This window comes from Oncorhynchus mykiss, chromosome 11 (genome assembly GCF_013265735.2).
Source record: "Oncorhynchus mykiss isolate Arlee chromosome 11, USDA_OmykA_1.1, whole genome shotgun sequence".
Taxonomy (NCBI): Eukaryota; Metazoa; Chordata; class Actinopteri; order Salmoniformes; family Salmonidae; genus Oncorhynchus; species Oncorhynchus mykiss.
The window spans coordinates 28015390-28259182 of NC_048575.1; the positions used below are offsets into that span (position 1 = coordinate 28015390).

General features: G+C 44.6%; 2 protein-coding genes across 7 annotated transcripts; one reads left to right on the forward strand and one right to left on the reverse strand.

The window, feature by feature from the left end:
* Positions 1-27254: 27254 nt before the first annotated feature.
* On the reverse strand, positions 27255-95028 carry LOC110535555 (zinc finger E-box-binding homeobox 1). Its single transcript, XM_036935284.1, has 9 exons — positions 94938-95028; positions 54348-54503; positions 41795-41953; positions 40283-40485; positions 39018-39123; positions 38126-38565; positions 36484-37866; positions 31115-31295; positions 27255-30301 (listed from the first exon to the last, which is right to left on the reverse strand). The coding sequence occupies exons 1-9, from the start codon at positions 94993-94995 to the stop codon at positions 29343-29345; spliced, it is 3645 nt and encodes a 1214-aa protein (XP_036791179.1). The 5' UTR covers positions 94996-95028; the 3' UTR covers positions 27255-29342.
* A 21704-nt stretch (positions 95029-116732) lies between these two features.
* On the forward strand, positions 116733-234097 carry LOC110535556 (zinc finger protein 438). Of its 6 annotated transcripts, none has more exons than XM_036935286.1 (6): positions 116735-117327; positions 182639-182757; positions 198087-198174; positions 198485-198680; positions 202959-204857; positions 209493-210668. In XM_036935286.1, exons 5-6 carry the CDS (start codon positions 202987-202989, stop codon positions 210088-210090), a joined length of 2469 nt encoding a protein of 822 aa, XP_036791181.1. In that variant the 5' UTR covers positions 116735-117327; positions 182639-182757; positions 198087-198174; positions 198485-198680; positions 202959-202986; the 3' UTR covers positions 210091-210668. The 6 variants fall into 6 exon arrangements, 5 of the variants coding, with proteins under 5 accessions (XP_036791181.1, XP_021476298.2, XP_021476297.2 ...); XM_021620623.2 differs by having other exon boundaries at positions 198506-198680; XR_005034610.1 differs by lacking the exons at positions 198485-198680; positions 202959-204857; positions 209493-210668 and adding exons at positions 231546-231644; positions 231870-234097 and having other exon boundaries at positions 116733-117327.
* Positions 234098-243793: the final 9696 nt, after the last annotated feature.

The window sequence follows — 243793 nt, forward strand, 5'->3', positions numbered from 1 at the left end:
TGTTAACGCTACTGTGTGTGTCTACTAGCCTGACACATTGTTAGATGAACTGTAGCAGCTCCAAATCTCCAGTCTGTTTGTGAAGTCTACTGAGCTTGTCCCAGTCTACCTTCTAAGGGCTTTGATACACGACTTGCCATACCTCCCACTCTACCACCCACTCACTAAGATTATCTCTATCCTCTCTCTCTCTTCCTCTTCGCCCCTCTCTTCTCCTCCCAACTCTCCTCCCTCCATCTCTTCTCTATTTACCTGTGTACCATCCATAATCCACACTACTGTGCCAAAAGACAGAAAGAGACGGGCACAAAAAGAGCTGTAGGTAGTCCCCGGTGCGGGTAGCATTGTTGCTCATCCAATCAGTCTTAATGCAGGTCTCTTATGCACAAGTGACTTTTTGTATCATAGCCAGAGAGTCTGTCTTGGTATCAAGGCTCACGTCATGTCAAGCTGCTCGGGGTAAGAGTCTGTCTCGGGGTAGGAGTCTGTCTCGGGGTAAGAGTCTGTCTCGGGGTAAGAGTCTGTCTCGGGGTAAAAGTCTGTACGGGGTAAGAGTCTGTCTTGGTATCAAGGCTCACGTCATGTCAAGCTGCTCAGGGTAAGAGCCTGTCTCGGGGTAAGAGCCTGTCTCGGGGTAAGAGTCTGTCTTGGTATCAAGGCTCACGTCATGTCAAGCTGCTCGGGGTAAGAGTCTGTCTCGGGGTAGGAGTCTGTCTCGGGGTAAGAGTCTGTCTCGGGGTAAGAGTCTGTCTCGGGGTAAGAGTCTGTCTTGGTATCAAGGCTCACGTCATGTCAAGCTGCTCGGGGTAAGAGTCTGTCTCGGGGTAGGAGTCTGTCTCGGGGTAAGAGTCTGTCTCGGGGTAAGAGTCTGTCTCGGGGTAAGAGTCTGTCTTGGTATCAAGGCTCACGTCATGTCAAGCTGCTCGGGGTAAGAGTCTGTCTCGGGGTAAGAGTCTGTCTCGGGGGTAAGAGTCTGTCTCGGGGTAAGAGTCTGTCTCGGGGTAAGAGTCTGTCTCGGGGTAAGAGTCTGTCTTGGTATCAAGGCTCACGTCATGTCAAGCTGCTCAGGGTAAGAGTCTGTCTCGGGGTAAGAGTCTGTCTCGGGGTAAGAGTGTCTCGGGGTAAGAGTCTGTCTCGGGGTAAGAGTCTGTCTCGGGGTAAGAGTGTCTCGGGGTAAGAGTCTGTCTCGGGGTAAGAGTCTGTCTTGGTATCAAGGCTCACGTCATGTCAAGCTGCTCAAGGTAAGAGTCTGTCTCGGGGTAAGAGTCTGTCTCGGGGTAAGAGTCTGTCTTGGTATCAAGGCTCACGTTATGTCAAGCTGCTCAGGGTAAGAGTCTGTCTCGGGGTAAGAGTCTGTCTCGGGGTTAGAGTCTGTCTCGGGGTAAGAGTCTGTCTCGGGGTAAGAGTCTGTCTCGGGGTAAGAGTCTGTCTCGGGGTAAGAGTCTGTCTCGGGGTAAGAGTCTGTCTCGGGGTAAGAGTCTGTCTCGGGGTAAGAGTCTGTCTCGGGGTAAGAGTCTGTCTCGGGGTAAGAGTCTGTCTCGGGGTAAGAGTCTGTCTCGGGGTAAGAGTCTGTCTCGGGGTAAGAGTCTGTCTCGGGGTAAGAGTCTGTCTCGGGGTAAGAGTCTGTCTCGGGGTAAGAGTCTGTCTCGGGGTAAGAGTCTGTCTCGGGGTAAGAGTCTGTCTCGGGGTAAGAGTCCGTCTCGGGGTAAGAGTCCGTCTCGGGGTAAGAGTCCGTCTCGGGGTAAGAGCCCGTCTCGGGGTAAGAGCCCGTCTCGGGGTAAGAGCCCGTCTCGGGGTAAGAGCCCGTCTCGGGGTAAGAGCCCGTCTCGGGGTAAGAGCCCGTCTCGGGGTAAGAGTCTGTCTTGGTATCAAGGCTCACGTCATGTCAAGCTGCTCAGGGTAGGAGTCTGTCTCGGGGTAAGAGTGTCTTGGTATCAAGGCTCACGTCATGTCAAGCTGCTCGGGGTAAAAGTCTGTCTCGGGGTAGGAGTCTGTCTCGGGGTAAGAGTCTGTCTCGGGGTAAGAGTGTCTCGGGGTAAGAGTCTGTCTCGGGGTAAGAGTCTGTCTCGGGGTAAGAGTCTGTCTCGGGGTAAGAGTCTGTCTTGGTATCAAGGCTCACGTCATGTCAAGCTGCTCAAGGTAAGAGTCTGTCTCGGGGTAAGAGTCTGTCTCGGGGTAAGAGTCTGTCTTGGTATCAAGGCTCACGTTATGTCAAGCTGCTCAGGGTAAGAGTCTGTCTCGGGGTAAGAGTCTGTCTCGGGGTTAGAGTCTGTCTCGGGGTTAGAGTCTGTCTCGGGGTTAGAGTCTGTCTCGGGGTAAGAGTCTGTCTCGGGGTAAGAGTCTGTCTCGGGGTAAGAGTCTGTCTCGGGGTAAGAGTCTGTCTCGGGGTAAGAGTCTGTCTCGGGGTAAGAGTCTGTCTCGGGGTAAGAGTCTGTCTCGGGGTAAGAGTCTGTCTCGGGGTAAGAGTCTGTCTCGGGGTAAGAGTCTGTCTCGGGGTAAGAGTCTGTCTCGGGGTAAGAGTCTGTCTCGGGGTAAGAGTCTGTCTCGGGGTAAGAGTCTGTCTCGGGGTAAGAGTCTGTCTCGGGGTAAGAGTCTGTCTCGGGGTAAGAGTCTGTCTCGGGGTAAGAGTCTGTCTCGGGGTAAGAGTCTGTCTCGGGGTAAGAGTCTGTCTCGGGGTAAGAGTCTGTCTCGGGGTAAGAGTCTGTCTCGGGGTAAGAGTCCGTCTCGGGGTAAGAGTCCGTCTCGGGGTAAGAGTCCGTCTCGGGGTAAGAGTCCGTCTCGGGGTAAGAGTCCGTCTCGGGGTAAGAGTCCGTCTCGGGGTAAGAGTCCGTCTCGGGGTAAGAGCCTGTCTCGGGGTAAGAGCCTGTCTCGGGGTAAGAGTCTGTCTTGGTATCAAGGCTCACGTCATGTCAAGCTGCTCGGGGTAAGAGTCTGTCTCGGGTTAAGAGTCTGTCTCGGGGTAAGAGTCTGTCTCGGGGTAAGAGTCTGTCTCGGGGTAAAAGTCTGTCTCGGGGTAAGAGTCTGTCTTGGTATCAAGGCTCACGTCATGTCAAGCTGCTCAGGGTAAGAGTCTGTCTCCGGGTAAGAGTCTGTCTTGGGGTAAGAGTCTGTCTCGGGGTAAGAGTCTGTCTCGGGGTAAGAGTCTGTCTCGGGGTAAGAGTCTGTCTTGGTATCAAGGCTCACGTCATGTCAAGCTGCTCGGGGTAAGAGTCTGTCTCGGGGTAGGAGTCTGTCTCGGGGTAAGAGTCTCCTCGGGGTAAGAGTCTGTCTCGGGGTAAGAGTCTGTCTCTGGGTAAGAGTCTGTCTCGGGGTAAGAGTCCGTCTCGGGGTAAGAGCCTGTCTCGGGGTAAGAGCCTGTCTCGGGGTAAGAGTCTGTCTCGGGGTAAGAGTCTGTCTTGGTATCAAGGCTCACGTCATGTCAAGCTGCTCGGGGTAGGAGTCTGTCTCGGGGTAGGAGTCTGTCTCGGGGTAAGAGTCTGTCTCGGGGTAAGAGTCTGTCTCGGGGTAAGAGTCTGTCTCGGGGTAAGAGTCTGTCTTGGTATCAAGGCTCACGTCATGTCAAGCTGCTCGGGGTAAGAGTCTGTCTCGGGGTAAGAGTCTGTCTCGGGGTAAAAGTCTGTCTCGGGGTAAGAGTCTGTCTTGGTTTCAAGGCTCACGTCATGTCAAGCTGCTCAAGGTAAGAGTCTGTCTCGGGGTAAGAGTCTGTCTCGGGGTAAGAGTCTGTCTCGGGGTAAGAGTCTGTCTCGGGGTAAGAGTCTGTCTTGGTATCAAGGCTCACGTCATGTCAAGCTGCTCAGGGTAAGAGTCTGTCTCGGGGTAAGAGTCTGTCTCGGGGTAAGAGTCTGTCTTGGTATCAAGGCTCACGTTATGTCAAGCTGCTCAAGGTAAGAGTCCGTCTCGGGGTAAGAGTCCGTCTCGGGGTAAGAGGATTGGAGTGAATTATACATCAGATCAGTAGAATGGAACGAAACCGAGTAACTGCCTGCAATGCACATTATCGTTACCTCAAGTTGATCAAATGATTCCACTCTTTGCATCCTCTTTTGAAATTCCACCACTTTTTAACGTTATATTTATTGTATCCAGCACTACACCAGTGTCTACATACCGTACTGTATGTGAAAAGGGAATGTTTCTACATTCCCTGGTCAAATAGATAAGGAAGAAAAGGTCCTACGGACAGGTCACACTTTATTTGGCTAGTCCGGATAGGTACTGCTTGCTACGGCCCATAGAGCTCTGGTCAAAAGTAGTGCAGTATTTTGGGAATAGGGTGCCATTTGAGACGTAGCCAGGATTTGGAAGGTATCTCCCTAATGCTCTCAACCATCTGTCGTTGCTTAGGCCCTTTCCACAGGAACATAATGTTTACGATAAGTGTTAATTCAACAGCAAGCTTAAGGTGCGAAGTGGCACCGTTGAGGTTTAGCACCTTTTGTTTCACAATATTTGCATTTGGCATGGTGCCCTCCTCTCTCCTGTCCTTCTGGTGCCTCCTCCTTCTCCCTCTTCCCTTTCTTCCCTCTCTCTCTAACACTCCTTGCCTCTCCTCGCTCTCTTCATGGTATCCCTCTCTCCAGAATCCATAGAAGACCACAAACTCAGAACAATGACAAGCGTAATAAGGCTTAGCATGTATTCTTCTGTGCTTCTGTTTCGGGTTTTGTTCTTCAAGTTTCTATTTATGTTTGGGATTATTCCAGAGCTCGTCCGCGCATCACAAAAATAGCTATGTTTCTCTCCTGTCTCTTCTCCTTTTCTCCTCCTGCGTTTCGTGTCTCTCCTTCTCTCATTCCTTCACTCTCTGGTTGGGAAGAAAACGTTTCTTGGAGCCAGAGTTTCCTGTCCAGGGACTGAAAAGTGTGTCTCATATGGCACCCTATTCCCTACATAGTGCCACGGGCTCTGGTAAAAAGTAATGCACTATATAGGGAAAAGGGTGCCATTTGGGATACAACTGAAGAAAAACAACATCAAAGACCCTTGAGGTGAAAAGCTATAATGATTTATGGGAACTAGCTTAGTCCTCAGTCAGTCCTTGTGGAGAGCTGTCCTTATTCACCCAGATGTAGTCTCTATCCTAGAGGAGTACATAAAGCCTGACTGGATTTATGCCAAGTGGATGGAGACTGATGTGTAGACGAGCCTCCTTCCTGCTTGTTGTAGTTCCCTTTGTGGCCAACAGAACAGTGCGCTCTGGTTGCATTTGAAATGGCACCCTATTCCCTATGTAGTGCACTACTTTTTGACCTGGGGCCCTGTTGTTGAGACAACACCCTTGTCTTTTGTTTTGTTTTGTAGGTCTTAGGCTAAGGTTTTAGGCTAATTAGTTGTGACTACAGGTCAGTCGACATTCAGTGCCTTGCGAAAGTATTCGGCCCCCTTGAACTTTGCGACCTTTTGCCACATTTCAGGCTTCAAACATAAAGATATAAAACTGTATTTTTTTGTGAAGAATCAACAAGTGGGACACAATCAGGAAGTGGAACGACATTTATTGGATATTTCTAACTTTTTTAACAAATCAAAAACTGAAATTGGGCGTGCAAAATTATTCAGCCCCCTTAAGTTAATACTTTGTAGCGCCACCTTTTGCTGCGATTACAGCTGTAAGTCGCTTGGGGTATGTCTCTATCAGTTTTGCACATCGAGAGACTGACATTTTCTCCCATTCCTCCTTGCAAAACAGCTCGAGCTCAGTGAGGTTGGATGGAGAGCATTTGTGAACAGCAGTTTTCAGTTCTTTCCACAGATTCTCGATTGGATTCAGGTCTGGACTTTGACTTGGCCATTCTAACACCTGGATATGTTTATTTTTTAACCATTCCATTGTAGATTTTGCTTTATATTTTGGATCATTGTCTTGTTGGAAGACAAATCTCCGTCCCAGTCTCAGGTCTTTTGCAGACTCCATCAGGTTTTCTTCCAGAATGGTCCTGTATTTGGCTCCATCCATCTTCCCATCAATTTTAACCATCTTCCCTGTCCCTGCTGAAGAAAAGCAGACCCAAACCATGATGCTGCCACCACCATGTTTGACAGTGGGGATGGTGTGTTCAGCTGTGTTGCTTTTACGCCAAACATAACGTTTTGCATTGTTGCCAAAAAGTTCCATTTTGGTTTCATCTGACCAGAGCACCTTCTTCCACATGTTTGGTGTGTATCCCAGGTGGCTTGTGGCAAACTTTAAATTACACTTTTTATGGATATCTTTAAGAAATGGCTTTCTTCTTGCCACTCTTCCATAAAGGCCAGATTTGTGCAATATATGACTGATTGTTGTCCTATGGACAGAGTCTCCCACCTCAGCTGTAGATCTCTGCAGTTCATCCAGAGTGATCATGGGCCTCTTGGCTGCATCTCTGATCAGTCTTCTCCTTGTATGAGCTGAAAGTTTAGAGGGACGGCCAGGTCTTGGTAGATTTGCAGTGGTCTGATACTCCTTCCATTTCAATATTATCGCTTGCACAGTGCTCCTTGGGATGTTTAAAGCTTGGGAAGTCTTTTTGTATCCAAATCCGGCTTTAAACTTCTTCACAACAGTATCTCGGACCTGCCTGGTGTGTTCCTTGTTCTTCATGATGCTCTCTGCGCTTTTAACGGACCTCTGAGACTATCACAGTGCAGGTGCATTTATACGGAGACTTGATTACACACAGGTGGATTGTATTTATCATCATTAGTCATTTAGGTCAACATTGGATCATTCAGAGATCCTCACTGAACTTCTGGAGAGAGTTTGCTGCACTGAAAGTAAAGGGGCTGAATAATTTTGCACGCCCAATTTTTCAGTTTTTGATTTGTTAAAAAAGTTTGAAATATCCAATAAATGTCATTCCACTTCATGATTGTGTCCCACTTGTTGTTGATTCTTCACAAAAAAAATACAGTTTTATATCTTTATGTTTGAAGCCTGAAACGTGGCAAAAGGTCGCAAAGTTCAAGGGGGCCGAATACTTTCGCAAGGCACTGTACATCACAGGCACAACGAAAGACAGTACTAAGATCTCCATCTAATCATTTACTCAATCAACTCCTTCCTACACTGTGTGTGTGTGCGTGTGTGTGTGTTGTGCCACACAGAGATGTAAATTCACTAGTTGGACCTGAGTCAACAGCTTTTGCCCTCCCACTGCCGGCCACCTGGCATCATTACAGACCCTGCTTCCAGCGTTTAGTGCGTTAGACCAGTAACCTAAAGGTTGCTGGTTCTAATACCCGCGCCAACAAATTGAAAACTCTATTGAAGTGCCCTTGAGCAAGGCACCTAATCCACATTTGCTCCTGAGGCATACCACTATGACTGACCCTGAAACCCAACACTTTCCACTGTACCTATCCTGTGTGTGGGACGATACATGTATTTCTTTTTTATTATTAACAACAACAAACAGACCTTAATGTTAATGGATGGCTGGGGAGAGGTTGAATGATCTCTGAGTTGGACAAATGTGTTTTTCTTCTAAGATATGCCAGTCGGTCATAGAGGAGGAGGAACAACTTGATCATTTCACCAGTGTAAACAAAGTAAATTCACTTGACAATACAGGTTTCTTGGTGTGTTTTCAGGAAGGGAGAGGGAGTCAGGTGCACAATTTGGGACGCACAGGGAGAAACTAAATCACAGAGCTATGTTACCATGGAGAGAGTGACTCAGCCCAGATCATTCCTCATCCTCCTCTCGCTCTTCCTGTCTCTGTCTCCCTCCTCTCTCTCACACAGCCCAGAGCCAAGGAAACAAAATGTTATCCCAACTTTAGATCCTAAGGTCCAACCGACCACTGCTGTTTATTTTAGAAACCCGAGGTTCAAACTAATGCCTGTTATTCCGTTCCATTGGCGGTCAACACACCATGAGGAGAGTGATTCAATATTTGGTTGTAAAAAGCATTGAGGAAAACCCCCTCAAGCCGCTAACATTTGCCACTGCTGTTTTGGCCTAGTTCACCTCCAGGTGACGAAAGCCTGGTTTTTTCCCCCCAAAGCTCTCGCACACACACACACACACACACACACACACACACACACACACACACACACACACACACACACGGTGGAGTGCTAAACAGATGGTCTCTGTCTGATGCTTAATTAGTCTCTAATAAGGAAGGTAACGAGGACGTACCTTCAAAACAGCCTGGTCGTGTTTCTTAAATTAAATGAGCCAATGGAAGATGAGGGGGGCCTAGCAGCGTGATCATACTGGAAATCATTGACCTATTTTTGTCCCCATTCTTGTCAATATTTGAGGATAATATGAAACTTTACCAACATTATCTTAACTGTGCAACCTACCTTGCCTGTTCTTATGCAGTCTGGCTTTGCCTCTATCCCCTCTCTCCTCGCCACTCTTCCCTCTCTCTTCTTCCCTCCATCCTGATAGCCTGATAGCAGTATGATTTATCCTCAACACCACTGGCCAGAGTATCAATATATAGAAAGGCAGTAAACTCCTACTACCCATAAAAATTATTAAAGTACCTATTTTTCCTAAATCTGTACCCTCCCCACAACTGCATCTGATTTCCTGTGTAAACCAAAAACATGTGATGTTCCATGGTCTCGTCCAGACTTTTTTTCTTTGCAGTTTCAGGAAATGAAAACCATGGTGGAAAAGAGAAGGAAAAAAGCAGAGAATAATCAGATCCTCGTTGGTTCAGATGGTACTGAGGTTATAATGCCTGTGTGTGTCAGAATGGTTCATTGGGAGAGACTGGTGCTGGCTCAGGTGTGCTTCTACTGTCCACCTCTGGCCAAAATATACAAGATTCTTGTCATGTGGAGAACATTTTCTTCAGTCCTCAGTCATTTTTTAAAAACTTCATATCATTCGAATACTTTCGATTCAACAGATGAGAACACCCATAATAATTGATATTGTTAATATTGTTTGTTCAGGCTATAATGCAATCCTTATCAAAGAATGCAATCACGTATTACAGATATATCATGCATGACCTAAGAGAAAACTCTCGGATTATATATATAAATACTGTGACGTCAATACTATTAAAATATTTAGTCAAGGGAATTCATTTCCACAAATGTGTCAATTTCCATAAATACGGAGTAGTGAATAAGGTCAGGGGAAATTTATTGCCTTATAAAAAGCAGTGGTTCTCGAAAAAAAAGCATACCTGAATTGACACAAAGCATCATTTCAGGTGTCGAAGCAATCTCAAACGTTACCTGTGTTTTTAGTCATCGGTCTAAACAGGCATGTGGAATGTATTAACCCTTTACACTCATGGGAGTAGGCCTTTATGGATAAGGCTAAATTGAAATGTTTCTTACACAGAAGAAGCATATGCGTCATGTGGTAACAATTGAAAGGGAACCGTTTGGAGACGATGGGAACATTATTAGACCAATGGTGAGTGCACAACAGTTGAAGACTGAATCCAAACATTACACTGTTGATTGTATGTGCATTTTACACTGTACTGTACTTTTTGCTGCATTTGTTGAGAGCGAAATCTGAAAATACTCTGGATACGTTCAGTAGCATGATACGAATATTCCTGGGAAATGTGCTGGAGGTTCAACATAAGACAAAAACATGACAAGGGTTTGAGTGAGAGGACTGACTAGTATCTCCATGTGGCACCACACCTGTCCAAAGTGTGCCCATTTCCCACATCATTTCAATCCACTTTTAAGACTCAAAGAAGAGTCAACTATAACATACTTTTTTTTTTGCTCTCTTAGCTGTGCCGATGAGGAACCACAGCAAGCGCACTTGTAGTTGTGTTGTTTGGAACACAACCTTGCATTCCCGCCATCACACAAATTACTGTCACGCAATCCAAAAACGGACCCTTATAAATTGCAGTCTGGGTTTTGGTGGGCATCATTTGAAAGCTTGACTAGCTGAGTTGTAAAATATATTTTAGTGTTAGCCTTTCGCATTTGTGGTGCACATAGAAAGGAGTCAGGAGTGCATTCGGGTGATGCACGTTTACTTCACAGTAAACCAACAGGCTCATTCTGTTCGGGAACAACCCGGGGTCTGACGCCATGTACCTCACACATAGTGATCATACACGTTGACACTGTGTATGACATGAGTTTTATGATATGGAAATGGGAATTGCAGATTTGGACTCACGGCTGTTCGGCTTGTATGACATCAAAGCTGTATTTATTATCATCCCCGACACCTCATCTTCCAAAATACATAGTCCTCGTGATGTACAACATTCAGTCAACAACAAATGTGCCCAATTAGCAGGAGGGATGGGGGCATCTTCTGCTTAAATCTGCCATTTGCAACCCGAATACAGGTACGAGTGCAAAGGGCTACAACAAAGACGGATTCCGTTTTCTCTGGCATAGAAACGGATATAGTAGAACCTGTTCTCGTGCCATGCTGCACTACAACGTCATCTTACTACAACGACCTCTTACACTGCCCTGTAAGAGATCTCCGGTGGGCGAGGACTGGAGACCGAGCTAGGGGCTAACCAATGCCAGAATGCTCCCACCCACTGTGTTACTGTTACACAGTACAATGCCGTTACCTGGTGTGCCACTTGTTTCCTATGTCCATGTGGGGTGTCGGTGTCATAATAGAAAAACTCAGATGCCACCAGCTAGCTCCAACATGCCCTCTCTCTCTCTCCCTCTCTCTATTCCTCTCTCTATCCCTCTCTCTCTCCCTCTCCTTCGCTCCCTCTCTTTCGCCCTCTCTGCTCTCCTTTTCCCTCTCTGCCTCTCACACACACACACAGCGCCCACACTCAGCAGAGGAGAGTGATGAGAGGGAGTGTTGGCCTGTCTGTGCTCACCACAGGACAGCAATGGGCGTGAGCCCTGCACACTCAAATAAACACACATTCACACACTGGGCTGTCTGTGCTAAACACACACTCTCACAGCCAGGGTTACCTGCTCTCAGCGAGCATGCTGGGACGACAGAGCAGTACTACGTAAGAGACTCCGTCTGTCACCTTCAGCCTTAGAGAGAACATGAGAAAATAGTGCTTTTGCTGTAAAAACCCAGATAGCTGATGGACAGCACTACAGGCTAAATTATGTGAAGAGACGTGAGGGAGAATTCTGGCCGTTTTGCGTGGCTGACTAGCCGCCAGGATAACAGCGAGGGGTTTGTCCCTAATGGCACCCTGTCCCCTATAGTGCACTACTTTTGACCAGGGCCCCATAGGGTGATGAAACAATGGTTGCCCATTAATTTTCAATGGAAGGTAACGAAGTGGGCGGGGGGACGTGAACAGGGCGGGACCTACGTTGGGGAAAGCTAAACTTCACCCTGCGGTATCGCATCCCGATTGACCAATCAAAGCACACTATAGCTTCCGAACCCTATTGGATTGGCTGTTGATACCTAGCAGTGTACCATGATTGGTAGCTTGCTAGGACCCTCATGAGGGTGAAGCTAGCGTGGCTATCCAAATGATCATGTTCAGTGGATATCCCCCCCGACACTGCCAGTCCCCCTGTCCACTCTTTAGAGGAGGAGGGCTTCAGACACGCTAACCTGCCAGGATAGCACGGTCACAGTAGAGCGGTTAACTACCAACATTTCCCCCAAAAGTGTCCGGAGTGCCACACACACAGGAGAGGATTTATAATCTTCTGATGTGGACATCGCATCTCAACTATGAGAGGGAACACAGAACAGAGCAGGAGCAACACGATTCTGTCAGTTTCACATCGGTTCCACCGTGATTAGAACCGGCTGGAGTCTGGGTTCTCGCTCTCTTTTGCCAGTCAGACCTCGGTAGAACTCAACTCTAGCGTGAGTTTGGACGGTTCTGCCAGAACCTACAGTCTGAGCTGTGCGTTTTTATGATGATGTGTTCAGTGTGTGTGTGTGTGATGGAGTTGTGTTAGACGATATGAGGCATTAATATTCGCTCTCAGCCATCTGTGTGTTTGGGTCTGCCATTGTGTGTACTTGAACAGTCCTACGTTGAACAGCACGAGCGGCCATGTTTGCTTCTAAATGTCAGCCTGTCCCAGACGAGGCTTGAACACATAGTGGAATGCAATGTCTTGCATTTAAAGAAAAGACATCCATGTCCTCAGCAGAGATTGAGGATTTAGACTGGGTTTCTGTATAGCACTTTGACATCTGCGGATATAAAAAAAAAAAAGGGCTTTATAAAGACATTTGATTGGTTGATTTGAGGAGAGACTGCTGGAAACGGTTACATCAGTGTGTTCTCTTCAGGGAAAACTTGACCTCTGCAATTTGTCAACGCTATGGGTCAGCAAATGCGATGTCACGTCCTCACTGTAATATTCATGGCATGACATTGTCCTTTCTTGAGTCACTGAGGTGTGGTTGGCTAGTAACTACATGTAAATCCAGTCTCTCACTCACTCACTCACTCGCACACACGCACACACGCGCACACACACACACACACAGTAGAGGTTGGATCACACCGTCCTCTGTCTATAGAGGGGGAGGAGGGAAGGACTACTAAATGGATGGGGGGAGGGGAGGAGTAGAGGAATGTATTATTTATTGTTTGATTAGGGCCTTCTTCTACCCTATTGTAATCCTGTTGTTCTGGAGGGCTGACAGAAAAGTGTTTTGCAAATTCCCTCCCTCCTTGCGTTGCGCGATGAATGTTGCCTTAAGCAGACAGAAGGGAGGTTTATAAATGCATTGTGCCCCGAACATTTCAAAATCAAGTTGAGAGGGGAAGAAAAATTACCTCAGGAAAATAGCTAAACCTGAGCAATAGAAAACTCTTAATCTTACCTTGAAAGCGGCCCGGCGATAGAGGTGGGTGCCTCCCTTTGGAAAGAAAAACAGGACTGCAGATTATTTCCATTTGAAAGAACATGCCAAATTACAGAAATGTGTTTTCAATCGCTCTCTTTCACAAGCGGCAACAGATGGATGGAGGTTGTGCGTGCCTGCATGTGCGTGTGTGTGTGTGAGCAGATCGTGTGTGTGTGTGTGTGTGAGCAGATCGTGTGTGTGTATGCTGCTACATGGAACCAACCAGCAGCACGCTGCAGTCAACGACTTCCAGTCTCTTCCACAATCAGATACAGAATGAATAACTCGACCCCAGAGTTCTCATTCAACAACTCCAAAGACAAGGTCAATGTGTCCAGCTGTATTGTTAGGTTTCTCAGCCATCTTCTCCTATTTGGCTTTACTTTTCTGCTGCCTGTTTGGGAGCTTATTGCCTCTACAAAAGCCTGCTCAGGGCAACAATCAGTGTCAAGCAACAATGACCTGTATCACATGAATGAGAAAAAAAAACAGGAGACATTTTTTTAGAGCTGAGAGTCTTCAAAAAAATAGCAACAGTCAGTGACCAGGATGGTGAACCAGGGCCAGATATGGCACATTGACAGGCCAAACAAGAGCATATCCTGGAATGACGATGACGACAAAGATGAGGATGATGATCATGATGATGACAACAGTGATAATGATGTTGATGATGTGATGACACACTCCTGCTCCCCTGAGAGAGAGCGAAGTCAAAACAGCCGGACTGAGCATCTGTGAATCACAGGGATGGTGAGGTGAGTGAGTGGCAAATTACAGCAGTGACTGTAGATGAATGGTGAGCTGCTGGCAGACTCACTAGTTGCTGAAGGGCCGGTGACTAAGGACCTGCCTAATCAATTTCACCTGAGAGGAGGAGGGGGAGATTAGAGGGATGGATGTCTTGAGAGGAGATGAGGGAAGAGGAGGGATGGAGAGTTTTTTGAGGTGTCAGGCGGCTAAGTGAGTTATAGTGTCTCGTCTTGTTCTCTCTCTGAGGAGTGTCTGTCCTTTTGGTCCCCCTGAGAAACACCGCCCAGGCGGAACTCTGACCCCCTCTCCTCCTCACCACACTCCTCTCCACCAGCGGAGGATGAAGGAAGGAGAGCAAGAGAGGGCTATATGAAGGAAGGAGAGCAAGAGAGGGCTATATGGAGGAAGGAGAGCAAGAGAGGGCTATATGAAGGAAGGAGAGCAAGAGAGGGCTATATGGAGGAAGGAGAGCAAGAGAGGGCTATATGAAGGAAGGAGAGCAAGAGAGGGCTATATGAAGGAAGGAGAGCAAGAGAGGGCTATATGAAGGAAGGAGAGCAAGAGAGGGCTATATGAAGGAAGGAGAGCAAGAGAGGGCTATATGAAGGAAGGAGAGCAAGAGAGGGCTATATGAAGGAAGGAGAGCAAGAGAGGGCTATATGAAGGAAGGAGAGCAAGAGAGGGCTATATGAAGGAAGGAGAGCAAGAGAGGGCTATATGCAGGAAGGGAGGGACGTCAGAAAGGTGGAGTGTTTTGTGAGAGGACATCTCTTCCCTGCGGCTCGCGGTCTGCTATTAATTATTCAACAGAGGTGTCATGTCCCCTCCACCCTTCCACTCTGTCGCTCCTCTCGCTCTCATCCCTCTTTTTCCTCTCATCCCCCTCTCTCTCTCTCTCTCCCTCTCACTAATTTTCCCCAAAAGGCTTGAATCAAGAGCAGTAATCAAGGAGCTGTCAAACTGACGAGGGCCATTTGATCAGGTGAGGGGAGAAAAGACGGAGCCCTCCATCCCCTCCTTCACCTCCATGACCTCCATGACCTACATACCTCCTTCACCCCCATCCCTCCTTCACCTCCTTCAGCAGACAAATGCAAAATGTCCCCTCAGGGTTCCACTCCATAATCTCCAATCACCAGCACCTTGCTTCTGTCCCAAATGGCACCCTATTCCCTATAAAGGGCACTGGTCAAAAGTAGTGCACTATATGTGGAATAGGGTGCCGTTTGTGATGCATCCCTTGAGGTCTCTGCACAGACCTCCAACACAGATATATTCTCCCATTTGGGAGATGGATGTACAGTACAATAAAAGAAACCAATCTGCAACAAATTGATTGAGTGATATTGTAACTCCCAAACTTTGTGTGATATAGAAACATATTATACTTATGTCATGATGAAAGCCCTTTACGATGACGTAATAAAATATACATTTCATTCAGGAAATCCCATCAAACACCCAGGCACTCAGGGGAATAGTAGGCTACCAGTGTGACGGAAATAAGATGAACATCCAAGGAAGGCCTTTCTGACAGGCCAGCCATCGGCAGTACTGAAAGGTACGATACTGAGACAAATGCAGGGAAGGTAGAGCAAGGCACCTTAGCAGCAGCCAGGCCTCTTTCTCTCCGTCAGCTCTCTTCTCCTCTCTCTCTCTCTCTCTCTCTCTCTCTCTCTTCTCCCCTCTCTTCCTCTCTCTCTCTCTTCCTCTCTCTCTCTCTCTCTCTTCTCCCCTCTCTCTCTTCTCCCCTCTCTTCCTCTCTCTCTCTCTTCTCCCCTCTCTTCCTCTCTCTCTCTTCTCCCCTCTCTTCCTCTCTCTCTCTCCCTCTCTCTCTCTCTCTCTCTTCTCCCCTCTCTTTCTCTCTCTCTCTTTCTTCTCCCCTCTCTTACTCTCTCTCTCTCTTCTCCCCTCTCTTCCTCTCTCTCTCTCTTCCTCTCTCTCTCTTCTCCCCTCTCTTCCTCTCTCTCTATTCCCCTCTTACTCTCTCTCTCTCTCTCTCCTTCTCTCTCCTTCTCTCTCTCACCCTCTCTTTCATTCTCTCTCTCCTTCTCTCTCTCACCCTCTCTCTCGTTCTCTCTCTCCTTCTCTCTCTCACCCTCTCTCTCCTTTCTCGCTCTCTCTGTACTTGCTGCCACGGGAAGAGATAGCGAGGCATTGAAGTCGATCCCGCTGTGAATAAAGCAGAGGTTCTTCTGAATCTAATTTCAGAAAAGAGACGTAGTCGGCAACACGAGGGACATACTAACGCAGGTACAGTACAGGCAGATGAATCAAAGCTGCCTTTCTCTTTGAAAGATCAAAAGATTTATGAAACGGGAGGAGAGGCTGTTTTTGGAAGATCTTTAGGGGTATTTCCCACCTCTGAGGTCCCTGGTCTGCTCCTCTATCTGCCAGTGCTACTGCTGAAGCCCTAAACAAAACTCCAGACTCCAGAGCCTCAGGTTCTTCTGAGGTTCCTTTTGGTCTGCGTCTGGAAAAGTATTCCCTATGTCGTGTACTACTTTCAACCAAGGCCCACAGTATTACCTTTTTTTCCCACGCTTCCTCTATTGAAGATCGATATACAGTATTACCTGGGGTAAAATGCAAATGGACCAAAATGTATTAAGTTGCGGTTTATTAGTATTTAGTATTTTATTAGGATCTCCATTAGCTGTCTCTGAAGCAGCTACTCTTCCTGGGGTCCACAAAAAATACAAAATAACATGATACCGAACAACAACAGACAAGAGCAGCTCTTGGCGAAGTGTACTTGGCAGAAGAAATGGGACGGTAAATGTAATCTAACGTTGGTGATAGATGAGCCACCTTGGATCCCTAAATGTCCCTGATGAACTGGTGACACAGAGAAGCAATATGGTTCCCACGGCTCTGCCTGTCAGCACAGGCCTACCCATGAGCCTGGGTAATGTCCAGCCAGGGGTGTATCAGTGTTTGTCAGCCCGGCTGGGGCTGCCTGTAGCTGGGGTGAATCTGTACCACCTATCCCTTAAAGGACTGACTGACTGTGCTCCTTTCTGCGGGTGATGGTTGCTAGGAGACGAGGAGCAAGTACAGGGAGTGAACATTTAATAAATAGCGGACATGAAACAACATACGGACAGCATCTGGACAGGGTAAACAAAACATTAATGTGGGGCCTTCCGGGTGACGCAGTGGTCTAAGGCACATCGCAGTGCTAGCTGTGCCACCAGAGATTCTGGGTTTGAGCCCAGGCTCTGCAGCAGCCGGCCTGCGACCGGGAGGCTCATGGGGTGACGCACAATTGGCCCAGCGTCGTCCGGGTTAGGTTAGGTTTGGCCAGCAGGGATATCCTTGTCTCATCGCGTACTAGCGACTCCTGTGGCGGGCCGAGCGCAGTGCACTCTGACCAGGTCGCTAGGTGTATGGTGTTTCCTCCGACACATTGGTGCGGCTGGCTTCCGGGTTGGATGTGCGTTGTGTCAAAAAGCAGTGCGGCTTTGTTGGGTTGTGTTTTGGAGGACGCATGGTTCTCGACCTTCGCCTCTCCCGAGTCCGTACGGGAGTTGCAGCGACGAGACAAGACAGTAACTACTACCAATTGGATACCAAGAAAAATAAAAAAAATCATTTAAAAAAACAACAACATTAATGCTGACACGGGGATCAAACTGAGGAACAAACAGATATTGAGGGGGCAATCAAAAGAAGTGAAGGAGTCCAGGTGAGTCCAATGAAGCGCTGATGCGCGTAATGACGGGGACAGGTGTGTATAATGATGGACAGCCTAGCGCCCTCGAGCACCAGAGAGGGGGAGCAGGAGCAGGCGTGACAGTACCCCCTCTCTAAGGGCGCCAGCCGGAGTCTCACCTGGGCGAGCCTTACGGGCCGGCCGAGGCATGGGAGCCGGCTGAGGCGTGTGGGCCCGACGAGCCGGCTGAGGAGTGATGTCACCTTTTGCACACACTACTTCAGAAGTGGATACTCTGTGTCTGACACAAGGCTCCAGAGATGGGTAACACCTGATATTTTACCTTGCAATGTGTCATTTGCCTGAAGCTCCCCTATCCACTACAGAGGGCCGTGATGACTGGGGTCAGAGATGACACTGGCACCTGAAAGGTTCTCAATGAAGTTGAAAAACTCCTTGTACTCCAGTTTATAAGGAAGTGCATTGGAGATGTTGTACCCACTGTGACTGTTAAAACCTACCCTAACCAGAAACAGTGGATAGATGGCGGCATTCTGGCAAAACTGAAAGCGCAAACCACCACATTTAACCATGGAAAGATGACTGGGAATATGGATGAATACAAACAGTGTAGTTATTCCCTCTGCAAGTCAATCAAACAAGCGAAATGTCGGTATAGGGACAAAGTGGAGTCGCAATTCAAAGGCTCAGACACAAGACATATGTGGCAGGGTCTGCAGGAAATCACGGACTACCACAAGAAAGACAGCAACGTCACGGACACCGACGTCTTACTTTCAGACAAACTAAACAGCTTCTTTCCCCGCTTTGAGGATAATACAGTGCCACCAACGCGGCCCGCTACCAAGGACTGCGGGCTCTCCCTCTCCTTCTCTGTGGCCGACGTGAGTAAGACATTTAAACATGTTAACCCTCACAAGGCTGCCGGCCCAGACGGCATCCCTAGCCACGTCCTCAGAGGATGCGCAGACCAGCTGGCTGGTGTGTTAACGGACATATTCAATCTCTCCCTATCCCAGTCTGCTGTCCCCACATGCTACAAGATGACCACCATTGTTCCTGTACCCAAGAAGGCAAAGGTAACTGAACTAAATGACTATCGCCCTGTAGCACTCACTTCTGTCATCATGAAATGCTTTGAGAGACTAGTCAAGGATCATATCACCTCCACCTTACCTACCACCCTAGACCCACTTCAATTTGCATACTGCCCCAATAGGTCCACAGATGATGCAATCATACTGCACACTGCTCTATCCCACCTGGACAAGAGGAATACCTATGTAAGAATGCTGTTCATTGACTACAGCTCAACATTCAACACCATAGTACCCTCCAAGGTCATCATTAAGCTTGAGGCTCTGGGTCTCAACCCTGCTCTGGGCAAATGACTCCTGGACTTCCTGACGAGCCACCCCCAGATGGTGAAGGTAGGAAACAACGTCTCCACTTCACTGATCCTCAACACTGGGGCCACACAAGGGTGCATGCTCAGCCCCCTACTGGCCTACCTGTTCACCCATGACTGCGTGGCAACGCACGCCTCCAACTCAATCATCAAGTTTGCAGACGACACAACAGTAGTAGGCTTGATCACCACCAATGACGACACAGCCTATAGGGAGAAGGTGAGGGCACTCAGAGTGTGGTGTCGGGAAAACAACCTCCCACTCAGCGTCAACAAAACAAAGGAGATGATTGTGGACTTCAGGAAACAGCAGAGGGAGCACCCTATCCACATTGACGGGACAGCAGTGGAGAATGTGGAAAGTTTTAAGTTCCTCGGTGTACACATTACAAACAAACTGAAATGGTCCACCCACACAGACAGTGTGGTGAAGAAGGCGCAACAGCGACAGCGCCTCTTCAACCTCAGGAGGCTGAAGAAATTTGTCTTGTCACCTACAACCCTTACAAACTTTTACAGATGCACAATTGAGAGCATCCTGTCGGCCTGTATCACTGCCTGGTAGGGAAACTGCACTGCCCACAACAGCAGGGCTCTCCAGAGGGTCCAGAAGGCGAGGTCAGTACAGGTGCATCAAAGCTGTGACTGAGAGACTGAAAAATAGAAGCTATCTCAAGAACATCAGACTGTTAAACAGCCGTCACTAACACAGAGAGGCTGCTGCCTACATACAGACTTGAAATCATTGGCCACTTTAATAAATCACACCCTATTCCATATATTGCATTTCCTTTGACCAGAGCCCTATGGACCCTGGTCACAAGAAGTGCACTTTATAGTGAATAGGGTCCAATTTGAACAGAGGACAGGAGGGTTAGTGAGGTATTGTGGGAGTGAACATAGCTGTCATGCCATGCCCTTTTATGGTATTATCCCCTGACCTACAGCATACCAATAAGCTGGGAGGGACAGAGATGACATGCTAAGGTCTTAGCATCCCTGAGGAGCATGAGGAGAGGGAGGAGGAGGGGAGGAGAGAGGGAAGGAGGAAGGGAGGGAGAGGAGATGGAGGGGGAAGGGTGTAGAGGGAATAAGGGGATGGGGAAGGAGGGAGAGAAGGAGGAGAGGGAAGAGGAGGGGGTTGGAGGTGAAAAACACAATAGGTTAAACAGAGGATGGTGTTATGAAGAATAAGTGATGTCATGTAAAGGACAGATGCAATCCATGGTGTGTGTGTGTGTGTGTGTGTGTGTGTGTGTGTGTGTGTGTGTGTGTGTGTGTGTGTGTGTGTTTCTACGTCCGTGTGTGTTTGTGGGTGGGCGGTAAACCCATTAAAGGGGCAGAACATTTAATTGAATTCTACAGAGCTGCAGTGCCTTGTTATTCCAGGCATGATTGAGCGCTCTGCTGTGTTGTCCTAGCAGACACACACCTGGAGCCAGACAGACAACCCACACACACACACACACTGTAGAGAGAGGAGAGCTGGGTGGGCTGGATGAACTCTGGAGGCCCCACACCACTAGGGCAGTCAGGGTTGCAGGGTGGTTGTGGTTCATTGTAATGTTTATCTAACAGTTTAAAAGACTGGTAACTGCAGGGGAAGTGGTGAAATGCCAGTTCTGGTTTGGAGCCCTGAAATGGATGGAGCACGTGTGAAGAGTGTAAGTGTAATGGATGAGTAGAGTGACGGTGCGAGCTGAGCAGAGAGGATGTGTTGTGTCTGTGTCACTGTACAGCTCTCCAAACTCACTGCATCATTTATCAGACCCGGAGTATGGAGGACGGTCTGGTCTGTATGCTACTCCTGGAGTTCCCATGTATTGGGCGTGCTTTATCCTATGCATGTGCACCGTGGTCTATTGCCAGTGGCCAGAAAGCCTTCTACAACCCTGCATAAATTACATTTCGCTAGATTTCACCAGATCTTATCAAACTCTATAATGGTGTGTGTGTGTGATATCAGATTCCTGGGAGCACCACTTACAACAAGGACACGTGTACAGACAGTATACTGTACACCATCTAACAGATACAAAGTCATAATAACAATGGATTGTTCTACAACACAATCCATGTATTCAGCGAGAGAGAGAGAGAGAGAGAGAGAGAGAGAGAGAGAGAGAGAGAGAGAGAGAGAGAGAGAGAGAGAGAGAGAGAGAGGTGTCAGTAGTTAAATAGAGCACAATGTCAAACCAATCGCCCTCATCTCCATCAACATATTAGAAGCGAGAGGTCCTTTTCAAATAGCCACCTCTGTTGATGAGACAATGACCGCTATGATGAAACAAATATGACTTGTCTGCATACAGTGCCTTCAGAAAGTATTCACACTCCATGTCTTTTTCCACATTTTGTCGTGTTACAGCCTGAATTTAATATGGATTAAATAGTCATTTTATGTCACAATACCCCAATGTAAAAAATGTTTACAAATTAATAAAAAATGAAAAGCTGAAATGTCTTGAACAGTAAGTATTCAAACCTTATGGCAAGCCTAAATAAGTTCAGGAGTAAAAATGTGCTTTTGTTATGGCAAGTTTTGTCACGACTTCCGCCGAAGTCGGTCCCTCTCCTTGTTCGGGCGGCGTTCGGCGGTCGACGTCACCGGTCTTCTAGCCATCGCCGATCCACTTTTCATTTTCCATTTGTTTTGTCTTTGTTTTCTACACAGCTGGTTTCAATTCCCCAATTACATGTTCATTATTTAACCCCCTGTTTCCCACATGTCAGTGTGTGTGTTTATTGATTGTTTATGTCGGTTCTTGTCGGCTAGGTTATGTTTGCCGGGTTATGTATGTACGCCCGTTATTTTCGAGTGACCGGTATTTCTCCTCACTTAGAGTATTGTATGTATACTGGTGCTGTCGTGGAATGAAATACCTTGTACACTCATCTCTGCTCTCCTGCGCCTGATTCACTGCACCAGTTACCCACCGCCTGACAAGTCTAATTAAGTTCAGGAATACAAATTCACTTATCAAGTCACATAATAAGTGGCATGGACTCTGTGTAATAATAGTGTTTAACATGATTTTTGAATGACTATTGAACCTCATCTCTACCCCCCTCAGTCGAACAATGAATTTCAAACACAGATTCAACCACAAAGACCAGGGATGTTTTCCAATGGTTCGCAAAGTAGGGCGCCTATTGGTATATGGGTAAAAATGTAAAAAGCAGACATTGAACATCCCTTTGAGCATGTTAAAGTGATTAATTACACTTTGAATGGCGTATCAGTACACCCAGTCACTACAAAGATGCAGGCGCCCTTCCTAACTTAGTTGCTGGAGAGGAAGGAAACTGCTTAGGGATTTCACCATGAGGCTAATGGTGATTTTAAAGCAGTTACAGAGTTTAATGGCTGTAAATGGAGAAAACTGAAGATGGATCAACAACATTATAGTTACTCCACAATAATAACCCAATTGACAGAGTGAAAAGAAGGAATCCTGCACAGAATAAAAATATTCTAAAACATGAATCCTGTTTGCAACAAGGCACTAAAACTTTTTGTCCTAAATACAAAGTATTATGTTTGGGGCAAATCCAATTCAACACATTACTGAGTACCACTCTCCATATTTTCAAGCATAGTGGTGGCTGCATCATGTTATGGGTGCTGGGGAGATTTTTAGGATAAAAAATAAATGGATTGGGGCTAAATTTGGACTAAATCCTAGAGGAAAACCTGGTTCAGTCTGCTTTACACCAGACACAGAGATTAATTCACCTTTCAGCAGGACAATAACCTAAAACACTAGGCAAAATAAACACTAGAGTTGCTTACCAAGAAGACAGTTAATGTTCCTGAGTGGCCGGGTTAATCTTCTTGAACATCTATGGCAAGACCTGAAAATGGTATTCAAGCATTTCATCTGTCTTGAAGAATGAAAATAATAATGGGAAATGTTGTACAATCCAGGTGTGGAAAAGCTCTTAGTGACTTTTTATTTTTATTTTTTACAAATGACAATTTCCCCCCACTCTAAAATGATATATTATAGTATTTTGTGTAGATCATTGGCAAAAAACAAAGACAATTAAATCCATTTGAATCCCACTATTTAACACAACAAAATGTGGAACAAATCAAGGAGTGTGAATACTTTCTGAAGGCACTGCACATGTAAATGTAGATTATAATTTATTACACATGTAAATGCCCTCTATTGACAGACCACACTGTAGAGAAGGGAGTGGATACAACCTTTAGTCCAAGCCAGTGAGATAGTAGTCTGACTGTGCTGATTCCTTTTCAACAGTTTAAATGTTCATTTTCTATCAACAATCTGCCCGTCTTATAGCAGTGGCACTTACTATGATTAAACTCACGCACAGACACACACTCACACACACATGGCATTGTATACCGTACATTCCGGTATGTAGTGGTTGAGTAAATGGACATAATATTTTTGTGCTATTTCCTGAGCATCATTTTTTCTCTCCTTTTGGCTTCTCTTTAAATTTCCCCTGGGACCCTGGACCTTGGGTTTGGCTCCATGTCAGAGACTCAGTCTGGGTTTGGCTCCAAGTCAGACACTCAGCCTAGGTTTGGCTCCAAGTCAGAAACTCAGCAGCTATGATAGTTCATCAGGCTTTTGCTCCATTACTGCCCTTAGCACACCATATCCTCTTAGCAGTTAAGGGCTGGGTCCCAAATGGCACCCTATTCCTTATATAGTGCACTACGTGTTTAGGGATCTATGTAGGGGATAGGGGGCCATTTGGGATGCAGACATAGCTCTTAAATGACATTTTCTTTGAGCCCAGCAGAACTGGACCTATGGCAATACCTGAGCTTGGTAAGTCTCAGATATGACTGAAATCCTTTTATGTAATGGCCCGGCCCAACCTGATCTGATACCTTGTGATTTTACTGGCTTACATTTTATGTTTGCTATTGATATCAAAATCGTAAAACTGATTCAAAATGGTCTAAAATACTGAAGGCAGTTTGATGTGATAATATGTTCCCTTACAGAAAAAAACCTATGAATTTCACATGATAACACGTGTTTCACATGATCACATGTGATCACATGAGATCACATATCTCATGTGATCACATGTGATCATGTGATTTTATGTGAAGTTAATGTGACCACATGTAAAAGCAAAGTGATAATCTCAACCTTTTTTTCACATCCAAATGCAATTCCACTGTGACAATTGTTCACGTGTGAGAGTGCAAATGAGATTTTCACATGTGAAAGCTTTCCAAATGTGAAAAAGAAATTCCATGAGAATTTTACGTGAAAGTGCAAATTAGATTTTCACATCAGCAATTCACATAACAAAACGTTATTCTCCTCACGTGAAAAGGTGGTGTTGACATGTGAACAAAAAAAATCTCATACAGTTTAATACATTTTAACATGCGGTACGGTTTCACATGTGAACAATGGACAAGTTTTTGTGACTTTTTGTTGGGCTGTTTCACATGTGAAAATGTGATTGGTGCAGGAATACAGGTGAAATCAGTCATTGACACAGACATGGTGGTGTAGCAGGAAGATTCAAATGTTGTGAACCAATGTTCTTTTTCTTTTAGGTCTAGGGAGCAGAAACTCGAATGTTGTGAGAATTGTGTGCAACTTCCGCCCTGCGTTAACAGTGAACACTGAGGCTGTACCCTTACAGTTTTACACAGTAGTCAACAGGCTATTGTGGCTATTTGAGCATAATGTAGGCCTACCAACAAAACCAATGGAGCAAATCCCATAAAAATTTCACATGGAAATAGCTCTGTAACACCATGGACCAGATAGGTGACAGTAAATGGCATTGCAATTAAGTTGTATGATGCAAGAAACCACTTAACGAAATACAATTCATTAGTATTACCGTATAGATAATTAGACAAGGTAAGCTACCCCTCTGCCTATTAGCTTATTTCCATATTCAAGCCTGTCTCAATATACAACACTGCCCCTTAAATTAAGAGATACAATTTTTACCTGTTTGGCTTTTCAAAGAGCTTGAAATGTAGCCTACCAATGTTGTGCTCTTGTAGGAAGCAGTAACTCCACATTGCGGATCTATACTTATTTATAACTGGGCTAATAACTCACTAACTAGCAAAGAATATGTACAAATGTGCACATGTGTGGCCCTGCGCTCTGATCTGTAAAAGAAAAATCTGAAAAGCTCATTCACTCACAGGTGATTGAAAGACTGCTCCTGGGCTACTCCCACCAATAGAATTCTACTCAGTTGCGCTCTGGCTCTGCCTACAACAAACTCACAGACTCAATCTTGCAAAGTTTGTTTGTTCTGGTTTGTTGCATTGACAAGGGGGGGATACAATGTTGACTAGATCATAGAAAACATGTTGATCTATAAAACCTTTGGTTTTAGTAGGAAATATCGGACAAATGCGCAGCGTGGTACATGTTCATGATGTTTATTTGCCTGAACACTGAAATACAAAATAACAACATGAAGAAACGACCGAAACAGTCCCATGTGGCACAAACACCTACACGGAAAAAGAATCACCCACAAAACACAGGTGGGAAAAGGCTACCTAAGTATGATTCTCAATCAGAGACAACTAACGACACCTGCCTCTGATTGAGAACCATACCAGGCCAAACACAAAACCACAACATAGAAAAAGGAACATAGACTACCCACCCCAACTCACGCCCTGACCATACTAAGACAAAGACATAACAAAAGAACTAAGGTCAGAACGTGACAAGTTGCCTTGTTTTGTATCACATGCCAATGATTAAACTGGGTGAGGACATGTTGAATAATAATTACTGTATAAATAAACATACACAATGTAATCATGTATGTTAATATGTGTCAAAAATAGTCTACTGAGTGGTGCAGCAGCCTAAGGCACTGTACCGCAGGGCTTGAGGTGTTAGTACAGACCTGGGTTCGATCCCGGGCTGTGTCACAGCCAGCTGTGTCTAGGAGAGCCATGAGGCTTTGCACAATTGGCCCAGCGTCGTCCGGGATAGGGGAGAGTTTGGCCGGTCGCTCTCTAGTGACTCCTGAGGCGGGCCGGGATTTCCTTGTCGCATCACGCTCTATGGACTCCTGAGGCGGGCCGGGATTTCCTTGTCGTATCGCGCTCTAGTGACTCCTGAGGCGGGCCTGGATTTCCTTGTCGCATCGCGCTCTAGTGACTCCTGAGGCGGGCCTGGATTTCCTTGTCGCATTGCGCTCTATGGACTCCTGAGGCGGGCCGGGCGTCTGCACGCTGACTTCGGTCGCCAGTTGTATGGTGGCTGGCTTCTGAGTGAAGTGCAGTGGCAGGGTCGTATTTCGGAGGACACGTGGCTCTCTCGGCCCTCTCCTGAGTCCTTATGGGAGATGCAGCGATGGGACAAAACTGTAGCTACCAATTGTATGTCATGAAAAAGGGGTAAAATTACCCCAAAAAATATATGTACGCTGAAAACACACTGTTTGCGTGTGTGTTCTAACGACTCATTTTTGTTTGCAAGGCATCATCTGTGAAATCGTGTGTGAAAATTAGAATCCACTTATAAAAGGTTAGGTGATCACGTGAAACTTCATTTGAAACGTCATCAAATCTGTGTTCCAAAAACATGGTTTCAAATATTTATTTTGTGCGGAATTTTGAGTCAATTCTTTTTTCACAGAACGTGAAAATTTCACATGTGAAATCGTGAGGGTTAGTATATAATGTTATGGTAGTGTGGTACTATTAGACATTATCACTCCTTCCACCTCCCTCCCCCACCTACTCAACACAATCAACACTGCCAAATATGACAGATTACTTTCTCTGACACACACACACACATACACACACACATTCTCTTTTCCACATTCATCATACCCACTATCAACCAACCTAGACAAAGAGAGGCTTGGCGAATTGTTGAATCCCCTCCCACACAAACACACCCACACCTGCTCTCAATTTTTACCATAGAGAAAGATGTAGAGGATCTAGACATGGACCAAATCACCAAAATCCTTTCAGAAAGTATCCCTTCTCCAGTCCCGAGGTAGAGATGAGTAACAGTAACAGACATGTTAGAGTATTGTATCATGTTCAGCTCCTCGTCGGACTATAGATTTTGGGTCCATACCATTACTAATTCATGTTAAGGGTGGACCCTCCCTCTCCCTGAAGGAAACCTGATCGGGATCAATATAAATGACCTTGGGTTGGGCTGGTATGGGCTCTGTTCAGCAGGGTGTAATGTCACACATCGTAACACAACGTTCAGATAGAAATGTATTGTTTAGAACATACATGTCAGGTAAATAGGGGGATCATGTTAGCTCTATTCATTACATTTCTATCCGCTTGCAACGATCCTGACTGATCTCTCCAGGCGCCGAGTTGTATTAGGAGCTAGATTCAACCCGTATCCGCGTTAGTGCTCGATTGATATGTGAAGGCGTTGTTCCCCCGTTTGTGGAGACTGCATTCACGGTAAATTCTGCGTATGTCCCTAAGGGCTGGATTCAATCCGAAACCGCACTATAGTGCATTTGACATTTAAAGGTGATTTCCAATTGAGCAGTGTTTACCTGGAATTCGATCCCCGCGAACTTTAACAGCCGCATTGTCTCCAAGCACGATCGGATATAGTACTGGCCTAAAGCTTTATTACGCAAGCAAATACATGAACACATAGATGATCAAACCAGAGGGATGTAGTTGATGTATTTTATTGTGAGATGGGGAGTCATAGAAAAAACAAACAAAAACTATCACTATAAAAATGATCATGGATTAAAACAAGTACATATAAAAGAGGTTGTGGCCTGGACGTAGTATACATACAAAGTAACAAATTGGCACAAATAAAACACAACAAAATGTCAATATTATTTTGGCTTGGCAAAAAGGACAGGTTCATGGTTAAGGGTCATCCTTCAATACAACAGCACACTCATGCTATTAGACATACAGTTAGTTCTCAAAACGTTTCAGTAGCTTCATATTAAAGTGGGGCAAAAGGTCAAAACTAACATGAGAATGAATGGATTTAGAAAGGGAACCAATTCCAATTTCAGGCTTGTGGGGTGTGTTGACAACTTTAGATGTATTTGCGTTCTAAAACATACTTCAAAATGCCAGAGCTTTTTTTTTTTAGTTCCCACCTTTGTTGTAGTCAGCTTACATTTGAAATGATTTTCATACTAAAATATATTATTGTATTAATACAAACTACAGTAATGTACACTACATTGTGTAATAAATAACCATAAGGAAATATAAAATAAAAAAAAATAACACATAAATATAAAATGTTTCTAGAACTAAACAGATAACCCATATCATTGGGAATGGGGAAAAATACTGCCTTTTCTGAAAACATACAGTACACACATTTGAACATGAACATACAAAACAATCCAACAACAAAATAATACTGACAGGTAAAAAATATTGTCTGAATAACCATTATGGGATCATATTTGCCTACTTTTGTTACCTGAAGAGAGCGCGAGCGTTTCACAAGTGATAAACAAGTGCACTGGAACTGGACTGGGGGGGAATTTATACATTTCAAGGCAGGAAATATTTCAAAATCATGTTTCATCGTTCCGTTAAAACATGTGCATTGTAAGTCCTTTTAGTCTTTGATTGCTCTGATTATAAAAGAGGCAGATCTTTTTTTTATCTCAAATATGTAATTCATGTCTAAATTATAATTCATGGTAACGCTATAATCTACAACATCAGGACTAGTGGTAGTGAGCCAAAATCAACAGGATATCGGCTGAAAGAGTTGACATGTTCGAGCTGCTATCAAATCTGGGCCTCGACACAACCTGACAACAGCTGCTGAGGAAAAACAGCAGTATTCAATGGCACTTTTGATACGCTTCATGTCTTCTTGTTTTGCATAAGGCTGGGAGTGGGAATAGGATTCAGGGGGCAAATGATCTCACGATTGTTCTTCTTTCTTATTCTGCTTGATCTGATTCTGTACATGTAACACTGATGACAACAGATTGATGAAATGAACAAACGAACGAACAGAACATTTTAGAGCAATGTATCAATGCAGACTCCTTCGATACCCCCCTTGTCTTCTTCTTCATCTATAAGGTAATCAACTACTGGAATATCATCATGGATGAACTCATCTCACAATCGTTTTCTTCTTTAAGGCTCACATTCCATGTACAACAAAAGGTATGCTAACATCACCAGCTAACATGCTGATGATGTATACTGTAAGTCTAGTGCCATAACACTGAAGGGTAGACAACACCACTGTTAGTGCCGTAAGTAAACCAAGCCACTTGTAGTGCACAGGATCTTTTTTCCTCCAACTTAATAAAATACTGATTTTTTTTTTGTTCATTGGCAATAAAAAGATATAGAAATCTCTCCTAACTGTACAGGTTTTTAAAGGTTAAAATATGAGGGATAAAATTAGTAACACTGATAAAAAGAAATGACCCAAGGTTGATTTAGTAATAAAACATTATCTAAAACGTGTCGGCTCTAGCTTCCAAAGTCCGTATAATGCATTTTTTGTTGTTAAACTTTGTGTTTTAGTTTTTTACAAATACATTTTCTAACACTGAAAATGTTTCTCCTTCTGTGGAAAAAGCCACTAGTATTTTTTCAGGCACACCTGGATTCATACACAGTAGTGAACTGAAATGCAGCGTCCGTCAGAGCAATCCAAACTTTAGCTCTCTATCCTTTCCCCCAATGTCATGGAGAAAAATGATCCTTCCATTTCATTAAGGAAGAAGCACGGGTCTGGTTCCTCCCTGTTTTAATTCAGATCTCCTTTCTCTCCTGTCGGTGTCTGGTTCTTGTCTTCTGAAACAGTGTTCCTGTTTGTTTCACCTTCATTCTCTTTCATGACCTCACTTTCCTCCGCCGCCCTCGACCCTGACTCTTCCTTGTCCTCCGAGGTCAATCCTTTCTCTGTGTCCATTGTGTCTTCCTTCTCAGACAGCTCCTCCTCCACATGCTCCTCAGCCTGTTCCTTCTCACCTCCATGTTCCTCCTCTTTCTCCCTGTTCTCCTGTACCTCCTCTTGCCTTGTGTCTGCTTTTTTCCCTGTAACCTCCTCTTCCTCCTGCTCCTCCTTTACTTCAACCCCCACTACCCCCTCCTCTTCTTCTCCTTCCTCCCCTTCACCCCCGACCACTACTCTCTCCACTCCCTGCTCTTCCTCATTCTCTCCCTCCTCTCGACCAGTGTCTTCTTCCTTCTCCCCCTCCGCCTCTTCCTCCTCGTCCCCTCCCTCGTCTCCTATCCGCACCACCTGTATATCATCCATATCCAGAAGTCTGTCCGGATCCCCCTCAACCTCCTCCCCTGCCGCTGTCTCCATGTCCTCCTCCTCCCCCTCCTCCTCGCTCTCCTCCTCGTCCTCCCTGGTGCTGCTCCCTCGCTCGTCAGAGTCCAGGTGGGAGGAGGTGGGCCTGCTGTCTGACTGCTCCTGCTGCTCCCCTCCAAGGCCCAGGGCCAACCCCACAGGGCTCTCCATCTCCTCCTCCAGCACCTCCTCCCCTATACCTCCTTGACTTCCTTCCAGCGCCTCTTTCTTGCAATAGGAGTAACGGTGGTTCATGTGCTGGGAGTAGGAGCCCGAGTGAGAGAAGCGCTTGCCACACTTGTCGCACTGGTAGGGTTTCTCCCCAGAGTGGAGACGCATGTGTTCTATCAAGTGGTGCTTGTGTTTGAAGGCCTTCCTGCAGATACCGCACTCGTGGGGTCGCTTGCCTGTAGCAGGGGAGAAAATAAACAGTCAATAAAAATGTATCTGAAACAGAGTGATAAAACATTCAGGCTCAGGACTGTTGTTGAGTGAAATCACAGAGTAACACCATATGGGCTTGTAACAGGGGTTGCACCCTCCTTGAAAAATACAGGTCAAACTGTTGTAATTCCCCAGACTGTTGTGCTCGTGAAATGGTTTTGATTATTGCGCCAAAAGTCGGTGACACCCATGTTATTTATCATCACGTATCCATGGTAAATATGGCAAACAATGCAACAAAAAAACAGGACAACGTGAATTTGGATGTAAAAACGGTGGTTCTATGGCAGGTATTAAAGTCATAAAGACAGAACGCCTCAGAGTGGGTTGACCTGTGCTTGGCCACAACACTACCCATGTTCTCATTGAAAATTACTAACAGAGCTCTGATGCAACATCCCTTCAACATTTCATACCGGAAGGTTAATGTGGTTGGCAAGGGGAGTTCTGGTGGAGTGCGTGTGTGTGTGTTTATTGGGTAATAGCTGCTGGGATGGTGGTGTCCACCGCCCTTTTGCAATATACACTGGTATAACAACATTACAGTCAGTGTGTGATTTCTGAAATTTCCCCCTTCAGTTTCACGACGCCTCGTGTTTTCCTGAGGTCTCTCTGGGGAGGTGCAGTGAGGCTGATGTTCAGCAGGTATGAAATGGAAGAAAACTGTCGAAAATGGGGAGGTACTATTTGAGCCTTTTATTGTTCAGTTGCAAAACGATTCGCTGCATGTTGCACCCCAAAGAACATGACCCAGGTCGACCTCGTCCCTGATGTACCTGTGTGTTCGTATTTATGTCGGAGCAGAGAGCTGCTCTTCTGGAAGATCTTGTCACACAGGTCGCAGGCGTACATCCCACTCTCCGTTTTCCTCATTTTCTTCCTGGAAGGGGCGGAGTCTGAGTCGTTCAGCTCTTCCATGGTGGACACGCCCTCTGAGCTGGTGTCCTGACGCTCCTCCTGAACAACAAATATCAATACATGAGAACATATCATTTATAATGTATGATGTCAGATCTAATATGTGTGGATATATGTAATATAATGTTTACTGTTTTTAAGTTTTGAATTGTAACAGAAGTATCAAATCAAATCAAATGTATTTATATAGCCCTTCGTACATCAGCTGATATCTCAGTGCTGTACAGAAACCCAGCCTAAAACCCCAAACAGCAAGCAATGCAGGTGTATTAGTACAGTAATACAGTTATAGAGAGGCCAGGAGAAGTGTCATTCTCGGATTATAACGATTAACAATATGTGCAAGACAATAATACAGGCAATTTAGAGATGGAAGTGATTTGGTGGAGGTGTTTTTTTGGTTTGTCATTCTGTTTCTCAAGGAAAACAAATCAAATCAAATGTTATTAGTCACATGCGCCGAATACAGGTGTCGAACTTACAGTGAAATGCTGAATACAACAGGTGTAGTAGACCTTACAGTGAAATGCTGAATACAACAGGTGTAGTAGACCTTACAGTGAAATGCTGAATACAACAGGTGTAGTAGAACTTACAGTGGAATGCTGAATACAACAGGTGTAGTAGACCTTACAGTGAAATGCTGAATACAACAGGTGTAGTAGACCTTACAGTGAAATGCTGAATACAACAGGTGTAGTAGAACTTACAGTGGAATGCTGAATACAACAGGTGTAGTAGACCTTACAGTGAAATGCTGAATACAACAGGTGTAGTAGAACTTACAGTGAAATGCTGAATACAACAGGTGTAGTAGAACTTACAGTGAAATGCTGAATACAACAGGTGTAGTAGAACTTACAGTGAAATGCTGAATACAACAGGTGTAGTAGACCTTACAGTGAAATGCTGAATACAACAGGTGTAGTAGACCTTACAGTGAAATGCTGAATACAACAGGTGTAGTAGAACTTACAGTGAAATGCTGAATACAACAGGTGTAGTAGAACTTACAGTGGAATGCTGAATACAACAGGTGTAGTAGACCTTACAGTGAAATGCTGAATACAACAGGTGTAGTAGAACTTACAGTGAAATGCTGAATACAACAGGTGTAGTAGACCTTACAGTGAAATGCTGAATACAACAGGTGTAGTAGACCTTACAGTGAAATGCTGAATACAACAGGTGTAGTAGAACTTACAGTGAAATGCTGAATACAACAGGTGTAGTAGACCTTACAGTGAAATGCTGAATACAACAGGTGTAGTAGACCTTACAGTGAAATGCTGAATACAACAGGTGTAGTAGAACTTACAGTGAAATGCTGAATACAACAGGTGTAGTAGACCTTACAGTGAAATGCTGAATACAACAGGTGTAGTAGACCTTACAGTGAAATGCTGAATACAACAGGTGTAGTAGAACTTACAGTGAAATGCTGAATACAACAGGTGTAGTAGACCTTACAGTGAAATGCTGAATACAACAGGTGTAGTAGAACTTACAGTGAAATGCTGAATACAACAGGTGTAGTAGACCTTACAGTGAAATGCTGAATACAACAGGTGTAGTAGAACTTACAGTGAAATGCTGAATACAACAGGTGTAGTAGAACTTACAGTGAAATGCTGAATACAACAGGTGTAGTAGAACTTACAGTGAAATGCTTACTTACGAGCCCCTTACCAACAATGCAGTAAAAAAATATATGTTTTTAAATACGGATAAGAATAAGAAATAAAAGTAACTAGTATTTAAAGAGCAGCAGTAAAATAACAATAGCGAGACGATATACAGGGAGGGTACTGGTACAGAGTCAATGTGCGGGGGCAACCGGTTAGTAGGTAATATGTACATAGAGTTATTAAGGTGACTATGCATAGATGATAACAACAGAGAGTAGCTCCGATACCGCATGACTTGCGGTAGCAGAGAGAACAGTCTATGACTATGGTGGCTGGAGTCTTTGACAATTTTTAGGGCCTTCCCCTGACACCGCCTGGTATAGAGGTCCTGGATGGCAGGGAGCTTGGCCCCAGTGATGTACTGGGCCGTTCGCACTACCCTCTGTAGTGCCTTGCGCTCGGAGGCCGAGCATTTGCCATACCAGGCAGTGATGTTGCAGTGTTAGAACCTTTTGAGGATCTGAGGACTCATGCCAAATTTTTTCAGTCTCCTGAGGAAGAATAGGTTTTGTCGTGTCCAAGGAACTTGAAGCTCTCAACCGGCTCCACTGCAGCCCCGTCGATGAGAATGGGGGCGTGCTCGGGCCTCTTTTTCCTGTAGTCCACAATCATCTCCTTTGTCTTGATCACGTCGAGGGAGAGGTTGTTGTCCTGGCACCACACGCCCAGGTCTCTTACCTCTTTCCTGTAGGCTGTCTCGTCGTTGTCGGTGATCAGGCCTACCACTGTTGTGTCATCAGCAAACTTAATGATGGCTTTGGAGTTGTGCCTGGCCATGCAGTCATGAGTGAACAGGGGGTACAGGAGGGGGCGAGGGGCGAGGGGTTGAGGATCAGCGTGGCGGATGTGTTGTTGCCTACCCTTACAAACCTGGGTGCGGCCCGTCAGGAAGTCCAGGATCCAGTTGCAGAGGGAGGTGTTTAGTCCCAGGGTCCTTAGCTTATTGATGAGCATTGAGGGCACTGTGGTGGTGAACGCTGAGCTGTAGTCAATGAATAGCATTCTCACATAGATGTTCCTTTTGTCCAGGTGGGAAAGGGCAGTGCGGAGTGCAATAGAGATTGCGTCATGTGTGGATCTGTTGGGGCGGTATGCAAAATGGGAGTGGGTCTAAGGTTTCTGGGATAACGGTGTTGATGTGAGCCATGAGCAGCCTTTCAAAGCACTTCATGGCTACAGACGTGAGCGCTACGGCATGTCATGAAGTGACGCTGTAGGCTGACTAATACCACCTTCTTTCTATAGCTCTCAAGGTACCATAACCTCATCAGAACCAAACAGCTAGTAACACTTCAGACCATCACGATGAAATCATCCCACCTTGGTGTTGACCCTGAAAACCAGTCATCCCCATCATCATGACTCATCAATGGTGAGTAAAAACCCCTCAGAAACACCCTTTACTGCACCCATCCCTTCCTGGGTGTAGGTTGCATTTGGGTGTGTCCCAAATGGCACCCGGTTCCCTTTATAGTGCACTCCTTTTGACCATGGCCCATAGTGACCTCTGGTCAAAAGTAGTGCACCACAAAAGGTAGAGCCGGGATGGTACCAGTGTCATAATCATTTTTCCATGGCAACAATGACAACACGAAGCAGACCAAACTCGTCAGGTATCGTCAGAACCCTGATATAGAGAATAAGGTGCCCTTCCGGACGCATACTACAACTGAGTATTCAACACTGAGAGAGAGAGAGAGAGAGAGAGGAAGTACAGCACGGTAGCATCAGCATCGTTAAGGAACTGATATTTAATACCTATACGTACAGCGAGGGCTTTTAACAAGGCTTGCTCTATGCCAGTCCACTTAACAGGAAAGCATAATACAACAACAACAAAAATCAATGGTTGAGACAGGAGGCTGAGGCCTTTAAACAGATCCCTACCAATCAATAGGTCTCTACAGTAAGTGCTGCCTCATGTCTTCTGGCTCGGTGACAGCAGCAGCTCAGTGCTCGGGGAGTGATGGCTCTTCTATCCATCCTTATGGATCATTAAGTGGCCTGGCTCTTACTTCTAATACTACTGCATGAGAGTTTTTTGACAGAATTCATAATGGCACTTTTGGTATATAACGCATCCAGGATTTTTCCTCTGTTGTATAGCTAGCTGCATGTAAGACATTTTTAAAACAGTATGACACTAATACTTAGTGTCATAACTTATTTCACTAACTTATCACTAACTTATTTCACATTTTGAACATTCACATATCATGAGCCGCAATAAATGTGTTGGCAGGATACTATAGCTCGAAACCCAATTTAATTTTATTCCACCTCTCTCTCCGTCTTTCACCCAAGAGCGAGGGAAGAGAGGAGCGCTAGAACTCCTCCCTTGAGTACTCCGGTCCACCTTTAACCCTCCTCCCCCCAGCGCTGAAACTAAACAGCTCATCACAGGAGACAAAGACAGCGGTGCCAAAATACCACCGCCTCCACCCAGAGCTACAGGAGAGAGACTCACTCAGCTGAGACTGAGGAGAGTTCCCATATCTCCAGCTCAATAGGTGGAGCTTAACCTTCTCAGTATGGCTAAATTGCAGTGGGCCAGATCCAAGAGAACTGAAGCACTAAAGGGGCTATAGACACTGAAGTGTTGAGGCAGGGATCTTTCTTAGGCCTTGCCATTTCACTCAAAGAAGATGAAACAGGTAGAGTGAGATATAGGAGGAATGATTATACGGAGAACTTCCTATTCTTCCAGCACCTCCTCACTAAACATGAGCCAAGTCGGTCAGAGAGGACCAAACAGCAAGAAAACATGATTCTCAGTATTGCACCTGCAATACCAATCATGCTAGACTGTTTTCGTGTAGTTTTCTCTCTAACTGGCGAAACAAATTCCCATAGTGCACTTTTAGAAAACAAAAAGGTGCTATCTAGAACCTAAAAGGGTTCATAGGCTGTCCCCATTGGAAAACCCTTTTTGATTCCAGGTAGAACCCTATACACAGAGGGTTCTTCATGGAACCCAAAAGAGTTCTACCTGGAACGAAAAAGGTTCTACCTGGAATCAAAAAGGGTTCTCCTATGGGGACAGCCGAAGAAACCCTTTGGAACCCTTCTATCTATGTGTAGTCATGCAGACACAGCAGATGCTTTTCTTGCAACTGACTTGAAAAGAGCATCTGCTAGGCCTTTGTTATTGACCAAAATGTAAATGTAAACTGTGCCACTGCTTTGACCTTGGGGGGTCCAGGCTGGGTTCACAGGAGGCTGGTGAGGGGAGGACAGCTCATAACAATGTCTGGAATGGAGTAAATGGAACAGTATCCAGAACATGGAAACGCTGTGTTTGATAAGTAAAGTAAGTGAGTGGCCTTACACAAGCCTTGGCTTTTGCGAGCGGAATGGCTAACGCGAGGCTGTGTTTGATACCGTTCCATTTATTCCATTCCAGCCTATTTGAGCCCATCCTCCCACATTAAGGTGCCACCAGCCGCCTGTGGCTGGGTTACTGAAAAGCATATCGTGACAACTGTTGCTGTGAAAAAGGGCTATATAAATACATTTGAATGATTGATTGATTAACCAACCTTGATGCCGTTGACTTGCAGTGTGGTCTTCTCCTGTGTCTCTGTCCCTGCAGGGCTGTTGGCTGTAGCTGTAGTGGTATAGGTATAGGCCAGCTGTGGGATGAGGATAGTCTGGTTGTTACTAGTGGTAACTGCCCGGAGGCAGGGCATGCCCGCACGGCCCTGGTCAGTGATGGCATAAATGGTCCCGCTGGGCAGCTGAGTGGTCATGATACTGATGGGGTTGGCACTTTGTGGGTTGGCGGTGTACAGGGACACAGGTTGACTAGTCACGTGGTGGCCAGCGACGCCGGCGAGCGGAAGTTCTTTCTTTGTTGTGCAAGTCTTCGTCAAGTTCAGGGGTTCGTCCTGATGGGAGTAAACAGAGGCGTGGTAAGTGGCGGCGGCTGCGGCCTCCTCTCGGGTGGGCTTTGGTAGCGACAGGTCCAGAGGGCCATCAGTGCTGTCTGAGGAGGAGGGTTTGGCTGGGACGGGCCCCCCGGCGGTCAGGTTTAGTGGTGTGGGGGAGGCTGGGGAGCGCATGGAGCCGTTAACCTCAGCCGGAGTGGCCTCGGCTGGGCCGGACTGCATCATGGTGGGACCCTCTGTGTCCTGCTCTGGTCTTACCTTAGGGGACACAACTGTGGCCCCAGGACTCTCAGACAAGGGTCCCTCTTCCTCAGACGGAGGTGTCGGAGCTCCTAGTGAGACCTGACTGCTCTGCATCTTGTCGAACCACTTCTTGACCACGTCGGTGGGCAGGCTGACTGAATCTGAGATCTTGCTGAGCTCCTCCTTGGTTGGCTCAGCGTTTAGGGCGAAGTAGGCCTTGAGGAGGGACAGGAGGTTCTTGGGCTGGTTCCCGACCCCCTCGGACAGTAACGAGGCGATGGCAGACTCTGATTTGTCCCCATTGATCCTGAGGCCTGAGGCCTTCTTACAGTGCTCGAGTGCGTGGAGCACGTCCAGACCACCGGGGCAGTCGCCACAGAGCAGACAGGTCTTAGTGGTCTCCTCCCCCTCCTCCTTCTCGTTTTCCTCTTCCATCTTCTCCTCTTTGCTCCTGGGGGGCCTGCTGAGTGTCAGGTCCTCTGGGAGTCTCTGCTGGGCCTTGCTGCAGGGCTCTATAGCAACCTCGGACAGGGGCTGAGCCTGGGGCTGGCCTGGCATTGTAGCCAGGGTCTGAGGTTCCTTCTTCAGGTTCTGGGCAGTGAGCTGGGTCTGGCTGGGATCGAGGCTGTAATTGATGATGATCTTGGTGGCGTTGCCGTCCTGACCGATGATGGGGAGACTGATGGCTGAGATGAGCTGCTGGTGAGGAACACCCGTCGCCCCTGTGCCGGTCCCCGCTGCCTTGGCATTGTTCTCCAACATCTGTCTGATCATGTTACCGTCCACCGCCACCTTCAAGATGAAGATGATAATGGTTTGTTCATTGTTCAACAAATAATTGTACAAATAGCAACAAGCAGCTCATTACAAGTATTTCATGAATTGTAAGTTGTATTTGAACTGATGATGAAGACAATTACATGAATGGAAGCTACAATCTATTTGCAATATTAAAGCTGATCTACCCCCTTAAAAAAAAGTTACATTTGAACTACAATTAAATGATTAAATACAGAGTACACTTTAGTCCTATTACAAGTTTACAAATCACCTTCAAGATGTTCTGCAGGTCTGCCAGGTTGATGCTGATGGGAGATACCAGACCCATGGTGGGGAGCATCACAGCCTGCACCGCACCCTGCAGGGGGCCCGCGGCACCCCCGTTTAACACCCCTCCTCCATGACTGTTTCCTCCTGGCGTTGCTGGAGACAACACCATGGCCTTGTACTCATAGTCCACTGGCTCGCTCTTGATCTGATTGAGGGGTAGTTGCTCCTGTAAAGGTTTATCCCAGATCTGTGTGCGTGTGGTGGAGGAGGGCGAGGCGGGCATGGCTGGGGACGGGCACTGGGACGCCTTGGCGCTGGGCCGGGGGCGGCCGTTGACTGCCGAGATCACGCTTATGCACTTCTTACTGCTGATGTGGGAACTGTAGGAGCCCGAGTGGGAGAAGCGCTTCTTGCAGTTGGAGCACTCGTACGGCTTCTCTCCTGTAGAGACAGACGGCCATGCACAGACAACACACACACACACACACACGACCTCCATTAGGAACAGAGCTAAATGAATCAATCTCCTCGGGGAAAAAGGGACTAATGCATTTCAATGACGCTTAAAGGCTGAGGATAATGGGTCTATTGGGAAATACTCTCTAGTTGTTGGCCGGAGCCGCCAAAAGAAACACAATTATGTCACATTAGGACGAAGCACAATGCTCTGAAACACAATCAAGGACACATGAATACACAGAGTTACTAAACATAAATATTTGTTGGATGGAGGCAGAAACATCGGTGCAGATGGTGTGGCCAATAGAAACTCACGTATACAATTACCCCAACCTTTTTTCTACATAACAAAATACACACGCACATTCACAAACACACACGTGCACACGCACACACACGTGCACACACACTCACACACTGAGGGGTCCACTCACCGCTGTGGATGCGTAGGTGCTCCTTCAGGTGGTGCTTGTACTTAAATGCTTTTTCACATTCGGTGCAGTTGAATTTGCGGTTGCCCCCCGACTGCGTCACGTGCCTCTGTCAGACAAAGGGAGAGAGGGTGAGGGGGATGGTCAGCTCACTTCAGTCACACACTCATGGAGACAGGCACTTTGTGCTACTTTCAATTCATGAAACAACCGCTTTAAACAATGGCTAAAAACAATGGTTAAATACCAGGATATTAAATTCATCATGGATGTGATCAACACTGAGCACATGCCGTGAGCCTACTTTCCCACTTCCTGGGTTTCGGACACAAAGTTCACATCACCTTTTATCTACACTCTTAGAAAAAATGGTTCCAAAAGGGTTCTGTGGCTGTCCCCATAGGATAACCCTTTTTTGGTTCCAGGTGGAACCCTTTTGAGTTCCATGTAGAACCTGTAGAACCTTCTATAGAAAGGGTCCTACATAGAACCCAGAATGGTTCTACCTGGAACCAAAAAGGGTTCTTCAAAGGGTTCTCCTATGGGGACAGCTGAAGAACCCTTTTAGGTTCTAGATAGTACCTTTTTTTCTAAGAGTGTACACTGTAAAAAAAAAAAAATAAAAAAAAAAAATTGGTAACAACCTGTAAGTTATTTTTTCTTCAAATGTTTAATTGAACCTTTATTTAACTAGGCAAGTTAGTTAAGAACAAATTATTATTTACAATGACGGCCTACCCCGGCCAAACCCAGACTAAGTTGCCCAAGTGTGCGCCACCCTATGGGACTCCCAATCCCAATGTTTTTGTCGCAATGCTTTGGTTTATCTTGGCCAGGTCGCAGTTGTAAATGAGAACTGGCCTACCTGGTTAAATAAAGGTGAAATTCATTTTAAAAATTAAATATAAAAAAATCACAGCCAGATGTGATGCAGCCTGGATTTGAACCAGGGACTGCAGTGACACCTCTTGCACTGAGATGCAGTGTCTTAGACCACTGCACCACTTGGGAGCCCCCTAAATTACTGTAATGAATTATGTTACCGTAAGTTTCTTTGGAATTTACGGTAACATGATGTACTTTTTTTAAATCATAACTTACAGGTAACTGGCTGCCAGTAAATTACTGTAAAAACAACCGTTTTTTTTTTAGAGTGTACATAATCTTTACTGCACACTACACAGTGCTGTAGCTAGTAGTTAGCAAACAGCAGGTATAGTTGTGTATCTTTCTATAAGTGTTATGTATAGGGTTGTGTCTATAAGTACCTGGTCTCTACCAGCTTTGTGGGCCGTCATGTGTCTCTCCAGCTGTGTGCGGTAGGCAAAAGTGTAGCTGCACTGGGAGCAGCTGAAGTTGTCCTCGCTCTTCTCGTGGCGCAGCTTGATGTGCTCCTTCAGGGACGTGTAGCGCTTGTAGCCGCGGGAGCAGTAGGGACAGGTGAGGAGCTGGGAGAATGCATCCGGAGTGCCTGTTGGGGGGGGGGGAGTAGAGAGACGGGGAGGGAGGGAGCATGTGAGTGGGTGTGGAGATGTCTGTAGACTAATCAGAGGGTCAATAGAGAGTAAGGATTCTTTGATGTGGTTGATTGACAGACAGACACAGGAGCTCTGGACTGCTGTTTCACCTATTTCACCCGGTACTGACCGATCCTCTGTTAAGACTAACAGAGGGTCTGTAAACACTAACTACATGACAGATGCTGCAACATACTCTCACCTGCTGGCTGGATACTGTTGGTTATTCATTAGTAAAGTAACAGGTGTCACAACACTCCTGCTCTCGGAGTCGGAAATGTGCAATCAACAGCCCTAGTTCACACGAGTAACGTGACTAGTCTATGTGTTTTTAAAATATTGGAATTCAAGGCCTATATCTTTTTAAAAAAACGAAAAACACCCATTGGTTTCAAATGAATGCCCAGACGTTGGATAAAAGCTGTCTGGAAACACGGTAGAACACGGTGAGAAGACATAAAGAACACCTAGCACCAGGACCCCGGGGTTGTTATGCGCCACTGGGTCCCACACAGGTAAAGTATTACCTGTTAACAGGTGATGTATTAAACCTCCCTGCTGGCCAGGTGAACCTCTCAGGATGTGAACACACACACACATTATCTCACACACACACACACACACACACACACACACACACACACACACACACACACACACACACACACACACACACACACACACACACACACACACACACACACACACACACACACACACACACACACACACACACACACACACACACTATCACCCAGGTAGATACTATCTGCTATTTGCTGTTTTTCCTCCTGTGAGTCTGACAGGTAACAGCCAAAAGCCCTTAACTCATAAAGAGCCCAGTGTGTGTCCATTTACAGCAGAGAGAGTGTTAGTGTTAATGGATGGGGGGGGTTAACACCTTCAGAGGAAGAGACGGAAGTCAGAACAACACCACAAGGTTTTGCCTGGAGGCATAAAACCTGCAGTCCCAGAGGTGGAGGTGTTGTGTGTAAAGCGCTATTGAGTCCACTGTGGGGGTAGGGGTAGAAAAGTGTGAAGTGTTTTTTTGTGCGTTGCTCTTGCTCTGCTGTGCTTAATTCAGACCTGGGACGCTATGTCTGTGAGTGGAATCCTCTGTCTAATCAGTTAAATGATGTATCAATCAATTAACTACCAGTGAGAAAAGAAAACCAGTACTTCGTCCCGAACAGTGGAGAGTAGATGAACAGGTGAGGTGTGTGTGTGCGTGAGGTGTCCAGGTGGTATGAGTGTTGCACGTACCGTTCTCGTCATGTCCGCTGGCCTCGGGGGTCCCTTGGCGTGGTTCGTCCTCCGGGGCTTCTGGGTAAATGACGGCCGTGTCTCCCTGCTGCAGCATCTCTTCCACCAGAGCGTCCGTCCTGCCATCGTCCTCCCCGTCTGAACCACACTCCTCCCTCGCTGTAACCCACAGAGACAGGACAACTGTTTACACGAGGACATGAGGAAAGCACATTAAGGACCTCGCCATTGTTCTAAGACCTCGCGATTGTAATACAGAATTTCATCATGTTCCTTCTATCTAAAAAACATGATGCGTAATTAGAACTGTGACCTCCAACCAGATACACAGGTAAGTCAGTACAGTCTAATGCATCCCCTAGAACCAACCAATCCCCATAGCTCCTAAATCCCCAGACCTGCATAAACCTCTCTGGATAAGAAATAACAACTTTCCCACTGTGGTGCCTAATATCCTAATACCCCAGTAAATGAGATCCGTTATCCGTTATCAGGGAGCATGTTCTCTCCTGCGAATCACATCAGCTGCCGTCGCGCCACTAATGAGGGCTAATTAAGGAGCTGTAGGCAGCAGTGTAACCTGAGGACACAGTTAGGAAATGAAAAGCTTCCGTCTCTCTGCCTCACATCCTGGAGCACATACAGGAACAGAGTACAGTGTGTCAGCAGTTAAAACCACACAGAAATACACCTAGCATCATTATTATTAAGTAGTATTATTATTAACCCATTAAAAACCAGTGAAAACAAGGAGGGGAGAGTTGTATTATCCTGTTTGACTGAGGGAAGTGAGAGGATGATGGTGATGATGATACACCCAACAACAGCGTCGACCTCCCTAAAGAGATAAAGCATTACGCAACCGTTGAATTTACTGAGCAGACGCCGTTGGCCGGGGGGAATTGAATTCTCCTGCCAGTTTCTGTAGTGTTGGGTTGAGGGTTGAGGTTGTTCTGTGAGTGTGAAGGGCTGTAAAGGTCTGACAGTGCGACCCAGCTGTGTGTTGCTGTGTCAGATGGGAGCAATGAGAAGTTGTACGCTCCGTGACTCAGCAAGCCCGGCAGGCCCAGTAAATTCCAACAGCTCTCCTCCTGCAGGGCCCAGCCCTCTCCTGTGCATTGTGACAGCGATGAGACACGGTGAGAAATGGACGGTTCCACTACACGGAACACACGGAACACACATCCCCACGCCAACCACACGGTACACACACACACACAGTTACTGGTTACCATGGTGATTAAATACTTTCAGCGGAACCACCCCCATCCTGCTGCCTCACATCAAAGAAGGGAGAGGAAGGAGAAGGGGAGAGAGTGAAAGGGAATGTGAATGAAAGAGAGTGGCCAACACAGTGTATGTATGAGAGAGAGAGAGAGAGAGAGAGAGAGAGCTCTAGCGCCAGGTGCTGAGAAAGTCAGATTTCAGGATTATATGCATCCTCAGTATAGAATGGAGGGATGGAGGGGGCAGAAGAGGGCCTCCTAACCCTCACATTAAGCCACAGCTTTACTTCCCATGACCTCAGTGGAACCATCTCTCTCTCTCTCTCTCAACCATTCAGGAACGTCTTCACAGCTCTTCATTGAGATGGATTTGGAAGATTTCCACTTTCTTTTAATAACACGACGCAGCTAAATAGCAGCCTGTTTACCCAATCACACGCGTTGCTTTTTTTAAATAGCTGTATCTACAGTTACCTGATCCCTGCCTCACTCTGGCTCTCAGAATGATGTAACAGCCCTCTGACATACACAGCTACCCGGGAGACTGTGTGTGTGAAGTAGGGTCTCTCTGAGGGTCGGCACTTCCAGGTCTCTGGTTGTTATGGTTAAGGTCCCCTCGCTGTCTCTCTAAATTAGAGCTGAAGGCTACATGGTTCAAAGCCAGTCAGGCAGTATATGAAAAGTGGCCAAACATCACTCTCAGACCGGTTGTGTGCTGACACATTGAACGTGAACGAACTGAAGCACGAGTGGAAAACCTGGACAGACTCTGGAGCTCTGACTAAACCCTAAAGATGATTAATTCAAAATGCATTGTGTTATACATACCGTTCAACATCCAGCGTCAATCCTTGATGCAATAACCCTCTAACCTTGTGCTTCAATAAAAAGTTAAATCCTAGCTTACAGCAGTATCACCATGTTCCTAACTTTACAAGACAGCGACATCAGCATTTCCTGTCCTGGTTGAACTGGACTCACCTTTGACCCCTACTTCCTGTGGCTGTGCATCCTGCCCCAGTTAGGTACCCTCTATAAGGGAGGGAGAAGGGGAGCCAACGTGTCTCAGAGATGAGCAGTTTCACAACAGAGAGGGAGTGATAGACTCAGTCCATTCAAATAATCCTAGAACAACAGGATACAAGCCAGTGTGGTGGAACCTGGGATGAATGTGCGGGATATCCTATCTATGCTACACACTGAGGGTACAAAACATTAAGAACACCTTCCTATTATTGAGTTGCACTTCCTTTTGCCCTCAGAACAGCCTCAATTCGTCTGGGCATGGACTAAAAGGTGTCGAAATCATTCCACCGGGATGCTAGCCCGTGTTGACTCTAATACTTCCCGCAGTTGTGTCGAGTTGGCTGGATGTCCTTTGGGTGGTGGACCATTCTTGATACACACGGGAAAAAGTTACGCGTGAAAAACCCAGCAGCGTTGCAGTTCTTGACACGCTGGCACCTACTACCATACCCCGTTTAAAGATACTTCAATCTTTTGTTTTGCCCATTCACCCCCTGAATGGGCACACATACACAATCCACATCTCAATTGTCTCGAGGCTTAAAAATCCTTTGTAACCTGTTTGGGGTGATTTAGGATCTACCACACAACTTCCCCAGCGCTCTCTGTCTGTGGGTTTCCCTTTCCTTTCCTGTTCTTCCAAGGAGTCTTAACTTGATGACTGAAGGTCCACTCATGACAAGCCCTACTGGAATGTATTATGACTCCTACTGTAGTATTCATCCTGAGTCAAGGCCCATTCTAATGTACTACTGAGACTCATCTTCACGGGAAACGCATGAGACATTGCAGAAGAGCTATTAGGTGATTGGCATCATACCGTGTATCGAATCCTGCGACGTGAGCAGGACAAACTCTGGGGTTTATTATATAGTTATAGATGCCATGCCGTAGCAAATACATGCCGTGTCTATTAACACAGTAATCACAGAGTGGAAAGAACCCTGCATAGTTCCACATGGCCAGTCAGTCAATACCTCCTTCCCCCTCCTCAGTCCTCAGTAACAATAATCATCCAGGCTGTTAAATGAGGTGGTTAAGGCAGTGTTTTACTGGCAGGGCTTTGGCGGTGCTACAGTGGATATTCATTTAGAACTAAATGAGTAATGACAGCGAGCAAGGGGCCGGTGATGCCATGTAATCAGGAAGAATGATTCAGGTAGAGAGGGGGGAAACGGAAGGAGGGAGCGAGGGAGCGCAGCAGAGTGAAAACCACCCCTACGGTATGTTTCTCCTCACTTGGTCAGAGAACTTTCATTTGAGCGCCAGACAACCAGAGTGACGGAAAGATTGTGGCTGCAGCTTTCAATGGTTACGCTGACCTACAGTACAGAAAACTGTTTAAAAGGAAGAGGGCTGAGACATGCATTATGTATAATCAGTTAGGTCCCTTAGCGCTGGCGTGTGAGAAAGGGAGAAAGAGAGAGAGAGATTATCATTAACAGAAGACTCGTACATTTCCTCAGTGAAAACAATGTACTGAGCGGTGTTGGGGGAAAAACATACGACATTATAAAATCCACGTACACAAACACATTTCTTTCCACAGGGCCGTGGGGTGAGACAGGGATGCAGTTTGAGCCCCATCCTCTTCAACGAGCTGACAAGGTAAAAATCTGTCGTTCTTGCCCCTGAACAAGGCAGTTAACCCACTGTTCCTAGGCTGACATTGTAAATAAGAATTTGTTCTTAACTGACTTGCCTAGTTAAATAAAGGTTAAAAAATATATATATACAGTTGAAGTCGGAGGTTTACATACACCTTAGCCAAGTACATTTAAACTCAGTTTCTCACAATTTCTGACATTTAATTAAGTTGGGTGAATTTTGGCCCATTCTTCTTGACAGAGCTGGTGTAACTGAGTCAGGTGTGTAGGCCTCCTTTTTCGTACACACTTTTTCAGTTCTGCCAACAAATTTTCTATAGGATTGAGGACAGAGCTTTGTGATGGCCACTCCAATACCTTGACTTTGTTGTCCTTAAGCCATTTTGCCACAACTTTGCAAGTACGCTTGGGGTCATTGTCCATTTGGAAAACCCATTTGCGAACAAGCTTTCACTTCCTGACTGATGTCTTGAGATGTTGCATCAATATATCCACATAATGTTCCTTCCTCATGACGCCATCTATTTCATGAAGTGCACCAGTCCCTCATGCAGCAAAGTACCCCGACAACATGATGCTGCCACCCCCAGTCATGGTTGGGATGGTGTTCTTCGGCTTGCAAGCCTCCCCCTTTTTCCTCCAAACATAATGATGGTCATTATGGCCAAACAGTTCCACTTTTGTTTCATCAGACCAGAGGACATTTCCCCATCTTTGTCCTCATGTGCAGTTGCAAACCGTAGTCTGGCTTTTTTATGGCAGTTTTGGAGCGGTGGCTTCTTCCTTGCTGAGAGGCCTTTCAGGTTATGTCAATATAGGACTAGTTTTACTGTGAATATAGATACTTTTGTACATGTTTCCTCTAGAATCTTCACAAGGTCCTTTGCTGTTGTTCTGGGATTGATTTGCACTTTTCGCACCAAAGTACGTTCATCTCAGACAGAAAGCGTCTCCTTCCTGAGTGGTATGACGACTGCGTGGTCCCATGGTGTTTATACTTGCGTACTATTGTTTGTACAGATGAACGTGGTACCTTCAGGCGTTTGGAAATTGCTCCCAAGGATGAACCAGACTTGTGGAGATCTACATTTTTTTTCTGAGGTCTTGGCTGATTCTTTTGATTTTCCCGTGATGTAAAGCAAAAAGGCACTGAGTTTGAAAATAGGCCTTGAAATACATCTACAAGTACACCTCCAATTGACTCAATTGGAGCTTCTAAAACCATGACATACTTTTCTGGAATTTTCCAAGCTGTTTAAAGGCAGTCAACTTAGTGTATGTAAACTTCTGACCCACTGGAATTGTGATACAGTGAATTATAAGTGAAATATTCTGTCTGTAAACAACTGTTGGAAAAATGAATTGTGTCATGCACAAAGAAGATGTCCTAACTGACTTGCCAAAACTATAGTTTGTTAACAAGAGATTTTAAACACGTTTTACAAAACTAAGTGTATGTAAACTTCCGACTTCAACTGTGCATATATATATATATATATATATATATATATATATATATATATATATATATATATATATATATATATATATATTCATTATTGGTATATATATATATACCAATTGGCGAGGGCACTAGAACAGTCTGCAGCACCCAGCCTCACTCTAATAGAATCTGAAGTAAAATGTCTACTGTTTGCTGATGATCTGGTGCTTCTGTCCCCAACCAAGGGGGGCCTACAGCAGCACCTAGATCCTCTGCACAGATTCTGTCATACCTGGGCCCTGTCAAAAAATCTCAGTAAGACAAAAATAATAAAAAATAAATAAATACAAATTCCATCTAGACACAATTTCCCTAGAACACACAAAACTATACCTTGGCCTAAACATCAGCACCACAGGTAACTTCCACAAAGCTGTCAACGATCTGAGAGACAAGGCAAGATGGGCCTTCTACGCCATAAAAAGGAACATTAAATTTGACATACCAATTAGGATCTGGCAAAAAATACTTGAATCAGTTATAGAACCCATTGCATGTCGTGGTTGTGAAGTCTGTGGTCTGCTGGCCAACCATGAATTAATAAACTAGGACAAACACCAAATTGAGACTCTGCATACAGAATTCTGCAGAATTCCTCCATGTACAACGTAAAACAACAAATAATGCACGTAGAGCAGAATTAGAACCGATACCCGCTAATTATCAAAATCCAGAAAAGAGCTGTTAAAATCTACAACCACCTGAAAGGAAGTGATTCCCAAACCTTCCATAACAAAGCCATCACCTACAGAGAGATGAACCTGGAGAAGAATCCCCTAAGCAAGCTGGTCCTGGGGCTCTCTTAACAAACACAAACAGAGCACCAGGACAGCAACACAATTAGACCCAACCAAATCATGAGAAAACAAAAAGATAATTACAGTACTTGACACATTGGAAGGAATCTACAAAAAAACAGAGCAAACTAGAATTCTATTTGGCCCTAAACAGACAGTACACAACGGCAGAATACCTGACCACTGTGACTGACCCAAAATGAAGGAAAGCTTTGACTATGTACAGACTCAGTGAGCATAGCCTTGCCATCTCAGCAGCAATATTTGTGACCTTTTGCCACAAGAAAAAGGCAACCAGTGAAAAACAAACACCATTGTAAATATAACCCATATTTATGTTTATTTATTTTCTCTTTTGTACTTTAACTATTTGCACATCGTTTTAACACGGTAAATAGCCATAATATGACATTTGAAATGTCTCTATTCCTTTGGAACTTTTGTCTGTAATGTTTACTGTTAATTTTATATTGTTTATTTAACTTTTGTTTATTATCTATTTCACTTGCTTTGGCAATGTAACATATGTTTCCCATGCCAATAAAGTATTTTGAATTGAATGGAATTGTAATTGAGAAAGTGAGAGGAGGAAGAGGAGAGAGAAGGGAGAGGAGAGAGAGAGAGGAGGGAGAGAGGAGGGAGAGAGAGAGAGAGGTGGGAGAGAAGAGAAAGAGGGAGGGAGGGAGCAATAATTAAGAGGGAGAGAAAGAGAGAGACAAGGGAGGGAGAAGGAAAGTGCCTGATCAGGCATGGACCTGGCCAGAAGCCAGCTCTCTTGGGTTTAGGCTGTTTCAGTATAACTCATGATTTTGAAGTGTTTAATGTTCTCATGACCTGGCCAAAACCAATGACATTATTCTTCCCAAACTTTCCCTTTAAGAGGGAGCGAGCAGATGGAGAGGGGTGGATATGGATTATGTTGATGAGAGTGATATGTCTGGGGAGTAGGTCAGTCAGGTCTGAGAGAGCTGTTGAGACCGTCAAAACTGTTTGCATCACAGGCAGTCCACATAAAATAATACACAAATCTGTTTTGTATTGAGAGCTAAACTGATGACCAAACTCATCTTTCCAACCAAATATAATGAAGAACGTGCAGGTTGGCATTTATTGAGATGACTCATGTACTGGAGGCAGCTCTGCAGAGTGGTCACTAGCTGGTACAGCCACAAAGTAATACAAAAACCCTAACCTTAATCCTTGCCTTATCCACACTGGTAACCATAATGCCTAACCCTAACCTTAATCCTAGCCTAACCACACTGGTAACCATAATGCCTAACCCTAACCTTAATCCTAGCCTAACCACACTGGTAACCATGATGCCTAACCCTAACCTTAATCCTAGCCTAACCACACTGGTAACCATAATGCCTAACCCTAACCTTAATCCTAGCCTAACAACACTGGTAACCATGATGCCTAACCCTAACCTTAATCCTAGCCTAACCACACTGGTAACCATAATGCCTAACCCTAACCTTAATCCTAGCCTAACCACACTGGTAACCATAATGCCTAACCCTAAATGAAGACCAAAAATGAAATGTTTGTTTTCATGAATTTGTACGATATAGACAATTTTGACTTTGTACCTGGCCCATCTAGCGAAAACAGATGAGTTCTGCCTCCAGGGCAAGAATCATGACAATAAACGTCAACCTGCGAAGCACAAACTGTTCTATAAGTATGTTTACATAATCATATAAACACAACTCTGTCACAACATCAGTCCCTCCCACGTATTCCACTGGCTAACACACCGAGCCAACTGAACCAGTGTCATATAAGCAACAATCCAAACTAAATAGCCCTGTAAACGACATGTACCATTAAATAAACCTGTTACATTACATATACACTACACACTTGGCACAGGCCCTAGAACCACACACACACACACACACACACACACACACACACACACACACACACACACACACACACACACACACACACCATGAGCTAATGCTCCCTATGAGATGGCCTTGGGGCGGCTGTTGAAATGTTAACATCCTTTAACACCTCACATTGCTGTGCTCTGGGACCTGACATCAGACCCTCCCCGCAGTGATGTCACTTGCAAGTGTAGCGGAGTGCGTATAAGTGTGTCGGTGCATGTGTGTAGGGTGTGTGTGAGTGTCTGTATGTAGGATTGTGCGCGTGTGTGCTCAGTTCAGTCACAGAGCCGCTACAGCCCTCTAACGCCCACTAGCAACATACAGTTCTCAACGTGGCCTTTTGCCACTGGTCTATTTTAGTAAGTTGAAGGACTCTGCCCTGGTGGCATTGTCCTGCTTAAATGCCAGGCTTCCTGTCTTAAGTGTTAACCCTGCAGCCTGTAGTACCCATTGTCTTTCACTATCTCACAGTCCCGCGCAGGCAGAGCCCGGTCAAGGTATTACGTTCACTGTAAAGGGGTTGCCATGATTTCGACAGAGACAGAGGAGGCTCAGTGGCGTACAGTACACCAACTGTAACATCCAGTGCCTTCAGAAAGTATTCACACCCCTTGACTCTTTCCACATTTTGAATTTAAAACGGATTCAATTGAGATTCTGTGTCACTGGCCTACACACAACACCCCCTAATGTCAAAGTGGAATTATGTTCAAAAGAATGGCGTTCAAATTCATTTAAAAAAATGAAAAGCTGAAATATCTTGAGCCAATAAGTATTCAACCCCCCCTTTGTTATGGGCAAGCCTAAATACGGTCTGGAGTAGAAATGTGCTTAACAAGTCACATAACAAGTTGCATGGACTCACTCTGTGTGCAATAATAGGGATTAACATGATTTTTGGATGACTACCTTCTCTCTCTACTCCACACATACAACACAGATTCAACCACAACGACAAGGGAGATTTTCCAATGCCTCACAAAGAAGGGCACCTATTGGTAGATGGGTACCAAAAAAATAATAATAATAAAGACATTGAATACGGTAAAGTTATTCAAATCTATTGACGAACCCGTGTGTCAATCTAAGCAACATTATTTAAAAAATCCACATCGAAATCTGTCCGTTTTTTTTTTATACATGGGCTGCGTCTCAATCCACCACATCTGCCTATGTCGGCCTTCCGCATCTGCGGTGGAAGGTGGGCGAGCTACAGTGGTGCTTGTCAGACCATGAGACATCCCGAAAATGTGTCTTCTCACGAAAATGAACGTAGCGTCCGAACGGTTTGGCCTAAAAACTATTATGACCACACTGTTGAAAGGGGAGACTCATGAAGACGTTCTCCGTTTTGCTCTACGACCCCCTTAAGTGTCAAAAATAAGGGGTTAAATATGTGTCCAAAAATACTAAAATAATTCCTGAGCTTTCGTATATCTCCTAGATATTGGACAGACACTTAACCTTATTCCTTTATGATTGATTCATTTTTTAAAGTTATTTTGGTCCTTTATGAATGTGTGATTCAATGTATTTTGATGATCTATAACAGTGAAGGCCAAATTCAATATTTTATCAAATAATTGTTTTATGTATTTTTTTGATACACCCCCCCCCCCCCCCCCCCCCCCCCCCATGGGTTAAGACTTGTAGAGTGTTTAATTACACTTTGGATGGTGTTATCAATACACACAGTCACTACAAAGATACAGGTGTCCTTCATAACTCAGTTGCAGGAGAGGAAGAAAACTGCTCAGGGATTTCACCATGAGGCCAATGGTGACTTTAAAACAGTTACAGAATTGAATGGCTCCACAATACTAACCTAAATGACAGAGTGAATTGAAGGAAGCCTGTACAGAATAAAAATATTCCAAAACATGCTTCCAGTTCGCAATAAAGCACTAAAGTAATACAGCAAAAACATAACAAAGAAATTAACTTTATGTCCTGAATACAAAGCGTTATGCTTGTGGCAAATCTAACACAACATCACTGAGTGCCACTCTTCATATTTTCAAGCATGGTGCTATGGGTATGGACTAGGGATTTTTATTAGCATAAAAGGAAACGGAATAGAGCTAAGCACAGGCAAAATCCTAGACATTGGGAGACAAATTCACCTTTCAGCAGGACAATAACCTAAAACACAAGGCTACATCTACACTGGAGTTGCTTACCAAGACAACATTGAATGTTCCTGAGTGGCCTAGTTACAGTTTTTAACTTAAATCGGCTTGAAAATCTATGGCAAAACTTGAAAATGGCTGTCTAGCAATGAGCAACAACCAACTTGACAGAGCTTGAATAATGTTTTTAAGAATAATGTGTAAATATTGTACAATCCAGGTGTGCAAAGCTCTTAACCTGTTACGGATGATGCGAATTCTCGCAGCTTTTCGCAACTTTTTGTTAAAAATCGCGCAACATTTCAACGTCCTGCTACTCATGCCAGGAATATAGTATATGCATATGATAAGTATGTGTGTATAGAAAACACTCTGAAGTTTCTAAAACTGGTTAAATCATGTCTGTGGCTATAACAGAACGTGTTCAGGAGTAACAATCCCAGGGAAAACTGTTCACCAAAAACACAAAAAAAATATTCATCCGCCAGTCTTTGAATTGTCTAAGGCGATAGAAAATAGATGAGGTTCCGAGGTACAACGCCTACAGCTTCCACACGATGTCGCCAGTACTGGCATTTCATTGCAAGTTTATCCTTGGTGGGATGACGTATAGGCACTTCCTGCCGAGGAAATTATGAAAGTGAAAAAAATGGACGATGATTTCAAGACTTGCTGCTATCGAATACAGATCGCCCCGTGATCAATTTGATCGATTATTAACGTTTATTAATACCTTGGTTTACAAAAGTAGTTTGAAGTGATTTGTAAAAGTTTATAGGCAACTTTTTTAATTTTAAAAAGTGACGTTGCGTCTTGAAAAGGTGAATTTTCCTTGGATCAGACGGCCTTCATAAATGGACATTTTGGGTACACAATGACGGATTTAATCGGGAAAAAGACCCAATTGTGATGTTTATGGGACATATAGGAGTGCCAACAAAGAAGCTCGTCAAAGGTAATGAATGTTTTATATTTTATTTCTGCGTTTTGTGTAGCGCCGGCTACCGCTAAATCTTTTGTTTAGGTCTCGTTCAGGTATTTCGGGGGGTGCATGCTATCAGATAATAGCTTCTCATGCTTTCGCCGAAAAGCATTTTACAAATCTGACATGTTGGCTAGATTCACAACGAGTGTAGCTTTAATTGAGTACCTTGCATGTGTGTTTTAATGAAAGTTTGAGTTTTATTGAGTACTACAGGTGGCGCTCTTGAAATTTCCGCTGATTTTGGTTCCTGTACAGGAACAACAATACGTAAGAGGTGAATAATGTTTTTAAGAATAATGTGTAAATATTGTACAATCCAGGTGTGCAAAGCTCTTAAGAGACTTCACTACACTCGCAATAACATCTGCTGACCATGTGTATGTGACCAATAACATCTGCTGACCATGTGTATGTGACCAATAACATCTGCTGACCATGTGTATGTGACCAATAACATCTGCTGACCATGTGTATGTGACCAATAACATCTGCTGACCATGTGTATGTGACCAATAACATCTGCTGACCATGTGTATGTGACCAATAACATCTGCTGACCATGTGTATGTGACCAATAACATCTGCTGACCATGTGTATGTGACCAATAACATCTGCTGACCATGTGTATGTGACCAATAACATCTGCTGACCATGTGTATGTGACCAATAACATCTGCTGACCATGTGTATGTGACCAATAACATCTGCTGACCATGTGTATGTGACCAATAACATCTGCTGACCATGTGTATGTGACCAATAACATCTGCTGACCATGTGTATGTGACCAATAACATCTGCTGACCATGTGTATGTGACCAATAAAATTTGATTTGAAATATCTTTTCAATAACCAAAAATATAGTATTTTCTGCTATTTGAAGCCCGTGTACAAAAACTGAAAGTAAAAGACGCAAGAATGAAACTTAAGAACGGGAAGCATAAAAGTAGCGCACATAGAACAGATCTACCGCTTCTTAGACTTGCTTTCAATGAGAATGACAGATCTGTAACTCACATTTCTATGTTAATTTGGTCGGGTCACCCAAAAAGTTACATATTGCAGGTTTAAGACTTGCTGCCACTCTAATCATTTACAGTACGGTGCAGTTTTTTTTTTCTGTGGATCATTCGTAAAATTACTGTGCAAATGACAGTTTCCTGTGACAGTGTATTCTTAACTGATGCCATCTTTACTGAGTTCAGTGCAAGGAAGAATACGTTTTCAAAGACTTGCATTAGAACAGCAGAAAGTCACCAAATGTTGCACACAGAGAAACAGGCAAGGAGAGGGAGACAGAGAGAGAGAGATATCTTTGTGTGTGTGTGTGGGTGAGCGCGTGTGCTTGTGTGTGTGTGCGACCTGCATCAACTAACCTTCATCTGAGCGGTCTCCGTTGTGATCTTCACTGGGCACATTACTGTCACAGTCTGCCCCGTCTGCCAGACTCCCGTCCTCCTCCACGATGTGAAGCTTGTCCTCATCATCTGAGTCTGAGCCAGGGGTCTTCACCACATTACTGTAGTTGGTTACTGCAGAGAGAGAGAGGGGGTTGGTCATCTCACTGCCTATCAACGATTACCATGATAGAAGTGTCACGTCTGTCCCCCCCCACCTGCCTTCCCTCGTCACGCGCATCAGCGATATTGGACTCACCTGGACTCATTCATCACCTGTTTATTTACTCCCCAATATTTGTCCGTTCCTTCCCCTGTTCCCTACAGCTGCATTAATTGTTTTTTTGTGTTACTCGTTTGCCGACGCTGTTCCTGTCTCGTTCCATGTCCGTTCCTTATTAAATGTTTGACTCCCCGTACCTGCTCCGTCTCTCCAGCGTCATTCCATGTGACAAGAAGCGAGGCGCGATTTTAGACAAGGACGATGGAAGGTGCTGTATTAGATGGCAGAACGGTCTCCAATCTTGGAATATAGTCAATCCTGCCAGCAGTTTAGAAAAATTTGATCAGAAAACAGGCCAACAAATCATACAAAGGCTAATGCCAAAGCACTTCATTACAATCAAGCAAGGAAACAGAGGACACCTAAATTATGTCTTCTCGACACAAAGAAACAAAGGCTTTTCTCAAACCACCTCTCTAAATTCAGTCTTCTTCTCCTGGAGGTGCCACACAGCCAGTGACCTCCATTCCATTCCAGCGTTAGTTTACACAGAGGTATGGGAAATAAGGGGAAATGTGATGAATTCTGTCTCATAGCAGGCCTGACAAGTCGAATTACCTGTGGATGCTAAGGGACGTGCTAGCCTAGCCTAGCATGCTGACATTATACAGCAGGAGAACGTGTACTGTTTATGAATGTGATATATATGGGTTGGAAATGTGTAATAAAGTCCTTGTTCAGGCCCATAAGAGGGATGTAACGTAAAGGGGAACGTTCATATATGGGGCCTCATGTGCTTCCTACTAGCCGATAGCCTATAGTTAACGTAACCTGTTCCAAGGCTGCCTCCATAGTAAACCTTGAACTCTCCCCTCCACCGTCCATGTGTACATCTTTCCCTCTCCATCATTACTGTCAGAGGGGTGTGTGTGTGTGTGTGTGTGTGTGTGTGTGTGTGTGTGACCCTCTGGTGCTACAGGGTTGGAGCGTTAGGAGAGTCTCAGCCTACAGAGGTGATTATTAAATTGTGCTGCCACTCGGCAGCAGATGTGTGTGTGCTTGCATGTGTATTTGCATCGGTGTATTATTGAGCTTGGGACCTGGGACTAATTACACTTCATACGGCCTCTCATCATTTGAACCTGTTTCTCCATCTCTCTCTCTCTATTCCACCTGTGGGGACTGTCTCTCTCTCTCGCTCCCCCTCTCCATCCATTTGTTCCCCAGCTCACAGCACTGTGCCTCTCTCAAGACAAATCAATTCTCCACTGAGAGGCGCCCAGTCAGCAATGGGCTCAAGCTGCAGAGCTGAAACGCAGGTCACACACCTGCACCCACATCACACACACACTGCACAAAACCACACACTACCTCCCCAGACCACACTCTCTGTCCGTATCGCTCTCTGTCCGTATCTCTCTCTGTCCGTATCTCTCTCCGTCCGTATCTCTCTCTGTCCGTATCTCTCTCCATCCGTATCTCTCTCCGTCCGTATCTCTCTCCGCCCGTATCTCTCTCTGTTCGTATCTCTCTCCGTCCGTATCTCTCTCTGTCCGTATCTCTCTCCATCCGTATCTCTCTCCGTCCGTATCTCTCTCCGTCCGTATCTCTCTCTGTCCGTATCTCTCTCCGTCCGTATCTCTCTCCGTCAGTATCTCTCTCTGTTTGTATCTCTCTCCGTCCGTATCTCTCTCTGTCCGAATCTCTCTCTGTCCGTCCGTCTGTATCTCTGTCCGTATCTCTCTCCGTCAGTATCTCTCTCTGTTTGTATCTCTCTCCGTCCGTATCTCTCTCTGTCCGTATCTCTCTCTGTCCGTCCGTCTGTATCTCTGTCCGTATCTCTCTCTGTCAGTATCTCTCTCTGTTTGTATCTCTCTCTGTCCGTATCTCTCTCTGTCCGTATCTCTCTCTGTCCGTCCGTCTGTATCTCTGTCCGTATCTCTCTCCGTCAGTATCTCTCTCTGTTTGTATCTCTCTCCGTCCGTATCTCTCTCTGTCCGTATCTCTCTCTGTCCGTCCGTCTGTATCTCTGTCCGTATCTCTCTCCGTCAGTATCTCTCTCTGTTTGTATCTCTCTCCGTCCGTATCTCTCTCTGTCCGTATCTCTCTCCGTCCGTATCTCTCTCCGTCCGTATCTCTCTCCGTCCGTATCTCTCTCCGTCCGTATCTCTCTCCGTCCGTATCTCTCTCTGTCCGTATCTCCGTCCGTATCTCTCTCTGTTCGTATCTCTCTCTGTCCGTATCTCTCTCCGTCCGTATCTCTCTCTGTCCGTATCTCCGTCCGTATCTCTCTCCGTCCGTATCTCTCTCTGTCCGTATCTCTCTCTGTCCGTATCTCTCTCCGTCCGTATCTCTCTCTGTCCGTATCTCCGTCCGTATCTCTCTCCGTCCGTATCTCTCTCCGTCCGTATCTCTCTCCGTCCGTATCTCTCTCCGTCCGTATCTCTCTCTGTCCGTATCTCTGTCCGTATCTCTCTCTGTCCGTATCTCTCTCTGTCCGTATCTCTCTCTGTCCGTCCGTCTGTATCTCTGTCCGTATCTCTCTCTGTCCGTATCTCTGTCCGTATCTCTCTCTGTCCGTATCTCTCTCTGTCCGTATCTCTCTCTGTCCGTCCGTCTGTATCTCTGTCCGTATCTCTCTCTGTCCGTATCTCTGTCCGCCCATCTGTATCTCTGTCCGTCAGTCCGTTTCTCTGTCCGTCCGTATCTCTGTCCATCCGTCTGTATCTCTGTTCGTCCGTCCGTATCTCTTTCTCTCTAGGGCATAGTGGTGGGGAATTATGTTTTTGTGAGACGCGGCAACCTGTGGCTGGGGAATGATCTTCTGTTAGAATCTACACGAATAAGTCTGCAGAGCTGACTGAGAATCACGGGGAGGTTAGGTTTATGAATAGAGTACACCTGGTTGATATTCTCAGAAACTCCCCATAGGAACACACACAGCTCAGGAAGAGAGGAGGGGGCTGATATATGGACCAGGTTCAACACGGCTCTGCATCTGCAGAATTCCACAGCTAGGGAAAGAGAAGGTGGATTACCTAGTCAGTTGTAAAACTGAATGCATTCAACCCAACCGAATCAGAGAGGTGCGGAGGGCTGCCATAATCGACGTCCATGTCATCGGCGCCCGGGGAGCAGCTGTTGTTGCGGGTTAACTCCCTTGCTCAAGGGCAGAACGGCAGGTTTTTCCACCTTGCCGGCTCGGGGATTCGAACCAGCGACCTTTCGGTTACTGGCCAAATGCTCTCTCTACCTATCATCTCTATCTTCTAATTATCTCTCTCTCCCTCCCCATCTCTCTCTCTCCCCGATCCCTCTCTCTCCCCGATCTCTCTCTCTCTCTCTCTCTCTCTCTCTCTCCCTCCCCCATCTCTCTCTCCCTCCGCATCTCCCTCTCTCCCTCCCCCATCTCTCTCTCTCTCTCTCCCCATCTCTCTCTCCCTCCCCCATCTCTCTCTCTCCCTCCCCATCTCTCTCTCCCTCCCCCTTCCTCCCTCTCTCCCTCTCCCTTCCTCCCTCTCTCCCTCTCCCCATCCTGTGAGGCTTAGTCAGGTGATGTATAGACCCTCTGGCTGGAGTAGCAGAAGCGCTGAGTGACTCTTCAATCTCAAACAAAAGGCACTCATTTAAAGCCCCAAGAGGCTGTTTAGGGCCATAGTCACGGAGGTGCAGGCGCTAAAGTCAGCAGTAAAAACACAGGAGCAGCACTGAGAACGGATCGAGTTTTCTCAGACAAATGACAGACCGAAAGTCAACACAAAACAAAGTAGTTTGATGTTGCTGGTAGTGAGAAAAAAGAGAAATGCCCACTAGACACAGCAGCCATGTTTGTTAGTTTCACCTCAAAAGTGACAGAGTAAAAAGATGGAACATATACTTATATGGGGATAGGCAGACACTGACCATCAGCTAAACAGGAAGTGAATTCCTCTGAGCCAAATGGTCAGTGATACTAGCCTAGAGCACGTTTCTAACAGCAGTAGGTAGGTAACACCTAGGGAAAACAAATAGACAGCAGAAGTCCCTCTCCCTCCTCTCCGCTCCGCGGACACCTGATCTGCCGAACGCTTAGACAGTTGTGTTCATTAGCACTAGCATGCTAACGGACAACATGACCCATCTGAGGCTCTACCACTTTTCACTTAATACCACAAAGAAAACTATTTTTACAGTCACCTTTACTCTGTGTCTTCCAAATACAGAACCAGCTGGAAATCCGTTCCACAGAGACTCGGCTAACTTTAGGTTAAGTTAGGTTCAATTCAGTTGACCTAAAGCCCAATGCATAAAACTGTGTTTCTCACAAAGTATTTAGTGCAGGAGGTGAAGAGACCTAACAAGTTGGTGTCGGTAAAGCTCTGACTGACTAGACTACACTCACCAACCGCTACACAACGCCTTTACAACGTTCACGCGCCTTTCTGCTGTACTGACCACCAGGTATCAGACCAACATTTCTTAATTGCGTGTCCCTTGTGGTAACCTTTTCTCTATATAGTGCACTTATTTTGACCAGAGTCCTATAGTAGTCCACTATAACGCAATAGGGACGCCGCTGAAAAAACTTCTTCCCAGAATCCCTAGGAAGTGCCTATTTAAAGCACGCCGATGCCAGCCCTGCCCTGCCTACGCCCCACAACTACTGTATCATACCCACTGGTACTCAGATACCCCGTTGTGACACCTGCCAAGCTGAGTCAATAAAAGCCTGTAAAAAACGGGGGTGGGGCAATCCTTTGGGCATCACCTCACCCTGCTCTAACTGACGCCCTCACAAGCCCCTGCGACCCCAGTCGTGGAAGGATCACTTCAACAGACACACATTCTGAACCAATGTTATGCTCTACGGGCCAGTCGGCCTATCCACCGAGGCCAGTCTGTAGAGAGGACTTTAGGAAGGAACAGTCTGGGGATGAACCAGCTGGGATTTATAACAATACACGCATCAATACATACTCCAATGGAGTAGTGGACTTGATTCCTATTGGAAAATACTGTGTAAGAAAAGTATTTGGATGAGTGCAGAAACCTGCAGCGCTACACATACTGTACTTTGGTGTCTGAACTACGCCTGGAATGTCAAACCAAACCTCCGCAGTGTTTGGGCCTTAAAGAGACAGATCTGAGGGTGTGTGCGTGTCTCTCTCTCTCTATACTAATCCTCTGCATTCATCCTGAACACTAAGCCGAGCTGCGTTCAGAGCCCTTTGTTACAGCATTGTGTGTGTGTGTGTGTGTGTGTGTGTGTGTGTGTGTGTGTGTGTGTGTGTGTTTTGTACCTTTATTTAACTAGGCAAGTCAGTTTAGAACAAATTCCTATTTTCAATGACGGCCTAGGAACAGTGGGTTAACTGCCTGTTCAGGGGCAGAACGATATGTGTGTGTGTGTGTGTGTGTGTGTGTGTGTGTGTGTGTGTGTGTGTGTGTGTGTGTGACGCTGAGCAGTGTTAAGTGTGTGATTGGAGAGGTTATATCCTGCTGTAGACGTGATTGTGCACCTCTAAATTTAACCTGCTAGGATACACGGTCCTCTGCTGAGGTACACCACACACACACACACAAGCACACACACACACACACACACAAAATGAGGTACAAAAATGAGGTACAATTTATCTCACACAGGCCACGCAGCTATGCAGCCAGGCAGCCAACGGACGGTGAAAAAACCACAGGCATCCCCCTCTAAAGAATAGACCAGCGCCGTCACAGAGTCTGCTGCGGAGTGAGGTACTTTGCTTTCCTCACGGAACCCACAACAACAAAAACGAACCAAACTAAAACAAAGCCATGCCATTCAAAATCTCAAGTATGCAGACTCAAGGTGAGACACCCTGTACTTGACTGAGGCAACGTTCCTGTTATTTAGAACAATACCACACACTCCCCCTAAAGCCCAGCCAGGAAGGTCATCTAGCTTTTAAAGGCACCCTCTCACTTCACTTGGTAAAAATACATTCACCACCACGAGCTTCGATTTCAGTCCTTCTCACGCTCACAACAAGAGCCGAGGGAGACTAAAACAAATGCAAATGCTTAGTTTGGTTCCATTCATGGATAATACATGATCAGCCTCTACCTTCGTATAGCCATGACCCAGTGCACAGCTTCCTACCAGCTGTAGAGGGCACTAGGCTCTCAGGGTACTACTTCCCAGCCTGACACTCACCCATTCACCCACTTCACCACAAGTAGGCTCTCCCAGCCATATCAGAGCCCCAGACTCAGTGGAGATAGCCCGAGTGTAGTCATATCCTGCATCAGGTCTCTTTCCATGACTACACAACACAACACAGTAAGAATCATACAAGTCTGAATCACTGTTCTAAGTTTAATATTAGCCCTAGAAGGAATAACCACCACGTTGCCCTGATAGTAACACGGACACCAAGAGGCCTTAAATCAAGGAGTTAATCATTCAAATCTAAGAACTGCCGAGGGAGAGAGGGCCCTTCATATTCATCACGTGAGAAGTGAGGAGACAAAGGCTCTTGTCATCTTGATGGCGCTAATCAGGTTTAGCATCGAAGCTAATTAGTCTCTCCACAGGTCACATCCTCTTCCCCACAGTCTCCCTTCAGGTAGAGTCGTGGAGGGCGCTACAGCTAGGCCACAGATGCTAATGGGTGTAATTGTTCTGTAGAGCCCATGTGACCGAGGAGCAGATCGGCTTCACAATAACTCCAGGAAATGAATGACTTGTCACAATACCACAGAGGCAGCAGCTAACAAAACCGATGCCGCTCACCGATAGACAAGTCCCTGTCGTATCGGTGACGAGACCAAAGACATAACGTTACAGGACGTGAGAAAACGATTCGAGGAAGTGTTTACTGTTAAACGCATGAAATCACTGAAGAACACGTGGCCTAACTCTCGCCACATTAAAATGAGCCACGGGCGCGCAGACGCCGTCTCTGTTCTCAGCTAGTAGTGTCCGCAACCGACTCTCCAGGATTCTTCTAAATAAGGCAAGGTGAACTGGTGTGAGCGAGGTTAGCTGGGCTAACCCACCGCTCAGAGCTCAGACACGTTCCTCAGTAATGTCCCCTGTCTGCCAAGACCTTTACACTCACACACATACTGCCTGTTTACAGTAGAGGTGAGACAGCCCTAGCCACCGCAATAACAGCTTACCTTAATAAGCTGCTCACACAGATGTTGGACTTTGATTTGATCAGCCTGTTGCAGGAGAACTTTCCTGCAATGCAGGACATCTTAAACTTGTACTGTATTTGAGGTTTAAAACGCTTCTTAAGTCTGAAATTTGACTTGATTTTCCCTTCAGAAAAAGGTATCAACACCTACAAAAATATCTTCATTATAATCCACATAATAATTCACATTTCATATTGTTGAAAGATAATTTTCCTGCTGTAGCAAACTGGCTCAACTTAATATCCTACATCTGTACCTTCTAAGGGAGTGGAATGAACTGTGTGGGTGGGTGGTGGGCGAGCTCTGTGTGTGCGTAGATGTGTGTGTGTGTGTGTGTGTGTGTGTGTGTGTGTGTGTGTACGTGTGTTTTTCTAGGACAATGCTGGACAAATGGGCCTGTCTGACCGACTTTGTATAGCGCTTACGGTAAGTGCTAGAGTTGAAGTGTGAGTGTGTGTGCTGTACATCATGCTGCGCGTGCGGGAGAATGTGTGTGTATGGCAGTACATTACGGTACGCGGGCAGGGAGAATGTGTGTGTATGGCAGTACATTACGGTACGCGGGCAGGGAGAATGTGTGTGTATGGCAGTACATTACGGTACGCGGGCAGGGAGAATGTGTGTGTATGGCAGTACATTACGGTACGCGGGCAGGGGGAATGTGTGTGTAGGCCAGTACATTACGGTACGCGGGCAGGGAGAATGTGTGTGTATGGCAGTACATTACGGTACGCGGGCAGGGGGAATGTGTGTGTAGGCCAGTACATTATGGTGCGCGGGCAGGGAGAATGTGTGTGTATGGCAGTAAATTACGGTACGCGGGCAGGGGGAATGTGTGTGTATGGCAGTACATTACGGTACGCGGGCAGGGAGAATGTGTGTGTATGGCAGTACATTACGGTACGCGGGCAGGGAGAATGTGTGTGTATGGCAGTACATTACGGTACGCGGGCAGGGGGAATGTGTGTGTATGGCAGTACATTACGGTACGCGGGCAGGGGGAATGTGTGTGTAGGCCAGTACATTATGGTACGCGGGCAGGGAGAATGTGTGTGTATGGCAGTACATTATGGTACGCGGGCAGGGAGAATGTTTGTGTATGGCAGTACATTACGGTACGTGGGCAGGGAGAATGTGTGTGTATGGCAGTACATTACGGTACGCGGGCAGGGGGAATGTGTGTGTATGGCAGTACATTACGGTACGCGGGCAGGGGGAATGTGTGTGTAGGCCAGTACATTACGGTACGCGGGCAGGGGGAATGTGTGTGTTCTGTGGCCTACACGAAGCTGTTAAAAGGCACGCCTGCCATGTAACAATCCCTCCATCTCTCTCAGCAGTAGATGCGGCACGCTGAGTCACATGACCTCACCATGTTAGTAACAGCAGGGACTGCAAGGAAGTGGGCAGTCATACCTGTACACCTATAGGCCAACCGAGTCACTAAGCCCAGCACTTTACACCTGAGTATGAAAATTCCCCGCAAACAACCACCCCACACACACAAGCTTAGCTCCTACGCAGGTCCACACTGAGGTCTGATGTTATCGTTCCATTGATTAATGTTGTACTGGCTGGAGGCTGTCCTGTCTTTTATAGCCTGTCTATATGAAGCCAAGGTGTGATGGTTCTAGCAGAGCCGTGAGCTGCAGAGGAGAGGAAACATCTGGAGGTGTAGCCTGGGAGAGGTACTGTACCTGCTGACCCGCTCCAGTAACCTCTCGTCTGGTCTGCTCTGTTTCTCTCACCAAGTCACTCTGTTTCTCCGTTTCTAGAATTCTCGTTTCTACCTTTCATACCTCGCCAGTGAATTTGGTTTAGTCAGTCAGTGGGAGAGAAACCTGATGGCTCCACATACTAACAACAACAACAACGCCGGCAACACAGCAATCCAAATATTGTGATAGCGCACCTGGATAAACAACTCTTCCTCTCCTGGGGGATCGGTTTAACTGCAACACCTCTAGAGGGAAGGGTTTCACTGTAACACCTCCACAGCCCCACAGACACTGACAGAGCAGTAAAAGACACAGGTAGTTACTGCACTACTTCAGACCACTCCACCTTCAGGAGGCAACAGAAGATGTTGTCCAGTGATTGTCTCCACTCCGAGACCTCACAGAGAGAGACAGAAAGGGGCAGTGAGTGCATAGCGCAATGCTCTTTTTCCTTTGGACCCCCCCAACTGATACTTGGAGCGAGAGGACAGAGGAGTCTGAAGTTATAATTAGAGCAGTTTCCTGGGGCTTTTCAGGCCCCTAGTGATGGGTCGTTGGTTGTCTGAACACACATGCACGGGGCGTTATCATCACCTAGCATCAGATCAGCTGTTTCAACTGCCGCTCTGCTCTCAGCCCTTTGAATAGCCCAGCAAAAAAGAAGAGTTTGCTCCATAGTCCGTCCATACACTGTTCGTGTCCCCTAATAGACGGGTTGGTCGTTTAGCATCAAAACCGATGCGTGTCCAACTATGGAGCAAAACACACCCCGTTGGCTTAGATTGTTGACAGCGAATAAACTATTTTTAGTCTCCAATGTTTATTGAAAACATAACATAAGTACTCGTTGTGCAAATGTATTTGTCTCTCAAATACATAATTGCAGTTGTTGGTTAGCTAGCTAGTGATTTTTTGTTGTTGTTGCCATATTAGCATTGAAATGAAATCAGTCGAAACACCTCAAAACAAGACATGGTATCCAGAACAAGAGAAAACTAGCTAAAACGAGCCACCTACGATTCCCCACATGGCAGTTTCTTGCCATTGTTGCTAACAATCTGGCCACCCAGAATTACAACACAGTCTTCTGCCCCATTGAAGCGTACACATCGTTTTCGTGACATCGTCAGTTAACCCGTCTATACATGGCTCAAGCGTGAAGCTAGGTCAGGCTAGCACTCAGCTGTTGCATTCTATGAGCAGGTGTCTGAACATTCCAAGCCCTACTAACCTTTGTGGGTGGACTCTGCGGGAGGTAGACTAGAGTAGTGCAGTGGGTGCAGGGGAGAGGCCTTTGGACATCAGGTGAGAAGTATGTAGGGCAGGTGGTGTGATGCCACCGTTCCACCGCAGCAAAGGCTACATGTACACTACACAAATACAAACCCACATCCCTATTGTCATCAGTATTGTCCTTCACCTCCACAACACCCTGTCAAGCCAATTCCCTCCTGCTAATGTAACACAACAGGTTCACAGTTGATTTGGTAAGAGCAGGCAGTACAGTACTAGACGACTGGACTCTGTGCAGTCCAAGCAATAACAGTCAGCAGAGCAGTCACACACTTCACCGACCTGCCAGATCTAGGAAAATCCTGGTAAAAGGCATGGACACACACATGCAGATTAATGCGTGCATGCACGCACGCGCACACACACACACACACACAACCCTGTCGTTTTCTTAATAAAGTGACATCTGAAATCACTTCCATATCACAGAGCCGAGCTCTCCTGCCCCTGTGTTTATCCCCTTCTCCCCCTGGGGTGCTGGCTACAGATGGAAGGTAAAGAGCAGACAGAGATTTTTTTTTTAAACGATGAGAGGGAAGATGGGGGGGGGGGGGGGGGCTATGTGACAGGAGGCGTGAGGAAGGGGTGGAGGGGAGGAGGGGAGAATCCACCAAAGAAACTGCTAATGACTTAAAAAGACAAAGCTGGCCTGTCAGATACAATGCTCATCTGAGCCTGGAGGGAGGCAGTGTCACAAACAGTCAGAGTCTGTGACTCCCTGCTCTGCCAAGCAGTGGGAGGGAGGGAGAGAGAGAGAGAGAGAGGAGGAGAGAGGTGACTGTAAGAACCGAAAGAGAAAGTAGAATGAAAGACGAAACAGAATAAATAGTCTGCCAGAGTGAAGGAGAGAGATGGTCTGAGAGACGATGACCAGAGAGGGAGGTCGAGAACGATAGACAGACTGAGAGACAAGAGAGGAGAGACAGAGCACCAGTGCCAGGGTGGCTGTAGTGATGAGGACAGTCCCATGTAACTCTGTCTATCTCTCCTGGTGGTTCCCTGGTCCCCCAGTTAAAGGTCAGATGTTGATGCGGTGGCAGGGCTGTAGTCAGGCGGCATGACAGATGCCTCGCTGAGCAGAGCCCCAGGGGCAGGTCACAACCACCACACACAGGCCGCTAAAACACACGCACACCCGTGCACACACACTCACCCACACACACCCGGGCACGCAAACACAGACACACACATACTGACACAGGAGGAAATGCTGAAATAACTAAGCAGAAGTGACTTTGTTTGTTTGCTAAATTGTATTTTTTACAACCCTTGCAACCTGCACGTTAGAATGACCAGATCAGCACACATATGAAATCCATGACAAACAGGATTCATGTGGACATCCTAGGTTAACTAATTCCGACACCAACACAAACTGCATAGACACAACTTTTTTTTTATTTCTATCTGAGAAAATGTTATGCTTTGTCCAACTGTGAGGACATCTGAGAAATCTCCCCTTTCTCTCAGTTCTAGAATGTCAGCTGAGGACCATCTGATGACCTAACTTCCTGGTTACACACCCCGCCCCCTCCCTTCACAACGCTTCAAGCTGTCCTGCTGTTCTCCTGTCAAGTGACATTAGCCACTTGTTATTGGGCAGAGCTGTAAGGGTCATAAACTTTCATCAACAAAGGGCCCTTCTGTCACCCCTACCATACCCCCCACAGACCCCCACACCTCCCTACCACTCTGCCCCAGGCCAAGTGCCCCCTCACTGGGCTATCAAGCTGGGTTAAGCCCCTCCAGCCCCATGCAGCACCAGCCTACCCTATCCTTCAACCCTACCCCTATACCCCTATACCCCTGCTCCGATCACTAGAGCGGTCAACCAGCAAAGCTCACACCATTACTCCTTAATGACCAGGACAACCATCACTTAAACCCTCCGTCGGCTGGCTGAGGAAATCTGTCCTGTTAAAACAGGTGCGGGAGAGAAAGTGAAGATGGGGTTGACTTTACAAAGCCTTTCCCTGACGACGTCTTGTGTGCTGTGTATGTTTGTGACTGAAAACACTCTGTACTCCAGGATAGGTGATGCAAAACCCCCATGATTTCCCAACATTAGAATGACAAACCAAGAAAAACAAAATGACCCCACCAATGAAACACTGTTTTCTAAGTGCCCTTTCCCTCTTTCCCTGAACTGGTGCTGATGTGAACAACCCAGTCAAATGGCCGACCTAGCAGGTAAGCTCTGTCGTCAGGTCTTTCCCTGAACTGGTGCTGATGTGAACAACCCAGTCAAATGGCCGACCTAGCAGGTAAGCTCTGTCGTCAGGTCTTTCCCTGGACTGGTGCTGATGTGAACAACCCAGTCAAATGGCCGACCTAGCAGGTAAGCTCTGTCGTCAGGTCTTTCCCTGGACTGGTGCTGATGTGAACAACCCAGTCAAATGGCCGACCTAGCAGGTAAGCTCTGTCGTCAGGTCTTTCCCTGGACTGGTGCTGATGTGAACAACCCAGTCAAATGGCCGACCTAGCAGGTAAGCTCTGTCGTCAGGTCTTTCCCTGGACTGGTGCTGATGTGAACAACCCAGTCAAATGGCCGACCTAGCAGGTAAGCTCTGTCGTCAGGTCTTTCCCTGGACTGGTGCTGATGTGAACAACCCAGTCAAATGGCCGACCTAGCAGGTAAGCTCTGTCGTCAGGTCTTTCCCTGAACTGGTGCTGATGTGAACAACCCAGTCAAATGGCCGACCTAGCAGGTAAGCTCTGTCGTCAGGTCTTTCCCTGAACTGGTGCTGATGTGAACAACCCAGTCAAATGGCCGACCTAGCAGGTAAGCTCTGTCGTCAGGTCTTTCCCTGGACTGGTGCTGATGTGAACAACCCAGTCAAATGGCCGACCTAGCAGGTAAGCTCTGTCGTCAGGTCTTTCCCTGAACTGGTGCTGATGTGAACAACCCAGTCAAATGGCCGACCTAGCAGGTAAGCTCTGTCGTCAGGTCTTTCCCTGGACTGGTGCTGATGTGAACAACCCAGTCAAATGGCCGACCTAGCAGGTAAGCTCTGTCGTCAGGTCTTTCCCTGGACTGGTGCTGATGTGAACAACCCAGTCAAATGTCCGACCTAGCAGGTAAGCTCTGTCGTCAGGTCTTTCCCTGGACTGGTGCTGATGTCAACAACCCAGTCAAATGGCCGACCTAGCAGGTAAGCTCTGTCGTCAGGTCTTTCCCTGGACTGGTGCTGATGTGAACAACCCAGTCAAATGGCCGACCTAGCAGGTAAGCTCTGTCGTCAGGTCTTTCCCTGGACTGGTGCTGATGTGAACAACCCAGTCAAATGGCCGACCTAGCAGGTAAGCTCTGTCGTCAGGTCTTTCCCTGAACTGGTGCTGATGTGAACAACCCAGTCAAATGGCCGACCTAGCAGGTAAGCTCTGTCGTCAGGTCTTTCCCTGAACTGGTGCTGATGTGAACAACCCAGTCAAATGGCCGACCTAGCAGGTAAGCTCTGTCGTCAGGTCTTTCCCTGGACTGGTGCTGATGTGAACAACCCAGTCAAATGGCCGACCTAGCAGGTAAGCTCTGTCGTCAGGTCTTTCCCTGAACTGGTGCTGATGTGAACAACCCAGTCAAATGGCCGACCTAGCAGGTAAGCTCTGTCGTCAGGTCTTTCCCTGGATTGGTGCTGATGTGAACAACCCAGTCAAATGGCCGACCTAGCAGGTAAGCTCTGTCGTCAGGTCTTTCTCTGGACTGGTGCTGATGTGAACAACCCAGTCAAATGTCCGACCTAGCAGGTAAGCTCTGTCGTCAGGTCTTTCCCTGGACTGGTGCTGATGTGAACAACCCAGTCAAATGGCCGACCTAGCAGGTAAGCTCTGTCGTCAGGTCTTTCCCTGGACTGGTGCTGATGTGAACAACCCAGTCAAATGGCCGACCTAGCAGGTAAGCTCTGTCGTCAGGTATTGACATACTGACAGCCACCTTTTGTCCATTGCACCCCATAAGTGCTGCACTACATACTGGAGAAGGAGGTGTCTGTCTGTCTGTCTGTCTGTCTGTCTGTCTGTCTGTCTGTGCGTGGGGCTTTAGCACTGGGAGAGAGACCATTCGTTTTCTGTGGCAGAAATCGAAGAGAGAATCGAAACTCTCTGGGGGCAGTCGATAGGCACAGATCTCTCATTCCCTCCTCCCTGCCTGCCTCCCTCCCTCCCCCCCTCCCTCCCTGCCTCCCTGTTGGCCTCTGACCCAGCCATTAATGAGTGCCTTGCTCTACTCTATGTAGGCCTCACCTATCTGACAGTACCTCAGAGAAACACAGAGAAGTCAAGGATATGAACTATCAATACTGATCTAGCCTAAAACCAAATTCAGTTCTGACTACATTTCTCCATGTCCTCAGTACGGTGGCTGCCGATGGACACACAGAGCACTGAATGTGTGAAGTGAATGACCCTGGCCTAGGGGAATTCCATGAGGCAATGTGACCGTACACAGTGGCCTTCCTTTCCAGGATACAAAGAGTGTTCTACGCAAAGTGAAAGACAAGCATCTAGACCGGTCACGCCAATGTGAGGCTGACTAGTAGTGATGGTAGACTGTGGATGTGAGTCTGTAGATGTGTAGGTTTTGCTGCTGCTGCGTGAGGTGCGAGTGTGACACTCGTGTAAATCTGCGGGGGGTGTGTGTGTGTGTGTTTTGCCAGCCAGATCAGCGATCACACTCGTGTTTTTAATAAACCCAGCATGCGAGGTGTGCTGAAAGACCCTGGTGGAGTGATTAATGGTAGGCCTAGCACTGATCCTCCTTACCGTAAACACACACACACACACACACACACATACACACACACACACACACACACACACACACACACACACACACACACACACACACACACACACACACACACACACACACACACACACACACACACACACACACACACACACACACACACACACACACAGAAAGAGGAGAAGGAGGAGAGGGGGAGGGGAGGGGAGGTATACATTGACACTTTGCTAACATTATTCATCCCTCTGCTCATCCATGCAAGCAAAGGCCCCTGTCCTGTCCTCCATATTGATGAGCTGTGTCTGGGAATTAGTCATTTTATTGACATGGAGACGCAGCCTGAAAACACACTGAGAGAGGGACAAAGACAAAGCCTTGGGAGTGGCTAGACAGACACAAGGAGATGTGAGTGTGTTTTGGTGTGAGGAACCACCTCTTGGTTACTCATTCTGCCCTGTCCACAGATTTATTTTGGGGAGTAAAGACTGGCACTGAGGATAATAGGAAACCCAACACACTATTAGACAATGTGACCTGCGAGAAAACAAAAGCGAAAGACGTAAGAGACACGCCGGACAGGCGGGAGAAGGAGAAGTGTAATCAGAACCTCCAGCTGCTTCCTCTCAGGTGCTCACAGGGACGTAAATAGAGAAAGAGAGAAAGAGGGAGGGAGAGAGAGGAGGTGGGGAGCGAGAGAAGAGGGGAGGGCAAAATGAAGACCGCAGCGAGTGTCACATAAAGAAACTGATAAATTACAGATAGATAGCCTCTGAGAGAACCAACTGAAGTGGAAGTGCGGATCCGGGAATTCGGCTGACATCTAGTCAACACGTTATTGGTCAAAATAAATAAAAAAACTGTAGGCCAGCCTATCATATAAACATGACCAAATTCTCCCCAGGCCATGCACTCACACGTTACCCTTCAGGCTGTAGTGTGAGAGGCTGTAGAGGCAGTGGATTCCAACACGGGACTGGGACAGGAAGTGGTCATAGCAGGAGGATGTTTGGAGAGCTGGCGCTACACTTCCACAACCTGAGGGTTAGGATGCCGTGGTGGAAACTCCCGATTCTCTTCACAGTGCACTACTTTTGAGCAGGGCCCATAAGAAATAGGGAATAGGGTGCCATTTGGGACATACTGTAGCCTATGTCTCTATGGCCAGCTCAGCTACGGAGGGCAGTGACTACTCAACCAGCTATGTCTGGAAGTGGGTGTCCGGTTGGACACGGACCGAGGGACCGACGGACGACAGCGACTCCCCGAGTTGTGCAACCGGTGAGCAAGAGGGCGTCGACTGATTTATCCAGCTGGCTTTTTTCAAACCAGATCTGTCTGCTGTGTATGAACCAGAACCCTTCTCATCTAGCACTGTAAAGGGAACTGGTGTTGGTCAATGTGAACCATGTCCTGTATGTCAACAAGAAGTGCGGGACGGTGGAGCGAGTCTAGGCTAAGTCGAACCACTGACATGGTTGAGTCAAGCAAGCGTTCCTTCACTTAGTCCGAAGGCTAGCTAACGAGCTGAAGTGGTCCGTGTTGTTGAAATGGGGCCTTGACATAACATTAGTGTGTTAAACACAAACAGTAGGTGTGTGAGGTCAGGGTAAAGTACTCCTGACACACACACACTGTACTATACACACACGCTTGCATACACACACACACACACACACACACACACACACACACACACACACACACACACACACACACACACACACACACACACACACACACACACACACACACACACACACACACACACACACACACACACACACACACACACAACCCACCACCCACCCACACACCAACCAGTCACAGAGAGTGAGTGATTCTGGAATAAATCCCTTCCACATGGGAGGGCAGTCTGGTCCACTAGCGGTGCGTCACAGTAACTAATCCATGGCAGCCGTCCCATTATTTTCACAGAAAAACAGTGGCGCCCGTGAGCCATGTCGCCAGCCACAGCTAGTCAGCCACCCCTGTTCCGCTCGCTCCATGTTCAGTCTGTACAGCACTTTTACTACCAAACCACATCCACATTATCCAGCAGTCACCAGACCCTGAGCTCACTGCTACGCTACAGTCAATATAAGCCCTGGCTACCACACAGTACTGTATATACATCCTGCTATATTATAGAACATCTCTGCCCTGTATATCACTACCCTATACTGTCCCTTTACAGGGCCCTGAGTTCACAGCTGCGTCATACACGACAGCATGAGGACACTCAATCTTTCCATGAAATAGACTGACCAGGTGAAAGCTATGATCCCTTATTGATGTCAAATCCACTTCAAATCAGTGTAGATGAAAGGGAGGAGACAGGTTAAAGAAGGATTTTTAAGCCAAACCGAGACATGGATTGTGTATGTGTGCCATTCAGAGGGTGAACGGGCAAGACAACCGATTTTAGTGTCTTTGAACGGGGTCTGGTAGTAGGTACCCGGGCGCACCGGTCTGTGTCAAGAACTGCAATGCTGCTGTGTTTTTCACTTTCAACAGTTTCCTGTGTGTGTCAAGAATGGTCCACCACCAGAAGGACACCCAGCCAACCTGACACAACTGTGGGAAGCATTGGAGTCAACATGGGCCAGCATCCTTGTGGATCGCTTTCGGCACGTGGTGGTCCATGCCCCGACGATTTGAGGCTGTTCTGAGAGCAAAGGGGGTGCAACTCAATATTAAGAAGGTGTTCCTAATGTTTGGTATAGTCAGTGTAAGCTATAGCTATAGAGCCTATCATCACAATGGTGAATGGTGTTTCGTAAACTACAGTTTGTAGACATGCCTCTAAATGGAAGAGGGCCTGCTTGCTTGAGCAGCGATAAATCCGGCCCCTATCCCTGCCCAGGGCTACTGCCTAGCTAGCTGTATAGCACAGTCCCAGTAAATGCCGGCGTCAGCAGATCCCAGGCCTGTATTTATGGTTCTGGTGATGGAGGCTTGGTTTTATGAATTGTTGGGATCAAACCTGTAACTTTAACACTACTAGCTGCACTGGTTTTTATTGTAGACACTATCAGCAATGTGGTGTGTGTGTGTGTGTGTGTGTGTGTGTGTGTGTGTGTGTGTGTGTGTGTGTGTGTGTGTGTGTGTGTGTGTGTGTGTGTGTGTGTGTGTGTGTGTGTGTGTGTGTGTGTGTGTGTGTGTGTGTGTGTGAGAGAGAGAGAGACCTGGTTTTCTATGCATTTCTGACGTCCACCTGAATGATGACCTGTGAACTAACTGGTTTTTTTTCCTGAGGCCACATGCCTCGCGCCTGCCACCCAGGCTAGCCTAAAAGCGAGGCAGCTCCAGTCTGTCGTATAGAGGTAGCCGTGATCCCTTACGTAATATTTGAAAAGCATTCCATCCCTCCTAGAGTTCAGCAATGCCTCATCCACCGACACACCACAATATGTCCCCAGTTAGCCACATCGTCTTAAACAGACGGTCAGGGAACAAAAGGTTTGTCACTTTAACTAATATACTAACATACTAATAAAGTGTCTGATCTCTCTCTCACACACACACACACACACACACACACACACACACACACACACACACACACACACACACACACACACACACACACACACACACACAGGATAACAAACAGGTTCCTAGCCATGCAGATCAAGGTTCACAACAACAATAGGAAGCTCGATGCTCTAAATGACTGAAGGTGAAAGGTTAAAGCATGACACAATGTCATCCTCTTAAAACTGACACTCAGGTTATTACACAATCAAACCTGTCATCCACTAAGCAGTAGGATCAAAGTAGGATCACAGATTATGGATTAGAATAAAATAATCTGCAGCCTGCCTGTTCGTGTCGTGTATTGTGATGGCCGCACACCTGCTACTTTTCTGTAATGCCCGTAGGATTCTGATTAGGGCTACAACAAAGGGACATGTAGGTATGTAGAAGTAGGATCTAGGTACTATCTAGGGATCTATTGAGGTAGGTAGGGTTTTATCAACCTGAGAGGTTTTCCATTTAAATTGCCTCTGAGAAACCCAATTGAAGTGGAAGTGGGGATTAGGGAACTCGGCTGACATCACACTGACGCAAGTTATTGGTAAAAGAAAACCATGAGGCCAGCCTATCATATCAACAAAAGCTCATTATTCTAATATCTGCCTAGCACTCACAGTCTGCGCTCCAAATAGTGCACTACCTTCCTTCACTCATCCACTTGGTCAACAGATTGTGTATCAAGGTGTGTGTGTTTGCACGCACGTGTATGCCCCTGTGATTGTGGGTGTGTATGTAGCATTAGAGGGCCTGATATCTCTCTCCCCGTTAAAGTGGCGTCACCATCTCTGATAGAATGGAATCGTACTGCAGAAGAGATTGGACTCCCTGGTGGGTTTCAACAAGGCACCGATCCAAAGTAAGCCCCCAAACAGTGCTGCTACTCTAATGCCAGGAAAGGAGAGGAGAGAGGGATTAAGGAAAAAGTTGACCTCTTTCCTTTCTGCTCACTTTAATGATCTCTCTCTCTTAAATTAACCAGGAGGATAATCTGCTCAGGTGCTCAGTTGAGTCCAATTTCACTCCATGGACAGGCAGAACGTGCGCACACGCGCACACACACACACACACACACACACACAATTGTGTCTCACACAGAACATGCACACTTAAATAGGCCCACAGCGCACAAATTCAAGGAGCAGCAGTCAAGATCCTCCACACATTACATCAGCGCTTGTTTTCCCCTCATTCCTGAAACCACTATCCTATTAAACCAATGGGCAGGAAGAGGAGGGGGAGAGAAGAGGGGGGAGGAGAGAGTTAAAGAGAGAGAGAGAGAGAGGGGATGGATATCACGCTGACACCATCAGCGTAGCTAGCAGTGAGTCCACAGGAAGTGCTGATTCAATTTACCTCGTGAATTCCAGCAGCCAGTCAGCCGCTCAGGAAGAATCGCTGGCCAAGCACCCCCCCCCCCAATCTACATTTTTCTCTCTCTGTCTTTATCTCTCTCTTTAGCAGTCCCCTGTGGCACATGTAACTACTGGTTAGGAAGGGGATGCTGCCTGGTACATCATATAAGGTATGAAATCTTTTGGTCTGAAGGGCCAATAGACACAGACACACTACTGTCCGCCATCACCAGACAGGGGCGTCATGCCGATTGAAATGATTTAGCCGATCCAGTTGTAAGCTGAATAAAGAAGACATTGTTTCTTGTACCCGTAGGCCTAATTAGTTCAAAGATGTCAAATTTGTCCATCAGTGCCTGAAATGTGCGTGCATGCCAAATCATGCATAGTGCATGTTGGGATGGGAGTTGGGAGGACATTGCCTGGCTCTCTCCGGCTGTAGTAAAAACTCTTGTCGTCTACCACTAGTGTCCACTGGGGCCCTCGGCAGCATATGGGCCCAACTGTCCCCAACACGACTCAGTGGGGCCCTAAGAGAACCACCGTGATGCATATTTCATCCTCCCTTCCTATCCTCATCCTCCTCCACTCAGCACACATCAATAATGCACTTCTCTGTGGGCATGTTCCTGTCTAAAGGAGAGGGGTACAGCAACAACTGGCAAAGGCAATTCTCCTGCTGTTATAATGGGGATGAATAAAGGATGACGTCTCAGACACCTACAGGTCTGACAGTAGTGTTTATCACCTCCGACACGGCACGGATGGAATAGAACAGAACAGAACATAGTTTGATGGTACAACGAACTGAAGCAGAGAAATGACTCTTTAAAGGGACAACTTTTCAACGTCCTGAAAAACTTATTAAATCTAAAGGTGAATGAATGGAACAGAACAGAAGACAAATTGGTACAGCAGACTGGAGCAGGGAACCATTTCTAAAGGAACCATGGACAAATAGGAACCTTTACAAGAGAATGCCCTTCCGAAAAGGGAGGCCGGGAGCGGGCGCTCGTTGACATTGGGTCTAGGCCCTATAATTTGTTCTCCTTTGTCTATGATCTACCTTGAGAAGGAATAAAAAGAGCTCCACGTGGAAAGGGAAACCGAAGAAAGGAAGAAAAGGGGGAAGAGAACAGAGAAGGAAAGAAAAAACACCTCTGTTCCTTTGGAGAAAGACAGAGGCCCCTCCCCTCTGACCTTCTCTTCCAATGGGTTTTGAGAAGGTGGAGGGAACAGAGGACGCGAGGAGTATGCATTTGAGATTCTCCCTGTGACATCTCTGGCGGCAGAGTAACCTCACCTCTGGCTACATTGTAATGCCGGGCCTACTGCTTCTGAAGCCCAACCAGCCAGCGCTATCATCAGACTGTATTAGCCCGCTGAACTAAAGGGTGACAAAGTCTTCATGTCTCAGGCAAGATTAATCATCGGCAAGGGTATTCCTCTGCTCCCGTTGACGGAAGATATATAAACTACTGCCACTTATCATCTTTGGGGAACTTGCTTTAACATTAAGGTACTTCAAAGGGGTGAGAGTATTTGAGAACTTGTGGGGCCAGTTTCACAAGACAAGGTGTCGCAAGACAAGGTGTCACATGACAAGGTGTCACATGGCAAGGTGTCACAAGGCAAGGTGTCACAAGGCAAGGTGTCACATGCCTGTCAGAGCATCTTATTTTAGGGTGTGGATAAGGTGTTTAGAGGAGGGAAGGGGGCAGCTTGTTGGAGCTCCCCGCTGTTCCTCTGTATATCTATATTCAGTCCTCTAGTGCTCAGGTTCAGTCACCGGTCTGAAGCAGCTCCCTGGGCTCCAGTCTCTCTCTCCCCCACCCTCTCTCAATTCAATTCAATTTAAGGGCTTTATTGGCATGGGAAACACATGTTAACATTGCCAAAGCAAGTGAACGAGATGATAAACAAAAGTGAAATAAACAATAAAAATGTACAGTAAACTCTCTCTCTCTCTCCTTCTCTGTCGCTCTCCTCTCTCTCAATTCAATTTCAATTTACCCTCTCTCTCTCTCTCCCCAGAGCACTCCTCCGCCCCACATAGCAGTTTATTTAGCTCCCCTGTTTACATTCCAGAGGAGTCGCACGGCTTCTCCCTCTCTTACTCTTCCCTCTCTCTCTCTCTCTCTCTGGGGAATGAGTGACTGGGCAGACTGGACCCTCACACCCTCTCTCACAGCCACAACCCAGACGTTCTCAGTTCCATTCCTCTAGGAACCTCCGCTGGGGATTTCTGGGAGACACGTACACACACACACACACACACAGCTTCCACACCAAGTCACACAGACTCATCGATAAAACAGACAGATGAGTTGCATACTTTATAAATGAACGTGTAAGGCAGAATCTCTTCGTCTGTGACAAAGACCACTGTGGCTAAATGGTACCCCGCGTAGGTGCAGCTGTCTACCTTGTCACTCAGGCCTGGCCCGGGTTAATGGGAAACGACACACTGGCTAAACTGCGGTGCTCGGACGCCCTGACCATTTACACCGAGCCCCGACTGGCTGGCTTCCTCTCTAGCCTTCAGGAGAATGCGGTCTGGCTGTCTACATCTAATGATCGCTGAGTCACACATAGCGTCATTAAACAGGGCTGTGCTACTGAGCTCAGAATGGACAACAACGGTACATTCCCCATGCACACTCACAAGCATCTACAGTGTGGTGCAGGAGACAGACAGAGGTCTCTGTTTACATTGCTGTAGCCCCTTCAGGTGTTGCTGTGGCTCCATTCTCTAGGGGCCACTCTGCCGATGACTCACCTCTCGAGTCATTCCAGAAGTGAGTGACTCATCGGGGTGATTTTCACCCAGCCATCACACCCATCTCTCAGCGTTGTTGTGAGACTGACTGTATTGGGGGGCTGGTAGTCAGTTCAGCAGTCATGGGTTAACAGGACAGAGTCACACAGAGGAACCCGGCACAGAGAGCTGCTCTGTTTTCTAGTCTGGTGTGACTGGAGGGGGTGTGAGGAGAGAGAGACCACTCCTGACCAGGGGGGAGCTTGTGCTGCTATCTTCTCTAACCCCTGAAGGGGGGATACATCAGAAAGATGGGCTGTATCCCTTGTGATCATCACAGTAGGCCTGTGTTAAGGCGAGCAGGAAGTCCCCTCTTTTGAGTGGGTCATAAGGGAGTGCCTCTGCCTCGTTAGATTCAATTTCCATGCGAGCCCACGCACGATCACGGAGTCTGCCTACGTAGGATGAAACTCTCCCTAACGGAGAGAAAGCCTCAACACCCCAGATATTGTAAGTCAAACTCCCCAACAGGGAAGACCCATTTATACCTAGTTAAGAAAAGGAAAGAGAGTGGGAGAGGAGGAGAACCCTGGATTCCCAGGGCAGTCTAGAGGGGGTTTAACCCTCCTCCTCATTGTTCCCTCATGTTACCTCAGGCTTCTGCCCAGCTGTTTTCTGGCAGAGAATTGCAGGCTGCATCATTCCTCCATTAGACACTGTCTTAGTGTTCGATAGCCCAGGACTCCACAGCCAGAGCCAGGTGTGACCAAAGCACTGGGTGTCGACAGTGCGAGAAGAGAGACATCTGGTAGGGATTTGGGATTGGGCGAGATGACCAGTGAGCCTGTCCTGAGAGAGGGGAGAAGATCTTGCGTACACTGAAAGAAGATACCACGAGAATATCAAGTCAAGTCAGCCAAACGGTGAAAGATTCTAAATATACACCGCCATCAGCTAATTGTGAATATAGGCAATAACCTACAGGCTACATAGAGATCAGTGCATTTACAGCAATGGCCCTAAATCACTGGGATCATGCAGGGCAGGGCTGGTCTGGTCGAGTGGTTCTAGTAAAATGGAAAAGCAAACTGTCCTTGTCTGCCACAGCCCCATAAATCAGACTGAACCATGTGAGTTAATGCTGCGGAAACACCCAATGAAACGTCTCAGTACACAGCCTTATATAGAGACACACAGACTGGAGAGAAGCAAGGAGGGCGAGGGAGGAAGGGAGGGACGAAGGGAGGGAGGGAGGGAGAGAAAGGAGAGAGAGGGAAGGGAAGGGAAGGAGGAGAGAAAGAGCAAGAGAGGGAGATGAGAGAGAGCAAGCGAGAGAGAGAGATAGAGAGAGAGAGGGGAGAGAGGGGAGACAGAAAGAAAGAAAGAAAGACGAGTAAGAGAGGGAGAAGACTAGGGCCTAAGTCCACAGAAGTAAACCTTTTTGTTAGCCCCTCTCCAGAGACAGAGCAGTGCATCACTCCTCCTGATCCCCTATCCTCTGCTTGTAAAAGGACGCAGTCTGCCAGCATCTCCACCCGGGTCCCTTGCTGCAGCATGAGCTCAGAGATGACCACTTAATCAATAACGCCAGGTTGCCACGACAACCTGGATTTCCTGTTGCTGGTTTCTGGTATCTGATGATTACACTCCCCGTTAGCTGCACCTGCCACCCGTCTCTCCTTGTCTCATCCACACCTTTATCCATCAACCCAGTGGCTTTGCCTGCTTCTCAAATGGCACCCTAGTCCCTACATAGAGCAATACCTTTGACCCGGGGCCATATGGTTTTGGTCAAAACTAGTGCACTATATAGTGAATAGGGTGCCATTTGGGATTCAGTCCTTATCTGTCATCACACCGGCTTTGTCACATAGGAAACCTCACTTAGCCATCAGCACACTAGATACATAAAGCAAAAGGATATTCAACAATAGGCGAATATGATTTTCATTCAACATTACTGAGAGAGAGAGAGAGAGAGAGAGAGAGAGAGAGAGAGAGAGAGAGAGATGGCTGAATACAAAGAGAGATTGGAGGCTTGTGTCCAGACAAACAGACAGTAAGGCCTAGTAATACACAGACACACCCTCTCAGTAAGGCCTAGTAATACACAGACACACCCTCTCAGTAAGGCCTAGTAATACACAGACACACCCTCTCAGTAAGGCCTAGTAATACACAGACACACCCTCTCAGTAAGGCCTAGTAATACACAGACACACCCTCTCAGTAAGGCCTAGTAATACACAGACACACCCTCTCAGTAAGACCTAGTAATACACAGACACACCCTCTCAGTAAGGCCTAGTAATACACAGACACACCCTCTCAGTAAGGCCTAGTAATACACAGACACACCCTCTCAGTAAGGCCTAGTAATACACAGACACACCCTCTCAGTAAGGCCTAGTAATACACAGATACACCCTCTCAGTAAGGCCTAGTAATACACAAACACACCCTCTCAGTAAGGCCTAGTAATACACAGACACACCCTCTCAGTAAGGCCTAGTAATACACAGACACACCCTCTCAGTAAGGCCTAGTAATACACAGACACACCCTCTCAGTAAGGCCTAGTAATACACAGACACACCCTCTCAGTAAGACCTAGTAATACACAGACACACCCTCTCAGTAAGGCCTAGTAATACACAGACACACCCTCTCAGTAAGGCCTAGTAATACACAGACACACCCTCTCAGTAAGGCCTAGTAATACACAAACACACCCTCTCAGTAAGGCCTAGTAATACACAGACACACCCTCTCAGTAAGGCCTAGTAATACACAGACACACCCTCTCAGTAAGGCCTAGTAATACACAGACACACCCTCTCTCTCATGGATAATAAACAGAGCTGATAGACATCATACCTCCCTCAGAGTGATGTCATCCCCCTGGGGAGAGCTAAGCATCATCTTCTTACTCCCCCTCTCTCCTCCCTCTCTCTCTCTCTACGGCATCTCGCTCTCTTTAACCCCTGTTATCTCTCTCTCTCTCCGCCTCCTCCATTCTTTCCCTCTCTCCTCCGGGCTGGTGTTAAACATGTGGAGGAGAGAGGGAGGAGGGAGGTTAGCAACTCCTGCTTTTTTTTCATTAATGGCGAGCTCATTAATCTAGGGTGATAACGAGGACATGTGTCAGTGAGATGATTAAACCTCCTCTGCTTTACAAAGAGGCGCCCTTGGGGATAAACAAGCTCGGGACAGACTCGGGCAAAAGGTGAGTATCACACACACACACACACACACACACACACACACACACAGATATAAAATAGACACACACATCAACAAACAAACACATACTGTAAGCACACACTGCCACACATGGTGTGTATCTCTTAGGTAAAGGGCACAGCCCACACATTGCCTTTCTGGAGGACATCTGGAGGGTTAGATACTACATGTGTGTCCACTTAAACACACCCACTACATACACGTAACATTCCCTTTCTCACCAGCCTAAAATCTCACAACACATACTACTAAAAAAAGCAAGGTGAGTGGTTGAGAGGGGGAGGTCAAAACCTCCCTGGTTACAGCAAGGTGAGTGGTTGAGAGGAGGAGGTCAAAACCTCCCTGGTTACAGCAAGGTGAGTGGTCGAGAGGGGGAGGTCAAAACCTCCCTGGTTACAGCAAGGTGAGTGGTCGAGAGGGGGAGGTCAAAACCTCCCTGGTTACAGCAAGGTGAGTGGTTGAGAGAGGGAGGTCAAAACCTCCCTGGTTACAGCAAGGTGAGTGGTTGGGAGGAGGAGGTCAAATCTCCCTGGTTACAGCAAGGTGAGTGGTTGGGAGGAGGAGGTCAAAACCTCCCTGGTTACAGCAAGGTGAGTGGTTGGGAGGAGGAGGTCAAATCTCCCTGGTTACAGCAAGGTGAGTGGTTGAGAGGGGGTCAAAACCTCCCTGGTTCCAGCAAGGTGAGTGGTTGAGAGGAGGAGGTCAAAACCTCCCTGGTTACAGCCAGGTGAGTGGTTGAGAGGGGGAGGTCCAGGGGAGAGGAGGCCTACAGCAGAGTAGGGTGAGAGGGGGAGGTCTAGGAGAGACAGGCCTCTCACTGAGAGGAAGCAGGACTTAATAAATACTCTAATAATCTCTGGAGGTTATTTTCTCTCTTTTCAACAGGAAATCGGGATGCTGAGTCACAGGCATTATTTAGGGGGAAGCCAGACCATAGCTTCATCCCAAACAGAATTATCTGTCTAGTCACATTGTTGTTGTGTTTTCTAACGTAGGGGTGCTATGACGCTGTAATTATCAGCCACGCATGAGCGAAGGGAGGTGTTTGTGCATGTGTGTGTTTGTGCATGCACACGTCGCACACAGACATGAACAGATCATTCCCAACATGAGAGCCTTGCGATGCAGTAGCAATTATTTTGTCTAACACACACATTAAATCCAATCTGCCCCCCCCCCCCGTCCCTCTAAACTTTCAGCTCATACAAGGAGAAGACTGATCAGAGATGCAGCCAAGAGGCCCATGATCACTCTGGATGTACTGCAGAGATCTACAGCTGAGGTGGGAGACTCTGTCCATAGGACAACAATCAGTCGTATATTGCACAAATCTGGCCTTTATGGAAGAGTGGCAAGAAGAAAGCCATTTCTTAAAGATATCCATAAAAAGTGTTGTTTAAAGTTAGCCACAAGCCACCTGGGAGACACACCAAACATGTGGAAGAAGGTGCTCTGGTCAAATTGAACTTTTTGGCAACAATGCAAAACGTTATGTTTGGCGTAAAAGCAACACAGCTGAACACACCATCCCCACTGTCAAACATGGTGGTGGCAGCATCATGGTTTGGGCCTGCTTTTCTTCAGCAGGGACAGGGAAGACGGTTAAAATTGATGGGAAGATGGATGGAGCCAAATACAGGACCATTCTGGAAGAAAACCTGATGGAGTCTGCAAAAGACCTGAGACTGGGACGGAGATTTGTCTTCCAACAAGACAATGATCCAAAACATAAAGCAAAATCTACAATGGAATGGTTAAAAAATAAACATATCCAGGTGTTAGAATGGCCAAGTCAAAGTCCAGACCTGAATCCAATCGAGAATCTGTGGAAAGAACTGAAAACTGCTGTTCACAAATGCTCTCCATCCAACCTCACTGAGCTCGAGCTGTTTTGCAAGGAGGAATGGGAAAAAATTTCAGTCTCTCGATGTGCAAAACTGATAGACATACCCCAAGCGACTTACAGCTGTAATCGCTATAAATACCGCTATGTGGAGTTGATTGAATTACGACTCATTCTGTGACCGCTGATACAATCAGAGAATACTGTAGCTAGGTAAGATTCCTTTAGTTACAATTCTAGAACTGATTGACAACTCATTCCGTGTCTCCTGATAGAGGGGATACAGTAAGATTCCTTCAGCTCTGACTCCAGAAGGGCGTAGCAACGTTCTCTCTCCCTGCCGAGATGTTCTGTTCCCACAGGCCAGCCAGAGTTAGGAGATTCCTCTTGATCTAATTGATTTATTAGACAGGCATTCGATTAAGAAGGCACTGCTTTAAATTAGCCAGCCAGGGGGAGGACATGGGGGTGGCTTGACTCAGGGAATTAAGGCCTAAGTGGGAAGTCAGTGTCCTCCATGCTAAACCTTACCATGGCCTTTACCATATTAGGACGTTTCCATTTGGGGGAAAAATAACATTACGTAATCATTTCTATTGCAAGATTTACATGAATATAGATAGAGAAATGCAATCTGACTGCGTCTTGGATGGATAATTCTGTGAATCTGATCAAGCAAAGCATTCTATTATTTCAGTGATGATGTTATTTCACATTAGTGGATAATGTAACAAAGTGCTCACAGGAAATACATCTGTGTATCCATTCCAGAGAGTCTGGTGAAGGCCAAATACCTTCCCGTGTTACTGAGGGGCAAAGCAGCCGTGGTCCAAACCTCTGGTAGTAACAGCCCCCCAGGTCTGCTGGGCTGGGTGGCAGGCGCGAGGCATGTAGCCTCAGAAAGAAAAAAAAACAGTTTGTTCATAGGTCATCATTCAGGTGGAGGTCAGGAATGCATAGCAAACCAGATCTCTCTCTCTCTCGCGCTCTCTCACACACACACACACACACACACACACACACACACACACACACACACACGCGCGCGCGCAGACAGACCATGTGACTTTCTCGGGTAATCTCATGGCAGCACCCATCACCTTGTTCACCCGACACAGGTTACGTCAGCGTCAACAACAGGAAGTGAGCTCCCACTAACCCTGACTCGCCTCTTCTCTCAGGCCTGGGAGTGCTGATCTAGGGTCAGTTTAGCCTTTGCATAATAAATAAGAGGGAGTAGCGGACCCTAAATCAGCACTCCTACTCTGAGACGCTTTGTGAATATGGACCCTTGGTGTTTCTACACTCCAGAGGTGAAGTTGACCATACAGGCACAGATCTAGGATCAGAAAAAATGACTTTAAACAGCTGTAAAAACGATATATTTTTGTTATCGAAAATATATTTCAAAGCGATTTAGATGGTACAATGATTCCTTACACTATCCAGTGCTAGTTCTCACATAAACTGAAATTGAGCGAACAGTGGAGAATTTTAGCAACCAGGAAAAGATAAGATAAGAGAACAACTTCCATAACACAGCCACAAAGTCAGAACAGCATAGTTTAACAAGAGACGCCGCTCCGGTGGGATAAATCAATAGGTGAATATCACAGGCAATCACAACACTGGTGGGTAAATAATACTGTGACACACGATCATTCCACTATCATTCCACTATTCCACTACAATGCAAACATTCTTTAAGAATCCTATGTGTAGCACCTTTAACTCTTTACAGTGTTCTTTTAACTCTCGAATCAACACTAGTAATGTTACACTGAAAATTCAACACTAATTAACACTGGCCAATTTACTGTCTGCTATGAAAGGGACACATCTGCAGGCTTCCATACATTTCCAGAACCTTTCAGAATTCTGAAGAACCGTAGATGCCACGCCAAGAACCCCACACTTAACTCAAAGGGTCCTTTATCGGGCAAGAGTTCTCCAAGGAACCGTAAGAGCTGAGGAAGAACCATTTTTAGAACCTTTCTCTTTTCAGTGTAGAATCGACTTAACACTACATACAGTAACAACATCCTATAATATAGGATTATATATATAGGAACCCTACATAACACAGATATATTATCAGTGGATTGTACATGGTGCCACGATGGCAACGATGCCAAGGAAGACTGGCTACATCCTGGCACTAGAACAAGGAAGGCCACAGTCACACTGGGCAGGGGGGTACACACACACACACACACATTGGGCAGGGGGGCTTTTTACTGGTTGAATGAAGCGTCTTTATAGCCCTGTTTAGAAGTCAGGAGGGCGCTACAGTGAATGAGGGCAGTTAGCATAGATGGCAGAATAAGGACCGGGTCATTTTGTATTGAAGGCAGGTTGGTGTTGGGGAAATGTTGGATGCCAGAGGCACACACTCAAAAGAAAGGAGGATGGGACACATTGTGTCATTTTGAATGGTTGAGAATTTGGCTTGATAAAGCAATGGGTGACAGGGTTAATGGACCATTTCCTATCAAACAAACGATGACAAGCTTTCCCCACCAAATAAAAACCAACCATCTTTCGTCAGCACACCAGGTGAGAGGCGGAGGTTACAGACGGCAGCTCGATACCGTGTGTGGCCAGAGTCAGACCTCTTTCATAAAACCTGTGTCTGCAGCTATTTCCCTCAATTGACGCAACTAACATTTTGATACTGTTCTCACAAAAGTTGTTTTCTTCTGCTAAGTTCACAGAGCTTTTAAAACTATATGGCAGCACAGCTAGTCCTCCTAACCCGTATTTTATGTTGTTTCCAACCTCCAACAAGAAGCCTTAAATAGGTCCCTTGCCTTCCACAGGGGCTGGGAATGCTGCCTTTAGCTGATTAGGACCAGACCAAGGTTGCATCCTAAATGGCACCATATTCCCTATACAGTGTACTACTTTTGATCAGGGCAGATATGGTTCTGGTCAAAAGTGGTAGTGTACTATATTATATATGGAAAAGGGTGCCATTTGGGGCGCAACCCAGGCAAGGAACACTGTTGTTTTGACAGAGATAAAGACCAGAGACAGAAGAGGAAGTGAGACATTCCACTCCCTAATTTCTTCTGTTTCAATGGAAGTCAATGAACTAAGTAGACCAGACCCAGCTGCTATCACATTGGTGTCTATGGGAGAGCCACCCCCTTAAGTAGACCGGCCTGAGTGAACTACCTTCATTTATCCACCATTTTTTATAAAGACTGCTCAGGTTGCATCCTGGGTAATCTTACAGACTTCCTGGTTTTGTTCATAGGTTAGCCAATCAGAGAAATGATTGACTGAACGAGTGATCGATAGTTGTCCTGAAGTGGCTAAAGACAGACTGAAGATTTGAAGTAGCCTAGGCTAAAAACACATGTCCTTGCATATCATTTTTATTTGATTTCTTTGCGGTACAAGTTCATAATTGTGAGAGATTATTAAAGTGTGCATGAAATTTAATTCCTGTTTGACCACTTCATTTGCTTTTAGGGTGCCGGACAATTAGCGTTGTTCAGAAGCTCTTCGGTTCTTAATTGGAGAAAAAGATACCTCAATGACAATACCCTCTGTCTGTGTAATGTATTTTTTTAACTAATTTGATGTGGCATGAAAGTGTGGGCTACATTTTTAATGGGTCGTTGGTAGAAGAAAGGGAGTGGAGGCGGTGAACAAATACATTTGAGAAGGGCAGGCAGGGTAGGCAGCCACTTCATTCACATTGCTCCCGGTTAACAGCAGCATCTCCTTCTGCAGGAGGCTGAGGAACAGAGCTGACCATGAATCACGCCCTGCTCTCCTTGATATAGCTCTCATGCCAGAGGAAACTTTAAATCTCGTTCTCTCCCTCTCTCTCTCTCTCTCTCTCTCTCTCTCTCTCTCTCTCTCTCTCTCTCTCTCTCTCTCTCTCTCATACTTCTGTCAGGTGTTATTTATGAGCGCTGTAGTGAGTTCCTACATGCCTGCAGCACCTGCTCATGTTGGAGTGGGAGAACCCTGGCAGCTGCCAGAGAGATAGAAAGAAAGAGAAAGCGAGAGAAAGAAAGAAGGACAGAGAGAGAAAGAAGAGCGAGAGACACAGACAGACAGAGAGAGAAAGAGAGAGAGGGGTAGCGCACCACCAGTGCCAGGCTACAAAATAATGTGATGTTAGCTCAGTGGCGCGCGGCTAACAGATGAGACGCCTAATGATGCCTGGTCCTCTGTTTAGAACACAACACGAGCCGGCAGCAGGAAACAACAAACAAACACACAAACAACTACAAGCACTAATTAATGGTGTCATATGACTCTAAACATGATCAATTAAAACCCACGGTTCATTGGCTCTCCCTCTGTGTGAGCGGGACAGGAAGCTCGGTGCCTGAGTAATGAGCGCGGCAAGGATGACGTCATTACGGCTAAGAGGAGGACAGATGTGGGACGGTCTGGCTATAGCGACCACGTTTGTACTCCTTCTCTCCCTTCCACCCCGACTCTGTGGATGAAGCGTGTGTAGCGAGGCTGAGGCCAAACACCTGAGCGATAACAGAGAGGCGGACAGGTCAAAAGGGTAGTCAGTGGTTCGATCAGGGTTCTCTGCTCCCAGAGTTGACAGAGAGCCCGGGGGGTGGAGCTTGGAGAGGTAGCTACAGTAGGTAGGTGTACTTTGCTCTAGTCTAGAGTCAATGACATCAGGTGAGTATTGGTAGGTAGCTAGACACACAGAAACCTGATCAAATGAGGACAGTAAGCAATGAAGAGCAAAAAAAACATCAAAGAGATGTGCTTACAGCTCACCAACTCCCCAGAGACGTGTACTTAACACACAGAACAATGACATCAGGGGAAGCAGCATATGGGGTGGCGGCGTAACAGCTAGGGGAATAAACCGTTTATAAAGCTGTTTTACAGGCCAAACTCATTCATCACCCAGGGATGTGTCCCAAATGGCACCCTATTCCCTATTAGGCCTTAAGTACACCACTTTTGACCAGGGCCAGTAGGGGCCCATACCAGTGCACGTTATAGGGAAAATCTTGCCATTTGGGCGGAAGCCTCGATGACTAAATGTGAGAGCGCTCCTGTCTCAGACTGAGCTCTGCTGAAACAATACGATTCACTCACTGTATCTCTGTTGCACTAGCAGGGCCAGGCCAGCTCAGCTGCACATGCTCAGTGACGCTGGGTCCAGGGATGATGCTGTGGACATTACGCTTGTCTCAAGCCTCCAGCCTGTCCCATTCCCCTCCCTACCACGCTCTGTTTTCAGGCTACTACCTCTCTCGTTCTCTCTCTATCTCGCTCTCTCATTACTCCTGTGTGTTGTGATGTCTACAGACTCTGACATTCAGCGTTGCCTCCCTCCTCTCCTCTCTGCCTGACTAATAAACAAGGCGACTAGGGTTTCTGTTAAAGCAGTGTGCTAGCTAGCTACTTGACTGCGTGGCCCCTGTGTAAGTCACTAACTGTGGCCCGGGGATAGGGACATCACAGGAGCCGTTTTAGCCTCTGTCAACATTTTCAGGTCATTAGGATGGCTCTTGGACACACACGTCCCTCTGGGCTGAGTCCCAAATAGCACGGTATTCTCTATACAGTGTACTACTTCTGACCCCGGCCAATGCCTGTCTTGCCTGATATCATCACAGCTATAGTACATGCAGGCCAGGGGGTAATAATGATAAGCAATGATAAGTGACTCAAAAAGACGCACCACAAGAAACGTTACGATCTGTCAGCATAAAGTCACCATATTGCTCCGTTGGTTTTGTACTGTCATGCTTTTCAGGGAAACTGAGAATGAATTGTCAGGTTAAAGGTGAGGAACAAAGATTCCACTGATGAGTTTGTGGCCCAAACACAAACTGGCATGATCAGGGCTGGCGGCTCAGCGCCTGCTGCCTGTCTATTGTTAACACAGACCTTTCATTAACCGCTCCACTGAGAAACAGGGGAGGAGAGGAGGAGAGGGAGGAGAGAGGAGGCTGAGGCAATATGAGAGTAGGAGGGGGGGGGGCAGGTGAAGGAGAGAGGCGATCGTGTGAGAGGGGAGCGAGAAGGAGGGAGAGGGAAGAGAGGATGAAGCAGCAGACACAGAGGAACAGGGGGGATAAGAGGAGAAGACGGAGGAGAGGGGAGGCTGAGGCAACAGACAGTAGGGTCACTGTCAACTCCCAACACGACTAGTCCAGCCTAAAGAGCAGCCACAAAACACATTATTCAAAAAGACATGTCACCAACTGATCCTGGAGCTGCCATCTACCCCGGCTATAAGCTATACACAACGGGACACTATCATTTCAGCTCCCACATGGCGGGGTCTATGGGACAGGTAGAGAAAGAGAGGGAGGAGTAGAAGCTTTATTTTGTTTCAGACTATCATTTCAACTCCCACCTGTTTCTATGTAATATGGTATCGGTAGGAGGAATGGAATAATGAGAGAGAGAGAGAGAGGGAGGAGTAGACACTATTTGTTTTTGGACTTATTTTTATCGCACCTGTCTCAATATCCATGTAAGAACAGAGAGCGAGGGAGGAGCGATAAGGAGAGAGCGAGATGAAGCGAGGAAGGCATTTCATTTCTTGCCCTCAGAAATTGTGAGGCTGTGGGCTGGGTGAGGTCATCTCACCAACACACCTGTCTGTCTATGACTCACTCTGGGGAGTCAGTAATGGGGAGAGGAAGAGGAGGAGAGTGTAGGTTGGAGGCACTTCCTGTGTGGTCACAACAACACACTAAAGTGTTCTCTAGTCCCAGTGCTGGATACGGATACTGTAAGCCCATTGTATTGTAAACAGCTGAGCGCACACACTACATGCAGAAGTTCCATTGGTCAAATCAACAAGTTTTTTCCATTGCTTGAGGGACAATGGCGAAACCGCCACGTCCGTTTGCGATGTTACAACAACAAAGAAGTTACTGCCAACAACGAACACTGTTTTTTCCCCTCTGACATCATTGCACGTGCGATAGAACAGCAGCATATGCACTGTGATTGATTTGTTACCCTGATGTGCGACGTCCCCCTACGCTCCCCACCTCTGCTACGTCAACGAAACAAAACCAAAACCAATAACAACAGCTGTTGGGCGGACAGTGGCGCTGTTTCCCCCGTACGGCAGATTCCATCTAGAAGTTTGTATACTCAGTCCCCTGGTTGGATCTGAGCCACTGAGGAAGGCTCCTGATCCAGCTAGAACGAGAGCCTATGCTGGGGCCCGCTCTTCCTCTTGCTCCTTCTGAGCCCCCCCCCCATCATGATTTTGTTCAGTTCACTTGGGCCTGTCGTGTATAGTCTCCCCCTCTACACACCCAACCTCCCCCCTCTTCCCCCGCCAACCCCCCAACTGAACAACTCCAGGATATTTCTGTCCTTTCAACAACATTATTGACACTCCATCCCTCATGCCTCCTCATTCATTATGTCAGCCTTGGCCCCCCCCCCCCCCCCCCCCCCCCCCCCCCCCCCCCAGCACGTCCAACCCAGGCTGCCCAGTCACGCAGCTCCGTCGTGGGCCCTATCTGGGTTATATAGGGAGGAACACCTGCCGGCTGCTGGAGCACGTTATGGGATGTAGCCTCAGTTTAACACTAAATACAGGGCTTAGACTACACACAGGAAAAACACAACACAAAATGATAGTCAGGAGGCATAGACAAACCTTCAGCAAAAAGTGAGCATGACACGGACAAAACACATTTCCGAAAAAAAAAAAAGAAAGGCTGGGGTATCCAACAACAAAAAAACGCAAACGCAAAAACCTGAGTGTCGTGTCGTGAGACTGAGGGAGATTGTGATGAATTCTCAGAGCTTTCCACGGATTCCTCTGTCAGTACTGGGGTCTCTGGGAAGAGAATGGGTCATATGCAAATAGCCATGCCCAGTATGGGGGAGAAGTTTCCCACAAGCAGAGTGTGAAAAGGCCTCTCCTTCCCCACGCCGGCCCCACTCAATGGGCCTTTTCTTCCTCCACTGACAGTGTATGTGGTAGAGCGAGCAGGCTGCAAAGGTAACTAGGCTCTTTCTCCTCAGGCTTTCCTCCAACCAAAGCTTTAACACACAATGGTTCATTTAAGCATTCATCCCACACACAACCCCAATAAAGGACATCCAAGCGTAGTTAAGGGGGTTAGTAAAACTGACTTGGGGTTTAAAACTGCTTTTCTAAGGCAAGAGAAAGCACATTTTTATAGGGTAATGCAATACCTCTATAGGAGCTTGCTAATCATTAAGCTGCCTCAACAACAGTGGGAAAGGGTTTGAGTAGCATCAGATTATGAGCACAAACAGACTTGTCTGCTGGGAAATCATTGAAATGTGTGACATGGTGCATTGAGCGGTGTAGAGATTAGAATTTCATATCAAACATTTTAAAACGTGTGGAGAAGCATAAAAATGACAAAAGAAGAAAACATGATTGGGCCTATTCAAACCTCAAGAGGTCTGTCAAGACAGTTCCTCGACTAGAGATTTGTCGTTAACTTGTCATATCCTACTTCTTAGTTTGCCTCACTACCCAAAATGAATCCTTTGCACTCCTTTCCATTGGAAACACTCAGACTATTCTCATGTAAAGGGAGCGATCAGTTGTGTTTGACAGAGTGAGTGAGTGTCCACCTTCCTTCCCACTGGCTCTCCTCTCCAGCAGCACCTCACTGTCATCCCTCCCTGCCAGCTCTCACGCCCCCCCCCCCCCCCCTCCCCCTCTTATCCCTCCCTCCCCTACCAAACTCAACAGGACAGGGGTTGTACTGGTCAGGGGGAGGGAGGGAGGGAGGGGTCGAGGGAGCAGGGGGAGGAGACTAAAGTCCAGAGCCAACCCCATGCTTTTATACCCCTCGGGATCCTTTCATTGAAGGGACTTAAACACAAACACAATTGGACATGCTGGAAGGGACCCAACAATGGCACAGGGGGGGGAAGTGAAGTCATAGTGGAGGCACACATGGGTGCCTAGGTCAGGGGGTAAGCAAAAGCACCCCTGGATACTGTGTCTTCCCCCGGAATAAAGGACTGGGGGAGGTGAGGAGGGGTGAGGAGACGAGGGGGCGGGGGACGTTCCTCTGACTTGGCACTTTCATATGCAGCAGAGGAAGTTGTTCAAAAGTTAAAGAACTGATAAATGAAAATGTCCTCTTCTGCTAAACTCCACTCACCAGGGGTAGACCTTTTAAATGTTAACAGATGGCTTTTAAAACAGATGGCTTTTAAAACCCCTCTCCCCCTGAAGCCTTTGGAATGGCCAAAACATCTTATTTTCTTAAGAACTGTAGCTCAACCACAGTGTTTCTTTATTGTTCTCACACAACTTTACAGCGTGTGGTTACATTCAATATTATTTAGGGGCAAAAATTAGTCCAGCGCACTAATTATAGTTTTACCAGCCAAATAAACATCCTGTACTACATCACACAGCTTTACGGAAGCCAAACATAGACCCACAGACCCATTCTTCCTCTTCTGTAGGATGATTAAGAGAGAGAGAGAGAGAGAGAGAGAGAGAGAGAGAGAGAGAGAGAGAGAGAGAGAGAGAGAGAGAGAGAGAGAGAGAGAGAGAGAGAGAGAGAGAGAGAGAGAGAGAGAGAGAGAGAGAGAGAGAGAGAGAGAGAGAGAGAGAGAGAGAGAGAGAGAGAGAGAGAGAGAGAGAGAGAGAGAGAGAGAGAGAGAGAGAGAGAGAGAGAGAGAGAGAGAGAGAGAGAGAGAGAGAGAGAGAGAAACAAGATAGAGAGAGGAGAGTGAACCCTTTGATCAATTCAAATAAATACTGATATGGAAAGTTCCTTTGAAATGAAGGCCCTATAACCTCCACTTTCACACGTTTACAAAGACAGGCCAAGAGTGACTGTTTATTTTTGCTAAGAATGTTAATACCGGGCCGCATTCCTCTATTCCCAAATTGCGGTGTTAAATTACCATTCCGGGGAATGGTTGCTGCTATTCCTGATGGGATCTGGACTAGTCCTGGTCAGGATAGAAGTGACCAAGGAAGCCAGTGGAGACAGTGTCCCACAGATTGCAAACACCTGTTGTCCTGCCTGCTTGGCCGGCTGTTAGCACCTCCATGTTTACAGCTGTGACGGGGCTCACCTTGATCTCAGCTTGCTCTGCTCTGTCAGGCCCAGCTCCAGGCCCAGTAAGACAACCAATACAGGGCTGGCGCCAAGCACCTTTTGGTTTCAGTAACTGCCAGATCGCCCCCCTGTCCTGTCCTGTCCTGTCCCAAAGCAATCAAATCACTACCCCTCTAAAAGGGGGTTTCTTTTTAACGGGGAACCCATTTTTAGGCTGAACACCCAGCATAACACAGTTGAGGTAAGCAGTGTGTATGCTAAATTAGATAACATAAGGAATAAAACATAGGCTAACTCAGTTTATTTTTTACATGAACATCAAATGGGCAACAGTACAGTGACATGTAATTTACACAAAATGGAAAATAAGTGAAGAAATTAAAATAAGTGTAAAAAGGAAAACAAATGATGCAAAAATGTCAATAAATAATACGTTTGAATTATTTTCTAGAATTGTATATAAATTACTCATATTAAACCATGTACAAATTGTATCATCTGTCAGCACCTACCAGGTGCGTCTATATTTCTCTGAGGTGACTCGAATGCAGGAAATATTCTTCACGGACCATGAATGAGCCGCAAATACACGCTACAACAACTCCGCTATAAAGTGTGAAAGCACAAATTCACTGTTGTCAACCGAGCACTGGCATGATGGCATGCACGGATCTGTGATCAACACCGTGGCAAAGAGACAAGGCACACAATAAATATCCTAGGTTTATATTATAAAATGACAAACAATGACAGTAAGCACAACAAGCGACTCCTCCATGACAAAAAATCACAACAAATTGACACGATGACAGCATGCCGCGCCTACAGACACCCGTTGCCTTTTCTACCTGCACAAGTTGCCATTTGCTGCAGCGCACGGCACAGAGGCCGCTCTCCACTGCTTTGGAAGACAGATTCCAGTGAGACGATTCCTTCTCTAACTCAGCGTATTCAGTCACCAGCAATTAGATTTTAAGTTTGTTTTGACAGAGGGGTGTTTAGAAACACCAAAGCCCCGTTTTCCAGATCAAGTAAACATGTCCTTATGTTCCTGCAGGCTCCGCTGGGTGGCTCGAACACTTGCGCTGCTGACTACTTGCATGAGGCTATAGGCTACGCATGTCGTCAGGATAAAATATCTTCTTTTTTTCAGAAAACCTATACTAACAGCCTACAAAACAAACATTATTCCTATGCGTAAAAAACGCCCACCTCTGATGGTGAAACAAAAGTCACCAAGTAATAACGAAATAACACGAGAACACATGATATGGGTTTACAAAAAAGCATAACGGATTGACAAGCAACCCCGAATAGTATGATCTTTGCAAGTCGGTTTTAATATAATTTACAGATAAAGCACTTCACTATGACATGAATTAAATTACTGACAGAGAAAAAAAACGATTCGGAGAAAACGCACTGGCTACCCAGCCAATCCTACAGTGCAGCCTTTTTAACCGCAAACACAAACACAAACACAAACAAAAACAACAAAAAATGATGTATCTAATAAAAAAAACAATGGATGAACAGGTTGGTTCCAACTGCAAGTGTCGCTCCCGCGGCACACAAACCTATAAAATCTGAATTCCCAGCGCGCGACTGTGGATGTAAACGCACATTCCTTATATAGGCTGTGCCTTGTTCACACGCACAGCGCGTGAGCTACCCTTCCCAGTCTCTAAAACATTACCCAACAATGCATGCTACAGAAACAACGTTTTTTTTTTTAGCTCGACGGTCATTTGCATTTCTGTTGATTAATTATATAACAACCTTATCTTATTCGACATATTTTCTACTTATCGTAGCAATAACTTTTCGAATGTTTTTTTAATGCACACTTGCCATTGTCAATGGTGAGAAAGCGTGCTTCTCCACTACACATGATTTACAACGAAAAATAAGACAGAAAGTAGCGTGTAGCCTACCTAACACAACGGCATGCATTTGAATAGATGATCAAGCAGCAGAACAGTACACTTTTCACATTAAAAACATTTTCTAATGCATGGATGGTGGGCCCGAGCCCACGATGTAGCAAGTGTCCTAATCAAGGCTCGCGCAACCTGCTACAGTGCGTGAAACGAATAGAAAAGCGACAGAAACAGTTCAGTTTCTCCAAAGTGCATTGAGGAAATACAACTTTTACACATATTCACTCATTTCCGATTCAGAACATCAATCTATTTTCTATATTGATAAAGAAGGTGACAAACTACCGTGGTCCGCAAAAAACAACCAGGTAAGGTTATATTCCCAGACACCGGTTTTAGAAAGCTAGCCAAATTGAAGGCGAGAGAAGGTGAAACAAGCTATCAAGTTGAAAACTCCAAAAAATACGAAAAGAGGATTTAAATCAAATCGAAAAGGGACTGAACGGGGAACAAAAGCGAGTGCAGGGACGAGATTAGGTGCGTATAACGGTCCAGGGTGGTGCACTCAACCGCTAGGCGGTGGGAGAGTCGCGAGCCAGGTATAACGGTACACCACAGAGGGCTATAATTGTGCGCTTACTTGCTACTTTCCAGCACTTTGACCCACTAAAAACGCAACTCCGGGGGTCCCAAAGTCTTCGGAGAATCGAGAATTCGATAGAACTCATTCTAGTCCACTTCACCACAGAAAAATAAGGAAATTGGAGTAGTTTTACTTACCGTTATTCCTCCTCGGATTCGCCTGCTTTCTGCGCTTACACCTGGGGCCATCCGCCATGATCCTTTCGCTGTGTCTAAATGCTGTTGGAGAGTCACCTCCTCTTTCGCCCCCACTCCCCCTCCTCCCTCTGCTTCACCTCCCCTCCCTGCACCTGGTTTACGACACTCTGCTTTACGACATTACCTTCTACACCTCCTAAACCGTAGGACCCGCCAACCTTAAACTCCTTCACTATGCGTTCTTTCAGATCATCGCACCATTTATACATTATTATATTTTGAAAAAAATATAAAGATTTTATTCTGAGTTTCTGGTATGGTTGGGGCCATATCATTACGGGAATCTACAGATAATTGACTAAGACCCTTATGGTTAAAACATACTCAACCTAGTAGAGCCTATACCGATGCATGATGACAGACATTGTCACAGCTCTAGAGCAGGGATCATCAACTAGATTTCTTGAGTGAATGGTCGGGGGGCCAGAACATATTTACAAATAATTTGTAGACTGCCCATTTGGCCGCAAGAAGCCCAAACACAATCATTCAAACCTAGCTTACATTTGTATACGACCACATGTACACTATATATACAAAAGTATGTGGACACTCCTTCAAAATAGTGGATTTGGCTATTTCAGCCACACCCGTCGCTGACAGGTGTATAAATTCGAGCACACAGCAATGCAATCTCCATAGACAAACATTGGCAGTAGAATGGCCTTACTGAAGAGCTTAATGACTATCAACATGGCACCATCATAGAACGTCATTTTTCCAACAAGTCAGTTTGTCAAATATCTGCCCTGCTAGAATTGCCCTGGTCAACTGTAAGTGCTGTTATTGTGAAGCGGAAACATCTAATAGCAACAACGGCTCAGCCACGAAGTGGTAGGCCACACAAGCTCACAAAACGGGACCACTAAGTGCTGAAGTGCGTAGCGCATAAAAAATGTTGTCCTTGGTTACAACACTCACTACCGAGTTCCAAACTGCCTCTGGAAGCAACGGCAGCACAAGAACTGTCTCTCAAGAGCTTCATAAAATGGGTTTCCATGGCCGAGCATGGAAACCCACGCTACCTGCCCCAATGTGTAGAGCAAACTGTAAAGTTTGGTGGAGCAGGCATAACTGTCTTGGGCTGTTTTTCATGGTTCGGGCTAGGCTCCTTAGGTCCAGTGAAGGGAAATCTCAATGCTTCAGCATATAATGACATTCTAGACGATTCTGGCAACAGTTTGGGGAAGGCCCTTTCCTGTTTCAGCATGACAATGACCCCGTGCATAAAGCGAGGTCCATACAGAAATGGTGTGTCGAGATCGGCGTGGAAGAACTTGACTGCCTTGCACAGAGCCCTGACCTCAACCTCATCAAATACCTTAGGGATGAATTGGAACGCCGACTGCGAGCCAGGCCTAATCGCCCAACATCAGTGCCCGACCTCACTAATGCTCTTGTGGCTGAATGGAAGAAAATCCTAGCAGCAACGTTCCAACATTAATGAAAAGCCTTCCCAGAAGAGTGGAGGCTGTTATACCAGCAAAGGGGGGAGCAACTCCATATTCATGCCCATGATTTTGGAATGAGATGTTCGACAAGCTGGTGTCCACATACTTTTGTAGTGTATCTCTCTATTATAAGCGGGAATGCAGACTGTAAAAACACCAGGAAATCAGCTCCAATTGATTTTAATTTTGGAAATCTGCATTCCCGCTTATAATAGAGAGATACACTACAAAATCATTAATGTTGGAACGTATATATATATTTACAGTACCAGTCAAAAGTTTGGACATACCTACTCATTCAAGGGTTTTTCTTTATTTTGACTATTTTCTACATTGTAGAATAATAGTGAAGACATCACAACTATGAAATAACACATATGGAATCATGTAGTAACCAAAAAAGTGTTAAACAAATCAAAATCAATTTTATATATGAGATTCTTCAAAGTAGCAACCCTTTGCCTTGATGACAGATTTGCACACTCTTGGCATTCTCTCCACCAGCTTCATGAGGTAGTCAATTGGAATGCATTTCAATTAACAGGTGTGCCTTGTTAAAAGTTAACTTGTGGGATTTATTTCCTTCTTAATGCTTTTGAGCCAATCAGTTGTGTTGTGACAAGGTAGGGGTGGTATACAGAAGATGCCCTATTTGGTAAAAGACCAAGTCCATATTATGGCAAGAACAGCTCAAATAAGCAAAGAGAAATGACAGTCCGTCATTACTTTAAGACATGAAGGTCAGTCAATTCGGAACATTTCAAGAACTTTGAAGGTTTCTTCAAGTGCAGTCGCAAAAACTATCAAGTGCTATGATGAAACTGGCTCTCATGAGGACTGCCACAGGAAAGGAAGATCCTCTGCTGCAGAGGATAAGTTCATTAGAGTTACCAGCCTCAGAAATTGCATCCCAAAGAAATGCTTCACATAGTTCAAGTAACAGACACATCTCAACATCAGCTGTTCAGAGGAGACTGCGTGAATCAGGCCTTCATGGTCGAATTGCTGCAAAGGAGCCACTACTACAGGACACCAATAATAAGAAGAGACTTGCTTGGGCCAAGAAACACAAGCAATGGACATTAGACCGGTGCAAATCTGTCTTTTGGTCTGATGAGTCCAAATTTGAGATTTGACTAGGGGAACGGATGATCTCCGCATGTGTGGTTCCCACCGTGAAGCATGGAGGAGGTGTTATGGTGTGGGGGTGCTTTGCTGGTGACGCTGTCTGATGAGTCCAAATTTGAGATTTTTGGTTCCAACTGGCCTCCATAATCACCTGACCTGAACCCAATTGAGATGGTTTGGGACTGCAGAGTGAAGGAAAAGCAGCCAACAAGTGCTCAGCATATGTGGTAACTTCTTCAAGACTGTTGGAAAAGCATTCCAGGTGAAGCTGGTCGAGAGAATGCCAAGAGTGTGCAAAGCTGTCATCCAGGCAAAGGGTGGCTGCTCATGTAGTAACCAAACACTTTTTTGATTACTACATGATTCCATATGTGTTTTTTCATAGTTTCGATGTCTTCAATATTATTCTACAAAGTAGAAAATAGTAAAAAATAAAGAAAAACCATTGTAGGTGTGTCCAAACTTTTGACTGGTACTGTATATGCAACATGTAAAGTGTTGATCCCATTTTTCATGAGCTAAAATTAAAGATTCCAGAAATGTTCCATACACACAAAAAAAAGTATTTCTAACATCCCTGTTAGTGAGCATTTCTCATTTGCCAAGATAATCCATCCACCTGACTGGTGTGGCATATCAAGAAGCTGATTAAACAGCATAATCATTACACAGGTGCACATTGTGCTGGGCCCCTCTAAAATGTGAAGTTTTGTCACACAACACAATGCCACAGATGTATCAAGTTTTGAGGGAGCGTGCAATTGGCATGCTGGCTGAAGAAATGTCCAACAGAGCTGTTGCCAGAGAATTGAATGTTAATTTCTCTAACATAAGCTAATTCTAATGTCATTTTAAAGAATTTGGCAGTACATCCAACCGGCCTCAAAACCGCAGCCCACGTGTAACCACGCCAGCCCAGGACTTCCGCCACCAGCTTTTTAACTTGCGGGATCGTCTGAGGAGGGGGCGGGGTGGTGCTGAGGAGTATTTCTGTGAAGCATGGAGGAGGTGTGATGGTGTGGGGGTGCTTTGCTGGTTACACTGTCTGTGATTTCTTTCGAATTCAAGGCACACTTAACCAGCATGGCGATCACAGCATTCTTTTTTGTTTTTCAACAGGACAATAACCCAACACACCTCCCGGCTGTGTAAGGGCTATTTGACCAAGAAGGAATCAAGGCACAAGGCAAGACCCAGATGCAGACACAGGAGGCAGATGGTTAGAGTCTTACAATGTTTATTAATCCAAAGGGGTAGGCAAGAGAATGGTCGTGGATAGGCAAAAAGGTCAAAACCAGATCAGAGTCCAGGAGGTACAGAGTGGCAGACAGGCTCGTGGTCCGGCAGGTGAGAACAAAGTCCAGAAACAGGCAAGGGTCAAAACTGGGAGGACTAGAAAAAGGAGAATGAAAAAAGCAGGAGAACAGGAAAACTGCTGGTTGAATTGGAAACATACCAGATGAACTGGCACAGAGAGACAGGAAACACAGGGATAAATACACTGGGGAAAACAAACAACACCTGGAGGGGGTGGAGACAATAACGAGGACAGCTGAAACAGATCAGGGTGTGACAGAAGGAGAGTGATGGAGTGCTGCATCAGATGACCTGGCCTCCACAATCCCCCGACCTCAACCCAATTGAAATGGTTTGGGGATGAGTTGGACCGCAGAGTGAAGGAAAAGTGCTCAACAAGTGCTCAGCATATGTGGGAACTCCTTCAAGACTGTTCGAAAAGCATTCCTGATGCTTGTTGCCAAGAGTGTGCAAAGCTGTCATCAAGGCACAGGGTGGCTACTTTAAATAATCTAAAATCTATTTTGATTTGTTTAACAATTTTTTGGTTACTACATGATTCCATATGTGTTATTTCATAGTTGTGATGTCTTCACTATTATCCTACAATGTAGAAAATAGTAAAAATAAAGAAAAACCCTTGAATGAGTAGGTGTGTCCAAACCTTTGACTGGTTCTGTATACATTTGCATTGTTTCGCAGAAAACTTGGGTGGCCAAATAAAACCACTGCCAGTTGGGGAAACCTGCTCTAAAGCTTGTACATGTAGTAGTGGATGGAGCTTAGATGGCTATTTGCACCTGTAGATCACCCCTCTGCGGGTGTTTTTGTTTATTGCATGGACTGAATTAGGTTATTACATGAAGGAAGATTTATCTACCCAAAAACATTGTGGTCATTTAAAAAAGCCCATTTCTACTTATAGAGAAAATGTATGTATATAGTATTAAATCATATCATTACGTATCATTCTAAAAAGAAAAATATAGAAAGTAATATCCATTTACAAGATTTAGAGGTTTTTCATCAGAATTGGGATACTTTTACCAGAAACGGTATGATGCATCTAAACAAGTTTTTCTCTCCACAAATCTTATGCCAACTCCGGGAGAGGAGAGAGTGCGTGTGGGATGGACGAAGGAATGCGATGTGACCAGAACGAGACAGCATGGAGAGAAAAAGAGTCATGAGACTGTCAGCTAGCCAGCCCAGCGGTGATTCAATCCTCCTGCCTCTTACCTAAAGAAAGGCCTGGCTGTTCTCCTGTAGCACAAGCTTTACCGCAGCTCTAGGGAGGGCAGGGCCCACACCTGGGTTCAAATACTATTCCAAATCACTTCAACTGCTTTATCTGTGCTTGATTGAGCTTGCCTGGCTTAATGGACCAATATTATAGTCCCAACACTTTAAATCCCGCCCATCTTGCACTCCATGGGCAGGCTGGAATGAATGCTCAAAGTATTTTGAAAGATTTGGAATAGTGTTTGAACCCAGGTGTGGCATACGGAAGGAAGACAGTGGCATGCCAAAACAATCAGCAGGTCTGACTGCATCCAATCAGACCTGTCACACACCTCTTATCACCCACAGAATGCATCCCAAATGGCACCCTATTCCCTATATAGAGCACTACTTTTGAGCTCTATGGGTCCTGGTCAAAAGTGGTGCACTATAAAGGGAAAAGGGTGATATTTAGGATGCACAGATTCTCTTCTGGATAAATGGAAAGAACTGATCACATGCTTAGTTGCTGGTGAGGTGAATTCCTGGCTTTCGGAAAAATATGGACCAGAAAAAAATAAAAAGTTGTATAATCTAGCTAGCTAAGGACAAAATGAAATGATTATTTTTCTTAAGATCCCATGATAGGCAGGCAATTATAGGTCACACACAGGAGCAACTGTTGCTGCTTGGCCAGGCTATTCTTGTACCTACAGACTGTTATAGGGGTTCTTGTGTACGAGCTTGAAGCATGTCTTTTGTGTGGAGAGCGAGAGCTTGTCATTATGTCTACTTTAAGTATATTTAAGCCAAGAGTTAAAAGAAAAAAAACACTCAGCTTTAAACGTAACACAGACTTGACTTGCAAATGTTTTTTTTTTACAGCAAGGAAACGTTACCTGCTCAGCTTGTGAGTCATTTATTACCATGTTAGCAAAAGTATATTGTTCTCTGTTTGGTCAAACGCTCGTAGAAGAGTCCCCTATCACCTACATACTGGAAGAAAAAAGATGGCTGTTTATGGTGTGGGTCTGCGGACTGCGGGCTGCATAATTCAGCAGAGGAGAGTGGTCAGTTGGTCAATCCACAGTGAAGAGCCATGCGGTGCTGCCTGGGTTGGCCTGACGGAGAAAAATAGCTTTAGCATACCCAATGAGTCCCTCCCAACCTGTTTCAGCCAATAGCCAGCCAGGACCTGTTGGAAAGGGGGTGGGGGGAGGTGAGAAAGAGGAATGGTTTGACCCCCCCCCCCCCCCCCCCCCTCCTCTCTCCCACCCTCCTTGATGAAAAAAAGGGACAGAAACAGTCTACATCAGCAAAGATCAATCATGAGACGTTTAGCTAAACCACGTTCTGTTCCTGTTCATACCCTCCAACCGTACAGAGACGACTGGCTGGAAAAAGAGATGGTTGTTATCCAATGGAAACTCTCTGAAATCTTTCCCATTTTCCTTGGATCATGCCACTGTTAGCATGAAGTCATTTTTTCAAACAGAACGTCTGTGGAACACAAAGAATAATAATAATATGACTACCAATAATGAAACAGTCTGAAAAGAAAGAGAACTGAACTCTCTGGTGTGTTTAAAAGCAACTAGAATAAAACAGCACCATCTATTTTCTCTGGCAGCATAAGCATTAGGATTTCGAACAAGGGCAAATTCATACGCTGGCGGAATTGGATGGGAGCTGGTGGTTATTCCGTTCCATACATTAACCCATCAAGGTGACCCTATAGGTAGAGTAATATGGGTCAACTTCAACGCATTGATTTCATTGATAACAATTGCTACAGAGGACTAAAACCAGTAGCTAGTAATACAGATAGTCATACAGTAATCCCATAAATCAAAATTCTCCCTACACGGCATAACACAATTGACTGAAGTAATGATATCAGCAACACAAAAGGACAATGTCTTTAACTAACTACCTAACTAACCCCGTCCCCAGGAGGTGAGAGAAATGAAAGCAGAGCTCTAGCTGCATGCGCTGGCTCCTGTAGAGAGACAGATGTGTGTGAGTGTGCGTGTGTGTGTGTGTGTGTGGGGGGGGGGGGGTAAGAAGCAATCCTCCTCCACTACATTAAGGGATCATGCTGCTCCCTGAAAATGAGTATTGATCCTCTTAGGGCTGGGATCGTTTAGGAGATGAACGCTAACAGCAATGCTGTGGTGCAGTGGAGCTCCAACTGCCCCAGCCAGAGAGGGAGGCCGGAGCCTGGCTAGCAGCCTGCCGGTGGGCCTGGGGACCATTTGTGGAGGGCTCTGCACCCTATTCTTTATATAGTGCACTACTGACCAGGGCCCTGGTCAAAAGTAGTGCACTATATAGACAATCTGGTGCCGTTTGGGACAGACCTGTAGTAGAGGGCTCTGGAGCAGGACAGGAGGCCTGATGAGGGGGTGGGTTGCAGAGAGGGGTCCAGTCTGGGCCTGAATACCACCAAGCCACCTGGGCTGTCAGCTAAGAGCATCTGCTGTGTGGGTGATTGACTGAGTTGTCTATTTCACTTGGTTTGGCAATGTAAACAATGTTTCCCATGCCAATAAAGCCCTTTGAATTGAATTGAAAATGAGTGACAGAGAGGGGGGATAAAGAGAGAAAGGGGGAGTGTTGGCACACTCCAAGACAACTGAAAGTGGGAGAGGTATGAGGGAGTAAAGGAGAAATAGACACTGAAAGGAAAATAGAAACAGTTTAGGTAGAGACAGACAAATGGGGGTTAAAATAGGAAAGAAAGTGAGATTAGAGGAATATAGAGTAAAGGAGAGAGGAACAGAAAGTGCAAAAAAAGAGAGCGGAAGAGTGGGAGAAAGAGAGAATAGAATAACCATCCGTTGGTTCTAAACAAAGAGAGACCAGCATTGAGCAGTCAAGAGTGTGGCAGTGATAGAGAGAGAGAGAGAGAGAGAGAGAGAGAGAGAGAGAGACTCCAGAGCCTAAACTAGCTAATCTCTCCCAGGAGACCACAGCTAAATGTGAGGCCCAGGCCTTCCTCTTCACACACATCCCCCACAGAACAGCATCAACACAGCACTTAGCTCACCACATCACACTCAGAGCTGAAGTGATAGCTGATAGATAACAAACTAAAAGAGAGTGCACTGCACACCCCCAGAAGCCCAGGTGGGGCACAGATGGTTATTGATCATAGAAAGATCCATTACTAATAAGCAATGATAGTTACTAGTACCAAAATACCAATGTAGACTTGAATCAATATACCATATCAATTACCAGATTGATTGTCATAAATAAACATTAAATCATACAAATAAACAAATCATATTGCCTGAAATTCTCTCATATTCTCGTACTCTGGGACCGAAATTCGGAGTCTCTCTCAGGAAGTCAAACCCTATCCTTGGAAAAGAACATTCCAGGACAAATACCAATTCATTTGATCACAACACACACGGAGGACCTGCAAAACCAACAATGTCCAATGTTTTGAGGACTAGATGTAAATCTCGGTCCGTTTCCCTCCTAAATGCCTGGTCATTCTGAACTCACTTCCTGTCTGTTATTACTTCACTTCCTCCCTGCTTTATGGATTTTTCTCCTCACCAGGAAGTAGCGGACTGACACACTTGTTCAGATCGAGCCACACCCCAAACATCTTAGTCAGGACAGGGATCAGGGAAAGATTCGGGGCCTAACTAAAATACAAGAAACCCTGAAGCATTCACAAATTGTTCTGGAGTTCTGCAAAACAGTACTGGTCATCTGAGTGCACCACCTTCTATTCATTTGCAAATAGCATTCAAAAGCACATTTTTAAACTTAAACAAACAAATACAAAAACTCAGTCATATGAATCTACTGACTGTGTCATTAGCTGAGGGACTGAGGTGTTCTGACTTCAGCTCTGTGTACGTCTGCCTCACACGCTGAGCCCCAGACAACCTTCCCCCAGTCTTCCCCCTGTTCTGATTGTCAAAAGAGACAGCCATCCCCTGGAGACCACCGTTTGAAATTTATACTGTGTTTATTGGGGCGCTTGTTGCATTTTACTGCTCATTTGTTGCTGTTGCTGGAACGGCCACCCATAGATATTGCACAGACGTCAAGCTCAGTATATCAAGGTGTTATTGTTGGAAGCATCTTCTCACAGTTTCAAATCTCTCTGGGATGAAATAATACCTGTGAAGGGAGATGTAGTGAGAACAAAATTATTACTCAGGTGTTACACGCAGAAGGAAGGATATTTTTCCAGACCCCTCCTCTCTCTCCCTTCATCCTTATACTTTAACATTGGTCTACCATCTAAAAGGACCCACGAGCACCAACTTGTGAAGTTTATAGGAGCATATCAAAGTTGGTGTCAAAGGAAAGCTAAGAGTCTATATTTTTGAGACTTTTCCATCCCAAAGATTTGGAATAAGCAACGGCTATGATTTCTGGTCACACAGATGGAAAATGTTTCTTAAAAAACATCTATTAGGAAAAAGTCTTAAAAGCTATTAGAAATACATCAAAACACAATACTATGGAAGTAAAGGCCCCTGCCAACTAATATCAACGTTTGTATTTAGTTTTGCAGAAATTATTCACCTTCTGTTTAACACATTTTGCCACATATTGTGCCACAGGGTTCAATTCTCGGGCCGACTCTTTTCTCGGTATACATCAATGATGTCGCTCTTGCTGCTGGTGATTCTCTGATCCACCTCTATGCAGACAACACTATTCTGTATACATCTGGCCCTTCTTTGGGCACTGTGTTAACAAACCTCCAAATGAGCTTCAATGCCATACAACACTCCTTCTGTAGCCTCCAACTGCTCTTAAATGATAGTGAAACTAAATGCATGCTCTTCAACCGATTGCTGCCCGCACCCGCCCGACTAGCATCACTACTTTGGACGGTTCTGAGGACAACTATAAATACCTAGGTGTCTGGTAAGACTGTGAACTCTCCTTCCAGACTCACATTATTAAGCATCTCCAATCCTAAATTAAATCTAGAATCGGCTTCCTATTTCGCAACAAAGCCTCCTTCACTCATGCTGCCAAACATACCCTTGTAAAACTGACTATCCTACCTATCCTTGACTTCGGCGATGTCATTTACAAAATAGCCTCCAACACTCTACTCAGCAAATTGGATGTAGTCTATCACAGTGCCATCCGTTTTGTCACCAAAGCCCCATATATTGCCCACCACTGCGACCTGTATCCTCTCGTTGGCTGGCCCTATACATGTATATTCGTCGCCAAACCCACTGGCTCCAGGTCATCTATTTGTCTTTGCTAGGTAAAGCCCCACCTTAGCTCAGCTCACTAACTTTAAGCATCAGCTGTCAGTGCAGCTTACCGATCACTGCACCGGTACACAGCCCATCTGTAAATAGCCCACCCAACTACCCCATATTGTCTTTGTTTTTTTGCTCTTTTGCACCCCAGTATCTCCACTTGCACATCATCATCTGCACATCTATCACTCCAGTGTTAATGCTAAATTGTAATTATTTTGCAACTATGGCCTATTTATTGCCTTACCTCCCCAATCGGGGCGGCAGGTAGCCTAATGGTTTGAGCGTTGGACTAGTAACCGATAGGTTACAAGATCGAATCCCTGAGCAGGCAAGGTAAAAATCTGTAATTCTGCCCCTGAACAAGGCAGTTAACCCACTGTTCCTAGGCCGTCATTGAAAAGAAGAACTTGTTCTTAACTGACTTGCCTAGATCAATAAATAATAAATCTTACTAAATTTGCATACACTGTACATAGATTTTTCTATTGTGTTATTGGCTGTACATTTGTTTATCCCATGTGTGACTCTGTGTTGTTGTTTTTGTTGCACTGCTTTGCTTTCTCTTGGCCAGGACACAGTTGTAAATGAGAACTTGATCTCAACTGGCCTACCTGGTTAAATAAAGGTGAAATATAGATATTTTCTCATTTCTCTCCCTCATGAGGAGGGAGGATTATGAAAGTTTACAGAAGTAAAAATAAATTTGTAGTGCTTTTACTGATAACAATTTTGTTCATAAATTATAAAGGGATTAAAACGTGTCACTCTGTTACCAAATTGTTTCCAGAGTGACTGAAAAATCCGTAACACAGAATGACTGCAATTGAATCGGCCACAATGGGAAAGCAGAGTAGTCACAAACCACAGTTGTATTAGAGTAAAGGAAAGAAATGTACATGGGGGGACTAGATAGATAAAGTGCATTCATTTCTAAACTGCAAAACAGATATGTATGAAAATACCCTCAAATAAAAGGTGACATTCTGTCACCACACATAAAACATTTGATCTCAAATTCAAAATGCGGGAGTATAGAGCCAAATTAAAAGTTTTAGCTTCACTGTCCAAGTAAATACAAAACGGCGGTAGTCTGCCTAGTCATAAAGTACTTGTTTATTTTAGTTGACATTAAGCATAAATGCATGTGAATATCTGCAGTTTCCCTCCATTCAACTTCCCCCTTACAAGTCCCAGTTGTCCAACTCCAGCAGACCTTATTTGGTCCTCTACTCTGCTTTGTAAAGTAGCTTAGGTTTCATTAAAGGAAGGATTGCCATTTGCCTCCCTGCCTCACCATTACGACTTTAGAATTGGCGACTTAATGCAATTTCACAGCTCAAAATCCACACGTCCACCACAGGGTCCAAACCCCTGACTAAGGCTGAGCCCGGCCACCCACAACTTTACAAGCACCGACTGGAGAGGTGCTGAAAGGGTTACGGGACTGCCGGGGAGTATGGGTAAAGAAACTCAGAAGCCACCGCTTAAATTTCAGAGCAGGAAAGGACTGTAATAACACAACATTGTCAAAGGGCTAGCTGGAAATAAACATGTTACAATTATGTTCTCGTTTATTATTCATAATAAAGACGGTAAACGGGGGGAAAATAGAAGTTCAGCAGTGCATGAGTTCTATAATTGGTGCCTAATCCTGCCTCTCCCAATAATTCATGGCTTCGCTGACAGAAAGTGGGACAGAAACCTTCTACAGCACTAAATGACTTTTGTGAGGATGCAAAAGGATAAATTGTGTGAAAGGAAGGAAGGAGAGGTGGGTTATCAACACAGACCTGCACTTCAATCAGTGTAGATGAAGGGGAGTAGACAGGTTAAAGAAGGATTTTTAAGCCTTGAGACAATTGAGGCATGGATTGGTATGTGTGCCATTCAGAGGGTGAATGGGCAAGACAAAAAAATGTAAGTGCCTTTGAACGTGGTATGGTAGTAGGTGCCAGGCCGCAGGCGCACCTGTTGGTGTCAAAGACTGCAAAGGGGGGGGGTTGTTGTTGCTAATGTTTGATATACTCAGTGTACATATAATCCAGGCGTCTTCACAGACATGTTATGTTTACATTTTAGTCTTCAATCTCTCTTGTTATGTTTACATTTTAGTCTGTAATCCCAACATATTTCAAACTGACCACCATTGTCCCTTTTCCCAAGAACTCCAAGGTAACCAGATTAAATTACTATTGTCCCGTAGCACTCACATCTGTAATTATGAAGGGCTTTGAAAGGCTGGTCGTGACACACCATCATCCCAGACACCATGGACCCACTCTAATTTGCATACCGCCCAAACAGATCGTCAGATTACGTAATCTCAATTGCACTTCACGCTGCTCTCTATCGCAACTGAAAAAGAGGAACACCTATGTGAGACTGGGATTCATTGACAACAGCTGAGCGTTCAACACCATAGTCCCCTCCAAGCTCATTACCAAGCTCGGGACCCTGGGACTGAACATCTTCCTCTGCAACTGGATCCTGGACTTCCTGATGGGCCGCTCCAAGGTGGTGAGGGTAGGCAACAACACCTCCACCACGCTGACCCTCAACATGGGGGCCGCTCAGGGGCGTATGCTTAGTCCCCACCTGTACTCCCTGTTCACCCACGACTGCATGGCCACGCACGATTCCAACACCATCAATAAGTTTGCTGACAGCATGACGGGGGTAGACCTGATCACCGACGGCGATGAGACATCCTATAGGGAGGAGGTCAGAGAATTGGCAGTGTGGTGCCAGGACGACAGCCTCTCCATCAACGTCCGTAAAACCAAGAAGCTGGTCGTGGACTACAGGAAAAAGGGGGAGAGCACACCATCATCCACATCGACAGGGCTGCAGTGGAGCGGGTCGAGAGCTTCAAGTTCCTCTGTGTCCAAATCACTAAAGATTTGAAATGGTCCACACACACCCACACAGTTGTTAAGAGGACACGACAGCGCCTCTTCCCCTCGGATCCTCAAAAAGTTCTACAGCTGCACCATCGAGAGCATCTTGACTAGCTGCACCACCGCTTGATATGGCAACTGCTCTGTCTTTGCCGCAAAGCCCTACAGAGGGTTGTGTTAACGGCCCAGTTCATCACTGGGGCTGAGTTCCCTGCCATCCAGGACCTCTATATCAGGCGGTGTCAGCGTAAAGCCCAAACAATTGCCAAAGACTTGAGCCACCCAAGCCATAGAATGTTCACTCTGCTACTGTCCGGCAGAGCATCGGCTCTCGGATCAACAGGTTCCCGAGATAGCTTCTACCTCCAAGCCATAAGACTGCTAAAATATCCATAAGACTGCTTAATAGTTCAATAAATGGTGACCCGGACAGTGTGCATTGACCCTATCCTGGTACTGTTATCTCTGTATATAGCTAAATGTTTGTGTATTTTATTCCTGTTGTGTTACTATTTTTAGTTATGTAATTTTTTTAACTGCATCGTTGGGAAGGGCTCGTAAGTAAGCATTTCACGGTAAAGTCTACACCCTTTTTATTCAGCGCATGTGACAAATATAATTGGATTTGAATAAAGCAAGCAACAAACCAAAAGTCACACCATTACGACTGACTGAAAATGTCTTGCAGCCCAACCTCAACCTTGAAAATAAAAGTTGAGAAAAGTGTTTCATTGGAATGTTTTACAGCTCTGGAGAGTGCGGTTGAGAGAGGGTGTCTTGCCTTGCCTTGACTTCATTGTTGGGAGGAGAAAGAGAGGAGTAGAGAGAAAGAAAAAAAGGAGAGAGTGAGCGAGAGAGAAAGGAGAGAAAGAGGAGAAAGAAAGAAAAAAAGAAAGACAGGTGTATACTTAAAAATTCAACCATCATCTCATGAATTGTTTCACCCATAATTCTAGAGTAAATTTGTTGTTTCACCCACCATACTAGAGTAAATGGCTTGTTCCACCTTGTTCCACCCATAATACTAGAGTAAATTACTTGTTCCACCCACCATACTAGAGTAAATGGCTTGTTCCACCCATAATACTAGAGTAAATGAATAATAATTGAGTGAATCACAGTATATTCCATGATGAATTATAAAAGAAGGGACAACATTTTGCCGGCCTACAATGACCTATTAGTGTCATGTTGTGTCTTGTCTCTGTCCTTTCCCTTCACCCTGTCTCCCTCTGCTGGTCGTTGTTATGTTACCTTTTCTCCCCCGCTTTCCCCCAGCTGTCCCTTGTCTCCTCTAACTACCCGTTCCCCACCTGTTCCCTGTTTCCCTCTGATTAGGTCCCTATATCTCTCTCTGTTTCTGCTCCTGTCCTTGTCGGATTCTTGTTTGTTTGTGTTTCATGCCTGAGCCAGACTATCGTCATGTTTGCTGTAACCTTGTCCTGTCCTGTCGGAATCTGCCGGTCTATCTGAGCCTACCTAAGTTTGGTTATTAAAGAAGCTCTGTTTAAGTTAGTTCGCTTTTGGGTCCTCATTCACTCACCATAACAGAAGAATCCGACCAAGAATGGACCCAGCGACTTCGGATCCTCTCCACTCAGCCGTCGGAATCCAGGGAGCGATGCTCGGCAGACACGAGCAGGAAGTGTCTGCTGCTCGACATGCCGTTGAGACCCTGGCCACCCAAGTCTCCAACCTCACAGAACAGGTTCACCATCTCCGCCTCGATCCACCGGCCACTTCCAGGGCTTTCGAATCTCCGGAGCCCAGAATCAATAACCCGCCGTGTTACTCTGGGGAGCCCACTGAATGCCGCTCGTTCCTCACCCAGTGTGATATTGTGTTTTCTCTCCAGCCCAACACTTACTCCAGGAGCACTGCTCGTGTCGCCTACGTCATATCTCTCCTTATTGGACGGGCTCGTGAGTGGGGCACGGCAATCTGGGAGGCAAGGGCTGAGTGTACTAACCAGTATCAGGACTTTAAGGAGGAGATGATACGGGTTTTTGATCGATCTGTTTTTGGGGAGGAGGCTTCCAGGGCCCTGTCTTCCCTATGTCAAGGTAATCGATCCATAACAGACTACTCTATTGAGTTTCGCACTCTTGCTGCCTCCAGTGGCTGGAACGAGCCGGCTTTGCTCGCTCGTTTTCTGGAGGGTCTCCGCGCAGAGGTAAAGGATGAGATTCTCTCCCGGGAGGTCCCTTCCAGCGTGGATTCCCTGATTGAACTCGCTATTCGCATTGAGCGACGGGTTGATCTGCGTCACCGAGCTCATGGAAAGGAGCTCGCGTTCTCCGTTGCTCCCCTCTCCGCATCACTACCATCTTCCTCTGCCGGCTCGGGAGCTGAGCCTATGCAGCTGGGAGGTATCCGCATCTCGACTAAGGAGAGGGAACGGAGAATCACCAACCGCCTCTGTCTCTATTGCGGTTCTGCTGGTCATTTTGTCACTTCATGTCCAGTAAAAGCCAGAGCTCATCAGTAAGCGGAGGGCTACTGGTGAGCGCTACTACTCCTGTCTCTCCTTCAAGATCCTGCACTACCTTGTCGGTCCATCTACGCTGGACCGGTTCGTCAGCTTCCTGCAGTGCCTTAATAGACTCTGGGGCGGAGGGCTGTTTTATGGACGAGACCTGGGCTCGGGAACATGACATTCCTCTCAGACAGTTAAGGGAGTCCACGGCCTTGTTCGCCCTGGATGGTAGTCCTCTCCCCAGGATTCAGCGTGAGACGCTACCTTTAACCCTCACTGTTTCTGGTAATCATAGCGAAACCATTTCTTTTTTGATTTTTCGTTCACCTTTTACACCTGTTGTTTTGGGCCATCCCTGGCTAGTTTGTCATAATCCTTCCATTAATTGGTCTAGTAATTCTATCCTCTCCTGGAACGTCTCTTGTCATGTGAAATGTTTAATGTCTGCTATCCCTCCTGTTTCCTCTGTCTCTTCTTCACAGGAGGAGCCTGGTGATTTGACAGGGGTGCCGGAGGAATATCACGATCTGCGCACGGTGTTCAGTCGGTCCAGGGCCACCTCTCTTCCTCCACACCGGTCGTATGATTGTAGTATTGATCTCCTTCCGGGAACCACTCCCCCCCGGGGTAGACTATACTCTCTGTCGGCTCCCGAACGTAAGGCTCTCGAGGATTATTTGTCTGTAGCTCTTGACGCCGGTACCATAGTCCCCTCCTCCTCTCCCGCCGGAGCGGGGTTTTTTTTTTGTCAAGAAGAAGGACGGGTCTCTGCGCCCCTGCATAGATTATCGAGGGCTGAATGACATAACAGTTAAGAATCGTTATCCGCTTCCTCTTATGTCTTCAGCCTTCGAGATCCTGCAGGGAGCCAGGTTTTTCACTAAGTTGGACCTGCGTAACGCTTACCATCTCGTGCGCATCAGGGAGGGGGACGAGTGGAAGACGGCGTTTAACACTCCGTTAGGGCACTTTGAATACCGGGTTCTTCCTTTCGGCCTCGCTAACGCTCCAGCTGTCTTTCAGGCATTAGTCAATGATGTCCTGAGAGACATGCTGAACATCTTTGTTTTCGTTTACCTTGACGATATCCTGATTTTTTCACCGTCACTCCAGATTCATGTTCAGCACGTTCGACGTGTCCTCCAGCGCCTTTTAGAGAATTGTCTTTTTGTGAAGGCTGAGAAGTGCACTTTTCATGCCTCCTCCGTCACATTTCTCGGTTCTGTTATTTCCGCTGAAGGCATTAAGATGGATCCCGCTAAAGTCCAAGCTGTCATTGATTGGCCCGTCCCTAAGTCACGCGTCGAGCTGCAGCGCTTTCTCGGCTTCGCGAACTTCTATCGTCGTTTCATCCGTAATTTCGGTCAGGTGGCCGCTCCTCTCACAGCCCTTACTTCTGTCAAGACGTGCTTTAAGTGGTCCGTTTCCGCCCAGGGAGCTTTTGATCTCCTCAAGAATCGTTTTACATCCGCTCCTATCCTTGTTACACCTGACGTCTCTAGACAGTTCGTTGTCGAGGTTGACGCGTCAGAGGTGGGCGTGGGAGCCATTCTTTCTCAGCGCTCCCTCTCTGACGACAAGGTCCACCCATGCGCGTATTTTTCTCATCGCCTGTCGCCGTCGGAACGTAACTATGATGTGGGTAACCGCGAACTGCTCGCCATCCGGTTAGCCCTAGGCGAATGGCGACAGTGGTTGGAGGGGGCGACCGTTCCTTTTGTCGTTTGGACTGACCATAGGAACCTTGAGTACATCCGTTCTGCCAAACGACTTAATGCGCGTCAGGCGCGTTGGGCGCTGTTTTTCGCTCGTTTCGAGTTCGTGATTTCTTATCGTCCGGGCTCTAAGAACACCAAGCCTGATGCTTTGTCTCGTCTCTTCAGTTCTTCAGTAGCCTCCACTGACCCCGAGGGGATTCTCCCTGAGGGGCGTGTTGTCGGGTTGACTGTCTGGGGAATTGAGAGGCAGGTAAAACAAGCGCTCACTCACACTCCGTCGCCGCGCGCTTGTCCTAGGAACCTTCTTTTCGTTCCCGTTCCTACTCGTCTGGCCGTTCTTCAGTGGGCTCACTCTGCCAAGTTAGCCGGCCACCCTGGCGTTCGGGGTACGCTTGCTTCCATTCGCCAGCGTTTTTGGTGGCCCACCCGGGAGCATGACACGCGTCGTTTCGTGGCTGCTTGTTCGGTCTGCGCGCAGACTAAGTCCGGTAACTCTCCTCCTGCCGGCCGTCTCAGGCCGCTTCCTATTCCCTCTCGACCGTGGTCTCACATCGCCTTAGATTTTGTCACCGGACTGCCTTCGTCAGCGGGGAAGACTGTTATTCTTACGGTTGTCGATAGGTTCTCTAAGGCGGCCCATTTCATTCCCCTTGCTAAGCTTCCTTCTGCTAAAGAGACGGCACAAATCATCATCGAGAATGTTTTCAGAATTCATGGCCTTCCGTCAGACGTCGTTTCGGACAGAGGTCCGCAATTCACGTCTCAATTTTGGAGGGAGTTTTGCCGTTTGATTGGGGCTTCCGTCAGTCTCTCTTCCGGCTTTCACCCCCAGTCTAACGGTCAAGCAGAACGGGCCAATCAGACTATTGGTCGCATCTTACGCAGTCTTTCTTTTCGCAACCCTGCGTCTTGGTCAGAACAGCTCCCCTGGGCAGAATACGCCCACAACTCGCTTCCTTCGTCTGCGACCGGGCTATCTCCTTTTCAGAGTAGCCTCGGGTACCAGCCTCCGCTGTTCTCATCTCAGTTCGCCGAGTCCAGCGTCCCCTCCGCTCAGGCTTTTGTCCAACGTTGCGAGCGCACCTGGAAGAGGGTCAGGTCTGCACTTTGCCGTTATAGGACGCAGACTGTGAGGGCTGCTAATAAGCGTAGAACTAAGAGTCCTAGATATTGTCGCGGTCAGAGAGTTTGGCTCTCCACTCAGAACCTTCCCCTTAAGACGGCTTCTCGCAAGTTGACCCCGCGGTTCATTGGTCCGTTCCGTATTTCTCGGGTCATTAATCCTGTCGCAGTTCGACTTCTTCTTCCGCGATACCTTCGTCGCGTCCACCCGGTCTTCCATGTCTCCTGTATTAAGCCCGTTCTTCGCGCCCCCGCTCGTCTTCCCCCCCCCCCCCCCCCCATCCTTGTCGAGGGCGCACCCATCTACAGGGTCCGCAGGATTTTGGACATGCGTCCACGGGGCCGTGGTCACCAGTACCTTGTCGATTGGGAGGGGTACGGTCCTGAGGAGAGGAGTTGGGTTCCCTCTCGGGACGTGCTGGACCGTGCGCTGATCGAGGATTTCCTCCGTTGCCGCCAGGTTTCCTCCTCGAGTGCGCCAGGAGGCGCTCGGTGAGTGGGGGGGTACTGTCATGTTGTGTCTTGTCTCTGTCCTTTCCCTTCACCCTGTCTCCCTCTGCTGGTCGTTGTTATGTTACCTTTTCTCCCCCGCTTTCCCCCAGCTGTCCCTTGTCTCCTCTAACTACCCGTTCCCCACCTGTTCCCTGTTTCCCTCTGATTAGGTCCCTATATCTCTCTCTGTTTCTGCTCCTGTCCTTGTCGGATTCTTGTTTGTTTGTGTTTCATGCCTGAGCCAGACTATCGTCATGTTTGCTGTAACCTTGTCCTGTCCTGTCGGAATCTGCCGGTCTATCTGAGCCTACCTAAGTTTGGTTATTAAAGAAGCTCTGTTTAAGTTAGTTCGCTTTTGGGTCCTCATTCACTCACCATAACAATTAGAATGTGCTCAATAAAGACCTAAACATTCACCTTAGAGGATGTTGTGCAGGATAATTTTATATTGATTTATTTCACCTTTATTTAACCAGGTAGGTCAGTTGAGAACAAATTCTCATTTACAACTACGACCTGGCCAAGATAAAGCAAAGCAGTGCGACAAAAACAACAACACAGAGTTACACATAAACAAACGTACAGTCAATAACACAATAGAAAAATAGATGTACAGTGTGTGCAAATGTAGAAGAGTAGGGAGCCAAGGCAATAAATAGGCCATAGAGGCTAAATAATTACACTCACAGAATGTGTCCAGTGAGGTGTGTTATGCACTCTCCTCATTTAATATTTCCATAAGGTTGCATACGAGTTTACCTCAGAAATCCTATAATAAGGGGGAAATGTATTCCGCAACATTGGCATAAACATACGCCTGAAACATCCCTCACTGGAGCATGAGTTTCAACTTGACAGTGGACACATAAATACATAATTAACCAATATATATAAAAAAAATGAATATTTAATCTTAGAGCATTTCATCTCAAAACATCAAACCTCTTCACTACACTGACATAATGAGCATGGTTCTGGAGCCTAAATTATTTTGTATTTATGGTAAGAGAGAATTGGCATGGGAATCTTTGCAAGATCACCCTCTATCTCCATAAAGCTGCAAACAAAAAAAAAATGACTAAGAAATGTAACCCCTTGTTTTGGGTCAAATTAATTGACATGAATGACTGATTGCATATAAGCTGTATTCAGGCATTCAGCATAAGTAGCGCGGCTGCAGTTGGGCTGAGATACAAGCTCCAGATTGGAGAGAGATATAGTGGTGAGATAAAGAGCAGAGAAAGGTACACTGTAAGATGGTGCCCTATCAGTCAGCTATGTAGCCATGTATCTGACTCGTAAGGGGTAAGGATTACCTGACTAAATGGGCAAACCACATATCAGTCTGTCTCACTCCTCCTTCACCCTATCCCTCCATCCACAGAAGCTGCTTTGTGATTACCAGCCTGAAAGGGTTTCTGTGAGCCGATCAATACTGTCATTACTGCCACAGCCCAGCCCATTCTTAATTCTATTTAGTGAAGAAGGTAAATAGAATTACCTTCACCTACAGATTAAGAGCGTTGGGTCAATAATCGAAAGGTCGCTGGTTCAAATCCCACAGCCGACTAGGTGAGAAATCTGTCGATGTGCGCTTGAGCAAGGCACTTAACCCTAATTGCTCCTGTAAGTCGCTCTGGATAAGGTCTGCTAAATTACAAAAAATAAATAAATACAAATGAAGCAAAGATTAAGGTATTGAACCCCAAAATGAGTAAAGTGCCACCTACCTTTCAAATGTTTTAAGTCTATTGTTCATAGGCACAGGACCTCTAAGCCAGGTCCTGCTCAAATGGCAATAGTAACATATTAAAACATATTAGTAATTTAATAGGATCTCTTTGCATAGTTATCTGTTCTCGGTCAATAATATAGTATGTTTGAGGGAAACATTTATGCTTCCTCAGTATTTCATTAGAAGCTAGTCACCTATATTTTTCACTTCCTGCTCTGGGAGATGTGAAATATTGATAAGCTGCCTCTGGTCCGCAATCAGCATGAAATATAACAACACAGCACCACATCATTCATTATACACTACCTGTAACTGTGTTGCACCAACAGAAACAACATCCTATAGGAAGAAAACCATGCTTCAGCCAGTAATATGTGTATTCGATAATAACACCTGTAACACTATATTTTGCATGTGTGACTGAGCGAGAGAATGTGTGTGCACATGCATGTGCATGCGTGTGTGAAGGCGATTCTTCAGACTGTGAAAAGCCTCTCTCGTTCTGCCTCACTACACCGCCACAGCAGTGAGCAACACCACCTGCCAGGGACCATACACTACAGGCTGTGACAGCGGTTAACTGAACAGGACATGTGTAGCCTGAAGTGACTCTGATCCCAGCAAAACTAATAACATCATGCTTGAATACATCCAGGGAGGCAGCAGCATATTGTTCTACACCATCGGGGAGTTGTTTGTTTGTGGAACAGAATAGCCTACACATTGCAGAAGCAACATGGTGTGCTTCTATAATGGAAACTGTCATCAGAATAGCCTACTAATATACTATACTACTACTATTACTACTGTAACACAAAATATGGATTCTCATAATTTGATATAACCTACTTTATTGTGTAATAGAAAAATATGAAAAAGAATGACGACCCCCAAACTGTTTGCGGTCCAACTACAGTAACACAACCCATGCCTATGTGAAACTCACATTTCATTCTAAGATAGGACAGCATAGGCTACTTATTATATTGTGTATGCACAGATCTTGATCGGGAGCACAGAGCATTGCAGGGCTGTTCATCATAAATTCAAATACTGGTTGAAGATTAAATAACAGTCTGCATTTTTTTTGCATCATACCTCTACTGTACTTGCAAGCGTCAAGTCCTGTTTATATTGATAATTTGGAGGCTTACATTTCAACGTCGCTGATTGGCTACATTTGACGAGCTAACCCAGTATTCTAAGAGACATACCATTTCACTCAAAAAGGGGGGTTCGGGAACTATGCGCTTGCAACACATTCCATTCTTTACAAAATGCATGAAAAATATCGAAATAAATTCAAACTATGTTTTCAGTTTCTACTTGTCTGACTATTACCAACATAAATTTGAGTAAGATTTTGATTGAAAGAGCAGCGACTTACTACTCTCTCCCCCGTCATCCTTAGCTCGAGGTACAGCTCAAAATGGCTGTAGACAAACAGTTATGAAGATCTGCCGTTCTACAAGAAATGAATATGTCGCAATTGACAAATTAACGAAGAAGCCTCCAAAACAACTGGGGATACAGGTGAGATGTCTGAAAGTAACTCTACAATTTGTTCTAAGCCTTTCACCGTTGGCAATAGAAAATAAATCCCAATGGTAATGAGCTTGTTGGGCAATGATATTACGATGTTAATTTCAGCCAATAGGAAAGTAAGGATACAGAGGGAGCGATTAGCAGGCTTCTTTGGCCTTTTCATAACATTGTATATCAGGAAAAACACACGCTACCAGTGTACAACCTGTGTGTTTAGGTGTGCGAAATAGCTGTGAATGTGTGCTTTCCACTGATTTTCAAACATGAAAGTCGTGCATATTCTTTTTGCATTTAGCTACAGTAGACTAGGTCATGTATCAACTCATGCCATAATGCATAGGGGTTTCCTCTAGTTACCACAGCCACAAAGTCATTTTGTTGTTGACTTTTGGTCTTAATTTTAGGTTAGGCATACAGGTTAACAGTGGGGTTAATGTTAGGTTTAAATCACATTTTAAGAAGATAAATTGTAGAAATTAGGCAGGGTTTGTGATTTTGTAGCTGTGGGAACTGTCATATAGGCCAGTATTTTGTCCATGGCACCTTCACAATCAGCCAACATTAGAAAACAGACTAGCTTTATTTTGCTATTCGTATTTGGAATTGGAAAAGCAATATGGTAGGAATCATGTAACTGCATGGTTACATCTAACTGCGCAGGTGCCAGAGAGATACAGTGGAACTGATAGTGGCCTGTAGACTAATCCCCAGTGCCACGAGTGAATAGGCAAATTGAATAATTTGTAGAAAAATTCTAAATAGAAACATTCACTACTTGTGCCATGAGTGGTTTTATAAGAAGAGAAAATAGAAAGGCCACCAAAAATTCTGAATCTCCATCCCCAACTACATAATTTTCGGTCAAGATAGAACTGCCAAAGGGGGTGGAGTTGCCTGCAGAGTTCTGTTTTGTTATCCAGGTCTGTGCCCAAACAGTTCTAAAGCTTCTACTTTTAAAAATCCACCTTTCCAGAAATAAGTCGCTCACTGTTGTCACTTGTTATAGACCCCCCTCAGCCCCCAGCTGTGTCCTGGACACCATATGTGAATTGATTGCCCCCCATCCATCTTCAGAGTTCTTACTTTTAGGTGACCTAAACTGGGATATGCTTAACACCCCGGCCCGTTCTACAATCTAAGCTAGATGCCCTCAATCTCACACAAATTATCAAGGAACCTACCATGTACAACCCTAAATCCGTAAACATGGGCACCCTCATCTTGACCAACTTGCCCTCCACATACACCTCTGCTGTCTTCAACCAGGATCTCAGCGATCACTGCCTCATTGCCTGTGTCCGTAATGGGTCCGCGGTCAAATGACCACCACTCAAATGCTCCCTAAAATACTTCAGCAAGCAGGCCTTTCTGATCAATCCTGGCCCCGTTATCCTGGAAGGATATTGACCTCATCCCGTCAGTAGAGGATGCCTGGTTGTTCTTTAAATAAGCATGCCCCATTCAAAACATGTAGAACTAAGAACGGCCCCTGGTTCACTCCTGACTTGACTGCCAGCACAAAACATTCTGTGGCGTACTGCATTAGCATCGAATAGCCCCTGTGATATGCAACTTTTCAGGGAAGTCAGGAACCAATATACACAGTCCGTTAGGAAAGCAAAGGCTAGCTTTTCACACAGAAATTTGCATCCTGTAGCACTAATTCCAATAAGTTTTGGGACACTGTAAAGTCCATGGAAAATAAGAGCACCTCCTCCCAGCTGCCCACTGCACTGAGGCTAGGAAACACTGTAACCACCGATAAATCTACGACAATTGAGAATTTCATTAAGCATTTTTCTACGACCGGCCATGCTTTCCACCTGGCTATCCCTACCCCGGCCAACAGCTCTGAACTAGAGGTTGACCGATTAATCGGAATGGCCGATTAATTGGGGCCGATTTCAAGTTTTCATAATCTGAAATCTGTATTTTTGGGCATCGATTTGGCCGATTTAAAAAAAAATAAAAAATAAATAAATAAAAAAAAATATATATAAAAAATTACACCTTTATTTAGTCTTTATTTAACTAGGCAAGTCAGTTAACACATTCTCATTTTCAATGACGGCCTAGGAACGGTGGGTTAACTGCCTCGTTCAGGGGCAGAACGACAGGTTTTCACCTTCTCAGCTCGGGGGATCCAATCTTGCAACCTTACAGTTAACTAGTCCAACGCTATAACGACCTGCCTCTCTCTCGTTGCACTCCACAAGAGAGACTGCCTGTTACGTGAATGCAGTAAGCCAAGGTAAGTTGCTAGCTAGCATTAAACTTATCTTATAAAACAATCAATCAATCATAATCACTAGTTAACTACACATGGTTGACTATATTATCTAGCGTGTTCTGTGTTGCTTATAATCTGACTGAGCATACAAGCATACAAGTATCTAAGTATTTGACTGAGCGATGGTAGGCAGAATTGCGTCAAGCATTGCGCTGTTTATGACTTCAAGCCTATCAACTCCCGAGATGAGGCTGGTGTAACCGAAGTGAAATGGCTAGCTAGTTAGCACACGCTAATAGCGTTTCAAACGTCACTCGCTCTGAGTCTTGAAGTGGTTGTTTCCCTTGCTCTGCATGGGTAACGCTTCGAGGGTGGCTGTTGTCGTTGTGTTCCTGGTTTGAGCCCAGGGAGGAGCGAGGAGAGGGACGGAAGCTATACTGTTACACTGGCAATACTAAAGTGCCTATAAGAACATCCAATAGTCAAAGGTTAATGAAATACAAATGGTATAGAGGGAAATAGTCCTATAATAACTACAACCTAAATCTTCTTACCTGGGAATATTGAAGACTCATGTTAAAAGGAACCACCAGCTTTCATATGTTCTCATGTTCTGAGCAAGGAATTTAAACGTTAGCTTTCTTACATGGCACATATTGCACTTTTACTTTCTTCTCCAACACTTTGTTTTTGCATTATTTAAACCAAATAGAACATGTTTCATTATTTATTTGAGGCTAAATTGATTTTATTGATGTATTATATTAAGTTAAAATAAGTGTTAATTCAGTATTGTTGTAATTGTCATTATTACACTTTTTTTTTTTTTAATCGGCCGATTTAATCGGTATCAGCTTTTTTGGTCCTCCAATAATCGGTATCGGCATTGAAAAATCCTAATCGGTCGACCTCTAATCTGAACCCCCCTCAGCAATCTGCCCAAACCCCCCTGCTTCTCCTTCACCAAAATCCAGACAGCTGATGTTCTGAAACAGCTGCAAAATCTGGACCCCGACAAATCAGCTAGGCTAGACAATCTGGACCCTCTCTTTCTAAAATTATCCACCGCAATTGTTGCAACCCCTATTACTAGCCTGTTCAACCTCTCTTTCGTCTCGTCTGAGATCCCTAAAGATTGGGAAGCTGCCGCGGTCATCTCCCTCTTCAAAGGGGGAGACACTCTAGATCCAAACGGTTACAGACCTATATCCATCCAGCCCTGCCTTTCTAAAGTCTTTGAAAGCCAAGTTAACAAACAGATCACCGATCATTTCCTGGCCAAGGCTTTCGACTGTCAATCACCGCATTCTTATTGGCAGACTCAATAGCATTGGTTTCTCAAATGACTGCCTCGCCTGGTTCAACAACTACTTATCAGATAGAGTTTAGTTTGTCAAATTGGTGGGCCTGTTGTCCGGATCTCCGGCAGTCTCTATGGAGTTGCCACAGGGTTCAATTCTCGGGCCGACTCTCTTCTCTGTATATATCAATGATGTCGCTCTTGCTGCTGGTGATTCTCTGATCCACCTCTACGCAGATGACACCATTCTGTATACATCTGGCCCTTCTTTGGACACTGTATTAACACACCTCCAAATGAGCTTCAATGCCATACAACACTCCTTCCATGGCATCCAACTGCTAGTAAAACTAAATGCATGCTCTTCAACCGATCGCTGCCCGCACCGGCCCTCCCGTCAAGCATCACTACTCTGGACGGTTCTGACTTAGAATATGTGGACAACTACAAATACCTAGGTGTCTGGTTAGACTTTAAACTCTCCTTCCAGACTCACATTAAGCATGTCCAATCCAAAAGGAAATGTAGAATTGGCTTCCTATTTCGCAACAAAGCGTCCTTCACTCATGCTGCCAAACATACCCTCGTAAAACTTACCATCTTACCAATCCTTGACTTCGGCGATGTCATCTATAAAATAGCCTCTAACACTACTCAGCAAATAGGATGTAGTCTATCACAGTGCCATCCGTTTTGTCACCAAAGGCCCATATACTACCCACCATTGCAACCTGTATGCTCTCATTGGCTGGCCCTCGCTACAAATCACCTGGCTCCAGGTCATCTATAAGTCTTTGCTAGGTAAAGCCCTGCCTTATCTCAGCTCACTGGTCACCATAACAACACCCACCCGTAGCATGCGCTCCAGCAGGTATATTTCACTGGTCATCCCCAAAGCCAACAACTCCCTTGGCCGCCTTTCCTTCCAGTTCTCTGCTGCCAATGATTGGAACGAACTGCAAAAATCACTGAAGCTGGAGACTTATCTCCCTCACTAACTAGAAACATCAGCAGTCAGAGTAGCTTACCGATCACTGCACCTGTACACAGCCCATCTGTCAATAGCCCGCCCAACTACCTCATCCCCATATTGTTTTTTTTGCTCTTTTGCACCCCAGTATCTCCACTTGCACATCATCATCTGCACATCTATCACTCCAGTGTTAATGCTAAATTGTAATTATTTTGCCACTATGGCCTATTTATTGCCTTACCTCCCTAATCTTACTACATTTGCACAAACTGTACATAGATTTTTCTAATGTGTTATTGACCGTATGTTTGTTTATCCCATGTGTAACTCTGTGCTGTTTTTGTCGCACTGCTTTCCTTTATCTTGGCCAGGTCGCAGTTGTAAATGAGAACTTGTTTTCAACTGGCCTACCTGGTTAAATAAAGGTGAAATAGGATGCACATCTGTAGTATGGCCTTTCTCATGTGATGATTTCACTTTCTCACTTCCGCTCATGACGATATAATGCTATTTGTTAGCGCAATTTTATAATGATGCACGGTCGCAGGGGTGGGCAAACTTTTTGGCTCGAGGGCCACATCGGGATTTTGAAATTCAACCGAGGGCTGCATTTTTGGGGCGGGGGGCTCCTGGGTGGCGTAGCGTTCTAAGGCACTGCATCGCAGTGCTTGAGGCATCACTGCAGACCCGGGTTTGATCCCAGGCTGTGTCACAGCTGGCTGTGACTAGGAGACCTATGAGGCGGTGCTCAATTGGTCCAGCGTCGTCTGGATTAGGAGAGGGTTTGTCAGGCCAAAGATTTCCTTGTTCCCATCGCGTACTAGCGACTCCTGCGGCGGGCTGGGCGCAGTGCACGCTGACACGGTGTTTCCTCCGACAGATTGGTGCGGCTGGCTTCCGGGTTAAACAGGCATTGTATCAAGAAGCAGTGCGGATTGGCTGGGTCGTGTTTTGGAGGAGGCACAGCTCTCGACCTTTGCCTCTCCTGAGTCTCATCGCTGCTGCTTCCGTATGGACAAGGTTGTAACTACCAATTGGGGAGAAAAAAGTACTTTGCCCACCCCTTGCACTAGCGGCAACCTGCCTTGTGGGTGGTAGATCATTGGATCTGGTTAATTAGATTGTATTGAATTAAATATTGTTGTATCTTGCTGTTCTAGACCTCTATCTGCTACTGTTGGCTCTCTGGATTGTATTTTCAAATTGTTATCACAGAATGTCAATTCTGAGTTTGTCCTGATGGGTGATTTGAATCAGGACTGGCTAACATCTAGCTCTGATCAATTTAAAATTCTGTGCAATACCTACAATCTCACTCAGATTGTCAACAGTGTAACTCGGTTGAATATAACATTTCCTCTGAAATCCTCTTTGATTGATTTGATCTTAACCAATACTACTCATCGTTTTAATGCTTCTGGTATTTTTGCAAATGACATAAGTGATCACTGTACTATTGCCTGTGTGAGAGATGGTAAAATTCCTAAGAAATCTCCATGTGCTATTACGAAAACAAACTGGAAGTGTATTGATATTCAAGGTTTTTTACATGATGTATCTAGCATTGAATAGAATAGAATGGAATTAATCCCTGATGTTGAACTAGCCTTTTTTTACTTCCACAATTCCAGGATGTATGCCATAGGCATGCCCCTTTTAAATAAATCAGGATTAAAGGCAGAGAGAACCCTTGGTTTACTAAGGAATTTACAAAAGTCATAAGGGAACGAAATGCTGTGTGGGCTAAAGCAAGAGGGACTGGTTTGGCAGATGATTGGATGGCTTTTAAACATATTAAAAATATGGGTGTGGCTATGATTCGTAAATTGAAAGCAGACCAATACCTGAAATCTACTTCACAAAATGTAAATAATCCATTCAAAGTTTGTCAAGTAGTGAAAGGTTTGGAGTGCAGAAAAGATACACAGCTTCCTAAACAATTGTTGGTCGACACACAGATTGTAACTGAGAGAACCTCCATTCTGAAAGCCTTGAACCAGCATTTTTTTTAGACGCAGGCAGTTTATTTGAAAAGGTCAAAGGTATAATTGAGCCCCCTATAAATTTACCTGACACCCCTGTGCACTCCTTCACCAGGTTCTCCTTTTCATTCTTCTCTGTTTCAGAAGTGTGTAAAGCCCTGAAAGAAATTGATTTAAAAAAAATCCCCTGGTCCTGATGAACTAGACCCCCGCCTCCTACACCTAGCTGCAGACATCATTGTTCCCCCGTAACATGTATTTTTAACCTTACGCTTGATGTTAAGGAAATACCCAAGTTATGGAAATCTGCTTTTGTACTGCCTCTCCTGAAAGGTGGCGATCCCTCGCTACTTAACAACTATCGACCCATATCGAAATTGTCTGTACTGTCAAAGGTACTGGAGTCCTTAGTTAGTAGGCAGCTAAATACCTACTTCCAAGAAAACAACATCTTAAATGGAATGCAGTCAGGTTTTAGGTCTGGCAGCACTGTTTCAGCAACATTGAAGGTTTTTAATGACATCCACTGTGCTCTTGATAAGAAGTTACATTGTGTGTCTGTTTTTATTGATTTGTCAAAGACTTTTGACACTGTGTTAGTGCAAAGGTTAAAATGTTGTGGAATTACTGGTCATGCTCTAGATTGGTTTATAAATTACCTATGGTTGTAAATCTGAGTCCATAAAGGTGTGCTCAGGTGTTCCGCAAGGTTCTATTTTGGGCCCACTGTTGTTCATTTTGTATATCAACAACATTGGGGATCTAATTGAAACAGCGGATGTTCATTTTTATGCAGATGATACTGTTCTTTATTCAAGTGATAGTAGTTTATCTTTAGCTTTTGAAAATGCCCAAAGAGCATTTAACATCATACAACAGAATCTGTATGATTTAAAACTGATTCTAAATTCGGGTAAAACAAAATGCATGGTATTTTCAAATGCCAGGCATGTTACAAATCATGTCATTGCTTCATTGGCTGGACATACTATAGAGCAAGTTAAAGTGTACAAATATTTGGGTGTGTGGGTTGATGATAAGCTGAGCTTCACTGTGCATGTAGAGAACTTGATAAAGAAGCTCAAACTGAAAATAGGATTTTATTACCGGCATAAGGCTTGTTTTTCTTTTGATGCCAGGAAGGAGCTGGTACGATGTACATTACTGTCAGTTTTAGATTTTAGTGATGTTATATATATGCAGGCCTCAGCCACTACCCTGAGAGCACTTGATTCAGTGTATCATACAGCCCTCAGGTTCATTACAAATCAAAAACGTCTAACACATCATTGTGATCTCTACAGCGCTGTTGGCTGGTCGTCATTGACCTTGTGTAGGCTTAAACACTGGTATACACTGATTTATAAGGCCATACTGGGTAAAATGCCATTTTATCTCTGTTCTTTTTTAGTCAGGTCAGTAAATAAATATCAATTACGGTCCCATTCTGATTTGCAGTACCAAAAATTAGAACAGGTCATGGTAGAAATAGTTTTAGTTACTTAGCACCTTCGTCCTGGAATTCTCTCCTGAATATTTTAAAATGTGATGATCTAGTTTCGTTGGTGGAGTTTAAACACTTGATCGATGTATATATCATAGAAGAGTGTAATTGTTTTTAGTCAAGATGTTTGTGTTTTGAATGTAATATGTAATTGTTGTACTGTATGTGTGTTTATGGTTTTGTTTAATGTTGTGTTAGTGTATGTAAGTTGTTTTGTCTGAAACATTGTTCCCCCTGCTGCTATTGGACCAGGTCTCTCTTGGAAAAGAGAGATTATCTCAATGAGCAAAAACCTGTATAAATAAAGGTAACATTTAAAAAAATGAATTTGAGGACTGCAAATAGAAATAGTTTATTTATGCTTATTAATAATAAGCCATTGTCAACTTCCCGTCCGTGGTTATTTTGCTCACTGTCACCCTATGTTTACATAAGATTGATTTCGTACAGAAAAATACTGTTGTTTAAAAATGCAACTGTGGCCATGTAAATAACTGTTAGGCTACTCGTTTTGAATCCACCAGTGGCACCTTGTGTGACCATAAAAGTCTGTGTGCAACCGGACAGGCACAATAAAATAATTTTGTTACAAAAGTTACTAACCTGCCGTCAGCTAAAATGGCAAGGGAACTCCTCACTCTGTGCAAAGCGTCGATTTAATATCTCAAGTTTTCACTGTTGTTTTGTAGAACCATCTGCAACTGGGCACAGACATTTCTAAGATGCCTTTTTTCTGAGAATGAAGAAAGTATCGCCATTAACAAGTTAATTGAAAAATTCCATGCAAGGCTTTCCATTAGTGAACCTGTAACGGGTATGGAGAATCACGTACAGTTGAAGTCGGAAGTTTACATACACTTAGGTTGAAGTCATTAAAACTCGTTTTTCAACCACTCCACACATTTATTGTTAACAAACTATAGTTTTGGCAAATCGGTTAGGACATTTACTTTGTGCATGACACAACTAACTTTTCCAACAATTGTTTACAAACAGATGATTTCACTTATAATTCACTGTATCACATTTCCAGTGGGTCAGAAGTTTACATACATTAAGTTGACTGTGCCTTTAGCTTGACATCATAGGAAAATCCAAATAAATCACCCAAGACCTCAGAAACAAATTGCAGACCTCCACAAGTCTGGTTCATCCTTGGGAGCAATTTCCAAACGCCTGAAGGTACCGTGTTCATCTGTACAAACAATAGTACGCAAGTATAAACACCATGGGACCACGCAGCCGTCATACCGCTCAGGAAGGAGATGTGTTCTGTCTCCTAGAGATGAACCTACTTTGGTGCAAAAAGTGCAAATCAATCCCAGAACAACAGCAAATGACCTTGTGAAGATACTTTTGTACATGTTTCCTCCAGCATCTATCTCCACAGTAAAACGAGTCCTAAATGGTCATAACCTGAAAGGCCGCTCAGCAAAGAAGAAGCCACTGCTCCAAAACCGCCATACAAAAGCCAGACTACGGTTTGCAACTGCACATGGGGACAAAGATCATACTTTTTGGAGAAATGTCCTCTGGTCTGTTGAAAATTAAATAGAACTGTTTGGCCGTAATGACCATCGTTATGTTTGGAGGAAAAAAGGGGAGGCTTGCAAGCTGAAGAACACAACCCCAACCGTGAAGCACGGTGGTGGGGGTGCTTTGCTGCAGGAGGGACTGGTGCACTTCACAAAATAGATGGCATCATGAGAGAGGAAAATTAAGTGGATATATTGAAGCAACATCTCAAGACATCAGTCAGGAAGGACAACAAAGTCAAGGTATTGGAGTGGCCATCACAAAGCCCTGACCTCAATCCTATACAAAATTTGTTGGCAGAACTGAAAAAGCGTGTGCGAGCAAGGAGGTCTACACACCTTACTCCGTTACACCAGCTCTGTTAGGAGGAATGGGCCAAAATTCACCCAACTTATTGTGGGAAGGTTGTTAAAACAGTTAATCAATTTAACGGCAGTGCTACCAAATACTAATTGAGTGTATGTAAACTTCTGACCCACTGGGAATGTGATGAAAGAAATCAAAGCTGAAATAAATCACTCTCTACACTATTATTCTGACATGTCACATTCTTAAATAAAGTGGTGATCCTAACTGTCCTAAGACAGGGAATTTTTACTAGGATTAAATGTCAGGAATTGTGAAAAACTGAGTTTAAATGTATTTGGCTAAGGTGTATGTAAGCTTCTGACTTCAACTGTATCCTGTTAACAATTCTTTAGCAAGGCTAAATTAGCCATCATTCAACAGATTCAAAATTGGCCTACAAACGCTTATCAGTTGCGGTATGACCGTTGAATCTCCAATAATAACTATGCCATTCCAAACACCGAAACCATAAAAAAAACACAATAATTCATAACCCAGCCCATTAAAAAGTGGCCAGTGGAATGTAAGAGGACAGCACGCTTCTTTTGATTCTAAAATGAAGGAAATCGGTAAAACATTGTAGATCCTCCCGCAGCTTAGAATGAGCAGCATATTATAATATAGATGTTGTAAACATGTTCCCCTTAAAACATAGTATTTCCTATTTCATGATGACCGAGAAAATAACTGAATTCAGTCAGATGAATGGCAGTTGGACTAGGAATAAATGTGAGTAGAAACATTGAATATGCACACTCAGTGTTTCTGAGGACACGCCAAGAGAGGGAGGCCTATAGTGTGATTCACTGAGGTGGATTTATGATGGCAGGATGGAAAAGGGGGGAACTTTCCACTAAGGAAGAGCCATTTAAAATCTTAGCCCAAGACCAAACGATGAAGATGTCAGCTTCCGTGTTTGTTGTGTTCCAGGGTGATATCCTTACCATATCGCTTTTATTTTGCTTTCCATGAAGCGGCATGTGGACACAAAGGCCTACTCTGATCTCTCTATCGACTGGACCACAGCCTGTATGTTTGCTAATGATACCCTATACATTCATATATACAGTGGGGCAAAAAAGTATTATATATATATATATTATAAATCCACCAGCGTTCTACAATTACACTATTAGTTTGTGTTTCTTACATCTGCAAACAGCTAGTCCTGTTGGGCCGCTACCTGGGGAGGCAGGTAGCCTAGTGGTTAGAGCTTTGGGCCAGTAACCGAAAAGTTGCTAAATCGAATTCCTGAGGTAAAAATCTGTTCTACCCCTGAACAGGGCAGTTAACCCACAGTTCCTAGGCCAACATTGTAAATATGAATTTGTTAACTGACTTGCCTAGTTAAATAAAGGTAAAATAAATGTAAAAAATGCTAATCGCTAGTTAGCTGGCTAGCTAATAAAATGTACTGAGTCACATTAAATGTAGCTAGTTATACAGCCTGGTACCAGTGATGGTGTAGCCCTAAATCAGCAGGTTGTTTGTGCAACAGTATCTTTCAAATCAAAAGAGGAATAGGCGAAGTAGCTAAGATTAAACATTTAATGTAGCCAAAGATAATAGGGTCCCCTAGGAGTTTGTTTTATACTGTTCAATGAAAAAGATCAGAATGGAGAGAGACCCATTGAAATCACTTAGAATGTGTTTTCACCCTGGGGTCACACACTACTCATAAAGCAAATTTAGAACTTGTATTATTCAACAACATAAAAGACAGTCCAAAATGTGAAAACATATTGTGATATTATAGAGTTGGGCAAAAAAGTATTTAGTCAGCCACCAATTGTGCAAGTTCTCCCACTTAAAAAGATGAGAGGCCTGTAATTTTCATCATAGCTACACTTCAACTATGACAGACAAAATGAGAAATACAAATCCAGAAAATCACATTGTAGGATTTTTAATGAATTTGCAAATTATGGTGGAAAATAAGTATTTGGTCACCTACAAACAAGCAAGATTTCTGGCTTTCACAGACCTGTAACTTCTTCTTTAAGAGGCTCCTCTGTCCTCCACTCGTTACCTGTATTAATGGCACCTGTTTGAACTTGTTATCAGTATAAAATACACCTGTCCAGAACCTCAAACAGTCACACTCCAAACTCCACTATGGCCAAGACCAAAGAGCTGTCAAAGGACACCAGAAACAAAGTTGTAGACCTGCACCAGGCTGGGAAGACTGAATCTACAATAGGTAAGCCGCTTGGTTTGAAGAAATCAACTGTGGGAGCAATTATTAGGAAATGGAAGACATACAAGACCACTGAATCCCCCTCGATCTGGGGCGCCACGCAAGATCTCACCCCGTGGGGTCAAAATGATCACAAGAACGGTGAGCAAAAATCCCAGAACCACACGGGGAGACCTAGTGAATGACCTGCAGAGAGCTGGGACCAAAGTAACAAAGCCTACCATCAGTAACACACTACGCCGCCAGGGACTCAAATCCTGCAGTGCCAGACGTGTCCCCCTTCTTAAGCCAGTACATGTCCAGGCCCGTCTGAAGTTTGCTAGAGAGCATTTGGATGATCCAGAAGAAGATTGGGAGAATGTCATATGGTCAGATGAAACCAAAATAGATGTTTTTAGTAAAAACTCAACTCGTTGTGTTTGGAGGACAAAGAATGCCGAGTTGCATCCAAAGAGCACCATACCTACTGTGAAGCATGGGGGTGGAAACATCATGCTTTGGGGCTGTTTTTCTGCAAAGGGACCAGGACGACTGATCCGTGTAAAGGAAAGAATGAATGGGGCCATGTATCGTGAGATTTTGAGTGAAAACCTCCTTCCATCAGCAAGGGCATTGAAGATGAAACGTGGCTGGGTCTTTCAGCATGACAATGATCCCAAACACACTGCACGGGCAACGAAGGAGTGGCTTCGTAAGAAGCATTTCAAGGTCCTGGAGTGGCCTAGCCAGTCTCCAGATCTCAACCCCATAGAAAATCTTTGGAGGGAGTTGAAAATCTGTGTTGCCCAGCAACAGCCCCAAAACATCTCTGCTCTAGAGGAGATCTGCATGGAGGAATGGGCCAAAATACCAGCAACAGTGTGTGAAAACCTTGTGAAGACTTACAGAAAACGTTTGACCTCTGTCATTGCCAACAAAGGGTATATAACAAAGTATTGAGAAACTTTTGTTATTGACCAAATACTTATTGTCCACCATAATTTGCAAATAAATTCATAAAAAATGCTACAATGTGATTTTCTGGATTTTTTTTTTCTTTCTCATTTTGTCTGTCATAGTTTAAGTGTACCTATGATGAAAATTACAGGCCTCTCATCTTTTTAAGTGGAAGAACTTGCACAATTGGTGGCTGACTAAATACTTTTTTGCCCCACTGTGTGTGTGTGTGTGTGTGTGTGTGTGTGTGTGTATGTGGACACCCCTTCAAATTAGTGGATTCGGTTATTTCAGCCACACCTATTGCTGACAGGTGTATAAAATTGAGCACACAGCCATGCATTCACCATAGACAAACATTGACTGTACAATGTCCTTACTGAATAGCTCAGTGACTTTCATCGTGGCACCGTTATTGGATTCTACCTTTCGAACAAGTCCGTTTGTCAAATATCTGCCCTGCTAGTGCTGCCCTGGTCAGTTGAGAGTGGTGTTATTGTGAAGTGGAGACGTCTAGGGGCACCAACGGCTCAGCGGAGAAGTGGTAGGCCACACAAGCTCACAGAACGGGACTGCCGAGTGCTGAAGTGCGTAGCGTGTAAAAATCATTGGTCCTCAGATGCAACACTCACTAGAGCGTTCCAAACTGCCTCTTGAAGAAACGTGGGCACGAGCTGTTCGTCCGTAGCTTCATGAAATGGGTTTCCATGGCCGAGTAGCCTAAGATCATGCGCACTGCCAAGCGTCGGCGGCTGGAGTGATGTTAAGGTCGCCGCCGTTGGATTCTGGAGCAGTGGAAATGGTTTCTCTGGAGTGATGAATCAGGCTTCACCATCTGGCAGTCCGATGGATGAATCTGGGTTTGGCGGATGCCAGGGCAACGCTACCTGCCCCAATACATAGTGCCAACTGTAACGTTTGGTGGAGGAGGAATAATGATCTGGGAGTGTTTTTCATGGTTTGGTCCCCTTAGTTCGAGTGAAGGAAAATCGTAATGCTATAGCATACAATTTACATTCTTGATAATTCTGTCCTTCCAACTTTGTAGCAACAGTTTGGGGAAGGCACTTAAATGTGGGGGGGGCATGACAATGCCCCTGTGCACAAAGCGAGGTCCATACAGAAATGGTTTCTCGAGATCGACCCTGACCCCAACCCCTTTTAAACACCTTTGGGATGAATTGTAACACCGACTGCAAGCCAGGCCTAATCACCCAACACCAGTGCCCGACTTCAATCATTTTCTTGTCTGAATGGAAGCAAGTCCCCACAGCAATGTTCCAACATCTAGTGGAAAGCCTTCCCTTAAGACATAAGAGCGGAGGCTGTTATTGCAGTAAATGGTGGACCGACTCTATATTAATGCCCGTGATTTTGGAATTAGTTGTTTGACGAGTAGGTGTCCACATACTTTTGGTCATGCATTTCTTTTGTATCATGTTACATTAAAAAAGGGATTCCCTCTGTTTTATTTCATTAATAAAGTCCAATAGAGTACAGTGGAAGTGTGGAACTCTGATCTATTGTAAACACACTCTGTTTGAAAGATGTGGAGCGCTTACTTTGGCATGTTAGGAGCTACAGTGTGGTTTCACATGTGGTGAGATGAGAAGACAGGAGAGGGGTGAGTGAGGGGAGAGGGGTGAGTGAGGGGAACGGGAGGGGGAGGGGGTGAGGGTTGAAAGAAACTTGTCTGTTTTATTTAATAATTCCAGTCAATTATGTCGGTATCGCCTATTTGTTGCAAGAACGAAGAGTGAATTTATGCTTAGCTCTGCTCATCTCAACTCTGTAGACATTTTAAATGATAAAGCTCACCCTTGTGTTTTATTGTTGAAAGAACACGAAGGCATGTTAGACGCGTGCCAAGTCTTTATGATAGAAGACGGGAGGTCGGTTCTGGAGAATAGTTAGGCTCTATGGGAGAAGTATCATATCATGGTATGAACTGAGAGCTGCTATGCAAGGTGAGACTATACCTACATGCCAAAGTATACACATCCATATACAGTACATTCTGTATTTTATGTGTAATGTATTCTCAATGTTATGGTAATTGAGGTTGTAATCTTGCTGTCAAATGGGACATCAAGTTTTTCTTAGAAATGCACATTTTACTAAATGGTAAATCCAATCCATTATTAACATTTTGCCAAAATTATATAGCCTACAATTTCTTTGCTGGATTTCCCTCAAGTCTCTTTTGCTTATCAGCTTGAACGATGAAAACATCTGTAAAATAACTTGACCAACCTGACCTACCTCAAGATGTTTTCTACCTGGAAGATGTTTTCACTCAGCCCTACCTTAACCAGAAGGCCTTAATATCTATTCAGGCCTGCATAAGAGCAGCTTGTCAGAGGAAAAGGAACGTGCATATAAGTCTGAATAATGAATAAGGTCCATGTTGTGGATGGCTGGATGTGGTACAGGTACAGAAATAGTCTAGTGAATGTTTCAGTCAGTCACTGGTTAGGCCTAAATTGTGCTTCCTAGAAAATAGAAAATTCAAGATGCTTCCCGACTTCGTAATAAAGGAATGGACGTCGCTTGGGCGTGTATTTATGGTGACAGTTGACATTGTGTGACGTGAACGTGGTTCAACCTTCTGACAAGAACGTGTCAGTTTCTGATGTGCACTTTTAATGGAGTAGCTTTATACACTGAGTATACAAAACATTATAAACATCTGCTCTTTCCATGACAGACCAGGTGAATCCAGGTGAAAGCTATGATCCTTTATAGATGTCGCTTGTTAAATTCGTGTAGATGAAGGGGAGGAGACCGGTTAAAGAAGGATTTTTTTTAAGCCTTGAGACAGTTGAGAGATGGATTGTGTATGTGTGCCATTCAGAGGGTGAATGAGCAAGACAGTATTTAAGTGCTTTTTGAACTATAGTAGCAGGTTTCTGTTAGGAAAATTTGGCGCCGGACATTTGACCCGGCAACATTTTAATTTACCAGAAATTTGAGAAATCTGCCGGACCCATATGCATTAGGGGCATAACCTGGTTAGGGCGTCCAACCACGGTGCTCAGAATGACAGAAATCCTATTTTTAGATTATCGTCATTCATATTAACAGAACATGCAAGTCGAGGATGCAACAATGTCCAGTCCTTCTTACCCAATTCTAACGTGCACTTTGACGATGTTAGAATACCTGTCCATATCTAATTTTCGTCATTCAACAAGATGAGTAATCCATCAATCTACTATCCCCCATAGTAGAAAAGTTAACCTATTCTATTGGTCAGCTTGTCGAGAAAGAAATGGCCTATTCCAAACAGACTCTGGGACAGTTGTGGGGAGATAGATCCCAAATTCATACAACCAGTAGGCCTAGGATACATGTTAAAGTATTTGGTTTGAAATATACGTAACTATCAAAAGTCAATGTAATTTCCAAAATATACTTAAGTATCAAAAGTAAAAGTATAAATCATTTCAAGTTTCTTATATTAAGCAAATCAGACGGCATCATATTCTTGTTTATTTAAATTTACAGATAGCCAGGTGCACGCTCCAACAGTCCGATATCATTTATAAACAAAGCATGTGTTTAGTGAGTCTGCCAGATCAGAGGCAGCAGGGATGACCAGGGATGTTCTCTTCATAAGTGGGTGAATTTTAGAATTTCTGTCCTTCTAAGCATTCAACATGTATTTTGAGTACTTCTGGGTGTCAGGGAAAATGTATGAAGTAAAAAGTATATCATTTTCTTTAGGAATGTAGTAAAGTAAAAGTTGTCAAATATAAATAGTAATGTACAGATACTAAAGTAGTACTTTCAAGTATTTTTACTTAAGTACTTTACACCACTGGGTAGTACGTGCCATGCATACCGATTTGTGTCAAGAACTGCAACGCTGCTGGGTTTTTCCACGCTCAACAGTATCCCGTGTGTATCAAGAATGGTCCACCACCCAAAGGACATCCAGCAAACTTGACAGAACTATGGGAAGCATTGGAGTCAACATCAGCCAGCATCCCTGTGGAATGCTTTCGACATCTTGTAGAGTCCATGCCCCGACGACTTGAGGCTGTTCTGAGGGCAAAATGGGTTGCAACTCAATATTAAGAAGGTGTTCCTAATGTTTGGTATAGTCAGTGTATGTGACGCGTTATGCTTAGTAAGCCACTTCAGTTTTTCATTGTTATTTCAGTGGTTCATTGTCCAGTAATAGGTTGAGCATACTGTATTTCCATGTAATAATCACGTTCTCTGGCGCCAGTTCTGAGCCACCATCAGTTGATAAGAGGAAGCCGTGTGTCCGGTGTTCAATAATGAAGTTGTAATAACAACATGAGAAAGCTGAAAGGACGCTGGCTCACGACCTCGCGACGTCCTGTTTCAGTCATAAAGGCACCTAGCTGGACTGCGAGCACGTGAAATGAAACCGTTTCTCATAATGTAAACTCGAAGCTCTGTTTAGTAAGGAAGGAGTCAAGGGAAAGGCTGTAATGATGACTGGGTCACCGGTGAGGAGAAGCAGAGAAGAGAATACCTTGATAGTTAGGATATGACAAGAAAGCCGCTGGTAGAGATTAGAGGTCAACCGATTTTTTTTTTTTTTTTTTTTAATTAAAAAAATAATAATAATTGTATGTATTTGTAATAATGACGACTACAACAATACTGAATGTACACTTTAGCCTCAAGTAAATAATGAAACATGTTCAATTTGGTTAAAATAATGCAAAAACAAAGTGTTGGAGAAGAAAGTAAAAGTGCAATATGTGCTATGTAAGAAAGCTAATGTTTCAGTTCCTTGCTCAGAACATGAGAACATATGAAAGCTGGTGGTTCCTTTTAACATGAGTCTTCAATATTCCCAGGTAAGAAGTTTTAGGTTGTAGTTATTATAGGACAATTTCCCTCTATACCATTTGTATTTCATTAACCTCTGACTATTAGATGTTCTTATAGGCACTTTAGTATTGCCAGTGTAACAGTATAGCTTCCGTCCCTCTCCTCGCTCCTCCCTGGGCTCAAACCAGCAACACAACGACAACAGCCACCATCGAAGCAGAGTTACCCATGCAGAGCAAGGGGAACAACTACTAGAAGGCTCAGAGTGAGTGACGTTTGAAATGCTATTAACGCGCGCTAACTAGCTAGCCATTTCACTTCGGTTACACCAGCCTCATCTCAGGAGTTGATAGGCTTGAAGTCATAAACAGCGCAATGCTTGACGCACAACGAAGAGCTGCTGGCAAAACGCACAAAAGTGCTGTTTGAATGAATGTTTACACGCCTGCTTCTGCCTACCACCGCTCAGTCAGATGCTTAGATACTTGTATGCGTGTACGCTCAGTCAGATTATATGCAATGCAGGACACGCTAGATAATATCTAGTAATATCATCAACCATGTGTAATTAACTAGTGATTATGATTGATTGTTTTTTATAAGACCAGTTTAATGCTAGCTAGCAACTTACCTTGGCTTTCATATTTTTCTAATCCATGCCTGCTAAGTCATTTAATAGCGCAAGCATTGGAGAAAACTTACATCGAGTTTGTTTCATGTAGGCATTTTGTATTGAAATATGTCAGTGACATGATGTGACATTGCATGCAGTAAGGTTGAATTCCATGCCCACTCCCTTTCATCTCTGTGTAACTCCCTAGCCCAGCAGTGGGTGTGGCACGTACGTGTGCTCAGAGGCAGGAGGGAGAAGTTTAGTTTACTTTCATCCTCCTGTCTCCAGGCCTCCTCCCATTCTTTCTCTCTCTCGTTACCTCTCTCGTTACCTCTCTCCCTCCATCCTCCTGCTATGATTTAGGCGTCAGCTTAGCTCACTCCCCCTCCCTACCTCCTCCTCTGGCTGGATCAGGTTACCCTGCCATTACTCAGACGTTCCCCAGCGCGGGTACTCTGCGTCAGGGGCGGGGAGGCTGCCCTGCCGCAGTGCCTCACCGGTCCACTACCAGACCAGGCCGACTGCCTGGCGCACAGGGCAGACCACAGACGCCTCTGGTCAGTGGAGCCGCTCCAGCTATGGCACAGGCTCCGAGGAAAATGACACAGTCGGGTGAATGGTGGCTCAGCTGGCTCTCTATAAACCCCAGCGCTGTATTTCATGCTCTGTTACAGAGTAGGATGTGGACCTAGGAGCTAGCTAGGTTATTTCATCATCCTGCAGTTTTGAGAGATGATGATCATAGATCTCTTAGATGGTTTTATTTTAAAGACCTTATATGTTTTTATTTTAAATATACTTTTTGTGCTTGAATATAATTCTTCTGGGTACATTGTTAAAACTCCTAAAAAAACTTCTTATTTTGCAAGATATTTTGCAGCTCATGTAGGCAAGGCAACCCAGAATCTTGACCCCACTATTCTATTTAGAGGCAACGCCGTCCATCGAAGACCGACCGCACAACAAGGCCTGCTCACAAAGTCAGACAGAGATTTGTGGACCTCATCGTTTTATGGTTGTGTAATGTCGGGTCTCTTGACGAGTAAAATGTCTTGTTAAACCTTACACCACCCTACTCCCATAAAAGTGAGTGATGTAGGCCATAGATGCAGGGGAGTGGGGGGGGGGGGGGGGGGGGGGGGGGGGGGGGGAACTGGGAAGGGATTGGTGAGTGGTCGGTCTGGACAGAGGCTTCTTGGTCAATGCATGATGCTGTAGGATTTTCACTGGCTGATCTTTATTGACTAAATGGATGCTGAATGAAACCAAATATCTGAGAAGCTGTCTGAGATATTGTAGTGTGTGGGATCGTGTGTGTTCCTAACAAGACTTCCAGGTCAGACTAGACCTGGGCCGTTCCGTTCCTCCATTCCTTAATTCTAGTCGACAAATGCCTATGCATAATAGTTTCCCTAGGTAGGCAGTTACCTAGGGTCGGGTTCCCCAGACTATATTCATTATGTCAACAGCCAAGTTGAGCCAACAGCATCACAAGACACAGTAGCTTTAGCATTATCTGATGATACAGGTCAGCCAGCCTATCGAAGGTAATCCAGTGTAATTGAGAAGGGAAGCCATGTCGTCGGGGAGGCGGAGGGCTCGGGGCGGTGATCTGTTCATTCCTCATCTCTATAGTTGTTTTTATAGTAATTAGACATCTGTGCTTGGGAATAATTGTCTAGTAGCAAGGGAGCAAGAGACGGGTCCTGTGCCTGAGGGGTTGTTGGTTCTGTCACAGACAAAACAACAGGGCTGCAGACAGACTCTCTTGTTTATTGCAGCCTGTTTCGTTGCCTTCCACTCTGTCCTCCCTCCCCTGTGCAGTGTGTGCGTGCATTCGTGTGTCATAATGTATGGCACAGCAGCATTATTTGCACAGGAGAGATGTTTTTTATGTGATTTTTGTCATGTAGAATTATAGATGGGGTTTGGAATATTTAGGACAACCTAGATCCAGGGCGTCTTTTTGCCCTGAAGAGTTCAATTAGACAGCAGGAAGATTGTTCTCTCTCTCATATCTTAGAAATCATAGGCAGAACGGAGATCTTCGGTTTCTGTGATCTTATTCCAGAAAGTCTTTCTGATTGCGGTGCATCGTTCCGCTGATGTTTTGAAATCAGGCTGTTAATGTCACTAGGAATGAAGCGGACAGTTTAATAGATACAAGTTTGAAATATCAGTATGAACGTTTGCTTGAGAGTGCACGTAAATGTACGTACAGCCATGGCCATGAGTAGTACAGTGCCAAGTGGTGGAATAAGGGAACTGCTTGTCAAGCATAGAACGGGGAAATGATATGTTGAAATTGTGAGAGTAATAATTAAATCATTTTTTGATTTCATCTTATTTCCATTGTGAATTCAACATACTGTAACTTGACATGCTTTATAATTTGACCACATCAGTACAGTAATTTGTTAAATGAGAGGTACGTGTGAAAGTGAAACCATTGTTGACATACTATAAAAGACTGAGGTAATGGGAACTAGACGGAGAGATGCCTGATCTTGCTCTGTTTAAAGCTTTGGCCAACGCTGCATTTTGCAGAGAGCATGTTTTTAGAGACTGGTGGGGGACATTTTCTGCAGAAAGTACAGATTTGCTCTTCAGCTATCGTTTCCAAAAACCAACTTTATAGGATTTTTGCGAGGATTTAAGAAATACCCTGTTTAAAAAGGCGAACAAATGCCATTCCGGTGCACATCCAAATGCTATCCACCCTCAGGTATTTGGCAACAGGCACTTTTTTCAGCAGGAGCTCGTTGACCGTCATCTCTCAGCCCTCGATAAGCCAATGTTTTTGATGCAATCATCAGCAAAACAAACAGTAACACATACAATTTCCATACACCATCCCCACAACAGGTTGAAGTCGAGACGTATTTCTTTGCCAGGATGCCATCAATGGTTTCTCAAATACAAACGGAGCAATAGACGGCACCCACATCTCCATAAAATCACATCACAAAACAATTTAAATGATGTGAACAGAAAAGGCTTCCACTCTTTCTGTGCAGGTGATGCGCAAAAGACGCTGATGAATTCGGTGGCCAGGTGGAACGTAATGATTCCGTCATTCTGCAGAACAGCACTGTTGGCCTATACTCTTACAGGAGGGAGCTGTTGAGAAAGGATGGCCTATTGATGAGTGTTGTCTACTTGTTTGAAGTATAATTCCTGTTGCTAAAGCAACTTGATTGAATTGGTCCTCTTTGTAGTTATGTGTTTTATTTTTACTGGTCACGCCACAACTGATCGAGCCAAATATTTTTTGGGGTTGTACTCAATCTCTGACACTAGTACCTCTATTCAGTGGTGGAAAAAGTACTCAATTGTCATACTTGAGTAAAATACTACTTGAGTAAAGGTCTAAGTATTTGGGTTTAAATATACCTAAGTATCAAAAGTAAATGGAATTGCTGAAATGTACTTAAGTATCAAAAGTAAAAGTATAAATAATTTAAACTTCCTTATTTTAAGCAAACCAGACGGCACAATTATTCAGTTTTTTATTATTATTGACGGCCATGGGCATGCGCCAACACTCAGACATAATTTACAAATGAAGTGTTTGTGTTTAGTGAGTCCGGCAGATAGGAGGCAGTAGGGATGACCGGGGATGTTCTCTTGATATGTGTGTGAATTGGACCATTTTCCTGTCAAAATGTAACGAGTACTTTTGGGTGTCATGGAAAATGTAAGAAGCACATTATTTTCTTTAGGAATGTAGTGAAGTATAAGTTGGCAAAAATATAAATAGTAAAGTACAGATACTTTTTAAAATACTAAAGTAGTTTTTTTGGGGTATTTTTAGTTTACACCACTGCCTCTATTTCAGCTTTGGAATTTCAACATTTTCTTTGCTTTCTTTGAATGCGCAGTTGTATTTCATGGTACGGCATTGTATATTCCCAACGGGTTAAAGGAATCATTCTGACCATATATGGTTACGGTCATGCATGAGCACTGAGGCGGAGAACAATTGTTATTTACCAATGGTTATCTCCTTTTCAGTTTGCGTATGATGCTCGTAGGATTTTTTTGATAAATCATACTTTTTCTATGGACACATACGACCATTCTAAAATTCCATTTGTAAGTAGGATTTTAGATTAGTTTCTACGCAATATTTTTTATGTGAGGCCCTTGGCCTCTTGTTGTGATGAAGTATGATCACTCCCTGGTTGCGATTCGACTCATTCACCCAGCACTGTGGAGAGAGCGACTGAATAGTCCCTCAGATCCAGTACCTGGAATGATGGCTTAGCCTCTCCCTCCTTAAGAGTGAGAGACCTGGCAGTGCATTAAGGCAGGCTTTCAGCTACACCCCAGTTCAAGTTGGACACGCTAAGCCTTCTACAGCTCACACGAGACCTCTAAATTACTGCTTTTCATGACCAGAAAAGTGATTCAGATGTTTTAGGAGTTTTTGTCTGTTGTGTTTTTCCTGTCTTAGAGGCAACAGACCCTTGTAGCGTGCGTGTGCGCGCACACACACACATACATGCACACACACACACTGTAAGGGTATGAGACCAACCTTGAAAAAGGTACAGCGAGCCTTAGGGTTAATGTTAAACTGCTGGAATACATTATTTGGTATGTTTTAGAGCAGAGATGGCGAGGCTCAGCATGTACCTGTCAGTGTTAAATGATTGCTCATTTCCTGCGGAGGGAGAATGGAGTAATAGCATGCAGCTGGCTCAGCTGGACCTTACCTTGCTCTCTATCGCTCTCTCTCACAATGCATTTCCACATAACATGTTGGGGGCAATGAAACAACGGAGCCCCGTTTCATTTTCAATGGAGGGAAGTGAAGTGGGCGGGGGGGGCTTATGCGAGCATGGGCGAGGGAGCATGAACAGGGCAGGACCAAAGTAGGGGAAAGCTGAACTTTATGCAAATACTCAGTGATATCGTGACACTTTTGACCAATTGAAGCTCATTATAACTTCCAGACGCTACTGGATTGGCTGTTGACACTAGCACGACCTAGCCTGCTTGCTAGCACCCACATGAAGTGGCTAGGGTGGCTATGCGAATGATCGTGTAATGTGGAAATCCCCTCTTACTCCTCCTTCTCATTCTCTTGCTCTCGTCTTTCTCAGTCTTTCCAGTTGTTGCTAGCTCTCACCATAGCAGTCCATGTGACCAAGCGTGACACACCTCTTGGGCAGGTTTTTATTAGAAAAGGGAATGAAGGTAATAAACACCTCTCTCATGCTATGGTGTATGCTGCTAGTCTGTGACCAACAGACATGGTCAATTTACTGAGACATGTAACGTTGTGATGGCCTGAGAAAGGTAACTCAACCTATCCATCTGGTCCATTTATCCAATGAATAATAAACCATTTGGATTTACTTAACACCGATTGCTCCATGGTCTCTTACGTCTATCCTTATTCTTCCTACGGCCGCTTTCCTCTTGATTAGCTAAATGTTTCATTGATCCGCCAGGTGAGAAGCTTCACGGAGGAACCATATTTATCACAAACTTTCCTGAGAATTTTTACATTTATATTATTTAAACTTGATTTAACTAGCCAAGTCAGTTAAAGAACAAATTCTAATTTACAATGACGGCCAAACCCGGAACACGCTGGGCCAATTGTGTGCTGCCCTATGAGACTCCCAATCACGGCCGGTTGTGATACAGCCTGGAATCTAACCAGGGTCTGTAGTGATGCCTTTAGCATTAAGATGCAGTGCCTTAGACCACCGCGCCACTAGGGAGCATCATACAGGAAGGATGTTGTCTGCCTCTCTCTGCCACAAGCCGGCCCTTTTTCATCAGAAAACGGTCAACGTAAATCCAGGGAATGTGACCGTCGTATAAGTCTGCAATACTGAACAAGTAAAAGCTGATCAGTTCAGGTTTCTACCCACTGTAATTAGAGATGGGCTATTATTACAGAGCTTGTATGTGCTGAAGGTGGGCTTTTTCCTCCAAATGTCAGCAAAAGACAGACTTGATAAACAGTGTGAGGATGTAGAACTAGGCTACATTTTCAATGTCCTGAGATTGTGTAAAAGCGACATGACTCACGCATTCCCTGAGAATCACAGCTAATTAAGAAAGTAATTAAGATTGTAATCTTTGCAGAGACAGAGAGCAAAAGCCCCAAATTGTCTATATTCAAATCAACCTTCAAAAGGAAATCCCGGCTCCATTCATGAAAGGGGGCAGAATTAAACCGTAACAATCACATTTTCTCTTCTTATATTCTGCCTTTTCCTGCGTCACCCGGGACATCTGTTGAAGAGCGCAACGTTACGCCAAGTAAAAAATCCCCTCTATGCACTCTGAATGACTGTTCATTATCCATTCGCCATACATATTTCGACTGCATTTATTTCAATAAATGATGTCACTCCAAGGACACACTTTCAATATGTACTGAACAAAAAATATAAATGTAAACTAAGTCTATGCAACGCTATGTGTTTGGCACGATGGCATCAATGATGCAAAAGGTGATGATGCAAATCATCTTTGTTGTGATGTTGTCTAACGCAATGCGATTTAGAAAACCTGCAACATATTTGTTCTGGCGTAGCAAGCAGAATTCGTCATATTTAGTCTATACTATTGACGGAAACCGTAAATGCTCCCTTACAAAGTAAATACTTTCTGGCTTCTTTTTTGGAGCATCCAGTGTGTTTTGCTTAGAAATGTGCCATGCACACTCAGTTAGGCTGTTTCATATTTGACATCACAGTTAGTGAGTGGTTTGACCTTCTCATAGTTCAACTTTATCCTATAGTTCATTTGTCTTTATTTTGAAGTCTGTTGAAATCATCTAGACTGGAGCATTCATCATGGTGACCACCAATTTCTATATATGATTCTGTTGTCTGTCGCACACTGTAGGCTCCCCCTTAAGCACAGTCACGTGACTTCCATAGCATACGGCTACTTAAAACAAGCGTTACTGGTGATAAGTGTTCAGGGCGGCAGGGTAGCCTAGTGGTTAGAGCGTTGGACTAGTAACCGGAAGGTTGCGAGTTCAAACCCCCGAGCTGACAAGGTACAAATCTGTCGTTCTGCCCCTGAACAGGCAGTTAACCCACTGTTCCCAGGCCGTCATTGAAAATAAGAATTTGTTCTTAACTGACTTGCCTGGTTAAATAAAGGTAAAATAAAAAAAATAAAAAATAAATTCTCTGCCTGGGTTACAAAGAAAACCTCTGTTTCCTGAAACGCTTTATGTATCCTGAAGAAAAATATAAACGCAACATGTGAAGTGTTGGTACCATGTTTCATGAGCTGAAATAAAAGAGCCCAGAAATGTTCCATACACACAAATTTGTTTACATCCCTGTTAGTGAGCATTTCTCCTTTGCCAAGATATGCCACACCTGTCAGGTGGATGGATTATCAAGAAGCTGATTAAACAGCATTGTCATTACACGGGTGCCCCTTGTGCTTGGGGCAATAAATGGCCCCTCTAAAATTTGCATTTTTGTTACACAACACAATGCTGCAGATGTCTCAAGGTTTGAGGGGGTGTGCAATTGGCATGCTGACTGCAGGAATGTCCACCAGAGCTGTGGCCAGAGAATTTAATGTTAATTTCTAATACTTTTTAATATCTACCATAAGCCGCCTCCGTTGTTTTTAAAGAATTTGGCAGTACGTCCAATCGGCCTCACAACTGTAGACCACATGTATGGTGTTGTGTGGGCGATCGGTTTGCTCGCCCTGCCACATTGTGGCAGTGGGGTTATGGTATGGGCAGGCATACGCTACGGACAATGAACACAATTGCATTTTATCAATGGCAATTTGAATGCGCAGAGATACTGCGAAGAGATCCTGAGTCTCATTCATGTGCCATTGTTGTGCCTTTTTTAAGGTATCTGTGACCAACAGATGCATATCTGTATTCCCAGACATGTGAAACCCATAGAGTAGGATCTAGTACATGTATTTCAATTGACTGATTTTCTTATATGAACTGTAACTCAGTAAAATACTTGAAAATGTTGCGTGTTGCGTTTTTTATATTTTTGTTAAGTACACATAAACAAATAAAAAAGGCATCTGCAAATGTTAAGACATCCTCTGATGTAGGTAGAGGTCTGTTTAATGTATAAGTCTAACTTAAAGTGCTTAAAGTTTTTCTCTCTACAATTCGTACCTATAAATGCAGACAATGCTTTCACTCACATTAGTTTGGATCAGGAATAAGTCAAATTCCCAATAGTCTTCCTCCTGGTTTTCCGTTCTTTCCTCTGGCAGACAGGAAAGGGTTACTCTCCATGTTTCCTGCGGTATTCCCAGTGCTCTTGCTATGTTCTGATTGCCTTCTTGATGTTAAACATTCCCAGGCTTCTATAACCTTCTAGTTAGCCTGCACCGGCCAAGAGTTATCCCAGGTGAACAAGTGGGCGAACCTCCTGTTTTTTAAGGATAAAATCTCTTCAGTTTAAAAAATATATATTTTGGTAGGGGGTGGGAGTGTTGGGAAAGCATTCTCTCTTTTTGCATGAATTCCTGAGCACCACGCCATGGGAAAGCATGTTTCCTGAACCATGTTTGTTGAATTGGCTAAGATATACAAATAAAAAAAACTTTCTGTATGTATGCAACCCTTACATTTTAGTGGAAACAAGCAATGCCAAATTTCACTTGTAGCCTACACTGTGTCTGATACAGTAACCCAGGGTTCCCCAACTGCCTGCCCGCGGGCCAAATTTGGTTTTGCCCACTGAGTTTTCTGAGCAATTTTTTTTAAAATACGTTTTTAATTTTTTATGCATTTTATTGTTCTTCATAAAATACAACAAAAAAACCCCCAGCAAATTACAGTGGGGCAAAAAAGTATTTAGTCAGACACCAATTGTGCAAGTTCTCCCACTTAAAAAGATGAGAGGCCTGTAATTTTCATCATAGGTACACTTCAACTATGACAGACAAAATGAGAAATAAAAATCCAGAAAATCACATTGTAGGATTTTTAATGAATTTATTTGCAAATTATGGAACTAAAAATCATATCATCCTTGAGAATTTACAAGCTGAGATTCCTTCTCTGCAATTTGAGACAGTTACTGTTTGCCAAACAAAAACAATTCTGCATCCCAAAATGTCCTGCAGTCTCATTCCCACGTTTCTTTTTTTCTTTCTCCCACCACATTTTTTACCCACACCGGTCCGTCTGTCTCTCTCTCTCGACACCTGGTAGACGGACCGACGGACATGTTTGGGCTGTGTTCACGTTGTCTTGCCCGACTGAATGGAACGTCTAGTGATTTGTATAAAATAATATCAAGCCCAGACTAGATAAACAACAGGAGGAACTTCTTGTCATGGACCTGACCCAGGATCAGACCTGCCAAGAAAGCCCTATATTTAGCCCAGTGATGCTCCAGCTAATTGTCCATGAGGCCTAATCATTTCCAGGCTCCCAGAGCAGCAAACAAATGATTGCAGAAGCCAGAACACTGACTGCTACCCTGAAGTTAAGTTCCCAAATTCAACCGTGATCTCAGGGCTCTGCAAACATGAGGCAAATTATGGTGGTCTTTAGCCCATCTTCCATCTTGGATCTGAGTCTAGCTGCAAAACTCCTACTTTACATACGTCCCAACGTTGTTGTCCAGTGTTTCCCATTTATTCACATGTCAACGGCACCCGTGTCGCCGCCACTCAAAAAAAACATTTACAAAAATATATTTCTGCCGAGACGTGGTTTTAAAAGGATAGTCTAAGAGTTTGGCAATTAATCCCTTTTTCTACTTACCCAGAGTCAGAAACTCATGGATACCATTTTATGTCTCTCCGTCCAGTTTGAAGGAAGTTGCAAACTAGCCTTAGCGCAAATGCTAGCTATGGTTAGCGCAAAGAATTAGCAATGGCTGGCGAAACTACCTTCAACTTCCTTCAAACTGTATGCAGATACAAATTGTATCTATTAGTTCATCTGAATCTGGGTAAGTAGAAAGGGGGCTTAATTGAGAAAATGTCACACTATCGCTTTAAGATCAGAGTGACTAGTTACAAAGAATATTTGTAGCAGAGCGAGCAGCGAGAGCCACGAGCATACAGCCACCGCTTACTCCTTATCATATATCCCTACAGTGCAGTGACGTTATATTTCAGATGGTGTCAACATAATTCCGTTTTCAGTCATTTTGGAGTAGTATATCCTTTTAAAAAAAGTCACCAGTTGTGACCTTGCAGTGGGTGTCCGGGAGCAACAAAAAATCAGCTGATTGTGATTGTTATCTTGATACTAGTGCTGAGCGATTAACTGAAGTTTAACTTTTTTATTTGGTTATTTACCAACTACACTAAACAAAAATATCAATAAAGTACTAGAGGTCGACCGATTTTAATCGGAATGGCCAATTTTAATTAGGACCGATTTCAAGTTTTCAATCGGATTTCGGTATTTTTGGACACCGATTTGGCTGATTTCAAAAAATATATATACAGTTGGGCAAAAAAGTATTTAGTCAGCCACCAATTGTGCAAGTTCACCCACTTAAAAAGATGAGAGAGGCCTGTAATTTTCATCATAGGTACACTTCAACTATGACAGACAAAATGAGAAAAAAAATCCAGAAAATCACATTTGTAGGATTTTTAATGAATTTATTTGCAAATTATGGTGCTGTTGCAATGGTAGGCAACAGCAGGCTCGTAAGCATTCATTTAAACAGCTCTTTCGTGCGTTTTGCCAGCAGCTCTTCGCAAGCACAGCGCTGTTTATGACTTCAAGTCTCTCAAGTCCCGAGATTAGGCTGGTGTAACCGATGTGATATGGCTAGCTAGTTAGCGGGTCAAACGTCACTCGCTCTGAGACTTGGAGTGGTTGTTCCCCTTGCCCTGCAAGGGCCGCGGCTTTTGTGGAGCAATGGGTAACGCTGCTTCAAGGGTGGCTGTTGTCGATGTGTTCCTGGTTTGAGCCCAGGTAGGGGCGAGGAGAGGGATGGAAGCTATACTGTTACACTGGCAATACTAAAGTGCCAAAAGAACATCCAATAGTCAAAGGTATATGAAATACAAATGGTATAGAGAGAGAGAGTCCTATAAATACTATATTACCTACAACCTACAATTGAAGTCTCATGTTAAAAGGAACCACCAACTTTCATATGTTCTCATGTTCTGAGCAAGGAACTTAAACGTTAGCTTTTTTACATGGCACATATTGCACTTTTATTATCTTCAACACTTTTGTTTTTGCATTATTTAAACCAAATTGAACATGTTTCAATATTTGAGGCTAAATTGATTTTTATTGATGTATTATATTCAGTTAAAATAAGTGTTCTTTCAGTATTGTTGCAATTGTCATTATTACAAATACATTTTAAAAAATCGTCCGATTAATCGGTATCGGCTCTTTTTGGTCCTCCAATAATCAGTATCGGCGTTGCCTTTGCCTTTTTTGTAAGGTGTCTGTGACCAACAGATGCGTATCTGTATTCCGAGTCATGTGAAATCCATAGATTAGGGCCTAATTAATTAATGAATTTAAATTGACTTATTTCCTTCTATAAACTAACTCAGTAAATTCTTTGAAATTGTTTTATATTTTTGTTCAGTATAAGTAACATTGTAAAAAAAATCCCATCAAAACCCATCAGTTTAAGAGAGATCTGCATCTCAATCCACCGCATCTGCCTATGTCGGCCTTCCGCACCTGCGGTGGACGATGACCGAGCTACAGTGGTGTTATCAGACCATTAGACATCCCGTCTTCTCACGAAAACATCTGTAGTGTCCGAACTGTTTGCGCTACAAACGAATATGACCACACTGGAAATGGGAGTCTCTCGAACCTGATGGTGTTCTCCGTTTTGATCTACGACCCCACAAGTGTGACGGGACTTGTTTTGAAGGTAACCCATACAAATAAATGGAAGTATGGAGGTAATTTTGTGCCAAATAAAAAATAAGGGGTTAAATATGTGTCCAGAAAAGCAAAAATATTACCTGAGCTTTCTTCTATCTCCTAGATATAGGACAGACACTTCAAAACATTATTCCTTATGACACATTTTTGTTGTCTTTTTTGCCCCCCCCCCCCCCTCAAAGTTAACTAAGTAATATACCCAACTGAAATATTTTATTATTTCATTGTAATTTCCAATTTTTCTATGTTGACCTGGCAATTGAATGTTCACTATTTTTGGCTTTGGAGTTTCCATAAAAAAGCTCTAATCATTCATGTTGAAACAAATGATCAAAACCGAAAATGGTGATCCTTTTATAGAACCGAAACCAAACCAACCTCTAAAAGCATTATCGCTCAGCACTACAGACTATAGGTATACTTCAACAGACCAGTCCAGTGAAACACACTGTAACTGTACCAACACCTGCCAGCAGCACTAACCCACAAAGCTCTATCACAGCTTTCACACAGGAAGCATCTCCTATCCAACGGATAGCTGCACCACGTGGGCTCCATTAGGACTGATGCCAGGCCAGGCAGTATGGGGCTGTCCTACCATTGCTTGCTGAGCTTGTTGCCGACATACAATGTGGTGGTGTGCTGGTTCTGGTTGTAAAGTCTACTTACCGCTCCAGGTCCCCCCCCCCCCCCCCCCCCCCCGTGTGTTGGGTTACAGCTCTGTTTCCTGTGTGGTTCCTGTCCCCGCTCTCGCCCTGGTGAAGCTGCGGACACATGATCGTCAGGGTCAGGGGGTGAGGAGTTGTGGTAGGAAGAGCGGATAGGGAGAATTCTGAGCGGCCCTGCCTTGAGCCTTCTAAAGCCCCAGGAAAGAGGCTTTCCTTCCTGGTTGTTCTCTCACAGGAACTCTGGGGAAACCTGCGGCCTCCCAGGCCTTTCCATGGACATTTCCATTACTATTAGACACCTAAAATGAAATAAAACTTTTTGTCAAATGCTTCGTAAACAACCGGTGTAAACTAACAGTGAAAGGCTTACTTTACGACAATGCAGAGAGAGAGAGATTGAAAAATAATAACATAAGGCATAAATACACAGAGTAACGATAACTTGGCTGTATATACAGGGTACCAGTACCTAGTCTATGTGCTGGGTTACTAGGTAATTGAGGTAGACATGTACGTATGGGTATCGGGTAGAATGACTAGGCAACCGGATAGATAATAAACAGTAGCAGCAGCGTATGTGATGATTCAAAAGAGTTGGTGCAAAAAGGGCCAATGCAGATAGTCCGGGTACCTATTTGGTTGACTATTTACAGTAGCAGTCTTATGGCTTGGGGATAGAAGCTGTTCAGGGTCCTATTGGTTCCAGAGTTGGTGCGTTGGTACCGCTTACCATGTGGTAGCAGAGAGAACAGTCTATGACTTGGGTGGCAGGAGTCTTTGACAACTTTTAGGGCCTTCCTCTGACACAGCCTGCTGTAGTGGTACTGGATTTCAGGGAGCTCGGCCCCAGTGATTGTACTGGGCCGTACACACTACCCTCTGGAGCGCCTTGCGGTCGGATGCCAAGCAGTTGCCATACCAAGCGGTGAGGCAGCCAGTCAAGATGCTCTCAATGGTGCAGCTGTAAAAAAAAGATTGAGGATCTAAGGGCCCATGCAAAATCTTTTCAGCCTCCTGAGCGGGAAGAGGCATTGTTATGCCTTCACGATTGTGTTGGTGTGTGTGAACCATGTTAATTCCTTAGTGATGTGGACATCGAGTAACTTGAAACACTCCAACCCATTCCACTACAGCCCTGTTGATGTGGATGGGGGCGTGCTCGGTCCTCCGTTTCTGGTAGTCCACGATCAGCTCCTTTGTCTTGCTAACGTTGAGGAAGAGGAGGTTGTCATTTTTTTGTAGGGGGTAGGTCTGCTTTAATATTTCATATTGTGGCTTCCATCAATATAATTTTCTGTATCATTTCCAATCCCCCATTTTTTTTAAAATTTTTTTTTATATTTAAAAAAATGTATTTTCCCTAACCCTACCACCCCTCCCCGAGTAAACTAATGGCTAACAACTCTTAGGCTTCTACTTCCAGCTTATACAGTTGAAGTCAGAAGTTTACATACACCTTAGCCAAATACATTTAAACTCAGTTTTTCACAATTTCTGACATTTAATCCTAGTAAAAATTCCCTGTCTTAGGTCAGTTAGGATCACCACTTTATTTTAAGAATGTGAAATGTCAGAATAATAGTGTAGAGAGTGATTTATTTCAGCTTTGATTTCTTTCATCACATTCCCAGTGGGTCAGAAGTTTACATACACTCAATTAGTATTTGGTAGCATTGCCTTTAAATTGTTGAACTTGGGTCAAACGTTTCGGGTAGCCTTCCACAAGCTTCCCACAATAAGTTGGGTGAATTTTGGCCCATTCCTCCTGACAGAGCTGGTGTAACTGAGTCATATTTGTAGGCCTCCTTGCTCGCACACGCTTTTTCAGTTCTGCCCACACATTTTCTATAGGATTGAGGTCAGGGCTTTGTGATGGGCACTCCAATACCTTGACTTTGTTGTCCTTAAGCCATTTTGCCTCAACTTTGGAAGGATGCTTGGGGTCATTGTCCATTTGGAAGACCCATTTGCGACCAAGCTTTAACTTTAACTGATGTCTTGAGATGTTGCTTCAATATCCACCTAATTTTCTGGCTCATGATGCCATCTATTTTGTGAAGTGCACCAGTCCCTCCTGCAGCAAAGCACCCCCTCCTGCAGCAAAGCACCCCCGCAACATGATGCTGCTACCCCTGTGCTTCACGGTTGGGATGGTGTTCTTCAGCTTGCAAGCCTCCCCCTTTTTCCTCCAAACATAACGATGGTCATTATGGCCAAACAGTTCTATTTTTGTTTCAACAGACCAGAGGACATTTCTCCAAAAAGTATGATCTTCGTCCCCTTGTGCAGTTGCAAACCGTAGTCTGGCTTTTTTATGGCAGTTTTGGAGCATTGGCTTCCTTGCTGAGCGGCCTTTCAGTTTATGTCGATATAGGACTCGTTTTAATGTGGATATAGATACTTTTGTACCTGTTTCCTTCATCTTCACAAGGACCTTTGCTGTTGTTCTGGGATTGATTTGTACTTTTCGCACCAACGTACGTTCATCTCTAGGAGACGGAACGCGTCTCCTTCCTGAGCGGTATGACGGCTGCATGGTCCCATGGTGTTTATACTTGCGTACTATTGTTTGTGCAGATGAACATGGTACCTTCAGGCGTTTGGAAATTGCTCCCAAGGATGAACCAGACTTGTGGAGGTCTGCAATTTTTCTTCCTGAGGTCTTAGCTGATTTCTTTAGATTTTCCCATGATGTCAAGCAAAGAGGCACTGAGTTTGAAGGTAGGCCTTGAAATACATCCACAGATACACCTCCAGTTGACTCAAATAATGTAAATTTGTCTATCAGAAGCTTCTAAAGCCATGACATAATTTTCTGGAATTTTCCAAGCTGTTTAAAGGCACATTCAACTTAGGGTATGTAAACTTCTGACCCACTGGAATTGTGATACAGTGAATTATAAGTCAAATGGCTGTAAACTATTGTTGGAAAAATGACTTGTGTCATGCACAAATTAGATGTCCTTACCAACTTTCTAAAACCCTATAGTTTGTTAACAAGACATTTGTGGAGTGGTTGAAAAACTAGTTTTAATGACTCCAACCTTCAGCCATTCCTGTACTTGCGACCAAAAACAAGCTACATTTGAACAGTACCAAAACAAATTATCTAATGTTTCTTTCTCTTCGCAGTAAAATCAGAGGAGCTGGGATGCTTGTATCCCCAATATATGTAACATTCTATTGGTTGCAAGAATTTTGTATAATAATTAAAATTGAAAACCTCTAAGTTTTGAATCTTGTTTTGTTTATCAGTTCATAAACCATGTGCCATAGAATCGGTACATCGAAAATCTCTTCCCAACTATTTTGCAATCTATATGGCACAGCTGTCATCATTTTTTGGGGGTCCTTAAATGAAACTGGTATACTTATTTTACTTACATTCTCCCCTTCCACTTGCCTCTTCCATTTTTGTGATAATGCTGCAAAGAGTGGGTTGTAATTTTGAGTAGAGCAGACACTTACAGTGGGGCAAAAAAGTATTTAGTCAGCCACCAATTGTGCAAGTTCTCCCACTTAAAAAGATGAGAGCCCTGTAATTTTCATCATAGGTACACTTCAACTATGACAGACAAAATGGAAAAAAAATCCAGAAAATCACATTGTAGGATTTTTAATGAATTTATTTGCAAATTATGGTGGAAAATAAGTATTTGGTCACCTACAAACAAGCAAGATTTCTGGCTCTCACGGACCTGTAACTTCTTCTTTAAGAGGCTCCTCTGTCCTCCACTCGTTACCTGTATTAATGGCACCTGTTTGAACTTGTTATCAGTATAAAAGACACCTGTCCACAACCTCAAACAGTCACACTCCAAACTCCACTATGGCCAAGACCAAAGAGCTGTCAAAGGACACCAGAAACAAAATTGTAGATCTACACCAGGCTGGGAAGACTGAATCTGCAATAGGTAAGCAGTTTGGTTTGAAGAAATCAACTGTGGGAGCAATTATTAGGAAATGGAAGACATACAAGACCACTGATAATCTCCCTCGATCTGGGGCTCCACGCAAGATCTCACCCCGTGGGGTCAAAATGATCACAGGAACGGTGAGCAAAAATCCCAGAACCACACGGGGGGACCTAGTGAATGACCTGCAGAGAGCTGGGACCAAAGTAACAGCCTACCATCAGTAACACACTACGCCGCCAGGGACTCAAATCCTGCAGTGCCAGACGTGTCCCCCTGCTTAAGCCAGTACATGTCCAGGCCTGTCTGAAGTTTGCTAGAGAGCATTTGGATGATCCAGAAGAATATTGGGAGAATGTCATAAGGTCAGATGAAACCAAAATAGAAGTTTTTGGTAAAAACTCAACTTGTCGTGTTTGAAGGACAAAGAATGCTGAGTTGCATCCAAAGAACACCATACCTACTGTGAAGCATGGGGGTGGAAACATCATGCTTTGGGGCTGTTTTTCTGCAAAGGGACCAGGACGACTGATCCATGTAAAGGAAAGAATGAATGGGGCCATGTATCGTGAGATTTTGAGTGAAAACCTCCTTCCATCAGCAAGGGCATTGAAGATGAAACGTGGCTGGGTCTTTCAGCATGACAATGATCCCAAACACACCGCCCGGGCAATGAAGGAGTGACTTCGTAAGAAGCATTTCAAGGTCCGGGAGTGGCCTAGCCAGTCTCTAGATCTCAACCCCATAGAAATCTTTGGAGGGAGTTGAAAGTCCGTGTTGCCCAGCAACAGACCCAAAACATCACTGCTCTAGAGGAGATCTGCATGGAGGAATGGGCCAACATACCAGCAACGGTGTGCGAAAACCTTGTGAAGACTTACAGAAAATGTTTGACCTCTGTCATTGCCAACAAAGGGTATATAACAAAGTATTGAGAAACTTTTTGTTATTGACCAAATACTTATTTTCCACCATAATTTGCAAATAAATTCATAAATCCTACAATGTGATTTTCTGGATTTTCTTCCCTCATTTTGTCTGTCATAGTTGAAGTGTACCTATGATGAAAATTACATGCCTCATCTTTTTAAGTGGGAGAACTTGCACAATTGGTGGCTGACTAAATACTTTTTTCGATTTTTGGTTCCAACTACCGTGTCTTTGTGAGACGCAGAGTAGGTGAACGGATGATCACCGCATGTTTGGTTCCCAACGCGAAGCATGGAGGAGGATGTGTGATGGTGTGGGGTGCTTTGCTGGTGACACTGTCAGTGCATTATTTTGAATTCGAGGCACACTTTACCAGCATGGCTACCACAGTATTCTGCAGCGATATGCCATCCCATCTGGTTTGCACTTAGTCCCACAATGCTTTGTTTTTCAACAGGACAATTACCCACACACCTCCAGGCTGTGTAAGGGCTATTTGACCAAGAAGGAGAGTGATGGAGTGCTGCATCAGATGACCTGGCCACAGTCACCAGACCTCAACCCAATTGAGATGGTTTGGGATGAGTTGGACCGCAGAGTTAAGGAAAAGCAGCCAACAAGTGCTCCGCATATGTGGGAACTCCTTCAAGACTGTTGGAAAAGCATTCCAGGTGACTACCTCGTGAAGCTGGTTGAGAGGATGCCAAGAGTGTGCAAAGCTGTCATCAAGGCAAAGGGTGGCTAGTTTGAAGAATCTAGAATCTAAAATATATTTTGATTTGTTAAACACTGGTTACTAACATGATTCCGTATGTGTTATTTCATAGTTTTGATATCTTCACTATTATTCTACAATGTAGAATATTCTACAACTATTCTACAAATAGTAAAAAGAAAGAAAAACCCTTGAATGATTTGTGTCCAAATTGAATAATTTGTGTCCAAATGTTTGACTGGTACTGTATGTTGAAAAATCTTGCATATCTTAATTTATTTCCACATTTAATGAATAATATGTGTAATAATGTTGGCAGTTCATTTGAATGATTGTTACCTATGACCAGGATTGGCATTACAAAAATTACATTTATGGAAAGCAATCATTATTTTGGCAAACCAATTATTGTAATTCATCCTGTATTGTCCCTAATTTCATTTCCCCATAGCAACAGATGTGGGATACACACACACACACACACACACACACACACACACACACACACACACACACACACACACACAACCCACAATTACCACAAGCTCAGATGTTCAACAGTTGTTCTATCCCGAGCCCAACTCAAGAGAAGACTTGATGTGCGAATTTATATGCAGTTATAGCTGTTTGAGAAGGCATGCAAGATTGAGGAGATTTGATTAACCAATGTCAAGTTTTAGCTGATGGCGCTCAGATACACCCCCTACCCTGAAACGCACACACAGGGCTCCCCCGTTCTGACCATTTTCCCAAGCATCTCTGTGTAGTCAAATATTTTTAATATTTTGTGCCACCAGGGCCACAAACATTTTCCCCCTCTATGATTGACCGAGCGTGACCCTCCCCATGGGTTACTGCAGCTAGTGTTGCCAGCACTGCCACTGCCACAAAATCATCAAGGTTCTCATTAGCAGCTTTCAGAAATTCCTTGTATATTATGCTCACCCATCTGGGGGCTTTGACTTTGTTGGACCAGCCCTGCCAGGCAGACTCAGACTTTTGAGTGGGTAGTGCTGCTTTAGTGGGTCTCTGACCGCGTTTATCTTTCTGTCTTGGTTGCATTTAAGCCACTTGCAGTAGTCCTATACAACATAAGGATTTCTCCTTAGCGTGTATGTGGCTCAGGTGGGTGTCTAGTGTAGTGTACAGGGTTGGGGACCGCTCCATCATGTTAAGACTATAGATTATAAATATTACTTCTTTATTTTTTAATTATTAATTATTTATTTTAAAATGTATATCCTGTATCTGCACAAAATTGAAAGCTCTCTCGGTCACAACTCTAGCTCTTAGACACGCAAATGCCAGAGCCCATGTAACCATTTTCCTTTTTCACTCACTTAACACAAAAACACACACCCCACCTTCTATCACAATACACCCACACATACCCACATACTTTGCCTTCTATGGCCTCTGTTTGCTGTGTTTTTATCCCTACCATGTTGATTCCTACCCAATTTTTGTATTTTAAGTACTTTTTGTGGCACCACACTGCAAGGTCACTGACCTCCTTCCAATAGGCTGTCTCATCGTCGTCGGTCATCAGGCCTACCACCGTTGTGTCAGCAGCAAACTTGATGTTTGAAGTCGTGCACAGCCACACAGTTGTGGGTGAAAAGGGAGTACAGGAGGGGACTAAGAACGCACCCCTGACAGTCTCACGTGTTGAGGGTCAGTGTGGCGGATGTGTTGTTGCCTACCGTCGCCACCTAGGGGTGGCCAGTCAAGAAGTCCAGGATCCTGTTGCAGAGGGAGGTGTTCAGTCCCAGGGTCCTGAGCTAAGTGATGAGCTTGGAGGGCACTATGGTGTTGAACGCTGAGCTGTAGTCAATGAACAGCATTCTCATGTAGGTGTTCCTCTAGTCCAGATGGGAGAGGGCAGTGTGGAGTGCAATAGATATTGAGTCATCTGTGGATCTGTTGGGTAGTTATGCGAATTGTAGTGGGGTCCATGGTGTCTGGGATGATGGTGCTGTGAGCATTTCATGGCTACAGATGTAAGTGCTACTGTGCGATAGTAATTTAGGCATGTTACCTTGGTGTTCCTGATCAGAAGGACTATGGTGGTCTGCTTGAAACACTGACTGGATCAATAGAGGTTGAACATGTCAGTGAAGACACTTGCCAGCTGGTCAGCACATGCTCTGTGTACACGTCCTGCTAATCCTTGTGGCCTTGTGAATGTTAGCCTGTTTTATAGGTCTTCCTCACATAAGCTACGGAGAGTGAGATCACACAGCTGGTGCTCTCATGCATGGTTCAGTGTTACTTGTTTCGAAGCGAACATAAAAGCATTTTGCTCGTCTGGTAGACTCACGTCACTGGGCAGCTCGCTGCTAGGTTTATCTTTTGTAATCTCTGATAGTTTGCAAGCCCTGCAACATCCAATGAGTGTCAGAGTAGTAGTACTCGATCTTAGTCCTATATTGACGCTTTGCCTGTTTGATGGCTCATGGGAGGTTGTAGCGGGATCTCTTTTAATCGTCTGGATTAATGACCCGCTCCTTGAAAGCTGCAGCTCTGTCCTTTAGCTCTGTACGGATGTTGCTTGTAATCCATGGCTTCTGGTTGGGATATGTACGTACGGTCACTGTGGGGAAAATGCCGTCGATGCACTTTTTTTTAATGAAGCCGGTGACTGACGTGGTAAACTCCTGAATGTTATTGGATGAATCTGGAACATATATTTCAGTCTGTTCTAGCAAAGTAGTCCTGTAATTTAGCATCCGCTGCATCGGCCCACTTCCGTATTCACTGGTACTTCCAGTTTAGATTTTTTGCTTGTAAACCGGAATCAGGAAAATAGTTATGGTCAGATTTGCCAAAGGGAAGGCAAGGGAGAGCCTTGTATGCGTTTCTGTGTGTGGAGTAAAGGTGATCTAGAGTTGTCTCCTTTAGTTGCACAGGTGACATGCTGGTAAAAATTTGGTAAAACGGATTTCAGTTACCCTGCATTCAAATCACTGGCCATGAGAACCGCTGCCTGAGCCAGGTGGGTGGAAAATGTGGTAATAGGACTGAGTTTTTCCTGATCAGGTCACGTGGTTGGGAAACATTCCTCGCCGTATTTTTACAATAGGCCATTATGTGATACATACAGTATCATACCTGGTTTCTCCACCTCCCCTCATTCTGTACTCTGTGGTACTTTGGGGATGTCAAGAAGAGGCGTGCTTGCGGCCGAGGGAGGGAGGGAGGGAGGGAGAGAGTAAACTGTGTTTGTCAGCTTTTTAAACCCCAATGTTTTCTACTCTCCTCCGCTCCTCATCCTAATGACAGACTAATCCCCCTCTCCTGTTCCTTCTCTCCTCCACCGATTATAAATAGGTCTCTTTTTTTTCTCCCCTGCTCTGCCTGCTTCGCACAGAAAATTAGCCGAGATGATGAGTCTGCTCTTGCAAGCAATCAATTCTCTGTGCTAAGTCCCTCAAAAGAAGGTTACCTGTGGCAATAGAGACCCAGGCAGCCTCGAAACCCCAATCCTGCCTCTCCTGCCAATTTTCTATTCAACTAATTAAAAAAATTGCATCGGCCTGGAGAGTGAGCTGAATGAAATGTCAAAATATTGATGTGATTTTAGCGCGTTTGTTATGGGGAGCGACAGGTAGGGAGGCAGGCAGGCCATAGCTGTGTGGAGGAATTAGGAGTGGCTGTGCCAACCAGGGGGTACTTTAATGATATTAGTAGTGATCTAGTTATTTATGAGGCTGTAAGTTATTCATGCCCCGGGCAGGCTATCTGTCACAGCTTGAGCTGAGTGCTTTGACTGGAGCCAATTATAGTCTGGCTAAATACTGGCGGCCGCAACACTGCGGTACTTGAAAGTCTTTCAAATAATTTACTGTCTTGAGTGTCTTCTTCACCCCTCTGCCCATGGTGATGGACTTAAGTACTACAAGCAGGGTGGTGTTCAGTAGGGAGGAAGTGTTTGGAAACATATATTACCTGATATTGTCCAATTAGAGATGCTCCATTGGATTCCGTATTTGTACAAGTGCAGAGTTCGATACTGCGACCAAAAGTGTCGCATTTGCAACCATTTGACTTGGCAGTGCGACACACTTTTAAAAAAAATGTTTTTACCTGGTCACGTTAGTTTCACAATTAGCTGTTTTTATTATCATGATTCATTCAAAGAGTAATGTGCAATTGACCAAAAATATACCAACTTTCTGAGGAGGAAACAACGGCACGGGAATGCCCCCATCTGTGTGTGTGCAGTGTACGTAGGGCCAAATGTCTACCACTTTGTATAGCTGTACCGTCGATGGAAATGGAAATTCACAGGTACCTGTACCTGGCAGAATCATTATGATTTGCATCAATCCAGTGGCCATTTGTTTTGATAACTCCATCACAAGTACACTACAGACCATGGGGGCGTGTCCATAAACTAATCTTGGAAAGATTATGTAACCTAATTAGCCTACTCCTGTCTATACAGGGATAAATAAAATCATTCAAAATAGGCTACTACACCAGAAAGCATGATTTGGCCACGGAGGATGATTAGCTTATTTAAAATGTAAAAAAATAAGTTGTGGATTTTTAAAAATCACATTACATTGCCTACAGTCGGAAGGGCCTGCTATTTGGGCAGCTCGTTGCAAATACCACAGATTGTTGCGTTGCGACTGTCGGTGAAAAGTGGAGTTTAGAAAGCAAATGGCTATTGCTGTAAAGAGAAGACAGACTAATAGACTCATCTTTATTTTATAGTTATACAAATTGTAATCTTAATTGATTGAACAGTATTGCAAGCCTATCTTGTTGGTACCAGTAGAGAACATCGGCCATATCCCAATCTAGACACCATAATGACGAAGCAAAAACAGGTTTTTAGCAATTTTTGCAAATGTATTAAAAATACAAGAACATACCTTATTTACGTAAGTATTCAGACACTTTGCTATGAGACTCAAAATGACCTCAGGTGCATCCTGGTTCCATCGATCATCAAATCAAATCAAATGTATTTATATAGTCCTTCGTACATCAGCTGATATCTCAAAGTGCTGTACAGAAACCCAGCCTAAAACCCCAAACAGCAAGCAATGCAGGTGTAGAAGCATGGTGGCTAGGAAAAACTCCCTAGAAAGGCCAAAACCTAGGAAGAAACCTAGAGAGGAACCAGGCTATGTGGCGTGGCCAGTCCTCTTCTGGCTGTGCCGGGTGGAGATTATAACAGAACATGGCCAAGATGTTCAAATGTTCATAAATGACCAGCATGGTCCGAATAATAATAAGGCAGAACAGTTGAAACTGGAGCAGCAGCACGGCCAGGTGGACTGGGGACAGCAAGGAGTCATCATGTCAGGTAGTCCTGAGGCATGGTCTTCCGAGAGAGAGAAAGAGAATTAGGGCGAGCACACTTAAATTCACACAGGACACCGAATAGGACAGGAGAAGTACTCCAGATATAACAAACTGACCCTAGCCCCCGACACATAAACTACTGCAGCATAAATACTGGAGGCTGAGACGGGAGGGGTCAGGAGACACTGATGTATCATCCTTGATATGTTTCTACATATTGATTGGCGTTTACCTTTGGTAAATTTAATTGACTGGACATGATTTGGAAAGGCACACACCTGTCTATATAAGGTCCCACAGTTGAAAGTGCATGTAAGAGCAAAAACCAAGCCATGAGGTTGAAGGAATTGTCCGTAGAACTCCGAGACAGGATTGTGTCGGCCTCTATCATTCTTAAATGGAAGAAGTTTGGAACCACCAATACTCTTCCTAGAGCTGGCCGCCCAGCCAAACTGAGCATTCGGGGCAGAAGGGCCTTGGTCAAGGAGGTTACCAAGAACACAATGGTCACTCTGGCAGAGCTCCACAGTTCCTCTGTGGAGATGGGAGAACCTTTCAGAAGGACAACCATCTCTGCAGCACTCCACCAATCAGGTCTTTATGGTGGAGGGGCCAGACGGAATCCACTCCTCAGTAAAGGCACATGACAGCCTGCTTAGATTTAGTCAAAAGGCACCTGAAGGACTCAGACCATGAGAAACAAGATTCTCTGGTCTGATGAAACCAAGATTGAACTTTTTGGTCTGAATGCTTTCTGAATGAGCTATAGCCTTGGCCCAATCTATGCAACTACACTCACAGCCATGCAGTGAAGGGTCTTTTTTGCCAACAGTGATTGTTTATATTATTAGCCTAAATTATGACTATCCAATCTACTCATCACATTATGAATAGTAGGCTATTTTACATAATTTTGTAAATGTGATGATGCATGGAATTACTTATTATAACAGTGCATTTTTATGGTGAATATTAGAAACTCTTGCGCCTCCTATGGCTACAGAAACACGGCTAGCCAAACACAACAGTCTGGCTGATGTGCACCTGAATTAAAGGGTAACTACACAAAATAAATCAAATTTCTCAAAAATTGTCACCTGATGTTGTTTAAGCATGGTTGTGGACTTAGAATATCCAATGTTGTTTTTCGAAAAACAAAATGCAAAAAAACAGAAAAAAACTGGGAGAAATCACGGGGGGGTTGGGAGTATCATTGTATAAAGTATCATTTTTTTCCCTCAACTTCTCTGGAGGATTTAGCAGAAGAGAACACATGGCACTTTGTAAACGGCAATAAATACATTTTAAGTCTCTTTGCTGTTAGAGTAAATCTATCCAAATAAACGTAAGAACACAAGAGCATTCTAATTTAAAAGATGGCTAGTCATTATTAGCCTGGTTCTGTATATAATGTAGGCACATTATTGGAGTCATTATCAATTATTGAAAAAAATATATAATAAAATTGGTGTGACCAAATCATGTGCAGATGCCGATTAATCGGCTGATTTTGATATATATTTCTCACTATACCATTTGTATTTCATATACCTTTGACTATTGGATGTTCCTATAGGCACTTTAGTATTGCCAGCCTAATCTCGGGAGTTGATAGGCTTGAAGTCATAAAGAGTGCTTTGCTTCAAGCATTGCTAAGAGCTGCTCGCAAACGCAGTAAAGTGCTGTTTTGAATGAATGCTTACGAGCCTGCTGCTGCCTACCACTTCTCAGTCAGACTGCTCTATCAAATATCAAATCATAAACTTAATTATAATAAACACACAGAAATACGAGCCTTTGGTCATTAATATGATCATATCAGGAAACTATAATTTCAAAAACAAAACGTTTATTCTTTCTGCGAAATACGGAACCATTCCATATTTTGTTGAAGGGATGGCAACCCTAAATCCTAAATATTGCTGTTACATTGCACAGCCTTCAATGTTATGTCATAATTATGTAAAATTCAGGCAAATTTATTACGGTCTTTGTTAGGAAGAAACACAGTTCGCAACGAGCCAGGCGGCCCAAACTGTTGCATATACCCTGACTCTGCTTGCAAGAGAAGTGACACAATTTCCCTAGTTAATATTGCCTGCTAATATGCATTTATTTTAATGAAATATGAGGGTTAAAAAATATACTTCTATGTATTGATTTGAAGAAAGGCATTGATGTTTATGGTTAGGTAGATTTTGTGCAACGAATGTGCTTTTTTTTCACATGCGCTTTTTGTTAAATCATCACCCGTTTGGTTGAATTAGGCTGTGATTCGATGATAAATGAACAGGCTGGAGAGCTACTGGGGTTGCAGGCTTTTGTTCCAGACCTGCACTAATACACTTGATGACTACTAATGATAGTGACTGTTTATATGCAACGCAGGACAAGCTAGTTAACCTAGCAATATCATCAACCATGTGTAGTTAACTAGTGATTATGTGAAGATTGATTGATTGTTTTTTACAAGATAAGTTTAATGCTAGCTGGAAATTTACCATGGCTCATTGCAGCCACAAGGTTCTTTTGATGCGGCACTCGTGTAACAGGTGGTCAGCCTGCCACGCAGTTTCCTCATGGATTGCTATATAATCGGCCATAATCGGTGTCCAAAAAAGGGCGATTAACGATTTTATTATGAAAACTTGAAATCGGCCCTAATTAATCGCCCATTTTTTTACATCACAGAGTCACCTCTAAGGCCTGTGAACCCTTTACAGTGTCTTCAGGATCTATTCACACCCCTTGGCTTTTTCCACATTTTTCTGGTTTACGAGGTGGGATTACAATAAATCCTAACATTTGGAAAAAATGATGAAAAATAAAACACTAGTTTACTGTATCTTGATTACATAAGTACTCAACCCCCTGAGTCAATACATGTTAGTCTTTCTGGGTAAGTTTCTAATATGTTTGCACACCTGGATTGTACGATATCTTCACACTATTATTAAAAACAAATTCAAGCTCTGTCAAGTTGGTTGTTAATCATTGCTGGACAGCCATTTTCAAGACTTGCCATATATTTTCAAGACAATTTAAGTCAAAACTAACTAGGCCACATCTTCAGTGTAGATTTGGCCTTGTGTTTTAGGTTATTGTCTTGCTAAAAGGTGAATTTGTCTCCGTGTCTGTTGGAAGCAGATTGAACCAGGTTTTCCTCTAGAATTTTACCTGTGCTTAGCTCTATTCTGTTTCTTTTTATCATAAACTCCCTAGTCCTTGCCACTGACAAGCATACCCATAACATAATGCAGCCACTCCCATGCTTCAAAATATGAAGAGTGGCACTCAGTGATGTTTTGTGTTTGATTAGCCCCAAACGTGACACTTTGTGTTCACAACATAAGTATTTAATTTCTTTGACAAATCTTTTCAGTTTTACTTTACTGCCTTGTTGCAAGCAGGATACATGTTTTGGAATATGTTTTATTCTGCACAGGCTTCTTTCTTTTTAGTATGTCATTTAGGTTAGTATTATGGAGTAACTACAATGTTAAACTCTGCAACTGTATCTTTGTGTTAACTCCTGAACTTATTTGGCATGCAATAACAAAGGCGTTGAATACTTATTGATTCAACACATTTCAGCTTTTCATTTTTCATTCATTTGTGCAACTTTCTAAGAACATAATTCCGCTTTGACATTTTGGCGTATTGTGTGTAGGCTAGTGACAACAAAAAAAAAATCCTACATTTATTCCATTTTAAATTCAAGCTGAAACAACAATTTGTGGAAAAAGTCAAGTGGTGTGCCTTCAGAAAGTATTCACTGTACGTATAAAGGGCCCCCACCAAGATGTAGTTACAACACATAGTAGCTTTTTACCCTTCACCTCTCTGAAAGGTAGGCTTCATGTGTCTACAGAGAAAGTGAGGGAGGGAGGGAGAGCGAGAAGATCTTTATAGCGAGCAGCTAGAGAGATCAACTGAGTACTGAATCACCTTTATTAATGCAATAAAGGCATAAGACTAGCGAAAAGGGATAGGACACACACACAGCAAAGTGTGTCTGAGCTGATGTGTTGGTCACTGGGCAGGCTGTGTGTTGTCTGGCAGCATGTTGGGTCTCTGGGCTGAAGTGATACCATTGTTCCCTCGAGCTCCATGCTCAGGGGGATTAAACAGACTGGTGTGGTCTAGAGTCTAATCTCAGACCTTAATGAGCCAAGGCTTAATCTGCCAGAACAGGACAGAGTAAATAGACACTGCTGCTAAAGTACATCATCAGGACATGTAACATCGGTTAGTTTTGATAGTTGATACTCCAGAATCCATGTCTGTATGTTGGCATCAGATGCTTGGATCAGATGCTGTCTGGATACACATTGACTGACTGCCCCAGAGACTGAGATCAGCTCTTTGTTCTATTCTCCATCCCCACCCTGCTCTCTATCCTAGCCTCAACTCTGTCTTCTCTCGCTATTATTTTCTATCCCTCTCTCTCTATCCCTCTCTCTCTCTCTATCCCTCTCTCTCTCTATCCCTCTCTCTATCCCGCTCTCTCTCTATCACTCTCTCTCTCGCTCTCTATCCCTCTCTCTATCTCTCTCTCTATCTATCCCTCTCTCTCTCTCTATCCCTCTCTATCTCTCTCTCTCTCTCTCTCTCTCTCTCTCTCTCCCTCTCTCCCTCTCTCCCTCTCTCCCTCTCTCCCTCTCTCCCTCTCTCCCTCTCTCCCTCCGGTTTCTCTTCACCGAGTCTCCTCAGATCCGTGGGGCTTGGAGAGTTGTTATCTCTCCTGAGTCAAGGGTAACCACCACCAGGGTCTCTGTGGGATCAATTTAAAAGGGAAGCGCTTGTCTCTCCTCTCATCCTCCTCTCCTCTCCTGGCCGGGCCCTCCTGGCTGATTGGTTCCGCTCGCCAGGAACACACAGGCTTTTGATCTCTCCCTCGTTAAGTTTTGGGAGCTTGGCGCTCAAAGTCTTGTCTTCATAATCCAACAGGGTTTCTGTTCCACTTTACAGAGTATCTGTGTCTCTGGGTTTGCACCTGTGTGAGATGTTGTTTCAATCTTTTCAACATTTTTTGTACCATCTTTAGTGAATCTACTGCAGTTTCTCAAAGTAAAAATAAAATGCCTCCCCCTGGTTGACTTCTGTAGGCACTGAGCAGCTTGCTTCTTTACACACAGTAATGTTACTCTGGTTAGAAGTGTCTCGCAGTGCCAATGTATTCACTCACAGTGGATCTACTTTTCTCCCGTCGGGTCACAAAGAGAAGGAAAGGAACGCTGCTGGCACTTGTGAGCAGTCTCTGTTGTCCCTGGCTGAACAGTTGAACTGTGTCTCTCTTTTGTAAGACATGAATTACCAGTGTGACCCTAATGTACGAACAAGTAGAGCGACCAGGGACAGACAGGCTTGTAGGGGGAGAATGCTGCATGCTTCGCCTGCCCCATCTCACAGGGAATTGGGATGGTGAGTGACTAGTCTGCGTGGTTTCACGGTATTGTGCCTAGCTCAACTATGGCAGGAGGACCCTATGAGCTCTGGTCAAATGTAGTGAACCATAGGGACAGGTCTGGGATCTGCCAGGGACCTCACAGTACGATATTATCTCGACACTTAGGTGCCGATACGTATTTCGATTCTCTCAATTCTGTATGTATTGCGATTTGATGTTCCAAATATATTGCTCACTATAGAGTGCCTTGCGAAAGTATTCGGCCCCCTTGAACTTTGCGACCTTTTGCCACATTTCAGGCTTCAAACATAAAGATATAAAACTGTATTTTTTTGTGAAGAATCAACAACAAGTGGGACACAATCACGAAGTGGAACGACATTTATTGGATATTTCAAACTTTTTTAACAAATCAAAAACTGAAAAATTGGGCGTGCAAAATTATTCAGCCCCTTTACTTTCAGTGCAGCAAACTCTCTCCAGAAGTTCAGTGAGGATCTCTGAATGATCCAATGTTGACCTAAATGACTAATGATGATAAATACAATCCACCTGTGTGTAATCAAGTCTCCGTATAAATGCACCTGCACTGTGATAGTCTCAGAGGTCCGTTAAAAGTGCAGAGAGCATCATGAAGAACAAGGAACACACCAGGCAGGTCCGAGATACTGTTGTGAAGAAGTTTAAAGCCGGATTTGGATACAAAAAGATTTCCCAAGCTTTAAACATCCCAAGGAGCACTGTGCAAGCGATAATATTGAAATGGAAGGAGTATCAGACCACTGCAAATCTACCAAGACCTGGCCGTCCCTCTAAACTTTCAGCTCATACAAGGAGAAGACTGATCAGAGATGCAGCCAAGAGGCCCATGATCACTCTGGATGAACTGCAGAGATCTACAGCTGAGGTGGGAGACTCTGTCCATAGGACAACAATCAGTCGTATATTGCACAAATCTGGCCTTTTTGGAAGAGTGGCAAGAAGAAAGCCATTTCTTAAAGATATCCATAAAAAGTGTTGTTTAAAGTTTGCCACAAGCCACCTGGGAGACACACCAAACATGTGGAAGAAGGTGCTCTGGTCAGATGAAACCAAAATTGAACTTTTTGGCAACAATGCAAAACGTTATGTTTGGCGTAAAAGCAACACAGCTCATCACCCTGAACACACCATCCCCACTGTCAAACATGGTGGTGGCAGCATCATGGTTTGGGCCTGCTTGTCTTCAGCAGGGACAGGGAAGATGGTTAAAATTGATGGGAAGATGGATGGAGCCAAATACAGGACCATTCTGGAAGAAAACCTGATGGAGTCTGCAAAAGACCTGAGACTGGCACGGAGATTTGTCTTCCAACAAGACAATGATCCAAAACATAAAGCAAAATCTACAATGGAATGGTTAAAAAATAAACATATCCAGGTGTTAGAATGGCCAAGTCAAAGTCCAGACCTGAATCCAATCGAGAATCTGTGGAAAGAACTGAAAACTGCTGTTCACAAATGCTCTCCATCCAACCACACTGAGCTCAAGCTGTTTTGCAAGGAGGAATGGGAAAAAATTTCAGTCTCTCGATGTGCAAAACTGATAGAGACATACCCCAAGCGACTTACAGCTGTAATCGCAGCAAAAGGTGGCGCTACAAAGTATTAACTTAAGGGGGCTGAATAATTTTGCACGCCCAATTTTTCAGTTTTTGATTTGTTAAAAAAGTTTGAAATATCCAATAAATGTCGTTCCACTTCATGATTGTGTCCCACTTGTTGTTGATTCTTCACAAAACAAATACAGTTTTATATCTTTATGTTTGAAGCCTGAAATGTGGCAAAAGGTCGCAAAGTTCAAGGGGACCGAATACTTTCGCAAGGCACTGTATGTCTGCTGCAGAGAGACAAGGAGTCATGAGGAAACGAGCTTTGATCTGTCATGGAAATATAAGTTCTGAAAACAAATTGGCTCTCTATTTTTTTTTAAAGATTGAGAACAAGCTTCAGGACCAAAAATATTGGAGTTTTGGCTCCGGCACAGTCGGCTAGCGCTACCAATTTTATAAATCGATATACAAAAATAATATTGCGACATGTAACTATCGTTTTTTTCTTTTCTTCTTCCCATCACTAATTGATAGGTTGCCAATTGTGACGCAGACATGCACTATTCAGTTAGTATGATACGATATAGGGCCACCCTGCCTTCTTTTCTCATATAGCTCTCACACATATGGGACGGGATATGTTATTGGGTGAGTTCTGCTCGCTTTTAGAGAGCCAAGCTATGCTGGAAAATGCAATGTGAAAATAAAAATATCTGAAAGCCCAGCACGGTACAGCACGGTAGACCAGTGCGAGAGGCCTTACTAATATAGGGCCTCTGTGTGTGTATTCTAATAGTTGTTAATATAGGGTTAGAATGGGGGCAGAAGTAGAGAGGAAGGACAATCAATGTTTGGACAGGAGCCAGCCAGGAACCTCCCATTCGTCTTCAGAGCTGGTCAAATGGTGTGTGCGCGCGTACGTGCGCGTACGGAAAGTATTAAGTGTTAAAGTATTAATTTCAGGCCCTTGAGTTTCTATTTTCTTTTTTTTAGGTTACAGCCTTATTCTAAAATCGATTATATGTTGTTTTTTCCCTCATCTCATTATGGGGTATTGTGTATAAATTGAAGGCAAAAATAGTGTTTAGAGATTTTTGATAATTTATTAAAAATACAAATATGAAATATCACATTTTACAGTTGAAGTCAGAAGTTTACATGCACTTAGGTTGGAGTCATTAGAACTCGTTTTTCAACCACTCCACAAATTTACTGTCAACAAACTATAGTTTTGTCAAGTCGGTTAGGACATCTACTTTGTGCCTGACACAAGTAATTTTTCCAACAATTGTTCACAGTCAGATTATTTGACTTATAATTCACTGTATCACAATTCCAGTGGGTCAGAAGTTTACATTCACTAAGTTAACTGTGCCTTTAAACAGCTTGGAAAATTCCAGAAAATGATGTCATGGCTTTAGAAGCTTCTGATAGGCTAGTTAACATAATTTGAGTCAATTGTAGGTGTACCTGTGGATGTATTTCAAGGCCTACCTTTAAACTCAGTGCCTCTTTGCTTGACATCATGGGAAAATCAAAAGAAATCAGCCAAAAAAATGCAGACCTCCACAAGTCTGGTTCTTCCTTGGGAGCAATTTCCAAATGCCTGAAGGTACCACGTTCATCTGTACAACCAATAGTACACAAGTATTAACACCATGGGACCACGCAGCCATCGTACCGCTCAGGAATGAGGCGAGTTCTGTCTCCTAGAGATGAATGTACTTTGGTGCGAAAAGTGCAAATCAATCCCAGAACAACAGCAAAGGACCTTGTGAAGATGCTTGAGGAAACGGGTACAAAAGTATCTATATCCACAGTAAAACGAGTCCTATATCAACATAACCTGAAAGGCCGCTCAGCAAGGAAGAAGCCACTGCTCCACAACCGCCATAAACAAGCCAGACTACGGTTTGCAACTGCACATGGGGACAAAGATCATACTTTTTGGAGAAATGGCCTCTGGTTTGATGAAAATGAAATAGAACTGTTTGGCCATAATGACCATCGTTATGTTTGGGGGGAAAAGGGGGAGGCTTGGAAGCTTGAAGAACACCATCCCAACGGTGAAGCACGGGGGTGGCAGCATCATGTTGTGGGGGTGCTTTGCTGCAAGAGGGACTGGTGCACTTAACTAAATAGATGGCATCATGAGGTAGAAAATTAGGTCGATATATTGAAGCAACATCTCAAGACATCAGTCAGTAAGTTGAAGCTTGGTCGCAAATGGACAATGACCCCAAGCATACTTCCAAAGTTCTGGTAAAATGGCTCAAGGACAACAAAGTCAAGGTGTTGGAGTGGCCATCACAAAGCCCTGACCTCAATCCTATAGAACATTTGTGGCCAGAACTGAAAAAGCGTGTGCGAGCAAGGGGGCCTACAAACCTGACACAGTTTCACCAGCACTGTCAGGAGGAATGGGCCAAAATTCACCCAACTTATTGTGGGAAGCTTGTGGAAGGCTACCCGAAACATTTGACCCATTTGAGTTCTTCCCCAAATACTCTGCAGATCTTCTCAAGCTCTGTCAGTTTGGATGGGGAGCGTCACTGCACAGCTATTTTCAGGTCTCCTCTAGAGATGTTCGATCAGGTTCAAGTCCGGGCTCTGGCTGGACCACTCTAGGACATTCAGAAACTTGTCCCGAAGCCACTCCTGCGTTGTCTTGTCTGTGTGCTTAGGGTCATTGTCCTGTTGGAAGGTGAATTTTTCACCCCAGTCTGAGGTCCAGAGAGCTCTGGAGTCGGGCTGGGCGATATGGCCAAAATATTATATCACTGTATTTAAAAAAATAATTAGACTATTTTATGTTTTTTTTAAATAAGTTCTAAATTTGCTTTTATAAGTAGTGCATGCCCCTAGGGTGGCAACACATATACATTCTAAGTGATTTCAATGGTTCTTTCTCCATCTGATTGTTTTATACTGTACAATAAAACTTAAACTCCAAAAAATTCACAATTTTCATCAATTTCTGCATTTGAGATCATTTCCACACTGCCACGTAGGGCTGTACGATGTGGGCAAGCAATCTGGGCCATATTTTTAACCAAATGTTGCAATTTGACTTAACCCAAGTGTTTTGCTCTAAATCTTAACTGTTGGATCATGGAAATAGAATGTATATTGTAATTCTATAGTTAGAATATAATAGTGGCCACTTTTAATACAGTGTTGTTTGACATAAGAACAAATGAAAATGCCATGGAGGAGTTATTCTGACAGGGTAGGAGCTAAAGTGTTGATAGGTGTTTCATACATTGAATGTTTACTCTTAGCTACTTCATGTAGCTAATGTATTCTTGCTTTGCGTATTCCTCTTTGATTTAGAAGATACTGTTGCACAAACAACATGCTGATTTAGGTCTATACCATCACTGGTATTATCAGGCTGTATAAGCTAATTACGCTTGCTCTTACTCAGTACATGTATTTGCTAGCTAGTGATTAGCATTAGTGGCTAACAAGATTTAGGAACAGCTTGATAAGAAAAGACAAACTATCTGTTTGCAGATGTAAGAAACACAAGCTAATAGTGTAATTATACAATGCTAGTAAATGTATATTAAGAAGCAAAGTGACAACTGCATTGTTGTCATTAACATTGTTGCATATACTGCATTGACCATGCAGGCTGAACACAAGTGTCTCGTGGTCGAGGAACAACATGCACTCCTTGAGTGACGGGAGCAGGGACTAGGTCTGTGTGGAAAGCGGTATGGCGAGAGAGAGCGGAGAGGGATGACTCAAGTAACAAAGTAAACTGTAAAAATGTACGCTACACACTGCGTATCACATTTAACAAACCAAACATTAAAATACCGTTATAGAAGGTAAAGTAAAAACCCAAACCGGTCCGTGCATCAATACCGGTATATCGCAAAAACAGTATACCGCCCAGCCCTACTCTGGATCAGGTTTTCATCAAGGATCTCTCTGTACTTTGCTCCGTTCATCTTTACCTCAATCCCGACTAATCTCCCAGTCCCTACCGCTGAAAAGCATCCCCACAGCATGATTCTGCCACCACCATTCTTCACCGTAGGGATGGTGCCAGGTTTCCTCCAGATGTGACGCTTGGCATTCAGTCCAATCTTGGTTTCATCATACCAGAGAATCTCATGGTCTGAGAGTCTTTCGGTGCCTTTTGGCAAACACCAAGCGGGATTTCATGTGCCTTTTACTAAGGAGTGGCTTCCATCTGGCCACTGCCATAAATGCCAGATTGGTGGAGTTCTGCAGAGATGGTTGTCCTTCTGGATGGTTCTCCCATCTCCACAGAAGAACTCTAGAGCTCTGTCAGAGTGAGCATCGGGTTCTTGGTCACCTCCCTGACCAAGGCCCTTCTCCCCCTGATTGCTCAGTTTGGCCGGGCGGCCAACTTCAAATCAAACTTTATTGGTCACATACACATGGTTAGCAGATGTTAATGTGAGTGTAGTCAAATGCTTGTGCTTTTAGTTCCGGCGCTGCAGTAATATCTAACAAGTAATCTAACAAATCAAAAAAATGAATTACTGCATAGTTTCCTAAGAATGTGAAGCGAGGTGACCATCTCTGTCGGCATCATCTTGCTATAACTTAGAGTCTTGGTGGTTCCAAACTTCTTCCATTTAAGAACGATGCAGCCCACTGTGTTCTTGGGGACCTTCAATGCTGCAGACATTTTTGTACCCTTCTCCAGATCTGTGCCTTGACACAATCCTGTCTCGGCGCTCTACGGACAATTCCTTCAACCTCATGGCTTGGTTTTTTGCTATGGCATGCACTGTCAACTGTGAGATCTTTATATAGACAGGTGTGTGCCTTTTCTTAATCATGTCCAATCAATTGAATTTACCACAAGTTGTCTCCAATCAAGTTCTAGAAACATCTCAAGGATGATCAATGGAAATAGGATGCATCAGAGCTCAATTTCGAGTCTCATAGCAAAGGGTCTGAATACTTATGTAAATAAGGTATTTCTATTTTTTATAAATTAGCTAAACTTTCCAAAAACCTGTTTTTGCTTTGTCATTGTGGGGTATTGTGTGTAGATTGCTGAGGAATTTGTTTAATTTTATCAATTTTAGAATAAGGTTGTAACGTAACAAAATGTGGAAAATGTCCAGGGCTCTGAGTACATTCTGAAGGCACTGTATATCATACCAAGTTTTCTTTTCTTCTTTATTTTATATACACAGGGCTAAACATGTAGGCTATGTCCTGTAGTACGATTCCAAATGGTGATGATTGAATGATTGACTACATTTGAACTACATTGTGCCACCATGTGAGGCAGCATGACTGCCCAGTACTTTCCAGTTGGATGGGATGAACAACTTTCTTTGTACGACCCATAAGCCAAGGCTTGGCCTACCCTAGCCCTCTCCACACAAAGTTAACAAACTGACTTTCAAGGTGTTTTTAGATGCGAGTCTATTTCATGAAGCACCCTGCCTTGGCAACACTGGTGACATCACTGCCGTCCTCTAATTAAGAAATAAGCCCCGAGGGGGTGTGGTATATGGCCAATATTATAAACTGGGTGGTGTACCCCCGCACATCGACTCTGTACCGGTACCCCCTGTATATCAATTCAAATGTATTTATATAGCCCTTCTTAAATCAGCTATACAGAAACCCAGCCTAAAACCCCAAACAGCAAGCAATGCAGGTGTAGAAGCATGGTGGCTAGGAAAAACAAACCTAGAAAGGCCGAAACCTAGAGAGGAACCAGGCTATGAGGGGTGGCCAGTCCTCTTCTGGCTGTGCCGGGTGGAGATTATAACAGAACATGGCCAAGATGTTCAAATTTTCATAAATGACCAGCATGGTCAAATAATAGTAATCACAGTGGTTGTCGAGGGTGCAACAGGTCAGCACGGGCCAGGTGAACTGGAGACAGCAAAGAGTCATCATGCCAGGTAGACTCAACCCACTCAAGTGACGCACCCCTCCTAGGGACGGCATGGAAGAGCACCAGTAGGCCAGTGACTCAGCCCCTGTAATAGGGTTATAGGCAGAGAATCCCAGTGGAGAGAGGGGAACCGGCCAGGCAGAGACAGCAAGGGCGGTTCGTTGCTCCAGTGCCTTTCCGTTCACCTTCACACTCCTGGGACAGATTACACTCAATCATAGGACCTACTGAAGAGATGAGTCTTCAATAAAGACTTAAAGGTTGAGACCGAGTCTGCGTCTCTCACATGGGTAGGCAGACCATTCCATAAAAATGGAGCTCTATAGGAGAAAGCCCTGCCTCCAGCTGTTTGCTTAGAAATTCTAGGGACAATTAGGAGACCTGCGTCTTGTGACCGTAGCGTACGTGTAGGTATGTACGGCAGGACCAAATCAGAGAGATAGATAGGAGCAAGCCCATGTAATGCTTTGTAGGTTAGCAGTAAAACCTTGAAATCAACCCTTGCCTTAACTGGAAGCCAGTGTAGAGAGGCTAGCACTGGAGTAATATATGATAAAAAATAAATTGGTTCTAGTCAGGATTCTAGCAGCTGTATTTAGCACTAACTGAAGTTTATTCAGTGCTTTATCCGGGTAGCCGGAAAGTAGAGCATTGCAGTAGTCTAACCTAGAAGTGACAAAAGCATGGATACATTTTTCTGCGTCATTTCTGGACAGAAAATTTCAGATTTTTGCAATGTTACGTAGATGGAAAAAAGCTGTCCTTGAAACAGTCTTGATATGTTCGTCAAAAGAGAGATCAGGGTCCAGAGTAACGTCGAGGTCCTTCACAGTTTTATTTGAGACGACTGTACAACCATCAAGATTAATTAATTGATCTCTTTGTTTCTTGGGACCTAGAACAAGCATCTCTGTTTTGTCCGAGTTTAAAAGTAGAACGTTTGCAGCCATCCACTTCCTTATGTCTGAAACACAGGCTTCCAGTGAGGGCAATTTTGGGGCTTCACCATGTTTCATCAAAATGTACAGCTGTGTATATAGCCTCGTTTGTTATTTTTCTGCTGCTGTTTAATTATTTGTTAGAAAATAAAACAATGTTTTACTTATTGTTGATTATAGGCTTGTAAGTAAGCATTTCACTGTTGTATTCGGCGCATGTGACAAATAAACATTTGATTTGAATATACCATGGCTAAGGGCTGTTCTTATGCATGACACAACGCAGAGTGCCTGGATACAGACCTTAGCCATGGTATATTGGCCATATACCACAAACCCCAGAGATGCCTTATTGCTATTATAAACTGGTTACCAATGTATTTAGAGCAGTAAAAATTCATATTTTGTCATAACCGTGGTATACGGTCTGATATACCACGGCTGTCAGCCAATCAGCATTCAGTGCTCCAACCACCCAGTTTGTAATTGAGGTATAATACCAAGGCGTGGAGGGGTGTAATTTTCCTGTCCTACCCGGAATGGAGACAGCAGGTTTTCATGTGGTCGAGGTTAATTTTGGGATTCAGTAGTACGGTGCAGCTGTATGTGATTTTACAAAAATACACCTTGCTCTTTGTTTTTGTCTCCAAGTTTAAGACTTTAGCATGACAGGTGAGGGAAGGGAACTTGGACCACCTGCTGATCGGACTAAGGTCGGACCAAGTTATTTTTTAATAGCCAGAGATTGTGTGCCAAATGGCACCCCATTCCCTATATTGTACACTTATTTTGACCAGGGGCTAGGTATAGGGTTCCATTTGGGATGCAGTCAGAGATGGTGAACCTAACAGTTAACCAATATACATTTGTGAGTAAAATGGAACTGAAGTGAAAATGATTTCAGGAGCTTTTAGATTAATTTGATCTATAAAACAAAAGGCAACCTGTTTCCTCTGTCACCTCCATCTAAAGGAACATAATATTTTGAATCCATCGCCATTCCCCTGCCCTGCAGCTGAGTTGATGTTGAGTTTATTAAGTAGCAGAACGAGAGGCATAGCCACGTAGTATGTAGATAGAATGCCATTATGAATAACATACACACACACACACAAAGCCTCAGCGTAGGCTAATGACATTCAACACCCCCAGGAAAACACACTTGCTCTTTATCTCCCTCTATATCAGGGCCTATATAAACAGCCTGTTTGAGGTGGAAAGCTTGATTCACAAATGTAATAATTTACATTGCAAGGTGGTTACTGGTTACAGCCCTGGCCTGGACGGTGATGGCGGAGGGAGGGAGAGGCTAATGTAAATGCCAGCCCCAGCCTTATGGAGGGAATATGAACCTGATAGCTGCATGGGAGGGGTGGGAGGAAAAACAGAATGGGAGTTTGAAATGAAGGTTTATTTGAACATCTTGGTACATAAAATGTCATGTCATAGAATATATAAACCACCAGTAGCATAACCTTTTACCTCCTTTTGCACATACTGTAGCAACCTTATGTCACTAACCAATAGCAAAATACACACAGCAGTAGTTTAGTGTGTGAAAATTAGATTAGCTACTTGGGTAGTAGCTATCAGAAGAATGCTCCGGTCATCCTACAAAGCCTGTGGTGTTATTTGGAAAGGATTGTGGTTTAGGAACTGACCCCTTTCACTGCTCCTCAGCACAATGTCTTACACACACACACACACACACACACACAGAGAGTCTCATGGGCCTGTCTGCCGGGGCCAAAGCCTGTTAGCTCCAATTCATACTGTGTGAGTTGATAATGAGGAGTGTCGGTCAGTTGACTTAAAGCCTCACGGCCCTGGGACTGGCTCTCTCTCTCTCCTTCTTTCTTTCTCTCTTCCTTCCTCGCTCTTTTTTTCCCTCTCTTTCTCTCTCTCTCTGTGGAAGGAACATGCATATTACTCTGCGTTTTTCAAGCACTTTCTGTTATTATTTATTAAAACTAGAGGTCGACCGGTTATGATTTTTCAACGCCGATACCGATTATTGGAGGACCAAAAAAGTCGATTCCGATTAATTGCCCGATTTTTTTTATTTATTTATTTGTGATAATGACAATTACATCAATACTGAATTGAACACTTATTTTAACTTAATAGAATACATCAATAAAATCAATTTAGCCTCAAGTAAATAATGAAACATGTTAAATTTGGTTTAAATAATGCAAAAACAAAGTGTTGGAGAAGAAATTAAAAGTGTAATATGTGCTATGTAAGAAAGCTAACGTTTCAGTTCCTTGCTCAGAACATGAGAACATATGAAAGCTGGTGGTTCCTTTAAACATGAGACTTCAATATTCCAAGGTAAGAGGTTTTAGGTTGTAGTTATAGTATTTATAGGACTATTTCTCTCTCTACCATTTGTATTTCATATACCTTTTGTCTATTGGATGTTCTTATAGGCACTTTAGTATTGCCAGTGTAACAGTAAAGCATCCGTTCCTCTAGTTAGCGCGCGCTAACTACAGTGCCTTGCGAAAGTATTCGGCCCCCTTGAACTTTGCGACCTTTTGCCACATTTCATGCTTCAAACATAAAGATATAAAACTGTATTTTTTTGTGAAGAATCAACAACAAGTGGGACACAATCATGAAGTGGAACGACATTTATTGGATATTTCAAACTTTTTTAACAAATCAAAAACTGAAAAATTGGGCGTGCAAAATTATTCAGCCCCCTTAAGTTAATACTTTGTAGCGCCACCTTTTGCTGCGATTACAGCTGTAAGTCGCTTGAGGTATGTCTCTATCAGTTTTGCACATCGAGAGACTGACAGTTTTTCCCATTCCTCCTTGCAAAACAGCTCGAGCTCAGTAAGGTTGGATGGAGAGCATTTGTGAACAGCAGTTTTCAGTTCTTTCCACAGATTCTCGATCAGATTCAGGTCTGGACTTTGACTTGGCCATTCTAACACCTGGATATGTTTATTTTTGAACCATTCCATTGTAGATTTTGCTTTATGTTTTGGATCATTGTCTTGTTGGAAGACAAATCTCCGTCCCAGTCTCAGGTCTTTTGCAGACTCCATCAGGTTTTCTTCCAGAATGGTCCTGTATTTGGCTCCATCCATCTTCCCATCAATTTTAACCATCTTCCCTGTCCCTGCTGAAGAAAAGCAGGCCCAAACCATGATGCTGCCACCACCATGTTTGACAGTGGGGATGGTGTGTTCAGCTGTGTTGCTTTTACGCCAAACATAACGTTTTGCATTGTTGCCAAAAAGTTCAATTTTGGTTTCATCTGACCAGAGCACCTTCTTCCACATGTTTGGTGTGTCTCCCAGGTAGCTTGTGGCAAACTTTAAACAACACTTTTTATGGATATCTTTAAGAAATGGCTTTCTTCTTGCCACTCTTCCATAAAGGCCAGATTTGTGCAATATATGACTGATTGTTGTCCTATGGACAGAGTCTCCCACCTCAGCTGTAGATCTCTGCAGTTCATCCAGAGTGATCATGGGCCTCTTGGCTGCATCTCTGATCAGTCTTCTCCTTGTATGAGCTGAAAGTTTAGAGGGACGGCCAGGTCTTGCTAGATTTGCAGTGGTCTGATACTCCTTCCATTTCAATATTATCGCTTGCACAGTACTCCTTGGGATGTTTAAAGCTTGGGAAATCTTTTTGTATCCAAATCCGGCTTTAAACTTCTTCACAACAGTATCTCGGACCTGCCTGGTGTGTTCCTTGTTCTTCATGATGCTCTCTGCGCTTTTAACGGACCTCTGAGACTATCACAGTGCAGGTGCATTTATACGGAGACTTGATTACACACAGGTGGATTGTATTTATCATCATTAGTCATTTAGGTCAACATTGGATCATTCAGAGATCCTCACTGAACTTCTGGAGAGAGTTTGCTGCACTGAAAGTAAAGGGGCTGAATAATTTTGCACGCCCAATTTTTCAGTTTTTGAAAAGTTTGAAAAATCCAATAAATGTTGTTCCACTTGTTGTTGATTCTTCACAAACAAATACAGTTTTATATCTTTATGTTTGAAGCCTGAAATGTGGCAAAAGGTCGCAAAGTTCAAGGGGGCCGAATACTTTCGCAAGGCACTGTAGCTAGCCATTTCACTTTGGTTACACCAGCCTCATCTCGGGAGTTGATAGGCTTGAAGTCATAAACAGCGCAATGCTTGACGCACAACGAAGAGCTGCTGGCAAAACGCACCAAAGTGCTGTTTGAATGTTTACACGCCAGCTTCTGCCTACCACCGCTCAGTCAGATACTTGTATGCTTGTATGCTCAGTCAGATTATATGCAATGCAGGACACGCTAGATAATATCTAGTGAAATCATCAACCATGTGTAGTTAACTAGTGATTATGATTGTTTTTTTTATATAAGAGAAGTTTAATGCTAGCTAGCAACTTAAATGGGTTACTGCATTCGCGTAACAGTCTCCTTGTAGAGTGCAACGAGAGAGAGGCAGTTAACCCACCGTTCCCAGGCCGTCATTGAAAATGTGTTCTTAACTCACTTACCTAGTTAAATAAAGGTGTAAAAAAAATTCTAATTGGCGCCCTAAAATTTCCCGATTTCCGATTGTTATGAAAACTTGAAATTGGCCCTAATTAATCGGGCATTACGATTAATCGGTCGACCTCTAATTAAAACACACTGTTTTGCAATGAAGGTGTACAGTAGCCTCAACAGCACTCTGTAGCACTATGGTGTAGCTGGAGGACAGCTAGCTTCCGTCTAAATGCAGCTAGCTAGTTTAGCCCCTGCTCAAACAGAGGGATGCTATGTTAGCTATGACTATCCAACACAACACTAGAACTCTTCTAAGTCAATGTAAGCTTTTGGTTTTACAAATATATTGCCAGCAGGGCCCACCGGTGTAAGTGCTAAACTGCTTACTAACTGTACACTGTAATGTTACTGAATGATTGTAGTGAGATTACTAATGCTTTAGTTCTATTAGCTATGTTGACTGACGTTACTTTAGCTAATATGGGGACATCGACGTAGGCTTTGTGTAGTGGTTATGATATAGTTTGGCTTGGATTATTTTTTTTGCCTGGTTACATACAGCTGATGTGTTGTGCATTGAAGTCCACAAGTGAAGGGGAAAGGTGAGAGAAGGAGAGTGCATAGATGCTAGAAGGAATACAACGTGGCTGCTCTGAAAGGGAACTGTGTTTACTCGTGATCGGGGGTGTATTCATTCCACCGATTCTGTTGAAAAATAGACGCAAACGAAATGGGAATAAACATACAATGGACAAACAGTTGTTTGCAACTGTTGGACTAATGATTACACCCCAGATCAGCAAGATGCAAGGTGGTATTGAATGTGTCAGTGTCTGTCACCTCAAATTTGTATCTCGACCTGTGTGCACCTACGTTGTTAACTTTCATTAATAGGCTAGGTTGTAGCAACCTCATGATGTGTTTAGGGGAAATTTGAGGAACATGTAATAGCCTAAACCGATCGCGGTTACATTGAACTGGGTGAATGGAAAATGAATGACAGTCATCCAATATGCTTGAATAGAAATAAGTTCGGGAGTCAACTTGTGCAATACTTCAGGAGATAAAGAACATTGTGTTCTTTATTTCTCCTGTCACATTATTATGTAGCTTACGGCAGTCCCCAGTCATGTGGTGTGTTTACAAGCACACAACGACGAGAGACCGAAGCCTTGTGAGTCATGCAGCATGCACCAGGTGATCTAGGTGATCTACAGTATGGAATTCGCAACTAAATGTTTGCCAGCTAGATATCTTACAGTGATTAAGTTAACTGTCTTAAAATGTGCTAAATTCTCTGCAGTTGTGCAATTGGTTTGCTAATTTAGTAGTTAAACTAAAAAAAAGAAACGTCCTCTCACTGTCAACTGCGTTTATTTTCAGCAAACTTAACATGTGTAAATATTTGTATGAACCAGATTCAACAACTGAGACATAAACTGAACAAGTCCCACAGACATGTGACTAACATAAATGGAATAAGGTGTCCCTGAACTAAGGGGGGGTCAAATTCAAAAGTAACAGTCAGTATCTGGTATGGCCACCATCTGCATTAAGTACTGCAGTGCCTCTCCTCCTCATGGACTGCACCAGATTTGCCAGTTACTGCTGTGAGATGTTACCTCACTCTCCCACCAAGGCACCTGCTAGTTCCCGGACATTTCTGGGGGGAATGGCCCTAGTCCTCACCCTCCGATCCAACAGGTCCCAAACATGTTCAATGGGATTGAGATCCGGGCTCTTCACTGGCCATGGCAGAACACTGACATTCCTGTCTTGCAGGAAATCACGCACAGAACAAGCAGTATGGCTGGTGGCATTGTCATGCTGGGGGGTCATGTCAGGATGAGCCTGCAGGAAGGGTACCACATGTGGGAGGAGGATGTCTTCCCTGTAACGCACAGCGTTGAGATTGCCTGCATTGATAACAAGCTCAGTCCGATGATGCTGTGACTCACCGCCCCAGACCATGACGGACCCTCCCCCTTCAAATCGATCCCGCTCCAGAGTACAGGCCTCGGTGTAACGCTCGTTCCTTCGACAATAAACGCGAATCCGACCATCACCCCTTGTGAGACAAAACCGCAACTCATCAGTGAAGAGCACTTTTTGCCAGTCCTGTCTGGTCAAGCGACGGTGGGTTTGTGCCCATAGGCGACGTTGTTGCCGGTGATGTCTGGTGAGGACCTGCCTTACAACAGATCTACATGCCCTCAGTCCAGCCTCTCTCAGCCTATGGCGGACAGTCCGAGCACTGATGGGGAGATTGTGCGTTCCTGGTGTAACCGGGCAGTTGTTGTTGCCATCCTGTACCTGTCCCGCAGGTGTGGTGTTCCGACGTACTGATCCTGTGCAGGTGATCAAGTGGTCTGCCACTGCGAGGACGATCAGCTGTCTGTCCTGTCTCCCAGTAGCTCTGTCTTAGTCATCTCACAGTATAGACATTGCAATTTATTGCCCTGGCCACATCTGCAGTCCTCATGCCTCCTTGCGGCATGCCTAAGGCACGTTCACGCAGATGAACAGGGTCCTTTCTGTTGGTGTTTTTCAGAGTCAGTAGAAAGGGCCCTAGTGTCCTAAGTTTTCATAACTGTGACCTTAATTGCTTACTGTCTGTGAGCTGTTATTGTCTTAACGACCGTTCCACAGGTGCTTGTTCATTAATTGTTTATGGTTCATTGAACAAGCATGGGAAACAATGTTTAAACCCTTTGTAATGAATATCTATGAAGTTATTTGGATTTTTAGGAATTATCTTTGAAAGACAGGGTCCTGAAAAAGTGACTTTTTTTTGTTGTTTTTTTGCAGAGTTTATTAAGCTAAGTGGTTAGCTAGCTTCTTCCAATATCAAGCATTTGCTTGGTAACCGCAGATAATCCCCTGCTGGATCAAGGGCCTTGCTGGCTAATATTAGTTTTTTGTGTGTGCAGCAAACTGAGTAACATGTTTGAGTTACTTTTGTAGTTTAGGTCAGAAACTGTACAAAATGTTCTCAATGCGTCAGCATTCTCTATGAGGATTCTAGTTATTGGCTTGTTAGCTTTTTATTATCATTCTGATGTGACGTTTTTTGGCTTGGAATGTTAGGCTTTTTTTTAACCCCTTTTTCTACCCAATTTAGTGGTATCCAATTGGTAGTTAGTCTTGTCTCGCCGCTGCAACTCCCGTACGGACTTGAGAGGCGAATGTCGAGAGCCGTGCGTCCTCCAAACCACGACCCAACCAAGCCGCACTGCTTCTTGACACAGAAGCCAGCCACACCAATGTGTCGGAGGATACACCGTACACCTGGCGACTGTGTCAGCGTGCATGCGCCCGGCCCGCCAAAGGAGTCGCTAGAGCGCGATGGGACAAGGACATCCCTCCTGGCCAAACCCTCCCCTAACCCGGACGACGCTGGGCCAATTGTGCGTCCTCCCATGGGTCTCCCGGTCGCGGCCGGCTGCGACAGACTGGACTCGTACCAGAATCTCTCGTGTCACAGCTAGCACTATAATGTAGTGTCTTAGACCACTGCGCCACTCGGGAGGCCCTGAAAATGTGTTATTTTTTAAAATAAATACCTGCAGTCAGCTTGTGCACTAGGTAATAGATACAGCAGATTGTGGTCATAATTTTGCCCGTTAGATAATTGTTCATTATAAAGTTTACCAGTACTATTTTCCCAAAATAGAGGTTTGAACCAGCTACATGTGTTTGTTTACAAAGAAGCAAACATGCAAAATGGGAGCTTCGTGAGGTGAGTCACTCCTGCAGTGCAATTTAAGTGCGGTGAAATTATGAAATTTACAACAGTTTGCCACATATATATCATCTATTAAGTTAACTATCTAAATAAGTTCTCTCCAGCTGGAGTTTTGCTAATGTTAACTAAGTGGCCAATGTTAGTTTGCAAGATCAAGCTTCTTGGTAATAGCAGCAGAGACAATCCCCTCATGAATTAAGCTGCCTATTATTTGTTTTGTGCGTGCTGCAAACTGCTTTTTGAGATACTTTATGAGCTGGGTTAATGTAATGTTTGTATACGCTCGTTAGCATTTACGTAGCATCCACTTTGAGAATTCCTTAGTACTTGTTAGAATTTTGTTAGCATTCTTGTAAGTGATGTTTTTAGGGATTTTGTTTCCCCGCAAAAGATTGTGTGCACTACCGGTAATAGTATAACCCTGGATGGCAGAGGCACGGTATGGAAATAGGTATACTGCCCAATCCTAAACCGTAGTCTTGGACTAAGAAGCATTTTTAATTGATATTCTCCATAGATCTTCCTTTTGAATCCAGGACAAGGCTCAATCTGTATCTGGGAAACTGTCCCTGTATGTTTAGTGTTCCTTTCTTATATACTGTGCGTATGTTGCATATGGATTGACTTAAGCATATTTCTTTATGTGTTTGAAACCGAGGCATCATTCCCTTTTGTAGGCCCGCGGACCAATAAAAAGTGTATGGATGTGGGTACACAAACCCACGAGCCACTGCGGCCCCTCATGAGTTGAATTGTTTTGTGGCCCACATCAAACTTGCCCATCCCTGATCTAGAGCCATTTTTCTATAAATATGTACTGAAAACACTGTTCTCTGTGTGTGTGTGTGTGTGTGTGTGTGTGTGTGTGTGTGTGTTACCGTTACTCTGAAACAATGGAGGTGTCAGGGTGAATTATCTCTCTTCTCTGGCTGAGTGCTTAGAGATGTACCCAGAGTTTTGCTGAGTTGCAGGTGAATGAGTTGTTTTTCTTCTTTTCCTTCCCTTGTCTTTTTCCCCCTCCCTTTCTTTTGCTTTTCACTCTTGAGGTTCTCTAACAAGGTTGTTGGAAGAGGATAAGGTGTGTTAACTGAATAATTTACACAGTAGAATGCTCTTGATTTATTTAATATACAGCCTGACCGAGTGGCCAGGGGTCCCCAACCACCCACCTGGCTGGTAGCCTGGTGTGTTGAACGTTTCGTTTCTTTGTCTAATGTTGGGGCAGAGCAGCAGGCGCTTGGCCGCGCGTCACCACAATCTGTGTGTCTAATGGATGCCTTAAAAATACTATCAGAAATAATGTGATTTTACAGTAGTATATTTAGTTAATTCAGCCTATATGTACTGTTTGTGTTCCAGGGGCCCGTGGAGAGGTTCAGGGAGAGGAGCAGACCTCTGGTACCGACCCTGGAAGAGAGGAGGGACCACCTCATAGAGAGAAGGGGCCACAACAGAAGGAAGACGGAACAATGCCATTGGTAATACATTTTTTTTAAACATTTTTCATTTATGCTGTGTGTTTGAGATAGGGCTGGGCAATATAACACACAAATACAGTGGGGCAAAAAAGTTGTCAGACACCAATTGTGCAAGTTCTCCCACTTAAAAAGATGAGAGGCCTGTAATTTTCATCATAGGTACACTTCAACTATGACAGACAAAAGGAGAAAAAAAATCCAGAAAATCACAGTGTAGGATTTTTTTATGAATTTATTTGCAAATTATGGTGGAAAATAAGTATTTGGTCAATAACAGAAGTTTATCTCAATGCTTTGTTATATACCCTTTGTTGGCAATGACAGAGGTCAAACGTTTTCTGTAAGTCTTCACAAGGTTTTCACACACTGTTGCTGGTATGTTGGTCGATTCCTCCATGCAGATCTCCTCTAGAGCAGTGATGTTTTGGGGCTGTTGCTGCGCAACACGGACTTTCAACTCCCTCCAAAGATGTTCTATGGGGTTGAGATCTGGAGACTGGCTAGGCCACTCCAGGACCTTGAAATGCTTCTTACAAAGCCACTCCTTTGTTGCCCGGGCGGTGTGTTTGGGATCATTCTCATGCTGAAAGACCCAGCCACGTTTCATCTTCAATGCCCTTGCTGATGGAAGGAGTTTTTCACTCAAAATCTCACGATACATGGCCTCATTCATTCTTTCCTTTACACGGATCAGTCGTCCTGGTCCCTTTGCAGAAAAACAGCCCCAAAGCATGATGTTTCCACCCCCATGCTTCACAGTAGGTATGGTGTTCTTTGGATGCAACTCAGCATTCTTTGTCCTCCAAACACAACGAGTTGAGTTTTTACCAAAAACTTCTATTTTTGTTTCATCTGACCATAGGACATTCTTCCAATCTTCTTCTGGATCATCCAAATGCTCTCTAGCAAACTTCAGACAGGCCTGGACATGTACTGGCTTAAGCAGGGGGACACGTCTGGCACTGCAGGATTTGACTCCCTGGCGGCGTAGTGTGTTACTAATGGTAGTCTTTGTTACTTTGGTCCCAGCTCTCTGCAGGTCATTCACTAGGTCCCCCCGTGCGTTTCTGGGATTTTTGCTCACCGTTCTTGTGATCATTTTGACCCCACGGGGTGAGATCTTGCGTGGAGCCCCAGATCGAGGGAGATTATCAGTGGTCTTTATATGTCTTCCATTTCCTAATAATTGCTCCCACAGTTGATTTCTTCAAACCAAACTGCTTACCTATTGCAGATTCAGTCTTCCCAGCCTGGTGCAGGTCTACAATTTTGTTTCTGGTGTCCTTTGACAGCTCTTTGGTCTTGGCCATAGTGGAGTTTGGAGTGTGACTGTTTGAGGTTGTGGACAGGTGTCTTTTATACTGATAACAAGTTCAAACAGGTGCCATTAATACAGGTAACGAGTGGAGGACAGAGGAGCCTCTTAAAGAAGAAGTTACAGGTCTGTGAGAGCCAGAAATCTTGCTTGTTTGTAGGTGACAAAATACTTATTTTCCACCATAATTTGCAAATTCATTAAAAATCCTACAATGTGATTTTCTGGATTTTCTGGATTTGTATTTCTCATTTTGTCTGTCATAGTTGAAGTGTACCTATGATGAAAATTACAGGCCTCTCTCATCTTTTTAAGTGGGAGAACTTGCACAATTGGTGACTAAATACTTTTTGCCCCACTCTATAATATCACAATATGTTTTCACATTTTGGACTGTCTTTTATGTTGTTGAATAATACAAGTTCTAAATTAGCTTTATGAGTAGTGTGTGACCCCAGTTTGAAAACACATTCTAAGTGATTTCAATGGGTCTCTCTCCATTCTGATCTTTTTAACTGAACAGTATAAAACAAACTCCTAGGGGACCCTATTATCTTTAGCTACATTAAATGTTTAATCTTAGCTACTTCGCCTATTCTTCTTTGATTTAAAAGATACTGTTGCACAAACAACCTGCTGATTTAGGGCTACACCATCACTGGTACCAGGCTGTATAACTAGCTACATTTAATATGACTCAGTACATTTTATTAGCTAGCCAGCTAACTAGCGATTAGCATTTTTGACATTTATTTTACCTTTATTTAGCTAGGCATTTATTTAACCAATGGAATTATATTAGGAAGCAAAGTCGAAACTGCATCGTAGTCATCAACATTGTTGCATGTGCTGCGTTGACCATGCAGAGACAACGCAAGTGGTCTCTCATGGTCGAGCAACAATGAATGCGCTCCTTGAGTGACCGGGGCGGGGCTAGGTCTGTGTGGAAAGCAGCATGGGGCGAGAGAGCGGAGAGAGATGACTCAAGTGGCAGAGTAAAATATATTTAACAAACCAAACATTCAAATACCGTTATAGAAGGTAAAGTAAAAACCCAAACCAGTCCGTGCATCAATACCGGAATATCGCAAAAAACGGTATACCACCCAGCCCTAGTTTGAGATAGACCTGCGCAGACTTGCACAGAATATTGTTATGTCATAGGAAATTGAAAGATTAAAAGCTTCTCCGTAAAGGGGGAGAAACTCCCAAAAGCCTGCCATACCTCAAATATCCAGGAATCAGAGATGACCGTTTCCTCTCCTCGCTTCTTATCGTGTCCTGTTTACACAGACCGCCAAAGCAAAAGAGCGCCAAGCAAAGGTATCCACATCTCATCTCCTGTGTGTGATCCTCCTCTCCTCCCAGGAGAGTCAAATCCCTCAACTATCATTGACCTCGTTATAAAAATAGATAATCTAACTCCGCCATCACATCTTTTACCATCTCTCCCTTTTCCTCCATTTTCTCTTTTCATCAACTCTGTACTATAATGGCTGACAGGACTGAATGAGTTGATCCTGAATGGCCTCCTGTCCTGGCCATGACAGGTTGGGGGTCATGGAGGAAAGGACACAAGGAAAGGAAGCTATCTGCCTCGATTGAGACACTGCCACTGTGTTCCCTCTGCTTTATGCCTCCTCTTTCGAGGCCCATTAAAACTAGCTAGTGAGGGTAAGGTTGTGTGTGTGTCTGTGTGTGTGTGGTTAATTTAACAGCATCACTGAAGGTAACTACAGTAATTACCCATGGTTCCCTTTGATCCTGCCAGACAATGTTTCCCAGGTTCTAATGCCTGTCAAAGACTCTGGAGCAGCTGCTCAATTTGTGCAGTAACCTTTTCTAACTCTGCTGAGACAAGAGAGAGACAGGCAGGCTTTCACCTTTCCCTCTCTATACCTCAGGAATGACCACTGCATTTTTCAGTTCGGTGCTAACTAACCAGACCTGGGTTCAAGTGGTATTTGATTCATTTTCAAATACTTTTCTGCATTTGATTTGAGTGCCTAGATGTGTGGGTTTTGCAGTTTTTGGACTATTCCATGGGTTCCATTGTGCCAGGCTAGCTCAAACAAGCACAGTTAGTCATTGAAGGTGTGAAAATACATTTTGAACCCAGTGTGTGTGCTTAGTCCCCTCCTGTACTCCCTGTTCACCAATGACAGTGTGTCCATGCATGACTCCAACACCACCAGCTGATGACACGACGGTGGTAGTCCTGATCACCGACGAGACAGCCTACAGGGAGGAGGTCAGAGACCTGGCTGTGTGGTGCCGGCGCAACAAGGCTCGGAAAATTGCCAAAGAACCCAGCCACCCAAGCCATAGACTGTTCACTCTTGATACCGCATGGCAAGAGGTACCAATGCACCAAGGCTGGGACCAAAAGGCACTGGAACAGCTTCTATCCCCAAGCCATAAGACTGCTAAACAGTTCATCGAATGGCCACCCAGACTTGCTTTGACCCTTTTTTGCACAGACTCTACCCACACACTCACACACACTGACATGCCAACACACACATACACACACACTACATACGCTCACACACACATGCATATTGATGCCACACACAAACACACACATACTTTCACACCACTTACATTGCTGTTTATTATCTATCCTGATTGGCTAGTTGCTTTTACCCCTACCTACATGTACACATTACCTCAACTACCTCGTACCTCTGCACATTGACTCGGTACTGGTACGCTTAATTATTTTTTTTAAAATGTCATTTGACAAACTTCACAAATTTTACAGTAATTTCCTTTTCGGAATAATGAACAAATTCTAGTAAAGTTACAGTAATCATCTCTAATTCAAAAATCTTCCTGTAATTTTACAGGTAACCTTTTCATACGTGAGTTCCAAATATATCTAACGGTCACCCCAGTGTGAGTTGTTTTATGTACGCTATGTCAGAATGCACTGTTTGCGACAGGACAGTAAACGCAACAGGACAGTAAACACGCGCTGCCTGCTAATTACAGTTGAAGTTGGAAGTTTACATACACTTAGGTTGGGGTCATTAAAACTCGTTTTTCAACCACTCCACAAATTTCTTGTTAACAAACTTGTCCTATATAAAAGGCCGTTCAGCAAGGAAGAAACCATTGCTCCAAAACCTCCGTAAAAATGCCAGACTACAGTTTGCAACTGCATATGGGGACAAATAACATACTTTTTGGAGAAATGTCCTCTGGTCTGATGAAACAAAATAGAACTGTTTGGCCATAATGACGAATCGTTATGTTTGGAGGAAAAGGGGGAGGCTTGCAGGCCGATGAACACCATCCCAACCGTGAAGCACAAGGATGGCAGCATCATGTTGTGGGGGTGCTTTGCTGCAGGAGGGACTGGTGCACTTCACAAAATAGATGGCTTCATGAGGCAGGAAAAGTGTGTGGATATATTGAAGCAACATCTCAAGACGTCAGTCAGGAAGTTAAAGATTGGTCGCAAATGGATCTTCCAAATGGACAATGACCCCAAGCATACTTCCGAAGTTGTGGCAAAATGGCTTAATAAGGACAACAAAGTCAAGGTATTGGAGTGGCCATCACAAAGCCCTGACCTCACCTCTGTTGGCAGAACTGAAAAAGCATGTGCGATCAAGGAGGCCTTACAAACCTGACTCCGTTACACCAGCTCTGTCAGCAGGATTGGGCCAAAATTCACCCAGATTATTGTGGGAAGCTTGTGGAAGGCTACCCAAAACGTTTGACCCAAGTTCAACAATTTAAAGGCAGTGCTACCAAATATTAATTGAGTGCATGTAAACTTCTGATCCAATGGGACTGTGATGAAAGTTTTTCTGCATTAACTCTTTTTTGCATTAACTCTTTTGAGTCATCACATTTGTTTCTGTTACTGTTTATTATCTATCGTGTTGCCTAGTCACGTTATTCCTACTTAGATGTACATACAGTGCCTTTGGAAAGTACCCCTTGACTTTTTCCACATTTTGTTACTTTGCAGCCTTATTGTAAATGTTTTTATTTATTTTTTTATTCTCATCAATCTACACGCAATACTCCATAATGACAAAGCGAAAACAGGTTTTTGAAACGTTTGCTAAAAATAAATTGAAAACAATATCTTATTTACATAAATATTCAGATCCTTTGCTATGCGACTTGAAATTGTGCTCAGGTGCATCCTGTTTCCATTGCTCATCCTTGATGTTTCTGCAGCTTGATTAGAGTCCATCTGTGGTAAATTCAATTGATTGGACATGATTTGGAAAGGCACACACCTGTCTATATAAGGTCCCACAGTTGACAGTGCATGTCAGAGCAAAAACCAAACAGTGAGGTCGAAGAAATTGTCCGTAGAGCTCCGAGACAGGATTGTGTTCGAGGCAGAGATCTTGGGAAGGGTACCAAACAAATTCTTCAGCATTGAAGGTCCCCAAGAACAGTGTCCTCCTCTCTTCCTAGAGCTGGCCGCCTGGCAATCAGGGTAGAAGAGCCTTGATCAGGGAGGTGACCGATATCCTATTTTTATTCATTTGCAAAAATTTCGAAAATAACTTTTTGCTTTGTCATTATAGGGTATCAATTTCATCAATTTTAGATTTAGGCTGTAATGTAGCAAATTGTGGAAAAAGTCAAGGGGTCTGAATACTTTACGAAAGCACTATATACCTCAATTACCTCATACCCCAGCACATCGTCTAGGTACTGGTACTCCGTGTATATAGCCAAGTTATCGTTACTCATTGTGTATTTATTCCTTGTTTATTATTTTTATTTTCTGCATTATTTGGAAGGGCCAGTAAGTATGCATTTCACTCTTAATCCACACTTGTTGTTTACGAACCATGTGACAAATATTAACTTTTTCTTTTAGCCACAAGACCCATTTTTATACTAGCATCAGGCTCTAAGTACTAATACTCCAGGCTACAGTACTTTTATGTAAATGAAGAGGGTGTTGCCTTGACCTGCTTTTAGAAACTTCATATCACCTCTTAGAGGAGGAGAACCTGTGGGACGATCTGCATATTCCTTTGATCTCCATCAACCAGGTCTTAGGGAGCAGTCATCATTAAAGAAAAAGAGGTTGGCGAGACAGACTGGGGGCCTCTTACACTAGCCCTTCTGCTACCTATACCTGACGCTGCTAACACTACCACTCCCCCACCGTAAGATCGTCCTTCTCTGAAGCATGAAGCTGCCCTTCGCTTCAAACAGCTCCTTGAGGTGCGGTCAAAGCCACTCTGTCCTTCACCACCCAGTTCAGTGATCGAGGTGCACTGCCCTTGGATAGAGGGATTGTTTTCCTCCTCTCTTTCTTTCCTTTCTCCTCTGTTTATCTGTCTCTCCGTTCGCCACGTCCCTGAACCGGCTCACACAGACAGAGCTGTGTTTTATACACACACAGACAGAAAGAGAATTTCTCCACCTGTCTGACTACCGTTCTACCGTTTCGTCTGCTCTGTGTATACAGTACATAAAATTGAAAAAGCCACCAGATCCTTTCCTCCCTAGCGGAGGAGCCCCATTAAACGAGTTCTCCCATAGCACTGCGATGTGCTGTGTTGTCGTTTAGGTGGGACTAGAGAAGCAGGTGTTTTCTTAGACCCTATTCCCACTACGAGACATGAAGGAGAGTCTGAGGAGCGGGGTGGTGAAAGAGAATTCTCCTTTTCAATTCACATTACAGTACATCCTTGCCTTGTCTTTTATGGTGGCTGGCAACGTGCCATTCTTAGTCAGCAGCTCAAATTGACCGTAGCCAGGAAGCACAAACAATTCAACAATGACATAAACTTTTATTTTAAAACGTATTACACAATTGAATAATGCAACCAAACCATATTACACACTTGAATAATGCAACAATTCACAAGCATGTACTGTATGTGCTGACAATTAAAGGGTTTATTTTCTCATCTGTAGGCTACATTCATTATATTTTAGCTTCAGTACAAAGCACAGAGTTGCTATATCAGCATGTCTTCTTCATTAGCCATCATCAAAAATGAACAATTAACCCTCTCATATGAATAGAAAAGTACAGTAGGCCTACCGTACAACATTACAACAAACCAGGCTTTATTTTTTATCAATATCATGCAAATCATGCGAGTTCACCGTGATTAACCGTTTTATATGGAAACCCACCCCCTCCAAACAAAAATGCCTCATGATTTGTCAAAGTGGACAATTAGTCTGTTCTCAGTCTGATTACCACAGCTGCCGGTAGCCAAGAGAAGCCTATGCGCTCTGATCCCATCTGGACTAGGGGAAACGTCATGTTTTTATAGCCTCAGCTATGTAGTTGTAGCCTAAAATAGGCCAATTTATTTGTGTTCTGAGAAAATGTGATTGTGATCAAATGTGGTTTATATTCACACTGCGGTTGCCTAGGCTACCTAAGCCTTTTTAATACAAAATTATTGACCGGAATTAATCAATCAACACAATAGTGATGACATACTGTATGAGTATCTTTTTAATTACAGATTCGAAGAAGATTTGGAAATGGGATTCACTAGAGACTTACTCATACCAAGTGGATTCAGATTCAGATCAACTTTATTATTCCACCAGGGGGACATTAATTTGGTCATGTGCTTACAAAGACAGTACATAAAACATGACACAGAAACTACACAAAATAATTCATTCAGAGCGCTATAGCTATACATTTTAAAGTGAAAGAGCAATATGCTGTGTATTCGAAGGACCAACAGACAATCTATAATGCAGCCTAACAGCTGTTGGAATGAAAGAGTCCCCATATCTATCATAATCTACCCTTGTCCGGCTACTGCTGAAACTGAATTTTGAGTGAAGGGGGATGAGCACTGTCCTGTAAAATGCTTTCAAGTTTTAGGAGGAGGAGTTGTGTGTACAGCTTGGTGGCTGATTCTTGATCTATACCAATTATTCTTCCCGCAGTCTTAATCAAGCGCTGAAGCGTGACTTGGTTTCGCACTCGCATGTTTTCCGAACATGCATATTAGACCAAAGGACGGCACACTCCGCAGGACAGATTTATAGAACATTTGTAAGATCTGGCGGTCGTTAGAATGGTTCAGTTTACGTAGGATACTGTACTCAAAACAAGTTTGGAGCAAACCATGTCGAACTTAGTTTCCCATTTTTTTGCAGCTTATAACTTCTGCCACGGACAGCTCCTCATTTAGGTACGGGTTACATATATTAAAGAGTTCTGACAATGTGTTTTCCAGTTAAGTTTTCAGGGAATATGCGTCTTTTATAAAATTCTTCCTCATAATATGCCACAGTTGCTCTTCCCCGACTTCCATTGGAATTATTTTATGTCGTTTTGGTCCTAACGTATTTATTTGGTTCCAGAACTGTTGAGGATTTCTTGTCTGTATTTCCTCAAAGGTGTAATACCTGCCCTCTTTGATATCTCAGTTTGAATAGTCTTATTAAGCATGCTGTTTTTTCTTCAGTTCCTTAATGAAATGTTTTCTTGTATTCCTATATTTACCCTTTAGAAAGAAGTGCTCAGCCTGGCTCATTACAGGCCATAGGTCCCTTAACTCGTTCCAATAAGGCTGTTCAGTTTGTAAATGTTCCTGGACTTGGGGATGTAGTCTTTATTCACATGATTTTTCCCCCATTTCAGCATATATGATATCACAAAACGTTTCATACCATTTCTCTAAATCAAATTTGGCTCTTGAAATCCTTGTGGCGTTTCGATGAGTTCTAACCGAGCTCTGCATGCTATTTCAGAACATGGAAAGTAATTTGGCACATTATTTTTTAATTCATTTAGGCCTATGTATGTATATTTTGCCCAGAATGATAGAAAGTAATACCTGTTTGAGAAAGTTCATGGCCAGCAGAAAAGGTCATAAATAAAAGAGACTGAACAGAAAGACTACTTTTCTCCTTCGAATAAGTCGAAACATCCTCATTCTTCAATATCTGTAGCCCACTGTATTTTTACAAAAAAGTGTAAGTGTGAAGAGGCTCTTGGTGAGCCTCTCAAGGTTTGGGGGGAGTTGCGAGTTTGCCTATTCCACATCTGCATCCCAAGTAAGTAAGATGGCGCTGACAGATATGGCAGCTCTGCTTCTAGCTCCTTAGCAACTTTGCAGTATTTAGTTTTTTGGGGTTATTTCTTACATTATTAGCCCAGATTTTTTGGGGTGCTATTACATACAGTCGGAAATAACTTTTTGATATCAGAGTGGCGGTAGCTCGCCAGCAATTCGACCAAGAATACGACTTTCCAGAATTTGATTATTTGTTTGTACCCCCCAGGGAAATTGAACTTATTCCAGAGGCTGCCAGCGGAGAAGTGGTATTCGAAGGGGACTTCTAGTCTGATTCAGGAGGCGTGCAAACCATCAACCGCTTTCGAGTATATTACTCGCTAATGTTCAGTCTCTGGATAATAAAGTAGACGAGCTCAGGGCGAGGATCTCCTGCCAGAGAGACATCAGGGATTGTAACATACTCTGTTTCAAACATGGCTCCCTTGGGATATACTGTCCCCATTCATTCAGCCGTCTGGGTTCTCAGTACATCGCGCAGTAAGGAATAAAGAATTCTCTGGGAAGAAGAAAGGCGGGGGTGTGTGTTTCATGATCAACCACTCATGGTGTGATTGTGATAACATACAGAAACTCAAGTTATTTTGTTCATCCTACCTAGAATACCTCACAATCAAATGCCGACAGTATTACCTCCCAAGAGAATTATCTTCGCTCAAATTCATAGACGTGTATATTCCTCCTCAAGCCGATACCACGACAGCCCTTAAACTACACTGGACTTTATGCAAACTGGAAACCACATATCCTGGGGCCGCATTTATTGTAGCTGGGGATTATAACAAAGCGAATTTGAGGAAAACACTACTGTTCCACCAACACATTGACTTTAACCTCTCTTGGGTAGGGCAGTATTTGGATGACAAACGTGCCCAAAGTAAACTGCCTTTTACTCATGCCCAGAAGCTAGGATATGCATATGCATGGCAGTATTGGATAGAAAACACTCTGAAGTTTCTAAAACTGTTAAAATACTGTCTGTGAGTATAACAGAACTGATATGGCAGGCGAAAACCCGAGGAAAATCCATCCAGGAAGTGGGAATTTTTTGATGTGAGTTGTTTTCCATTGAATGCCTATTGACTATGTTATGGGTTAGGGCCCAGATTGCAGTTCCTATGGCTTCCACTAGATGTCAACAGTCTTTAGACATGTTTTCAGGCTTGTATTTTGAAAAACGACGAGTAAAAATACTTTTTGGTCAGTGGACAGGGGAAGTATGGGCAGTATCTTCTGCCCAGAAGATAATACTCGCACTGGTAAAACATTGGACCATAGACCATAACTCAACTTTTTGAAATGCCTACAAGGCCCTCCCTTTGGCAAATCTGATCACAACTCTGTTTTTCTCCACCCTTCCTATAGGCAGAAACTCAAATAGGAAGTACCTGTGCTAAGGTCTATTCAACACTGGTCTGACCATTCGGAATCCGTGCTTCCAGATTATTTTGATCACGCGGACTGAGATATGTTCCGGGTAGCCTCTGATAATAACATAGACGAATACACGGATACGGTGACTGAGTTCATCAGGAAGTGTATAGGGGATGTTGTTCCCACTGTGACTATTAAAACCTACCCAAACCAGAAACCGTGGATGGATGGCAGCATTCGTGCATAACTGAATGTGCGAACCACCGCATTTAACCATCGCAAGGTGACTGGGAAAATGGCTGAATACAAAACAGTGTAGTTATTCCCTCCATATGGCAATCAAACAGGGAAAACGTCAGTACAAAGTGGAGTCGCAATTCAACGGCTCAGACACAAGACGTAAGTGGTAGGGTCTACAGACAATCAGACAAAGTGAAAACCAGCCATGTCGCGGACACCGACGTCTTGTTTCCGAACAAGCTAAACACCTTCGCCCGCTTTGAGGATAACACAGTGCCACTGACACGGCCCGCTACCAAAGACTGTGGGCTCTCCTCTGTGGCTGACGTGAGTAAGATAATTGAGCGTGTTAACCCTCGCAAAGCTGCCGGCCCAGCGGCATCCCTAGCCACGTCCTCAGAGCATGTGCAGACCAGCTGGCTGGAGTGTTTACGGACGTATTCAATCTTTCTCTATCCCAGTCTGCTGTCCCCACTTGCTTCAAGATGTCCACCATTGTTCCTGTACCCAAGAAAGCAAAGGTAACTGAACTAAATTACTATAGTTAAGGATCACATCACCTCTCCTTACCTGACACCCTAGACCCACTTCAATTTGCTTACCGCCCCAATATATCCACAGACGAGAAGGTGGAAAGCTTCAAGTTCCTCAGCCTACACATCACTGACGATTTTGATATGCTCTACCCACACAGACAGTGTGGTGAAGAAGGCGCAACAGCGCCTCTCAGGAAGGCCAAAAATATCATTGAGGACATCAACCACCCGAGCCACGGCCTGTTCACCTCGCTATCATCCAGAAGGCGAGGTCAGTACAGGTGCATCAAAGCTGGGACCAAGAGTCTGAAAAACAACTTCTATCTTAAGGCCATCAGACTGTTAAATAGCCATCACTAGCCGGCTTCCATCCGGTTACCCAACCCTGCACCTTAGAGGCTTTGTGCCCTAGATACATAGACTTGGAATCACTGGCCACTTTAATAATGTTTAAATAATGTTTACATACTGCTTTACTCATCTCATATGTATATACTGTATTCTGCTGTATTTTTGTCAATCTAATATTTATATATTTCTTAATTCCATTATTTTACTTTTAGACTTGAGTGTATTGTTGTGAATTGTTAGATATTACTGCACTGTTGGAGCTAGGACACAAGCATTTTGCTACACCTGCAATAACATCTGCTAAAAATATGTATGTGACCAGTAAAATTTGATTTGATTTGAAATGGCACCCTATTCCCTAGTGCACTACTTTTGACCAGAGGTCTATAGCGAAATGAAAGGGAACAGGTAAAGGTTTAGTGTGGAACACAGTAAGATGACGAACACACACTTCCTTCTCCGTAACCCTCTGGGAATGTCTCATCCAAAAGGGTGTTTCCCAAAATAGCACCCTATTTCCTTTACAGTGCACTACATTTGACCAGGGACCATAGGGCTCTGCTAAAAACTAGTGCCCTATACAGTATGGAAATAGGGTGCCATTTGGGACACATCCAAGAGAGCTGAGACAGGAGCGCTTGTGAACATGTAGAGTTCCTATCTGACCTCTAACCCAGAGGTGACAGTGACATCACCTAGGCCCGGTGACAGACGGGGCCAAATATGTCTGTAGACTTCCGTAGAGTGATCATGCTGAAGGAGCCACCGTGGACAGAGAGGTATTCATTTCCTGTGTTGAAGAGAAAGGCAGGATGCTGTAAACCAGCCAATCACCTTTGACCTGGCGTAGCTGTTGACGAGGCTGTGAGTGTGTGTCATTTCCATAACACTACCAGGGTTCTGTCACAGCTACACACGCGCTCGCTCCCACACACACGGCTTTGTGTGTGTATAGCTGTGACAGAACCCTGGTAGTGTTATGGACATGACATACACACTCACAGCCTCGTCAACAGCTACGCCAGGTCAAAGGTGATTGGCTGGTTTACAGCATTGTACCTTTCTCCTCCACTCTGTTCAACACAGGAAAGCTCTGTCCACGGTGGCTCCTTCCGACAGAATTATCACTCTACGGAAGTCTACAGCCATATTTGTCCTGAGAATGTTGTAAAAAAAATCGCATACAGAGGTCGGCATACACTGATCTGATTTTTAGCACAAAGTAGCCAGAATATCCCGTCTTTACTACAGTAACAATTAAAGGTAGGCTCAGCGATATGACTTAGATGCAGAAAGGAAACGGCATAGAGGGTCAATTTCTGCAACAACTAAGTGCGTTAAAGCAGAAGGCTCAACTTCTCAGCTGTTTTGGTCCCTTGGCTGCCATGCTGTAACAGAGTGACGCAAACCAATGCACATGCACAGATACTGTGTGTGACTGTGTGAGAGCCAAGTGTTGCATCTCTCTCATACCAATATCTGCGGTACTTCTCATGGTAATGTCATTTAGGTGAATCTACATTTAAGCAAGATTTTGCTTCATTAACAAATTAGCTGAATGGCATCCTTGCTAGTTTTTTTGGGGAAATCTGAACGCTGACAAACACACAAACAAACACTATTTTTTTGTTCCCTTTGAGATGGATATTGATTGATCCACATCCCTATTTAGAGCCAAGCGGCTAGATCGTAATTGGAATTGATTTCTTTCATTGATCTGTTCAGGACAGGTGCCAGCTAACGTCATACGGTGTTGTGCTTCTGTTCCTGTGTGTCCACTCTGCGTGGCGCTGAATACCATGGGCTTGAGTCCCAAATGGCACCCTATTGCATATGTGGTGCATTACTTTTGATGCACAGTATATTGAAAGCAGCTGCTTCCACACAGGTGTGGTTCCTGAGTTAAGGAAGAAATGAACATCCCATCCCATGGGTAGCGTCGTGTATAAAAAGGCCCAGTTGCCCGTTATTTTTGGCTACCATGTCTAGAAGAAATCATCAAATACGACACTTTATGTTGGTGTTTCCTTTATTTGGGCAGTTACCTGTATGTGTACTGTATATAGGGAATAGGGTGCCATTTGGGACACTCAGTATGTTCTGCCCTCCCCCACTGCACTACACCTCTGTGGTCTGTCTTGTAAGAGTTAAAGCTGAACTCCACCCTCCTTTCTTCTTCCCCATGCGGTCGCTACTTCCTTGTTCCCTCCCTCCTTCCATCTGCTCTGGGATAAAACAAGTAGTTCTGCAAACACTGATTTTAATTTCCCCCCTGACCGACCCTGCGCTCCTCAGAGAGACGGCAGAGATCCTGCTCTACACACACACACAGACACACCTCAATGTCCTGGACGAATCCTTAACCTCCACAGGAGAAATTAGTGTTTAGTACGCATGTAGGAAAAATAAATTGAGCACAGATACATCTTTTTGAGTACACTCACGACACAAACAAATATGGAATTATCTGATTCCTTCCCACTTGGTGGATACGTAGAATGCAGCTCTGTGTTTTGATATTGAAATGGCATGTGCAGTCAGATCGGTTTTAGTGTAGATAATTCCTGATACCTAGTGTACACACTCATACTAAATACCACACAGGTCCTAATATAATTGAGGGTCTGGTACCACAGACACTCAGAGAGCTTTTGTAGAGGAGAGTACAGTGATTATGGAAAGATGGCTGGGAACATGCTCGCTGGACATGCCCCCCCCCCCCCCCCCCCCCGCATCCTGCCCTTATCTAGCAGAGATCCAGAGCTTTCATCCTGGCTAAGACCTGGGGGAGGTTGGCCTGGCCTCCACTGGGCCGGCTGCTGCTGTTGTCCCCCCCTTCCCTCTCCCCCTGACCCTCCATTCCAGACCCCCCTCCGTCCTCCACCCGTCCTCCTCCAGTCTGTGTCTACATCCCAACTGGCATCCTATTCCCTATATAGTGCACTACTTTTGACCAGACAATAGTAGTGCACTACGTATGGAATAAGGTGGCACTTGGGATGCTGCTCTTATCTTTCAGCCCCAGATGAGCACTCTCACCTACAGGCGGGATTACATGTCTCTCACCAGGCCTGTCTCTTTGTGTGGTTGCTGTACGGCTCTCTCCCTGTAAGTCCTCCTGCTGTTTGAAGGTTCTGTTTGTTCTAGCTCTGCGTGAAGCACCAGGTTTTCTTGATAGATTTTTTTTTTTTTTTACTACGAAAAGAAGCAGAGAATCAAGAGAAGCCTCCTCTCTCTTTATTCCACTGACTGAGACAAGACCAGCACTGCTCCATCTGCTTCATCTAATCTTATTCATTGTGATCTAATGGGAAAAGCTGATCCTAAGTCAGCACTCCTATTCTGAGACGCTCCATACACACTACCCCTATTTATCGGTTGCCTTGTGGATGAAGATGAAATTAACTGAATTGTGTTAATTCTATTCTCTGTAATTTCTTGTACTGTTTGTTCTTGTTTATTCAGGACATCTGCCTTGGGACAGAGCCATGACCAGTCTGGAGCCAGACAGAAGACTGGACTCCACACTCTGACTGAAACCTTCAAGCACAACGTAAGTCGGGCCAAAACCATAACACAATCAAGGGCCAAAACAGTGGAGAGAGCGAGAGGAAATGCATAATCCTAGACCACAACATTGTGCTTGATATGCCCGTTCTTAACTGGGTCGTCATTACAACAAATTATAGGCCTATGTTCCCACATGTCAACCAATCAGGAAGACATCGGATCAGCGGCCGGTCTGTGTATTGTTTGGGCGACTGGCTGCTGTCCCTGTCTGGTTGTGTCTCAAACGACACCCTATTCCCTATATATTGCAATACTTTTGACCAGGGCTCATTTGGAGCTCATTGGGGATTCAGCCTCTGTCTATCTGTCTGCAGCACAACCATGCTTACATGACCCATTGACCGCTGGGCCTTATCCATCCACCATCCATCTGATCCATCCGGGCCTCCTCAGCACATTCCATTCCACGCGGATGGATACGTCAAGCGAACCGGTCCGACTAGAGCACTGCCATGGCCCTACCGTAACCCTGGCGACCTGCCTGTTAACGTAAACACCAGGCCTGACCTTTCACCTCTCGGCCTTACCTACTTATCTGGGTAACCCTGGGAAGGTCTGGCCCAGGCGACATAGCCACGGTTTCCTGGTATTTCTGTCTCGCTTTCTGTTTATCTGTCTGTCTCTCTCACTCTCTATATATTCTTCTACTGCCAGGGAAGCCCTGTCCATCTGTCCTCAGCCCATCCCTGACCCCTGAACCCTGTTAGATTTTGAAGCCTTGCACTAGATTAAGTGTCTCCGTTTGTGACCTCATGTTCCCTTTGAGACTTTGGAAGCGACGTCTCTACGGGGAAAGACGAGGAATATGATGCTGATGTAGAAAGCTTGTTAAATACAAAAGTAGTATATTGAGGTTAATTCATACAGTATAAACACATTATCAGATACAAATAAATGGATTACTGGCAAATGTGTTTTATGTCAAGAGTCACTGCTCATACTCATGTTGCTAACCTGCCCTGTATTATCATTGATCTCATCCTTGTATGTGTGCTCACGTAATCAAAATGCCCTCCAAAGGAATGACAACCGCAGAAACAACAACAACGAAGCTGTCTGATATGAGCCCATGTTGGGAGGAGCAGTCAGAAATCTGTGGGGTGGGATTCATGTTGGTATAACTCCTCCTGCTTTCTCGCTCCAGTTAACCCCACCAGCTTGCCTCTGGGCCGACCCCATGTTTGTCTGCTGCTGCTCAATGCGGTGCTCATGTCATTATCATCCGACGCAGGTGTGCAGGGGAGACCCACCTAATGCACTACTATATCACCACCCCCTAATTCACAATACACTACCCCCTGTTTCACCACTACACCACCCCCTGATCCACAATACACTACCCCCAATTCACCACTACACCACCATACTAATACCCCCTACCATGAACTGAGAGAGTGGATGATTTGTTACAGGGATTTACTGCCTATTCACTATCTTTCTCTCTCTCTCTCCCTCTGTTTTTCTCTACATTTTTCCATTTCTTTCTTGCTTGCTCTCTTTCTTTCTCATCATCTGCGTAGCAATAATGTGATTGACACTGGGGACCTCAACAGTGAGGCCCCTCCCCCCAGGGCAGGTCGACATGTGGCTAATGGGGGGAGGAGGGAGGGTTTTTGGCATCCTCATTCTGCAGATAGGGACGCACACTGAGGAGAATCCCTATACGAGAGAGAGAGAGGGAAACCAGAGAGAGAGAGGGGCCTGAAGAAAGGCAGAAGAGGAGAAGAAATGAGGTAGTTATTGAGGGGGGGCGAGGAACAGGGAGCAAAGCAAGACATGGAAGGTAGAGAGGAGAGATGGAAGGAGGCAGTTATTGTATATAGATTTGGATCTTGAATTTGTGGTTTAAACACACACTGACTGGACAACAGGATGTAGCTAGCCTGAGGCTATAGTCTTCATCAACACCACTCCAGTCCTCCTGTCTGTCTGTACCACCAGTGTACTTCCTGTGGCAGCCCTGGGCCTGGTCTGGAAGGTCATCTGATGGGTTTTCTTAAAGCAGCACACACATCCTCTGGAACTAGGGCTGTGTCTCAAATGACACCCTATTCCTTATATAGTGCACTACTTTTGATTAGGGTCCATAGCACTGACGACTGCGTCCAAGATGTCCGACCGTTGTTTTCAACGTAATCTACTTGCGTTTGCATATGCCGATTTTCATGCACCGTCTATATCCGGGTTGCATCCGGTTTACAGGGCCCGACTTCACTTGCGCACCAGCACTCAGTGCTCACAGGAAGCAGCGACGACGTCGTCACGCCATCCAAGAACATGGTAGACGTTGGATGCATTTAAAATGTTAGATTTGGCTGTGAGGGATGGGGGAACAAAATTGTCCTCCGCGACAATTCTTTGAATAATTCAATGGATGTTTTGTGCACTAAGATGATGACTAAAGTGTCTTATTAGGAATTTTCTCATTTGACTTCTCTATGTGGCCGTCTATGGAAATTGTCTTTCTGGACCGGACATCAGTTAAACTGCGGTACCGAAGCAAGACTTTAGAAACGGTCGAAACCGTGCTTCTAGACCAGAACCCTGGCCACTTGGTCCATGGGACTCTGGTCAAAAGTAGTGCACTATATAGGGTGTCATTTGGCATGCACTCTAGGAGCGTAGCTGCAGCTACTCCTCAGTTATAACACAGCAGCTGAAGTGGTGTAACACTGCTATCAATTCTGATCAACTCAGAACACTGAACAGTTAGTATCTCCTAATTTTATTCTCCCTCATTCTCCATTCCATCTCGTCGTTGTCTTTGGTTCGCAAGACTGAGTGAGAACAACCTTTCCTGTGAGAAGTCATCAGTCTGATTCAAGCAGACAGCAGGCCCACACGCTGCCTGTGGTTGGTTGCTCGGCTTCGTCTCGGCAGCATAGCTTTCATAGTTCTATAAGGAGTTTTCGGGAGGGAAGGTGTGAGGCCCCACTCTCCTTTCTGTGGGGGGTAGGCTTGGCGTCAACAGACATCTTTGCTTTGTGCCAAACTGGGGGAGAGGGAATGGGGGAGAGTAAAGGAGCGAGTCTATATCGTGCCCCCCTTTATAAACTCCCTCCCTTTATTCCCTCCCTTTCTCTTGGGATTCAACTGTAAACTCAGAGTTGATGGGAGGAAGGTTAGCCTGCCACTGTCAAAATCACTCTCACACGAACACACACACACACACACACACACACCATTTGAACCCCCTTCATGTCCTGGGAGCATCCTTGATATCCCACCTCACTACTCTACTGAACGCCTGGCCAAACAGCCAAACTCACAGTTGAATTGGAATCGACTATCCAAACAGAGGGGGAATATTTTCAGTTGCATGGAGTTAAGATGCTGTGTGGACACTGTATACATATTCTGCTCTCACTCAGAAATACTTCCAGGTGTTGAACAATGTGCCTTTGACTCTTTTTTTTCTTTTTTTTTTCTTGTTTCCCTCTTTTGAAATGAAAGCAACCTTTGGTTCAGCCCATGTCCTTTGACAGTCGATAGAATGGTTGGGTGTAGGTTACGTGGGAGAAATGATACTGTGAAATGTTTCCCTTTTTATTGAAATCTCGAGCCTGGTGGTTATTCTGAATGTGGCTGGTATCTTGCACAGAACTTGGACACATTAACCCACGGTAAAGGCTGGTATTGAAAGTTGGATACATTTTGGGGGGAAAATTCAACTCCTGTCAAAATCATTAGTTTACAATCACGTCCAGTCAAAACATTCCGCTGTAATTCTTTTTAAGCAGGTATGTGGATATTTGTTATACTGAAATGGAACTACAGTACAGATGTCAAAAACCTCCAGATCAAGTTCATTCACCTTTTATTAAATAGTATTAACCATTTACCTGGACACCACTTAGTTTGTTCAACCCTTTCTTGGGATTTTTATCTTCGATGTCCAGAATTACAAGCCTACTTTAAAATCATAATCCCTGGTGTTGTACTGTGAAATATCATTACTCAGTATGGGACATTCGGGTCTGAGAATGGGGGGGCTTTGTCAGTGAGGCTGTTTTAGCCCCACAGCCAGGGCCTTACTAATGCTGGTCAGGAGAGAATGAGGAGTGAATATCACACACACACACACACACACACACACACACACACACACACACACACACACACACACACACACACACACACACACAGAGAGAGTAACCCCTCTTAATGTGGTGGTAAAGCTACTGCCGGTCTTGCCCTAGGGCAGCTTTCACACTCTACTGACTGATCCGTCCAGGAAGTATGGGGGGGCTACAGGGAGGGTGGTGGGAGGTACAGGGTGCACCCTGCCGAGCCACAATGATAACCAGGCTGCACGCTGGGCCCAAATCAAAGGGGGCACTCCATCTGTTCCTGGGGGTAGATTGTGTGTGTGTGTGTGGGGGGGGGGGGGGGGTTCAGTGTGCAGGTGGAACCACATGATACTAGTTATTGTGGAAGCCTTAGACATGTTTGTGTTAGTGACAACATCTGCCTACCTCTGTCTGTTTCTCAACTCAGGATTTATCCCAATGGCACCCTATTCCCTAAATAGTGCACTACTTTTGACCAGAGCCCTATGGAACCTGGTCAAAAGTAGTGGGCCATATAGGGAATAGGGTGCCATTTGGGATTGCAGCCTGTGTCTCATCTAGACTATGAACCGCTGTGTAACGACCCCATTAACAACACTAAGGTCAACCCTCCTGTTGAGAACATAATAATTGGGGACTGTGACCAAAAATGCTACGTTGGGGAATACTTCGCTAACTGTTGTTGTTGTATTGACAGACTGAGACAGGTCTAGGTCTAGACCTCCATGCCAGGCCAGATGATGAAGAGCCTCCAGTTCAGAAGCATCGCCCCCAAGGTCCCAGCAGCGGTGGTTCCCTCCCCAGCCGCCATCCTGTCCTGCCAGCACCCCTCTGCCCTCCCGGAGGCCGCCTCCACAGCCGTCAGCCCCAAGTCTATCCTGGTCCCGGCCCAGAACTATGCCCTGATGCAGGTGGCAGGGCAGGAGGGTACCTTCTCTCTGGTGGCCCTGCCACCCTCCGTATCCCCTCAGTCGCCACAGCAACAACAGCAGCAGCAACAGCCAATCCAGAAGAACCTGAAGCTGCCCATCCCCAGGTACCAGCCAATGAGGACCAAGAACACCCCGGAGAAGGTCAAATCAGCCACGCCCACCACCAGTGGCAGCGCCAGGGGGGTGAGGACACCCACCAAGGTTGCATTGACAACCCGGGACCATCGGTCAATAGCAGCCATAAAGAAGAAGTTGTCATTGGCTGAGCCCAAGGAGGAGCCATCAGAACAGGTCATACTGATCGACAACTCAGCCTCCTCTGAGCTCTCCGCCCTCACAGCCCTGCTCCCAGACAACGCCATGCTTTACACTCGCTCTCCACTGGAGCGAATAGCAGTGGTGGACACCACCCCCGACCACCGGTCCACTCCTGCCCACGCTCCCTGCCCTGTCACCAGCATGCTGCAGAACCTCCACTACCCATCTGGTGGCATTACTAAAAGTTCCCCGGTCGAACCATCACAGGATGAGAGCAGCGGTAAGGTTGCTATCAGGCCGTGCCAACCCAAGCCTGTAGCCCAACAGCCCCATCCACAGCCAGGTAGTAGCAGCATCACTGTCCTCTCTCCAGCCATCTTCAGCAAAGCTGTCCAGATCATCCCCTCCCCACCCAAGGGCAAGCTGCCCATCATGCCCTATTCCATGATGAAAGGCACCCTCATACCCACCTCCAAACTCAACCTCAATGCCATGTCCCCCAAGAAGGCTTTCCCTAGCCAGCCCGACCTCTCCCCTTATCCCTCTGATCCCCAGTCCAAGACCCCGGAGACTGCTGAGGCCCTATGTCAGAACCACATGCCAAACTCCCTGCTGCAGAGCCAGCCTCAGGCCAAGGCCACAGGCACCCTGTCGCTGCTGGGAGCGCTACAGATCCAGAAACCATCAGGTAAGAAGAGGGGGAGGAAGAGGAAGACAATGGAGGACATTCTGGCCTTTGAGGCAAGGAAGAAGAGGTCCTTGTCATTCTTTCGGAGGAGGGTGCCAGAGAAGCCTTCTGTCTCAGCCGTCATCTCCTCCCCGCTGTCTAAACAGCAGAGGGAGGTGGACATCTCTAAGAAGTACCGCAGCATCAGACCCAAGCCTCACCACATGCTGCTGATGGAGACTGTACCCCAGCTGGTCAGCCTGCCCTCCCTCACCTCCTCTGACAGCCTGGATTCAGAGCTCCTCGTGGGGCATCAGCTCTCTGCCGAGGCCCTGGAGCCCGGTCCTCCCCAGCCAGCCTCTACCCCGCTATACCTGAAAGGGGGCCCTTCTCATAGGGTCTACCTGGGCAGTAGCCAGCCCCTCCACCGCTGCCCTACCTGCAGCCGCTGCTTCCAGTTCAAACACCACCTCCAGAGCCATATGAACAGCCACACCAACAGCAGGCCTTACCTGTGTCCTGTGTGTCGTAAGGCCTATGCTCACTCTGGCTCTCTCAGCACCCACATGAAGCTGCATCACTCTGACGGGAGACCGCGGCGGACGCTTCGCTGTGACTTCTGTGAGAAGGCGTTTGGCTACGTGGGTGTGTACTTCGGCCATTTGAGGGAGGTGCATAAGGTCATCCTGACCGTGGAGCCGTCCGTCAGCCAGCATGAAGACGACGTGCCTGTGGAGGGGTGGGTACCTAAATATTCAGCATTATTAGCAGTACCTACATACTGTTAGGAATTGAAAACCAGTCAACGTGTCGAGAAATGCTAGATGCAAAAAATAAGGTGAACAATGTAATAGAACTTTAACAGATGTAGACAGACGTGTTCCTCTAAGAGGTTTGCAGAAACTCTCAGCCCCTCCAGCGGGGAGAGCAAACCTAAATACTCCTTATCTGTTGGTTGTCTCGTCCTTCCCTGTCCTGAGTCAAAACATTCAATCAAGGCTGAGACCTAGAGGTTGAATAGACTATACATTTGAAATGTCTTAATTGCTTAAGGACACCCATGGCCCATTTTTTTTTATTTTGTGGCTCAAGGGCCCAGATCTCAGTTACTAAGACCTGCTTTGTGGTGACCTCTGGCCTTAGAGGGTACTTGGAGGCCAAATTCTGATAGGGAATAATCAGCAGAATATCTTAACAATACTGGTATATTTATCTCATCAATAGGACTCTTGAGTCTTGACGTTTGGTCACTGTGACCATTGAATGTCTTAGAACAGTGGTTCCCAAACTTTTTATAGTCTCTTCAAACATTCAACCTCCAGCTGGGTACCCCAGCCGTGTTTTTTGCCGTCATTGTAAGCCTGCCACACACACACTATACATTTATACACACACACACGATACATTTATTACATTTATAGCTTAAGAATGATTGAGTTTTTGTCACAACCCGGCTAGTGGGAAGTGACAAAGAGCTCTTATAGGACCAGGGCACAAATAATAATATAATAATAATCAATCATTTTGCTCTTTATTTAGCCATCTTACATATAAAACTTATTTGTTCATTGAAAATTGTGAATAACTCAGGTTAATGAGACGGGTGTGCTTGAAAATATGCACATAAGTCTGCAGTGTTGGGTTGTATTGGAGAGAGTCTCAGTCTTAAATTATTTTCCACACACAGTCTGTGCCTGTATTTTGTTTTCATGCTAGTGAGAATCCACTCTCACATACAGTTGAAGTCGGAAGTTTACATACACTTAGGTTGAAGTCATTAAAACTCGTTTTTCAACCACTCCACAGACTTCTTGTTAGCAAACTATAGTTTTGGCAAGTTGGTTAGGACATCTACTTTGTGCATGACACAAGTAATTTTTCCAACAATTGTTTACAGACAGATTATTTCACTTATTATTCACTGTATCACAATTCCAGTGGGTCAGAAGTTTACATACACTACGTTGACTGTGCCTTTAAACATCTTGGAAAAGTCCAGAAAATGTCATTGCTTTAGGCGCTTCTGATCTAAAGCAATGAGATAATTGACATTATTTGAGTCAATTGGATGTGTACCTGTGGATGTATTTCAAGGCCTACCTTCAAACTCAGTGCCTCTTTGCTTGACATCATGGGAAAATCAAAAGAAATCAGCCAAGACCTCAGAAAAAAAAATGTAGACCTCCACAAGTCTGGTTCTTCCTTGGGAGCAATTTCCAAACGCCTCAAGGTACCACGTTCATCTGTACAAACAATAGCACGCAAGTATAAACAACATGGGACCACACAGCCATCATACTGCTCAGGAAAGAGACGTATTCTGATTCCTAGAGATGAACGTACTTTGGTGCGAAAAGTGCCTATCAATCCCAGAACAACAGCAAAGGACCTTGTGAAGATGCTGGAGGAAACGGGTACAAAAGTATCTATATCCACAGTATTACGAGTCCTATATCGGCATAACCTGAAAGGCCGCTCCACAAGGAAGAAGGCACTGCTCGAAAACCGTCATAAAAAAGCCAGACTACGGTTTGCAACTGCACATAGATCATACTTTTTGGAGAAATATCCTCTGGTCTGATGAAACAAAAATATAACTGTTTGGCCATAATGACCATCGTTATGTTTGGAGGAAAAAGGGGGGAACTTGCAAGCTGAAGAACACCATCCCAACCGTGAAGCACGGGGGTGGCAGCATCATGTTGTCGGGGTGTTTTGCTGTAGGAGGAACTAGTGCACTTCACAAAATAGATGGCATCATGAGGTAGGACAATTATGTGGATATATTGAAGCAACATCTCAAGACATCAGTCAGGAAGTTAAAGCTTTTGTTGCAAATGGGTCTTCCAAATGGGCAATGACCCCAAGTTACTTTCAAAGTTGTGACAAAATAGCTAAAGGACAACAAAGTGTAGGTATTGGAGTGGCCATCACAAAGCTTTGACTTCAATCCTGTAGAAAATTTGTGGGCAGAACTGAAAAGGCGTGTGCTGTCAAGGAGGCCTACAAACCTCACTCGGTTACACCAGCTGTGTCAGGAGGAATGGGCCAAAATTCACTCAACTTATTGTGGGAAGGTTGTGGAAGGCTCCCCGAAATGTTTGACCCAAGTTAAACAATTTAAAGGCAATGCTACCAAATACTAATTGAGTGTATGTAAACTTCTGACCCACTGGGAATATGATGAAAGAAATAAAAGCTGAAATAAATCATTCTCTACTATTATTCTGACATTTCACATTCTTAAAATAAAGTGGTGATCCTAACTGATCTAAGACAGGGTATTTTTACTAGGATTAAATGTCAGGAATTGTGAGAAACTGAGTTTAAATGTATTTGGCTAAGGTGTATGTAAACTTCCGACTTCAACTGTAGGTATGTGGTTGCAAAGGGCATCAGTGTCTTAACAGCACGATTTGCCAGGGCAGGATACTCTGAGCGCAGCCCAATCCATAAATCTGGCTGTGGATTCTGATTAAAATGACATTTTCACAGAACCGCTTGTTGCAATTTCGATGAGACTCTCTTGTTCGGATATCGGTAAGTGGACTGGAGGCAGGGCATGAAAGGGATAACAAATCCAGTTATTTGTGTAGTCCATTTCAGGAAAGTCCTGCGTAATTGTGCACCAAACTCACTCAGGTGCTTCGCTATATCACATTTGACATTGTCCGTAAGCTTCTTCATTTGCACACAAAAATCATACAATGATGGAAATACCTGTGTCTTACTAATCATAACCTCAGTTTTGTCCCGCATATTCAGATCATTCAGACGAGAAAAAACATCACCCAAATCGGTCAGTCGTGTGATAAACCCGCCATCATGCAAGCGGTCAGACAAGTGAAAATTATAGTCCGTAAAGAAACTTTAAGCTTGTCTCTAAATTAACATGTCAATACTTTGCCTCTTGATAACCAGCGCACTTCTGTATGTTGTAAAAGCGTTACATGGTTGCTGCCTATATTGCATGGTGCAGAAAATACACGAGAGTTCAGGGGCCTTGCTTTAACAAAGTTAACCATTTTCACTGTCGTGTCCAAAATGTCTTTCAAGCTGTCAGTCATTCCTTTGGCAGCAAGAGCCTCTCGGTGGATGCTGCAGTGTACCCAAGTAGCATCGGGAGCAACTACTTGCACGCGCGTTACCACTCCACTATCTCTCCCTGTCATGGTTTTTGCATGATCAGTACATATACCAACACATCTTGACCACCAAAGTCCTTATGACGTCACAAAGCTGTCCAGTACGTTCAAAATATCCTCTCCTGTTGTCCTGGTTTCCAGAAGAGGATGTCTTCCTTAATTGACCCCCCCATGAACATAACGGATATAAACCAGGAGCTGTGCCAGGCCCGCCACGTCTGTTGACTCATCCAACTGTAACGCATAGAATTTACTGACTTTTATGCGAAGCAGTAATTGTTTCAAAACATCTCCTGCCATGTCACTGTATCGTGAAAGTGTTGTTTGATGAAGGCATTATCTGTATAGTTGTTTGGGCCTTTTCCCCCAGCATTGTCCCACCCATTTCCGCGGCAGCAGGAAGAATTAAGTCCTCCACAATAGTATGGGGCTTGTCTGTCCTAGCCACTCGGAGGCTAGCCCCTTCTTATTAATGCTATCTGTTGTTTTTATACATGTCTTACTACTCAAAAGTTGTCTTAATTCTCGCTCCAAAGACTCCCATGGCTTATTTTTCAAACGGTCATGTTTTGTTTCTAAATGCCTGCGCAGGAGTGACAGTTTCATCGAGTTGTGAGATAGTACTTTTGCACATATAACACACTGTGGCTGAGGAAAGGCAATACTCCCAATATAAGTGAACCCCAAATCAATGTAGTTTTCATCATATTTTCACCTCTTCGATGGTCCAACGTCCTGCTCTGTTGTTCGGTGCTTTCCCGGGTAAGGGGGCAGTAGCTCTTCGGCTGCATCAGATTCACAACTGTCAGTGCCCATGCTGGCTGGGCTAACAACAAATGTAGAATTACTGATTCTAGCATTGGATGTGGTCATGGAAGCAGAACAACTTGTGTCTTCGACAGGTGCAGGTGTAGTATTGCTGGTAGTAGCAGTACTACCACTAGAGCTGGTATGTGACTATGGACGCGGGCCTTACTTTATTTTTAACCATTTATCATTATCGAGCCAATGGCTACTCGGGTGAGGAAAATAAACTCACCCAAATGTATAGCCCTGTTGGAAAATATAAATGGACTGTTTGAAAAGAGAAATACCCCAGTTTTGGAATACCTGTCTTAGAATATTGTTAGCTTCTCAGCACATCAAAATAGAACATTCTGGCCCTTCACTTTTCATAAAACACCAGTTCTTCCTCCCATCACATGTCTCCATGTTGTTCGTGTCTCCAGGGCCATGTCTTCAGACCTGGGGGACGAGCAGGGCCAGGAGGAGTGCGAGGACCCGGTGGAGCTCCAGATCAAGTGTGGTCGCTGTCAGGCCATCACCCCCACCTTCGCCGACATGAAGCTACACCTGCTCTATGTGCATGGGGAGGAGGTCCAGGTGCGCCTGCGGGACGGGGCTGGGGGGGTGGGAAGGTCACTGCGGGGGGGCCGGGAGGCAGAGGATGAGCTGGTGAAACACGCCGCCCACTACTGGCGCCAGCTCAATGAGAAGAGGAACCTAGTCCGGTGTGGGAGCTGTGATGAAGAGTTCTTCTCCTTCTCCAAGCTGAAGCGTCATATCCTCTCCCACCACCAGGGGGGACCGGAGGATGATGGAGAGGGGGAGCCGACCGGCCCCTCAGCCCGGGGAGGGAGAGGGGTCCTGAGGCAGGGATTGGTATTTAACTGTGTGCTGTGCAGCCAGGTCCTGGACAGTAAAGAGGAGGTGATGGAGCACTGGAGAAGCCACCACCACTGTGAGGAGACCCAGGTACTCTGGGAGGCCCTCGGCTCCTACTCGGGGGAAAGGGAGATAGACTCGCCCGACCACAGCACATGTTAACATGGCACTGGACACGTTCTAGGTCGTCTCTGTTGCAGTCACGCTGCACATCTCAGAATATTGACTTTACTTATTCCTTCTAGCCTCTAAGGAAGCAAATTGCCAGAACAGTGCATTTAAAAGATTGATATATCATATCAACGTGGTTTCTGAGATGTTATTGTGAGATCTTATAATCGGGGCGGGCGGACTACAATAGATATAACCTCGAACGTACCCACTATTTGTGTCTGTCTGAGCCGATCATGCGCTGTGTGCTGCTCTCAAACACACCCAGTTAGTCCCTATGCACACTATCCAGCCGACCCCAACCATGCAGTACATTTCCAGCAACTATGGTGGCTGGGTAACCACTAACCAGGCAAGTTCAGCTCACCTCAGTATGGTGAAAGGGTATTAGTCCATACAGAGGTCAGTTATCGCACAGTTTAGTTTGTTAGAGAATCCACTTGATACATTACAAATGATTATTTTGGTATTTTGTGGACTGCACTGTGTTTTGTTTCGTGTCAGTGTTGATGTTGTGTTTATTTTTTTAATGTTTTAATATTTTTGTTTAATAAAATGGAAAGGATTGGGTTGTTTTGTATTGAATATGTACAGTATATACAGTACCAGTAAAACGTTTAGACACACCTACTCATTCAAGGGTTTTTCTTTATTTTGACAATTTTTTTACATTGTAGAATAATAGTGAATACATCAAAACTATGAAATAACACATGGAATAATGTAGTAACCAAAAAAAGTGTTAAACAAATCAAAATATATTTTAGATTCTTTAATGTAGCTATCCTTCGCCAAGATGACAGCTTTGCACTATTGGCATTCTCACAACCAGCTTCATGAGGAATGCTTTTCCAACCTTCTTGAAGGAGTTCCCACATATGCTGAGCACTTGTTGGCTGCTTTTCCTTCACTCTGCAGTCCAACTCATCCCAAACTATCTCAATTTGGTTGAAGTCGGGTGATTGTGGAGGCCAGGTCATCTGACGCAGCACTCCATCACTCTCCTTGGTAAAATAGCCCTTATACAGCCTGAAGGTCTGTTGGGTCATTGTCCTGTTGAAAAACAGATTATAGTCACACTAAGCCCAAACCAGATGGGATGGTGTATCGCTGTAATGGCCATGCTGGTTAAGTGTACTTGAATTCTAAAGAAATCACAGACAGTGTCACCAGTAAGGCACCCCCACACCACCTCCTCCATGCTTCACGGTGGGAACCACACATTCGGAGATCATCCGTTCACCTACTCTGCGTCTCACAAAGACATGGCGGTTGGAACCAACAATCTAAAATCTGGATTTATCAGATTTCCACCGGTCTAATGTCTATTTTTGTTGGCCCAAGCAAGTCTCTTCTTATTGGTGTCCTTTAGTAGTGGTTTCTTTGCAGCAATTCGACCATGAAGGCCTGATTCACGCAGTCTCTTCTGAACAGTTGATGTTGAGATGTGTCTGTTACTTGAACTCTGAACCATTTATTTGGGCTGCAATCCGAGGTGCAGTTAACTGTAATGACCTTATCCTCTGCAGCAGAGGTAACTCTGGGTCTTCCTTTCCTGTGGCGGTCCTCATGAGAGCTAATTTCATCATAGTGCTTGATGGTTTTGCGACTGCACTTGAAGAAACTTTCAAAGTTCTTGAAATTTTCAGAATTGTCTGGCCTTCATGTCTTGATGAACTGTCATTGCTCTTGGCTTATTTGAGGTGTTCTTGCCATAATATGGACTTGGTCTTTTACCAAATAGGGCAATCTGCTGTATACCACCCCTACCTTGTCACAACACAACTGATTGGCTCAAACGCATTAAGGAAAGAAAGATATTCCACTTGACTTCTTCCATCAAGCTGGTTGAGAGAATGCCAAGAGTGTGCAAAGCTGTCAAAGGCAAAGGGTGGCTATTTTGAAGAATCTCAAATAAAACATATTTTGATTAGTTTAACACTTTTTTTGGTTACTACATGATTCCATGTGTTATTTAATAGTGTTGATGTCTTCACTATTATTTCTACAATGTAGAAAATAGTCAAAATAAAGAAAAACCCTTGAATGAGTAGGTGTGTTCACACTTGACTGTGTGTGTGTATCTGTTTGTTAAAACTATGTAAATTAACATAATACTGGTAGAAACACAGGCATATTGTACCTAAAATCTATTGGCCTTGAAAACAGTCATCCCATCTATGGTAAATGATTGACTAAAGTCTAGGTTGTGGCTTTAGGGACAAAACTTTCCAATTCAACTGTGTGTTGCAGGATCCTCTCTAGCTATTTTGACCTAAAGAGGACAACCTTCTCAGTACACCAACACCTGACAGAAACGTCTGAGGCCTTCTGAAAAATTCTAGTCTCGAGATCTACCCATACATCTGGCTCATACCCAACATCGACATTTAAACAGATTATATATAATTATATACACTGAGTGTACAAACATTAAGGACGCCTTCTTAACATTGAGCCCTCAGAACAGCCTTGATTCGTTGGGGCATGGACTCTACAAGGTGTCGAAAGCGCTCCACAGGGATGCTGGCTCATGTTGACTCCAATGCTTCCCAAAGTTGTCAAGTTGGCTGGATGTCCTTTGGGTGGTGGACCATTCTTGATACACACGGGAAACTGTTGAGTGTGGAAAAACCCAGAGGCATTGCAGTTCTTCACACGCTCAAACCGGTGCGCCTGGCACCTGCTATCATACCCCGTTTAAAGGTACTTAAATATTTTGTCTTGCTCATTCACCCTCTTAATGGCACACAACACACAATCCATGTCTCACTTGTCTCGAGGCTTGAAGTGGATTTAACATCCATAAGGGATCATAGCTTTCATCCGGATTCACCTGGTGAGTCTTATCTATATTTCTGTTTGTGTACTCTGGTAATGGAAAGGGTGAATGATTGATAACCACTGACAAAACTAGATCTATTTGTTACTATTACATTATGAAGAAGTTATGAAAGCATTGAACGAATGCTGCTAGCTTTTATTCAGTTTAAACCTGTGGAATTGGGGCACCTGAGGTCTGATGTTATAGAGACTGAAGTAATGCATGTTTTATGCCTATTTGTGATTGGAACCCCAGCAGAAAAGGCTGTTTTCTCTTCTGTTTGCTTCTTACAAATGGGGAATGTTCAGTGTTGTTTCCTGGTTGGGATAGGGAATTGTAAAGGGTCGTAGATGTGGTTTAAACATTTGTCAGACTGTGTAACCTTTTCATACAACAAAAAAATCACAGGGTAAGTTAAGTGAATGTTTCAAAACCCTACCAAATTCTCTCTCTCTCTCTCTCTATATATATTAAATATAGATTAGATTATATATAGCCATGTATAAATACAGTATATTGAGAATATATATTTGCATAGAATATATAGTGAATATTCTGCTTTGTTCCAATGGAGGAAACAAACTAGATGGGATTTTGTCATCATCAAACCGGCAACTTAAGCTGAGTATAGCTCTCCTTGCTTGTCTGACACAAACCAGGGTACATTCCAAATGACACTGTATTCCCTATATACTGAAGTGCACTACTTTTAATCATGGCCCCTAGTGCTCTCTTCAAAAGAATGTAGGGAATGGGGTGCCACTTGGGACACATGTCAGGAAGAAGCAACAATGAGAAAGAACTCGCCTACCATAGTGAGGCTAGACTTGCAGCACAGACAAATCAATGGTGTGAAAAGTAATCACATAGCTAATATGTCTTTCACAAAATGGTGGCTGTGTTGACTGGCTGAAAGTGTTTGATTGTGGCTGTTTGTGAACCTAAAAACCTTACCTTTCCCGGAATAAAACAAACATATGCTTGATTGAATATGACAAGGACTGTGTGACGTATCTAACAAGATAACAAATAAATGCATATTTATTTCCAGTGACAGTATGTTTTCCCTGCTCAGGTAACTGTAAAACCAACCCTGTTGTACGTAACAATGAAGTTGGAGGATGAATCCATGCTCATGTTGTTCCCTATTTATTTTCCTTCATACGTCTCGTTGTGTCCCTATTCTCCACACACACCGCACTGGCGCTCCATTCTAGCAGATAACCCCATCATAGACCGAGAGAATGTGGGAGAAGGTGTGTGCGTGTGTATCCGTCAAAAGATGCTTGGAATGGGATTAATTGAGCGACTGCCGTGAGGGGTCTAGTGGTGGGAGGAGTGTTTGTGTCTGGACCACGTTAAGTGGAGTTGCCAGGGGGTTAAATCAAGCGCCTACATATGCCTTACCTCAATACCTTCACGGTGAAGTACCCTCCCCCTCCCATCTGTCTGACAGAGGGCATCATCCTACCGTAACTTCCAATCTCCCCATGATTGAATGAGTGTGTGTCGGGGAGGGGAATATGTTGGAATGGTTGTATTATTAATCTGAGAAAGGTATGGTCCCACAAACATGTAACCTTGGTAATCTCTTTGAATTTATCTTGCCCACTTCCCACACAGACAGACACAATCATCTAGCGACTAAGAATAACTTGTCTTCTTGCAACATCAAACCATCACCCATTGGAGCCATTTTCCAGGAGGCTTCCAATTGAGGTTTAGCAGAGATGTGTGCATGAATGAGATGTCAATCAAAATAATCACATACCTCATGACGGATTCATATTTAATGGATCGGAATGATAATTCAACCGTGGAGTTTATCTCCTCTGCTTTGCCTCTCCCTCTCTCTTTTACACCCCTTCTCTGTACCGCTCCCCCTCTCCTGTTCTGTCATACGGCCTTTCTCCGCTAGGATGCCGAACCAGGTGAAACTTCTGGAAATTCCTGGTTCCTGTTGTGTTTCCATTGCAATGGATCGCTTAGTTCTTGAAATCATAAATTGACTTACTCCAGAGCTGGTTCCGCTTCCTTGTGGTTCTTCCGATGAAGAAAAGGTCATTACTCGCTCTCTAAACTCAAGCATGATACCCTCCTGTAGTGCTTTCATCACTGCCTTGTGGAATGCGGGCCCTCTGCTCTAATTGTGTTGGGGGAACATGACCTCAGGTTAAAGGGTCAGAGGTGAACTCTGGTGTGATTTCAGGTGCTCGCAGAGAAACTTGACAACATTAATTACACAGAGAGCGCAATGTCTGTCACATACGCAATACAACACATCCACGTTCACATCAAGTGCAACCCATGTTTTAAACAGCATTGCAGCTTTACTGTGTAACACCTCAGTCAGTGTTACGACTTAAAATGCTATCATACCCCAATCTACATACTGTCGTCATGGTGAGAGGAGGAGATAAAAAGGAAAGCTCTATAACGCTGTGTGATGCATATTTCTCTTTAATCAGAGTGAACATGTACCACAGCCATCACACTGACAACCTCCTGCCTCCCACCTCTACAGGAGAGCAGCCTCTCCACAGGGGAGAGATCAAAGATTCAACCCCCCCCCCCCCCCCCCCCCCCCCCCACACACACACACTTCTAACAGGATCAGTCAGATAGATAGAGGTACCACACACACCACTAGAGGTATCGGGGGACTGCCTGTTCCTGCTACATCACCTCAACATCTGTAGGCACCTCTATCAGAAAAGAGAACATGGACTCAAAGGTGTTCAGAAATACATTTTGCTAACTGTGGTGCCCCATTTTTATGGCTCTCAAATGTAGGACCAACGGGTATGGAGTTGGTCTCAATCCCTAGTAGTAAGCTTGGTTGAAAAGTGAGACTGACGTGACTGGGAGGAGCCAGTAGAGTAGTAATGTGAACCCTTAAACACCACCCAGGGGGTCCTGGGCTGGCTTATCGAAGCTGACCTCACCAGGGGAGCACAGGGACAGATTTATGGGCTAGTAAAATGTGACCCGTACTGACCACAGATGTCCTGGCCAACAAGGTAGGGGGGTGAAACCTGATGAAAACACCCAACCCTTGGACTGGACAGGCCTTCTGTCAAGTTTTCCTTTCATGCTCTCTCGCAAGATCTTGATATATACTGAACAGAAAATTATAAAAGCAACATGCATCAATTTCAACAATTTGAATGAGTTAAAGTTCATACAGGGAAATCGGTCAATTTGAACACAATTAGGCCCTAATCTATGGATTTCACAAGACTGGGCAGGGGCGCAGCCATGGGTGGGACTGGGAGGGCAAAAGCCCACCCACTGGAGAGCCAGGCCCAGCCAATCAGAATGAGTTTTTCAATTTTTCTTGGAAAAGGAGAAATGATCACTAACAGGGATGTAAACAGATTTGTGACCAACATTTCTGAGAATTAAGCTTTTTGTTCATGTGGAAACTTTTTGGGATCTTTTATTCCAGCTCATGAAACATGGGGCCAACACTTTACTTTGCGTTTAGATTTTTGTTCAGTATATTTACTAGATTATGAGACTCATATTTGTCTCGAAACTTAACATCTGTGACACACCAATGTGCACAAGCACAAGTTGGATCAATCAGTCTGTCATAATCAAAGCAGGTCTTTGGTTTCTCTGAAAGATTTTTCACAACTGGACGTATGGTGGCTTTGTAAAACTGCTCCAGTGTTTCACAGAGATCACACACACTTATGGAGCCCACGAAAAGGTCTAATTTTCCTTCTAGTCTGCTCTGCTCCCTCTTGGTCTTCTCATGTTTCAAAGCTGTTGGGCTCTCTGCTCTCCACACCCTCCCATATCATCCAGCTAATGAGCAGCAAGAGAGACCGGCGTAAATAATAGATGACGGACGGGGGACTGGAGAGAAAGATGGAGAGATGAGAGAGAGAAATGGAAAGGCTGGATGGAGAGAGAGAATGAGAGAGAGTTGGAGAGAGAAATGGAAAGGCTAGATGTAGAGAGAGAGAAAAGGAAAGGCTAAACAGAGAGAGAGAGAAATGGAAAGTGTGGATGAGAGAGAGACAGATGGACAGGGATGGAGAGAGAGAGGGATGGTGAAAAAGAGATGAAGATAGAGAGGGATAGTGAAAAAGAGATGAAGATAGAGAGGGACGGAGAGAGAGAAATCCTTCTACCCAGTGTCTAAATGAAGCTCAGTTGGATAAAGAGCGAGAGATGGACACTGGCGGTACAGGTAGACTACGGGCCAGTAGCTACAAGAGAATATCGTATTAGCACAGAGCTTTGGCCTGATAATGTATGTGTCTCAATTAAGAGCAGGTACGGGAGACCGGAGAGACGGAAGCTGCAGGCTACTGTGTACTCAAATAAATGATACATTGATATTAACTCAAGAACCAAAGCAGAGCAGAAAAATCTTGATCATGACAGAATGGCGATGTGCTAGGTGGGCCAAAAATACATCATGTCTGATTCCAGGATGAACCAGGACTCATATTCTCGTACCGTGCATACAGATGCATACTCAAAGTTATGTTAAAGTGAAATGAAACTATTACCCATGTGATACAAAATACTAATGACACTGTCCTGTATGTGGAACATTTTATTCCCCTATGGATGGGTTAGATGTAACCAGTGAACAGTACTGTATGTTTCTTAGTGGGACTTCAACCATCTGCTCAGGGTCCTCAGAGTGAGACACATAACTCAATATCCCTGAGCCCTGATCTATATGTCACTCACTTAACAAAGGGTGACACAAGGAGCTACACAGGGCTGCTATGGCTGTGTCTCAAGTCATGACAGCCCTGAAGGGTTCTGTTCTGTCCAGCCCCATCCCTCCCTCTCTAGCTACCCATCTCTTTTCTCAGGCCAGATAAACAGCTATTTGCAGCTATTTCAACCCCTCTGCCACCAATGCGTCCGGATGTAAAGAAAGCAGAGGAGACGTGGAGAATGTTTCCCTAGTCAGAGCGATGCGATGCTCCGCTCCAGGGACTCTACAGAGATAACAGGATTCTAATGTCTCTCTGCCTTTGGGGAATTATATCTGCCTGAGTGGTAACCTACATTTACTGAGCAATCTTACAAATAAGGTTAATGAAACAGCCCTGCAGGATGGATGGATGGACGGATGGATGGACACACACACACACACACACACACACACACACACACACACACACACACACACACACACACACACACACACACACACACACACACACACACACACACACACACACACACACACACACACACACACACACACACACACACACACACACACAGGGCCCTCTCTGCTCTGGCGCAAAACTAGCAAGGTTAGTGTGTAGCCAGGCATTGCTGCATCTCAATAGGTAATGTATTTATTAAGGTAGCTACTTTGTGGTTGCAGGCATGGCCCTCTGCCCAGCCTTATGTAAAGCATCGGTGTGTGAGTGTGTGCTCGTACGTGTGCTTGGGTGTGTGTATGTGTCTTTGATGGAGGAGCAGGGTAAACTCTGACTCACGCCCATCTCCCCCCTCATCCCTCAAAACCCCCACCTGCAATTACACAGACAAGCTGGGACATTCCCCTGGCTGATTTGATAGGTTAATTAGTTCCTGCATATAGTAGGACATGTGACGGTGTCATTGAATAACGATGATGATGGCAGGGATAAAAGAGGTGTTGAAGGAGGGGGAGGTGGCATTCAGGATCATCCATTTACACTCTCGTCGTTTCAATCTGTCATAATCCACTTGAATTCATTTCACTAAGACAAGTGTGTGTGTTAGACAAGATAATATAACCAGGTAGCTAGATATTAACCAATCAAACGCCACTTCACAAGTATGACTGTTATTTTGTGCACTAGAGTGTACTACTGTGTGTGTGTTCATGCATGTATGACTAATAAGTAATCCTCCACACCTCCACCTCCACCCACCCCCCCAACCTAGCCCCATTCATCCCCAACGCGGGTGAGCTCTAACTGAGCTTCATGCACCGTCCATCCGACCAGAGTAGTCAGAATCAATTTTTCTCTGCAGCATTTAGATGAGTCACATTTTTTTCAGGCTCTGAGAGCCCTCTCTCTCCCTCCTTCCCTCCCCCTCTTCCTCACTCCCTCAATCCACACTCCCCTGACTGCACCCCCCCCCCCCCCCCCCCCCCCCCCCCCCAACACCCCTGGGGGCTTCCGTGCTCCTCCTGTCAGTGCCCAGGAATAATTCCCCTCCTTTTCACTGCTTTCGGGAGAGGGACGCAGAGAGGTGATGAATCTACAGTGATGTAGAGAAAATGAAATTGACGAGAAGGAGGGAGGGAGGAGAGGAAAGCTGAGGCTCGCTGCTGCTCATTTGCTCAGCACAGCAGAAACGTGCACAGCCCTTGAGGGAGGGACAGAGAGAGAGAGGGAGGGAGATACAGTGAAAGAGGGTAGTCACTTTGGGCCCCTGGACAGACGATCCGGAAGGGGTTCTGTTGGATATATTCTCTCTCCTTCCAAACGGCACCCAATTCACAACCCCTTATGTGGACATACAGTGCCTTCGGAAAGTCTTCAAACCCCCTTTTTCCACAATTTGTTAGGTTACAGCCTTATAAAAACTATTCAATTGTTGTTTTTTCCCCCCTCATCAATCTATGCACAATAACCCATAACAACAAAGCAAAAACAGGTTTTTAAAATGTTTGCTAATTTATTTTAAAACTATCTAATTTACATAAGTATGGCACTCCAAGCTTGGCACACCTGTATTTGGGGAGTTTCTCCCATTCTTCTCTGCAGATCCTCTCAAGCTCTGTCAGGTTGGATGGGGAGCGCAGCTGCACAGTTATTTTCATGTCTCTCCAGAGATGTTCGATCAGGTTCAAGTCCGGGCTCTGGCTGGTCCACTCAAGGACATTCAGAGACTTGTCCTGAATCCACTCCTGTGCTGGCTTGGCTGTGTGCTCAGGGTCATTGTCCTGTTGGAAGGTGAACCGTCGCACCAGTACGAGGTCCTGAGCGGTCTGTAGCAGGTTTTCATCAAGGATCTTTCTGAACTTTGCTCAGTTCGTCTTCTCCTTGATCCTGACTAGTCTCCCAGTCTCTGCCGCTGAAAAACATCCCAACAACATGATGATGCCACCACCATGCTTCACCTCTGGACGTGATGCTTGGCATTCAGCCCAAAGAGTTCAATCTTGGTTTCATCAGACCAGAGAATCTTGTTTCTCATGGTCTGAGAGTCTTTAGGTGCCATTTGGCAAACTCCAAGTGGGCTGTCATGTGCCTTTTTACTGAGGAGTGGCTTCCGTCTGGCCACTCTACCATAAAGTGCTGATTGGTGGAGTGCTGCAGAGATAGTTGTCCTTCTGGAAGGTTCTCCACCTTCCTGACCAAGGCCCTTCTCCCCCGATTGCTCAGTTTGGCCGGGCGGCAAGCTATAGGAAGAGTCTTGGTGGTTACAAACTTCTTACATTTAAGAATGATGGAGGCCACTGTGTTCTTAGGGACCTTCAATGGTGCACAAATGTTTTGGTACCCTTCCCCAGATCTGTCCCTCGACACAATCTTGTCTCGGAGCTCTACGGACAATTCCTTCGACCTCATGGCTTGGTTTTTGCTCTCTCATGCACTGCCAACTGTGGGACCTTGTATAGACAGGTGTGTGCCTTTCCAAATCATGTCCAATCAATTGAATTTACCACAAGTGGACTCCAATCAAGTTGTAGAAACATCTCAAGGATGATCAATAGAAACAGGATGCACCTGAGCTAAATTTCGAGTCTCATAGCAAAGGCTCTGAATAGTTGTAAAGGTAAATAAACTGTTTTTTTAATCTGTTTTTTTATTTTAAATACATTTGCAAACATTTCTAAAAACCCGTTTTCACTTTGTAATTATGGGGTATTGTGTGTAGGTTGCTGAGGATTTTTATTTATTTAATCAATTTTAGAATAAGGCTGCAACGTAACAAAATGTGGAAAAAGTCAAGGGGTCTGAATACTTTCCAAAGGCACTGTAGCAGTCACTCTCCAGTAATAAACCCCTCAACAGACAGTACCTTCCCCGTGTGGTGGCATGGATCCAAAACACCTCTATCTCCATCCTGCCTGCCTGGGTCGTACTGAATAGAAGATAATAGAACAGTCACCTACTACAGAGTGCTCATTCTTACACAGGCCTATGCAACACTTTTTCTGTCCATCAACATAATCAATACCATGTTATGCTGCAGAGCAGAGAGCAAGAGTGAGAGAGAGTGAGAGAATGAGACAGAGAGAGAGGAAGAGACCGAGAGAGAAAGGTAGAGGAGAGAGAGAGAGAGAGAGAGAGAGAGTGAGGAACTGCTGTTTAGAGCGCTCCTCATATTAAATGGCTGACTGGTTTTAACTGCTCTCTACCACGCCTCACTATAGCACGCCATTTATACACTCTGGGGGATGTTACACCATCTCACCAACCATGTGCCGAAGGAGAACGGGCGAGCGAGGGCCTCTAAAGCACATTGGAAGCTATAAACCTGGAGTGCTAGCTACCTGTTCGGATTAAATGAATACACACCAACAGTACATAAAACAGGAAGATGAAACAATAAGGCAGTCTGAGTATAATTGGTATCGATGCCGTTTAAATCTACAGACTGGGATCTGGGAATTTGTTCAATAGGCATTTCAATTATAGTGGTGCTTTGTTGCTGAATCCCAGACTGTGGCTTTAATAAGTATCTCCTCCTCCCAGTAAACACCTGTTAGCAGCTTTATGAAGCACAGCTAGTGAACCTCCCTAGAGAAACACACACACACATACACAACAAGCTCCCAGGGGAAATCACACTAACATCTCAATGTTTCATCCGCCTGATAATCAGAGCCAAATGCTTCAATAATATAACACCGGAACCAAGCGTTGTTACGCAACACTGGGAGAGAGTCAGTCAGTCAGCCTGCCCACTCACTCACTTTACTGAGAGGTATTTCAAAAGCTTCTGCTGTGATTGTGAAACGTTAATTGGTACATTTGCCAAAATGGTTTTTGATCTCTGAAAGGGGTGAGTTTGACTGTGAGGCTACGTCTCCTCATTTGACCTCCTCTAATATCCTTTGTGGTTACTGTGTTTTTAATATCCTGTGTTTAGTCAGTTGGTGTTGAGAAATCACTGAAACCACCATCAAAACTACCACCAACGCAGGCCGAAAAGCAACCAGGCAGCAACCTCAATGATTTAGTAATCAACTCACTGCCAATTCTGGCAGTGGTAGAGCGGCTGGCGGACAATAGCCAGTTATAGGGAAGGGTGAGGTTGGCATATTAGGACCGTAAATGTAGCTTCCTCCTTCCTAGAATAATAACCCAGTAATAATGAATCTCCTATGCTATGAAGCTTTACGACACTGTTATGAAGCTTCATAACACTGTTATGAAGGTGTTATAGAGATGGGTTCATGTAAAGCGTTACCGATCTTCTCTGGCTAATGTGTTTCAAGGCAGATCAGATGAAGTACTGTGTGAGAGACTTAATGGTGCCTGGATGGAAAACCTCTTCTTGCCATACCAATCCATCACCTCAACGCTAGGCCTCGCTGACGCCAATGTTTGTGTGTGCGTGCGTGTGTATGATTGTGTGACGCTAACGTCTCTTGCTACACTCTCTGCCTGATTCCTGGAGCTTGGCAAAACGTTCACTGCTTTGCAGGATCGAGCTCACAGGAAATGACCTATTGTTCTGAGATAATGTGAAAAATAAATGTTCTTGGAAGGAGGCACGTTGCCCATTGCCACCCCCCCCCCCCCCCCCCCCCCCCCGTCCCCCGTCCCTGACCTGAAAGTTCCTGAAAGTTCCATGGCATCGCTGCGGGCAACAGGAGAAGCCAAGAACTAGGATCTGCCAAGTAGAGCCGGCCTGTCCGTCAGATCAGCAAAAGAGAGATGAAGCGAAGCATCGTGTTTCACTGCAGGCCAAAAGGGCTGAATCCTCCAGGGAGCTGTGGGAAAAATGTTGAGTCTCCACCTTGGCGAAAGGAAAGCCCCTTCAGATTGCTGCAACGCACCCGAGGCAAACCAGTTTAAGCACCGCCTTCGCCCTGATACGTCCAAATAACCAGTGACGAAAACCCCAAAACGGGATCTACTACTACTCCTGATCTCATGCATCCCATTCAGTCCCAACAGATTCTTCGGTCTACATGCAGAATCTGCACACGAGCGATTATGAGAAACTAAGACTTACATTTTGGTCAAACAACAAGAGGAGAATGAAGTGAAGAAACTGTCAGATTGATTCCATTCATTATTCCCTCTGGATTTAAAAGCATTAGGATCAAACGTGAGTCTCTTTCTGATCTCATCCAACCGGTCAATCAACACTGAAGAGATAAGTGCTCCCATCCTCTGTATCAAAATGATGAAACGACACGAGATGTGTACCTGAGACATTGTTTCAGCTGCACTGGACGGATCTTGACTGAAACCCATTCTAACTGCGGGCACGTGTAACAAATTACACATTTCCCATATGGGATGAAATGAATGGTGTGGTGGAATGTGTCTGTGTGTCTGTGTGTGTGTGTGTGTCTGTGTGTGACCGCACAGTCTTTTCCATGACAAGGCTAACTAGGTAGATAGTCAGAATGATGCTGAAAAGCTTACTTATCATTCCTCCACTGCAGAGGTATTGCTGTTGTGGTAACAGTCAGGGGATTGCTGAATCTAAAACGACACGTCACGGCACGAACATCCCTGGATTAGAAAGCAATGGAGTGAAATATGGAGCAACATTAGTGCCAAAAGAAATTCAATTACATTTAAATCGTGATTTATTTGGGCATTACTATAGAGTAGTCCCTATCATCAAACCCTGAGACATGTGCATCACTGTAATGTACATCCAAGTAAATAGCTTTGATGTACAGTATACAGTAACCTGTTTCTGACTTTGTTCCCTCCCATGTGGCACCCTATTCCCTATGTTGTGCACTACGTTTGACCACAGTCCCTGAAAATGCACTAAAACAAGCCCTCATTACATTTAACGGAGCCATTAACTTCTCAGCTCTCCTGTCTGTTTCTGTTCCCCAGCAGCGCCATGCAGAGTGAACAAACAGGTTATTACTGTCATCCACAAACTCAAAAAAATTATACCTTGCGAAAAAGGGGGTAATTGTGTGACTCTTTCCATTGATGTCTGGAGGGAGGAAGGATATTCTGAACCATTAATATATTCCATCAGAAAACCAAAGGCTTTATTCTGGGATTTAAACTCACTGGGTTTTATAGGAGTTTAAGCTCAGGCATATGCCTTCCCTTAAGGTAGCATGTCACTTCTTTGTGCGCCTAAAGACGATGTGTTGTATTTGGTTACGTTGTGAGATAACCAGAGCCTCCGTAGGGAACGCGTCACATCACATTGAAACCAGAGCGAGAGCATTGTATAGTCGCCGTTATAAAAGGGGAATTCCTATAAAGGAGGTGACTTCAGGTAATGAAAGAGTTCATGTAAGTCTCAGAATAGCTACACAAAATTAGGCTCTGTGGATTAGGAGCGGGGTAGAGGTATGACGAGGTCTTAAAATTACCTTAGAGCTAGTCCCTTCACTTCCTACATCAATCATGACTAAATGGTGACTTGGAGAATCACCATAATAAAGTGCTAAGATTCCTTTGGTATTGTCACTAGTGTGTCAAACATACGGAGGTGCTTAGGAGTGCCTACTGTTCCTGTGTCTTCTCTGTCCCATTCTTACAGAGACAATATGTGTCATTGTACAGATGAAGGGCACTCTCTAACCCTTCTCAAACCAGAGACAACTATTTCACTTCACCCAATCTGAATCTATAAAATACAGAAAATAAAATGATTCCTCTCTCTCCGTTATGATGCTGCTGCTAACAAAGGCCTCAAAGGGCCAAGCAGTACATTTGAGGAGAATACAGAGAAACACAGCAGTGCTGGAATGCAGGGTTGGTATGGAAGAGGTGTGTGTGTGTGTGTGTGTGTGGGTGTGTGTGTGTGTGTGTGTGTGTGTGTGTGTGTGTGTGTGTGTGTGTGTGTGTGTGTGTGTGTGTGTGTGTGTGTGTGTGTGTGTGTGTGTGTGTGTGTGTGCGAGAGAGAAGAACAACAGAACTGGGTGGCTCTTAGTGTTGCGACCCCTTTCTCTTTCAGACAGTTAACTCCGGTGTAATTACTGCTCTCCACAGCACAGTGCAGCTCAGCTATCTAAGATTGTAGGAGTGTTTTACACCTGATGCCAGAGAATGTACTCCATACCTTCAATATTTAATCAGCCCCTTCACCATGAAGCAAATGAGGTGTACCTCGTAGGGGGGGGGGGGGGGGGGGGGAGCAAGGGGCTGACTTGGCTGCATTTGTGCACACACATACATGCACACACACGTCTACATGAGTACGTGCGTATATGTTTGTGCGTGTGCATACTTGTGTGAGTGCATGTGTATGAGTGTGAGTGAGTGTGTGTGTGTCTAGGGTTGGGTTGCACACCTGCCCAGGGTCAAGGTGGCTAAGGAGTCCTAAAGGCTCAGCCATAACAACCAGCTAACCGTGAGGAAACAAAGAAGGAATTATCCTCCACGCTAAACCTGTTAGTAACACAGGCTGCGTCCCAAATGGCTCCCTATTGCATATATAGTACATTACTTTCGATCAGAGCCCTATGGTTCCTGGTCAAAAGTAGTGCACTATATAGGGAGCAAGGTGCCTGTGTCGCTTCCCCCGCTCAACAAAAAACGGCACAATCAGCAGTCAGGTCCTACGTGTCCTGTGAGTTCAAGTGTCCATGAAGCAAACCATGCAGAGGCTGGGTTAAATTAAAGGGTTTACATGACAGCTTGAAGAAGATCTGTGTTACAGATCAGCCTTTTCTACTGAGGAGAAACTTAGTAACGTGCATGAGGCCACCATGCGGCACGGCAATGTGTGATGCCTGCAAAGTGTGAGGTGAGGTGTGGGTAATGGATACACCAAGTGATGTCAGGTATTTTTTATGTCAGGCTTGTCACCCGAGTCGATTGTTGACTTCAGGAAGCAGAGGGTGGAACACGCCCCGATCCACATCGACGGACTGCAGTAGAGAGTCAGCAGTAAACGTTTCGGAAGCGTTTCGCTGGACGATGTACAGTATGCCATGTGTATCCTGTAAGTACGACTAATTTAACTTGAAACTTGGTCATAACTCCCTGCTTCACAACACTTCTAATAGGGGAAATGACGGGTACCTGTGTGCCTTGTAATGCATGACTTATGATGGAACTCTTGGTGACATCACACACTGACATCACCCCCCCCCCATGTGTACTGGAACACCTCATAGAGCATGTGTACGTCAAACTGACACCATCACAGATGACCTCGACATCATCATCACCACAGATTCACTTCTCTCAAGAAGCCTTCTGTAGAGAACTCATGACAGAGCCGTAGACAGGAAGAAAGGTTGAGCAAGAGGGCGTTGCAGGGACTTAAAAGCTTAAAATAAAATCCTAAAGGTTGAATGAACGACAAAATAATTCTGAAATCGTGGATGCCTTGGTTGTACTGCATAGCTGTGAGCTTTAAAACAGATAATTCCGAAGGGAAAGTAGGAACGATTAGCCTAAATATATGGTTGTCTGGTAAACCAGAAGATACTATTGGCTACGGTATGAGAGGCACCTTTTGACACAGAGTAAAAGGAAGGGAAAGCAATAGACATTTTCACCAATTAGCAATCTGGAGACTATTTCTCCTGGGGGAATATAGGCTAACCCTCTCGATCAGTTGCCTACTGCTGTAGCAGAGAAGCGACACCACTGATAGATGCTACTGACCACTGGGGAGGTGTAGAGTGAAGGAAGGAGAGAGAAGCGAGAAGAGAGAGGGAAGGAGAGAGGAGCGAGAAGAGAGAGAGAGAGAGGGGAGCGAGAAGAGAGAGAGGAGCGAGAAGAGAGAGAGAGAGGAGCGAGAAGAGATAGAGAGGAGCGAGAAGAGAGAGAGAGAGACAGGAGCGAGAAGAGAGAGAGAGCTGTAGCAGAATGATAAGATGTCTCTCAGGAGTATCTACCGTCAGAGTCCTGTTAGCCCCAGCAATATTACCAGGACAGGCCCGTTAGAATGTGTCCCCGTTCCCTTTCTAGTGGAATACTTTTGACCAGGACCGGTAGTAAACTTTATAGGGAAAAGCATGTCATTTGGGACGCGACCTTGGAGTACTGCCTACACTGATACACTATCGCTCTCTGGTGAAGCGAGAAACACGGCAATGCAGTCCCTAATGATCTCATTGAGGCCTTGTTATGATCAAGAGTTTCAGCGGGATCTGTGAGCTCTCTGATACAAGCACCTTCACCGAGTTGCACTGTTTCCTTTTCTGTTTTCTTTGCGTTCTTGTTTGTGGCACTGTATGTCAGAGAGAGGGGAAAAAGCATAGTTTCTTCACAGAAATACTGTATGATTCATGTTTCTTCTGCTTTGATCTGGGAACTCTGTTTGAAAAGCCCGAGGATAAACCATTTCAGGTTGTCTAAACAATTTGCAATCATGGTTTCCATATTTAGGTTTTTGTACAGCGGTTGAGAGGAAAAAAGACTCACATGCAAGCGTGCTCATTTCAAAGGAGAAGCAGGGGGAGGAAAACCTGATCCCATCCATTAAGGGGGAAAGCCGACGTTGGTTTGTTCGGACGGAGATGCTCTGCCCCTGTTATTCTGTTTCTCCTGCAGAACCAGACTGGTCTCATAGACGTAAAATGCAGGACACTCAAATTAATATGATATGTTAAGTTTGGTATGGTTACATAAGGTAGAAGGTTACTTAAGGTGGGAGGGTGGGAGTATAACGCAAACGTCTAGCAACCCAAAGGTTGCTTGTTCCAATCTCTTCACGGACAACTTTAGCATTTCAGCAACTTTGCAACTACAGTACATACCACTTTTTTAGATACTTTGCAACTACTTAGAATGTTAGCTAACCCTTCCCATAACCCTAACCTTAACCCTTTTAGCTAACCCTTCCCCTAACCTTAACCCCTAGAGCTAGCCAACATTAGTGGTTAACCACTAAGCCACCAAGATAATGTTAGCCACAATAAATTGGTATTCATACCATATCACACATTTTGCAAATTCACAACATTTTGTACGAATTGTAATTCGTAACATGTCACACAAAATGGATGATAGTGATCCACAACTGAATACATACCATAAGAAATGCAACATATGCTACATGGAGTGTCTCAGATTTATGTACAGAATAATACAAAATGCTATGAGACCATGTTGGCATAAAACACACACAGAGAGGTGCAGGTTCATTGCTTCCTCCTGTATCCCCTCATACACACGCACCTACACACTCATACACACGCACGCACCTACACACTCATACGCACACGCACCAACACACTCAGAAACACACGCACCTACACACTCAGACACACACGCACCTACAATATGTGCACGCACACATACCCCTGAACCACAGAGTCAGCTTACAGCCCGTGATGGACCCCTGGCCCATAAAGTTGGGTGTATTATGGCATTAGTTGATGAACCCAGGACAGCAGGAGTGGGAGGAAACACACCCCTCTTCTACCCTAATGGCTCTTGCTCCCCCCTTTCTTCTTCTCTCATCCCTCCAGCTCTCATCTCGCCCTCCAAACTCCCCCAATCATGCCCTCTCTTCTTTCACGTTCGCAACCCATCCTCTACGCTCCTTACATCTACCCCCAACCCAAATATCAAATGTCTCTCACTTTTGCACTCCAACAATATGTACACGTTTTAAGTGAATAATCCCATATATGTCATTTCTTGCACACTGTTCATCTCATGGTGTCGTACGACACCGGCGACACAGGTAACAACTGTTAGAAGTTTCTCAAGGCCATGCAGTGAGCCCCAACTGTAAGTGGACAGAAATCTCGCTGTACAGTATATTACATAGTTCAGTTATTTTTCTAGCCGTGTAATCCGCCACAATGACATAAAGGAGGTAGTGAGGACCATAGTCCACCCCCAATGAAATATTCATTCTTAAAAATCTAAGCTGTTGGGGGGAGGGGGGGGCGGTTCTGATATTTGGAATTGTTTTAAGAAGGTCGTACCATGAATCATTTAGCTTTTTGGGTGTATGCCCAAAAAAATATGAAAATATAAAATATTGAATTTTGCCTTTACTACTATAGCCCATAGAAAGGCTTTGAATAACACATTTTCGGGATGTCTCCTGGTCTGACAAACAGCGCTGTAGTTCTGCCACTTTCCATCGCACATGCGGAAGGGCGACATAGGCGGATGTTGTGCATTGAGACGCAGCCCATGCAAAAAAAATATTGGCTATGTTACTTAGAACGACGCGTCAAAAGACTCTAAGCAATATTCGGCCACCACATCTGTCAACAAGCTCCTGCACGTCATCTCGAGCTGAAACCTTTGCTAAACAGGTATTGTGTCAATTTAAAACTTGCACAAGACAGTTCACAGTATTGTCCATTTAAAGAACTTTTGCCACTTTATTCATTACGGCATTTAGCTAACATTAGATAGTTCTTTGCCTCGATTCAGCAGGCTCGACCAGATTACCATGGTATTTGTAGTTCTTTATGATAGCCACATTAGCAGCTAATTAGGATTACATTTTTTTTGCGGGTGAATATATTGATAAAAGTCACCTTGTCCTAGAGAGATTTACACGGTTATCAAAATGTCTCACCAGGGTTAGCCGACTCGAAACACAGAACTTATTTTAAGTGTTTCTAAAATCCCCTATGGGAAAAATTGACAGTTGAAAAATGATTGGAATCATTTCCCTATTTGACTGCTAGGTTTTATAGGTGTTATGACTTATACTGTGGTACTCTATGGAATACATTGTCTTACCTTTGCATCTATAAGAATGCTAAAGCTTCGTCTGAGATTGTGTAGAGGGAGAAGCAATCAGGGGAGAAGGGCCTTGGTCAAGGATGTGACCAAGAACCCGATGGTCACTCTGACAGAGCTCTAGGTTTCCTCTGTGGAGATTGGAGAACCTTCCAGAAGGTCAACCATCTCTGCGGCACCACCAATCAGGCCATTATGGCACAGTGGACAGACGGAAGCCACTCCTCAGTAAAAGGCAGATGACAGCTGCTTGGAGTTTTCCAAAAGGCACCTAAAGGACTCTCAGACCATGAGAAACAAGATTCTCTGGTCTGATGAAACCCAGATTGAACTTTTTGGCCTGAATTCCAAGCATCATGCCTGAAGGAAACCTAGCACCATCCCTACGGTGAAGCATTGTGGTGGCATCATCATGCTGTAGGGATGTTTTTCAGTGGCAGGGACTGGGAGACTAGTCAGGATCGAGGGAAAGATGAACGGAGCAATGTACAGAGAGATCCTTGATGAAAGCCAGCTCCAGAGCTCTCAGGACCTCACAACGACCCTAAACACACAGCCAAGATAAAATAGGAGTTGCTTCGGGATAAGTCTCTGAATGGCCCATCCAGAGCCCGGACTTGAACCCGATCTGATCGAACATCTCTGGAGAGACCTGAAAATAGCTGTGCAGTGACGCGCCCCATCCAACCTGGCAGAGCTTGAGACGATCTGCAGAGAAAAATGGGGGAAACTCCCCAAATACAGGTGTGACAAACTTATAGCGTCATACCCGAAAATAATTGAGGCTGTATTTGCTGCCAAAGGTGCTTCAAAGTACTGAGAAAAGGGTCTGAAATGTTTTTGCTTTGTCATTATGAGGTATTGTGTGTAGATTGATGAGGGAAAAAACAATTGAATACATTTTAGAATAAGGCTGTAACGTAACAACATTTGGAAAAAGTCAAGGGGTCTAGATACTTCCGAATGCACTGTAGGTAGGTGTAATCTAGAGCCAAGCGTGTACATTTGTCATCCAAGGGTATCTGCTGTTGATACACTTGTTTAATTATGCAACAGAAAGTATGACAACAACAATTAATGCGGCAGTCTAGACAGCGCAGGTGAGTGCAGGTAGGCCCAGACAGAGCACGTTTTTGGTGCAAGTTTTTGGTGCAGCCCCGTTCCACCCCTTTATGGTTGCAAATACACCCACAAATTAGGCACATAATTGTCTTTCTTTTAGCACAAAATATTGAAAATACCAGAAACCATTACAAAATGTATATATGAGTGCATTCTAAGAAAACAAAGCTCCATTGTACAATAAATGTAATACCTGAATTCCCACCAAAATCCTTAAACTCTGTTATGTGTCCATGCCAGTAAAATGTGTGTTCTAATCCAGTCAATATCTGATGGATTTTTTAAAAAGTTTGGAGTATCTTTATCCATTGTCCAAATTTTTTATTTATTAGAATTGTTTTTAAAAACGTTTAACAATTTTGATGACCTCTGCTACTCTCTCTTTTTTAGTGATCTTAGAAGGTATTGTCACGAAATGCCCTCTTGGTACCTGTTTAGACATTTTTCCTTCCATATGGTTTCAGCGATGAAGACGTCTATGAAGCTGAAGAAATTCCTGACCCGCCGACCCACCTACCAGGCCGTCAAGGACAAGGGATACATTAAAGGTGTGGATAGAGAATTGGTTATGGGTTCACGAGAATGGACCTACTGCTGTCCTCAACTAGAGGAAGCTAAACGCAGTGATAAACCCCTTGGTAACCAAACATTGTAAGTTGACGTCTCTCTGTGTTGTTTCTCAGACCAGGTGTTTGGCTGCAGTCTGAGCAGCCTGTGTCAGAGGGAGAACACGTCAGTGCCCAACTTTGTCACCACGTGCATCGACCACGTGGAGACCACAGGTATGAACGAGCCATACATCTCTGTTCCTTTATCTGTTCCCTCTCTCTGTCTTTTGAGTTATGATTAGAATTTTTTCAGAGATGAGATTTTTGTAATGATGATTGTGTGCTGAGTCACAAACACGAGTTCTAATGCCTCTCTCTCTCTCTCTCTCTCTCTCTCTCTCTCTTCTCTCTCTCTCTCTCTCCTCTCACTGAGAGGTCAAATCTGTGCTATGTATGCAGCAGGTGGCTACACGCTGTCGTCCTCTCAGAGTTGCAAGGCAGAGGAGGCCAGGGATCTGGTTTCGTCTCCCCCGTCTGTTTCCCCCCTCCACATCCCCACGGACCCCCATTAAACATGACATCAGACTCCCCCCCTGCACAGCTGTGCCCAGAGTTAAACCAAACGCACACATCTCATCTCCACCCTCCATAATTTACACAGTTTCAGCTAGCTGTGATTATAGTATAGCCCATATATCACTGTCAATATAAAGGACTATTATCAAGGATATAAAGTGGAATATGCATTTTCTGTTTTCAAGTTACAGTTATATGTGTTGTTATTCTTCTTAATGGCTGGTTTGTGTTTTCCTGTGGAAGCAGTGAGAGATGTGGGCAGGTGTTGGCTTGGCTCCCCTCTCAAAACCCCAAAGTCTTGCTAGGACAAAGAACAACTGGTTAGACTCAGCACCTGTTTTCAATGGAGCTTGGAAACAATATCCCAACTTACGCCTTAGAGTCATACAAAAACAAAACCCAGCTACGGTATCCGTGACGTGAAGGTTTGGTCTATCCCAATACAAGAGAAGATCGAAACCTTTTCATATGCATTCAGAGTCAGACATCTTTCTGCTCGCCGTTCGGCTGTGTTTAAGTGGACCCTTCCCATACACTAATCCCAATCGTTTTGACGCAATGTAGAAGAAGTTCTTTGTAGTTTTTAAAAAGAGCAACAGACTCTTTACTGTAACACCTTTCTGGACAGACAGCACCACAGAGACCTCCAGTGGTGACACAACAAAACCCTGAGGAACACCAACCCTGACCCGAGCCAAACTAATCCATTCTTCACATTATAGGAGTATTGCACACACTATATGTATTTCTGTAGTATGTTTCCAGGTGGGTTTCAAACTTCAATTCTTCCCTTAGAGCCTGACCGGGAACATCTCTCTCTCCTTCTTCCTATCCTCCACCTTTTCTTCCCCCTCCTCCTGGTGGTCGCGTGACCGCTCAAAATGTCCTTAAAGATGGAAGGCAGGAGAGAGGTTGTGATTTCAGGTGTTACCTTTCTAGCCAATGAGAGGGCAGATACGTGTATGAACAACAGGCACAACTTTGATATAAAGTTTCCGAAATGCCACATGCACCCACTTATATCATTGCCTTCATAACCATTACAAAATGTATATTTGATCAAATAAGTCCCATGTAGCGACGCAGCAATTCACATTTTTGTTGACTAAATTTGACACACTCTCATTGACCTCCATACAAAAATTCCTCACTTCTTGGTCTTATTTTCGTGGACAGATTTTGGGCAGAGTAAACCCTCTAGCTTCACCTCTTCCTCTCCGGTCATGCTCTCTCCTCTCGCTCTGAACGCTCCCTTTGTAATCACGCCTCGGACATATGAACTCTGACCTTGGCCTTTGTCTCAACTCTTCCGTGAGAGGGAGGAAAGGGGGGTTCCTCAATCTACATAATTCAGAGGTCCACCTTGCTGCTACTGAGGCCTGCCTGTCTTGCTCTCTCTCTCTACCTCACTCTCTCTAGCGCTCTCTTTCTACCTCGCTCTCTCTCTCTCCTCCGTTAAGCACACCACCATCCAGTTAGATATGAAAGAATTTCTACATTTATCAAAGCATGTCAACCATGCACTAAAGCAGCACCTGTTGTTTTGTACATTATCTGGAGTTTCAGTCTTCCTCCCACTCTTCTTGCTGATAGAGCAGAGAGGCATGGCTGGATATGAGCTATCTGTTGTTGTGTCTGGGAGTAAGGCCAGTCTCTGTGGTTTCACCTTATGAGAAGGTTGTAGACGTGCGTGTGTGCGTGTGCATGTGTGTGCGTGTGTGTGCGTGCGTGTGTGTGTGTGCGTGTGTGTGTGTGGTCATGGGATTACATGTGAAATAACAGAATGGTCTGAAGCTGTCCCAGTGTTTCTCTCTTTTTATTTTTATAAAATATAGCCGTTGCATAAGTATTCAGCTCTCTGAGTACTTACATGTTAGAAACACATTTGACAGCAATTACAGCTGTGAGTGTTCTTGGTTCAGTCTCTAAGAGATTTCCACAACTGGATTGTGAAACTTTTGCCTATTATTCTTTCTACATTTCTTCAAGGTCTGTCAAGGTGTTGGGGATCATGGCAAGACAGGAATGTTCAAGTCTTGCCATAGTATTTCAAGCAGAATTAAAGCCTGCTAGCTGTCTGAATCGCCGTGCCTCCAGCTCGCCTAGCTACTCACTGGGCCCTATGATCACTCGGCTACACATGCCTCTCCATAATGTCAATATGCCTTGCCTATTGTTGTTTTGGTTAGTGATTTTTGTATTATTTCACTGTAGAGCCTCCAGCCCCGCTCAATATGCCTTAGCTAGCCCTTTTGTTCCACCCCCCACACATGCGGTGATCTCACCTGGCTTAAATGGTGCCTCAAGAGAAAAAACCTCTCTCATCGTCACTCAATGCCTAGGCTTACCTCCACTGTACTCCCACCTTACCATACCATTGTCTGTACATTATGCCTTGAATCTATTCTTTCGCGCCCAGAAATCTGCTCCTTTTACTCTTTGTTCCGAACGCACGAGACGACCAGTTCGTATAGCCTTTAGCCGTACTCTTATCCTACTCCTCCTCCGTTCCTCTGGTGATGTAGAGGTTAACCCAGGCTCTGCAGCCCCCAGCATCACTCCCATTCCCCAGGTGTTCTCATTTGTTGACTTCTGTAACCGTAAAAGCCTTGGTTTCATGCATGTTAACATTAGAAGCCTCCTCCCTAAGTTTGTTTTATTCACTGCTTTAGCCCACTCCGCCAACCCAGATGTCCTAGCTGTGTCGGAATCCTGGCTTAGGGCCACCAAAAATCCTGAAATTTCCATCCCTAACTATAACATTTTCCGACAAGATAGAACTGACAAAGTGGTCGGAGTTGCAATCTACTGCAGTGATAGCCTGCAGTGTTCTCTCATACTATCCAGGTCTGTGCCCAAACAATTCGAGCTTATACTTTTAAAAATCCAACTTTCCAGCAAAAGTCTCTCACCGTTGCCGCTTGTTAAAGACCCCCTTCAGCCCCCAGCTGTGCCCTGGACACCATGTGTGAATTGATCGCCCCCCCCCCCCCGCCCCCTCGTCTATCTTCAGAGTTCGTACTGTTAGGTGACCTAAACTGGGACATGCTTAACACCCCAGCCGTTCTACAATCTAAGCTAGATGCCCTCAATCTCACACAAATTGTTAAGGAGTCTACCAGGTACAACCCTAAATCTGTAACTATGGGCACCCTCTTAGATATCATCCTGACCAACTTGCACTCCAAATACACCCCTGCTGTCTTCAACCAGGATCTCAGCGATCATTGCCTCATTGCCTGCGTGTGTAATGGGTCCTTTCTAGGGAGTTTTTCCTAGCCACCGGGCTTCTACACCTGCATTGCTTGCTGTTTGGGGTTTTAGGCTGGGTTTCTGTACAGCACTTTGAGATATCAGCTGATGTACGAAGGGCTATAGAAATAAATTTGATTTGATTTGATTTGGTCTGCGGTCAAACGACCACCCATCATCACTATCAAGCACTCCCTAAAACACTTCAGCGAGGAGGCCTTTCTAATCGACCTGGCCCGGGTATCCTGGAAGGATATTGACCTCATCCTGTCAGTAGAGGATGCCTGGTTGCTCTTCAAAAGTGCTTCCCTCACCATCTTAAATGTGCATGCCCCGTTCAAAAAATTTAGAACTAAGAACAGATATAGCCCTTGGTTCACCCCAGACTTGACTGCCCTTGACCAGCACAAAAACATCCAGTGGCGTTCTGCATTAGCATCGACCCCATGATATGCAACTTTCAGGGAAGTCAGGAACCAATATACTCAGTCAGTTAGGAAAGCTAAGGCTAGATTTTTCAAACAGAAATGTGCTTTCTGTAGCACTAATTCCAAAATGTTTTGGAAAACTGTAAAGTCCATGGAGAAAGAGAGAGCCTCCTCCCAGCTGCCCACTACATGGATAGGAAACACTGTCACCACCGATAAATCTATGCTAATCAATAATTTCAATAAGCATTTTTCTATGGCTGGCCATGCTTTCCACTTGGCCAAGGTTTTCGACTCTGTCAATCAACGCATTCTTATCGGCAGACTCAACAGCCTTGGCTTCTCAAATGACTGCCTCGCCTGGTTCACCAACTACTTCTCAGATAGAGTTCAGTGTGTCAAATGGGGGTGCCACAGGGTTCAATTTTTGGGCCGACTCTTTTCTATGTATATATCAATGATGTCGCTCTTGCTGCTGGTGATTCTCTGATCCACCTCTACGCAGACGACACTGTCATGACGTTGCCCTCTTTGGGTACAGCGAGCACCATTCCCCGCTCTCTGCTTCTACAACCATACTGCTGTGGTCAGAGTGAGGTTGTAAATTCCTAGGGAAGACCCTGCCTCATGGCCACACAGTATAGAGATAGAGTGAAGTTTCATAGAGAACAAAGGAATTTCTTCCACCTCACAGAGGTGTTCTCAGTCAACTCACAGTGGGGCCAAAAAGTATTTAGTCAGCCACCAATTGTGCAAGTTCTCCCACTTAAAAAGATGAGAGAGGCCTGTAATTTTCATCATAGGTACACTTCAACTATGACCTGGTGTACCTGGTAAAATAACGGATAAATAAAAATAAAATAAAAAAACAGAACTTGATGTCCGAACAACGTTTACGTTCCGGAGAAGGTATAAAAGGTCGGTGAAGAATCCAGCTACGAACTGGTCCATTTGTTACAACTTGGGGAATCTCATGGGAGACGGTGCGGCCACATTACCATAACGCTGTTTATATAATAGCCACAGATATGAGGTTTACATCTAATTGTTGTATAAGATTAATGAGTGAGTATGATACTGTTTGTAAAATTGTGTAATGTGATTTTGGACTGTTTAATGAAGGAAACTCGAATTCCCTTTTGAGTTGAACTAAATCAGAGGACTGCCCATGAGCCCAGTTAGGGTCAGGCATCCTGGGACAGCCCCTTTTCTGCAATTCCGAATAAAACCCCAATCTTGAGAATTCCTCAAGTAGACCATGTTTCTCTCAATCACAGGAGGACAAAGTTTCAGACCATTGCTGAATATTTTAACCATACCACGTGGTTAAACTCTTAGACTATTGATACCGACAGAATAAGAACAAGTCTTTGATATTAATTACTAGTCTGCAGCTAGGAATACGGTATCATTGAACGCGAAGAACGACAACCGCCGAAACATCCATTCTACAACAACATGAATGAATGAATGTCACTCTGAACTATTCACTATAACCACGACAGAGAGAGAGAGAGAGACGGACAATTCTACAAAAGAAACAAACTTTTCAACAGCGATCAAGACGACACACTGAGCGTAAATATATATATTGATTGCAATTGTTCCCGAATGAGTGAGCGTTCATGTGTAAAGGATTAGCATTTCAAATGTTATAATTATTAACTCTGTAGGTACTTCTTAGTCGACCCCCACTTCCCTTTTGTCTAACAAGCCGCCATGCCGGTTTAGCCGACTAGGGCACATTTCCCTATCATTTCTTGTAACCATATTTACTTTGTTTGTTTGTGTGTGCACTTCTGTCATTGTTTAGTTAGTTAATAAATAAATGATTTAAGACAATTGACATATGGATGACTCATAGTGAAGACTGGGTTCGTGCAGATAACCAACAGTTTACAACGTTTGGAATGAGACTAACGTGAGGTGAAATAAATAATTCATTAATTCGAAGACTAATTGATCAGATTGGGAAATTATAACTTTCTAATCTGAATATTTTCCTTGGTGCCCCGACTTCCTAGTTAATTACAGTTACATGATTAATCAGTTTATTCGCGTAATACTAATTACAGAGAATCTTTGATAAAAACTATAAGTCTTCAGTTTAATGATAGTAAAGACACAACAACACCATTCTATATACATCTGGCCCTTCTTTGGACACAGTGCTAACAAACCTCTAAATGAGCTTAAACGCCATACAACACTCCTTCCGTGGCCTCCAACTGCTTTTAAGTGCTAGTCAAACTAAGTGCATGCTCTTTTCACCCAATTGCTGCCCGCACCCGCCCGCCCGACTAGCATCACTACTGTGCACGGTTCTTATCTAGAATATGTGGACAACTACAAATGCCTAGGTGTCTGGTTAGACTGTAAACTCTCCTTCCAGACTCACATTAAGCATCTCCAATCCAAAATTATATCTAGAATATGCTTCCTATTTCCCAACAAATCCTTCTTCACTCATGCTGCCAAACACACCCTCGTAAAACTGACTATCCTGCCATTCCTTGACTTCGGCAATGTAATTTTCAAAATATCCTCCAACACTCTACTCAGCAAATATAATGTAGTCGATCATAGTGCCATCCGTTTTGTCACCAAAGCCCCATATACTACCCACCACTGCAACCTGTATGCTCTTGTTGGCTGGCCCTCGCTACATATTCGTCGCCAAACCCACTGACTCCAGGTCATCTATAAGTCTTTGCTAGGTAAAGCCCCACCTTATCTCAGCTCACTGGTCACCATAGCAACTCCAACCCGTAGCACACGCTCGAGCAGGTATATTTCACTGGTCATCCCCAAAGCCAACAACGCCTTTCCTTCCAGTTCTCTGCTGCCAATGACTGGAACGAATTGCAAAAATCACTGAAGCTGGAGTCTTATACAGTGGGGAGAACAAGTATTTGATACACTGCCGATTTTGTAGGTTTTCCTACTTACAAAGCATGTAGAGGTCTGTCATTTTTATCATAGGTACACTTCAACTGTGAGAGACTGAATCTAAAACAAAAATACAGAAAATCACATTGCATGATTTGTAAGTAATTAATTTGCATTTTATTGCATGACATAAGTATTTGATCACCTACCAACCAGTAAGAATTCCGGCTCTCACAGACCGGTTAGTTCTCAACTCATTACCTGTATTAACTGCACCTGTTTGAACTCATTACCTGTATAAAAGACACCGGTCCACACATTCAATCAAACAGAAACAAGAAGGATGAGTACAACCCCAAGAACACCATCCCAACCGTGAAGCATGGAGGTGGAAACATCATTCTTTTGGGGATGCTTTTCTGCAAAGGCGACAGGACGACTGCACCGTATTGAGAGGAGGATGGATGGGGCCATGTATCTCGAGATCTTGGCCAATAGCCTCCTTCCCTCAGTAAGAGCATTGAAGATGGGTCGTGGCTGGGTCTTCCAGCATGACAACGACCCGAAACACACAGCCAGGGCAACTAAGGAGTAAGAAGCATCTCAAGGTCCTGGAGTGGCCTAGCCAGTCTCCAGACTGAAAATCTTTGGAGGGAGCTGAAAGTCCGTATTGCCCAGCGACAGCCCCGAAACCTGAAGGTCTGTATGGAGGAGTGGGCCAAAATCCCTGCTGCAGTGTGTGCAAACCTGGTCAAGAACTACATGAAACGTATGATCTCTGTAATTGCAAACAAAGGTTTCTGTACCAAATATTAAGTTCTGCTTTTCTGATGTATCAAATACTTATGTCATCCAATAAAATGCTAATTAATTACTTAAAAATCATACAATGTGATTTTCTGGATTTTTGTTTTAGATTCCGTCCCTCACAGTTGAAGTGTACCTATGATAAAAAAAATTACAGACCTCTACATGCTTTGTAAGTAGGAAAACCTGCAAAATCGGCAGTGTATCAAATACTTGTTCTCCCCACTGTATGTCCCTCTCTAACTTTAAGCATCAGCTGTCAGAGCAGCTTACCGATCACTGTACCTTGTATCAGCCAATCTGTAAATAGCCCACCCAACTACCCCATCCCCATATTATTACTTACCCTCTTGTTCTTTTGCACCCCAGTATCTCTACTTGCATATCATCATCTGCACATCTATCACTCCAGTATTAATGCTAAGTTGAATTTATTTTATGTCTATGGCCTATTTATTGCCTACCTCCCTGCATCTGCACACACTGTAAATAGATGTTTCTCTATTTTACTTTTCTATGTGTTATTGACTGTAGGTTTGTTTATGTGTAACTCTGTGTTGTTGTTTTTGGTTGCACTGCTTTGCTTCATCTTGGCCAGGACGCAGTTCTAAATGAGAACTTGTTCTCAACTGGCCTAATTGGTTGAATAAAGGTGAAATGTAAAAATACAATTAAAATTAAAAAGCTGTAACTTGGCAATTTAAGAACATGCAGTGTCTTCTTGGTAAGCAGCCAGTGTAGATTTGACCTTGTGTGTGCCTGTGCTTAGCCCTATCCTGTTAATTTTTATCCTGAAAAACTCCCCAGTGTCAAGCATACACATACCATGATACAGCCACTATCATGCTTAAAAATAAGGAGGATGTGTTGTATTGGATTTGCCCCAAACATAAGGCTTTGCATGTAGGCCAAAAATAGCATTCCTGTAGTTGAATCTGTTCTTGAAACTCAATACTTGACTGAGGGACCTTACAGATGTTGTATGTAGGGGGGACAGAGGAAGGGTTAGTCATTTAAAAATCATATCAACCCCTATTATTTCACACAGAGTACATATAACTTTTGATCTGATTAGATTTTTAAAATTAATCTTACACATTTTTATTTTGTGTATTTTGTGTATTTTATTTACTTTTTTTCTATTAAATCTATTTTAATACCACTTTGCAACAAAATGAAATGTGAAGAAAAACCAACGGGTCTGAATACTTTTGCAAGGCACTAAGTGAACAAAACAATAAGGACAAATGCTCTTTCCATGACAGACCAGGTGAATCCAGGTAAAAGCTATGATCCCTTATTGAAGTCACTTGTTAAATCCATTTCAAATCAGTGTAGAGGAAAAGAAGGAGACAGGTTAAAGGATTTATCCTGTGTATCAAGCATGGCCCACCACCCAAAGGACATACAGCCAACTTCACACAACTGTGGGAAGCATTGGAGTCAACATGGGCCAGTATACCTGTGGAATGCTTTTGACAGCTTGTAGAGTCCTTCCCCCGACGAATCGAGGCTTTTCTGAGGGCAAAAGGGGGCGTGCAACTAAAATTTAGGAATGTGTCTTTCACGTTTTGTACACTCAATGTATATCACTCTGTCCCCTCAAGCTAACCCTAATCATTAGGCCACGTGGGGCCTGTCCCTGTCACAGAGTCCACATGACCAGCTCTAACCCCAGACTCCCAGGGGCCTGTAGTGGGGTTAAGGCATTTGTTTGTTTCCGTTTGGGTGCTCTCTCCGATACCCTTCCATGCCCTGTCCCACCATATGTAACCCTCCCAGCCATGTCACAGCCACAGGGAGCGTGCAGTGATGCGCACTACAGAAGGCTGATAGGAGTTGGCGGACAATTCGGCTGCTTGTTGTTAACAATGGTCACAATACCAGCATGGGCATGTAGAGGGGGATCTCAAAGCACAGGGCATCCCTTCACAGGGCATAGATTCACCAATAGCAACTCTGATGGTGGGCATTAAAAGCAAAATGGTGTGTGTGCGGGTGTGTGTATGTGCCTATTATTTGTCCTACCCCTGCTCTTTCAAAGTGGCCCGGTGTCCCTCTCTCTGTCAGGAGAGCAGATTGAGCCTCATCTCCCTCTCTGTGACACACCAGATGGTCCCAGATTGACAAATCAATTACCGCAGGCTGAGGCTCCACCTCAGAGACAGCCAGAGGGACTTCACTAACAAACCTCCCCATGTACACCGCCTCCACCCTGGGACCAAACCCCCCTCCTCTTCCTCCTGCCTTCAATAATCAGGGCCTGGCATCACATGAATCGCCTGGCATCAATATGGCTGACGAACTGCTAGAAGAACTGAACCAAACCGCAGTGAGGGGGTGTGTTGTGTACCCACATGGCTACACCAGAAAGGATTTAGCTGGAGAGCACTGCTGCCATCTCTTTCTGGTGGTGTCTCAAATGGCACCCTATTCCATATTTAGTGCACTCCTTGGGCTCAGGTCAAACATAGTGCACTATGTATGGAATCGGGTGCAATTTGGGTCGCAAGCTCTGTCTCAGTTGCGGAGGAGGACGGAGGTTTGAGGAAAGTAATCCGAGGAGAATAAACAACAGCACAGCCCGAGGCAGGTATTGAGAAAGAAGCATCTGCATCTGACTGGAGATGATGGCTAAAATGTGTTCTTCACTGTCCCCTAGTGGTGAGGTTAAGACATTGCAGGGAGGAGGACCGATGCTAAAAGGTAGTTGGTTCTCTGGTAGGTTTTTAGGAAGAAGTTGTTGTGACCAATAAAGTTATTTATCAATCACAGATAAACCTACACCATATTGAGCGAGAATGAAATGGTTGTATTTATCTTTTCATGTCCAAAGCAACATCCCTGGTTGTACAGTAACAAAGGAACGGAGTGACGGCATACTGACTCAGTCCAGCGATTTCATGGCCTTTCCTTATTAGTAGCCATCTTAAGGTTTGTGGGGCTTTCAGTTTAGAAACATTCCATTCAGGATGAGGAGGAAGAAGGGGGTGGGATGCAGAATGTCGGATTCCGAGTGGATATAAAAACTGGGCGATGTCATTGTGACGGTGGTGGCAGATTCTAAAAGCACGTAGTGTAAGGCCTAAATTTAGTGGAAGTCTCTCCGTCTCTCTGAAAGAAGTAGAGAACAATGTGTGGGTACTCTAGCTCTCATATCCCTCGATTACTCATCCCTCGTTCCCCGCATTCCTCATACTACCCCTTCATTACAGATCTCTCCATCTCTCCATCCACCCTGCAGCCAGCCAGTGACAGCAGAGCTGGTGTCCCTGTGGAGAGATTAGACTCATGACAGCACAACAAAGAAGAATTATGCCTCTTATACCAGGCTCTGCCAGGGCTGCGCTGCGTTGCGACAAACTCAAATGTAATGTATAGGTTTAACTGGAGCCAAGGAGGATCAACATAATATATGATCGACCCACTTTGCCTGCGTAGTTCCCTGGCAGTGATGTAAACGCAATTTATATATGTCCGTAAAAAAAATGTGTGAGCTAATGAATTAAGACGACAACGGAGGCTAAACGCAATGAGCTTATGAGAGAGTTGGCAAGCAGCGCATGTGGCCACAAAAGAGAATAGCTTACCTGTGGCTGAGAGAGAGAGGGAGGGGAGGCCAAAAGAGAGAGAGGGAAGAGAGAGGGAGGGGAGGCCAAAAGAGAGAGAGAGGGAGGGGAGGCCAAAAGATAGAGAGAGGGAGGGGAGGCCAAGAGAGGGAGGGGAGGCCAAAAGAGAGAGAATAGAGAGAGAGAGCGAGGATGGCAGGATACAAGCCCAGGGAATTGAGAGAGAGTGCTTCTGCATTTTTCTGGAATCAATATTGTCTTGTTTCTGAATCAAGGAGCGGCATAGAGGGCAGGAGAGATTGAAGTCGAGTACCAGGTGCAGTGATTGTTGAAGTATTACAAGATAGTTGAACTACTCGGGTTTGTTTTGGGTTTATTTGAGGTTCCTGGCTAGCTAACACACACAGACACACTATTAATTATTAAATAGGTTTCTCCTAAACAGCATGTTCAAAACGCTCATCAAGATGGCCTAATTAGTATCTAACTCGCCAGAGCCAGGGACTCCATCAGGGGAATTCATGCTAACAGGTTTTGCTAGTGTGTGTGTGCGTGCACGCGCATGTGTATGTGCAAGCTACTGTACTAGATTCTATAGGAGAACATTAATGAGAGGTTGTAAAACAGCCATCTCCTCCATCTCCCAAATTAATCAGAACACCTTGTTCTCCTTCACACACACAAAGTCTGCGGGAATTGTCAGATCACATTCGTGCTAACATGCTACCTCTAATGTCAGATGGCTTCTTCTCTGTTCCTGGGAATGTGTGAAACGTACTCCACAGACTTAAGTGTCCCGCTCACGTCGCCTCATTAGCTAACGGCGGTCACGTGTTCCAGCCAGATATGGGCCGAAATGGGA

Coding starts and splice junctions, on each gene's coding strand:
- LOC110535555 (XM_036935284.1), bottom strand. CDS start 94,995: ATGGCGGATGGCCCCAGGTGTAAGCGCAGAAAGCAGGCGAATCCGAGG. Junction 39,124..40,282: donor ACAAAGCTGGTAGAGACCAG/GTACTTATAGAC, acceptor TTTGTCTGACAG/AGGCACGTGACGCAGTCGGG. Junction 37,867..38,125: donor ACCTGCAGAACATCTTGAAG/GTGATTTGTAAA, acceptor TTCATCTTGAAG/GTGGCGGTGGACGGTAACAT.
- LOC110535556 (XM_036935286.1), top strand. CDS start 202,987: ATGCCAGGCCAGATGATGAAGAGCCTCCAGTTCAGAAGCATCGCCCCC. Junction 204,858..209,492: donor GACGACGTGCCTGTGGAGGG/GTGGGTACCTAA, acceptor TCGTGTCTCCAG/GGCCATGTCTTCAGACCTGG.